At 33.8% G+C, this 234,149-nt stretch overlaps 14 protein-coding genes and 1 non-coding gene across 22 annotated transcripts in view; 5 read left to right on the plus strand and 10 right to left on the minus strand.

Annotated features, from left to right (window-relative positions):
* Positions 1-8,950: 8,950 nt before the first annotated feature.
* Positions 8,951-28,701, minus strand: LOC133172902 (large neutral amino acids transporter small subunit 2-like). 2 transcript variants are annotated; one of them, XM_061307736.1, is made up of 12 exons: positions 28,107-28,701; positions 26,041-26,166; positions 23,769-23,868; positions 21,515-21,559; positions 19,703-19,826; positions 19,149-19,252; positions 18,803-18,899; positions 17,992-18,141; positions 17,270-17,354; positions 16,268-16,360; positions 15,030-15,103; positions 8,951-11,450 (listed from the first exon to the last, which is right to left on the minus strand). In XM_061307736.1, the coding sequence occupies exons 1-11, from the start codon at positions 28,606-28,608 to the stop codon at positions 15,033-15,035; spliced, it is 1,497 nt and encodes a 498-aa protein (XP_061163720.1). In that variant the 5' UTR covers positions 28,609-28,701; the 3' UTR covers positions 8,951-11,450; positions 15,030-15,032. The 2 variants fall into 2 exon arrangements, with proteins under 2 accessions (XP_061163720.1, XP_061163721.1); XM_061307737.1 differs by lacking the exon at positions 15,030-15,103.
* A 7,504-nt stretch (positions 28,702-36,205) lies between these two features.
* On the minus strand, positions 36,206-50,082 carry LOC133173807 (multivesicular body subunit 12B-like). 2 transcript variants are annotated; one of them, XM_061308853.1, is made up of 12 exons: positions 49,997-50,082; positions 47,883-47,972; positions 46,230-46,312; positions 45,772-45,879; positions 44,699-44,789; positions 43,821-43,953; positions 43,184-43,327; positions 41,278-41,378; positions 41,069-41,086; positions 39,380-39,435; positions 38,363-38,413; positions 36,206-37,068 (listed from the first exon to the last, which is right to left on the minus strand). In XM_061308853.1, the coding sequence occupies exons 3-12, from the start codon at positions 46,305-46,307 to the stop codon at positions 37,018-37,020; spliced, it is 831 nt and encodes a 276-aa protein (XP_061164837.1). In that variant the 5' UTR covers positions 46,308-46,312; positions 47,883-47,972; positions 49,997-50,082; the 3' UTR covers positions 36,206-37,017. The 2 variants fall into 2 exon arrangements, with proteins under 2 accessions (XP_061164837.1, XP_061164838.1); XM_061308854.1 differs by lacking the exon at positions 41,069-41,086 and having other exon boundaries at positions 49,997-50,081.
* On the plus strand, positions 49,003-49,075 carry Trnap-agg (transfer RNA proline (anticodon AGG)). The gene has a single exon. It is a non-coding gene; the product is annotated as a tRNA-Pro (tRNA).
* A 124-nt stretch (positions 50,083-50,206) lies between the features above and the next one.
* Positions 50,207-63,553, plus strand: LOC133173808 (uncharacterized). Of its 2 annotated transcripts, none has more exons than XM_061308855.1 (9): positions 50,207-50,348; positions 53,899-53,972; positions 54,072-54,138; positions 54,478-54,553; positions 57,603-57,674; positions 58,981-59,055; positions 59,700-59,862; positions 62,703-62,790; positions 63,158-63,553. In XM_061308855.1, the coding sequence occupies exons 1-9, from the start codon at positions 50,255-50,257 to the stop codon at positions 63,241-63,243; spliced, it is 795 nt and encodes a 264-aa protein (XP_061164839.1). In that variant the 5' UTR covers positions 50,207-50,254; the 3' UTR covers positions 63,244-63,553. The 2 variants fall into 2 exon arrangements, with proteins under 2 accessions (XP_061164839.1, XP_061164840.1); XM_061308856.1 differs by having other exon boundaries at positions 59,730-59,862.
* Positions 63,554-65,832: 2,279 nt separating this feature from the next.
* On the minus strand, positions 65,833-79,962 carry LOC133173772 (microsomal glutathione S-transferase 1-like). 3 transcript variants are annotated; one of them, XM_061308804.1, is made up of 3 exons: positions 79,643-79,962; positions 70,164-70,246; positions 65,833-66,429 (listed from the first exon to the last, which is right to left on the minus strand). In XM_061308804.1, exons 1-3 carry the CDS (start codon positions 79,769-79,771, stop codon positions 66,186-66,188), a joined length of 456 nt encoding a protein of 151 aa, XP_061164788.1. In that variant the 5' UTR covers positions 79,772-79,962; the 3' UTR covers positions 65,833-66,185. The 3 variants fall into 3 exon arrangements, with proteins under 3 accessions (XP_061164788.1, XP_061164789.1, XP_061164787.1); XM_061308805.1 differs by lacking the exon at positions 79,643-79,962 and adding an exon at positions 72,361-72,596; XM_061308803.1 differs by lacking the exons at positions 65,833-66,429; positions 70,164-70,246 and adding exons at positions 78,354-78,735; positions 79,150-79,232 and having other exon boundaries at positions 79,643-79,814.
* Positions 79,963-84,300: 4,338 nt separating this feature from the next.
* LOC133173727 (uncharacterized) lies at positions 84,301-91,990 on the plus strand. Of its 3 annotated transcripts, none has more exons than XM_061308749.1 (14): positions 84,301-84,546; positions 85,553-85,718; positions 85,916-86,124; positions 86,283-86,390; positions 86,522-86,716; positions 86,884-87,023; positions 87,202-87,360; positions 87,706-87,905; positions 87,998-88,252; positions 88,406-88,989; positions 89,736-89,955; positions 90,657-90,780; positions 90,865-91,105; positions 91,238-91,990. In XM_061308749.1, the coding sequence occupies exons 2-14, from the start codon at positions 85,564-85,566 to the stop codon at positions 91,609-91,611; spliced, it is 2,964 nt and encodes a 987-aa protein (XP_061164733.1). In that variant the 5' UTR covers positions 84,301-84,546; positions 85,553-85,563; the 3' UTR covers positions 91,612-91,990. The 3 variants fall into 3 exon arrangements, with proteins under 3 accessions (XP_061164733.1, XP_061164731.1, XP_061164732.1); XM_061308747.1 differs by having other exon boundaries at positions 84,301-84,490; XM_061308748.1 differs by lacking the exon at positions 84,301-84,546 and adding an exon at positions 85,244-85,367.
* Positions 91,991-96,991: 5,001 nt separating this feature from the next.
* LOC133173314 (uncharacterized) lies at positions 96,992-104,116 on the minus strand. Its single transcript, XM_061308302.1, has 16 exons — positions 103,999-104,116; positions 102,177-102,836; positions 101,860-102,082; positions 101,372-101,550; positions 100,802-100,948; positions 100,283-100,709; positions 100,032-100,207; positions 99,713-99,920; positions 99,446-99,630; positions 99,013-99,357; positions 98,798-98,888; positions 98,545-98,699; positions 98,256-98,345; positions 98,074-98,176; positions 97,817-97,986; positions 96,992-97,528 (listed from the first exon to the last, which is right to left on the minus strand). The coding sequence occupies exons 2-16, from the start codon at positions 102,816-102,818 to the stop codon at positions 97,478-97,480; spliced, it is 3,192 nt and encodes a 1,063-aa protein (XP_061164286.1). The 5' UTR covers positions 102,819-102,836; positions 103,999-104,116; the 3' UTR covers positions 96,992-97,477.
* A 5,687-nt stretch (positions 104,117-109,803) lies between these two features.
* On the minus strand, positions 109,804-115,518 carry LOC133173322 (uncharacterized). Its single transcript, XM_061308311.1, has 9 exons — positions 115,192-115,518; positions 114,913-115,080; positions 113,544-113,755; positions 113,254-113,424; positions 112,933-113,051; positions 112,792-112,846; positions 112,475-112,699; positions 110,290-110,419; positions 109,804-110,068 (listed from the first exon to the last, which is right to left on the minus strand). The coding sequence occupies exons 1-9, from the start codon at positions 115,407-115,409 to the stop codon at positions 109,966-109,968; spliced, it is 1,401 nt and encodes a 466-aa protein (XP_061164295.1). The 5' UTR covers positions 115,410-115,518; the 3' UTR covers positions 109,804-109,965.
* A 646-nt stretch (positions 115,519-116,164) lies between these two features.
* On the minus strand, positions 116,165-122,411 carry LOC133173179 (uncharacterized). The gene is made up of 9 exons (XM_061308130.1): positions 122,100-122,411; positions 121,558-121,725; positions 118,438-118,676; positions 118,074-118,244; positions 117,642-117,757; positions 117,472-117,526; positions 117,154-117,384; positions 116,922-117,051; positions 116,165-116,753 (listed from the first exon to the last, which is right to left on the minus strand). Exons 1-9 carry the CDS (start codon positions 122,309-122,311, stop codon positions 116,648-116,650), a joined length of 1,428 nt encoding a protein of 475 aa, XP_061164114.1. The 5' UTR covers positions 122,312-122,411; the 3' UTR covers positions 116,165-116,647.
* A 1,545-nt stretch (positions 122,412-123,956) lies between these two features.
* On the plus strand, positions 123,957-127,596 carry LOC133173260 (uncharacterized). The gene is made up of 2 exons (XM_061308245.1): positions 123,957-124,010; positions 124,407-127,596. Exon 2 carries the CDS (start codon positions 124,435-124,437, stop codon positions 126,259-126,261), a length of 1,827 nt encoding a protein of 608 aa, XP_061164229.1. The 5' UTR covers positions 123,957-124,010; positions 124,407-124,434; the 3' UTR covers positions 126,262-127,596.
* A 353-nt stretch (positions 127,597-127,949) lies between these two features.
* Positions 127,950-138,766, minus strand: LOC133173262 (vesicle-associated membrane protein 4-like). Its single transcript, XM_061308246.1, has 7 exons — positions 138,594-138,766; positions 137,721-137,767; positions 137,488-137,538; positions 137,184-137,284; positions 136,535-136,614; positions 129,277-129,328; positions 127,950-128,710 (listed from the first exon to the last, which is right to left on the minus strand). Exons 1-7 carry the CDS (start codon positions 138,657-138,659, stop codon positions 128,679-128,681), a joined length of 429 nt encoding a protein of 142 aa, XP_061164230.1. The 5' UTR covers positions 138,660-138,766; the 3' UTR covers positions 127,950-128,678.
* A 1,334-nt stretch (positions 138,767-140,100) lies between these two features.
* LOC133173123 (sodium/glucose cotransporter 4-like) lies at positions 140,101-153,266 on the minus strand. Its single transcript, XM_061308055.1, has 14 exons — positions 153,046-153,266; positions 150,410-150,478; positions 150,031-150,135; positions 149,808-149,867; positions 147,751-147,855; positions 147,268-147,376; positions 147,099-147,179; positions 146,571-146,800; positions 146,213-146,348; positions 145,777-146,035; positions 145,250-145,412; positions 141,634-141,852; positions 141,102-141,216; positions 140,101-140,711 (listed from the first exon to the last, which is right to left on the minus strand). Exons 1-14 carry the CDS (start codon positions 153,130-153,132, stop codon positions 140,491-140,493), a joined length of 1,959 nt encoding a protein of 652 aa, XP_061164039.1. The 5' UTR covers positions 153,133-153,266; the 3' UTR covers positions 140,101-140,490.
* Positions 153,267-166,767: 13,501 nt separating this feature from the next.
* Positions 166,768-187,771, minus strand: LOC133173825 (solute carrier family 15 member 2-like). Its single transcript, XM_061308875.1, has 22 exons — positions 187,692-187,771; positions 187,460-187,550; positions 185,724-185,806; positions 185,460-185,553; positions 184,968-185,109; positions 181,223-181,300; positions 181,046-181,145; positions 180,745-180,835; positions 180,492-180,569; positions 180,225-180,307; positions 178,166-178,249; positions 177,465-177,599; positions 177,149-177,273; positions 176,924-177,005; positions 175,800-175,919; positions 175,471-175,623; positions 174,144-174,190; positions 172,956-173,099; positions 172,475-172,589; positions 171,217-171,348; positions 170,519-170,626; positions 166,768-167,040 (listed from the first exon to the last, which is right to left on the minus strand). Exons 2-22 carry the CDS (start codon positions 187,506-187,508, stop codon positions 166,861-166,863), a joined length of 2,223 nt encoding a protein of 740 aa, XP_061164859.1. The 5' UTR covers positions 187,509-187,550; positions 187,692-187,771; the 3' UTR covers positions 166,768-166,860.
* Positions 187,772-199,628: 11,857 nt separating this feature from the next.
* Positions 199,629-223,292, minus strand: LOC133173826 (solute carrier family 15 member 1-like). The gene is made up of 19 exons (XM_061308876.1): positions 223,226-223,292; positions 217,765-217,847; positions 217,466-217,559; positions 215,865-216,006; positions 215,562-215,639; positions 215,385-215,484; positions 214,463-214,553; positions 214,193-214,270; positions 213,906-213,988; positions 210,746-210,829; positions 209,913-210,048; positions 208,320-208,357; positions 207,981-208,133; positions 207,743-207,789; positions 207,097-207,237; positions 206,441-206,555; positions 204,197-204,328; positions 201,532-201,639; positions 199,629-199,949 (listed from the first exon to the last, which is right to left on the minus strand). Exons 1-19 carry the CDS (start codon positions 223,272-223,274, stop codon positions 199,758-199,760), a joined length of 1,944 nt encoding a protein of 647 aa, XP_061164860.1. The 5' UTR covers positions 223,275-223,292; the 3' UTR covers positions 199,629-199,757.
* A 6,653-nt stretch (positions 223,293-229,945) lies between these two features.
* Positions 229,946-234,149, plus strand: part of LOC133173802 (cell division cycle protein 27 homolog) — a 14,908-nt gene continuing 10,704 nt past the window's right edge. Inside the window, exons 1-2 of the mRNA XM_061308847.1 lie at positions 229,946-230,024; positions 233,527-233,602. Coding sequence (XP_061164831.1) covers positions 230,001-230,024; positions 233,527-233,602 — 100 coding nt within the window. The 5' untranslated portion in view covers positions 229,946-230,000. The remainder of the gene's footprint in view (positions 230,025-233,526; positions 233,603-234,149) is intronic.

Consider the following 234,149-nt stretch of genomic DNA (forward strand, 5'->3'; position numbering starts at 1 on the left):
TTTGTACAAAGGCAAGGTGGTTACTATCGCTCCGTCTGAGGTTTTAGATTTTACAGAAACATAATTCTCATAAATTCTATATACACAGGCAAAAGTGACTTACATAAAATTTATATGAATTTCATGTAAATTCTTTGCATGACAAAGAGACGAAAAACAAGACATGTGAAATTTGTGTGAAAACTTATTATGTGAAAAGCCATTTTGACCTAACTTTCATATGAATTTTATAAGAAGAGCATGTCGCATAAAAATCCTGCAGATTAAACTTCACATGAAATTTCTAAAAAATATATATGTGAATATCATACAAACTTATTCACATGAAATTCGCATGAAAAAATATTTATATAATTTTTACATGATTTTCACATAATTTTCAAATAAAAAGATAATCACATGAATATCATGTAAGCCACTTTTCCCTGTGATATATAGGACTCCTCCTCCTCCTGTAAGAAGAGGTTTCAATTTTGGATACATGCTGTATTTCTGTATACAAATATTTATTGGCGCAAACACAATAGCAATAATTGGCAAAGGCACAACATATGATAAGAATCATCAATTGTTCATACATTTTTTACAATATTCTAGAATGTGAGGATATGCATAAACCATACAATCATTTGTATAATAATTTTGTAATACAATCATTTCTAGAAAAATGACATTTTTTTTTATAAATGAGTTTGTAATTTTCAGTATTTCTGGACATTGAATATTAAAGGAAAGCTTACCTTTTTAAGTATAAGACATACTTGATATTTTTCCTTGAAAAAATTCATCAATAATTCATCAATTTCCTTTCTAAAGTTAACCTATGATTATTGTATTTTTGGCAGCTGAATAGAAAATGAAATTCATCTTAAATCTCTCCTGTGTTGCAAATATTACAAAATCTTTTATATGTTGGTATAGACAAATGTCTCCCTTTTTCTATGGCAAGATAATGTTCAATAAGTCTCAGCTAATAATTGATCTTTCTGTACTCTTTTTTAATATTAATATCAGTGTATCCACAGCGTTTCAAATTATCAAAAACAATTGGTAAAATTTTAGTTTTGGTCAATTATGAATCTTTACATATTCCTCTTGTAAGCATTGATTCTTTGTTTTATGCTTCTCAGATAAGATTTTATTGAATTTTCTTTTTTAGTAATGAATGTAAATCCTAAATTGTTGAAAACTGAAAAAAACAAAATTATTCCAAGAGTTTGTTTGGATTGTAGCATTACAGCAGCACAATTAATGCCCATCGCATCTCAAATGATTGTTGGTACACCTGGTTTTCAAAGACTACATACATATTGTCAATGAGCATATTTTTACATCAACCTCAGAGTACCTTTGCGTAGAATCAGAATGTTTTTTTTTTTTGTTTTTTTTTTAAAAAAAAAGACCGATTACAAGATATGAAGATTTGCAAATTCCAGTGTTGTGCCCATGCATTGCTTTGGTCATCCAGTGTGTACTAGTATAGAGTTTAGTATAGAATAGCCGATTTCATCAAGCTGCATTTTTATTGGACCTATTTCTATTTCTCCCCTGAGACCTGATGTTTTAAATGTTGATAATATAAACCACCAAAACTTTGAGAGAAAAAAAACAAACGTGACGTGCTAAGACTTTTTTTTATCGAAATATACACAGAGTTACAGTCCTTGCCACTTTATTTCATTTCTTTTTAATTCCAAGAACGATTAATTCAGTTACATGTATCGATGATTCACTTTGAAGAGAGATTTTCAACAGTGCTAGTGTATTTTGTGACTTTCTAATTCTGTGTTTAGGTAAATTCTTGAGCCCTATAAGTGATATATCAACATATCTTCTAACATCGACAAGTAAATCTTAGAGGAACTATTTAATTACATTTTCTAACATAGACATTAAATCTTAGGGAACGGTTTAATCACATCTTCTAACATAGACATTAAATCTTACGGGAACGGTTTAATCACATCTTCTAAAATAGACATTAAATCTTAGGGGAACGGTTTAATCACATCTTCGAACATAGACATTAAATATTAGGGAACGGTTTAATTACGTCTTTTAACATAGACATTAAATCTTACGGGAACGGTTTAATCACATCTTCTAACATAGACATTAAATCTTAGGGGAACGGTTTAATCACATCTTCTAACATAGACATTAAATCTTAGGGGAACAGTTTAATCACACTTACAGTTCGTGTCCATGACATTTTATTACCTTTAGCATCACATTCTTTTTCCATTTTACGTTATAAATTTGCCAACAGCGAGGTATCCATCTTTAAATTCAAAGTAAAAATAAAAGTAACAAGATGTGTTTGTGAAACACTGATGCCCCCGTATGGCAACTTATAGCAAAGGTTAAACTTTCTCAAATGCAAATCAAATATGTTGGTACCCAAAGTAAGGTCTTGTCTCGAGGAATATACCTGTGAAATATGAAAGTCCTAGCAGCAACCATTGAATAGATATAGAAAAGGTTAAAGTTTTTCAAAAGTAAGTCAAACATCAAGGTCAAGGTCAAATGGTCAAAATTAATGGTGCCTTAGGAAAGGCCTTCTCACAAGAAATATACAGGTGAAATATGAAAACTGAAGCACTAATTGTTCAAAAGTTATGACCAAGGTCTAAGTTTTTCAAAAGTAGGTCAAACTCCAAGGTCAATGGATTACAAATGTTGGTATCCAAAGGAAGGCCTTGTCACAAGGATTACATATGTGAAGTATGAAAGGCCTAGCACCAACGGTTCAAAAGTTATGGCCAAGGTTAAAGTTTTTTTCAAAAGTAGGTCAAACTCCAAGGTCAAAGGGTCAAAGTTGTTGGTAATCATAGGAAGGTCTTGTCACAAGGATTGCATATGTGAAGTATGAAAGATGAATTACCAATTGTTCAAAAGTTATGGCCAAGGTTAAAGTTGGATAAAATTTTGCTAAACTGGGTCAAACTCCAAGGTCAAGGTCAAAAGGTCAAATATGGTGGTACCCAAAGAAAGGTCTTGTCACAAGGAATACACATGTGAAATATGAAAGCCATAGCTCCAACCAATCAAAAGTTAAGGGCAATGTTAAAGTTTTTGCGGACAAACAGACAGACAGACAGACTGACGGACGGACAGGGCAAAAACTATATACCCACGAATCTTCGATACGGGGGCATAAAAATAAGATCGTGTTTGATTGGCTATGCACGCCAATCGGAATACAGTATTTAATATTGCGCAACGCGTATATGATCTAATTATAACTGAGATATCAACATATCCTTGATTGTTTCAGAATCTGGAATCATTTAGAAACCAAATTATTTAGATGTCATTTTGTTTATTTGTCTGCGTTATCTATTTTTTTAACAGATAAGATTATGGTTAGACGTTGTGGAGGACTCTAGGTAGGAATCTAAATCTTGGGTGTCTATTTAAATTAATTATTTCCTATCCAGATAAGCTTGTATCATTACCAATGTCCTATGATTATAAGAACGATGAACATTCCTCTGGCGACATCTTGCGATGGTCGATTATTTTTGTTGAATTACCAGTATGCGAATATAATTGAATATTAAAGCTTATTTTGTTAGTTTACGCTGAATTGAATAAAGATGTCAATATATCCCTGTATATACTTAAAGTTTAAAACTACTGCTTTCATAAGAGTTTGCAGAAGTTTGGTACTGTCAAAAAAACTTTTTTTTTAATTTTAAAGACTAACCGATTGTTTTCAATAAGAGCGTGATGCTTTTTTTCAATCGTCAAAGTAAAATATTTCGTTTTTGCAATCCTACCAGCCAAAACATTCCATTGATTGCACCAAGAGCACATTTATTAATGATTGAAAAGGGCCCGGGGGATATACTCGTGCTCTTTGAGAGCATAGAGCATGTTATATTCGTCTATTGGAAGTTGAAAATGAGCAGCACTTTATTTCGCCATGCTCACTTTTTGATGTCTAGGAATAGGCTAATTAAAAAGAACTTTTATTATAGGCTAAGTATGTGTAAGATTCCTACAGAAAATAGTAACACTTAGAAACTCATTTAATATTAACTAAAGAAAAGGCTTTTCCTTGAAAATATTATATTTAAATAAAGCAGAAGTCTTTTAAAATTATAAACTTACTTTGTACTCAAAAGACTGAAGGTTACGTAATTTTCAGTGCATACATCTATTTAAGGACCCTCTATATACTAGAGGAAAAGATTTTTTTTGGACATTGAGAAAATTATAGCGTGTAAAGGTATAAATATTGAGCTTAATTATTTCATTTTCAACACAGCGTTCCTTACATTTACCCCCAGGAAAAATTTTCAAAGACAATGAAGTATGATGAACAGAAATTACTGTTGTTTACCTAAGTGGACAAAATACCTGCAAATGAAGTGTTCAATCTATTCATCTTGACCTATTAAAATGTTATGAATGCTTAATTTGATCATAAGTTAAGTAATAAACTGTACATTTCAATTAATTTTATTCTTGATCAAAGGGCAGATTACACTATCAATTCAATTCAATTCAATTTATTCACTCAAAAACCATGTAAATGGTTACATGAGGTACATAAACATATAAAACATATATACATATAATACAGTGGGTCAAGCAAAAGGTGAGATTAATTAAGCTAGCTAGGGAGAACAGACCATACTATTAATCTTAGTAATAAATGTACATAATTTTTTCAAAGAATCAATGTTCATCATTTTGGCACATAACTTCACAAAACTTCATAGTGTTTGGCTTAGAACAAAATTTTGGGTTTAAAAAAATTTTCCTCGCTTGGTTTAAAGCACTACATTCTAAAATATAATGATATTCATCTCCTATCTGATTACTATCACATAAGCTACAGAATCTTTCACTTATTTGAGTACCATTCCATCTACCTGTTTCAATTGGAAGGTGGTGGTTTGTGGTTCTAAATTTAACTAAAGTTTTTCTAAATTTACATGATAACAGTGTTAAATATTTTTCGCACTCAAAATTGGTTTTAAAAATTCTATAATTTAAACTTTTTGAAGATTCTTGAACTTCACTATTCCACTTTTGAATATATTGATCTTTTAATCTTTGTTTGACTGTAGCAGTTATCCATTCTACATTATAGAAATGATTTGAACATATTTTATTGCAATAAATATATACAGTGGGATTGGGCACAAGTTCTAAAAACTTAATTCGCCCTCTCCCTACATGTTATATCACAAAAAATTCAATCAGACGTGTCCAACAGCATGTACAAAGTAAATTAACTCACAACATAGAAACATATACTGCTAAATTATTATCTATACACATTTTTAGAAAAATCAATTAAATCTGCCTGAATGCTGAATATAAGATTGAACAATAGAGAAGAGATATTCATTTTCAGCAATACTGAGTGAGGTATCCCCCCAGAGTAAAGTATGAGTGTCAACAATATGAACTTTATTAAATCTCAAAAACTTATCGAAGAAATCTTTCCTGGCCTCAGTGTAATTAGGACATGAGAAAAAATAATGATGTGTGTCTTCTACCTTACCACAAGAGCATAATGGACTAGATATTATGTTACACCTATAAAGATCAATGTTTAGCACACAATTGTGTCGGAGTCTAGTGTGCAGTATATTGTAGCGTCTTTTTCCAAAACTGAAATAAGGCGGGGCTATTGTTATTTTTTGTGTGATTTTACTTTTAAAAGCAGATAAGGAGCTCGAAAGTCTGGTGTCTAGCGATAAAGAATTCCACTCGTTTACTACAGTTGGTACAAATGATGATTTGTATGTTTGCAGTCTACAGACGGGTATATTATAATTTTGAGAGTTTCTTGTTGTATACGCGGAAGCATTACATCGCATTTCAGGTATAATTTCACGTAGATAATCAGGAACTAAATTATTATGAATTTTATACATGGTATTCAATCTCTGAATCTTGCGTCTATCAATGAGCGGTTCCCAGCCTGTTTCAAAGTACAAAGAGTCTCTAGATGCAATTAAGGTCAAGCCAGTAACAATCCGCGCTGCGTGTAGTTGCAATTTCTCTAATTTTTCAGAGTCGATAGCTAGACAACCACCCCATACAACTGAAGCGTATTCGAGCTGAGGGCGGATAAATGAAGTATACATGAGTGAAAGAGTCTTTATAGAAATATTGCTCATACCATATATTTGATAAACCACATCTGTCAAAAATATTTTGTACAAATGAAATCTGCATAAAAATAACACAAAATCAGAACTCTTCAGTGCGCAGTGTATATAGAGGGCTCTTAAGCATCATCTATGCGCATTACTTTTCAGTGGAATATTTCGGTATGTTTTGTATTCTGTTTTTCTCATTTTAAGTAAATGTAAAAAAAAAAAAAAAAAAAAAAAAAAAAAAAAAAAAAACTTCTATATTATATATTTTTTAATGTATCTGTAGGATGATAATGTGATCTGATTAGCCATTTGGTTTAAAGAGTAAATTAACAATCCTACCATTAAAAACTAGCGGAATTGTGAGTACTCAGCTCACAAAATCATACTCCCCACACCCATATGATTATAATGACAAAGTCATGTCCATGTTTTGCAGTGGGAAACCCCAAATATCTATCCGATCAGAATGAAAAATAAGCGGTGCACAATGGCACTGTGTATTGTGTAATAAAGATGAAAAGTTTCATTAAATTTTATTCAGTGGTAAAGAAGGGGTTATAGATAAGAGATGGTTACCCCCCATGTTATAGAAAGAATTGCCGCGTTCATATTTTACTATTGCAAACCAAAATGTCTGTCCCATCAAAACGAAAAATGGGAGGGGCACAATTGCATATTATATTAAAAGAATATAATAAAGAGACTGTGAAAGTCTGATTATATTTTATTCATTAGTATAGTAGGAGTTGCGGATAAGAGATGGGTACAACCCATATTATAGGAAAAATGGCAGTGTCCAGGTTTTGCTATGGGAAACCCCAAATATCTGTCCGATCGAAAAATAAAAATAGGAGGTGCACAATGGGATATGTTATAAAGATTCCATGAAAAGAGGAGTTGCGGATAAGAGATGGGTACCCCAAAGCGTAATAGACGGACGGGTACCCCCAAGTATTACGGATGTACGGTAGGACATACGGAAGGATGGTCACACCATTACTCTGCACTTTTCATGAAGGGAGGGGGGAGAAAAAAAAAGAGAAAGTATTGGTAAAACAAGAGCAGATTCTTCTTCATTGCTTGTTTTGATAACTTTACTTATTAGTCTTTTTTCCTTTTGGTGACTGTAATACTAACACTGAAGATTTGTCATGATATAAAACTTATCAGTTTCGGTCACAATGAAGGAAAAAAAACAGAAAGTAAAAAGTTATTTCTGGGATTATCCCATGACCTTGACCTTTGACGACCTTAACCTTTGACCAAAAGGTCAGAATCAATAATTAATTTACTCCTCTTCTGCTTATAGAAGTCGCGCACTAAGACGTATACAGACTCCAGGCCTCTTGTCCCAAGATATCCCTTTTGATATATAATTCTAAATCTTTTGAATCAAAAAGAAAAATACCTGCGTCTGCAGGGCTCATTATTCTACTTGGGTCATTTTTATTCACGTAGGATATGCATTATTCGTCTTTACACCGCCATGAGCCCTTTTTAATTATATTGAGCAGGTTGACGGAGTAATTTAGTATAAAGCAATGGCTTAACAATTGGTATAAAAAAGGTCAGCCATAATATGACCCTATGATAGGTTTTATTTGCAAACAATGTCATTATAACGACAATGTTTTTTTGAAATACTTTTAACGAGCCCGAGGTTGTTGAATTCCCTCTATTTATTTGACAGTAGCTTGCCTCTCAGAGCATGCTTTTACGTATCGAATACGTTTGGAGACACAAACACTATATGCAAGTGATAGTGGAATATTACTATATAAATCAGAAACGTTGACTTTCAAACACTTAATACAGCCATTTCCCACAATAAATTAATGACCAGGCTCAAAGACAAATGCTTTGTATTAAGAGTGGAACTCGCAAATTTTCCTATCTTGTCATCTACAAACTTACTTTGCAACAAATATTCTGATTCTACATTCAAGTACTCTGAAGATGACATTGAAAAAATGCTCGAGTTCCTCATTGACAACATCTATGTAATCTTTGGAGATCAGGTTTTCCAACAAATTGTTGCAATTCCCATGAACATTAATTAATGTACCCCATTATTGTTTTTGAAGCATTATTCTTATGAAGCATACTAGTAATTTATGAAATAACTTTAACATGAAAAGAAGTCTCTTGCTATGGCTTTCAATTCGACATTTCATGTAGATATATTGATGACGTTTTATCAATGAACAATACTGATTTTCATTCATACAATGATTCGACCTATCCAATTGAATTCGAAATAAAAGACACAACGAAGTCTTGCACATCTGCTTCATATTTTGATATTTTACTAGAGAAAGGAATTGGTCTGTTTCACATTGGACATTTTACTAGATTTAAGCTGGTCCTAAATTTCAATTCTTAGTCTGCCTCATCCCCACCCACCCCCCAAAAAACCGTCACAAATTCTTGGTTTACCAATACACTATAAGACTTCAAACATTGAAATCTAAAAGCCTAATAAAATATTTTTAATCAGAAGAAACAATGCGGCAGTCAGATATCCTCGTTTAGAGCAAATTCATGTTTGTTCAAATTCTGACCTCTGGAGATTCATGGGCACACTATCTACTGAAGGCTTGGTGTTCCTTAAGTAAGGGACGCCGAAGTGATTAAAAATAATTGAAGAAGTAGGCGCTTATCCTGTCAACATCCTGAAAAGTGAACAATTGTCTGATATTTAAACGGGGATCCCTGTGAAAATTTCAGTTTATGTGCCAACTTATTCTGCAATAATATCTGTAGATCAGTTGTTTATACATTTTCAAATGTTTGGAATAAACTAAGAAAAAATACGACTAGGAAAATTCAGCAATACTTTTTATTTGCCAAAAGAAGATAACACTTCACAGATACACACACACACGAAGAGAAAAATAATTATTCTACTTTTTCTACACCAAGTTGTTAATGTTTCTACATGTACTTATATTGATATATTCTTCCCATAAGAAAAAAATCAGTGGAACAAAAATAGTTCACATTAAAAGAGGCTAACATTTAATCTGAATTTATGTATACATTATATGACCTTCACCATCATTATAAAGTGAGTGAGGTTAAAACACCCCTCTCTTTACTATCTCTAAAGCTTACATTGTACACATTTCACATAGTAAAGCAAAATCCAACTCAACTTTAATTTCCAATGACGACAATACTTAAAATAACATCCGAGATCAAATGAACAGGCATAAAAATGGGCACATGAAAAATTATGCTAATCTAGTTAAATTTATTCTAAAAAGCAAAATTAGAAATAAATCAATAAATTATAGATTGGTGATGTGTTCAATCCATATGTTGTTTTTTAATGATAAGTTTAAAACACTCAGTGGTGACAAGTTTCTGGAAAAAAATGAATCACATTAAATGCCAGAAAATGCCCAATAAAATGCTGCATTTCTTGGGGGGTGGGGGTGGGGGGTGGAAGGGTAATATTTGAACACTAGTTTCTTATTTTTGTGCCAAATTTAAACAGAAAAAATACTCTTCTGAAAGGCGAACAAGGATATAATATTAAAAGCTGCTTGTCAATAGATATGTTTAAATCCCCCAGTCTCACACACACACATATATAAAGCAATTTTATACTGTATTCATACTGTGACCAAAATAATTTTTGAGGAAAAAAATCTTTCTTCTAAATCTGAGGTTTTGTGTCATTATTTCATTTTTGTAACATTCATACATATAATTCAAACACAGCAAAGCCAAACTAAACTCACACATCGCAAAACAAATTTCACGCACCCATCTAACATCATATAAATGCAGTAATTTTATTATTAAACTTAAAATCTAGAGAATTATTGTTACCATTCTTGTAAATTCATATTTCATCAACAATCACCATTCAGCAAAAATACAACTCCAGTTAAAGCAAGTTTGTGTAAGTAAAGGGAAATAACTTACAAATGATATCATGATGCTAGACACTCAGTTCAATATTTATAGAAATCAATGTGCAACACAATAAGCAAAGAATTCTTCATGTGAAATATCAGATAACATTCAAAGCTTAAAAATATACATAGAATTTACATTTAAAAGTTTTAAAATTACAAATCATAAATAATTTTAAAATTATATGTATACAGATTACACCTATAACACTAGTAGTCACTGTTCTATCAGTCATTTATCTTAATATGACAGTAAGAATCTAGTAAAACCACTCTCTCATATCAAATCATCCTTTTATAGTATACCAAAGAAAGAACACAACAAAATATTATGATGTATTAGCTTAAAAACAAAAGTAAAATAAATAAAGCAGAGATTTAAAAAGAAAAAACACCTAGATATATCCTTAATAATAAAGTAAATTGGATAATTAAATAATAACAATGAAAATATAGGTCAAGTTTGTGTCAAATTGTACAAACACTTGTGTAAGTATTTTTATTATGACTAATATGTTAAACATTAAAGTATAAAGGATACTTGTATACATAAAATATTCATTTATCTAAGATAACAGTCATCATGACAAATGCTCCAAATTATACTGTACTTCAATCATTTAGTAATGTCGCTATTCTAACAGAGGTGATACTAATATGACAGCTATATAAATACATTAATTTTCCACTAATAAAATAACTCAGAGTAAATAACAAATTTATTGAAGGTACTGAGTTCAGTACACCACTATAAGTACAAGGTTCAAAAAAAAAAACATAAATAGCCTAACGCCAATAAGCAACACAAATAAGATCCCTTAACAAGTGTCACAGAGGAGATCAGGAATTACAGTATGTAAATAGTGATGTACATGTATACATTTCTTATATATATAGTGATGTATATATTTCCTATCTATAAATTTTCAACTTTGAACAAAATAAAAATTTAGCCACCAGGGAAAAACAAATTCAAGTTCAGATGTTGTGATGAATAACAAATATACAACTCACTTTAGTTAATTCTTTAACATAACAGTTATAATATCTTTATCCCCAAGTGGGGGAAACAAAAATATACAAAAATATTGATATTCATTTCAACAATGGATGAGTTATCAAAAATATTGATAAAAAAGTTAAACACTGAGATTCTGTCATGTCTGGAACACATAGTGATGTCCTGAATCTGTACTAGGCTGTATGAGGAAATAAATTAACAATACAGGAAGATGAGGAATGTCATGTGACAGGTCATGTGATAGGTCATGTGACAATAAAAGACCAATTATCTGTCACTGGACATGAAATAAAGATGTCTGTATAATGTTGTGTGTTTATACATCTTTCCTCTCCTCTGGCATTACCATCAGCAGCTTCTGAATTGTCAGTGATGCCCGATCTGCAAAGAACAAATTGTAAAGTATGTTACTATAGATTTTTTGTTTCTGGAAGATTTATATCCTGTAGTCTGTGCAAACTACTGCTTTTAAGAATCTAAAGTTTAGGAAACCTTGTAATGTTAAAGCCTAAATCTTGTTTGATTTTGGTTTTTATTTTGTTTTTCTTAAAGTTCTAAATTCACTTTTTAACTTAAAAAAAAACAATACTGCCTGAACCACCAGATAATAAATAACCTCTGGAATATTTTAGATAAACTTAAGTTGCTTTACTTTATATTTTACAGTGGGGAAAAAATGAGGCAACCATTCTGGGTTAAAAAAACAACACAAAATGGTAGAGAATCTCCTAACAAATGATGTGTTACATCTCTTTAACAGTGTATAATGTATAACACAGCAGGCAGCATGCTTATTTCAGTAAAAAACTTTAAATACATCTACAGCTCATGATGTTAAAGTTTTTCAATCATGGTTTAACAGAATATTATTGCACAAATTTCTGAGTTTTCTACATCTTGTTGTTATCTCTATACAGGAAATTGTACAATAAAGGTATGACAATTATTAAAGCTGGCTGTCTAAGGTAAATTCACACTCAATTAATATTTATAAGTTCATATGAAGCCAATTTAAATACAACTGTAACCAGTTATCCCTTCATCAAGCATGCAAGCAAGCAACACTGATATGTAGTGCAATCTAGCAACAAAACAACATATGACCTAAAAAGGGAGGTTGTTCCACAAATATTAATCCAAAATCCCTGATCAAACTCTGGTTTTCCCCTATCAGAATGAACAATCCAAATTGTTTCAACTATTCTTCACATCTGCCTCAGTTATAATAAACAGGCTACCCATGTTTGAGACTTTGATTTAATGCCTCTAAAGCAGACTTGTTTTTCATTTTATTTTTTTTTTTTTAAATAAATACTGTAACGTATCTAGACTAGCACACCCAAACTTAAGCACGATCTTCCTTTTCAGCTAATTAGCTCGCCATCACATTAGCTCATGAATCTTATAACTGATATGATTAGTTTTAATCATACATTATTGTGTACATGACTTAGCAAACAAAAAGCAGCATGAAAGACGCTAAAATATGATTACCATTAAAATAAGTATGCTTAAAGTAACAAGCAATAAAATAAATTTATTTTTCTGGTTGACTTGTTTGAGGAGGAGGATCTCAATGACAAGCAGTCTTAGTTTAATGGCTTTAAAATAATGTTAAATTTGTTAACAAGGCTAAAAAAGTAAAAAAAAAATATAAAAATAATTAAACTCAAAGCCAATTCCAATACTAATTATTTTTAAATAAAACTAAAATTAAAAACATCAAAATTTTGTGTTATTTAGTTAATCTTAATCAAATTCCTAAACCTAAAAATATCAATCAGAATTAATTATGTAATTAAACACTGATTTTTTTATAATAAAAAGAAACCATAAAAATACATTATTCTAAGTTTAGTGTTAAAATTTAGAGTAAATCTACTTCTAATATTAATATTTCTATGTGCATACACTTGATCACATAAAGAAAAATCCCAAGACTGTACAGTATGATTATCTCCCTTGTTCTCTTTAACAGTGTGCTCCAGGATTTAAAGTGCTTTCTTAAAGTCAATCCACTTTCATTGAAAAATTTTGTCCTGCAGTCTTTTTTTTTTTAAATTCTTTGAGAACTTCAAACAAAACAACACTGGGGGAGCCTCCCTCCCGTTATGCATGTTTAGAAGATTTTTAACACTGAAGATTTAGCAGATTTATATTTAATTCCGTTGCGCTGCACTGTCTAATCTCTCCTATAAATCCCTCCTATATTTAATAATGATGGTAATCAGAATCATTTGATTTTCCTTACAGCCTCCCCTTGAACATACAATATGACCAAGTGCATGTTTATTGGTAAGAATTTTTAAAGCCAGTGATTATCAAATATGCAGAAAATGCACAACTGATAAACAGATATTTCATTAACAAGACTTGCTATATTTCAACCAATAACAAGCAGAAAATAACACTCAACAGGAGACCTCTGGGCTACAATGCTCACCTGAACCACATTTTTTGGATGAAGGAAAATTTAATGTAAGTACATGTATTCTTATTCCAAAATTAAACACATTGTATTATAGTAATACAGTGATTTTTCTACATTTTCTACATGGGGCCTGGGCCTTTACAATTGGGAATAATGATCGACATTTGTGTCAAATTGGGAAAAATCAATAAGATTGAAATTAACCTTAACTGACAGGTAAAATAAAATATATAAGTAAATGTAAGATAATTTATTCAAAATATTTACAACAAAATAACAAATTAGACACAGTTCTACATTTTTAACTTTTTTTTAATCTTTAAAAGTTGTCATTGTGACCATCCTGTATTTCCATTTTTTTTTTTTTTTTTGCCATAATGGTAGACATAAGAGAAAATCCTACTCATAATAGCCATTGAAGATGGAATAATCTGACATGATTTATAACAAATCATTTTTTCTAACTCATTATTAAAGCTTTCTAAATTACCCTAATCATATTGCTGCAATTACCCAGCAATATAAGTTGCATCTGCTAAGTGTAGAAAGTTTGATTTTCGTGGAATAAGGGATGCTTGTTGTAGAACTACTAGTACTTGGATTTAGAAATAAAGCTGTTTCGCCGGTTCACAGGCATCTTACACTCTCTTATGATGTATTTACACACAAGTTTGACATAATCCATGTGTTTTTCTATGTCTTGTAAATGCACAAAATAATCTGCTCTTCCTCACTATTATTTAAAGAGTCTGAACGAACGAGAATAGCATTCCATTTTAGATAAGTCATACGTAAAAAATTCAGTTTAACAAAACAGCTATGGTTTTATTTTGGGAAAAGAGCAACTGAAATTGGGAAACAATTTTTGATGCGGAAAAGGGCTGATATTTGGACCTAAATTGGGTGTAGAAAAATCACTGAGTATAGGTCAGGATCTGGATAATTTTTAAATACATGAACCTACCTATTTATGCCTAGATTATACGATTCGTAGTTTTGTCACTTTTTAGTGAAGTTTTTATATTCCTATGTACTGATATTTAAAGATAATCAACTATTACATTGGAAATTGAAGATTTTAGAGAATTTAATTTTTAGAGAATATTTTTTATTGCAGGTACACTTTGATTACCAGTAACTTAATCCATTTAACCCTCTATGTTGACCAATCCAAACATCCCATACCAGACTTTAAGGAATAAATAAACACAAAAAAAAACAGTTTTTGCCTAAGTTCTTTTTGACAAAGTTTTTTTCTAGAGAGAAAAAACTTGTGTAACAGTTATCCTGTTTTACATTTTCTAAACTATCTCCCCATGAATGTTCAAACTTAATTTTCCTTCACCCCTGTATGCTTTGTGTTAAGAATGATAGAGGTTTTTTTGTAAAAAGTTGATGATGGAAATAAAATGGGAACAGACAGACAAATGAAGATGAACAAACTTTGATCAGGAGAGCCCACTAAGCCTTGGCTCAGTTGAACATCAAAACAAGGGTTAACAAGCCAACAAAACCAAGGTTTGATTTACAGATCAATCCTGTGCTTGTTTTTCCTCCTCTGGTATCACTATTAATAACTTCTGTGTCAACACTTCACATTTCTCTGTAAAAAATATCAGGGCGTATAAACATATTACTTTCTGTCAAAAGTTCACAATTTTCTGAAACAAAACTGCCTAACATCCTTACCAACATGACTGATATATATACATGGCAGTGCACTGTATATGATATAATTAAAATAAATAAAAAAAATATATATATGTTCAATTCATGATGTGTTGCATGCAGTCTGATTAATTAACCAAATTATGTCCTTTCTCCCAGATTCCTCTTGTATAAACTGCAATCATGCAAAATTTTCATCCTTATAAAACACATATAAAGTTGATAGCTTTTTTGTGTATAGAGAGTACATTCTTCTTTCATGAAGTCCTGTCAGTTTCTTAAATATGATGCTTATTTAAAAAGTATGTAATATCCAGCATTATACCCCTACTGTCCTCATCTGTATGCCTGTCCGTATGTATGTCTGCCTGTATGTATGTCGGAATGTCAGTGTGTTAATCTGTATGTTTGTCTGTATGTCTTTCTGTATGTTTTTTTGGCATGTTTGTCTATATGTCTGTCTGTATATTTGACGACAAGTATGATATGTCACAGTTATGAATGGATTTCACTGGTTAATGAAATGGGACACAACTCACAAAGGCATTCGTGCCTTTTATTCTTCTTCCTTTTGCTTAATATAAAAAAAATAGAAATGGCAGTCTTTAGGCCAGAACAAATTAATCTGATTTTGATTTACAATAATGTAGTATCTTACACAGATGTGGAAGTTACTGTCTGATTTTGTAAATCTTGTACACAATATTTTCATCAAGTCAGAGATGAAATATCTGAGATGCTGAGCTATGTTTTTTTTTAACTGCCCTCTAGAGTTTTTGACTGAGACACACAGATTATATTATCACTGCCCTCTTGCTTGAACTGCAGTAAAAATCATGAAATTTTACTGAAAATAAGATGAACTGATTCATTTCTTAAGCTACCAGCATTTACATATGTTAATGCCCACTGATAAATATAAAAAGTAAACTCTTCAAATGTCCTTGAGCTTATTTAATTTATTCTGTAAAATGGGCATTTAGAAATCCATAGGATTCTGAACTAAAAAACATTTCAAAACTAATTAATTCTGACAAGACACACTTTGTATGTAAAGTATACAATATTAAACATGGCCTGGTTAGATCATGGTACTTACCTATAAATCTGTTGAAGTCCTTGGGTTTGTTAGTCCAGTAGATAAACACAATATATACAGGAATACCAGTGGCAATGATAGCACATCCTATACCTAAAATAGAGCAACACATCAATGATAGCACATCCTATACCTAAAATAGAGTAACATAGCAATGATAGCACATCCTATACCTAAAATAGAGTAACATAGCAATGATAGCACATCCTATACCTAAAATAGAGCAACACATCAATAATAGTACATCCTATACCTAAAATAGAGCAACACATCAATAATAGCACATCCTATACCTAAAATAGAGTAACATAGCAATGATAGCACATCCTATACCTAAAATAGAGTAACATAGCAATGATAGCACATCCTATACCTAAAATAGAGTAACATAGCAATGATAGCACATCCTATACCTAAAATAGAGTAACATAGCAATGATAGCACATCCTATACCTAAAATAGAGTAACATAGCAATGATAGCACATCCTATACCTAAAATAGAGTAACATAGCAATGATAGCACATCCTATACCTAAAATAGAGTAACATAGCAATGATAGTACATCCTATACCTAAAATGGAGTAACATAGCAATGATAGCACATCCTAAACCTAAAATAGAGTAGCATAGCAATGATAGCACATCCTATACCTAAAATAGAGTAACATAGCAATGATAGCACATCCTATACCTAAAATAGAGTAACATAGCAATGATACCACATCCTATACCTTAATTAGAGTAACATAGCAATAATAGCACATCCTATACATAAAATATATGTAACACTGTCAGCAATGATACCACATCCCAAAACTAAAATCTAAGTAACATAGCAATGATCAATTAATCAATTTTTAATCAATTGTTGACAGTTTCAATGATTTTTTTTAAATGATCAATTCATTGACACCTCTCATAAAGTCTTTCTCTGATTAGATGAGAAAGGGTGTCTAGGCTCAAAATAATAAAATGAAAGCTGTTATCTACATCTACGCACCTGTTTCTGTAGGAATGGTTGTGAATGGTATAACAACCAACATAATGGTAACTAGGCAGTAGATTATAGGCCACACCAAGGCTACCTGGAAATATGAAAGAGTGATATGGTGATAAAGTTATTCATAATTTCACAGGGCCATAAGTTTGTACTTATGGTGCAAAATTCCTTGAAAGTCAAACCTATTCTGTAGCATATTATTACGGAATTAAATACCAAGTTGTGATTTCCCAATCCAAAGCATGATTTTAAAAAAGTCTAGAAAAATGAATTGTCCACAGACAGATGAACAGACAGAGTCATACCATGATACATCTGTCTAGAGATGGACATACAATACTATTTCATGAGAAACAACAGTGTTCACCTAATAAGTTTCACCTAGATAGTGTCATGTGACTAAACGAGGCCTTCCGACAATAAACATATGCGAAATTTCTGTCTTGTAATGCCTTGTATCCCACTGCCAGTATCAAAATTGATGTCAATTTTTCTGAAGAAAATCATTGTTTTAACATCTTTTGATCATAAAATTAAGCAAAACTAGTCAAAAATGAGCAAAATTAGAGACCATGTTATTCATAAGCATGCTTAAATATTTATGATCACAAACTGTTATATCAATAAGTAGGAAATTTCATCATTCATCAATACACAAAATTCATAATACTGGATGCAAACAAAAGTAAGGATTTTCTATCTTCAGTTGATTTAGATTGTACCTTGATAGGTCTATTGGCATTGGGTCTGGTTTTCCGGAAATACAGGAGTGTAGCAACTGACAATCCAATGGCCATCCAGTTGACAAAGCTGACATAGTTAATAAGAGCCTCCATATCTGATGATACGAGGTACACTAACGAGAACAGTCCCTGAAACATGACAAAATAATATACTCTGTTATATTTCAGATCATTCTCATGCACTGTAGTACTTATTACATGTATCAAAATAAAGTGTCTTGTTCAATCTGTAATACATAATTAACCTTCCAAAGCAATTTAAAACCTGTTAAAAGATTCTATTAATTTGGTTAAAATATTCAAAAACTGTTTAAACGGAGCTTATACATCCCTAGGAGTTTTATGCCTAGCTACTTGGCGAAATAGCTGGAGAGTTATAGAAACAATGTAAAATTGTGAGAAGATTGAGCAATATTAATAAGCTCCAAATTTTTCTTGCATGAGCATATATGTTTTGAAAGTGAAAAACATCAAAATATAGATTTTAAGACATTTTCCAATTAAATTCTGTAAATAGAGGAATGAAATCATTAATTCCAGTCATCACCAATAAATATATCTTATGCAACATTCACATGTTGTTCATATCTTTATACAAATGGCTAATCATGTGGGCTCGTCTACAACTGAATTCCGATATGTACTATATGTTAAATGCCATTATATACTTGTTGAAAAAATTCTTCTAGTGTGAATTCATACATCAGCATGCCAAAGGAAGCATAGGTGAAATTGTACACTGGCCAACTTAAATCCCATCACAGTACATGACCCAGCATCAACCCCTTACCATGAAGAGAACAGCAGGCATGGGCGTTAGGTGTTTGACAGATACATAACTCAGAACTTTTGGCATGTGTCCTTCACGTCCTCCAACGAAAAACAACCTATAACCATCAAACAATGGAAGGTACAGTAGCTTACTAACACATTAAAAGAAATTACAAGCATCAAGTGAAAAGAGGTGTTTCTTTCTACAAGCATGAATCTTGACAAATAAAAAATAAATGTCCACATTCATAACCCGAGGTCTTCACAAAGAATCAAATCAAAATACCAAAGATATTTCTAAATTTCCGCTGTTTTAAAATCAAAACATTCAAGTTTTCAGATCTGAAAATTTGTTTTTACTTTACCTGGCAGATGTGAAGAGGATACCATTCACACCTCCAAAAGTGGAGAGTGACACAAAGACAGGCATGATCCACCACATGATGCCATAAAGTCTTTCTGAAAACATCTACAATAAAGTTTATCAAAATTACAGAAAACTGCCTGTTAATTTAAAGCCTACTGGGGTTAGATCATCATGTTTCACTCCATGAACATCAATTTTTGCTGTTTTCATGATTAAACCAGATCATAAGATTAGGTAATCAATGAACTACAAATTTTCTACTAGATGATTGAAGAGGATAAGGTAGCTATCCATGAATCTAAATAACAAACAAATTGTATATTTTGCCAAAACCATAAAATTTGATTCCCTTGAAAATTAATGAAACCACATACAGTACATACATATACTGCACTGACAATACAAATTAATCACAGAATTATTTTAAAGTATTGGTAAATGAAGTAAAACTAAATGTAAGTAATATGCAACAAGCAATTATGTACCATATCACATTAAATATATTATGTTCTTTCATAAGATATTTCTACATAAAATAGTCATACAGCTTACCACTGCTACTGCAGCACCACCTAGGATTTCAGGGGGAGTAACTGTTGTAAAGTAGGCTATATTGGCCAAAACATAAACCACAGTTACCATGATGATGGAGCACCAAATGGCTCTGGGCAAGTTTCTGTAACAAATTTTTACTTCATCAAGAAGACCATATATATCATGTACATAAACAAAATCAATGATTACAGTTGTATCTCATGAAGACTTAACAGAAGCCATTCTCTTCATATCTGTGGTATACTGATAAGATATTTACAAATATACCTTGTTTAATATTAAAGCTGATGATTGAAAAAAAAAATACTCTCAAAATAACTGTTGCATAATTGATACATGTCATGTATTATAGTCACAATGATTATCATAGAGATTGTCCAACTGCCTTGTTATAATTATTCCTTAAAAATACCCATTATATTCAATTTTTGCCCTTTCATACTTGCATTAATTAAGTTATTCACCTGACAAAACTTATCATAAATTAATTGAGTTTTATTGCAACATTGATAAAACTGATGTATTTACTAAAAATATTTATTCAGCATGACTATACACTACTGACCCTTCCCCAGACAAAACACGGCATTGATACTGTCTGTAACCACCTAAGGAGGATACTGAATCTTAATTTAAAAATAACACAGACACAGTGCAGTAACCTTAAGAACCTTACAGGTTTACAAAAGCAAAGTACAAACTTCATCATGTTCATATTTCTTCGTTGTTTTGTTGACATGTAATGAAGGATAACATAGAGCCTTATATTTATAAAATAAACTCATATTGCTCTACTGCAGGGTTATGCACAATTACATGCTTCAAGGGAAATGATATTTTTGGGGTCAATGTCTTGAAGTTATTGTGACTATCTTATTATAAGCACTGTTAAACATCAGCTGATCTTTATCTCTAAGTGCTTTATAATTTGGTATACGTCTCTAACTCAGTGAAGTCTACTGCACACACAAACATCATAAAGAGCACTCTCTATTCTGGATTTCTGACTTCATCCGAACTCATTTATTTCAACCTCTAATTGACAACAAATGTGTATTATAATGCATGATCTATTAAACTAAGGCTATGTCGCTTCCTACACCCCCCCCCCCCCCCCCAAACACACAAAGGAAGCGATCTTGTTATACCACGATTGTATGTCTGTCTGTTATTCTATCATTTACCATCTGTGTCCTGTTCGACTATTTATGAACTTCATATTACTTCTAAGCTGGAAGCTGATTATATGAACCTCCTGAATATATACTGTGAAAAATCTTACCTCAAGAAATATTGTTTAACCTTGGCATGTATTTCAAGAAAAAAATTTTTAAAAAAATTGTTGCCATGAATGAGTTAATCATTTTCTCCGTTTCAAAGAATGTTTACAAAATCTACAAGTGTGATATGATCTAAATCCCAGAGCATGTCTTAAAGGTCAAGGTCACAAGACAAGAAGATGTAGAAACCAATCAAAATAAGTATTCCAGCTATTATTTTATAACCTCTGATTGGGAAGAATTCAAATTTTAACCATATTATCCCCCATGGCCTCAGCGTGTGTTTTGATTAGAGGTCAGGTGTCCATCATTTAAGGTCACAGAATCATGACCAGTTCTATAGCTTGGGAAGGAAAGTTCTTTTTTCTGCTAAAAATACTTTGGAGTCTTGTCTATACTTCTTCAGTCTGATTAAAATCAAACCTTCACTAGCTCCTTTTATTTTGAAAAAGGAGCTAGTGAAGATTAGATTTTAATCAGACTGATACTTCTTCTACAGTTGATATATAATGCAGTCTTCTCTACTCACTTGTAAGGATCTTTTAGTTCCTCTATAACATAGTTCAAATAGTTCCTGTAATGAACAAAGAATAAATTAATAATAGTTACCATATTTAATAATCAATTCCAATTTAAGCTTTTCATGGCTTTTTTTGTAACAGGAAAGGAGAAAATGTATGGCTGAACCGGGAATTAAACCCGGGACCCCTGCATCACTAGTCAGGTGCTCTACCAACTGAGCTACCCAGGCCGATATCCATGGCCCCAACCGTTACATTTTATTGTTTTAGACTACAACTAAAGCAGAAAACCACCTGGTCAGAACTGTACAGTCTAGGTCAACATGCGACTGTAAAAATTTAGTCATAATATATCAACAACTCAGGGGAACACCTGCCATCAGGGACACCAGTGAAGGTTAAATGACTGGGAACATCTGTACAACTTCAATCAGGTCCTCTTTGTATCATGACCTGTCCTTTTTTAGTTACCTCCAACATTTCAAAAATTAAACTGACTTTGGAAACTGTCAAAAGTGTCAATTGTGGTTCACACAGCATTATCTTTATATCATATTTTGTCATTTTTACTGCTCAAGATAGGTAATGGACAACAGTCACACTTAATGAAAATGTGTAGAGAGAGAGAGAGAGAGAGAGAGAGAGAGAGAGAGATGATAATCTGCATCTCTGAAATCTAGAAAGAATCAAGATTATTTGGAGAGGGGTAAGAGGGAGAGTGGGGCTTAATCTAACCATAACAATCAAGTACTTTAACAACTATCCAGTTGTTTGCCAAGTCGGTCAAATATTTCTCTAATAAAACATACTTGATGTGTTAATAATGATATTGTGTCAAAAGAAATAGTGTTCTGATCAAGATAATAGAATGCAGTGGTCTGGTCCAGTGCCAAAATAGTAATCTGTTAATTCAGAATTATTTTAATGGGTAAATATTGGAACAAATTCATACTACACAGGACTGGTTCATTCTACAAGGTCAATATGATGCAATATTTCCCACTTGTTTAATATCAATGCTCATGCCTAAAGCCAACTTTTCAATGGCATGTTTATAGAAATGCAGTCAAATTATTATCAAATCTGGACACAAAGTATTGATAATATGATGCAATTTTTATAGACCATCCTAACAAATGATGAAATTTTCACTACAAATACGCAATAAACAGAGATATTGATGCACAATAACAAAGTCAATGTCACACACCTATTTATACAAGGGCAGATTACAAAATCTGATGCAAATTCTCTATTGCATCCTCACATAAAAGCCTTCTGATTAATTGATTACAAGAATCTACAGACTGTCTTAAAGAGGAGACTTAATTGATTTCTATCAACCATGATGCTCCCTTGAGATAGATTTTTCATTCTTTTTAAGAAAATGCCATCCTTAGCAAACCCTCAATCACTTCACAAGACAAGACTTCAGAACAGGCTTTAACTGATTTTATGATTGATTTTATGTTGAATGTTAATTTTTATCTAGAAACAAGAACAACTAAGAGAGATTAGCAATGGTCCAGACATTATCAAATGTAGAACAATTCTCTTGATAATAACACTGTGAGGTCAAATGAGGCCAGGAAAACAACAGGAATAGAGCACCATACAGCCTTGAAAGGACTAATCTACAACGTAGTTCTATAAGTGTCCCATTTATAGCAGAGCCCTAGACTTCTGAAAGTGCACTCATCAAAAGGACAAAAGATTTCCACTGCTTTATGTAGAAATCAATCTACAGACCACTGCTTGATGTTCAGGTATACTCAGTGTGACAACCCATTCCTCAACTCAGTCAATGACAGTATCATTCTCTGACCACCAAGGATGAAATTCTACTCCACTGGGTCTCTTTATATGCTTATTCTTCTATTTATACATGATATATATGTACCAGCTCCAATCAACCTAACACATATGTACCATACATAACTTGAAAGAGGGGGTATTTCAAGGCATTTCTGCCCCTCATATTATATTACAGAAAAGGTCTTAATTCCTGGCTTTTTGAGCATGTTTCATTGCCATAATATTTGGCTTGTGAACATTTTTGTTACCACATCAAATAATGATTCAAAACCAAAAAACAATCTGGCAAAGAACTATAAGGATTAATTTTAGGAGCACCTTAATTAATCATGCTGGGTTGAATGGCTTACTATAAATCTTTGATACTTTGAATCTTATTTTATTTCCTTGCATAAACTAAATTTTGTAATATATTATATATATAAAACTAAGCTAGGACAAACTTACCATCCATTATAGGCAAATAGCCCTTGATAGAAAGCTACACTGATTTTTCCAATGTTAGTCTCCGTGTTTACAAAAGGGTCCACAAAGTATTCATATTCACCTAAATCAGAAAAACATAATCACAATGTAATGAAATATTTATATTACATATAACTACTGGGTGATTGAATTCTAAATCCATTGAAGATGTAATGATATTTCTGAGTGGTACATAATTTTAAATTCAACAGTTTACGGATACAACATCTCACCATTTATTTTGTAATGGAAAAAAAAATGAGTAAAAGCTTTCACAAACTAAACATGTATGTTTGTTACTGATTTTCATCAACAAAATCTCTTGAGAAAGGAAAGATACAATCATGACTAAATTTTTAACCCTAATATTTACTGACAGAATCAGACAGGGGAAAGAAAATTAATTTAACATCAGATTTCTACACTATACTGTCAGATGTTCTACCTAGTAAAGGACAATCAATGAACTCCCAGCTGTTTTTTCATGATGAAGTTGTCAATACATACACCTCCAGCAATAGTCATGTATACATGGTAGCGGTAAACTTTGAGTGATGTACTTTGTGTTTTAATCTATAAAGGAGTTAAGACCCTCAAATTTCCAAGTTCTACTGTTGAATGAAAATCTGTCAAATTATCTGTCTACATTAATGCCTCTGTTTATTGTGTGCTTAATATCTTACAAAGTCAGCTTTCTTTTTTCTGATCTCTGTGACATATACAGTTCACGGGGATAAAAGAACAAGTGTGACACATTGTTTGGAGAAATATAAACAGACCATCTAAAAATATCATATGATTTATCAAATATCTGAATGGTTTATTTAAAAGGACATGTTCCATTACATCATCTTTAGACAGTTTGCACTGTTTTGTATTTTTTCGTGATATGTACTAGAATATGACTAGCTTATGTTTGCTAACCGTGTTAAAACTTGTAAAATGAGAGATTAATAGAGCTAAAAACCCTCTCTAACATGACAGCTATATAAATCTTATTCCCTTTAACACCATTAAATGTGTTGATTCATGTATATCTCTGTAATAGACTTGTTCATTGTGAATAGAATGCTGAATCTGCTCAATATTTGAGAGATTGATGCAAAAAGCAGGATACAAACTGTACTTAACTGAACCTAGAACAAGTTCCTGTTGGTTTTAATACTAACTTTAGATTCTACTTTAACTGGAATCCTGTCAAATGTCCCCATCTGAAAGCTTCACTGAAGGTTTACCAAGTTCAACATACTGTCAGATATAATATATTCAACATGCAATGAATGCATGAAGTGTCACCTTTTATAGCTTTTATTTTTTCAGTTATAAATTATTCGGACTCTAAATTGCAGTGAGCAGAGTTAATAAACAAGAAGATTTTGGTCTGGTTTGGAGCAGACTTAGTGATTCCGTCACATTCTGCGTTATGACCGAGTATGTCTTCACTATCAGGCTGAAGATCTAACATATGTACCACTACCTGTTACCAGACTAAGTACATATAAGTCTGTAACCATTTTCACAGCTGACAGACATCATCCTTTAGTACACAAAATAATTCCAATATTTGTGGATGATATTTCCAAGTATACATGTGTATTTACAGTAAACACATACCAGTACATGTGGTACTTTAATCATACCTTGTGTATTATCCATTATATTTTAAATATGATACCCTGACTTATCAAAACAAGTCATATTAAATGTCAGATGATTAGATACTGTACAATGACCATGTATATAATCCTTGAGAGGGTCCGATTGCTAGTTAATGTATAATGACCACTTAAGGATTACTGACTGAGAAAGAGGGCTTGTTTGTGTAAAATTATAAAACCCCGTATACATGCAGTAACTTTTAAGACATGGTACATTTTTGTGTTTGATGCTTACATGTAAACCCTAATGAAAAAGAGTGATAACTAGTAGCTTAGCTAGCGTGATTACCAAATAAGAAGGGGTGCTTTTTGTGTTTAATGATTGTGTGTAAATATTTTACATTTTATACTGCCCTATGGGAGAGTTCTTAATGCCCTGTGTGAGAGTTCCTACCTCATCCTAACTGGACAAGGCCAGTAATGATGTTATTGCCCTATGAGAGAGTTCGTACTGGACCTAATATTGGACAAGGCCAGTGATGATGATATTGCCCTATGAGAGTATTTATTGCCCTATGAGAGAGTTCCTACCTCGTCCTAATATTGGACAAGGCCAGTGATGATGAGTATTTATTGCCCTATGAGAGAGTTCCTACCTCGTCCCAATTGGACAAAGCCTGTAATGATGATGAGGGCCAGGGCCAACATTTTGGCATACGTGAACACATCTTGGACCCGAGTTGCCCATTTCACACTGGCGCAGTTTACAGCTGTCAATAACACTGAAGAAAAAGAAAAGAATTTAATAAAATATACATGTATAAACATTGGTTAAAACTAGGAATTTCTGTATTAGTTTTTTTCATATTGGAAATACTCATCAAATCATTTTCTTTTTCCTTTTTTAAAAATTACATTAAAGATGCAGCATATCATTAATGATTGCTGAACACATTACAAGAAGAAATCATCAAACATGCTTCTTCGTTTGAAATCACATTTAATTGGTTAAGGAAAAGAACAAGAGGATGGAAGTCAAATCCAGTCAGAATGATAACATCCTGGTTCGCCAGCTTCCTAACGAGAAAGCCACTCTCAGATACAAAAAATCTAATGTGAACAACCTCTGTTACAATTACTAAAACACATGTGGGTTTTTATGTTTGTGCACAGTCTGTAGTTGTTTCATGTACATCAATATAACCTCAGATTTCAAGAGATCTCAATAAACTCCATTAGGAGTTGTTCAGAGAGAAAAATTGATTTAAAGCAAGAGGTGTAATATATAAAATAAAACAATAACCTGTTCACCTGAATATGGGGAATTTTGTATGATGGCAAAATTATATCTGACCTTCAACCCCTAAATTAGGTTTACGTACAACCTTATCATGGCATAGCATTAGATAGATACATAAATTAAATCAAGACTCTATTTTTTTTTTTTTTTTGACAATATCATATTGTATAAAGCTGTTTGTGGTCTCTCTGTCTTTACACTCTCTGACCCAGTCCTTATTACTTGCCATTTGTCAGTTTCCCCCACATACCATTCTCCCAGGCCTGAGACATTACCTTGTCAGGTAAGATCACATATATCATTAGTCACCCACTGACCAAAGACAGTCTCAGTGTCCTCATTAAGGTCAGAACAAGTTAAGAGAGTTGTCAAGCTGACCCTTGCTTTAATCCTCAGATAGAAAAAAATCTTATCCCACCTGATTGTTGTGTTACTTAGCAGGGTTAGGAATGTGGAATATTCAGCATGTAAATATCGACATAATCTTATTACTGATGTAAATATATCCCACATCAATATATGAGGCAGATAACAATAACTTCAATTGACTGAAACACATGCTTGTACACCAGTTTTACCAAATAATCCTCCCCATGGTAAACCCAATGTGGCAACTTAATAAAGGAAAAGGGTTTTTAAGCTCAGCCACAATGAACTTGATGAATCTTATAAATATGGCTAAATTATATGTATGAAAGAAAATAGGTACTTTATAAATGGATAAGACATCATCAATGAGTGAATCTGTTTCACAATGTAAATTTAATACCTGGTAACTTATGGATCAGTTGGTGTAGATTTCTTTAAAAGTTCTAGAAATTTTCATAATTCATTGGCAAGCAAACAAGACTACTAGTTACATAGATGTAATTAAGCATAATTCAGTTATAAAAAAAAAAAGAAAAAAAAAGAACTTTACTATAAATTAGGTGTGCAAGAACAATTAATGTGCTGCTATTGAATTTTTAAAAAAATATTATATATAATAATATTGTTACAGTAGATACATTCTTATAAGTTGTGTAATATTGATGGTTGAAAAATCACAAAACCAATTTAAAATAATTGAATCAACACGAACACTCTGAATTGATTAAATGCATAATTCAAAACATGATGATGCAATCCTGCTAGTCATTCACGTTTTATATGGTTGACCGATTACTAGCAAAGTCTCCGTGGGATTTAAAGTTGAAATTTAATACTCTTATCTTCCTTGTTTAATGCTAAAGGACTGTAGAACATGAGAGTGATCATATTCTCACTTCTGTCATAAATTCACAAAACATATAATAAATATGGTAAACACAGAATTGTGCATTGCATCATCACAATGTCAAGGTCATTCTAGTACATGTCCGCTTACGTACGCGCACACGTTGCATGTGGGGAAATAAAGGTTAAGAAGACAGTTTTACTTACATATACAGACAGCAGCCAAGAGTCTAACTGCTATATCTGGCTGGTCACACGTTGGAAACAAGGGCTCTATCACATAATAAGCAAATGTGAGGGCTACAATGGCCTGGGAGCATGGTCTGACAATCATACATTCTATCCATAGACGGAGAAACGCAACAAATGGTCCAAAAGCTTCATACAAGTACGCGTAATCAGCTCCTGATTTTGTGATCATAGTACCGAGTTCCGCATAACAATATGCCCCAATCATGGAATATAACCCGCATAGTAACCATACTATAAGAGATAGTCCAACACTCCCACATCCCGCCAAAACACCTCTGGGGCTGACAAAGATACCAGACCCCACAATACTACCCACAATAACAGTTACTCCGTTAAGTAGCGAGATCTTTGGTTTTAAGTAAACTGTATCGTCTTCTTTCGCATCTGACGATTGGTCTGATACGTGATCCACTGGCTCGGCTTCGTTTACTTTTTTATAATCCTTTAACTCGGCCATTTTCAGTCAATTAAAAGTCAATCAGTTTATCTTAATGTATAACAACCTTTAAAAACACAGAAATGATCAAGATAGAAAATTCACAATATGGTTTGTGTCACACGTTTAGTCTCGAACAAAGCCCACCTTCCAAACACACCAACACGTTGTTCTGTGAATGTGCATGTACAGTATTCCGAGCCCGAACTTTTTTTAGCATGAAACTAACCGGTTACACTAGATTGCTCCACTTAACATCGTGCGCGCTAGAGGAATAAATAAAGCCACTCCATATCAACTGCCAGTGAACTTTGATAAAAGTATATACTCCGTCCAAGTACGTTAGCGTGTTCATATTTTTTTTTAATATTTTCTTATTTCTTTTGTCTCAGATTCATCATTTGGCGATGATCGAACGGTTCAAAGAGAACCTCTCCCTCCCTTTGTTAACCACCGACCCATCTTCCATCCTCTATCAAATTTTTTCATTCCAGTTCTTTTATTTCCTCTCATCACTCCTCTCAAACACTCTGATGAACTTTTGGAAAATCAGATCCCCCCCCCCCCACACCCAAATTAATGACATCTAAACGTATGATTTTTCAACGCTTTATACAGCTCTATTCCTTACGGTGAATTATAAAGACCAAATTGTCCATGTTTTTCGACATCATGCACAACTGTTTCTCCCCCCCCCCCCCCCAATAATTTTGTCCCCTCAATTAAAAACAAGTCTGATGACTTTTTTTTGTTTTTGCTTGTCAAGGAATTTTTGGTAGTTATAAGTGCCCCCCAACTGAAAATGTATGGCTGTGCAACCCCAAACTGAAATTGCTTCCTACGGGCCTGATCTACACACAAGTACTCTGAGGCTGGAATTGCTCATTGATAATATCTATGTTGTCTTTGGAGACCAGGTCTTCCTACAATCTGTTTGAATTACGATGGACACTGATTGTGCTCCTTTATTAACCGACCAGTTTTATTATTCTTATGAAGCAGAATTTAAAAACTTCCGCATGACTGAGGAGAAGAAAACTCTTGCATGCTGTGGTCCCCGGTGTATCGAGGACGTTTTATCAACAACAGTTATCCTTATTTACATGTCCATTCGATATATCCCAGTGAACTCAAAATAAGACATGTTTTCAATCAATTGCTAAGCCATTTTTTTTTTTTACTAAGGATTACTCCATTTACCGAATCAATACAGAGGGTTCACGGCAGTTGTGACCGGTAAACAGGGGATGCTTACTCCTTCTATGCACCTGATTCCAATCATTCCACGTCTGGTGTTTCCAGGGGTCCTTGTTTTGCCCTTTCACGATTCTTCTTATTTACAGGATATTATGAGAATAATCACTGTGAGTTATCTTCATCTTTTTTCACTTCTTTCTCCCCCACCCCTTGCCCGACCTCCGATTTAATTTTATATATATATATATATATATATATATATATATATATATATATATATATATATATATATATATATATATATATATATATATATATATATATATATATATATAACAAACTGGGCAACCCCCTATAATATGGCCTTGTATTCATTTCATATACCAGATAAAGCAACGACCAGACGACGTCGTAATCAGGGACGCATATATTTACAGACTTAAAGATAATGTCAGTATTTTTCAATATCCCAACACATCAAAAGAGAGAGTGGGTTTTCAAACCCCTTTCATGGCCGTAGGAACCGGGGGGGGGGGATAGTTTTGCCGATATATAGAATACTAGAAAACATAGCTACTATATGCTTGTGCCCCCTCAATAAAAACGTCTGATGATTTAAAAAAAAAAAAAAAAAATCTTTCCTTGTCAAGGAATTTTTGGTAGTTGATAGTGTCCCCTTCTGATAAATGTATAACTGTCCCAACTGAAATTGCTTCCTACGGGCCTGCCTTTAAATGTGGTAATGTGTGGTGCTCTAACAAAACAAGGGCAAAACAAATGGGAGTTTACCGATTCATCCCCTAAATTCTTCTACAGACAAATAATTCATAATGGTATGCACATTACTTGATACCTGATGTCTTCAATTGGATTTTTTCTATTGCCTGATCTCCCAACTACATGTACCTACCCTGTCTAGCATCACTTTATATAGAGAGCCACGCAATTATGAGATTAAGCTCTCAAAATCACTGGCTTCGATCTTTCATCTTTGGTGAAAATGATAGATGTTTATTTTTATTTATTTATTTTTTATTTATTTTTTATTTATTTATTTATTTATTTATTTATTTATTTATTTATTTATTTATTTATTTATTTATTTATTTATTTATTTATTTATTTATTTATTTTGTGAAGCATGTTAAAAAGTCGAGATCAATATTAGATGGAGGTCAAAATTAATTTTTGTGTTTTTTACTCCCAATTGGAGTGTTTGCTGAAGACTATTCCATGTACACCAGTATTGCCGTACCTGGAGTTCATTACTTTGACTTTACTGCAGTATTCTCTCTCTCTCTCTCTCTCTCTCTCTCTCTCTCTATATATATATATATATATATAGCAAGATATTCTCCTTATCAATCAATATCATTCTTAAATTTTCTATAAAAAATAACATCCCCTTAAATAATTAAACTGAAATAATTTTTAATGGATAATACAAATATGTAATGCCAACTTTTGAAGAATTATATGAAGTATTCACGTCTAGGAACATAAGCCGTCTCAGTATTTCATGAATCCGATTTTTCTCCCCCGAAATCCGGAGCAGTCTTCGAAAACCTACGTTCATTCTTATTTCCATCTCTACTGAGAAAGGAACTGTGATTTTTCTGTCTTCTTGTACTTTTGAAGACGATTAGAAAAAGGCAGTGGCGGATCCAGGAATTTCATAACGGGGGCGCAGTAGAAGGCAGTGGGTATGGAGGGCTGTATTGAAGTCTCCAGTGGTCCAGGGCAAAGCCCTGATGGGGGTTCGGGGGCGAAGCCCCCGGAAGCTGACGAATTCTTACAAATAAGAGGTGTTTTTTCCTTGATTTTAGGATAATAAACATATAAGTTCTACATACAAAAAATTCAAACGAAGGGGGGGGGGAGGGGGGGACAGAGGGTTCTTGAGCCCCCCGCCCAGTGTTCAAGGGCTCTGGTCAGGCACGTAATATAGTTTTTGCCAGCCAGGAAAAATTACAACTTTAAACATTTTGACAAGCAAGGACGAAACGGAAGATTGTCAAAATTCGAAGTCCTATTTCTTGTGTGTGTGTGTGTGTGTGTTGAAGGGGGTGTCCATCTTTCACAAAACCAAATTTTTATTAATTACCATGATTTAACAATGGTGCAACAAACAGTGGGGGCCCATCCTTTCAATGTACACTAATTTTCAATAGTAAAAGGTTAGGTTCTAGGAATAAGTTGGGGGGGGGGGGGGGCTCCCCTGATACTACGTGCCTGCTGGTGCTCCGGAGTTTTACCAAATATTTCATTCATTTTTTTTTTGAAATATAAAAATTATGCCATTTAGTTTTTGTTTAGGAAATAAAAGACATAGTAATATCTATTGTTATAAATTAATATTCCATGGAAACTTATTGTACATATAACTGAGGCTAAAAATTTAACCGATATATTAATTGGTATCATATAATCATTCTCAACGTTTAAAAATACGTATACAAAATTTTAATTATGAACAAAAAAATATTGTATTGTAATTCATACTAGTAGATTATAGCATTCAACGATGTGGCTGAAATTTAATTTTTCAAAGATCTTTTAAAAAAATATCAATGAACAATGACAAAATAATGAATGATTTATTTGGATTGGCAGTTATTAAATAAAAGATTTCAAATCTTATCATACAGCCATGATAATTTAAAATTTAAATCGACACAGTATGGCACAGAATAATTTGAAACACGAATATTTGTTGGATGGTACTGAGATTTTTTTTCCGAATAATTCTCTCTTTTTTTTTCTTTTTTCCTGAAAATGATGTGTACGCACTTGCGTATTTGCGTATTGCCAGCTACGCGCCTGCTGAACGTTTGTGTTTAAATTCTGCCCAGGAACTACTGGGCCAATTTTAATCAAACTGGGTGCAATGCATCCTTTGATAAGGAGAATTAAGTAGGGATGGCAATCGATTACAGAATTGCTAATCGGTAAACCGCAAGACGTTCCGACCGATTAACCGGTTAATCGTATCAAAATGCACGTTTGTTTTGTTTTTTTTTGGACAATTAATTGTTTTTCAAGTAGCTCTGTCCATATACACAAATAGGCTCAAATAAGACGATAAAAGTTAAAACATTCCATTAGTCTTGATTCTGGATCAGAAAACTACGGGTACATATTTTTTATTTAAATTCCAGTAGACAAGAAAAAATTGAGAAAACCATAAAAAAAAAAGCCTAAGAAATCTTTGATAATTTTCCAGAGCAGATGTCACAAAAGTTCTTTTGCATTTACACTATGATAATCAAAACTACATGTGAACTCTATAGCCCTTAATTTACAATGTTGTTTTTTTAATAATTAGACTGGATTGGAAACTGAAAAACGACAAACACGCCAATTCACGGAACTCAATGATTCAATTATTATCATTAAAGAAGTAAAACACACTGGGTTAACGACATGGTGTTTTCACAGTAATTAACACTAAATAAACTGACCAATTACGCTACGGTCTCAGTCTGCAGATTCATAATTACATGTACGTCCAAATTAGATCCGTTAAATCCTAAATGATCATCCTTTGTAAAGAGATTTTTTTAAAATAAATTTTTAAAAAATGTGTTAAATTCAACAAATATTTTATTTTTTCCGATTAACCGATTACAGATTTTCTAATCGATTGCCATCGTTCCGACCGAATAATCGGTTAACCGGTTACAAATTGCCATCCCTAGAATTAAGTTTTATGCCACTCAATTTTCCAAGAGGGGATAAACACTTATAATTACAGTAAATATAAAGTTCAGAAATAAAGGAACATAGTTTATGATAATCTGATAACCTCATCTCAAGTATACCCCCGGCTTCCGAGAATTTGATGACTAAACCATGCTGTAACAAATTAAAGCCTTTTTGTTTTCTGAGAAAGTTTGTATATCCCTGTGTTAAGTTTCAAGTCCCTTATATGGCATTGAGTAAAGTCACTCCTGACTTACATCATATCAAGATCACTGGTACAATAAGTGCGAAATGTAGTAATTATGCTCAGGCTCATAACTGACATAAAATTGTGTATTACCAAAGAATATGTCAAGGCTTAACAAAAAGTGACTTCAAGGCTTAACAAAAAAGTGACTTCAAGAGGAGGTGGCATCATTATCAACACCTTCCTCACTGTGGTTGGTACATGGACATGAAGTAGTTATTCAAATCTTGGTTTCTGGCATTATGTCTAGATCTGGGCTAGTTACAGTAGAGGGGTCAAAGAAGATGGGCGAACAAGGCGAGCGTAATGCCTATAGTGCGACAAACATGAAGGTGAAAAATTAAATCTCAATTATAACAAAATTTTCTTTGATATTTCATCTAAAATTAAAGTATACTTTATGCAAAATCTCCACAATTTGCAAAAATCTCACAAAGATTGAAATTATTTACCTATGAAATAGCATACACACACTAGAGAGGGCAAAAAGGATCATTTTTTCCATACTATAACACAATTTTTCGATATGAATGGGTCTTTGCTCCATATTTTTGAAAGTTTTTCCTCAAAGTTTGCGTAAAATTATACATTTTTTGGTTAAGAAAACATGGAGCAAAGACCCACTGTACCTTAAAAATACACTTTATGACACAACATTCGCATCTTTCTGAGAAATACTTGAAGTCCATTTAGTCAAGGGTCATATCACAAACATGATTTAAATGCCACCATTCACAAGGAGCTGTGTAGCGTAGTGGTTAGCGTGTTAGTCTCAGGGGAAAATGATACTCAGGATTTTTATTTGCTGGGGTTCGAACCCCACAAATACCAACATAATTTTTGCCGAGAGAATTTTCCTCAGAAAAGTTTTGTTTATCATAATTTCATAAATTTCAATAACTTTACTCTAAATACCAAATTCACAAATTGATTATGATTTTTATATATCTGAAGCTATAGGCATTCTGCGCACCTTGTTCACCCATCTCCTTATGGCATTCCTTGAAATAATTATTCAAAGGCAGAAAGAGATCACTATTGTTGACAATGAAGAAGGAAAACTTTCCAATTGCAATCGGGACCTTCTTAAATTTCCTATATAATTCACTCTATTTCAATAAGACTTCATGGTCATTGAGCTTTGAGGGAGTTCAGTAACTGTATTTTATTGTTGCCCTAACTTAAAAACCAGTATATATCCAGATCTTGACCAATGTGGGCAAAACCACTGGGCAATGTTCAGCTTTGCTGAATGTCAGTCACCTCAGCATTGAGCCAGCCTTTACTGGATATTTTTCACTTGGTTCATGTATCCCTTGGGATCATTCCCATTTTGATCTAATGTTCATGCAACTTGCATATATCTCACAATTATATCAGTACTTCAATGGAACACAAGAGAACAAATCTTATGCAATGAAATCTGAAATAAAGAAGATCTAGAGAAAGATGAATAACCTGAAAAGTGATTCCAGATACAAGGCCATTTGTATCCATCAGTTTTGATGTTTGCTTACTTGAATCTGGCATCAACAAAGAAAAGAAAACTTTATACAAAAGATGCCCAATCTGTTTTACAATGAACACAGAAAAAGCAGAAGCTTTAGTTTAACTATATGAATTGATGGATATTACCTTTGGGGTCGCTAAAGAATATTGTGAAATCATATATTTTCGTGGGGTAAAATTTTCGAGGCTAAAGAAAAAAAATATTGGTTCAGGGGGATTTGATTTCATGGTAGAAAAGTGTTAAGTAATTATGTATATGAAATATATTTACATTTCATGGGGACATGAATTCATGGGTCTCTTCATACCTTGAAAACAACGAAAATTTAACCCCCACGAAAATTAGTGATTTCTCAATATACTTCTTTTGCATGATATTCAAATGAAATCCAAGCTATTAAATTCATATGAATATTGTGAGAAATTGGTACTTCATCTTCTCTTTCCACAATCTTATTAAATTAGATCCTTTGATCCACTCGGATATGATCACTACTGGTCTCTTTCCCATGCAAAGAATTTGCACAATGTGTGAATTTCATATGAAGATTGTGTAAGCCAATTTTACCTGCAAACAATGTGATATTGCACATCAAATAACAATTGTCTTCTAATGCTATGTGTTTAAAGAGAAAGTGTTAGGACATGATGAGTTTGAATATATAAAGTCAGTTTCATTGCAACATTTTTAAAATACACATGTATCCATTTTGAGGCAACTCTGATGTTCCTTTTACACCTTTGAAAAATGTTTTCCATGATTTTTACCTGAACCCTTCCTCGAGAACCCAACATTAAGAAAATCATTTGCTGGGCTCAAAAGAGCCATGAGCTCTTCAGCCTTGGAGCCTCTTGATGAGCTCAGACTGGCATGGCTGTCCACTATTCATAAAACTCAGACTGGCATGGCTGTCCACTTTTCATAAAGCTCACCAATTTAACAAACCAAGTCTGTTACACAAGTTATCATTAAAAATTTGTTTAATACAATATATTTATGAGGCATAAAAACATGTACTTGTAAAGAAAAGAAGGACAACACTGGCAAAAAAGAAGAATGGCAACACAAAAAATTCACAAAATCAACAAAAATCCTTATACCATAAATGACCTTGTACTTTGACATATTCAGTAAATCATGTTATACACTGTACAGTGTATGTCTAATGTCTGACTCTGAGCAGTACACAATCAAACATATACCTGTCTCTCTATCACAGATAGCCCAATATTGTAACACAATAACAAACATACAAACTACATTTAAAGGACAAATTTAAATGTACTCACACATTAGTCTCAAAACCAATCAAATTCATTACTCATCTGAAATATCTTTATAGTTATGAATATGATGCAAATTGAGCACATTAAAAGTTTGATGATAAAAGTAAGATCATTTATGAAAAATTGACACTACAAGGGTGTGGATTTGTCTGTATAAATTCAAACAGAGGCTTAAACTTCAAATTGTGGAGTACAACTTTCTATGCATTTTGAAAAGTCAACCACCGACTGGCAATAATTTACACATGTAAATATCTGCTGTACATTATGTAGATAATAATATATATCAATCTTAATTAGAGATTTTTTTTTTTTGCATAAATAATATTTTGCTACAATGGCAACTATTAATTGTATTTCTAGATCATAATAATATATCAGAATACTTCAATATGTCTCTGTTTATTGATTCCTAGGGTAAAATGTAACAAACTCAGTCCAGCTGATTTCTAAGGCCTGGGTACATTTCCAGTTTCCATCTTATGATCCTAAGGAACCCTAGCGGCAGCAGATCTTTCCACTGAGAAATCGTAGTTATACTGTAAATATACAATAAATCATCCTTAAAACTGAAATACACATGTATTATAGAAATCAAAGTTATACTGTCAATATATGTAAGTAGATCATCCTATATAAAAACTGAAAAACACATGTATCATAGAAATCATAGTTATACTGTAAATATACAATAAATCACCCGAACTAAAAACTGACATACACCTGTATCATATTACATCATAGTTAAACTGTGAAGATATATGGTATCTTTTATTTCCCTCATAAAAAGGTTTGGCTATTTTTATCGAAAATACCTAAGCCAAAAAATAAAGAACACAGATATAGATTGATTTCATACTCTATGTGTACTTATTAAAGCGGGCTTCATATTTTAGCACCTTTGGCACGGACAAGGATGCACTACTTCATGAATACCTCTAAGAATTCATTAATAAATACAAATCATGGCGCGGATGTATGTAGTGCTAATTCATGATTACGCAAACAACCCTACACCCAGTGATTGCGCTAAATTTTAAATACATCAATTTATGTACATGTACAGTATATTGTAAACTATATTATTTTTGAAAAATTTTATTTGGGATTCATTAGTTTGACATCCATTAACCACTACATGTATTAATTTTTGCAACCAAAGACACATTCTATTAAGGAGGTTGGATCCTGTTATCAAAAGTATTGAGAATTTTTCATCAAGTATATTTTTGGAATCTATACAGTGTATAGTATACACATAGATTAATTAAAAATCAAAACCAAAAATGGGTTATATTTGTCCAATATGATGATAGAATTCATGATTGTTAATTTATTATTTAGGAACAGCATGAAACATTTCACTGCACAAAATAACTCTGTGTGCAGGCTGCATGTAAAAATAGGAATCCAAACTTAACAATACTGTAAATATTTTGAACGAGAAAAAATGATCATTTTCTTCTATAAAACCTTCCACCACAAAATATAGTTCCTCACTTAATGCTTTCGGTATGGAATTTAATCATGGGGTTTTAATTGAATATAGTTTAGTTAGCATTGCAGAATCCAAATTTATTGTAAGAACTAAAACATTATGCAGAATTTTTTAAATAGAGGTCTAGACAAAAATCTGATCAAAAGCTAAGGAACGAATCTCGTTAAATGCACAATCAAATAAATGGTTCATGGATATAAATATTTGCACATAAAAGAAGATTATAAAACTCAGGATAATTCTCAAAGTGAATACTAGTAAATAGTTACCAGATGATTTACATACTGACAAGATTGGGAAATGACCTGTACATGTGGGTATCTAAAGATACTTACTTCATTTTCTATATCCATGATGGATTTGTATGGAATCTTTGGGATCGTTACCTGAAAACATAGAATTCAATTATTATAAATAGAAATTAGAATATGCTCATAAATTCAATTTGCAGACTGAAAATAAAGATATTTTGTAGCAATGAGCAGTCTTTTACAGATAATGAAATACTGTTAAAAGTTTTTTTTTCCCCACAAGGTCAGATACAGCATTTGCAGCATACATTAGGTAGAAGATTCACAGATAAACAATTAGAGCAAACAGCAAGGTTCACTTTTGGCCTTTCTGGCCCCTTGAATTTATGAAAAATCAAAACTGCTCAGTTTTATTTGACAGTGCATTAAGTATCATTTAGACCATTAGTGATTGCATATCTATCGAGAATGATGTAATTTTCTCGCTGGTCAATGTATTATGACGTCATGAATTGCTTAATTTTTCCCAATATATCTTGAAAATTCCTTCAAAAATGGCCAAAAATTTGAGCTGTTTTTCAATATCATATCGAGCACAACTTCTCATCAAAAATGTGTAATTATATATTGATATACCAGGTAATGGTTTCTGAAGATTATGAAACGTTTTATTTTTTGGATCGAGGATGTGCTCATATTTTAATTCCTTGCTGAAGGTACTCAGATACACCTATTTTCTGCAAAATTCAAGAACATTGCAATTTCACAAAGCCTGTTTTCCAATTCCTTGACTTTCAGAGGAAACTTTTTTATAGGAAATGAAAGCACTAAGTCTCTACTTTATATTGATGTTTGATATGGAACATAAGGTGACAGTCAATTATTTGGTATATGGACAAGGCCATTTTATGCACAAAGTGAACCAAGCTCTTTGATGTGAATGTATTAACCTTTCAAGTGCCCTTAATGTTGCATCAGATTTAAAGATAGACTAAGTACACTGAAATCATTTTGTGTATATTTTATGGACAGTAAATATTGATGAAATAAAAGGGAAAAAATTTAACATTCAAAATTTTGAATAAATACACGGAAACTTACATTTAAGTCGTCATTAAACACTGCACGATTCAGTTCAAATGGTAGACCCTGTAAGGCTATAATACAGAAAAAACAAATTAAGCCAGTTACATAAGGATTATAATAATCAATGTCACTCATCAATAGACTATGTTTATAATATATCATGTCAAATGACAACATGCAAATTCACATTCCTTTCAGTTTGTATACTAGTATTTTTTTTTTTTATTGTATTTTGGACATCAGATTGTATGGTGTAGTTTTTTCTCTTGACTGTTTTCCAAATTGAATGATTCTTATTATTGAGTAGTGTATGCTTCTTGAGTACCAAAGGATACTGGAATTCTTTTTTAAAATTAAAAAATAAAACATATTCTGTAAATATGTTTGCTCAGAAAAGTGAAATGTACCATCAGTAACAACACACTCTATACTACTGTGTATCTGTACGACACTTGTAATTTTGGATTTGATGATTTAGTATGCTGAAGGAATCAGTTTATGTATTACATCAGGAAATATTAATTGACAAAAAGTCTGTATCACTTTACAGCTACAAAATCCTCAAAATCAGCACTATGTAAACTAAAGCTTGAGGAGGAACAGACTAAAGAAAATGACATCAGAAAAGATTTAAATATTACCCGTAACAAAATCATTAAAATATAAAAATTAATTTTTAAAATGACCCATTTTAAAGAACTTTTTAAGATGCACTGAATGTAAATGAACACTCCCCACCCAGGACCCATGCTGAAGGACCATGTTACTTTGATATGGGCTTCACTGGGCCATCTTTGAAAAAAATGTTTACTTCTCCTCTTCCAAATCAGTGTGAAAAATTTGGGTAGGGAGGTAGGGAAAAAAAAATTTTTTTTTCAGAAATTTCTACGTCAATGCTTAATATATAATTTTTTTTTTTTGAAATTAGAAGACAGTATTAATAAGAATAAAATAGTTGTAGACAGGATGAGCAATTCCAGAATGAATTAAAAAGTAATTACAGTCAAACCTCATTATCTCAAACTCCATGGGACCATGAATAAAACTTCCGAGATATCTAAGGATTAGAGATATCAAGGGTAAAATTCTAAAGGAACATGGTATTCGAGATATGGGTGTTTGAGATACTGAAGTTCAACTGTATTTCCTGGAGATTTTAAAAAAGTATCAAGTCAGGCCATTTCAAGTCAGGGAGAGGGAAGCAGACAATTTTTGAAAGATGGCCTCGACTCAAGTCTTTCAAAATCATTAAAATAATCTCTTGGTAACATTTCAGTTACCGGTACTCAACATGTACTTCAAAAGAAAGCAGATTCCACTTTTATCAAAATACATGTTAAAAATAATTTTCTTATTTCTGAAACTAAACAGTATATTTTGTATTAAAGTGCACTAACACTTTTTGGTGGTAAGAAGATATACAATGTTTATGTAAAGGCAAGTTTGTTAAATTTTTGATTAATTATTTACAGACAAAATAGTTAAGAAGTAAATTAAACAAGTTTTGTTTTGTGTCTTTGATCTTCCATAAAAATTTCTAAGCATACATGTCCATAAAACAACAGATGTAAACACATGATTGTTTGTTGATCAAAGAAAATGTAGTAAAGCAATGAATCAAGAAAGGCCGAGCAGAAAGGCTATTATATATATAAATGTTGGCCATGCAACAGCCAGATGTTAAATAAGAGAGTGACTAATAACCTGTAACTGCCTGGCTCCCTATAGAACAGAATATTTACAGGTGCACTTTAAAACATAAAAACTCATCTCTAAACATTGACTTAATACATAAAAAAAACAACATTTCAAAATATAAAATTTATCAAAAATTTGAAAAAAAATATATACAAAATACACCACATGTAAACAAGTTCTATAAGAAATAGAATCAATTGTCATTGTAAGAGTACCTTGTAGAGTGTTTGCTGTCTCTGCAAAACTTGTTCCTCTTTCTAATGGCCCATTCCTATATGGAGTCGGGTTGTAGGGTAAATTAGAACCCAGAGCTGACCTGAAAATATGAGGAACAAACAAGTGTAAGTTAATTAGATGTAAGATGACAAAATCATGTTTTAAGCTGCTTGATACTATTCTTACATGAATAATCTGTTCTTTTTTTCTCAAATGAAAAATGTTGGCCCAATAGATAATACTACACATGCTATAAAGAGGTTTTAAAAGTGATAAATCAACACCATATACTCTAAATTTTCTGCACTTTCACTTAAAACATAACTTGGCACTTATCCAGAGGGTATAAGGGTTCAAATCCACTTCAATACATATACACTGGTGTGGTCAGGGTGAATGACCCTGTTACTCAAGACATCTCCACCAGTACGTATAAAGTGGAGAAGCCCACTCATGACTTCTCCACCAGTATGTATTAAGTGGAGAAGCCCAATCATGACATCTCCACCAGTATGTATAAAGTGGAGAAGCCCACTCATGACACCAGTATGTATAAAGTGGAGATGCCCACTCATGACCTCTCTACCAGTATGTATAAAGTGGAGAAGCCCACTCATGACCTCTCCATCAGTATGTATAAAGTGGAGAAGCCCACTCATGACCTCTCCATCAGTATGTATAAAGTGGAGAAGCCCACTCATGACCTCTCCATCAGTATGTATAAAGTGGAGAAGCCCACTCATGACCTCTCCATCAGTATGTATAAAGTGGAGAAGCCCTTTGTGTTTTTCAACATACTTATATGTTCACTGATGTTGATTGGAAGGGGATACCCAAGTATATTATTCATGTACCATTGTATATGTTCATTTGGATAAAGTGGATCAACCATGTATTGTGTTAGTTCATTGATGTGGAGAATCACTTTGTATTACAGCACATACATGTACAAACTCACTGGTGTGGACTTGGTGGAGTAACCATGTGTGTTACATTGCATACAAGTCTCTTGGTGTTGACTGATTGGCATATAATGTGCTATTGTGGAGTATATCTGAGTTATATATTAAACATTTACATTCATTGGTGTATACTGGGTTGTTGAATAGCTGTGTGTGACGTGTGGAGTAGCTCTTTAATAGTGATTTACTAATACTTGCATGTTCATTGGTGTGGATTGGGTTGTGGAATAGCCCTGTGTGTGACGTGTGGAGTAGCTCTTTAATAGTGATTTACTAATACTTGCATGTTCATTGGTGTGGATTGGGTTGTGGAATAGCCCTGTGTGTGACGTGTGGTGTAGCTCTAAGTGATTTACTAATACTTACATGTTCATTGGTGTGGATTGGGTTGTGGAATAGCCCCGTGTGTGATGTATGGAGTAGCACAGAGTGATTTACTAAATACTTGTACGTTCATTGGTGTGGATTGAGTTGTGAAATAGCCCCGTGTGTGATGTATGGAGTAGCTCTCAGTGATTTACTAATACTTACATGTTCATTGGTGTGGATTGAGTTGTGAAATAGCCCCGTGTGTGACATGTGGTGTAGCTCTGAGTGCTTTACCAATACTTACATGTTCATTGGTGTGGGTTGAGTTGTGAAATAGCCCCGTGTGTGACATGTGGAGTAGCTTTGAGTTATTTACCAATACTTACATGTTCATTGGTGTGGACTGAGTTGTGAAATAGCCCTGTGTGTGACATGTGGAGTAGCTCTGAGTGATTTACCAATACTTACATGTTCATTGGTGTGGATTGGTTTGTGGAAAAGCCCTGTGTGACGTGTGGAGTAGCTCTTTAATAGTGATTTACTAATACTTGCATGTTCATTGGTGTGGATTGGGTTGTGGGATAGCCCTGTGTGTGATGTGTGGAGTAGCTCTAAGTGATTTACTAACACTTACATGTTCATTGGTGTGGATTGGGTTGTGGAATAGCCCTGTGTGTGGAAGGTGGGCTCAGTTGATTGGCCTTGGTGGGAATCCATCTGAACTGCAGGTTTACGAAAACTGGACATTTTATAGCACAGTCCCATGTAATTCAGCTCTCTAGGTTAAGAAAGTATAAAGTTATAAGATATATGTGCCTTCATTGGTCAATCCGTCAAACATATACATGCATGTGCCTTAATGAAGAGCACTTCTTCCTGTTCAAAAGGGGGCCCATATTCTAAATTTGCAATACTCTAAAATTGTATCCTTTGTTGCCAGACACAATTCCAACCTTTGATTGATCCTTTTTCAAAGAAATCCTCAAAAAGACTTTAGTTAATGATAATCATGAATAAAACTCTTTTTTTGGAAATACTCCTTAAGTAGTACATGTAGTTTAACCACTCATACAAGTAAACAAGTTAAAATTTCATATGATGACCACTAGTTTCTACTTGAGCTTCACTTGTGATAAACAGATTTCACACCCAATAAGGTCTTCACCAAACTCTACATATCATGGTAAATCGGTAAAAGCACTGGCCTCCATGGTTAGGGAACTATTTAACTTTAAAAACCAAATTTCTTATCTCATTATCTGAACTCTTACCCCACCAGTGTATAACCATTAGGGGGTCGTCTCACTCCCTTGCTTAAAAGGATAAGTTCACATATGGCATCATTGGTTAAGTCGCTGGACATGTAACGAACACACAGCATCTTCTTTTTGACAGCTTTTTCGCCTGCAACATTTAATAAACCTTTATCAAATTTTCAAAATTGCAGAAATTTTTATTTACTCATCAGTCAGGAATTACTGTCTGCATTTTGAAAATGTATGCATTTAAAAAAAAATCACCAAACAATGAGCAAAACAAAAGATCTAACCCTTACAGTTATTCCATCTTATACAAAACTTAAAAGTTGTTGTCAAAACATTGAGAAAAAAAAATCATCACTTTTATTGAAAAAAAAGAACTACAGTCAATCAGAATTTTAAAAATATACTACAGACTGAGGGCAAATAATTGGCTTTTCTTGTCTCTTTGAATCACAAACTATCAGGATTTCCATTAGTTTTGAAAAAGAGGACAAAAAGAGCAAAATTTCTTTAAGATTGCAAAATTCTCGGGTACTATAGATTTCACAGATTTCACTGATATTATCATTCAACATATTATATCAAAAGGTCAAGTCTCAGCAGACCTGTGCTATCAAAAAGTATACCCAGTATATAAAATACACTATTTTCTTTTGAATTTGTTGAAATTTTAAAATTAAATCATTTTCCTGACTTCATATCTAACTAATGACATCATTTTACAAGAAAATATGTAATGCTTTAAAGTGTGCAAATATTACCCTGGTTTAGAACATTATTAAAGGTTTCTCCATCAAAGTTTGATTTTGGGGGCAGATATTAGCCATTACAGAATATAGTCCTTTATCTACAGATAAACTAAAGAGCCGTGGTCTTATTGGTCTTACGTGAATCACTTGTGAAATCTACACATGTAAATCCAGCTGGGATGGCGTCTCTTTCTCCAATCACAGTCACATCTACCAATACATCTCTACCCTGGGGGAAAAAAAATCAAATGCTGTAGAGACTTCTTATGAGATTCCTGCACACCCATACATTTATACAATCAATATTACTACATTTTCTCTGCAATGACCTTTCTTTTTTCCTTTCCATTGATCTAAAACTGAGTTTTTAAATTACATGCATCCAACATGCTATATATTCTTTATTATATATTTAATACATGTACTAACTAGAAGTGTTAAGATGCAATGAAAACCAAGAGTAACAAGAATGTGAAATTTCTCTATCTGAGGATGTCATCATCTTAAAATTCTTACATCACTTCATCTATCTTGGCACAGCATAATAAAATCTAAAGATCTATAAAATCCTAAGGAATAACCTATGGAAGCAATTTGATAAATACAAGGGGTGTTTGATTTTCTGAAAACAATTTTTTATCTACTTCATCTTTTAGGGTGTACACTAGCAGTGAACACTGAATCATAGCACATGTACTATATTTCTGACAAATACTGTAGATTCAGATTGGAACTGGAATATGCAATTACATAGCTAAGATTATTGCTTCAGTTGAAAAATGTCATTTAAAGAACATCCAAAATTACTGAGAGAAAATGAATTATTTTCTATATACATGTATGAGAGTAAGGGACAAATAAATTCTATCCTTAGGGATTTTAGTTGCTGTTAAGACTCAGAAAGCCTCATCCTAGATGACATAAATGATTCCTTCAGGAACTGAAGAATTTATCTACTCTGTTCTCAAACATATGATTCTTATAATCATCATGCATGTATGTGATGTACTACTACACATATTATTAAAATGCTAACAATTTTTTTTATTTCCAATCAAAGTAGAATCAGATTAAATATTTGTACCTGCATGTAATTCCTGTTTTTATATGATCTAGGATTAATGAGTTTAAGGAAATATACATGTACACATTTACTCTATATCTATTTTTTTTTTTATATCAAAATGAAAACTGAAAAACATTTTAATTACCGGTGAGGGTGGCATTTTTTCCACACAGAGAAAACGTACAACTTTTCTTCCAAACAGACCATCTCTCCATAAATCTGCATCCTCTCTGCGATCGTAAGTACGATCAATCTAAACATGTCAACATATACTTTTCATTCAATTCTTAAAATAATAGAATGAACTCTAAACACCTTTTACTCAAAATACATGATTACAACAAAATATAATTCTTTTAAAACTGTCTTTATCTCAGATTTAAATGAAAATTCTGTATATAATTACCAATGTAAATACTGTGTACAGGGAAATTTTCGTCCCCGTTTTATTTTCGCCCCTTTCGCCCTACCCTTATTTTGGCGAATTAAGGGGCAAAATTGTTTGCAAGTGTAAAAGGGTGAAAATAACAAGAGGTGAAAATAACTTTGTATACAGTAATTACCAGAGTAAATCAATAATGACCAGAGTAAATCAATAATTACCAGAGTAAATCCTGGAGGACACCTAGCGGGATCTGCTACTATGGCAACCTGTGTAATTGGTCTGTCTATGTCTGCCATGTCCTCTACAAAATAGATCTTTTATCATATTTATGTACCTCTAGAACCATTCTATCATAAGTATCATAATAAATAAAAAGGGGGTTGAAAACTAAGAACTTTCAGGGGCCATTATCAAAATCTGTTGAAATTCATGTCCATGGGCAAAAATAAGTATTTTTTGTCTTTGCTGGTATAAATTCTTTTACACACAATAGCTGATGATACCTATATCTTATTTTTACACCAGTAAATGATGATAATACTTCATCAAATCAAAAAAATTATAATCAAGTCTTTCACATAACTTGTATCTATATACTAGATAAAATACGAGGGTTGTTCGGAAAGTTCGTGGACTATGCCAATCTTCGTTATACTATCTTCAAGAAATTTAAAATGAGCACATTTTCATATGTAAAAATATTTATTTTGCTTAAGTGTGAAGTTTAATTCCATGTGATTTAATAGAATTCATGTCATTTAATTTTAAAATCAACATGTTTTGTAACCACGGAGCAAACTCAATAACACTGTAACGTCAAAAACATACAGACGTTAGGTTCTCAAAAATACTATCCCTATACATTTCAAAGTATTGCCCAATACCAGTGCACACATTAAAAACGTTTCTCTGTCACTTGAAATCTATTTTGCTAACAATTGTCCAAGTATCATCATTTTGTTTGTCAATGTTATATTTTTTTTCACTGCATAAGTGTGCTTTCACAAGATTAGCATCTGTGAAGCGCCAAACTCTTAGCATGACGTTACAAACTTTTCAATGTTTTTGAGAAGATTTTTACAGATAATCCGTTTTCTCAGAGATCACCATCGTCTACGCAGAGTAGTCTATCATTCAAATACCGCTTGTACCATATACACACACATGCATGACTCGCTTTTGACATATTTCTTTCTTCCTCCGGCATTTTCAGAGTTTTTTATCTAGTTTTCCAGAGTACAACACAAAATTGTATGGATAACTGCTGCTCCGTGACGTTCTACGATGTCATCTTTTTTTTTGGCTTTTTTTAATGAGGACTACCTATCTTCTGAAACTGATTTCTTTTCAACAAAGCAAAATATTAAGTCATAATTTGGAATTAGAAGATATGAAACAATTCTTAATTTGAACATGTAGAATTTTTCCGATTTTGTTTCATTTTACAGAAGATATGACCTCGGACATTATTTAGTCTCTTGATTGTAAATTACGAAATTTTGACCTGCTCCATGATCCGATTTTCGCATTTTTTAAGTCTAAATAAGTTTGAAATAAACCATGATATTTTAAAAAATTTTAATACACATCATTTAAATTTACTGTTGAAATATTTCTTCCAAATTTGGATATAATATGATGTTAGTAAAAAAGTTATGACAGTAGTCCACGAACTTTCCGAACAACCCTCGTATGTGTAAAATATTCAGCAATATGAAGAGAAATAATTTTACACTTTTAATGAATGTTAGTAAATTCAGCCCAATGATCGATTAAACATAATAAATTTTGTGATAATTCTTCAAGTATCAATTTTGAATTATGATCATGAAGATTGAAAACTGATCAAAAGTTGTCCATATTTAACTTACCGGTACAATTTACTTCAAATATAACTTTTCAGACACAATACTTGTGCACAGGCAAGTGACTTTTTCAATCCATCTTTGTTTTCACAAGAGCTGAAATACAAATGAAAATTTTCTTAAGAAATGAATTTAATTTTTGAGAATTCATGAGGACATGAACTACTGCGCTTCACACCGGCATATTTCATGAAACGTACCTTTCTGTAAATTCTTTGTTCAATGTTAGACAATTTCATATAAAATAAAATACTTTTATTAAAATGATGACAATAACACAGTATGTTCAGTTTAATGTCAGACATGTCAGCCCAACAACATCTCAGCCCACAGACATTTAGGCCCAATGACATTTTGGCCCAGACAGCTCGGCCCAAGATTAAATTAAAACCGATTGGCCCAACAACACTTTAACCATACCCATTGGCAAACACATTTGGGAAAATACATTTACAATGTCCCACTTGGATAAAATTTTGAATAAAACAATTACATATGAATGAGTAAGGTTTTATTTAACCATAACACTTGAGGTCTTCCCTCAAGTAAATTACAATAATGCGTGAAAGGAAAGACAAAGACAAACATGATTGCTAAATACATCTTAAGTGCATCATTGGTGACATTAAGGGGTTAATTACGAGAAGGCTTGTGAGACACTTAACTCTATATCTTTTAGATATTAACCTATTTCAGTTGTTTCACTTTCAGATCATCAGAGTCACAATGCAAAATGGCTACTATGATAAAATTCAATTCTTCTTTTAAAAAAAATTATAAAGAAAAAAACTGTTTTAAATTGATTGATAAATACATACATCTAGATATTATTTTTAACATACATGTACGTAAATTATACTAAATATATAAACTTTCCAAACTAAACTATAACATGTATAAAAATACTAAAGACATTAGTATTTAGTAAATAAAATATCTTCTTCACCTAATGTTGTACATGTTGTAGTGAAATACATGAACATCTATTTTTCTGATATTATAAATTCATTTGCTTTGCTTCAAATTCATCTGCCATGTTGACATTTGGAAATCCCTGAATATTGTCCATAGTATCAGGGATTTATATATAATAGTATGTGGCAGTCAGATGTGTTCGACCCCTGGTGGCCAGATAGCTCAGTTGGTAGAGCACCTGACTAGGGATTCAGGAGGCCCTGGTTCGAATCCTGGTCTAGTCCATCGCATTTTTCTACTCTCCCTTTACATTTGGTGCCAGGCCATGCCCTGGAAGTGACAGGTGAAAGACCTGCCAGGGAAGAGCCTGGGTTGGTGTCTTTGGGGGCCAAAGACCTTCAAGGAGGGAGGAATGTGGCGTTGACAGACGTGTTTGATCGCTGGTGGCCAGATAGCTCAGTTGGTAGAGCACCTGAGTGGAGATTCAGGGGGCCAGGGTTCGAATTCTGCTCTGGTCTGTTGCATTTTTCTCCTCTCCCATTACAAGTATAAACATCCCTTATAGTATCATGTAGATTAAATTTTTTATGCTACTGGGCAGTGGCAATTGATACATTCTATCATTGTATACAACCATAGACCGACAGGTCTGTCACAAAATTTTTTTGGCCTGAGGTGTCTTTCATATGGACTGACCTATCTGAAATACTGGGCTGAACTTGTCTGGGCCGAGGGGTCATTTGTGATGGGCTGAAGTGTCATTGGGCCAAGACGTTTGTCTACCTTTCAGTCAGCTGATTCTAGGAAGGTATTAGAAATGTTTATGGAGGTTTTCCCCAGATTCCTCATACCATCCCTTTTGATAAACGATGCTATATGATCATACCTATGAAATAGTGAATATCTTATCTATAGTCTTTAAAAAACTGTCTTCACTTCAGAGCTGTCTATGGTAGATGTGCAACTTTCATCATATAACAGTGGAGTATGTATCATATCTCTTTGATAATAACACAGGCAAAGCACCTGAATTTTCATCAATAACTAACAAATAAAGCCCTAGAGCAAAAAATAAAATATTCCCCCTCTACACACGGGCATAGGAAGTTAATGTAAATATTGACAATGTGTATGTAAATGAACATTCTGGTGCCTGTGATTAAACTATTACCAGAAAGTTTTAAAAATATAAAAAGGATACGTACCAACGTAAATAATAAATGTACCGAATCCGAGTCTGATGACTAATTTCTCAAAGAAAACCCCGAAAATATTATAAAGCGCTTTGGTCACCAAGATCAATTAAGACAACCAGATCCTCCACAATATATTTCGGTTGATACTCGACTCTGATGTAGTCCGACTTCTTTAGTAAGTACCACCCGGAAGTAAGTTTTTGGCTCCCATTTCGAATCGCGAAAGCGATGGATGCTTAATTTTTGCAGCAAATTTTATTTTGTAACATGTCAGACAGAAGAAAAAGTAAGAGAAGGTCTAGTTTAGCAGCCAGTAGGATCCAACTTCAGTATGAAAAGGCAAAAATTAGTTCATCTGGAGGTAAGAGAATTCCTCTTCAAGAAGTTCTTGGCTTGCAAAGAACACCTGGCCCCAAGACCATAAACTGAGAATAGACTTAAGTCAAAATTTTGATTTTTAATATCTTGAGTTTTATTTAATGTATTTGCTAAAAAAATTTGCAATTTTATGTAACATTTAAATTCAAATATATAATAAAAATTTTGTTTCATTATCAAAATTATTTCAAAAGTTATATTGGTTTGAAATTTTGACTTAAGTCTGTTCTCAGTTTATGGTCTTGGGGCCAGGTCCAGCACAATCTCTTGATTAAGGTTGTTCAAAATAGCTTGATAAAGCTATTTATGTGCATTTTTTCCCCCAGAAAAATGGTTTTGTAAGAAATAGACAAAAAAAAGTTGCAATGATTTGACTACTCATATATGTACTATGGGCTATCAAAACAACAACCGATATCAAAGATAGTTCTAACATTGCAGCATTTGAATAGGCCTACTTTTAAGCAAAAGATGAATTTCCATTGAATGGAAATTCATCTTTTGCTTAAAACTATTCAAATGCTGCAATGGCATTGTTTGAGTAACTGTATGCTACATAGTTAGAATTAGCTGCAATAACGTAGCCCTCTCCAATTTTTTTTAATCTGATATTTTCAAGAGAGGGCTACAATTCCACTGCATCTCCGTAATGGTGCAAATTTATTTTTTAGATATGGGCGACTGCAGGCAAAATAAATTGTTTTTGCATTCAACTTATTTCCAATAAGACGGATATTTTATTCACTATCAACATCATAGCCCTTTATAAGCGAAAACCAAGTAAAATAAATCTGCGTGTTTACCAGTCGTTCTCCTCAGAAGTCATGACAGTTCTCGCGTGATGTACAGAGACTTGCGCTTGAAATTTAGAATCACTTGATAAAGTAAATGTCGGTGTTGATAAATGTTTGTGTTGTATGATATCATTAAACATTGATAAATAAAAGCATTCCATGTGATAATCTTTTCATAAACAGTGATATTTATGCTTAAAATAAGGAAAATCCTAACCGATCCGCTCCCCTAGATCCCGAATTCTCATTGGTTGTCCCAAAATAAAATCGATCAAGGTCAGTAAACATGGCGGATAAATTCAAGTTGTGATGTTGACATACACGAAAAATAACCGATATACGGATTGTTCTGTATATTTTTGGATCAATTCATGTCTTACATAACTACATTTTATGAGTTCAGGTAAGATATATGTTAATAAAATACCCACTTACTGATAATCTGAGCCGAAATCTGTGCGGTAGTGAATCACTCCCGCACTTGCACCATTACGGAGATCCTAGGGAGTTGTAGCCCTCTCCAAAAAAAAAAAAAAATCGGAGAGGGCTACATTATTGCAGCTAAGTTAGAATAATCTAACTGTGTCTCGGGACAAGCCCTCACCACAGTTAGAATACATCCCATATACTTGCAATGTAGCAAGTCGGAGTGGATCCACTCTGAAATGATTTTGAAGAATACAAAAGGAGTTGCACTGAAAATAACTACCAAATTAATCATAACAAACCTTTTTGAGACAGTATATGTCTTTTAACCTAAAAAATAATCCATATAAATACGAAAATTCAAATCATTTTCTCAACGTTTTTTCCTTGCTTCAAATTTAACGCCATGTTGACAATCTGAACTCTCTGGATTGTTCATAGAAAATGTACAGAGTACGAGTTATCGCCTGTGTTTATTTTGCAACATTGCCAATACACAGAACGAATTCTATCGTTAAACCGGGTCCGTAGGACAATATCATTTTAACGATAGAACGTTCTATCTATATAGTACTACACTTTACCTTGTGTGCGTTGAGGCATGGATAAGTATGATTGCTTCTAATTGTACTGAATTATTACCAATTATCAATTATGTTGTTGACCATAATTGGCCTCTTTTTATAATTTCAGTAAAGAAGTAACTGTATCAATTGCTTTATAGCCCCAAAACTTTTAGAACTTTGAGTGCAAAGTTTCTTAAGGAGGCGCAATTTGATGAGTGATTTTTACATGCATTATTTGCAGAAGAGTTCAAGGTTGAATATTATCACTGCACCAAGGTGCGAGTTTTTGTGCATGCTGAGAAAATAACACATTTAAGAAAAAAGTGTGATAAATGGCTAAAACAAGCTATTCTGAATAGCTTAATAAAGCTATTTAGCTAAATCAAGCTATATAGCTAAATCAAGAGATTGTGCACGGTCAAGCTAACTACATTTTTTATACAGACAAAAGAATACAGAAATATTTAGTTTTAACTTAGATCCACTTCTTCAATCCACACGAGACATTTGGAACGTCTAGACTGTGAAGTCACATTGAAAGTTAGAACTTTGCATTTCCAAAAAGTTTGAAAAGGGCAAAATTTAACAAAGAATGTTTAATTTACTATCTATCTGCAATATTCATAGCTGCAGAAGTATGGCATTATGGTTTTATATTTTAGTCTTTGACCTTAACGCTACAGATCCCGTAATGCAAATATGGTGCAATTTACGTCGCAAGATTTTCTGCACAAGGTTAGAGAGAATTTCTACTTTTTCCAGCATTGATCAATCAACTATGTTTCACTCCCTGTTTGCGTAATACTTTATTCTAGTAGATCACCTCAATGTAAATATAAAAAATAAACAACAATGTTAAAAAGTTCACTGGGAAATCTACTTGGTTGTTTTACATGTTCAAATCTACTGAGAAGCCCTTTGGGCTTCACAGGATTGGATCATGTGACCAACCAAGTTCATTTCCCAGTGAACTTTTTGACAATGATAATGTGACTTTTACATGTATCTTATCAGCATGATCAGCTTAGCTCAATAGATAAAATACCTGTACATGGATTTAACTGTTCCATGTAGTCTGTAAGGTATTATCCAAGGAGAAAAGCCCATCTCTAATGGATTCAAAACTTTCACTTTTAGCTGTTCTGTTCTTTCCATTTTCTGTTCCGTTTTCCCCATTTTATTTAGCAAAACCTCACCACTGGTAAGAGAGACCAGAAATGCCAGGTCAAAAATGTATGAAAAGGAAGAGTTGGTTGTTATAAAATATTAAATATATTTGACAGTGAAACCAATAGATATGTCGTCTATATGATGTCCACCTCTTGATCCATGAATAGATCCACCACAGGTGAAAATGATTATGTTTTGTCTAATATACTCAAGACCATCAGTGATAAACTCAAAGAGTTAAAGACAAAAATTCATCTTTAAACTCTGACTTTATTAATCTAGCTTAAAACATGATGCAATATACAATTCTGTAAACTTCCAGTTAATTAGACAAGCTTTGCAAGTAAAAGCACAGAAACTTTTAAATACTATGGATAAAATATCTAAATATGCTGTAAATATTAAATAGTTCATTTTGGATAAGTAAAAATATACCAATCAAAGAAACAAATCAGTTCCACAAGTAGATCCCTAGTCCTGCCCATGGAGTGTGAAGACAGGCCCTTTTTGAACCTGCACACAACTGGCTTCTTCAGTCCAACTTCTTGTTACTCATAAAATGTGTTGTTTTTTACAGAGCTTTACAAGATAATAAGTCCAGATAAAACAGATGAAGAACGTTTAGCTGCCTTACACAGAACCTGCTTGGAGGTTTGTGAAGACTTACGACAAACTTCCACTATTGCAGTACTAACATTTCTTATACTGTATTGTTCTGTATTTATTAAGTAGTCTCTTTTTAAATTGTAGTATACACTGCAGAAATTAGAGGAGGAAAATCCAAACTTAGAAGGACTTGAAGATTTAAAGAAAACATGTAAGATGTATATACCATAAGTACAGGGTATGTTAATGTACAGTACATGTAGGACTAAGTAAACAGGTGAAATGCAAATCAATGACTGTACCTGTAAACTGTAAGTACTTTAATAATGTAAGACTAATGGGCACAATGTAAATCACTTACTATACTGATAAGAATCAGGATATTGTTAATCAATCATTAAGCACATTAACAATACCGGTAATCAGCTGCATTTCAAGATTTCATTTCTTAATTTCTAAAAAAAAAAAAAATAAAAATAAAATAAAATAAAATAAACTGATTGCAATTATATCATTCAAGATACAAACATTATATACATACATATTACAGTGCTGGACCAAGGACTTAGAAAGATATCTGAATTGGAAGAAAACGGAAGTTTTAAACAAGCTTGTAATAATGACAGGCAAGTAAGATTATTAGTTCTTCTGAACTGAAGGCTCAATGATCTAATGCTGAGGCCATTTGTACATGATATGCTTTTTGGACTGTGGGATATTTCTCAAGAACCCCTTGTCCAATTTTTATTTTAATTTATCACAGAGTATCCTTGAGCCAAGGGCTTTCTTTTGTACTAAAAAGATGAATATGACCCTGTAATGAGTTCTTTTGATTTTGTAAGTCCGGAAGAAAATGAAACACTGTAGAATCAATTAAACAAAAAAAAAAATTATTTACAGAACAAATAAATGAATAAACAAAAAAAAAAACAATAGCACAAATAACTTACATACACCCCACTCGCAAACACACACACAGAGAAAGAAAGAAAAGCAACGTAATACAGAAATAACTGACACAATTAACACACAAACAATGAACTTACCGGTAATACTGTGTGTCAGAAACAAATATCTAAACAAAACTTGTTTAATGAAAACAGCAACATTTGTATTAAACGACAATTAATTCCAAGTTGTTGGAATTCCAATTCCAAGTTGTTTAAAAAAGTTCAAAGTAGAAATTATCCTTTAAATACTTTTCACTGTCATATAATTTTAGAAAAAGTTTATTTACTAAACCAAATTGGGAGTTTGTCTGACGCCTGTTCACTTTATTAACACCACTGGGCTTCCGTTCACCATACAAAGTTCACTGACATTCCAGTCCTGGACTCACAGGCCTCCCACTGATAAAGTCGTACCGGTATTCATCTACCCTTCAGTTAGATGGACATTATGCTTCTCCCATTAGTTGCAATCACACAATTCCACCGTAGCCACACCACATGCTCCGGTCCTAAACACAAACAGACCAATCACCATCTCAAGTCCTTAGCCCCTAGCCCCTGGTATACTCTATGCCCTATGCACTAAAATAAAATGACTTTTCTAGACTACTGACTACTAAAGTACAGAAATAACCAGACCACCTAATATAAAATAAATATACAGACATAAAGTAACGAACTCCTATAAATAGTTACAAATAATACTAGCATACCGGCTGGAGAAAACAGAAATGACCGTTCCCCTGCTACCGGTTCCAGACTAATTTCTGAAATTCACCATTAATGAGAACGTCCATGGTGACCAAAACTGTATACATGGACAACGCCTCTTTCACTGCCACAAGTCTCTATTGTTCTGACCCAACCAGTTTTCTAAATTTAACTTATATATGCACACTCAAAACTATGGATACACCTAACGACAAAACTCATAGGGAAAACACAAAACCAAACATAATATTAGCCAAACAAAAGCCAACTTCATCACAGACCCTTAAACAAGAGGAGATAATTAGGGAAATATAAAACAAGGAGTGCTAACAATTTCTAAGAAGCAAGGGACTGATTATCACCAAACTTGTATGTAAGGATGAGGATATATTATAAGTTAAAAATTGTTCAAGGCATCATTCCTAGGGCAAAGATTGTGGTCTCAAGTTCACTCTAAAATTGACCTAAAATGATATTTTGTTTAAAATTTGATAACTTTCATACAATGATGACTAGAATCATCAAATCTTGTCAGTTTATGCATCTTTGGACCTCAGGATATATCCAACCAAAACTAGGTCCGGTGACTTGCTATTTGAATTTTGCAGCTATTCATTTTCAAATGGTTTAAGATGCATATCTTGGACATTGTGAAGCTTAGAATCCACAAACCTTGTCAATTGATGGATCTTTGGGCCTTGGAATGTCAACTTAAAAGTAGATCGTACTGACCTATTTTCTGGATTTTAAAGCTACTTATTCCAAAACATTTCAGCTAAATAATTAAAATACTATGGGGCAATCATCAATCTTTATCAGTTGATGCATCTTGGGGCCTCTTGGTTTGTTAACTAAAAAACTGGTCACAGTGATCTACTTTCTGACTTTTCTGGCTTTTCATTTCAACATTTTTTAAATGTATTTTGGACATTACGATCTGTAGGTCACTAAACCTAAATAAACATAGTGATCATCTTGGGGGGATGTGTCAATTTAAAAGTAGGTCACAGTGACCTACTTTTTTAATTTAATCATTATTAATCGTCAAATCTTTTAAGCTTGGATATTAAGAGGCCTGGATCATCCAACCTTGTAAGCTGATGTGCCTTTGGGCCTTACAGTGGGTTACAGTGACCTACGTATTTGAATTTGATCATTATTGTCAAATCTTTTTTACTTGAAAACCAGGAGGCTCATGATAATGAAATCTTAACAGTTGATGTATCCTAGGGCCTCGGAATATGTTGACCAAAAAGTAGGTCACAGTAACCTATTTTTTAAAATTTTATAGCTATTATTTTCAAAATAGTTTTAGTAGTTTTAATTGCATATATTAAACACTGTGAAGCTTAGGATCATCAAACCTTGTTGGTTGATGCAAATTTAGACCAGGATGTTTCAAATAAAAAGTAGGTCACTGTGACCTACTTTCTAAACTTTAGGGCTATTCATTTTCATAACTTTTTAATGAAATATTGTGGATACTAAGATGCTTTGAATCATTCAAGTGTCATTGACCTTAAAGAAGGTCATGGTAACCAACTTTCTGATTTCATGGCTTAACATTTTGAAATCTTTTATGCAATATATTTTGAGCACTATGACATGTTAGGTCACCAAACTTAGAAAGTTGATGCACAATGTGTCAACACAAGATTATGTTTACAGTGATCTACTTTTTAAATTTTATCATTCTCTGTTAATTTTTTTTTTTTGCCTGGGTACTTAAAATACTCGGATCATCAAACTTTATTAGTTGCTGGGCTTTGGGGCCTTAGAATATGTTTAACTGAAAATTAGGTCAAATTGACACTGTTTTGCAATTTATAAAAAAGCATTCTAGGCCCTTGGGCCTTTCGTTTTCAATGCTTAAAGATTTCAATACTGTATAAAGCAACAAATTTAGCAAAAGAATTAATCATGAAATTAGGTTTGATAAATTTAAGTATTTTATTAAAATTAATTTAAATACGTCTATATTTTTTGATGTAGTGAATTTATTTCTTGTTTTCAGAATTTTGACAGAGAACCCCCATAATTTGGAAATGGATGAAATAATTGAAGCCTTAATCAGCTACAACAAAAAGTATGTGAAAAATCCTCCTCCTCATTTAATTAATTTAATTTTGACAATTTTTTCATTGAAGAGTATTCAAGACCCTTATCAAAATAGAAGATGGTTAACACATACATGTTAACTTTACTGCTTTATGCAAAAATCTACGGCTTTTTACTCCATCATCTCCTACTGCTTTTATTCAAAAATCTACTCTCTGTCTCTCTCTCTAAAACACATAGTTTTAATTCAATGTAAAATGTTGTAAAAGGTAAAAACAAATTTAAAAATCTACCTCTTTTCTTAAAAAAAACAAACCATTTTTGGTTCAATTGGGTGGACATTTTTTGAAACCACTTAGTCATTAAATCTTGTGGTTTTTAAGCTATCATGTGATTTGAACTTGGAGCATAAAACTCTTTTTCATACCAATGTTAACGTGAATTTTAAGCAAATGTTTGACAATGACAGGTACACACATTACATTGGTTACGATAAATTTTGTCGAGATCCCCCCCCCCCCCAAGAAAAGGAGAGAGAGAGTATTGTAGAATCTTGAAAACTTTTGACTTTGTTCATAAATGCAAAAGAGGGAATCAGCATTCATTACTTTTGCTTTTGGTCATCATGGGGAAAAAAAATACAGACTAGTTTTTGATACATGTATGAATTGTATAATGACATTTAAATTAACATTGACATTGCTTCTAGGTTATACCAACAAAGATCACTAATTAAAAGTCTAAAGCAGCTACTCAAAGTTATAGTGATGAGTATGAAAAATACTTATTCGCACAATTTTTGTAAATGGTGTTTTTGTCTACTTCATTGCAGTTGATATTTGATATTAATTATTGTAGTTGTCATCTAGGGCCATATTTACATATACATATACATGTATATGGAAGAATTAAACACTGGATGCAATGTTACTGCTTTTGAAGTCTCATAAATCTCCCTCTTTTTCATCACAGTAGGTTAATATGTATGATTAACAAGAAAACTCTGTTATATAGTACAAGAAAACTCTATTATATAATACAAATACAATCAATAAAGTATGTATGTACATGCTCTGCCATCAAAAATATAATGAGTTCTTCATAGAAATTTCCTGCTTTTGTACACTGTACTTTGACTTCATTTGATATCAATCTTGTCAAATTATTTCTCATGCATGTAGGTCATCATTTACTTCCTGTGAAAAAAAAGCATATTATTAGCACAATTTTGTCAGGAATTGGTTTATTTTGAGTAAATTCTCTGAATAACTTCATTATTTCAGTGATTTACTGAAACCAAACATAAAAATACTGCATTATTTTGTGTGTTGTAGACTAGAGGAAGAAACAGACCAATGGGAGAGTTTATTGAGAGACTCAAACAAAGCTGTGTCAGACATGGAAGCCCAGTAAGTCACATTAATAGGGATGGGTATTGCCAAAATATTTTGTATCATGATATATCACGATTTTTTCCAAAAATATCATGATATTTTTACACATAAATTTACTATGATTTTCAACGAATTTCCTTAAATTTCTTAAAATTTTATAGTGTGAAAACATGTTAAGTTTGCTTTTTTCATTTTTATTAATATATTAATAAAGCATGTTTGGATGCTAGGATGCCATTCTCTTACTGTTTTACAACATTTTTTACAATTCCTGTAATTGTAATTCAAGAGTTTGAACACAAAAAATAATTATTTTCAGAATTTTTGATTACATTCTTATACCAGTATACCGATAAAATCACACATTGCAAGCTCGTGCATTTGTACAGCTAATATTTACCAATATAAGTTCAGTAACTCTATAATACTGTATAAAGTTGGATTGAAATTCTGAAATCTGTAATGAAGTGTTAAGTTTTCCACTATACTGTATAAAAGTTGTGATCGAAATTCTGAAATCTGTAATGAAATTTTTTTGAAGCAGAGGTTGTTTAGACTGAATTGCTACTGTATGTTAATATTAGCATTATACATTAGAGAGTATTAGTTTATCTGAAAATTATATAAATATCTGATTTCAAGTAAATTTTTGGCTACAGTGAATCAAATAGTGTGGAATTTCTACATAGGAAACCAGATAAGTTATCTCCCTTAACATGGAGGGAGGTAGATCAAGCTAAAGCTGCCCAGTATTTACCTGACCCTCTAGACGTCAGCCTCTGTAACAAACTGGAGAGGACAGTAGAGGAGGTCAACAAAACAGTGAGTTTATGTCTACTGTTTGTTTTGTTCCTGTGAATCATCTTTATTATATTGTGAAAAAATAGGATATTGAATATACATGTAAATGAAAACAAAAATAAGAAAATAAGAAAGGCTAAATAATGTATGAATTCTAATCTAAGATTCAAAGTTAAAGACATTTTGCACTTTTTTTGTGTGTGTAATTTAATGTGTTGCCTATGTCCCACCAAAACATATCAATTTTGTACAATTTGAAGGGAAGTTATCTTTTTTTTTCACTAAATGACAGAAAATTAAATTATAAGGAATAACTTTAATAGTTACTCACTTTATACTTGTATTACCTGGGTTGGAACAGTTTATGTTTTTTTATAACGTGTATAAACCGCTTCGCAGCTTAAATTGTGGAAACTGTCCCAACTCATGTTATACAGTATGACTTGGGTAACTAGTAAATTCATTCCTCAAATATATGTACAAAATTTCCCCGTGGCTCTGACATCATAAAGACATAGCCACTTTAGTGTTAAATCCAGACCCTAAAAAGGGCATGGTAATCCAATTATCAAAAGGGCACTTTATGCCGCGACAAGTTTTCATGAGGGCACTTTTTTAACGTCTTTGAAATTATAAATATTTTCTTTATCATGTTTATGTACTTAAATTATTATTTTAATACTGAAATCTTTAGTTATACGAGTATCTAAAAGAAAAATTTATAAATCTGTCAGCTTAATTCATTTAATACACACTGAGAGGGCAATTATTGCCAAAATTTAAATTCAAATTATTTAATCAAGAAATTAGTATGGTTATCAAGGTTATGCTTAAAAAGTAATAGGTGTAAATCTTTTTGTCACTTGCTCAAAAATTATTTTAGTTTGGGGTATGAATTTTTTTCCTTAACTTTAATATTGTTATTTGTATATGAGGTAAATAAGAGAACAAAATTGCAAAAGGGGGATGGGCTACTTGGATAATAAATGTAGAGGGCATTCTCTTTATTTTGAAAATAATCTACCAACAAAATCAAGTGAAAACTGATCATACCAAAAAATTAAACTTGAAATAATATATAAATTGGTTAAAACTTTTTTTTCTGGCTTAGAAACATTGAGCCTCTGGGTGTCAACTCAAAAAGTTAGAACACAATCATTGAACATGTTGAAAGAAACTAACTTCATACTTTGTTGTTTCCTAGCCCATTTCACACATATAATATTCAGTTTTTTTGGTACTGTACATTGTAAGTTGTCTTAATTCATCAGCAGTTTTATTTTTCACATTTCTTCATCAACTCTGTTTTTTCTACTTTCAATTTAAAAAAAAAAAAACGATCCTGATTTAAAATGTGTAACATTTTAATTTACAAATTAATCTATCTGTGACATTGGGCTAATTCTTGCATAATCAATGCAATCAAATGATATTTTCTCGTGTTATCTCTTATATACCCTAACAGCCTGAGGCATGTTACCTGGCCAGGTGGCTGTGTGCGTTCAAGCGAGAAGTGATTTCCTGTCCTGAATTCACACCTTTGCGTGCATTAAATAAACAAAGGGGCTAATCAGCATGCACTGAATAAACAAAGCCACTAGTCCATCTTGCCTCTGCTAGGCATATTTACTTATTTTTGCAAGGAAAAAAGGGCATGGCGCTGGAAAAAAGGGCATGGCGCCGAGAAAAAAGGGCATGGCGCCGCGCCATGCTAGTTTGCTTTAGATTTAACACTACACTTTTTCAAGGTGACATATTTTGGTAAAGCCCATGTCACACCAGGACTGCTTTCCCAGAGTTGGCAAGGCATTGTTAAAATTCTGAGATAACCATGGAATATCAGGAAAATCTAATGAAATTTTCAAAAGATAAAGATGTCACAGCCTCCTAATGGCAACCAAAGCATTTCTATGGAGCTCATCTGGCATGCTACTACATTCCTGCAGAGTTCTAACTGACAATTGACTGCACTCATACTGAGTGCTTATTACAGGCTAGGAGTTGTCACTTAGCATTCACAATGTACACAATGCGCTGACTGCATGCACAAGACTTTCTTTCAATGCAATGACATCTCAAAGGACTCCAAAAGCTCTCTGCACCATTACCACTGTGTCTGTAATGGGATCATGTGTGTCGCTTGAGTGCACCAACAGAGCTTTATGGCACTGTTGGAGAGCTTACAGAGCTTTTAGGGTGACCCTGTGGCATTCTACTGTGTGTACATCAGAACAGAGAGTCATGGTGGGTACTTTATGCATGCTCAAAGTGTGCGCCATTGCATGGTGTTTTAGACAACCCAACAATGTCACCACTGAGTTCTTGTGGTGCTGTAGGAAACTCTACTGTGCTCACCCCTGCATACTGCTTTTTTCAACTTTTTCAACAAGCAGGATGGCAGTGAGAATGCAATCCTAGTGTGACAGGGGTTAAATTTCTCATATTAGGCTTAACTTTGTAAATGTATACATTTTTATCAACTTTTAAAGTCTTACTGTGATAGGGCAATTATTGCCATTACTGCATACTGTAAAATCACATATTTTGGAGGGGTCAAATTTTTGAGGTTTGTGGAAAAATATTGGTTCAATGGGATTTAATTTCATAGTTGAAGAAATGCAGCATTGTTACACTTGAAATTTTACATTTCCTGGAGGACATGAATTTGTGGGTCTTAATACCACGAAAACAACGAAAATTAACCCCCCCATCAAAAAATAGTGATTTCACAGAACATGCATTTATCTTTTTATCTCACCTGAGCCAAAAGCATGTACTATGTTTTGACATGAGAATTATTCAATATATTTACTGGTATATTGATAGTTTGGAGAAGAAAAAAATTCTGCTCATTTTTCCAGGTAGAAAAATTTGGCAAGACAGTTTCAGTTGTTCAGAATATTCAAATCCTGTGTGACAAAATGCTGAAAGAAAAGTCTGAAAAACTCAGTAAGTTTATTTAATATATGCGTGTTATGGAATATCTCCATGACAATCTAATTATTAGGTCGCCCTAGTCACTCAAAAGACCTATTCATAGCTGCCGTTTCCCATGCTGGTTTACACTGAAGTCCAACATTTTTTTACTCCATGCCCTGCTTATGGCTTTTGTTAAAAAATCTACTGCTTTTCAAAAAAATCTGTATATGATATTGATTGGATACTATTTAGAAAGCCACTGAATTATAAAAATCTTGTTGGTTTTTAAGATAGTTAAAATTTCAAAGTATGATTGCAAAGGAAATGTACATGTATTTGATAGATGTTATGAATACTTTAGTACATGTATAACAGTTTTTTTCCTTATATTTTCCAGAGGTAGACTCATTTAAAGACAACCATATGTTTACACCACGGACCTTAATCCAGAGAATCACTGGACTCCAGACTCCAAAGGCGTAAACCTGGAGGGAAAGACGGACAAGTCTGAACCATTTCTGAGATCTGAAGAGGGCAATGCTTAAAACACAGGCTGTGCTGTGAAAAAAAAGGATCAGAACATACTGATAAAGAATAAGTTTCTGACTAGTTTCTCTTTGCAATATAGCAAAACTACAAACTTTAATAATGATGGCAAGTTTATGTGTTGATGTGTGGACATATTTTAATTAAATAAGATTTGAAGTGTCCATGTATATGATTGTTATAAATTTAAACCATTTTAGTTTACAACTTTGTCAGAATGTAAATAAACATTGTATGTATATATGTATTTCACTGTTGTTACTTGTATTTTTGCACATCATTTGTATACACAGACATGCAACTAGAAATAATCTGGGAACTAGAATATTTTATGTGATAGATAGACAACACATTTAACAACACTAAAAAATGGTTAATAAAATCCTGTATTATACTTTCATGTAAATTACTTGAATTTTATTTTTTGAAAAATATTTGTTTAAAAACACTGTTACCCTCTGAATCCTGAAACCAGCCCCTCCAGCAGTAGAACTTAATAACGGTCAACATTGCTTGACGACAGGTGATATTCCAAAAAAAATATTGACTACATGGAATCTATGCGCCCGCGCTTCACCTTTATTTATATTTGTATAAAATATTCAGTATGTATAAATATTGCATGTAGTTGAGGGTAATGCTATATAAATATTGCATGTAGTTGAGTGTCAACATTGAAAATTTTCACCCCCCCAAAAAACAATGTCATCCGAGGCACAGCCAAGGTTGACAATGGTTCTAGAGGAGTGAAAATTTTCAATGTTACACTGAACTACATGCAATATTTATTATATTATACTGAATGTGTTGTACAAATACATACTACAGTGAATCTTTGCACCTCGGTTGACAATGGTTTTCGAAGGGTGAACATTTTCAATGTTACACTCAACTACATGCAATATCTATTATATTATACTGAATGTGTTATACATATTACAGTGAACCTTGGGCGCATAAATTCCGCGCAGTCAATATTCTTTGAAATATCACTCGTCAAGCAATGTTGACTGTTGCTATGCCGGAGGGCGTGGCTTCATTATTCAGCGGGTATTAGCGTTTTTTAACAAATGCTTCTCAACGAATCAGATTCAACTTATTACACTGAATGTTTTATACAAATGCATGTTACAGTGAATCGTAACAGCATATAAATGGTGAATCGTTTCTTTAGGAATCGGATTCAAGTAATTTATGTGAAAGTATAACGTATTGCCTTAATTTACCCTGATTTAGTGGTTAAGCCACTCATTGATTTACATATTACTGAAGTATACCGCTGATGTCTTACCTTGAAAGCAACCTTCGAAGTACAATATTCGTCTTGCCCTTTGGGGTTGGTGAATATTGTATCTCTAGACCTCAAAAAACAGCAATAACTATATAATATTTAACAGCAATAGATGGATATGTGATATTGTGTTTATTGCTAACCTTCAGAGATAATGGCCACGTTTTGATCTTTGACTTCCAAATTTTATATAAACTTTAACCTTCCTTTCAATTTCACTTGATAAAATCAAGTTAACAGTCAGACTTGAGTTGTAGCGTTAACATAGAGAAAATACTATTAAATGTAAGTACTAGTATTTTATCAATATACACCTTTAAATGCAAATTTTTCTTTCAGATTTATATTAAACAAACAATTTCATGTTTAAATTCCAGTACATTGTGTTATAAGCAACAGGATTAAGGAGTAAAGAACCTCTGCTCAAAATTTTGCAAAAATAATAATCTTCCCAACACTGACTTTCATGAAGAACTGTAGCATTATGGAAAATCATATGAAGTAATCCAGTAATTACTTTTAGAGAAATGAATTTCAGGTCTGACCGTGGTATGAAGAAAGTTGACAAAGAGAATAGGCAAGAGCAATAATTTATTATCGCAGCATAATGTCAAAAATATGTGATGTACTGTAATAGAAAATGCCTGAATGAAGATACATCAGCAGGAGTTACTACCCTTCAATTTTTTAACTCTTACTTTACAATATTTTTTATTACACTCATTGAAAAACATTCTTTTGAAATATATTTTTCTACTGGGTATGAATTTAAATTAATAACAGTTTTTGCTAAAACCTTTAATTCATATAAAAAAACATAATAAAGCGCCGCTTTTCAGGTCAGAATATCACATTATTATCTGTGCTTGTAAAAAAAAAATGCATCCATCAGCAATAGTTGTCTTCTTTAAAATATTTGTTTCTAGGGGAAAAAAAGTTCTAAAAATAAGAATTCTACACAGGCAGGTGGTATCAGGCCTGGCCTGCCCCCTTTTTCCAAACAGAATGTTTTATTGTTAATTATTTTAGTATGAAAGGTTACCTTACCCAATTCCACCCCACTTTTTTATAGTATAGTAAAATCCTCCAATGTTAATAATAAAAACAATTGGTCAAAAAAGTTGGAATCTTACCCCTTTCCCGGTCCCCCCAATAGGATTTATGAGTTTGGAGATTTTTTTTTTATTTTTTGTCAATTTGTCAATCACCCCCCCCCCCCCCCCCGCCCCCCGCACCTTTCGTAAACAATATTACGTACCTGCTACATATCGTAAATGATACATTACTGCGGTTTTAAAATTGTTTATAAAAAAGATAGAGCTGTAGCAATTCGTAAGAGATTAAAAAAAAATTGGATGCAAATGTATATTGGCAAAAGAAACTAAATGTCAAAGCTTGCATTTTATTTCAGATTTTACTGAACTGCCAAGTACCCTTAACCTGATAAGACAAACTATTGGACATTTTAGGATTATTTACTTGGGAAGTTATTTCCTTTATCAGAGGGTCGCCCCTCCCCCTTAAATGTACACATGTAGCAAGTGATTAATGTAAAGGAAGTTCTCCTGTCTCCTTCAAGTTTTGAGGTTTAAAATCTTCCAGCGCGGATAACAGCTACCGCCATGTAACCAGTGACAACATAGCCTGTCATGAAGGTTAGGAAACGTGAGGGCTGGGGAATTGACGCCAGGTAACACACGGTATGGAGGCAGCGAGAGAGGGCGAACACCCGGAACAGCAGCGTGGCCCACCAAGGGTCCGGACTGGTCAAAATGTAGAAGAATCCCAGGAACACAAAGGGGAATACGTTCTCTATATCATTCTGGTGACACCTGGAGGAAAAAAGCTAGGAGGTAATTCAGCGCCTCTTTACCGTAGAAATTATTTTAAAGGCAAACCACATACATGTATTACGATGTCAGATATTATACTTAGGAAAAAAGCATGTACACTGTAATATTGTCTTGTAGTTTTGAATTTACCAGGAGGCAGTAAATACAAAATATACAACATAACCCGATTTTTACACCCCCCCCCCCCCCGGTTCCTACGGCCATGCCGTTGACAATTATGAACATCAACACCTTCTTCTCTGGAACCCTGAACCAATTTCAGCCAATTTTGGCATATAGCATCTATAGGTGAAGGGGAACTTAGACTTCGTATTTGGTGGTCCTTGCTCCCCTGGGGCCTGACGGGTGGGACTAAAACTACCAAAAATTAATGCAATCTTTAAAAATCTTCTTCTTTACTCACACCGAGCAGTCAAATTTTGAGCAAGATTGTAATAAGCATTAAGTCCTCTACCAAAAAATTGAAATTCATAGCCCCATGCAGGGTTCTGGTGCTAGGGTGGGCCAATATAGATCATATAGTGAAAGTGCATTATACCTTTGAAAATCTTCTTCTCTGCTCCTGGGAATTATACAAAGTAAGTAAGCACATAGTTATGATGAGCAAGGGTGCCGCTTTTAAAATTGTGAATTTCATGGCCCCGGGTCAGTGGTTTTGGTGTTAGGGCTGGGCTCTATTAATTATATAGTGAAAATGCATTAATTTTTTGAAAATCTTCTTCTCTGCACCTGGGTTTTTAAACAGTCTAACTAAGTACATACATGTTGTTATGATGAGCAAGTATGCCTCTTCCAAAATTGTTAATTTCATGGCCCCTGGTTCAGGGGTTTTGGTGTTAGGGCGGGGCTCTATTGATTATAGAATAGTGAAAATGCATCAATTCTTCTCTGCTCCTGGGTATTATTTAAACAAACTAAGTGCATGGTTATGATAAGCAATGATGTCTCTTCCAAAATTGTGAAATTCTTGACCCCAGGTTCAGGGGTTCTGGTGAAAGGGGGGGGGGTCTATTGATTATATAGTGAAAAGGCATAATATCTTTGAAAATATTCTTCTCTGCTCCTGGATATAAAGCAAAGAAACTAAGTGTATAATTAAGATGAACAAGAGTGCTTCTTCCAGAATTGTGAGTTTCTTGGCCCATGGGTCAGATGTTCTGGTGTAGGGGTGGGGCTCTATTGATAACATAGTGAAAATGCATTAATTCTATTAAAACTAGTCCTGTTTTCTCCTTAGTGTTGAGCAGATACACAAAGTGCATAGCTATGATGAGCAAGGGTGCTTCTTACAAAATTTTTAAAACTTGTGGTCCCAGGGTCAAGAGTTGTTTTTTGTTGGGGGGGGGGGGTCTTTTGATAATGCAGTCAAAATGTATTAATTCTTGAAAATCTTCAACTTAGTGCATAGTTATGATGATGAAGGTACCTCTTCCAAATTTCTGAATTTCATGACCATGGGTTGTGGTGTTAGGGTAGTGTTGTGTTGAATCTGTGGTGAAAATGCATTATTTCTTTGAAAATCTTCTCTGCACCTGGGCATATCGGAGGCAAACAGAGTAAATGTTTTAAGGGTATTTTTACCAGATTTTTGAATATCCCATTTGGTCAAGTGTTCTGGTCCTGGCCAGAGCTCTATTAATTTGCATTCTGAGAGAAGTTATACCCCTTTGCCATTCATTTTTGAGAATTAATTACTGTAAATAATGTATTTGAAAGGTTAATAGAATAAGTGAATTATGCAAGAATTTGTTATTTTATAATTCAGAACAGTACTTTTATAGTTTCAATGATCAAGTAGTTTGCATGATGATAGTGATAAACGGGGGACAGATTAGAACTTAATTTCTGAGTTGTTACTGAATACTAGACTACTAAGTAATACTTGTATTTCGTTGATCCTGATCATCCTACTGCTTTTGTTTTTGGGCAACAAAGCTTCATCTATCAGTTTATTTATACTCTATGGATCCTCTAAATTGTTGTCTTATAACAACCCCCCCCCCCTCCCCCGCGGTAATATCAAAATAGAACTCTATAAAACTCTATATTACACATGTAATACCGCGATCGAGTATGATTTTTTAGGTCACCTCAGTCACTCAGGATCGTTACATTATACTCAGGTGACCATTAAGGTCCTTGGGCCTTTTGTTTAAGAAAACGTTTATTCTACGGTTTGTTTTATATATGTATATACACTAGACAAAATTGTTAACACACCACCTAAATAAATTAAAATTTTTCTTTGCAAAACTTGTTTATGATGTTTTTGATATAATTAAGTTACTTTAATAAAAAATGAGGTATTTAAATGTCTTAACTGATAAATAAAAACAATGTTTACTGAAGCGTAACCATTTCATAGAAAGAATTAAAATCGGGTCTATACTTTTTTTCAATTTTGGTGGAATAAATTTCTATTTTTTCTTTGTGGCAGTGATCTTTATATTTGTACTAATTAAAAACGCAGGAAAAAAGTTCTACAGTATGCGGCATTTGACCCTAGAAGAGCGTGCTAAGGCAGTCAGTATGGTGTATGCAGGGGGTTCCTTTGGAGAAATTTGCGAAAAATTAAAACAATTCAATGATTATTCATTCCTCTAATGAAAAATTGTTGCAAATGAATGAACATTCATAAAAATGTTTACTTTAGATAGCGACGGCATTAAGTAAGCACCACACGATAATTTCAAAATTGTTCTACAAAATTGGGGCAACCGGAAGTTGGGTGGATTTGGAGGGGACGCCAAGGCACTGGATGACTATTACGCGATATGGTAGTCAATAAGGGTATGTTGTCTGATTTTTAAGTGGGAGACTATTTCCCGTCGCAACCTCACGGACCACCATCGGTAATCACCAACTTCATATCTTGGCAAAAACGGTGCGCAGTGCACGTCGGGAAATTGGTTTTCGGGCAAGAAGGTCCTTTAAGGGTCTTATCATGACACGAAGACATTTCTCAATCCAACAGTTTTGAAAAAGATGGCCTATTATTATATACTATAGTACCGATCAGGCAAATGATCAATTCATCAAATAAGAATAACAAGTGGTGCCTTAGCAATTTTGCCTAGTGTATATATACATATATATTTTTTTTTTATTATTTTTCAAATGGAACACATTGTTTTTGTGTGCATGACAGAAGAATAATTTATGAAACAAAACAAATTTTAAAAATCCTAGGGTCCTGAGTGTATATATTTGTATGTATGAGTGGTGGTGGTGGTTGTAGGGGAAGGGGGGGGGGTGTCCTGTCCACAAGCACCTATCAATATTTGCAGCTGTTTTTGTCTGCTAACATATTAATGCTGACTGAGAAATTATACAGTTTAATCATTTAAAAACAAAGCAACATACAAACAAGGCCCATGGGATACAAAGCTCATACGAGTTACATTTATTTTTCTGAAGTATGATCATGTAAGATGCTTTACTGGGTCTCAACTTTAAGCAAGCTAGGACACGTCTTTTTAACAATACATGGAATCCGATGCAATGTGCTTAGGTTGACAGCAATTACCCCAGCGCTTCTGGAAAAAATCGAGAGTGGATTGAACAGAGACAGGTGGACAACGAATAAACTTGATCAGAGACTCACGTGATCATTTGACCAGGTGAGCTTATAAAAGAAAAAGTTTAATGATAATAAAGAAAAAATACTAGTAGGCAGTAAATGAATTTGTTGCAATGTTCTATGTGCTTTTCACCTTCGGACTCTTTCCACTCCCTGGTCGCCGATAGTGGGTGCCTTACCACCACAATACGCCACATCCTCGGGATTCACAAATATCTGAAGAACACAGTAAGAATAAAGGAGTTTCTCTCTCACTCTTTTTTTTCATCGCTTAGTAAGTTTTTTTTTTGAAACGCCAGCACCCCCTCCCCTTCCCAAAAAGAGAGAAAATATAAAACTCTTCCGGGAGAAGTCTCACAATATAGCAAGACCCCCCTCCCTTTATAGCCAGGCTTCCCCCTTCAATTTCGTTTCCGAATGGTTCTTTTTGGGTTTTTCTCACTATATAGCAAGTTTTTTTGTCTGGGGGAAGTCTCATAAATAGCCAGGCTTTTCCCTTCACAGCAAGGCTTTCCCCTGAATAGTTTTAGCTCACCTGAGCCGAAAAGTGAGCTTTTCTGATCTAAATTTCTCTTTGTTCGTCGTCATAAACTTTTTACAATTTCGCCTTCTCTTCCAGAACCACTGGGCCAATTTCAACCAAACTTGACACAGAGTATCCTTCGGTAAAAGGGAATTCAAGTTTGTTCAAATGAAGGGCCACACCCTCTTCCAAGGGGAGAAATTAAGTAAAGTATAAATTGGGTGGGTCATTTAAAAATCCTCTAAAGAACCACTGGGCCAATAAAAATAAAACTTATGTGAAAGCTTCCTGACATAGTATTGATTCAAATTTGTTCAAATGATGACCCCCAGGGGTGGGAAGGGGCTGCAATGGGTGATCAAAGTTTTACAAGAGAATATGTAGGATAAATCTTTAAAAATCTTCTCGTTTATATGGAACAATCCTCAGGTAGTGTACATTCAAATTATTCCCTGTGTAGGGTGGGACCACAGTAGGCAATCATATTTTTACATAGGAATTTTATAGGAAAAATTTTCTTCTCAAGAACAGCAAGCCATGATTAGTTATATTTATCTGGAAGCATTCTCAGGTAGTGTAGATTCAATTTTGTTCAAATCGTGACCCCAAGGGTAGAGTGGGGCCACAATGGGTGATCAAAGTTTAATAGATAGGAAATATCTATAAAAATCTTCTTCCCAAAAACTAGTCATATTAATTCAGAAGCATCCTCCTGTAGTGCAGGTAAAAGTTTGTTCAGATCATTTTCTCTGGGAGTAGGGCGGGGCCACAATAAAAGATCAAACATATAGAAAAAATCTTCTTAAGCCATGCCATGATTAGTCAAAGAAATACGGAGGCACCTCAGGTAGTGTAGATGTGTAGATACAATTATGAACAAATCATGCCCCCCTCCGGGGGGGGGGGGTATTTGCAATCATTTATATATTTATTCTTTTCAATACTGATTTCTGCTTTTTCCTGGCCAGTGTGCTCAGGTGAACGGCCAATGTGCCTCTTGTTCGTATAGCATTGGGGGGGGGGGGTCTCACTATATAGCCAGGCTGCCGGGGGTATGACTCATTATACACAACAGAGAAATCTCAATATTCAACATCGACAAAACAGCTCATTAATTTACAAAATGTTGGGTTTTTTTTCATTTTAACAAATGTTTGCTCGTTTTGTTAAGTTCATCCTCTCATGGTAAAGCAATTACGGTCTATCTATCATCTACCATCTAGCTCACTCTCGAGAATGGGGGAGGATCGTACAAGTAATTAACGTTTTAAAATCGTGCAGAGATGATTTGGAGATAGCAAGATTTTAGGAAAAAAACATATTTCAAAAATGTATTATTTTGCACCAATTGACTTATCTAACCATATTTCATAGCATTATTTAGCAAATCAAAACACAATATCGGGGAAATATTTCCCTTTCCTACACGTAGCGGGAAGCCTCACTATGCTTTATTTGGGGGAAAGATTAGCAATTTAGCCACTCCTCTTCCCAAGTCAGTTTTCCGAGGGAAGTCTCACTATGGGGGAGCCGTATTTGATTTGACTGCATCTATAAAATAGGTGTCAGGTCTTATCGATAAAAAAATGTATGCACATGTATACACAAACTGTGTCTTTATCTGTAAGTAAAGCACAAGTACATAGTACATGTATATGGAGTTTATGTTATAAAATTACAACTTCGAATTCTTTACATGCAGTTTACAAAATTGAGTAACAACTTATCTGTGTTATCTATAGCACCTCTTCAGATTTCTCAGACGTTATATTAATAAGCACTTTACGACTGTATTATAGTTGCTTACCTTGCGAGTCAGTCTTTGCCGAGCTGTCAGTACACTCATTAATAAAGTTTTTCCAATGACGAGCCCGGAGTAGAAAGCAAAGTTCCCGAATAAAGGATTATCAAAACTGAGAAAGGTTTCGAACGCCATATTATGTAACACGAATTCTCTTCAAAATCTGCGCTTTTACTGGCAACGTTACTTCTATTATGTGGTGTAATATATAGGACATCGATCACCCAGATAATGAAGTCATAACATTGCAGATAGTTTTTTGTCAAACTTTGACGACTCTAAAGTTGCAACCGAGGCAGAAACAAGAGGCCCATAGGGTTACGGTGCTAATCTGCGTCACAGATACATGTATATCGCTAATTGATAGCCATTAGCTACAAGTTCATGGTTTACGTAAACGATTATTCAGGCTTGTGGTCAAGAGCTGTTTGTTCTTGCAGTTTAGATATTTCTGTGTGTCACCTTTTTTTTAAGTCAAGTTGTGGCCCCGGCCTTCCTAGCCCTATAGATCGAGGCATGGTTTAAGGTTCATTGACCCTCTGATAAGAGGGATAACTCTCAATTGGATGAATGATTATTATCCCTTTATAAAACTGTCCAGTTAACAGGCCTTCTCTGTCCAACTTTGCCCCGCAAGATACGCTGAAATTATGTGCATTTTAATTATAAATTTATGAGCATTTTAATTATAAAGAAAGAAGGCGTGTAAGGCCGCGCTCTGAGATAATATTTTTCTCAATTTTGAAAGTTCATGGAAAACCTTTATCATTCTAATATTGTGTTTTTAGTAATGGCATCTTCAACATATTTGATTTATTTATGTTATCGAACGATTTATTGGTTGATAATTTGTTTTTAAAGTTGACAGTTAAGCATATTTAGTGGAAAATGGGTTTATTGGAGCCATAAAAAAAATGATTTTTGGATATGAATGGGTCAAGTCTCTATTCTACATTTACGTTTAAATGACGGAGAGATAAATGTAAATTCTATTTTATGCAAAAAAAAAAAAAAAAAAAAAAAAAAAAAAAAAAAAAAATGGATCCTTGACCCATTCTATACGAAAATCGAACTTTTCTTTAAAAAAACATTTACGCTTCGACAAACTCGTTTAAATTATTTTTGGCGTAATGGTTAACGCGTTCAGTCTTAAGCTTTGGAGAGAGTTGAAGTTTTTTTCTTTTCACAAACCTTAAAGCATATGTGAAAAATATATTATTTACCAATTAGGTATTCAATAAAATAAAGGAAGCAAATGTCTAAAAGATGATATTAACAATACAATTTCTGAAAAATGCAACTTTTAAAATTTAGAGATATCTTTTTTAAGAGGATTGTCCTCGCATTGTACTCCTCCATTCTTTCTTTTGGACAATCATAAGCTTTAAGGAAAGATTTTACATGAGTGAGCAGAGAAATGATGGACCTTAATCAGCACTGTAGGTTTACTATATGCTATGGTCATATCTGTATTTTAAGATGAATAATTGTAGCTAGCTTTGCTGGCAAAGACATTTATTAAAAAGATATACACAATATATATATGTATTCTTCTATAAAAACTTTACTCTCTCTGTGACCCAACCCTAACCTCGGGATCTTTTATTTGACCAAATCTTTGGGTTTCTTGCATACCAATGTTACTAATTGTCCTCCTGTTGTAGCAAAAGATTTTCAAACTCAAATGTAAAACTTTGATTCCCTATCTTGGCCTCTTGCACCCTAGACCTAGAGATCACGATTTGAACAACTTGAATCTACATTACATGGGGATGGTTTTCTTCTGATTTAATTTATCACACTCGTGCCGTTCTTAAAAAGACTTTTTATGTATTCCAATGTAAACTTTTACTCCCTTTTGTGTCCCTCTCTGTAACCGTCCATGATTTATAGACACTGGAATCTACACTAGTTGGAATGCTTGAATACTAGTGATCGATATTCCCATGCAGAACTTGTACTCCCTGCTGAGGCTTCATTCTAACTAAGGGCCGGTACACACGGTAAGGCTTGCCTTATAAGTCATGAAACTTAAGTTCTAGCCTTACCGTGTGTACACCCTTAATACACGTTTTTTCGAGCCTTATAAGTCTGACTTAGGAATAGAACACTGCTCTATTTCTTAATACAGAATAGAATAGAATAGAATAGAATTTATTTGCCAATCATGGTCCCACTGGGGGCATAACATAGATACAAGCATAATTTGTAACACTCAAGAGGACAAGAAAATACATGAACATACAGCAATACAGAACATAAAAATACAAGACTTAGCTGACATTTATTTCTTAACCAATGAAAACCTATCACCCAAAGTTCAATCTATTCTTATAAAACCATACACGTTGGTATATTGAAAGGAACACAAAGTATATTCAAATAAGATAATGAAAATATCCGCAAATGTTTCTGTTAACCTCCTCCTCTTTGTTAAGAAGTGTGAATGCAATGGTCGGTAAAATTATTTCAAAGTCCTATAGCTAGTAATCTATTATTCTGTTAAATATTGTGCAATGTTTATGGTTCAAAACACATGGAATTTATGTAAATGGTGTTTATAATGTTGTAAGTCTTGCCTTAGCGTGTGGACGGGAGAGCCGTACGTCCTGCAAAACGTAAGGTTTTAGATTTATAAGGCAAGCCTTACCGTGTGTACTGGCCCTTAGGGAGCGCTAATTTGAACAAATTTGAATCCAAAGAACAAAGAGGATGTTTAATTGCATATTCATATGCACCGATGATCTCCTATTGAGTCCCTCCCCAACCCACAGGGGCCATGATTTGTACAAACTCGAATTTACACTATGTCAGAAAGCTTTCACGTAAGTTTCATCTTTCTGGCTTTATAGTTTTTGAGAAAATTTCATATGTAATACCTTTTCTTCTTTATCTTCCCTTTCAAGCTGGAGGGTGTGACCCTTCATTTGAAGAAAATGAATTCCCTTGTACTTTGTGCCAAGTTTGAATGAAGTTGGTCAAATGGTTCTGGAGAATAAGTCAGAAGTGTGAAAAGTTCATAGACAGAAAGACGGACGAAAAAAAATACGGACGAATAACGGGAAAATATATAAAACAAAAAAACAAAAAAAAAAAACCACCAAAACGTCAGGCATTGTTATAATGTTGTGTTTTGCACCAATTTGTTAAATATACGTCAGAATTAAGGTCCTTACCGTTTCCTATTGATCAATTGTTTGACAAGATATTTGACAAACAACGAGTACTCGACTTCATTTGAAACTAAATCCTTTTATAGATTGATAGTGTATCAGTGTGTTTTAACTCTATATAATATATATCATATAATATTTGAATAAATATTCTTAATATAAATTAAATCAGATTTTATAATTCCATACAAATCTCAGATTCACCCCCTTATTTAATAAGTATTGTAGTTGAGCGATAGAGTTCAAAGGTGAGGTTCTGTAATTTTATTGGTGGAAAGTTTTAATGTTTCTGAGTTGATCTCAGATAGAATACTCAGAGAATTTTCAGTATAGTTGTGGTTTGAAATTAGAGAGATTACATTGACAAATACTTTTGATTTAGACTTAAATTATGTTTGTTTGTTTATTGTTTAACGTCCCTCTCGAGAATTTTTCACTCATATGGAGACGCCACCACTTGCCGGTGGAGAGCTGCAAATTTTTTCCTATACTCAGCACTTACGGCCATTGAGCAGTGAGGGATCTTTTTCGTGCCAGCACCTACTGCGACACGGGACCTCGGTTTATACGATCTCATCCGTATGACCGGTCTCCACGTCCCACAGTGGGGTTCGAATCCTCGACGTAAGGACCAACTCCTTACTCCGCGACTCTAGAGCAGACGCTCTTACCACTGCGCCACGCGGGCGACAGACTTAAATTGTAAGTGAGTTATAATACCACGCCAAGTTTTTTACCATAGTTTTTTATTTTACCCTAGAGAGATTTTTTGTTACAAGTGAGTCAGTATTTATTTTGGTCTTTCGTGGAATGGGCCTTGTCCCATAGATAGTTAATCAAATATGTTACCTTCTGTATATTTTAAAGTTATAATTACATATTATTACATTTATTGTTATGTAGATATAACATATCTGTGTAAAGCATAATTGTACGGTGATTATTGTATATAGCTAAAAATTATTTTAAGGGAGATAACTCTTTAACTGTTCTACCTATTGATTTTACAATTTTACAAAATAATTGTAAATCTAAAAAAAATCTACCCCTAATCATATTTTATATGGCGAACCGGGTAGATATCCAGTATCCAGAGTTATTGGGTTTTGGCATAGACTTATTTGTGGTAAACAAGACAAAATATCTTTTCTCTTATATAAATTGTTATTAAAGCTTAGAGAACATGACTTAATGCAGTCTAAGTGGATTTACTATGTTGAAAAACACTAAATGACTGTGGGTGGAATGTCCGAGTTATGGTTACAACAGTATCCTCTAAAGAAAACGTTGGTGTCAAAATTGGTAAAAACTAGATTAATTGATCAATTTAAGCAGAATTGGTATGCCAGTATTTTTGATATGCCAAAAAACCCTTAATTATAGGTTATTTAAATTGGAACATTGTTTTGAAAAATATTTGATTTATCTTCCAAAGGATTTGAGAAAAGCTTTATGTAAATTTAGATGTATGAATCACAGATTTCCAATTGAGAAAGGTCGCTTTTGGGGTGTTGACAGAGATGCTCGATTTTGTGATCTTTGTTCCTCTAACAATTTAGGAGACGAATTCCACTATCTTTTAGAATGTGCTTTTTTCAAAAGAGAACGAAAAAAAAGTGCTCCAAATATTTTTTTATGCTAACTCTAATGTTATTAAATTTCATGACCTGTTAAATTGTAAGGACGCTAAAGTCATTTTTGGACTTGCCAAATTACTGACAATTTTATTGTCAGTAATAAATTTATAACAAAACAACTGTTTAAAATATGTTGTAATACATATAGATTTATTTAATATTAGCAGAGGCCTTCCTATACTTTGATGTTTTGAACTATACATGTATATAGTAATTAACATTAGTGCCACTCATTTCATGCTTGTATGTTATTTTGTTGTATCATTAATTTGTATTCATATACCCCAGATGGGGTCTTTGTCTTATATAAAAACTTGAAACAGGATAACTAAAATATATTGTATACATTTGTTATTAGACAGGCCCGTAGAACGCAGGGGGGGGGGCAGAGGGGGCCTGGCCCCCCACTTTTTTTCTGAGTATAGTATTTTGCTATAGTAGATTGTCCTTTAGATGCAGCCCCCCCCCCCCCCACACACACACACACACTTTTTGATGTAAGGTCGAGCACTGGCAAATTGCAGGATTTGCACAGTAAAATACCTTCTTCCTTTTTTCTTTTTTTTTTTTTGCTTGTCAGATTTTTTTGGAAGTCCCCCTCCCCACTTTTGAAACCGTTGCTATGGGCCTGTTAGATCGTGCTTGTTAATTTTTTTATTTCTTGATTACTATATATTAACATCAATATTAATTATATGAACACTTAGCCAGGAGCTGGGTTATTATTTACATGTGATATAAACCACCCCTGCAACATTATGGTTATGTTCCGCCAGTGACTGAGTTTTGTGTATTCGCGCGCAGGCTATAAATCTTGAGTTAACTCATGATTTCTCAAGAATTCTGTTTACAAATCGTCTTCGTCGCCCGCATGGCGCAGTGGTTAGAGCATCTGCTCTAGAGTCGCGAAGTAAGGAGTTGATCCTTACGTCGAGGGTTCGAATCCCACTGTGGGACGTGGAGACCGGTCCTTCGGATGAGACCGTATAAACCGAGGTCCCGTGTCGCAATAGGTGCTGGCACGAAAAAGATCCCTCGCTGCTCAATGGCCGTAAGTGCTGAGTATAGGACAAAATTTGCAGCTCTCCACCGGCAAGTGGTGGCGTCTCCACATGAGTGAAAAATTCTCGAGAGGGACGTTAAACAACAAACAAACAAAACAAATCGTCTTCAATGATAACCAGCACGCTTCAATTGCAAATATATATTTCACCATAAATGTTCAAACATATACAACTGATATAATTATGAATATTCATTCATTACATTTTTTTAAAAAAAAGGAGATTCTCGTCAGCCTCTCTTCAAGTTTCACCGGGTTCGATGTCTAAGGTCTGCCGGCGCGAATGACAGCTACAGCCATGAAAGCGGTGATGCCCCAACCTGTCAAACAGGACATAAAACGTGAGGGCTGGGGAATTGGCACCATGTAACACACGGTATGAAGGCAGCGAGAGAGGGCGAACACCCGGAACAGCAGCGTGGCCCACCACGGGTCTGGGTCAGTCACAATATAGAAGGACCCCACCAACACAAACGGCAGGACGTTCTCAATATCATTCTGGTGACACCTGGGGAAAACAAGCTGATTAATTAACATCTTAAATTGCGTACCCAGTTTTAACGACGTCAGCAAACCCGCGACCTACGTTAAATTATACCAAAAACTTGTATAAATTTATGAATTTACATGAGAAATTTTTATTACACATTCATTTATCAACTACCATATGTGTTTATATTTAATTAATTAAGCAATTTTAATGCTTATGAATTGCATTGATTTATATCCTTATGCTTTATAGATTTTACAATTGGCAACATGCAGATCATCTTTTAAAATTCAAGCAGTGAATGACTTTAACGCTTGAATCGTTGCTAGAGCTATAATTGTTTCTTCTTTTGTTGGTACATATCTTAAAAATTGGACATAACAAAAGTTCGTTTAGTTACAAAATGTGCAGATTTGTTTGTATGGTATTAACCTTCGAACTCTTTCTACTCTTTGGTCGCTGACTGTTGGCTCCTTACCCCCTAAACCCTCCACGTCCTCAGGGTTTGCAAATATCTGTGTAAAAAGGCAAGAGTTTAAACATGTAAGTAAATATATATGTATAATGTATAATGAGTAACTCTTCGCCTAATTACAGACTCTAGCTGTCCTACATGAAAAAGTTTAACCATTCATTGAAGATCGCGCTATCTTCAAGCCGTGTAACAACCCTAACAGATATTTTAAGATTAACTACGTGTTTTTATATAATGAAAGTAGGTCACAGATTATGCGCTGCACAAACATGATATTTTTTTTTCTCGAGTTGATGTAAATACCACAATCATTGCAAAGCATAGACTCAACACGGCAAAATAAGTATGTGTGTTTTCTTGCCCTGTAATTTTAGAACTGGCCCCTCGACATTCAAATTCTAGAGGAATATTGCGCATATATTCGTAATTGACGACAGTTCAGTGACCTACCTTATATGTAAGTCGTTGTCGAACAGTCAGTGCACTCATTAACAAAGTTTTTCCGATGACAACACCTGAATAAAAGGCAAACTTCCCAAACAAAGGATTATCATAGCTCAGCATAGAATGCATCGCCATTATTCCCTCTTCAGCTCCACGCGTTATGTAAATCGTACAGACGATGTATTATTACAAACTTGAATATCCCGTGGATTCGCTCTGCTAGATATAAAATGTTCCGGTTCATTGTCTTTTCTGAATAAAGTCTTTCCAATGAAATCACAGAGTCCTCCCGATACCCCAAAAATCGCAGTTCGGACCAAAGAATTAAAGTTAATCCATTACCCCAAAGATTAGTATTAGTTGTCCTCGAATTTAACATTAAACTTGTAAATATCATATATTGATTTAATTCTAAATTAGCTTTTAGTCCCCCTCTCCCAAAAGAGTAAAGGACACACAAAAGCCCCCCCCCCCCAAAAAAAAAAAAAAAATTCCCTAGAAACTATCTTGTTATGCTTTGTTTCTGCGTTGTGATCATTATTCTTTTTCCTGCCTTGAAGTTTGGCAGTGACCGTAAAGTTGTTCTTGTGTAGGAATTGCTTGACATTCCTATATAATTCACAGTCTTGACACTTTTTGCTCTTGTTTGGATTCTAATTTATATTCAAATCTAAATCAATAATTATGTACGAATAACAAATGTCAGCGAGTGTGGTTTACAATCTTTTTGTTAAGGTTTTCTCCAGTTTTCATGTATTATAAATTATAATACACTTACCTTAATGCATCGACATAAATCAAACAAACAGGAATAACAACTTAAAAAGCGCCATCTACAAACTTTGAGAAAAAGGAGGGAGGGATATTCTTTTTCAGATTTGCACCATGCCAGTATGGGATTATATTCAATAAAAGTGCAATCAGTGATAATCAGTGATATTCCCGTGATCGAGAGTAGTGAGAAGCAATCGATGTTAGCAGTTTTGAGGGATGGATCCTACATTTTACAGGTTTTAGATAAAAAATATATGCAATTAATTAGCTGTCCAGAGAACAATTACAGGCCTGTCCACTAATTCTTTTTTGAGGGGGTGGAGTGGGGGGGGGGATATCCTTATCATTTGCCCCATGGATCAAAGTTTTAAATGAATTGATAAATAAGTAAAATTTAACAAATAAATAAAAAAAAAAAGAAATTAAAACAAATGTTTGAAACTGCGACGCTTAAATTTTTTTCTGATGTTAGAAAGCAAAATTATAGGTTTTACGGATATAGGTCTGTGGAGAGCAAACTAGTATCGGGAGACAGTATATTAATGTATCATAAAAACGTTGATTTCCTAATATTTAAATCCACTGAATATTATCTCCTTTATTTCTTAAAACCATTGCTGTTAATCAGTCAGTTAACAACACTAAGCATATCACCCGTAATGTGGCTGTTCCATCAATGAAACTTACAATGGCGTACATGTCAATAATACTCTATTTCATGTATTAATCCTACTTTTAAATGATTGTTTGTACAGATATAAATATAAACAATGAATTGTCTTTCTTTTTTAGTACGGGAATTAACATTGCAGCTATTGCAGAAAAAAAATTACATAACCCGCTTAAGCAACAGCTGCAACATTAATTCCCGTACCAACAACCAAAGAAAGCATTTTATTGTTTAAACAATCATGTTATCTGAGTTGTTTAATGTTCTAAATGAGTTAAAATAATTAGTTTAATGCTAAAGAAATATACAAGTAATTCAGAGGCGAGACTGATAGCTTGAAAATAAAAAAAAAAGAAAGAAAGAAAAATTTGCAAGACCGTGTCGGAATCTTAGCCATTCCGGAAAGAACAAGTAAGATTGACAGAAGCATCTGTCTGTTAACTTTGTTGTAACTACCACAGATTAAAATTCATACAATATACAAAGGAAAACAGGACAATGAAAGCATTAATATCGAAAATCATCATTTTTCACGAAAAAATAATTCTAGGTAAAATTGGTTAAATAATAAAATTAATAAATAAATAAATTTAACATGCGAAATAGAATAAGAATGACAAACGGTAAAACAACGAAACGAATGCCATTAATCACATCTGAAGGAATTCTCCAAAAATTTCAAAAAATTTAATGCAAAATTTGCATTATACATGTATTTCTGTTTTATATAGAAATATTAGTCACTACCGAAGTAGTTGTTCTTGCTGATAATGTTTATAATTTTATGTACATGGAACACATGCAATTTATTAACAATCAAACTTTCCGGAAAGTTTCTTTGGGGTCTTGACTGCAGTACCGTAAAACTTTGTATTGATTCTAGGTTTGAAGAGAAATATTTTACTGAGATGGAGGGAAAGGATGTAGGTTGAAATATAAGTTGATAGATAATTAACAAATAATCATAAGGGAAAATCAAAAGTAACTTGAAGGTTTCTCGTGTCCTGAAGGTCAAAGGTCATCGTCACATGCTCATACCATAACCATCAGTTTAATTTCTCTAAATTAACAATGACCTTGACCCAGAGATTTCAAGAGTTTCATTGCAGATGCTCCCATATTTCTGAGACTCTCCGTTTAGAAGTTTGAGCTATGCCAAAGAAATCCGAAGAACTTGGATCCATCCCCTCAAAGTTGTAAATCGCACCTCTAAGTAGGGGAATATTGGTGAAATTGCACTTTAATCGAGTTCGTCCCTATCTAACTGGGAAGTGTTTCTTTGCAAGCATTTTGGAACTGAGTGAAATGCCAAACTCCTTTTTACCGAAATAAAAAGAAAGGGATTCCTAAGAAAATATAAAAAACCAGGGACCTATATACTAATTCCATTATCATGATTATTCAGAATTATTAATGAGTATTGACTACTTAATTATCTTTTTACTTTGACGTATCTGCCATCCTACATATTCTTATTTCTTTGTTTATATACTAAAGTCAGAAATGATATTAGCATAAAATATAGAGACATTTGAAATTAGGGGAAATTATGATAAAAATGAATGTTATCCACATAGGCAACTTTAGGCAGTTGAGATGTTACATAACCATCCTCTAAAGCTATGTAAAAGTGTGGAACAGGAAAAAGAAAGTAAAATCAGAAGAATTAGTATTCATGGATCGCTGAACAGAGGAACGCCTACTAGAGGGATTCAAAACTATCGGTATACATGGTATATAGGCTATTTTATGACCTCCTCAATTAATTACATCGGGTTCGATAATCGCTTTGAGCATGCGCACTGTAATTTTGTAAGGAGCCGGAAAATCGGGACCTGTAGGCTGTAAATAGTGTAATTATACTTTATTTATCAACAGTTATCTTTTGTAAGTGCCATTATGATTGGCTCCATATATTTAAGGCAAATAGACTGATAAGTTATTTGTCATTTTGCAATCGTAATAGTACCTGCATAGACAACAAACCAACAATATCTCTAGTCACAGACTTGTTGCAAAATATTTGAACAATATAATCAGTGTGCCTATAGATAAATATGCTGAGTTGTATGACAAGTTTCTATTTTGTCTGTGAATTGTAGCCCGTATACGTATATATGTGTGGCACACATTTCTTAAATTATTTTCATTATTAGTTTTAAGTATGACGATCCAATTTTTACATTTCAGACATTTAGTTAACATGAATTAAGTACAAATTGTACTTAATTAATGTACTACAAGTGAAAAAAGGGTTTACTTTATGCATGTTTATAATATGTCAGTCGATGTCAAAGATGTGGTTGAGGCAAGTGCAGCAGTGTGTCTTCAAAAATAAAATGAAATAAAAAAACCTAAAGTGATTCGACTGCACTTCTGAACTGACATTTGTTAAAGTTTTGAAATCAATTCCATAGAAAAAGAATTGCATGGAATTCTTTTGAAATGCTATTTCTACATATTATAAAACATGATACACACTACACAGGTAAACTAAACCAAGGCTCATATTATTTATTGGTGTTGCTATAGCAACAAAAAAGGTATAAAATGAAAATTTGTCAAAATGCTTTCCTTTGTAAAGTTTTGATTTGATTTCAACTCAACTTGGTACAAGTTTAGAGAATGCCAGGGTACATAATTCTGTAAATGTAAAACTTAAAAATTCTTCTAAGTATAGGCGTACCTTTTCTCTTTTCATTATTACTACAAACTAGAAGAGCTCTGGTCTTATCAGAGATTTCTGGTTTTGTGTTTGTAAATGTCACATTTACCAATTCTATTTAAGAAAAAGCTTGTAAAGTTTTTTTATGAGGAAAACTCAAATGAATAACAGGTCTTTTTCAGTCTAAAATGAGACATGCATACTTAATACAAAATATTAACGATGCTTTATTAATAGTAGGGACACATTTACTGTAGTACTAGTAATTGTCAATGTGGCCACTTTAAACTCTCATTGTTCTCAAAGGCTGCATACTTCTGCATCTATGAGAATAGAGTGTGAAGAAATTGTGATTTATACATATAAGAAATATGTTTTCTGTCAGAAAATGATGTAACATTTGTTTCCTTTTCTGTGCAGTTAAACAGTTGTAATACAGATGTATAAATAGGAATCTGATTTTTGTAGACTAAACACTAGCTTTAGAATCAGAGTTCTATTAAAAATCAAAGTTCTTTAGGTACTGGTGGATCTTTCTGCCTTTTTCTCCATGGCCAATATCAGTCTTTTACCTAGTGTAGTGCAGAATTTTTCATTTTATTAAAATTGTTTTATTCTTTCACTACACGTTTCCATGTTTCATATGCAGTAACTGTTAAAGATGAATTTGATGTTTAACAGGTTATGCAGATAAAGAAGACCTATTTATGATTCCCATGACAACTCCTTTAACTGCTTGCTGAAGGTATAAACTGCACCAGAGTAAATCAGCCAACACATTTCTATGTCCGACCCCTAGAAGTATTTGGACATCATTTTCTCTGGTTCAGTCCGTTGCATGCTTGGTCCTGACATTGAAGCAAAGAATTCCATTGTGGAACGCTATCATGTCATGGCCTTGGATTCAGTCAGCCTATACATTGGAATGCTTGAATGGATATTGTGGTCAAAATTAGATATTCATTAAGCATCCCATCAGAAGAATCTTTTGTAGTCTACACGACAATTTGTGTATGAAGTATCTCATCAATGACCAAAGTTTAAAATCAAGTAAGATTTTACAACATGTTTTTCCTGGAAAGAACAGAGAATCATGTCGTGAAGGATTACAATTGATTTTTTTCACATTTGTTTTCTTGTTCTTCTTGAAAAGCATATTGTTATTTGGTCATTAAAGAGATATTTCTCAACTGGTTAGTAAAAGCTGAAAGAGTTAATGTGCCTGTCACATGGTTTTACACGTGTTAGCACATTTTTATCTTGTGTGAATAGTGCAGAATAACATGAACTGGACACATGTTCCCTTCAAAATAACTGTCACTGACTGCCATGCAGGTAAGTTGGTGGAGACACTTCCTGTGACTCCATCTTATCTTCAGGGAAAGTCTCAAAGCTTGAAAAAAAAAGATTTACTTTATTGGTTGTTGAGGGCATTACTCAAGAATCCATGCAACAACTAATAAGTAAAACAGGACCAACCACTGTGTTGGGAATCAATTTCAGATCTAATTCTAAAATATATTTATACCTATTAAAATTTTGATACTTTGGATAGCAGTGAGAATTTCCTGGATTTGAACAAGCGCCTGCAGACTATTCAAAATGAAAACTGAGGGTTCAAGGTAAGATGAAGGATTACATATGGTTAATCATGTTGAGGTTTATGGGATTTGTGAAAATCTGTATAATGTCTCATTTTTATCTTTAATATTTTTGAATGACATAATAATATGGTTATGAATGTAATTGGAGAGTGAAAAAGTGCATGTAATCTTTTTATCATAACTTTCTGAATGATTACATTTAGAAAAAGCGAAAATGTGGAACTCTGGGATGTCAAACTGGGGAGCTGGCTCCACCGAGGGCAATACTCTGGGGAAAAAGCGGAGCTACGCAGAGACTGGATTCTCCACAGATAACAATGGTGGTGGTTTTGGACCTCCTTCGAGTTCATACATGAAGAGTGATTATGGGTCTGTGGGTCCTGCATTTGAGTACTATGTGTCACTTGATTGAAAGTTTTTGTACAGAAGATGTATCAAGAAGTTAACAGTAAAAACTTGTTCTCGAATAATATTGATTAAAATTGGAAAAAGTGGGGGGAAAAAAGATTAGTAATTGCAACCATATATTGCTGTTTTATCTAATGAATTAAAATTATGTTCATTAGTCAAGATGATTATGGTTATGGAGGTCAGTGGCCTGATTATGATGCTAGTTACGGATCCTCGCATGAAACACATCATCATCAATCCCCTCCTGAGGACATGATGAGTTCTATGGGACTGCCCACGTCTTTCACAGCCACAATAGATCAGCCCTCGGAAAACTTCGCAGAAGACATCCCTCTAGAAGGCAAAGGAAGAAAAAATCATGGGGGCAAGTTTTAAATTATATTGCATGTCCAGAGAAAGGTTATATTGAGAAATGTGTCAGACATAGGAACAGGATATTTATAAGAAATGATTTAATGATTTGGATAAATTTTCACATTCGATTTCAAAATACATGTATACTATCACTATTATTTTCTACAGGTGTGTATCAGACTCCAGTTCATCAGAACCAAGGACAGTATGGCAGGGGTGGAAGAGGGGGAGGCCAAGGAGGGAGAGGAGGCCGGGGTCAGAACAAACGAGGTCAAGGTGGGATACCTTGAATTTATTTATAAAGTCAACTTGATTAGTTTTCAAATTATAAATGTTTGAAGTATTGGAAGAATTTCACCAGACAAAAAAAAGTTATGAAAAAAAATAAAGACAACTTTTCCCATTAGGTAGAGGAGGAGGTGGTCATCAAAGGGGAGGAAGAGGAGGGGGAGGGGGTCAGAGAGGAGGAGGAGGTGGTGGATACCAGAATAAAGGAAGAGGAGGTGGGAGGGGCGGGGGAAATAACTACGATCAGCCACAGTGGGGAGCGGGCTTCCATGAAGGAGGGGGAGGAAGAGGAAGGGGAGGTAACAACTTCAGAGGTAAGGAGTTATCTTTCTTTTCAAATTGAAACATTAGTATATTTTTCGGGTAGCTTATTGTCTTCACTAGATCCACTTAATTCTGAAATTTATTATGTTTTCAGAATAATTAGTATTTTGTTTTTGTTAATTAATGTTAAAAAAAAAAATTGGAATGCTTCTTGTAGGTAATGTTCAGAAAAAGCCAGGTCTACCTCCCAATAAAGTGTTCAGTGGTAACAATAAGAGGGGACGTGGACGAGGCACTAGAGGGGGATCTGGGGGACAGTTTGGGGGCACAATGGCTCCTGTTCACAGCCTGTCAAAGGTATAGTTCTACTGCAGTAGAATACGTAGGATATATGAATGAGAGCTGTAGATCTGAAAACATTTCACATAACTCATCAAACTAAGAATGTCTATGCTGTATTAGTACATGTGTTACTTAGAATTGTATGATTTTATGTTAACATTGATATTCTGTTTCCTTGTGATTCTTATTCTAGGTTGCAACCCAGCAGTTTGATACAGCAAACATGTCCACGGCTGAGAAGATTCATAGATTTGCCTTGTACGTCCAGGGAGAGCCGATGAAAGTGAATGCTATACAGACAATAGAAAATGCCATAACAGGAAGCAAACTCAATCTGAAAACACAGTATGAGGTTAGTAGTTATCAGGATTCAGGACATTTAAAAGTGTCTTATTTAAAGAATTCCAGTGTTTGAATATGAGATTATCTGAAAAGAACTGCTTTACAAGCTGTTCTTTGTACTCTGATTTTTGTTTCCCAAAAGAGGTTATACAGTATTTTTTTGGTTAGAATGCAATCATTCTAATTGCTTTACCATGTTCATACCCTCTGTTTAATTGCAGAAGAAGGGGTTATTTTTCCATTCTATATCCTCTTTTTAATTTTTGGGAGGTGTTATTTTTCCACGTTTTTAGTTTCTGTTTAATTTCAGGGGAGGAGTTCTTTTTCCTAGTTTATAGCCTCTGTTTAATTTCAGGTGGAGGAGTTGATGAGAATCTCCGGGAAGTGGATGTTCACTGGCAGGCTTATCCTGGGGGGTATATTTCTAGCTCGCAGTGTTGGAGCTAACAAAAAAGAAGTGAAACACGAGACCTACCAGAAAGCCTTGGATGTACTAAAAACCAAAACTGTAGCAGAAATATTTAATCTTACAGATCCAGGAGCTGAAGCTATAAGGCAAGTTGTTAGAAAAAGAATGCCTATATTTTCCCCTATATGAAAATACAAGAAATAAATATATAAACTGGTAAATTGTATTTTGATTTTAGGAAAGAATTAGCCTCCACATTAGACACAGAAAAAGATGTCTCTAAACAAGCTGACACAATTCTTCAGAAACAAACAGAACAAGCAATGACCATTCGCACCAATCAGGATGGATTTATTTGTTTGATTGAGTACATAAAGTCGGCAGTTAATCTGCCAGAGAATAAGATCTCGTGTATGGAGCAGGCAATGAGTGCTTCTCACTGCGCACTCAGTCACAAGTATGATTTCAAGGCCTCTAGACTCCCCACTGGAAGGTAAACACAAGGGAAAATATTGTAGTTCTTTAAACATATTTATGAAACTCTTCAGTAATATTGTGAAAATTGTACTTTTTACAAAAAAAGAAACAAGAAATATAGACCAAAAAATATTTTGAAATGTTCTGTTAAAATGTGTTTGTCTTTCAGATTTTTCTTTCATGGGATATTGACTGTGGGTGACATTGTAATTGCTGTTGGTAAGGGCCACAGGAAGAAAGATGCCAAAGTCCATACGTATGAGGAGGCTTTCAAAAACCTGATGACAAAGCCACTGCAGGAGGTACTGAAGGGAATAGATGTGGAAGAAGAGGCGAAGACTGAAGAGGAAGCAAGTGGAACTGGGGTGACCATGATAGTAGACGGAAAGAAAATGTCTGTCACCGAAAAAATGGACAAAATGATCCAGCGCTTAAAGGATGCAGTATACAAGGAAAACAACATCAACACGGTTGATGCCTGTGCTACAAATCTTGGTCTGACCAAGACCTGTATTTATCGGAGATTACAGGGGGATGATGAGGGAGATCCCTCAAGGGTGGCCTGTGACCTTTATCTGGAGAAATTTCTGATCGCATCAGGAGAGGGAGAGAAGAGAAAGGAGGCCCAGATAGATGCATATAACAATGCCTGGGAGGTGTTAATCACTACCACAGGTGAACACATCATCAAGGACCATAAACGACTGACCAATGATAATGATGATCCCTCTATCATTGATGTCCATGTTAAAGGTAGAACACATATTACTGTATATAAATATTACTGTATATAAATACTCAGATGTTGTGGACTTCTATTATAATATGTAAAAATCAGGCTCAGGACAAGTGATAAAAAGGTAGAACACATATTACTGTATATAAATACTCAGATGTTAAAGGTAGAACACATATTACTGTATATAATTACTCAGATGTTGTGGACGTGTAAAAAATCAGGTTCAGGACAAGTAATAAAACTTTATATTTTCATTAATACAGCAAACATGAAACAAATTATACACAACTCTCAAAAATTGTGCTGTAATTGAGCTACACATCTGGAGAAGGGGATAAAATATCATGTTTCAAAAGAAGAGATTTTCTTAAAGAGTTATTTGGAGTGTTTAGTAAATGCCATCATTTTATCAGAAATCAGAGATATCATAAAATATGCAAACTTCGTTGGGATACTCACAACTTGTTTCTGTAAAACTGTGGCTTATATTGATTATATCAACTATATCCTATTCAAAGCGTTGTTTTGATCAACGTTTTTCTATTAACCTTATCTTTCTTTACCCACTGTGCATACAGAAAACGGTAAATACTGAAGTCATAATTGATTTTAAATGTTTGATGTTATAACTTATGTTTCATCATGAGAAATGTTTACATTTCTTACACAGAGAATTAATGCATGGCAAACAATTTATTGCATAAATATTTCTGTAAAATCTTATGTACTGTGTAAGTAAAAGTCTATTGAATTATAACAGGAGCCCAGAAGCCCCAAGGAGACTCGAATCTTGCTGGTCTTAAAAGACACAACCAGGACCACGAGGACCCTACAAAGACAGTGGACACTCTGGTTATCCTGGAGCATGAGGAGTGGACAATGGACAGGAAAAGGCAGGCCTTCTGTATCCTAACCTACTCAGCCACCTCTAATGGCATGCTGCTACAGTGGAATACCAGTCAAGAGGGGAACATGTTCAAGTAAGTCTGTCTAGTCTACTCGGTCACCTCTAATGGCATGCTGCTACAGTGGAATACCAGTCAAGAGGGGAACATGTTCGAGTAAGTCTGTCTAGTCTACTTGGTAACGTCTAGTGGCATGCTGCTACAGTAGAATACCAGTCAAGAGGGGAACATGCTATAGTAAGTCTGTCTAGTCTACTTAGTCACCTTACTGGCATGTTGCTATAGTGGAATACCAATCAAAATGGTAACATGTTCAAGTAAGTCTGCCAGGAATCAGAGAGAATGCATGTTTATGCATTTTTCTAAGCCAATATTGACTGACTGCAGGTAGGTAGGTACTAATACAAGTAATATCAATATTTACTTGTAGGAGCCAATAATTACTGATGGGTCTGTCCATTTATGCATTAAGAAAAAAAAATCCCAGTGTAATAAACTTTATCTGGGTTTATACTTATAGGGGATTTGTCTTACGTTTAGTCCAGATTGCATAACTAAACTTCATTCCAGATGATGATGAAATAAATAAGCATTGATTTAAGAATCTTTTTTTTGAGAATGACATGCCCATTATTTTTAGGAAGTTTTTAGTTAGTAAGATATGGTACTGCTTTTGTATTTACTTTTATGAAATATTTAACATCTAAATTAACCTCAGCGTTGTGTAGCGACCCATCTGTCATTAATTCACTTTTCTTTTCTTTATATATTTTTAGGTGTGATATCTCGCTACAAGGTACACTAATTGGGGAAGCCAAGGCCATGAGCAAGAACAATGCCAGAAATCTAGCAGCCGCTGATGCATTGTTTAAGCTTTACGAGTCCCAGGATGTTATCAAGGTTGGTACTGCATTCAGGTATGCTTCTTTACCTTTCCTTTGTAATATTTTTGTGTTGTAGAACTAAGTTTTGTGCTTTCCTTAGGTGACCAGACGAGATGACAGCAAACTATGGATTGCCTACAGCAACATTCTAGGTAAAGCCAAGATTTTGAAGGAGAGACAGGGAGATGGGGCCGACCCTGATCTTAAACCCTCTTTTGACAATGAAGGAAATGTCATCCCCATTCCAGAAGATGCCAATAAGTGGGTCCTCAAAGTTTGTGAAGAAATCATCAATGAATACAAAGATCAATTCACAATGGAAGAACTTATATTTGGTCCTGGTATGATATATATATACATATCTAAAAAATAAGTTTTTTTACATAAAGAATTGGGGAGTGAAGTGCATTAAATTTCCTATTTATATAAGGCTTGCCATTGAATGAAATCAGTTAACCACCTGTTTATTTAAGGAATGCCATTGCATGAAAGCAAAGAAGTAAGAAACATGGCCAAAAGTGGAAATCTTCGACATGACATCCGACAGCTGGAAGGCCAATCATATCTCGTCATCCAGCACAGAATGCAACCCCAGGACATCGCTAAATGTGTTCACTCAGCAAACGGGAGAAGTGGAAAATACATACTGGTGGACAAGAGTTCCCTCCCCTCACATCAGGACATCGTTCCTGACCTGGAAAAGCAGATTGCCCTCAGCGGGAGTCTGGCAGGACAGACAAAGAGTGAGGTCAAGGCTCCGAATCCCCTACAAGGATTTAAACCCCGGATACTGAGTGACCAAACTAGCGAGGAAGGGTATGATCAAAGCATGAATAGGTTGTACTGAGAGTTCACAGCAAGCTGTGAGATTGTGAAACAGTGGACCATTTTGCTGAGATGTTCACATTGAAAATGACAGACTGTGTGAAAGGTTTTTTTTTTTTTTTTTTTTAAAAATAGACATAGCATCACTGTTTCAAACATTGTGAATTTGTTTTAATATGTATGTTTGTGAAAATAAGTATTATTAAATGGATAGACAGACTCATTTGTCGACAGTTTTATCTCTCCTGGAAAAGGGTCAAGTGACTTCCTGATCAAAGTTTGATCATCATCTGTGTTGTTTGTCTATTCTAATTACGTGACTTCCTGATCAAAGTTTGATCATCATCTGTGTTGTTTGTCTATTCTAATTACATGACTTCCTGATTAAAGTTTGATCATCATCTGTGTTGATTGTCTATTCTAATTACATGACTTCCTGATCAAAGTTTGATCATCAACTGTGTTGTTTGTCTATTCTAATTACATGACTTCCTGATCAAAGTTTGATCATCATCTGTGTTGTTTGTCTATTCTAATTACATGACTTCCTGATCAAAGTTTGATCATCAACTGTGTTGTTTGTCTATTCTAATTACATGACTTCCTGATCAAAGTTTGATCATCAACTGTGTTGTTTGTCTATTCTAATTACATGACTTGCTGATCAAAGTTTGATCATCATCTGTGTTGTTTGTCTATTCTAATTACATGACTTGCTGATCAAAGTTTGATCATCATCTGTTGTTGTTTGTCTATTCTAATTACATGACTTCCTGATCAAAGTTTGATCATCAACTGTGTTGTTTGTCTATTCTAATTACATGACTTCCTGATCAAAGTTTGATCATCAACTGTGTTGTTTGTCTATTCTAATTACATGACTTCCTGATCATCATCTGTGTTGTTTGTCTATTCTAATTACATGACTTGCTGATCAAAGTTTGATCATCATCTGTGTTGTTTGTCTATTCTAATTACATGACTTCCTGATCAAAGTTTGATCATCAACTGTGTTGTTTGTCTATTCTAATTACATGACTTCCTGATCAAAGTTTGATCATCAACTGTGTTGTTTGTCTATTCTAATTACATGACTTCCTGATCAAAGTTTGATCATCATCTGTGTTGTTTGTCTATTCTAATTACATTTTCATGTATTTGACTACCTGTCCAGAGCCATTTTCAACCAAAAGTACAAAGCATCTTTGGGTAAAGGAAGATCAGTGTTATGCTCTAAAGGGTCATGTCCTCAGTCAAGGATAAATTTTGAGTAATTGGAAAAAAAAGGAGGAGCATTATTTAAGGTTAACTAACCCTTTGATGGAGAGATAACTCTCAATGAGATGAATGACTAAGATATCTTTGTTCAATTGTCAAATTTTAAAATGTTTGGCCAATTTTGCCCAGAAATTGTATGTATTTGAATTGCAGGTTTCTTTAGAATATAAAAAGTGTTAAAGTGAGCAAAGAATTAATAAATCTTCAGAATCATTTTTTTTTTCAATACCTGCAGGGCCAGAAAAGAGAAAATGTTTTGAATGCTTATATACATTATACGTAATCTTTCTAGTGGCTCAAAATATGGCTCTCTGGTCTGGAATGGAGACTCAACTAGAACCATGAGAACCAAATTATTTTTTTCAATAAGTGTAGCATGAAATTGGTATGAATTATGTCAACTGAACATAGGGTGGAATCACAATACAATCGGTTCTACCTGGATATTAGTACATCTAAGGTCAAATATGCAAGGTTTAACAAGTAGATTCCAATTTATTGAAATCATGACCCCTTTGGACAGGAAAGACCACAGTTTTTTGAGAATATCCAGTTTTACGTTGGAATACATGTACTTTGTAAATAGAAAGACACCTGTCGATGTAAAAAATGCTTCAGTGCCTTCAATTGGTGACATTCAAGTTTTCATGCTCCCCTGAGCCAAAGGCTCAAGTGAACTTTGCTGATCTTAAAGTGTCAAGAGTTTTGTCTTTTGTCATCTGTAAACTTTTCACATGTTCACTTTTTCTCCAGAACCACTAGGCCAATATCAATTCTACTTGGTGCAAAATATCCAAGTTTGAAGGGAATCAAGGTTTGTTTAAATGAAGGACCACACTTTTGTCAAGGGGAGATAAAGAACAAGTATGAAAAATAGAATGGGATAGAGCTAGAGTAGGGCTGGAATAGGGGATCATCAAATATTTAATCAGAAATATCTTTAAATCTCCTCATGAACAGCAGGGGTACAATTAATCCTAGAGAGCATTTCCAGTAGAATCAGTTGTCAAATGAAGGCTGTATGCATGGAGATAAAAGCCACAATGAGGAGCTAGTCTCAGTTTTACATTGGAATATATAGGAAGGACATTATAAAAAGCTTATTGTAAAATACAGAAGGCTAGTAGTAGTAGTTGATTAAATAGCAAAACATCTTCCTTTAGTCTAGATAAAGATACATGTGTGTAAGTTCCATTTATAGCTCCTCGGGCAAGAATGGGGCGATATTATAGGATGAGAGTATTTGATAGGAATGTACAGATTCCCTTGGGTACTAATTGCACCCAGTTATTTGTAGACTATTTTAGTGTTCATATGAAGCAGAATTTATTCAAAATCTACATGAAAAGAAGTTTCTTGCTGTGGCCTTCAATTCAACATTTAGATATATCGACTATGTTTTATCAATTAACAATATTCATTTTCATTCCTACATTGATTTGGTATATCCCTTTGAACTCAAAATAACAGATACCATGGAGTCTGACAAATCTGTTTTATATTTGAATATTTTACTAGAAAAAGAACAACAAAACTGTTATAAATATTAATACAAAAATAGGTCTGCTAATAATAGGGCGCAATTGCAGTCTATCATTAAGTCGAATGTTGACTAAAGTTCTTCATGCAAATTGTTAGGCCATTATTTTCACAGAAATTGTCTACGAATTTTGCCGTTTTTTACGGTGGGTGTGACCGGTCGACAGGGGATGCTTACTCCTCCATGATGGCACCTGATCCCACCTTTGACGTTTTTAGAAGTCCATGTTTACTCCAAATTTGTATTTTTTCATTTGACTTCTGAACTTAATTCATATTTCTTGCACCTGAAAAATCTTTTTAAAAAATCATCTTCTCTAGTAGAGCAGACTGACAGTTGGTCGAATTAATTTGCAATGAAATATATGGAATAACAAACAGTATTCAAGCTCAAAAGTCCATTAAACAATACAAATCAGGAGCAAACACAGACCTGTAAAACATCAGATGTGGGATCAGGTGCCATAGAGGAGTGAACATCCCCTGCCGACCGGTCACACCCGCCGAGTGCTCCTTGTCATGATCGGGAAATAACGGAAAAATCCGTCGACAATTCAGTGTGTAAATAATGGCCTAACAATTAGTATGAAAAACGTCAGCATTTGACTTAATGATAGATTGTATTTTTAAACGAGATTGCTGATATTTTCGTTTAAACTTTTTTTGTAAATAACCTACCTCGTTTTAGAAATTGGTCATTCGTAGAGCATGCTCTTGCGTATTGAGTCAACTGAGAGATATAAACCCCGTATGCAGGTGATAAAGGTATAGTGCTGCATAAGTAAGGGAAGTTGACGATTGAAAAGTTGAAGTCATTACGTTTATCTTAAAGCTTTGTTGTTAGATTACCATTAACGTCTTTTCTAGTAAAATATCCAAATATGAAAAAGATGTGTCAGACCCTGTGGTATCTTTTATTTCAAGCTCACTGGGATATATGGTATCGACATAAGAATGGAAATAACCACTATTAATTGACAATACGTCGTCGATATATCTAAATGTCGAGTTGAAGGCCACAGCAAGTGTTTTCTTCTTTTCACGTATAAGATTCTGAACAAATTCTGCTTCATATATATGAATACAAAAATAGTTCTGCTAAAAACGGTACGCAATTGGTATACCCATGGAAATTTCCAAGCATTCTTATCTAAATGTAGATTCAGGTTCCTTAAAAAGATTGTTCTTGGTGGCACAATTGGGGAATTAAATTTTCAACAAATATGTATCATTTTGAAGAATAAAAAACTGCAATTTGTTTACTTGATGTCGAATCTGAGTATAATGTAGAGATTCTTAACATTCAAATCATGAAATTTAACTGGGAGATGAAAATACATACATGTCAGAAAGCATTGATCCACGTTCAAATTCCTGTCCACAGGCCAGTTTTGGGGTACAGTTAATTTTTCAAAAGGAATTCATTGGAAAGATCTTTAAAAATTGTATTTTTAGATGAACTTGAATTTACATGTGCAAGCAACATTTTGTGGTGTAGATTAGAACTTCCTCAAGCCCTGTAGCATGGGGAAGTCTGGAGACACAATAGGTTCATGGAGTCAAACAAGTCAATCCATGCATGTACATCGAACAAATTTTAGAAAATCTTTGGTTTCAGAATATTTGTCAGGTTTATCTGCAAGAATTCTCGTGTATCATAGATCCAAATTTGTTCAAATCATGGCACCTGGGGATTAGAGTGGGGTCTTGATAGAAACTGGAATGTATAGGGAAAGAATTATAAACGGACCACAATTATTCATACATATATTAGAGTTAAATCCTCTAACGTGTCATGAGGCTCATGAGGTCGGTGCTTAAACATAGTTTCTGTGCCAAGCGAATGCGAGTCATTGACTCTTCCTGGATGGGACACTACCAGTCCATTGCAGATTAACCCCCAGCGTAAGCTGGTACCCATTGCAGCTGGTTGGACTGAGACAGTGTAGATAAAGTGCCTTGTTTAAGGACACATAAGTGCCCACAGCGGGGTTTTAACCTTTGGGTTACTGGCCAAACATCTATGACCACTGAGGTATGTGCTCCACTATTCGAACAGATATACAAGCAATGATTCTTATATTCACGACTGTATAAATGATGGAACATGGATAAAGGATTGGCTCATAGTAGGCGTCAAAATTTTACATTTGAATGTATCAAAAAGAAAAGAAAATTAGCAAGACCAAAATTAGTGAAATTGGAAAGAAGGCATTGTCGTGTAGTATAACTGGGTTTTTTGAAGTCTTGACACCATTTGCTAAGCTAGAGCCATTGCTGTCTGCAGTAGGAACGCAGACTCCAAGTAACAATTTAACAAGGCCTTGATTTGGAATCAAGAGCAACAAGTATAACGAAGGATAATGTTAAAAACGTGAGTTAGGTTAGATCCCAGAAAAGGATTTCATAAATACCCTTTCTTTAGAAGAAATTTCATGTATTTGTCAGGAAATTAGTCAGGAAAAGATGTGTACTGCAACTGAGCTTTGTGGACCTTGCGCCTCTTGGTCTTATTCTCATGGAATGTACGCTAGCTGCTGAATTGTTGGGACTAATTACTGATACCACAAAGAAAAACTTAGATGTTTCCTTTTTTCATAACCTTTATTTGAAAATGTCCACATACTTTATAAGTACTATGAAAGAACAATGTGCTGATAGTTAAAAAATCGCAATAAGTCTGGACCAGACAATGATTTTTGTGGCTGCACATTACAGTACAAAGTGATTAATTTCATGGTTTTAATTCTAAGAACTTGGAATTTGGATCATTTCGAAAAAATTTCCCACAATTTACGAAATTATTTAGGTTATGTGGGAAAAAAACAAGTTACAAACCCATCACCAAGTCTTTTAAAAACACACACACACACAAAGTAAAGGAATTCCTAAATTTGTCATTTGTCCTGTACATGGTAGTTGGAATAATGATCAGATTTCAAATCAAACTTCATTTATAAAATTACAACAAAGTTCTTCAATTAAAGGTTATCATTTTGGATTCACATTTAAATTCTTTCACACCCTTGTCGTTAGTTCATCAGCTGATGATTCGTGTAGTTTACGAGTTCTCAGTAACTACTTAATTCCATTGGCATACTGAAGTAGGGTTGGCAGTATTCCTAGAAAATCAATTTGGACATTTTTACTATAATGTTGTTGACAAAGAATTTCAAAATCCCATTCAAAGACTTTAATACATAAAAGTAGTGATTTATTTGTAGAATATTGTCATATTCTTGTCATTTAACATTTAGCATTAGAGCAAAAGGTCTGAGTATCGTAATTATTACATAATATAGACTATCGGATTTTCAAATATGCCATCTATTTGTCAAATGATTAACATTAAAAATTATTATTGTAAGACAAAATTCTGGCATTTTTATATTTCTGTGGTCAAAACATACTTCTCCACCGCACGTTCCTCTTCCATATACATGTATTGTCGGCGTGAGCATATTCTTACGAAGAGCCCGGAGCTCTTCTTTTGTGCGCATGCTTCTTTCATTCAAGGTGTCAAAATTGGATTTCATGCTTGACAGAAAGTTTCCATAGCTTTCTTCTGCTACTGATAGCTCTAAATAAAAAAAATATGTACCAGTATTCAATACTCTTGTAATTTCTTTTTTTTTTTCGATTTTGAAGGAACTTAATGGATGGATACCTTTTTCAAAAGCAGTAATGTAGGGTTCGTCTTCGTTTTCTTCACATGAATCTGGATAAGCCCAGTTTTCTGGGTATTTCTCTGTTGTATTGTACGTTGACACCTAGTACAGAAATTTAAAATTATCAGTAATTCGTCCAGAATAATAAAAAAAGGCATAGCTAATGTAAACTTCGGTGTACCTTGTTGGTCCGGTTCTCCAAACTAATGTCTAATCTGGGGATTCTCAGATTGTACTTCCTATTAAAACGCCTTTCTGGCACCGGTGATAACTATAAAGTAGACACAACAATGTATAACTGAGGTTTGTAAAATTTTACATACAATGAATAGATTGCTGACAAACTCTTCTACCATGTACAGTACATGTATACTGAATTGTACGATAAGCTAGGGCCATGTACGAGTAATAATTTTTTCATTTCAAATGATGAAAAAGAACAAGCATTTTATAAACTGGAGATTGCAAACCTTTGGCTCTTGTCTCTGGTTTAATGATAATCCCATATCGAAGCGTAGACGACGGATTTCCTGCTTTAACTCCAAACTTTTAGCACTGATAGTCAAGAAGTTCGACTTACACTGATCAAGGAACTCCCCGTATTGATTTTCCATCTCAAGTTCTTCTGAAAGTTAGATAAATAGATATTGATGTCATACTTGTAAATCAGCGAGAAATCTCTAAAATGTATATTTGTTTTTGTATGTAAAATATTAAACAAACCATCCTGAACAAGATCTTCCTTGCTCTCTTCAAATTCTTTTTTGTTATAATAAACTGGGGAATAGTCCGATGTCCTTTGGAGTGTTGGCTTCTGAAAAAAGACCAGGATTTATTTTGATAAACTTAATTTTGAACTCTTTTATTGTCAATGTGAAATGGATCTTTCAAATGTTTACATCATTTGAAAGCATACAAGGAAACAAGTAAAATCCTACTAGAATTGGAGACTTCTTTTCTAGTCGTTTTGGGATTGTTATCTTGTTTGGAGTGTAGTAATCTTGTACAGGGTCCTCATCATCGCTTTGGTACCCCGGTGAATACATGGACCGGGGAGTGTATGCTGGTGACACCTCATCCCCCAGTTTCCTAGCTGTGGACAGGGTGTTGATGGAAGGTATGGTGATGTCTGTGTATGGAGATCGGGAGGAGGTGGGCCGACTCTTTATGCTATACCCTGTGGACCTTCCACTAGCCAAAGTATTGTACGCCGAATCATAAGACTCGTCCAAAATATCTTGCTTCCACTTGATGTTGCTTAATTCGTTGTCAAGTCCGTCTAGCTGAGAAATAAAGAAAAATGCTATCACAGAAAGAGAATAGGGTTACCTCAACAAGTGAATGTTTAGAAAGGTCAAATATTAAACGTACGTCATCTTTATAATTAGATTCGTAAGGAAAATTTTCCCACAAGTCCAAGTGTGATGAGGAATTAGTCATTTGTTCGCGTGCTTCTTGTAGATCCCTCTTTGATCGCGTACATCTTTGTCGCAGGCTTTCACACTCAGCGTGTAATTTTCTCAGGGAGTCACCGTGCCTTTTCTCCAGAACTGATTCTGCAAGTGAACAATTACACAATACAAGAATGGCATCACAGAATAGATAGCCCCCCCCCCCCTCCCAATGATTTCATTTTACCTTCATCATCAGATGTTTCAGACCCAACATCTAAATTCAGAGCCAATTCATTCCACCTTGATCCTGAAGTAGATGGCTTGCCTGCTAATCTAGGGGTGGAAGTCTGGTATTTCATTCGAAGTGCAGGCGAACGTGGTGTGTCATTATATGACGTAGTAACAGGAAAGGTTTTGACCTCACCGTCCACCATATCCTGACATATTGGCATCTAACAACAGATTCTTCACATTAGAAGACCACTGATTTTACTTATGCGAAAAAGATCATAAAAAATCTCTCTTACATTCAATACAACAATGAATTGAAATTATCATCTCACGGTTTGATATAGCTTTAAGTTCTCAGACAGCAGCTGCTCGCAGCTGTCAAATCTTGACCTGAGTCGCTGAATATCTTGCTTCAAATTTTCAGTTTTTCTCATGAGATCATTTGATTGCTGTTCGCACATACGAAGGTAGTGCCCATGTTGTCTTTCACAAAGAATACTTCCAACGTCTGGAAAAAAACCCACAAAAATGTGTACCTGTCAGTTATATGATTTCTGTAAACTAAAGCACGATATTCACCTACCTTTTCTTGTTCTAGGGGAATCTACCAAAACTTTCTCTGAATCCTTTATGCATTTCTCATATTTGGCGTAATCTATTTTAAACATAGATGCTGTGATAGGACTTCTAGTCTTTCCGACAGGATCATTCTCCTGATAAGTTGATAAGGTATCCTCGTTTTCATTTCCAGAACGGGAAATGGAGCTCTCTACTGGCACTGACTTTGGCTTGATATCACCAGTTGATGATTTTAAAAAGATTCCCTGGTCATACTTCCGGGGAATAGGGTCCAGTGTCCAGTTATTAGCCACGTGTAGGTTTCTCTTGAAGATGTTGTTGATTGAGGAAAGACCATTTGAGAATTGCTTTCTGTTAATCTGGCTTTGAGCGTATGCTGCAAAGTTTGGACGAGGTGGAGAAAGCACTCTCTCTTTTCCGTAATACGTTGGCTGAGAAAACACAAAACACAGTCTGATTGATCAAAAATGTGATTTAAAATTCGTAGACTGAATAAAGAAATGAACAGTCAAGCAAGTAGTACCTTTATGAATGGAGGGCCCAGGCTTACTTCAGGACTCTTAGAGACATGGAAATTTTCATAAGGCAAGTATATTTTACGTACATCATCATCTAAATCATCATCTAAATCATTGTCGATGAATTTTCTCATCATTTCTATCTCTCTCAGCTACAAAAATAAATTAATTATCAAGGAAATTCAGCTACAAAAATAAATTATCAAGGAAATTCAGCTACAAAAATAAATTATCAAGGACATTCAGCTACAAAAATAAATTATCAAGGACATTCAGCTACAAAAATAAATTAATTATCAAGGAAATTCTTGTTGATATTTTTGGGAACATTCCAATACGTTAAACTTTACATCTAATGAATAAAGATATATGTTTGCCGAATAAGTTTTTTTTCACATAAGCAGAGACAAAGAAGCGGCATGACCTATGTAATATATGGTCTGGTACCAATAAATTATCCGTCAGTATTCCTTTGAGGAGTTCTAAATCTTTTTAAGCAGTTGAAATTTAAAGTATAATTTAAGTTGGTGTAACTGGTTAACGAATTTGAATTGGGTGATGGGGACAAATGTCACCTCTTGTCTCAGAACTTCTTCTGGTTGTGCTTTGCTTTCAGGAACTGTTAAGGAGCTGCCCATTCGTAGACGAACATCACTTAGTTCTCTCCCCACAGTCAGACATTTTTCACTGAGGTAGTCAAATTTCTCCTTCATCCTCTTTAGAAGTGTCCCATATTCCTTTTCTTCATCCTCATCTGCACAAAAATGGTATTTAAGACTTTAGTGATTTGCTACTTTTAATTCATTTTTCATTATGTAGGTGGTCATATAACTTAGAGTGAACTGGAATTATAAATCTAGCTATATACAGTTGGTAAACATATAGACTGGAAAGAAAAGGGATTATGTTATGTGCAAAACCTACTTTGAAAAGGGATTGGTTTAAACGATTTAACAAAGAGAAAGGTCTACTCGAAGTGGTATTTGAACTCATAACCTTTGGTTTTTGTGCTATCAATTTAGAGTAAAGTACTACACTACAAAGAAGACATGCCAAGACTCACCGTCCGCATCGCTATCTCCCCAATCTACGGAAATGTCGTCTCCATTTTTCGGGATCTGACTTTCAGCCAATAATAGTGGGTCTTGTTCGCCAAATATCTCAACATCGTCTGGTAGGTCCTCTACATCAGAACCACATACAGAAATGTCAGACCTTGTTGAGTCATCCCCCTGATACTCCAATTGACGTAATATTTCTTTCTTTTCTTCTGATATCGGAGGGACCTAATTCAAAACCAAAGCCAACAATTATTTTGAAGTTTGTAAAAAGTCTTTTTACAATGTTTCTCTTGCTTTAGGAGAAAATATGATCGCATACCTGATTATCTTGATCAAACCTTTCCAGAATCCTTTTGGCCTCCTCGTCATTCGGTTCGCTATTGTCGATCCTTTGAATATTCTCCACTATGTCGTTATAATATTCATCTCCATGTCTCTTACTCATATCATGGAGAGCTTTGGTGAGGTCACTGGATAAAGAGGTGAACTCTTCTTCTGTCAATGTCGCCTCTTCTCTCTTGTCTACAAGCTTTCTGTTGGCATCCCGAATCTGCTGAATGTTTTTAAGTTCGTTTTCCTCTAAAGCAACGGATCTTTCAAGAATGCATGTTGATATGTTTATAGTAAAACAATCAGGATCTATGATGTTGCTAGCTTGGAAACAGCAACTGCATTCTACTTGTGGTGCCCGCTCGCAATCTTCTTCTGTCTTCTGGAACAGTCGATTCCATTCTGTCGTGGAAAGAATGGACGCGGAGTTCCTGAATGGTTGATCACACTTGCAACACTCTTTAGTTTTCCAGGAATGGAAGAAGCCATGTCGGTGCAGGTTTAGGAGCTGCTCTAGTGAAGTGTTGAGGCGAGCGGTGACAGACTTCACTGTCTTTATGAGAACTTGGGATGCTACATGGAGAAGAGATGACACCAGAAGAAAGTTCAACGGCTCTTTAGACCTCGGCATTTCTAAAGTTTCCTAGTGCTGAAATTATATATAACTTGCTGTCAAATTCTTTAGACATTTCTTGAAGTAATCGTCGTCCAAAGTGGCGTATGCATGCCGTTTGTCCCCTAATGGAACCGACAAATTGCATATAACTTGTTATAAATTATGTAGATTTGTTTGTCGGGTTTTGTAGATCAGTCTTAAGTATTTGTTAAACTGTTTGATTAAATCCCAATGTGCTCGACATGAGGTCAGGCTTTATATCAATCTGGAACCATATCAAAAACGTCAAATATATAGGTTTGCCGATTCAATGATCTGCTAAAATTCCGTAAAGAAGAATTTCACTTTATGAGAACATTAAGTAATGATAGCATGCAGAAATTACAAATGTCTTTTTTTTGACTTGTTAAAGCTAAGATTAATTGTATTTAAATTTTACATAAATTTCTGAAATAAATTGTTATTACACTTATAAATTGATTCTGTTTTACTCGATTTTGTCCTTATTTTATTTGTCGATATTTTATTTACGGGCCTTGCGATGAAATTTTATCTCCGTTTTAATTCAGTGTATAATCGACCGGTATTCATGTATTTAAATTCCTCAACGTAAAAAAGTGTTTCTTTTAGTGTGCTACAAATTAGTAAAGGGCTCTAAATACCTGAGAATCTAGGCACGACTTGTCGGATCAAATACTTACACAAATATTTTCTGTATTAATAAGAATTAAAACAGCTTTATTGACTAAAGTTTAGCCAGCTTATGTTATCAGATTAAAATCGAGATGAAACAATATTGTAAAAATCCTTTAATTAACCTTTAATCAATGTTAAAAAAAATACTGCTGATATTACACAATGTATTGGCAAAGAGCCTTGATGTATGTGTACTTTTTCACCAAACCAAACAGAAAAGAAATAAATAAATAAATTTATCATTGAGAACGTTTTTTTTCCCCCTTCAAAATAAAGTTCTTTTTAGAATTCGCTAGATTCGGAAATTCAAATGATATGGTGTAACCAGCCGCTCTTTTGATAGGAAGGAGTAGTTTGACCTTAATGTTGATAGTTTTAACGTAATATCTTTTTTAAAACAAATACTTTAATGGAAAAAGAAAAGTTTTCTTTCTTAAACATTCAGCTATTGCATCGATCTATTGCATCAATAGTTAAGTATAGTAATATGGTGGCAAACCTTTACATATTGCTAGTCCATATTCCAACATGGGCCTTCAAGCTCCAGGCCCATGACGAAAGTGAGCTAGACAATTTATTTTTGGCAATGGGGCTCAGTGATCATAAAGTGAAGAACAAAACCAGTCTCAATGACCTATTAAGCGGTAAATTGACTGTTAATAAAAAAGACTCCATAAGTCGCCAAGATTTGGCATAATATCAAAAGCTGCCGAGTGTCGATAGCATAATTAATTATTTTTAAAATGGTTTCTAATCATCTTAAAATCTAAACGTACTGAAATCATAAATGTGCAATCATGCTCGAAATACTTATTATTCTGAAAGAATAGATGCATTCTTTAGTTTCTTATGTAATGTTTAGATTAAAATGTGCTAACCATAGTCAACAGTAGACCCTATTATCAGCATTACGCTATTGGGTAACTTGAAACTTAAAGTACATTCAATACAAATATTTGTTTATTCCAAATTCATCAAAATTGTCATCTTGTACACAGTCTCAGAACAGTTTCCGAAATGAAATTTAAGTAACTGTTTTCAATTTTCTTTCTTAGCAATTTATACGGAAGAAATAGTTGAAGCATTTTGTGAATATTGATGTGGCATTGTGTATGATGTTCTTTTTAAAAAAGTTCGTTTGGAATATTAATGGCTTAAAAAAGCATTTTCCACATTGACTTCCACAATGAGCTTATAAATTTAAAGTGTAAACAGAAATAAAATTCTCCTTCAATTTTTCCTGCTTTCTCTCTCTCTCTCTCTCTCTCTCTCTCTCTCTCTCTCTCTCTCTCTCTCCACGACCTTAGTAAATATTCAACACAATATATCGGCGACAATATGTGCAAATATTCACTGTACATATTGTCGCCGAGGACAAAATGTGCCGATGTACATTTTGTCGCCCATTATGCAAGAAGAAAAAAAGGCTCATCTCGGTACATATTGTCGCCGGCGACAATATGTGCCGATGGACGACAATATGTGCAGTGAAGGTGGGTACATATTGTCGCCGACGACAATATGAACAGAAAGACAATATGTACCATCACACCATCCTCTTAATATGACCCCAGTTCAAGGTTCTTCTAGTAAATTGAACACATTAATTTAAATCCCGATTTTATTTCTTCATTTTTTGGCGCTTTCATAGTAGATTTTATAGACCAGACTCCATGTTTTCCCAATTCTATTTTGAAGCTTGTTACAAATGAGGGTTTTATCCAGATACAGGTAACAGCTTTCGTACCTGAGGACCTTTGGTTTCCTGGTAGTGAACCAAGGTTTAAGTTTTTTTTTTTTTTTTTTTTTTTGGGGGGGGGGGGTCTTCTCTTTCATAATATAAACAATACGAATACTTATTAGGAAGCATTAAACGTAGGAAAATGGAACTTTTATTAGAGGCAGTGATGATATTCTTATGGGAAAAAGTCATATATTTTTAAAAAGTATTTTATCCGAATAGGAAACCACATTGAATCAAAACAACCCATTTAATCAACCATTTAAATTAAAATAGAAAATTGAAGTTATAGGCATTAGTATTGCAATGGTTTGCGCCGTAGATATCGGCTTGCGTAGCTCAGTAGGTAGAGCATCTGAATAGCGATGCAGGGATCACGGGTTCGATTCCCAGAGCAGCCATACATTTTCTCCTTGTTATCAAATATAACCTATCATTATGTCGAATTTTGGCTGATGTGTTTCATATCAATTGTTAGACCTTTGCTTTTGTATTAAATTTGGCTACATAATATTCCGACTACCTGATCAATGCGTAGGGCTGACCGCGGATGTGACCGGTCGATAGGGGATGCTTACTCTTCCTGGAACCTCTGGGGATCCGTTTTTTGTGACCAGTTAACAGATCTGTATTGTTTTTAGATTTTTTAAGTTCGATCACTGTTCGTTATTTTCACCTTTTTTCTTCCTGTTACATAATTTGGTGCCGTGACCAGGATTTGAACCTTTGTTGTCGCGGGAGAAAGTCCATCCGTGGGAAAAGAAGAACTTAGGTTGTGTCTTCGAGGCCGAAGGCAATTTAAGGAAGGAGGAATGTATTGTGTTGGGTCGTAGATATCGGCCTAGTAGCAAAGTTGGTAGAACACCTGACTATTGATGCAAGGGTCACCGGGTCCATTACCAGTCTAGCCATACATTTTTTCCTTTCCTGTTACAAAAAAAAAATATAAGGCTGAAGTGACAAACATGAGGGTGTAAGGTTAGGTATTTTGATATGCGAGTATAAGCTTAAGGTGTCAGAGACAGGAACTATACAAGTTGTTAGAGACTGCAGTGACTGACATAAGAACATGAGGGTTAAGTGGCAGGCATTTCAATAAATTGTCAAGTGGCAGACATTTGAATAAATTGTTAAGTGACAGACATTGGAATAAATTGTCAAGTGGCAGACATTGGAGTATATGGTTATAGTAACCGACATTTGAATATATGATTAAAGTACGATGGCCGACAGCGGCCGCCACTTTCTGATTAAGAATATTGTCAATTTGTACAGCGTTTTTGTCAATTTTCGTTGACATATTACAACTAAACTGGTAATGCTATATGCACATGTACACTTTTTACACTGACAATTTACACCAGCGAAAAACATTAAAATTCTTTCGTGTGATATGAAATTAAGATACATAAAACAGGTGGCTTGAAAGAGATAAGGAGCATTTTAATGATTTTCACCGTCAATTAGTCTGAGATATCGTAACCCAGTTAATCCTAGATTAGACGTAAATCGTCATTCTGTCACCTTGTTGTATCATTAAAAAGATATTCTTGGGATTGTAATTAAAAAGGCGAATAAAAGTAATACGTTTGTTGTAATGGATATACATGAATAAAATGGATATATCTCGATCCTCAAAGTGTATGAGACAACTCGATTCTACCTATTATGTAGAGGTAGAAAAACAGGATTTAGTAGCTCTACATGTGAGCATCCAATCAAAAGTTTATGGAATGTACATGCATCAAAAACAAAACTTTAGATACGGAAATATACCCGTTTTTAAGCAAGAATAAAATGACAGCCTTAAATGTGGGAGTCTGTATTTGCTCTCTAAATACATAAAATTAATTACTATATGCTTGAAACACTTTTAAAGGCCAACGCAACCTCTCAAGACTTCCACCTGGTCGGCCAATTATTTTTCAATGTAGCACGGGAATGAAATTATAGGTACATGTAACTTATGTTATCATTTCCTTGTGCGCATTGTTTAAAAAACAAAATTCATGCATCAAAGACACGTCCGATTATGAACAAAATCAAATTTCTGATAGACCTGGAAAATTTCATCCTGGTTACCTATGATGTGACCAGCAGGTACACCAACATGGAATTTTATGAATTAATTACTACAATCTGTCGAGAAAGCATATCTAGAAGACAATACTAATCTCTAATCACCCCGACCTTGCTGTTCTGCTAGAACCTTAAGCTTATCACCTTCAAGTAACCTGTTTTATGTATCTTCATTTCATATCACAAGAAAGAATTTTAATGATTTTCTCCAGTGTAAATTGTCAGTGTAAAAACTGTATATGGACATAAACTATTACCAGTTTAGTTGTAATTTGTCAACGAAAATTGTCAAAAAAGCTGTACAAAATGACAATATTCAGAATCAAAAGTGGCGGCCGCTGTCGGCCATCGTATTAAAGTGACGGAATTGGTGTATATAATTCGAGTGAAGGGCATTGAAGTATATGATTAAAGTGACAAACTTTTGAGTACATGTACATGGTTAAAGTGACGGGCATTGGAGTATGTGATTGACAGACATTGGAGTATAAAGTTAAACTGACAGACATTGAATTCAGTTTAAAGTAAAGGTGACAGACATTAAAGTATTTGGCTAAAGTGATTGACAATGTAGTATATGGTAACAGTGGCTGACATTGGGGTATCGTACATACTCACTTACACGTTGGTTCGCTTATAAGTCGGTTGTATTTTTTCAACTGATTTTGGAAATCTTGCCATCGACCTGCTTATATTTGCAAGAATTGGTTGCCAGTTTTAGATATCGATTGTATTTAACATTGCTTAATGTTTCAAAGTAAGTTTTGTGGTATGACATCAATATTTGATGTTGATCAATATTAGATATTGTATTTCATTAACAATTTTAATAACATTGATCATTTTTAAAAAGGGTAAAATCATTAAAATTTGTAAGCACTTGACGTACTTTATGCATATTGCAACCTTGAATATTAAAGTGACAGACATTGGGGTATAGGAAAGATACCACAGAGTCTGACACTAGTTTCATATTTAGATATTTTACCAGAAAAAGACTAATGCTTGCTGACAAGATCATTGTATTGACCATAGAATTTAAGAAATGTTGAATTTAAACGAGACTGTTGATATTCTTGTTTCATCAACTTGTTTGTCAATAACTTACCTTGTTTTAGAAATTTTTCGTACGTGGAGCATTCTAATGCGTATCGAATTAACTGAGAGACATAAACCCAATATGCAGGTGATAGGGGTATATTGCTACATTATAAGTAAGGGAAGTTGACGATTGAAAAGCCGAAGTCATCACGTTGGTTGTTAGGTTACCATTAACGTCTTTTTCTAGTAAAATATCCAAATATGAAACAGATATGTCAGACTCTGTGGTATCTCTTATTTCAAGCTTAATGGGATATATCGGGTCCACATATGAATGGAAGTACTGCTGCATATGAATACAAAAATAGGTCTGCTGATAACGGGGCGCAATTGGTACCCATGGAAATTCTGACAGATTGTTGGAAGAATTGGTCTCCAAAAACTACATAGATATTGTCAATCAGAAACTCAACCATCTTTTTAATGTCAACTTCAGAGTACTTATGTGTACAATCAGAATTTTTTTTTTTTAAAAATGTTACAAATGACAAATGATAAGGTAAGTAAATTTACGACTTCCATTTTTATTGAAAAAGCAGCTAATAATGATGTCAAAAAGCCTTGTGTTAGTTCGGGGCTCTATTGACTATATAGTGAAAATGCATTAATTCTTTGAAAATCTTCTCCTCTGCTCCTGGGATTAAGCCGATGAACTAAGTGCATGATTATGATGAGCAAGGGTGCCTCTTCCAAAATTGTGAATTTCATGGCCTCTGGGTCGGGAGTTCTGATGTTAAGGTGGGGCTCTTTTGATTATAATAGTAAAAATGCATTAATGCTTTGGAAATCTTCTCCTCTGTTCCTTGGTCTTAAGCAAAGAAACTAAATGCATAGTTATAGTAAGCAATGGTGCCTCTTCCAAAATTATTAAACGTGTGGCCCCAGTGTCAAGGGTTCGTTTGGGATGGGGGCTCTACTGATTATATAATGAAAATGCTTTATTTCTTTGATTCTCCTCGGCACTGCCTTTGGCTATTAAGTAAACAAACTAAGTGTATAGTTATGATGAGTAAGGGTGCCTCTATCGAAATTGTGTATTTTCTGGCCTCTGGTTTAAAACATGAACCCAACTGAATTGTGGGAAAGTTGTTACATGATACTCAGGTGACCTTTAAGGCCTGTGGGCCTCTTGTTGGTCAAAGTGACATGCATTAGAGTATATTGTAAAGTGGCAAACATTGGTGTATATGATTAAAGTGACGGACATTGGAGTATATGATAAAAGTAACTGACATTGGAGTATATGATTAAAATGACGGACATTGGAGTATATGTTTAAAGTATAACGGACATCAGAGAACACATTTGACCTATTTAAGATATTTTTATGTCAGTTCATTAAGTCCCCCGAAAGCACTTTGTTCATATTTATTAAGGCAACAGTAACATATACATAAGAACATTTTTTATAAGATAAAAAAGTAAAATTTGACAAGTATTTATGATCACAGTCTTTACGTTGAGGTCTGTGCTTGATCCACATGTGCATAGCCATATACGTTCTGGTTTTGATATTCACAGAGTATTGTTGTAGAGGAAGGCAGATCACAATATAGAACAGCTAGACGAACCTGAGGAAGGTACCCATGGAAACACAGGAGGTAGGAGGGCGGGGTCAGGCTCCTGGAAGGGCTGAGAGAAATAAACCCTGTAACATTGAGCATTGAGTTAAAAATGCAAGGTGATGGTTGTCAATTTGATTGACGTTATCCCGTCTATAGTATTATCTAAGAATGCAAAGTTTATATTGTATTGTTATATAAATACTAGACTAAGTATATACTGCAATAGTATTCATATTCAGTTATTTATTGATGCTTTGATGATCAATAAGTATGACTTTTATAATTTTCAGATGTAATTAGATACCTGATTGCAGTTACAAAGTGTTTGCCGACCCCCGCGGGACTTATCACGTTAGATTTGCTGTTATCCACACCTAGCGGAGAATGCTGTTTGAAGAGGTAGGATACAGTATCAACAGTGTAGACAGGTAGTCCTGGAAAATTAAGAAAATATTATACAATGATATCATTTTCCAAAGTACAAAGGTGATTTTATTGGTGTACGGTCTGTTAAATCAATATATTCGAGATGTAGTGTTACTCAAATGTGGATTCTTAAAAACTTCAAAGAACGTACAAATCAGAAATTTTTACCACCAGTAGCATCAAAACGTACAACTTTTCAACACCTTATACAACCATTCCCCGTGATAAATTAAAGACCAGGCTTTTAGACATCATAGACAACAATAATAATAATGTTTAATAATAATAACTGCTTCTTTAATTTCAAGGCTCAAGGGTCTTAACGGTCACTAAGCAGAGATTTTCAAAGAACTAGAACATTTTTACTATATAATCAATATAATTCCCAATAACACAAGAATCCCTGACCCAAGGACCAGTTATTTCATTATTTTGATAGAGGCACCTTTACTCATCATATGAATGAATTTAGTTAATCTAATAATTACCTAGAAGCAGGGAAGAAGACTTTCACAGAATTAATGCATTTTCACTACATAATCAATAGAAACCCATCCTACACCAAAGCACCTCACCCACGGACCCAGGAATTTCACAATTTCGGAAGACGCATCCTTGCCTCTTACGGGTTCTTCGGATGAGACTTCAAAAACCGAGGCCCCATGTCACGGCAGGCGTTGGCACGATAAAGACCTGTCACTGCTCAATGGCCCTGAGTGTCGAGTAAAGGTCAAAATTTGAAGCCCTTCATCGGTATATGGTGACGTCTCTATATGAGTGAAAAATTCTCGAATGGGACGTAAAAGAACATACAATCAATCAATCATATATAATCATGCATATTGTTTGCTTAATACCAGAAACAGAGAAGAATTTTTTTTAAAGAAATAATGCATTTCCACTATTTAATAATAGAACCCCACTATAACACTAGAACCCTTCATCCAGGACTATGAATTTCTCAAATTTTGGAAAGGACACCCATGTTCTCAACACCATGCACTTATTTTGTCTGCTAAATATGCATGGGTGAGATTTTTAAAGAAGTAATCAATTTTCACTATACACATGAATGTTCAATAGAACCTGCCTTAAGCCTTTTTCCCTGCAGTTGAAGAGTTCCCATACTTAATTAAAGGACCTGTGTGCTACATTTTAATGTCTATATATGGTACTGTACACTTCCTCTAGAACAAGTTTGGATCAACAAAGCATCTAGAATATATGCTTAGTAATTTTTGTAGATTTTCTTTGAATTATACGAGAATTTTCATCAATTGATATCTTTTAAAAACCCCGGTAAGGCATGCTGATTTTTTGTCTTGGAACATCTGATGGCATTATAATCTTAAATTAAGAATATCTTGAAGAATTATCAGTAGGTAAGGAACGTTGTGTATGTCCTTAACATCAGAACACTTGACCCAGGGGCTGGGAATAGGTACCCTTGCTTGTCATAACCATGCACTTAGTTTATTTGCTCAATACCCAAGTGCAGAGAAGAAGACTGATGTCTTACATACAAATTGCTAGGCCATTGATTTCCAATGAATCGTCTACGAGTTTTTTCGTCTACCCAATCACGAGGGGCACACGGCAATCGACAGGGGATGCTCACTCTTCCATTGCACCTTATCCCACCTCTGTTTTTAGAGTTCCGTGTTTGCTCTGATCACAATTTGTATTGTTTAATGGACCTTTGAGCATGATTACTTGTGTTTACCGGTATCTTCACATTTAGTCTGTTGGGACTTCAAGTTTTAGCCTACTGTTGATTCAACATTGTTTTGGGGGGACCGATGTTCCTGGATTTCGTTGGTCATCCTTACCCGTACAATCGATAACTTTGTCACCATATTGTTTATTAAATCTTCTATGTGAATAATTTACCCTCGAAATTATGTCCCCCATATTATCATTGGGTACCAATGGCTGATCTAGACTTACTAATCACCCATGTGCAAGATTAGCTCTGGATATCCGACAAGTGCGTCCCCACCAACTAGTTAAATGTTGCCTGTCCACGAACACTAAACCCCCGAATTAATGATTTGACAGTATACCTGTCGCTCTAAGCCAAGCTTCTATCCGGAACATTGTTTGTGCCATATTTTCAAATGACTTTTGACCAGTGCGGACAGGAAGAAAGAGTTTCGAGGACAGGCATGGCGGAAAGGAATTTGTTGAACTTCCTTTCACTTTGAAGATGCGTATTATCTGTAGCTGTTTTCCTTCTGAAGTACCGAAGACAAAATCATCGGTATCGTTTGAAAGAACATCTACCTCACCTGAAAGGAAAAATTTTCATACATAGCTCTATTCCAGCGCTTACATAAACAGACGGTGCAATCAAGCAAGGGAGATTGAAATGTATGATTACCCATTGCTTCCAGGTATTTTGATATATGAGTCTGTATATTGACAATCCGTCCTTCCTGGAAAAAAAAAACAGTATGTATTCATATTTTTCACTCATAAACTGCAAGAAAATGGAACACGAATGGAGTAATAAGGTACATACTCTGAGTTCTGTGGGTGGATTTTTAGATAGACGTTCTAATGTTTCTTCGTATGTCTCGAACTTGGCAGGTGTCCCCATTCCAGGTTTCCTGGTTACTTTAGGTATAACATCTATCAATTCTGGGGAAAATGCAAGCAAATCTACATATATATTTTAAGTCCCTTAATCTTTTCAAAACGATGTCAAAAGCATTCTTCATCTATGTTGATAATAATAGCAGACCAAGTAACAGAGTAAGCATGGACAATATTATAATGTCACCATGGACACGAGATATGTGCAGTACTAGTGATGTTTTTTCTAACTATTTAGCACACTTACCAAAGGTTTCTTGTGTTGGAGTTCCAATGACGTAGAATATTCGGAGAATCTGTGTGTAACGCCGTGATTTCCCACCATTTTCATGAAACACTGTATTGTCAGGATCCACGTCCAACTTCTCAAATCCCTCCGCTGCCTTTATCACGGCACACTCCACAGTCAAAATAGTCCCTTCAATTGTATGAAGAACTACTTAACGCAAAAGATGAATATCAATGCACTGTAAATGTAATTATTATTACTCTGTGTAGCTTTATGAAATGCCATATATCACGTTATGGTGGACTTACCTCCGAGGGGTTTACTCTGGAGTTCTCTGTTTAACTTGTCTACTGTGGTTCTCAGTCCTTCGTATGACGTCATGGTTTGAATTAAAGCCGGACCGTGAAATCTGCGACGTCCGTAGTAAGCGATTGGTATCCCTACTTTGTCTGGAACTCGACTGTAAAGTCCCAACTGCTGAGGCGGCGAGGAACTGTTGTCTCGGACATACAACCACAGCCTGGTTTCAAAATTAGATCAGAATTAAAGACTCCAGTTTCAAACTCCATGAATGTTCGTGACGGGCTCTTTATTGAAATTCATGGAGATAACGAACAGTATTCAAGCTCAAAAGTCCATTAATCAATACAAAATAGGAGCAGAGCAAACACGGACCTCCAAACATCAGAGGTGGGATCAGGTGCCATGGAGGAGTGAGCATCCCCTGCCGACCGGTCACACCCGCCGTGTGCTCCTTGTCATGATCGGGAAATAACGGAAAAATCCGTAGACAATTCAGTGTGTAAATAATGGCCTAACAATTAGTATGAAAAACGTCAGTCAGCAATTGACTCAATGATAAATTGTATTTGCTGACAAGGTCATTGTATCGACCATAGAACTCTGATGACTTTAAACGAGACATCTGATATTCTTGTTTCATCAACTTATTTGTCAATAATTTACCTCGTTTTAGAAATTGTACATACGTAGAGCATGCTCTTGCGTATCGAATCAACTGAGAGATATATACCCCGTATGCAGGTGATGAAGGTATATTGCTGCATAAGTAAAGGAAGTTGACGATTGAAAAGTTAAAGTCATCACGTTTATCATAAAGCTTGGTTGTTAGATTACCATTAACGTCTTTTTCACGTAAAATATCCCAATATGAAACAGATGTGTCAGACTCTGTGGTATCTTTTATCTCAAGTTCACAAGGATATATCGTATCGACATAAGAATGGAAATAGCCATTGTTAATTGACAAAACGTCGTCGATATATCTAAATGTCGAGTTGAAGGCCACAGCAAGTGTTTTCTTCTTTTCACGTACAAGATTTTGGACAAATTCTGCTTCATATGAATACAAAAAAGGTCTGCTAATAACGGGGCGCAATTGGTACCCATGGGAATTCCAATAGATTGTTGGAAGACCTGGTCTCCAAAAACCACATAGATATTGTCAATCAGAAACTCAAGCATCTTTTTAATGTCAACTTCAGAGTACTTGTGTGAACAATCAGAATGTTTTTAACAAAATAATTTTGCAAATGACCAATGACAAGGTAAGTATATTTACGAGTTCCATTTTTATTGAAAAAGCAGCTGTCAATGATATCAAAGTCTTTAGTTCTTCAATAGAATTTTAAAGACGCCTAAAATGAAATGATTTACCTGATACCATTGATATAAACATTAAATCCATAAGTGGCCTCGTGAAATAACATGCTTTCCATTATAACTTCCCCGCTTGGCTCTACTTTACGTTCTACCGTCTCACACTTCCACACGCCGTACATTGGACATTCTCTTAGCCAGTGATTTGCCGCCTGGATCAATGTACTGTAAAATTGAAATGTTCACAAAGAGTGAAAATTTTAGGAACCTAGATCAGACATGTAATGATTATAATTCAGTTGACATAACCAACAGAATGAAATAATTTATCATTACCTGAACTTGTCGTATTCTGGTGGAACTTTCCCTTTCATATTTCCTGGGTGAAGACATCGAGGCATTATATCAATGTAAGCCAAGGGCGGTAACTCCTCCTTAGATACATCAGTTTTTGCTGAAGTTTGGGCCTGGTGGCCCATGATTTCCTCATATGAGGGCGGTGGAAGGGAGTTGATGACTTCTTCTGCGGTTACTATTAGTGGTGGCAAATCCATTCTCAGATTGAACTAACTCGATACTGGTTTATTTGATGAGAAGGGAATGTTGAAAACACAATTTGGGTTCTTCGAAAGTCTGTTTACCGCGACCAGACCAACATTTCATTAATATACAGGTCCTCCTCACGTCCAACAAACTGGAATATTTCATTCGCTCTTTTCTTCAACATGTATGAAGAAAACATTGAATGGCAGCAGTATTGCAAAATTGACCAAAATAGGACATTTAAATCAATAAACCTTGTTTCCTTTATGGTTTCCTTGACGTATTAGGGGAGTTTTCAAAGGCATTTAAACGCTACGAAAATTCGATCTGCACATAGACTTGTTTTGTTTAGGGATTACTTGAGCATATCGAAGCGGGTTTAATTATTATTTATATTCTAAATGTAATTTTTTTTGGTCACATAATGAAACTCATTTGTGTCCAAGTTTGAAATTCATCTAATTTTTTCCTCTCGAGAACATAGTGGTTAAACTACAATTTAATTTTAAATCTCCAATACTTAGTGTATTTTTACCCAAAGATAAACATACACACACAAAGTTTTGTCACCAAATCTTTGTGCTTGTTGTCAATTTCACCTAGCTTGTGACATAATTTGATACATGTTGCTTTAATCTTCTAATCAATTCTCATTAATTAATAAATTAAATAAATTAGTTCATTCTTAACATTTTAACATACATGTATAATTTCATTTTGGTTTTCAAAGAACATGAAGAAGAAAGATGTAATTATCTATGGCTCTTATATTTGTAAATAATTCATCAACATATTGATTATACATAATTCGTTTTTGTTCATTAAACATGTACACGTCAAAGACAGAAAACGCAGTTTATCCATCTGTATGTAGAGTATTTTATCATATAAAGAAATTGTTGTATTATGCAGCACCGTAAAGATTCTCTCTCTCTCTCTCTCTAATAAAAACACTACAGTTTCAATAAATAAGAGATAAATTAATGCAATTGTTATTCCTCATATGAACATTTGAAATAATTATTTCTAAAAAATTTAAAACTGTGGAGAATGTTTGCATAATGATTTATCTTAGTCAGAGATATTCAGTGAATACCTTTGAATCTGATAAAAAGAAAAAAAAAACATTATTGTCGAAGAAAGTCCCACGCTCAACATTTGATACCGTCTATGCATCTTTCTTTCATAAGATGCAAATTAAGTACAGTAATTTAGTTGGCAGATAAGTTAAAGTCATGACAGCCTTGCTTTACTGGATCGTACAGGTAGACGACGGTTTCATGGAGGGGTCCCAGGGGAAGGCAGGAGGAAGATAACACGGGTGGGGCTCCTGGTACGGATTAAGAAAGTAAACCCTGCAAATATGATAAAATACCGTAGATACATGCACACCTGAAAGTATACTTTAAAATACTTTTTTTGTGTACAGCTTTTCAAATATAACTATACCTTTAGATTAGCTTATTTTTTATTGCTATAAATCTACATGTATATATTTTTTCTGTAATTTGTAGTTTTTGTACCTGACCGCTGTGACGTAATACTTTCCTACTCCTTTGAAGGCTGTATAGTACGTCCTTGTAGCATCTACTCCTAACTTCAGTGGTTCTCGATACAGAAACTTGACGGTTTCCACTTTATATGCAGGAATACCTATAAGTAGAGATGTCTGACGTAAAATCCTTCTATAATATTATCTTCTGCAGATTCGTTTGAATCTAAGATAAGTAGTGAGTACAGATATTTTGAGATTACCTGTGACTCTAAGCCACGCTTCAATACGGAACATGGTCTGTGACATTGATTCAAATGACCTCTCTCCTGTCCTGACCGGAAGGAATAACCGTGACGTAATGAAGCTGATTTGTTGTGGGGGTGCAGTGCTGGGCGCTGTCACGTAAAATACCCGGAGTGTTTGGAGAAATGACCTGTCTGACATTCCATCGTCAAAGTCGTCTGTCAGATCCGAGAGGATCTCAAGTTGTCCTGTGATACGGTAGAAAGTTCGAATCAATTCAGTTAAACAATTCACTGAATGGCGGATACCTGATTAATTACAGAATATGACCTTACCAAGTTTCTCTGTATAACGTACTTCATGTAACTGAATGTTGACCAACTTTATACCCTGAAAAAGTTTATCCAAATTGAAAAAAAAAATACTGTGGTATACATTATCAATTATTTATTTGGGGACACCTGTCATATATGTGTCATATTTCATAATAATATGCTTTACTTACAGTCTGATGTGGCAACCATTTATTGAATTTTGTCATGATTTCTTCGAAATTCTGAAACTGTGCGTGAGTAGCTATATCCGGTGGTTTTGTAATGCTCGGGATAAATTCTTTCATACCTAGTACGAAAATAAATCATTATAAATATGTTAAACGCACATTAAGCAAAAAAAATGTTCTTATTTACTTCTTTCACAGGATGAAACTCTGCCATTCAGTGAACTGAAAGGTGACAAAGTTTACTGAAAGGTGATTGAATGGCAGAGTTCTGCCATTCAGTCACCTTTCCAGACCTTTCGGTGACCATTCAGTTGACTGAATGGCAGAGTGTCATTCTGTGTTATTTGCTTGTATATATATATTTCTGTTACGATTCACCCCTAAACATTTTTTATTTAAAGAAATAGGGTTTTCAAGTAAAGAAGTAAGATTAACCTATGGTTTCATTTGCAGGTTCCCCGATGACGTAGAAGACACGTATAATTTGTGTGTACCGCTTCATTTTCCCGCCATTCTCATGACACACAGTATTATCAGAATCAATGACCGCTTTTTCCAGTCCCTCTGATACCTTAAGTGTGGCACTCTCAACATTCAGAATAGAACCTTGGTGAGTAATGAAATAAACCGATAAAAATATGGTTTAAGGCTAACACAAATATTTTTTTTTGTTTGCTCCTATTTAAGAACATTTTGAAAAATTATAATATTTATTTAGCTTTAGATTCATATGTTTATAGCTATAGTATAATGCTTCTCCTAGGTATTAAATCTTTAAAGTTTTCGTTTGCATCCAAACCTTGCAGTGGTTGTTTCTTTAAATCTTCATTTAAGCTGTGTAGGGTTTCTCGAAACCCCTGATATGTGGTCATGGAATAGCCGTACATTTGTAGAAATAATGGATGCCCTATGACAAACCCAGTAAATGGGTGATACACCTGGCCAGCTGTGAGGTTCACCTGAGTGGTTTCTGGGACTTTGTTTAGAAGTCCTAGTTGCTGTGGTGGTGTGGAGGGGTCTTTAACGTATAACCATAACCTAAAAAAGTCAGTGACAGGGCTATATTCTCATAACGTACATGAAGACATTAATGAGAAAGTATAAATGTGACTGGGGGATCTTTTTTTATCAGTTACATATTTCTTGTCGCATTTCAATCAAAAGCTGCATTCAAATTAACATTGATGAAAAGACACATTTCTTAAAAATATCGTTTTGCTAGAAAATTATACAGAATTAGTATAGATAAAAATGTTGCGTTTGAAACAAAGATTATAAATATGACTTTTGTAACAAAAGAATTCCCTAGCTTTCTTCTCTGATAAGGACACTGTTATAGATATGGAGTTCCCTACCTTAGCCCTTTGATGGGACTTATAAATATGATGTTCCCTACCCTAACCCTTTGATAAGGCTCTGATGAGGACGTTGGTATAGATATGTAATATGACGTTCCATACCTTAGCCCTCTAATGAGGACGTTGTTACAGATATGACGTTCCCTATATTAGCCCTCTAGCGAGGACATTGGTATAGATATGACGTTCCCTACCTTAGTCCTCTGATGAGGACGTTGGTATAGATATGACGTTCCCTACCTTAGCCCTCTGATGAGGACGTTGGTATAGATATGTAATATGGCGTTCCCTACCTTAGCCCTCTAATGAGGCTGTTGGAATAGATATGTAATATGGCGTTCCCTATCTTAGCCCTCTGATGAGGACGTTGTTATAGATATGTAATATGGCGTTCCCTACCTTAGTCCTCTAATGAGGCTGTTGGAATAGATATGAAATATATGGCGTTCCCTACCTTAGTCCTCTAATGAGGACGTTGGTTAGATATGTTATATGGCGTTCCCTACCTTAGTCCTCTAATGAGGCTGTTGGAATAGATATGTAATATGGCGTTCCCTACCTTAGCCTTCTGATGAGGACGTTGGTATAGATATGTTATATGGCGTTCCCTACCTTAGTCCTCTAATGAGGCTGTTGGAATAGATATGTAATATGGCGTTCCCTACCTTAGCCTTCTGATGAGGTCGTTGGTATAGATATGTCTAATGAGGCTGTTGGAATAGATATGTAATATGGCGTTCCCTATCTTAGCCCTCTGATGAGGACGTTGTTATAGATATGTAATATGGCGTTCCCTACCTTAGTCCTCTAATGAGGCTGTTGGAATAGATATGAAATATATGGCGTTCCCTACCTTAGTCCTCTAATGAGGACGTTGGTTAGATATGTTATATGGCGTTCCCTACCTTAGTCCTCTAATGAGGCTGTTGGAATAGATATGTAATATGGCGTTCCCTACCTTAGCCTTCTGATGAGGACGTTGGTATAGATATGTTATATGGCGTTCCCTACCTTAGTCCTCTAATGAGGCTGTTGGAATAGATATGTAATATGGCGTTCCCTACCTTAGCCTTCTGATGAGGTCGTTGGTATAGATATGTCTAATGAGGCTGTTGGAATAGATATGTAATATGGCGTTCCCTACCTTAGCCCTCTAATGAGGACGTTGTTATAGATATGACGTTCCCTATCTAAGCCTTCTGATGAGGACGTTGTTATAGATATATTTATATTTCCAATAAATTTCCCGTATGATTCTTTACAATATAGAGTACAGTTCATTTTCTCATGAACTACCATGAATGGGTATGAATATCTGCTTTGTTACGTCATAATACCGCACTTGACGTCAAAACTATAGTGCAAACTGTTTTGCTTTAAAAATGACAAATGAATGGCGTTAATTGTTGCAAATCATCAGAAAAATAATGTAAATGTAAAAAATGAATTTAATTTTTGAAAATTCATGAGGTTCATGAACTACAACGCTTCATGCCGGCATATTTATCATGAAGCGCTAACGCGCTTCATGAATTATGCCGGCGTGAAGTTAAATGACGTTCCCTACCTTAGCCTTCTGATGAGGACGTTGTTATAGATATGACGTTATCTACCTTAGCCCTCTAATGAGGACGTTGTTATAGATATGACGTTCCCTACCTAAGCCTTCTGATGAGGACGTTGTTTTAAGAAATGAATTTAATTTTTGAAGATTCATGAGGACATGAACTACGACGCTTCACTCCGGCTTATTTCATGAAGCGCATTAGCGCTTCATGATATATATGCTGGCGTGAAGCGTTGTAGTTCTTGAACCTCATGAATCTTCAAAAATTAAATTCATTTCTTATATTTACATTATTTTTCTGATGAGTTTCCACAAGTTATCCCATTCAACTGTCATTTTTGAAGCAAAACAGTTTGCACTATAGTTTTGCCGTCAAGTACGGTATTATGACGAAACAATGGAGATATTCATGCTCATCTCATGGAAGTTCATGAGAAAATGAACAATCTTCTAATTTGCAAATAATCTTAAGAAAAAATACTTGGAAATGTATATATATAGATATGACGTTCCCTACCTTAGCCCTCTGATGAGGCTGTTGGAATAGATATGTTATATGGCGTTCCCTACCTTAGCCTTCTAATGAGGACGTTGGTATAGATATGTAATATGGCGTTCTCTACCTTAGTCCTCTAATGAGGATGTTGGTATAGATATGCAATATGGCGTTCCCTACTTTAGCCCTCTGATGAGGACGTTGGTATAGACATGTAATATGACGTTCCCTACCCTAGCCCTCTAATGAGGACGTTGGTATAGATATGTAATATGACGTTCCCCACCTAAGCCTTTTGATGAGGACGTTGGTATAGACATGTAATATGACGTTCCCTACCTTACCCCTCTAATGAGGACGTTGGAATACGTATGTAATATGTCGTTCCCTACCTTAACCCTCTGATGAGGACATTGGTATAGATATGTAATATGACGTTCCTTACCTTACCCCTCTGATGAGGACGTTGGTATAGATATGTAATATGGCGTTCCCTACCTTAGCCCTCTAATGAGGACGTTGAAGCCATAGGTGGACTCGTGACATATCATCTTATCCATAATTATCTCTCCGTTGTTTTCTACCTTCCGTTCTACTGTCTCACACTTCCACACGCCGTAACTGAGGTTTGCTCGGAGCCAGTAATTAGCTGCTCCCATCAGAGTACTGTAAGCATCAAATATTTAGTAACTGTTCAGTGATATTGTTTAACACTAAAAGTTTAGTGCGGAATTTGGTATTCTCTACAGTTTTGAATTCTGTTTCCAAATCATACAAAGAAGTACAGTAAAACTTGCTTGTAAGGAGGTCCTATGGACCTCAATTACTGAATTTTTATAAATCCTTTTAAAAAAGTTTTATCATATAATGGATAGTGAAAAGATATTGATTCCTTTTAACTGAGATTTTCTTATATCTCGTTTCTTTGAAAAAGAGTTTTACTGTATACAATCTAAAAGTGCGAAGAAAAGAATATTAAAGTATACAAAGTCTATTTCAGAACATTCTTCAATTGCTTCCATGTCTATAACATAGTATACCTAAATCTGTCGTATTCTGGCGGAACCTTTTTCCTCATGTTCCCCGGATGAAGACACCTCGGCATGATGTCTATGTAGGCTAGCGGAGGGAGTTCCTCCCGGGGCACATCAGCCTTCACCGAGGAGAGAGCTTGATGCCCCATCACCTCCTCATAAGACGGAGGGGGCATGTGTACGTCCACATACTGAGGAGTTACTGGGGACTTCGACATGGTGTGTCAGTGGGGAAGCTGTCCTATTGAGGATCTACGAACGCAGGATCATCATACGTGGATTTTGTTGAAGAATGTTTAGAGCCACTCAAAATGGAAGACAGTTTTGGGTCACAGTATGTATTTAAATATGTTATAAGTGACGAGCATTTTCTGCGAGACTATTTAAAGTTCCACTGATCAAGTAAACACGAGTAGATCAATAAATCGATACTCGGTTCATTGGATTGCTTTTAAAAATCTAGCTGGAAAATCGTGCCTGTGTAATTGGTGAAAATTAAACGCTTTTCCTATATTCAAAAACACTATAGAAGGTTTATCTTGACATGGCTTTACTCTTTGTCATAGATATACCGTTATGCATTGTAAGAAGAAGTATTAAAATATATTAAGGTATCACTAAGAAATCACCAGAAGTCATAATCATACAGCAAAATGGTTGAGAAACTTATGAAAGATAAAATTATTGACAGAGCAACAAAATATATTGTTGTAAGTCTTTAATTTTTGAAATTGTTATAACTATTATCCATGTATGCTACAGGTAAAACAAGGGAAAAATAACCATTAACTTTCACTTTTAGAACAATAAATGACTCATGATTGCCTTAATATTTTATTTGTAGAAACACAATTCTAGTATATTTTGTTCACTTGATGCAAATATGCGCCATATTCTTGTAATATTAAAAACGACACCAGTGGATGTGAAGACATCGTTGTTTTTGAACCTGATGATAAATTTCTTGGGCAATCAGATTTTGGAATGCAGTTCGCAATTAGCAATTCAAAAGTGAACTGCATTCTAGAACGAATTTCTTGCTCAAAATTCTTCACGTTATATGCATGAATATAAAATGTGTCGCATTATGAATTCAAAACTACTATTGACATGCATTGCATCTGGGAAGTATTGTGGACTCAAAATATTCTAATTCATTAAGACATTTTCTTGTCCATAAATGAATAAAGTATTAAGAGAATTGTAGAGTGTCAATCTCTTGCCCAGTAATGTAAGACAGGCATATTAATAAGCGTAGAAATGAATCCATTTTTAAGCATTGAGTGTATGTGCATTAATGGCCTGTAGATGACACACATATATATGACATCCTTCTGAAAAACCAGCCGCATGACAAAGAGAGACAAAGAATCACGTGCTGGAAAGGTAAGTTCACTTAGTTCTAATCCACGGATATATCAGGTGCTGATGAGTTCATAAAATGGGGTTGATTTTTGTAATGACAAGACGTTAACAATCATAGGAAATATATAAGAAAAACTAATTTATTGTTAATTTTTTTCTAATGAAGAATGACCGCGTAAACCACATCCCAATATCTAAATCTCATTAATGCTTTGTTAACTTTTTTGTGGTTCTGGTAAAAATGACAACTCCATAGTCTAATGGAAAAGACATTAAACTGACATGTCAGTTTTTGTTGTTCACGAAGTCTGGTCAATCGTTCCTTTCTTTTAAGCCAACAGTACACGATGTGACTTCCTTGTGAAGAGAATCCTTTTAATAAATCAACATACAATCTTTAAATGGATGGGGAACATCCATCATTTTTACGTTTATTAAGCAGGAACACTAAATGTAAAATAGAGCTAGATATAATTTATACAATGAATACTACATCATAGGGTAATCTGGAACCAGGAGGGATACCTACTAGGATCGATACAATAACTAGAAGTAAGTAGGCACTTTGTATGAAGTAACTTGATATGTTTGATTCCTTTTGTATTCAGAAATGGAACGCCTTCTGTAATAATATTTTCATGACTTTGAAGATGCATGCATATAAATTATTTGTCAGGTATTAAAAATCAGTTTCACATGATGAATAATTTAATGAGAAAAACTGCGGAAGATTTTGTCATTACGTTATTTAAAAATAATAGCGGTAGAGATAAATAAGAACATAAAAATATTTCTAAAAAAATATTTTTACAGCTGAGAATAACAATGTAATTCTTTGTTGAGTTGATTCATACATGTACATAAATATTACAGAACCGGGATTTCAAATTAAAATCGAAACTTTAATCAAAGGCAACTTGAACCATTACCATTGTATTCTATTTACAGATTCAGTATATGTCTTTACAATACAGTCATGGTGAGGCTAACCCCTACTTCGATATTTTTCCTATGGATTTCGTTGGTGGCCACTAAGTCTAAGGCATTAATTCTTCCTGCATACAACCTTAGGTCCGCCTCTAACCATAAAGTTATGTCCCTTTCAGGAGCCACAGACGGAAAGGCGGTGTTGGTGGCACAAGAACAGCCACTTTCTCTCAATGTCTGTATCAGAAAGCGGTCCATGGTGAGGCTTGACAATGTAAGGTTCTCTAATCATAATTACTCCACCTTCTTCAATGTGACCTTCAATAGTGGAGAATGGATGGGGACGTTCTACGTAAGGCCTGATGAGGATTGGAACAGGTTCAAAAACACGGGAATATTTCCTCACAGATACATCCTGGAGCCCGGATGGCACGTCGTCAAGATTTACGTAATGGATTATTTCGGCTACACAGAAGGTATTGCTGTGGATACTTTACAGTTTAGTGTAGACGATCCATGGATGGACAATGATATTTTATCATGCAAAACAATATGCACTGAGAAAAATAAATTCCCCGTGAGATTTCCTTCCTCTTCTGTTGATGCATTGCCTTCTGGGATAGAACAGAGATCGTTTCCGACTCAGTGTGCAGAAGTTGACAATGTTGACATACCCCTATACAATGCTCATGTTGACAGCTTTACGATAACGGCTTCACTTCCTCAGTATAAATCCTTCTCAAACAGAAGAGAAGAAAACACCACAAACTGTCCTCACTTAAGCCCAGAACTATGGCGATTCGATAATTTTAACGTAAGTTCCTCCTCTACCGAAATTATTAATAATAAAAGCGCCAGAATGTCATTTTATTCAACTTCTTCAAACGAAGTTTATATCATCGTTCGTTTCTTTTTGGAAGGACAAAAGAAAGGTAGTGTGGATGCAAAAATTGGATCGTTGTTGACTCTTCAGTTAAAGGACCTCATAGCTTCAACGATGATTAAATTGCGATATAAAGAAAAATGGGGGAATCTGTCGTTACCAATTACACATAATTTCACACATCAGAATCTACAATATACATGGACAATCCCAGACTTTACCTGGACAGAAGACAGTCTTAATTACATCATTTTAACAGCAGTATCAGAAAATCTTGCCCTTCTGGTGAGTAATCTGCGTCTAGAAAAAAGAGCATTTAAGCCTGAGAAGCATGTAACTATCTACAAGAGTGACGATGTACATATTGTAGCGGTTTATGTAGAAATGTGGTGGCTAGCCCCCGACAGAATGACTGTATACCTCACTAATGGGCAGACATACAAAGGTGTTGCTTATCTACAAATCTACAGACCGATTCCATGGAACAATGGGTATTCGCAGGTTCTTGTGTTGTACCAAGACGGAAATGCCCGATTTATTCCGGTGACTCCTGAAGGACTTGACTGGATCCCCTTTGGTACATCCGTTATTCTTGGGCAAACGTACAGTGATTCAATAAGACCTTACACCTCTATAAAACAACTTAATATAGACCCAGAGAGATGGACAATGCGCATCTTTTATAAAGATGGTGGTTCTTTGGTAATGAAAATAAATAGTACCTATAGTGAAACCCAAGCTCATGTGTCCGAAATTTTCTTCACAAGGGACAGGTATACACTTCCGTTTGCAACTGTACGGTCAATGTATGTTGCTGAAGGAAACACTGATGTAGACAGTGTGAAAGTTGACGATAAAGAGACCTATCATATAATGGATCAATGGGGATATGTACAGGGAAGAAGCTTTGCATTTTATCGCAGCTGTATATCTAGACACTTAACCCTTAGTCCTGATATCCAAATTGATGTATTTAAAACCAAAAAGTCGTGAAAGAAATCAAAACAAATCCCTAGATGCCAATAATAACTAGGACATAATGTTTGATGATTTTCTGAGATTAATACTCAGTATTGGAAGCCAGTACTATTTTCAATTGACAGCATGATACGTGTACATGATAATTATTTTATCTGCACTCAACTTTGACAAAAAGAAAACAACAATGATTGTTGTACAGATCTTAACGAACCTCTCAAGGCACAAATTTTCATGTGATTCTGTCATTGTCCATATCTTCCTCACAGAGTATCTTAATATTGTGATCGATACTTTCACTGAACGGATCTTAACATTATGGTTCTATTAATGAAAAAAACTTTCGAATCATGATCACATCAGTGCATGTGGAAATCTTATAACAGAGACCTTATCATCGCACTTCCTGTCACATCATGATCCTATCGAGGTCCAGAGGTCCAGATGTTTAAAGACTTCCTGTCACATGATCCTATCGAGGTACAGATGTTTAAAGTGAGACTTCCTGTCACATGATCCTATCAAGGTACAGATGATTAAAGTGAGACATTATCATTGTACTTCCTGTCACACCAATGTGATCCGATTGTTCAAATGATCTATCAACACTGTGGTCTATAGAAGATATGATCCCAATATTACGATCATTGTGCAGACATTGAGCTAAACATTGTACGCTTCTTAATTAACACAGTGATTCTTTCATTGAAAATATTTTAACAATTGTACAGTTCTTAACAGTGTGATCATATCATTTGATTGTATACTCCATGATCTTTTCAAAGTACAGTCTTTCAGATCACAATCCTATCAATGTACGTACTTCACCCTATGATCCCATTTTCATACAGATCTTAACTGGGACCCTCTCATTGTACAGATCTACTGTATATACTCGCCTTTAAGTCGGTTTTTTGGGAGTGAAACTTTGGTCCAAAAATCTTTGTCCGACTTATAGGCGAGTTATAAAAAGATTGGTATTTTAGAGGGTCAAGTCCTCTAATATAAGCTTAAAAAATACAACCGACTTAAAGGCGGACCGACTTATATGCAAGTATATACAGTAAACACTGGAATCCTCTCATTGTACAGATCTAAACACTGGGATTCTCTCATTGTACAGATCTTAATACTGGGATCCTCTCATTGTACAGATCTTAACACTGGGATCCTCTCATTGTACAGATCTTAACACTGGAATGATCTCAATACTTATTGTACGGATCTTCACATTGTGATCCTCTCATTGTACAAATGTTCCTATAATTGTACAGATCTCAACAATGGTATCATTGTATATTGACCTTTAGACTGGGGTCCTATAAAAAATAAAAGACATTTACACTGTGATTCTATCATTTGATTGAACACACCATAATCCTGTCAATGTACAGCTTTACACGTAATCCTCTCAATGAGCAGATGAAAAAGGTTGAAGATAACAAACAGTGATTGATCGCCAAAAAACCTACAAACAATACAGATCTGTGTACAGGGTATTGTGATCCTACCATTGTACATATCTTATTGTGATCCTATCATGTACAGGTTTTACTGTGATTATATCATTGTATAGATTTAATTAACATAATCTTACTAAGGTACAAATCTCATACCGTGTAGAACTTTCTTGTGCCTTTAAAAGAGATTTTAGATCTCAATATCTTTTTAATGTAGCTTGTCAAATAAAGTAAACAATGACATGGGTTTCTGTTGACTTTAATAGTTATATATTAAAATTAATCATATTACATTACATTATTACAATGAATGCATTTATTGCTTATTAAGCATTCTTATCATCTATATATGATCTTTTATACTAACTAAGATTTTATTTAAAATTTCCATAATACTTACAGCATAATACCACCCATAAAAATCTGATAATTAAAAAGTTGTCTAAATTATGCATACAAAATAAATCACTGTTAAATTTACATGATTCCAAATGCAAATCAGAAAAATAGGCTATCCATCAGATCCTTTAAAAAGAGCTGCAATATTTCCATACAAAAATAATTGATTGATAAAAACAAACTAAACTTTGGTACATTGGCACTGGACTAGCATTAATATGTTTTACAGTTAAATAATCATCACCATGAGATGATATGTTCTCCAAATCACATTAACAAGATATATATATTAATGCTAGTCCAGTGCCAATGTACCAAAGTTTTATATACATATGCTATCACAAAGCAACTTAGACAGTTCACTACAACTTTACTTTTCAGGTTTAAAAGCACCTCAAAGATATTTTTGATGATCCACACAGAGTAACATTATTACTACAGATCTAATAATTCAGTAGAGCATGGTCAACGAGGTAAGTTGCACAAAAGCAGAAAAGAATGCAACAAGAGGTACATTACATGTACATCTGAAATCTATGGCAAAGTGTCATGAATTTCTTTGGCACTTTTCACCTAGTTCTTCTGTGACTTCACAATTATGGGAACTGAAAGAATCATTTAATAGAAACTACAACTCAGAGTGATCATATAAAATAGTTGGTTATTCACACAAACTTTAAAAAAAAGGGGAAAAAAGGAAACTTACTGATAATCACAAGGTAAACTTACTAATAATCAAGGTAAACATACTGATAATCACAACTTACTGATATTCATGGTAAAATTACTAATAAAGAAAGGTAAACTTATTTATAATCAAGGTAAAATTACTGATAATCAAGGTTAAATTACTGATAATCAAGGTAAACTTACTGACAATCAAGGTTAAATTACTGATAATCAAGGATAAATTACTGATAATCAAGGTAAACTTACTGACAATCAAGGTAAACTTACTGACAATCAAGGTAAACTTACTGATAATTACAAGGTAAACTTAGTGATAATCAAAGTAAAATTACTGATAATCAAGGTAAACTTACTGATAATCAAGGTAAACTTATTGACAATCAAGGTAAACTTACTGATAATCAAGGTAAACTTACTGATAATTACAAGGTAAACTTACTGATAATCAAAGTAAATTTACTGATAATCAAGGTAAACTTACTGATAATCACAAGGAAGATAATGAGGATAATCACAACCAGTGCTATCTTCATCTGAAAGATTGGTACAAAGGGTTACATATGAATAACATCGCGGAAATAAGCTTTGATGAACTATTGGCATCTGCTTTTGTAAATTCCAATGATTTGCAAACAATATTAAGTGGAAACCAGAAATGTTAAGGCCCAAAAAAAAGGGTTTGAGGAAATATGTTTGGTGAATGTAAATAAACTTTGGTGGAAAGGATAGTGTCCTGGAAAGACATTTACATTGTTCATAAAGAGATTGAATGAATGCATCATGGCATAGGTCGTTGGATATAATGATAGGAGTCTGAAAAAGTGACATTTTCTGAATGTAGTCTACCATAGCAATTATTAAAATTTTGCAATAAATTAAATCCATGTCTTAAAATGAAGGTCAAAGATATAAAGTTCTGCGCTTTGAATACAAATAAAAACATGTTTTGTGATGTTAAAAAAAAATTCAATTTATAAAAATTCTCATTTTGTACTTATATTTTGATGGACTTGGTAAGGATTTCAGAAGTTTTGATTTGATTTAAAGGCATACAGTATGCCTTGTAACAGGAAAAGAAACTGACCAGTATGTATTTAATAACAGAAGTTTTACTCCCTTTTATATAACTATATGTCATTATTTTTAGATACGCAGTTAATGTACTGTTTTTCCTGTAAGATTCCTCTGTTATCATTCTTAAGAATTGCCCCGATACATGTAGAGATTAATATCCCCTGCCGACTGTCATACCAGCCGTGTGCTTGTCATGATCGGGCAAACAGAAAAATGCATTGACAACTCAGTGTTTAAATAATGGCTTAACAATTAGTATGAAAAATGTCAGTCAGCATTCAGCTTGATAGATTGTACTTGCTGACAAGGTCATTGTATCGACCATACAACTTGAAAAATGATGACTTTAAATGAGACTGTTCATATCCGTGTTTCATCAATTTGTTTGTCAATAGCTTGCCCCATTTTAGAAATTGTTCGATGTGGAGCATGCTCTTTTGTATCGAATCAACTGGGAGATATAAACCTCATATGCAGGTGATAAAGGTATATTGCTACATAAGTAAGGAAAATTGATGACAGAAAAGTTGAAGTCATCACGTTTATCATAATGCTTTGTTGTTAGGTTACCATTACCATATTTTTCTAGCAAAACATCCAAATATGAAACAGATGTGTCAGAATATGTGGTATCTTTTATTTTAGGTTCACTGGGATATATCAAGTCAACATATGAGTGGAAGTAAATATTGTTAATTGATAATATGTTGTCGATATATCTAAATGTTGAATTAAAGGCCACAGCAAGTGTCTTCTTCTCATGTATAAGTTTCTTTATAAATTCTGCTTCACATGAATACAAAAATAGATCTGCTAATAACAGGGCATATTTATTACAGATTGTTGGAAGACCTTATCTCCAAAAACTACATAGATATTGTCAATCAGAAGCTCAAGCATCTTTTTGATATCTACTTCAGAGTACTTGTGTGTACAATCAGAATGTTTTTTTAACAAAATTATTTTGCAAATGACCAATGACAAGGTACCTGGTAAGTAAATTTACGAGTTCCATTTTTATTGAAAAAGCAGATGTCTATGATGTCAAAAAGCTTGGACTTTAATTTATAGTGGGAAATGGTTGTATAAAGTGTTGAAAAGTCGTATGTTTTGATATTATTGATTTTGTTAAAATTTTGTGATTTCAAATTTTCTAAAAGTTCCTAGGAGTTTTTTTAGTATCTACATCTGATTTACACCTCTTCTCGAACATATTGTTGTACAGAACTCCTGAAGTTTAACAAACCCACTGAACAAAGACCCACTATACTAACATTAAAAATACATTTTTATGAAACAACATTCAAATTTTTCCAAGAAATATTTGAAGTCCATTTAGTCAAGGGTAATATCACAAACTTGATTTAAATGCCATTTTTTGTCATGAGTTTAGTAGGGTAGTGGTTAGCATGTTAGCTCAAGGAAAAATGATAATTTTTTTTTTTAATCATAAAAAAAAATGCTGAGAATTTTCGACAGAAAAGTTTTGTTTGTCATTATTTCATACCTTTTTAAAATAAGAAAGAAGGTACAGTTTTGACTTTATTATGCCCTAAAAATTTAATGTCTTCAAAAAGTTTTGAAACTGGCTTAAATATTAGTAGAGTATATGAATGTGATAAATCAGGAAAGAATACGTGACATGAAGGAGTACCATTTTGGAAATATGACGTCATAAAGAGCAAGAGCCACGAACCATCAAAAATGGCCCTGTCTCAAAAAGTAACGGGGTTTTGTCAATTGATAGTGTAGACTTTTAGCTTTTCTTTGCCGTTTTTCTTTTTTCGATATCGATTATATTTTTTGAAAAAGAGAGTTTGAAGTATGACGGTGTTTTAAAAGAAAAATGCTAGTAGAACGTCATTTTTTGAAACGTAACGTCGTAGGGCGGAAAAATTACCTTGAGCGATTTTACATATGTGACTTTGAATTAAAACTAGTATTAATTGGGATAGATATTTATTATCTTACTAATAAACTTCATAATTAATTTAAGACAATTAAGGACAGTTGGAAATTGATTTCACATCGCAGTCTTGATGGCAACTGCGTGTTTAACTGATTGAAATTTATAGATACATGTACAGTAAAAATAATCTGTGTTACTGTCTCGGAAAGTTTTCACTCTACCTGGTCCCTATGCTAATATAATTTTTAAGAAGGAAAATTGTATTTCTATCCCTTGAACACATTTTTGTGCGATGCATCGCTCCTAATTACATGTAAGTATTGAGTATTGAACATCATTAAAAAAAACAAACGACTTGCTTCAAATGACGATAGCCTGTCCAACTTAGTTTTCCGGACTTTTTCCTACACGCCTGCAAATATTAGCTGATCTTTGGAATGCGCGTCCAGGCACGAAGTTTGTTTTTCAAAGTGGCCTTGGGGAAGAGGGCAGTCAGAAAAAAAAATAACGAGATACCTGAAATGATCTTAAAACGAATGTTTCTAAACTGAAGAACTACAATGTAATTCAATAAATGGATAGAAGTAATTGCAAAAAAAAAAAAAAAAAAAAAAAAAAAAAAATTGTTTAAATGGAAATAGACTTTTAATGCGAAATTCTTAGATCCTTAACTTGCGAGTATTTTAAGATATTAAAGTTCTAAATGATTTGGAAAAAGGGAGGAAGTAAAAAGTTGGAAAGACTTGTTTCTAATCCCTTTATTCATTTAATTGTAACAATATTTTGAACGTCGTTTTCGAAACAGAGACATAGATTAATTGAAAAGGGGTGTCGCAACTTATCAGAATGGTTTATTAAGCAAACAAAACTCATCAAAACATTGTCGCCCTAAATGTGAGTTTCTTTGGAATAATATGGAATACATTTCCAAAAAAATATTCTTAAGAAAGATAAACCTGTTAAAAATCACTAATTCAAGGCTAAAGCAGAAAATAAATCAGCCCTGTTCATTATTTTATATTTATCGATATTTGCTAGAACCCCCCCCCCCCCTTCTCTTGCAAAATATTCGAATATTTCTCTCCCAAATATCTTAATTGCAAGGAATTTGTAAAGATAGAAATCTGCGAAAATTATATGATTATTTTTCATGTAAATGTACAAAATAATTAAACTTGAGCAAATATTCGTTTTTAGCATAAGTAACTATAGTGTAAAATTCCTACTTTCGATTTCATTGCACATAATGGTTTTTATGGTTTATAAAAAGAGTAGAGCTGCATTTATATTGCTGATATGTGCAGGCCCGTAGGAAGCAAATTCATTTGGGGGGGGGGGGCTCAGCCATACATTTTCAGTTGACAGTTGAGGAGGCACTACCAAAAATTTCCTGACAAGCAAAAAGAAAAAAAAAAGGTCATCAGACGTTTTTATTGAGGGGCACAAGCATATAGTATCTATGTTTATGATAGTAATCTATATATCGGCAAAATTATCACCCCCCTTCCGGTTCCTACGGCCATATGATGTGGGTCACAGTCATAAGTGAAAGACATGTACGGGTGTTCATTTATCCTTGTCTTATTGTCCTGCAATCAGCGCAAGAGTGATTTTATTCAACAAAATCTTGCTTAAAAAGGTAACACCCTCAGAAACAATAAGAGCTGTCCCTATATTTTCTTTTCAGTTTTCTTTATGAAATAGTTTTTGTACACAGTGGTGGCGCCGCACCAGGCACCCCTCCCCTTCTCACTGAGAAAAAAAAAATGAGAGGAGTAGGAAAGTATAAAGCAATTTTCAATTTCTAGATTGATTTCAATTAATAAACAATAAAGAAATTTAAATTCAAGACAACTTATGGGATTAAACTTTAAATAATTACATTAATTGCAAGTTTTGCTGTCATTAGTTTGTGACCCCCCCCTTTTTTTTCAACCTCAACTGGAAGTCTTGGATCTACCCCCCCCCCCCCCCCCCGATAAGTCCTTTTTACATATCATGACACTAATAATTAATTAATACTGAGGAAGGAGGTACAAGTGTACTACACCAGAATAAGCTGACAATAGATTTAAAAAATATTATTATTTCATGTATTATAAAAAAAAATCTACTTCATTGGGTATAAAATAACCAGTTATAAACAACTTACGCTCATACGTTTCAAAGAATATATTCTTGGTTTATTGTTTTGAGTTTTAAAAACATTTTAAGGAATCTCTCTCTCTCTCTCTCTCTATGAGATTTCATGGATAAAACAAAACTGCATACTTACAGAAATGGTGGCAGATATAAAAAAAAAATTAAGAGTAATTTATACGTAGTGTACTTTATTTTATTTATTTCTATTCTTTATTTTGTCTAAATAGATTTAAAACCATGCACTACCCCCAACTATCTGACGATCAGAAGCATAAATTATTTATATTGTGATAGTAACAATAAAATATTTGGAGCACAGTAAAAGATGCATAAACATTTTATACTGGATTTCTAAGACATACTCTGATATTTTTTATTCATTTTTGCTCACTGGGGTGTAACTGAATTATGTTTCACAAATGATGACAAAATCACTTATGTGTTATATGGACACATGCATCATCAATATCCTCTCTTCGAATTTATTAAATGCAGACATATTGACAAAATATATATGCTTTTGAAGCAGGATGGAAATTCACCCTTTTGTGTTACATGCATAAGAATCATCTCAGAGGATTTTTTAATAAATATACAGTTATTATATCGATAGCTTATATATGCTGGTACAAAAGAATATAGTTATAGTATATATGCATGTGTGTATCGATTCGGGTTTCGTCAAAACACTTGCACTTGATGAACCCGCGCCCGTGACCTAGATTCTGTTTAGCCGAAACGTAGATGATTATCCAAATGCGTTTTTTAATTCCTTTTTTTTCTTCAAATTTTCACTTTGCACAGCAAGCTATGTTTTTATTATTTCGTTTGTTTTACAGAGGTCTAGCGTGATATCTTTGCTACATTCTCTTTTAATTTGTTTACAATTTGAGTCATGTCTGTTAACACGCACAACATTATTAAACTTGTCGCAAGAATATCAAAAATAAATAAATAAAAATAAATATATATTTAAAAAAATGCTTAAATATAAAATTGTAGGTCTAATGGAACAGCTTTAAAATAGCAGGCATTGTGGGGGTGGGGGTGGGGTGGGTGTGTTAAGGGCAGTAAAGAAAACAATTTGGCGTGAATTTCTGATAATCAATAATCTGATGGTATCATCCAGTTGGGCTTAAATCATACAAATAATGACAGCATTCCAGAGCATAAAAACTTTTCAGCAACATTCCAAATAGTTTAGAGCCTTTATGACGTCATAACTGACGTATTATTAGTAACGTCATATATAATGGACCCATATGTATTCACAATAAAAAAAATGTTTTGCCAGATATTTATTTTAGAAAATGTTTATTCTTGAGGGTTTTTTTTCCACAATAAGCGTTTTAAACGAACAATAAATTGCTTTTTTCGCATATTTTGTGAAATTTATAATTTTTTATTGTTGTATGAATTAAATGTTAACGATTGATTCACAAATTAGTGATTATTTGATGCATCAAAATTTAAATATAAAATCAAATTTCATATTGGCCACACCCACGAACAACAACGATAATAAGCATAAAGATTTGTATCGGCAATATCTATATCTATGGTAAGTATAACAGTTGTTCTTGACTGTGGCCACAACTAACTTTGGAAAAATCTGTCGAAAAATCGGCATTTTTTAACGCTTTTATCACACCATCGCATGTTCCAACCGTCGCACGTGCCTAATGGCGCATTATTTAACAAAATAAGTTACGTATGGAAGATAAGTATGTTGTCCTCTAACATTTAATGTATAGGACTCTTGTTGAATCAAAACTTTATTTTTGTGAAAAACACAGGGCCAAATTTGATGGTTCGTGGCTTTAGCTCTTTGACGCATTTCTCTACTTAAAACAGAAAAAGCCTCAAAATGACCTATTTCAAAATTCAAGGGTTATTTTCCTTAAGAAAATAATGTCCACAGCCATCGCCCACTATAATTTTCGGATATGTAGTGTAAAATTCTTTGAAAAATCACATATCTCAAAATCTTTATGGGCGATGCCTGTGGACAATATTATCTGAAAGAAATTTCCATGGAAAATTGGTGTCTTCTGCAACTTTTTAAGAAAATACAGGAAAATGCACATGTTTATGATGTCACAAATAGCATATAGAAGGTCATGTGAGAAAAATGATTTGCAAGATCTTTCTACATGGAATTTCAATGATTCAGAAAGCATGAGTTTTAATTTTTTACATCACTTTCATTTTTAAGAAAAACACAGGGCAAGATTTGTATTGAAACTGTACCTTTTTCTTTACTGTAAATTCTAAATTCACAAAATGAATACAATTTTTATACTTTTGAAGCTGTAGGCATTTTGCATGCCTTGTTCGGCCATCTCCTTTGCAGGTATGAATTTTCCCAAAATTTTTTATCTTATTTCAATAAAAAGGTAAATTACTTAAATTAAAATTATAAGTATTGCATTTCATTTTTTAAAAGACCATGTTGAATTTCGACTTCACACTTTGGCATAATGTGCTCCATAAAAAATGCCTGTGTTCAAAGTCAAGTTTAAACTCTCATGAACTTTTTCAAAAATGATACACATTTCGTAATGGTACTAAATTTAGCTGCTAAAATGACAAAATGTTATCTCAGTTTTCTTACCTTACAATTTTTCCACCACATCTTTTTGTGAAGTCCTTTTGCACGGCTACGGAACATATCAGCATTACCAGCTAAACTATCTGCAGAATAATAAACCTTTTTGTTGTATCTAAAAGTCTGAATTGAATTTTCAAATGGTACTGGTATTAACATTTCACACATATTTCAAAAAAGCATCATACTGATAATGTGATTTATTATATTTATAAAATAGCTTACCATAAAGTGATATTACCCATAATTTTTGCATATTTTGATATGGGAGATGTGAATCAAAACTAAATATATCAAAAAGGCATTGCTGACAAAATTCTCATTAATTTTGATAAGTACATATATATATATCATTCTTTACCTATTAGAAGCATTTTAGTAAACAAAAATTTCTTGAAATTCAATATTTAATATGAGAAGAACCTGAATGACCATGTGACATTGTATCTAAAAATAGATGAAACATAACAATGTTTCATCATGAAATTCAACATGAAATTCAGCATGAATCACACTTTTTTTTCACAAAATACCAGAAATTGTGTCCATTGATAACTGAAGTTATTTCTGAAAAACTGTTTTCTGCTCCCATACAGAGTTTTTATTCTAGGGGAATTTAAAATGTTTAAATTTAATTAACTAAAATGAATTTTACCTGATTTATCATGCAAATCTTCCAATTTATCTCCCCTCTCCAATACTTTTGACACATTACTCTGCATTACATCCACAACCTCATGGACTTGGTTCTGCAATCTATAAATTATCAAGTCAGATGGAATGAAACCTTTATTTAGTGTGTATATGATGAAAATTCAAGTATAATTTAAACATTTCTAATATTTGTATCACTTCACTTTGTTCAAATTTTGTAGAATTATGTTGGGTGTGCACCTGAGGTTTAAAATCAATGGTAATACCCCTTCTAGCACTTCAGGTAAAACATATACATTGTATACCTGTCTATCTTTGGGTCACTTTTACTTCCTCCAGGTCTTACATTTGGTCCTCTGTGTACAGAAATGAACAATTCAGTCCATATACACAATTCAATATTTGCCTGATTATTTTCTGATTTTATATCAAAATTTACATTACCTACATATTGATGAAAAAAATTCTGGTATTTTAGAAAGATACAACAATACAGATTTCAGTTCAGATTTCAGAGTTCTCGGTAAATTTCACTTACGTTAAAAAGAAATCTTCATCATCACTTTGGGCATCAAGAAGGGATGTCTAAAATAAAGATAGATATCTTTTTGAGACAAACAGATCATAACTGTACAACAAAGATAATCATAACAAAAAAACTTGTTCAGGTCCAGCACAAGCTGATTGAGTTACATGGCTTGAAATAGGTATACAGCTTCATTTAGCTATTCAAAATAGCTTGATTAAGCTATTTTACTACATTTTTCTCTTAAATGTGAAGTTTCTCAGTGTGTAAAAAAGTTGCACTTATGTGTAGTGAAAGTTATAAACTTTGAACTCATCTGAAAACAATGCATGACAAAAACTACTCATCAAATTGTGTATCCTTAAGAGACTTCGTACTCCAAGTTCTGAAAGTTTTGGGCCATATAAAGCAATTGGTTTTTGAACACACATTTACTTCTTGAATGAAATTATAAAGGACTTGAAGGGGGTCAATATTGTGGTCAACAAGCTCATTGATTGATAATAATTCAGCACTATGTACTCATATTTAGCCATGCCTCACTGCACACAAAGTATGCACAGTTACCAAAACAATGGAATTACATCTTTTGCTTATAAAAGTGTTCAAAAGCAGCAAAATTCAAACAATATTTGAGTTGGATTATTTTTGATAGTCTATAGTACCAAACTATGAGTAGTCACAAAAGTATGTGACTCACATATACATGATACTTGCGACTTTTTGTCTACTTCAAATACTATTTCTTACAAATTAAAATAAAAATAATATTTATGAAAAAACTGTACTAGAATACCTTTATCAAATTATTTTGAATAGCTTAATAATCAAGAATAAAGAATATAATCATCCAAATGAAGAGATTGTGTTGGACCTGTAGTTTACCTTTTCATCCCTCCTTGCTTGACTGAAGTCACTGCCGGCTGGGTTTCTTACGAACTTGGGTGGCATTCTATTTTTCAGTTGCTCATTATATTAGAAAATATACTTTGGAAACAATTAAACAGGCTATGTATGGTTTACAAATTTCCCCTGGGATCTCTGTTTACGTCGATGATTTATCACCAGAAGTAGCGAATGCAGTGTTAATTCCAGATTTTACACACAACCCAAAGTTTTCCGGAAAATAATTTCATGTTTTTTAGTAGCATACTATAATAATTTTTACTCAGGTAAATCTTTATTATTTGCAAATAAAGATAATTATATTTTGTCAGAAAAAAGTAGATGTTTAAAAAAAAATTTAAAATCATGGCAAAATGTATATCTCAGTTCTAATTTTGAATTCATTCCTTATAATTATACTTCAAAATAAGTTGTCATTTATTGTTCTGCATCAAATTATTCTGCGTACTGTGTGCGTACAATGTGTGTATGATTAGAAATCTCTTTGACACTTTATATTCTCTATAAAGCTTCTTATACTGATTAATCACTCCTACACCTCAGGATGAACAGAAAATATAGGGAATTTTTACTGCCTCGCTAGTGAGCTAGCTTTTTCCAGTGATGCGGTTAAGCAACGGTGAGCCTGTATAACCCTTGGATGGGTGACCACTTCACGTTACACTGTTTTTACTATATCCATCTATCAATGACATGACCTTCGAGATATGACCTTGAATCAAAATCATGATATGTTCCAGTTAACAGATAAAATAATAATTAAATTAATAGTAAAAATTTACATTCAGAAGAAAGGGGCGCAGGCCCCTGTTTTATCAATTAATAAAACATGTAGCTACTTTCATTCATATGTCGATTCGATATATACCAGAGAACTCGAAATAAAAGGCACCACAGAGTCTGCCACATCTGTTTCATATTTGGATATTTTACTGACTATAGATGATAATGGTCAACTTACAACTAAATTGTATGACAAACGAGATGCCTCCAGCTTTTCCATTGTCAAATTTCCTTATTCATGTAGTAATATTTCGCTATCATCTGCATATGGTGTTTATGTCTCCCAGCTTATTCGATACTCAAAAGCATGCTCCGAGTCCAATCAATTTTAAACCGAGGCAGGCTACTGACAAATACATTGACTTTAAAGGAACTTCAACAACCTCGTTTAAAGTCAGCATTTCGTTAATTCTTCGGTCATTATAATGACCTTGTTAGCAAATATAACCTTTCACTGGGATGGATATATAAATACAAGACAGGAGAATCAAGTTTTTGTGCCTAATTAAGTGGCAAAAGTCATATCTGAAAAAAGGAAATGGCATTCTTTTTTAATTATACAACAAATATTTTATAAAATATATGTATAGATACATATACATGTATATATATTTGTCAAAGAAAGATATATGAGTAGCATTTAGTATTGAAAAAATGGACATGATTAAATGAATTATGCTCTTTTCTTTATATGCAAAATAAAATGAACGTCTGGTAAACTTCAGTAACAATGGGGAGAAACATAATTTTTATCTAACATATTTACAAACATATTTTTTGATACAAAAGAATAAATAAAAAAAATACACACACGATATAAAAATGGATATTTTGGATATAGCACTGATTTAAACTGAGACAATATATTTCATTTTCTGTACATAGCACTAAATACATTTGAGACACTATTTGATATATATTTATTTAAATCCTTCTTAATACTTCTAAAAAAATAATCAGATCTACCTCTTGGTTAATGAAAGATGTCTTCCACCTATAAGGGGACTTTTTATATAAAAGCACCATCATAATACATTTAATTTGTCATTTTGTTTTCACGGGCACTGGGTAATTTTATTATCACATCAGCACATTAGGCGTAGAACCCCCAGAGGAATATGGCTAATGTCATTAAGATAATTGCATTGACACTGGTCACCCACTTTTGAGTCTTCGTCTCGTGGATGGAGTTCTGTTTTTTCTCTAGAGCTTTTATCTGCTCTTCTGTCATTTCTATTGATTGCTCCATTTTCTCTACCCCACAGATCCACTGCAGGGCTGTCTTGTAGAATGGTTGTCCATCCTCCACGTGAGCTAAAACAAAGAAATAAATTTCATCTCCAAATATCTCTAGTTACATTATAAAAGAACAGTTTGTCTTCCGTCAGCTAACGAAGTTTTGATTTCTAACCACTGTGCTTATTTTTACCAAAGTTTGTAGTGGATGATATACTGCAACAAGTATTGATTAATTTTCACCACAATTTGTGCTGAATTGTACTGCGATTTATTTCCATCACAACTTGTACTGGACAATAATCCAGAATACCCGAGTTTTGCTTGATGACTAGTGATGTACTTCTATATTTACAACTCTGAGGCAGTTTGTTTTAGGTGCTATTCTGGTTAATAAGTGTTTATTTCTTTTCCCAACAGTTTATACTCGATGACATACTTTTGTTAGAATTTATTAAGAAGACTTACCAAAACTCTTGAAAGCCACTTTGTGTTTCTTTTCCAGTTCTTTCTTGTCTCTCTCCGCATCAATGTCTTCCCTCTCAGCCGTATCAAATCGACTCCAGAATGTCAGGCGATGGAGCTAAATGTATCAACAAGGGATATTGAAATGCTGGTAAGTATATTCCAGTTTCAATGGTTATCGATTGATTTCAATCAATGTTACAAAATCAAGTCGTGAGTTAATTTTTCTTTGCTCTTAATTTATTCTTTAGAGGACCTTTTTAATCTAGTATTAGTTTATATGTAAAAGATGATTCAGCATATTCTTCCACATCGAATTGTCTTAACGGTATTTCCTGTTTATGCTATATATGATCGTACATTTTATATATATATATATATATATATATATATATATATATATATATATATATATATATATATATATATATATATATATATATATATATATATATATATATATATGTGTGTGTGTGTGTGTGTGTGTGTGTGTTTTACTACTTATTTTATAGGTGTCACTGCCGCGTATACTTACATGTTTCTCTGGTATAGGAGGTGTGAGGAGACTGATGATGATTGTGCAGATGAAGACGATCCCGAACAAAATGATTCCAAAATGTAAGTAATGAACCTTACTGATGACATCCGGGCGCTCGTCTCCCGACTCCCCACAGGCCGGGACACTATAGGCGTACTCCCAAATAAACCTTGTCAGTCCCACCACCAAACCAATCATCAGACCATAAAATGCCCCCTAAACGAATACAAGTATAAATTATTAGCCTGATCATCAGACCGTAACATCCTTCTGAAAGAATATAAAGTATATTATCCTGATCATCAGACCGTAACATCCCCCTGAAAGAATGTAAAGTATATTATCCTGATCATCAGACCGTAACATCCTTCTGAAAGAATGTAAAGTGTATTATCCTGATCATCAGACCGTAACATCCTTCTGAAAGAATATAAAGTATATTATCCTGATCATCAGACCGTAACATCCTTCTGAAAGAATGTAAAGTATATTATCCTGATCATCAAACCGTAACATCCTTCTGAAAGAATGTAAAGTATATTATCCTGATCATCAGACCGTAACATCCTTCTGAAAGAATATAAAGTATATTATCCTGATCATCAGACCGTAACATCCCCCCGAAAGAATGTAAAGTATATTATCCTGATCATCAGACCGTAACATCCCCCTGAAAGAATGTAAAGTATATTATCCTGATCATCAGACCGTAACATCCTTCTGAAAGAATATAAAGTATATTATCCTGATCATCAGACCGTAACATCCCCCTGAAAGAATGTAAAGTATATTATCCTGATCATCAGACCGTGACATCCTTCTGAAAGAATGTAAAGTATATTATCCTGATCATCAGACCGTAACATCCTTCTGAAAGAATATAAAGTATATTATCCTGATCATCAGACCGTAACATCCCCCTGAAAGAATGTAAAGTATATTATCCTGATCATCAGACCGTAACATCCCCCTGAAAGAATGTAAAGTATATTATCCTGATCATCAGACCGTAACATCCTTCTGAAAGAATATAAAGTATATTATCCTGATCATCAGACCGTAACATCCCCCTGAAAGAATGTAAAGTATATTATCCTGATCATCAGACCGTAACATCCTTCTGAAAGAATGTAAAGTATATTATCCTGATCATCAGACCGTAACATCCTTCTGAAAGAATATAAAGTATATTATCCTGATCATCAGACCGTAACATCCCCCTGAAAGAATGTAAAGTATATTATCCTGATCATCAGACCGTAACATCCTTCTGAAAGAATGTAAAGTATATTATCCTGATCATCAGACCGTAACATCCTTCTGAAAGAATGTAAAGTATATTATCCTGATCATCAGACCGTAACATCCTTCTGAAAGAATGTAAAGTATATTATCCTGATCATCAGACCGTAACATCCTTCTGAAAGAATGTAAAGTATGTTATCCTGATCATCAGACCGTAACATCCTTCTGAAAGAATATAAAGTATATTATCCTGATCATCAGACCGTAACATCCTTCTGAAAGAATGTAAAAGAATAAAGATAAATGGTGAAGATAACGAACAGGGATCTCTCATAAAACGAATCGTGAACAGGGAAAACACGAACCTACGGAAACACCTACGGGGAGTAAGCATCCCCTGCTGACCTTTTACACCCGCTAAGAGCCTCGTATTGATCAAGTAAAGGGAGTCATCCGTAGTCAAAATAGTATAAAAACAATGGGCTAACAGTTGGTGGGAAACACATCAGTCAAAATACGACGTAACTAACCTGGTCACTCATTTGGAAAATGTAGGTCAGATCCAGCATCCGAAGCAAGCCCGAGAGTGTGCATCCCTAGATGTATCATCAATGCAAGTAAGGCCACCAAAGGGCTTATAGTTACATGTACCTTAGAATGAACCTGCCCCCAAAAACTTTAACTTGATCATTCATTCGGAAGATTAGGTCTGATCCAGCATCTTTAGAAGTATCTTTAATGCAAGTTTTGGCAACACAGTACTAATAGAAACTTGGGAATGAGACATTTGCCCAAAATTTTAACCTGCTCCAAAAACTTTAATCTGATCCAAAAACCTTACCTAAGAAAAACCTAGTCATTCTTTGGCTTAAAATGCAACATTTAAAACCTAATTAGTACAATGAAACATACTAGAAGCATCATCCATGCATCTCTGATCAATAAAGGGCATAGAAATCTGCCCCGAAAACTTTAACCTGGGACGCCGACACATGCGCAGTGGGCATTACTAAAGCTCCCTAACTTCATTGAGGTGAGGTAAAATAGGTCGGTTAATAAAGATGCACAATTAGTCCAAGTGGAATTCCAACAGATTGTTGGAAGACCTGGTTTCTTAAGACTACTTAGATATTGTCAGTAAGGAACTCCATCATCTTTTTAATATAAACACACAAGTACTCTGAATTTGATATTAAAAAGATGCTTGAGTTTTTGTTTGACAATATCTGTATAGTTTTTGAAGATCAAGTCTTCCAACAATCTGTCGGAATTCCCATGGCTACCAGTTGCGTCCGTTATTAGCAGACCTATGTGTGTATTCATATGAAGCAGAATTTATTCAAATCTTCTACATGAAAGGAAGAAGTCTCTTACTTTGGCCTTCAATTCAACATTTAGGTATATCGATGACATTTTATCAATAAGCAATATTCATTTTCATTCCTACTTTGAATCTATATATCCCTCTGAACTCGAAATAAAAGATACCGCAGAGTCTGACACATCTGTTTCACATTTGGATATTTTATTAGAAAAGACGTTAATGATAACCTAACAATAAAACTTTATGATAAACGTGATTTCAATTTTTCTATCATCAATTTTCCTTATTTATGTAGCAATATACCCTCATCACCTGCATATGTAGTGTACGTCTTCCAGTTGATTCGTTACACAAAAGCATGCTCTACGCACAATTTCTAAAATGAGGCAAATATTGAGAAACAAGTTGATGAAACAGGGATACCAATAGTCTCGTTTAAAGTCAACATTTCTCCAATTCTATGGTCGATACAATGACTTAATCAGAAAATACAATCTATCATTAAGTCGAATGCTGACTGACGTTTTTCATACAAATTTTTAGGCCATTATTTACACACTGAATTATCGACGGATTTTTCCCTTTGCCCGATCATGACAAGGAGCACACGGCGGGTGTGACCGGGCGACAGGGGATGCTTGCTCCTTCATGGCACCTGATCTCACTTCTTATGTTTTTAGAGTCCGTGTGTGTTCTGCTCCAAATTCCATCAGCCCGATCACTGGACCGAAAAACGCACCCACAGGAATATAAAAGGATAAATATAGTCAGTCTGACCACCGGCTTGATCAATAGACCGTAAAACGCCACCCGAAGGGACACAAAAAGATAAACCCCATCAGTAACATCAACGATCCGATCATTGTACTGTAAAACGCCCATTAACTATACCCAGCAGACCACACCTTTTACACCATAATTTGCACCTTTAAGCAATTTGAATTGAATAGTTTCCTAGAATTTTGATCATTTACCTGCTCAATTATTTCACTCGGCTATACCTTACAAATTCAGTCGTTCTTATCTTACTGGCTCATTTCTTACCGGTTCATTTGTTCTCTTCCAAAAGACGGCCAGGACATAGACGGCACAGACCGGGGGAGCCAAGAAGGAGGTGATGGCCTGGATATAATGAAACAGTTCTGACACATTCTGGACGATAGGGATCCACGCAATAGAGATACCAACCAACACCAATACACACAATCTGGAGAAAGAGAGAAAAGCCAGGCATATATATTTATGTCAAAATTACTCTTTACATTTCAAGAATTATAAACTCCATATACATTGTAAATATCTTTTAAGCGACAACAAAAATATAATTTCTCTATAAGAGGAAATTTATATATACATGTAATTATACAAATTGATTGATCAATGTAACGAACATACATAGAGTTGTTCATGTCAAGTAGAAAATCAAACACAAAAATTGAGAGAGAAGTTTTGATTACTGTGAATTGATGGGAACACTAAGAAGTTAAGATATAAATTCTATGCCTTTTTTCATTAACAAAACTTAAAAAATATTACTCAGTGACTTAAGATGAAAGGACTTTTCAATGTACCTTCCAACAATCATAAGCTCTACATCATTGGCATGGGTACGAATACGTTTGTAAATATCAATGGTAAAAATGGTGCTGGTACTGTTGAATATGGAGGTAAGAGACGATATAAGAGCGGACATCATCACTGACAGCATCAGACCCCTCAATCCAGCCGGCATTACCTCAATAACGAGGTCAGGGTAGGCGATGTTCGTACAACCGGAACGACTTCCACAAACCTTTTCACAAACTTCTGGTACTGCACAACCGACGGTGTCTGATTAAAAAACAAAGGTATTCTCTAATACACTAGTTAAATAGTACATAATTGTAGAAAGCCATATACTAGTAGATAGCTTTATTATTGTAAAGTTGAAATGAGGAATTGTACACTATATGAGGTAATTCTAAGATTATTTCATAATTGAATTACTGTAGATAAATATTTTATTACCTGGGAAGATGATTCTGGATATCATTCCCGGAAAAACGATGAGGAAAAGAGGTGTGAATTTCAGGTAACCAGCCAGAATTGTTCCAGCTTTGGCGTAAGCGATATTTTTTGCAGCAAGTGCTCTCTGGACAATAACCTTTATAAACAAGCCAATCATTTATGGTTAAACAGTTTTATATGCTGTTGCTTTTTTGTAAATAACCGAAAGCATAAAAACTTTGACATTGTTCATTCTTGACAAATGATTGTCTTTTCATTTATTTTCCTTCTTGCAATGTATGCAACTCGAGAAATAGACTCTTTAGAATTCGTTCATATATTTTCCGTTTATTTATAAGGATCTTCATGATGTGTTTACCTGATCAGAACACCAGTACCAGACAGAAGAGATGGTCAGACCAAACATAATGCCTGGCCATGGGAGAGAACCATCGTCATAGCTCCTCACGAGGTTCATGGAGTTTTCCGGGGGAATCCCACATTTCCAGTACGGATCGCTAGCATTCCCGTAATTCTGAAGAGTTGTATTGGGGTAAGCTTCAAAGTATCTTCTCACAACCTCTTCATATCCACCCACCCGAACAAAGCCTGTTCAAAAATTTAAAAAGTTCAGAAGACATCTGAAAAGAGAACTTTATTCTTGTATATATTATATTAATCGTTTGAATTTCAGTTTAAATTTCAGTTCAGTTTGAATTTCAAGAATTAAAATTCTTGAATGATTTTGTTTTTTAATTGGTTTTGTAATTAGCTCTAGGAAATCTTGTATGTCCAAAGTTTGGGTTAGGGTTCCTGACATGGAAAAAAACTCCATTAATTTTCACGTATTAATTTATTTGTTAAGGGTTCATTTGAAGACGACTAGATAATGTGTTTTAGTACTTACTCATAATCATGAGAATAAATGCCCCAATGGTCATGATGAAGACTTGTATGGAATCTGTCCATATTACAGCCGTTAGTCCACCTAGATAAAAACACGATGCAGTCAAAATACTTAAACATAACTTAAATCATGTTTAGTCCTGCATTAACGTCAATGTAAATATATTTACCAGTGATTGTAAACAGGGCTGCAATGATTAGTAGAATGATGATGGCGAGATAGAGATCAAAACCTTTAAATGTTCGTAAGATGAAAAGTGCCCCAGAAAACAAATCAGCCTGTAAAAATTAACAATCAAACAAATCAGCTTCTAAAAATTAGCAATCCGATTATCAAACAAATCAGCCTGTAAAAATTAACAATCCGATTATCAAACAAATCAGCCTGTAAAAATTAACAATCAACACATCAGACATGTATGTAATCAACTGTGTTTTCTTGCATACAAAGAAAAAAAAGATTGATTCATCCAGAATCATATAACAGCTTCAGCATTTACTGTGAACTTTCGCGTACACGTATAAATTTAATACATGTGTTAGATTTTAATGTATAGATTTAAAATATATACCCTGAAAATAAGACAAAAAATGTCTATTATAATGTCTTTTTTTTTTTTTAGAAAGTCTTCTTTCAATATCTGTATACTTACAGAGATTTTAGTGAATACATAAAGAAGCAGTGCCAATACTGACAGGTAAACACGGATTCTGTGACCACCAAACCTCTTCTTCAGGTACTCGGGCATTGTAAACACCTGGACACGTAAAACAAAAGTTTGTAAAGACATGCAGTTCAGAAGTCTACAACTAACACAAGATGTTGAACTTATAAATCTAGCTCCTCTCAAAAATTATTTGAATCAATGATTACTAGTATTAAATGAAACATCTCAGCCCAGTTAGTAAAACTGAAATTCAGTCAACTCAGTCTGGACACTTGAGATTTACTTCACGACTTGTATTATTTTAATGTAAAGTTGCCCATTATTGAACATGAATGATTTTTCACTATTACTGTATTGATTATTGTTGAATACCCAAACTTTGTTTAGGATTCGAAAAAATACTGCTTCATGTCACTTGACTCGATCCAATGACCTTGTCAGCAAATACAATCTATCATTAAGTCATATGCTGACTGACATTTTTCATACTAATTGTTAGGCTATTATTTACACACTGAATTGTCGACGGATTTTTCCGTTATTTCCCGATCACGACAAGGAGCACACGGCGGATGTGACCGGTCGGCAGGGGATGCTCACTCCTCCATGAAACCTGATCCCACTTCTGATATTTTTGGAGGTCCGCGTTTGCTCTGCTCCCGATTTGTATAATTGTTTTAATGGACTTTGAGCTTGAATACTGTTCGTTATCTCCATATTTCATCGACTCTAATTCAAATAAGAAGCTATCATGATATATAACTTAGTAATGAATCTACTTGAAAAAAAAATACGAAGATTACAGATAATATGATACATAACTTTTCAATTCATTGCGCTGAAACAAAGTCAACTGAGAAGTGAAAATTTATTCTTTAATAAATATTTTTACAGTTTATTTTCCTTCAGGAAAATCGATGAAAACTAAGTATTTTAGTTATTATTAACATAGTAATTATGCATAATTTTTTTTAGCGAGCTTAAATATGTGGTACGCGTATTGATAGAATATAAATTATGGTACATAGCAAATGTGATTGTAAAAAATATATACTATTTCTATAGTAACTACGAGATGTGTTTAAATACATGTACATGTATTTCAGAGACTTTTAAAAAAATTCTGCAAGTTTAGCCTTTAACACACCAATTTGTGTTGAAAGCTTTAATATACTGTGAAGTATCGGAAAGGTCGGTGTTTAAGGTACGGTTATTGTACAACATACTTTTAATTGACAGCTAGAGTGATAAAAAGTTGATGATCAGTTGATGCTTTGGTCAGTAGAGATTCGACATCTAACCACCTACTGACAGCTCTGGATAGGAAAAAGTTGAAGAGTAGTTGACGGCTTTGGTGAAGAGTGAACAACTTAACGCCAATTGACAATCTGAGTCAACAGTTGACGAGTAGTTGAAAGCTTTGGTAAAGAGTGGTCATCTTATCGCCAATTGACAACTTGAGTAAAAGTTGACGTATAGATGACTGCTTAGTACAGAGTATTCAACTTATACATCATCTGACAGCTAGCGTTATTGCCTAATGGTAAGTTGAAAGCTTTCTGTATGAAAATAAGTTTGATTATACAAATCCACCCTGTGGTCAATATGTTTACTGTCAATTGACGGTCAATGGAATATTCCGGCGGAGGTTTATGTCTCGGACTATTTTTTTTTTTAAATATGGATATCAGTTATTTAAAAATCAAACCAGAAGACCATCAAGTGTACATTTATAAATAGATAATACAACACAGGATTCAGCAACACTTGTAAACCCTTCGGCATAATTGTGCATGAGTGAAAAAATATGCTCTTTTTTCTAATTCTGTGTAATTATAAAGTCTTACAGAAAATATTACTTTTACATGATAGATTTCAGGATGCTTCTAGGGCAAATTTGTTCATCATAATGTTATTAGAAGATATTAGAATTATAAAAATCAATTTTCTAATAGACCTTGACGAATTTATAATACTGTTCCAAGCTGCTCTTTTTTACATGAAATGATAGATCAAGGGTATGTTGATGTAAATAAACTTACACCAGCTGCCACATACACGGGAACAAACAGCCATCCAAGTATCATTAAGATGAAGATAGCCTAAAATAAGAACGGAAAATTTTTAACAATGCATATTTTGAAAATCTACATAAAAGGTTTTAGATTTACTAAGTATCAGAGTAATTTTAGAAGAAAACTTTTTAATATTGATAAATATATTTTTAGGGGAAATGAATATATGTATAAATCTTTCTAAATTTACATTTAATTCGAAGACTGCCACGCCTATCCCGTTAGAGGCTCCAGATCCAGCCAGACCAACAAAGTGACCACTTCCTATATTACTGGCGAAAAGAGATAGTCCAACCTGCATCAGCAAAAATATCAAGTTTTTATAAACATTCAGCGCAGGTAAAATATACAGTGAGCATTTTTTAAATACAAATTTACAAATAATTAATTTAATTGAAGAGCATTAATAAAATGATAATACATTATAATGTTTGATATAGAGATGAAGATACAACTAGATTAATGCCACTTTGCACTGATTTCATATACATTTCAAGGTTTTGCCAAAAACTTGAAGCTTGCAAGCGTTTATTGTTTTGGAAGGTGAGATAGTGGAGGTAGTGTTTTACCGGTATCCAGTGCATGTTTCTTCCCGCCAGGAAGTAACCTCCCACGCTGCCTCTGTTCCTGCATGATGACTGTAATATAAATATACACAGTTGATAATTACAGGTGTATATTGACTCAGTACTTGAAAGACATGATTTTTTTAAATACAAATGAATGATTTACGGCGTATGATTTGCTTATACCTTTGTCGGTCATTCTTTTCTTGAACATACATAATTTTCTACATACATTCAGTATTATGAAATCTAATTCATATCTAAAATATTCCAAACCCCATAAGGTACAATGAAATAAATGCTGCAAGTCTTTGGGATAAAAGACGCCCCTCCCCCACCGCCAATTTAGTCTGTAAATCAAAGATTCGCAGAGTGCATAATAAACTAAAATTGATGATTGTTTAGATTTTATGCTTTTATTTTATTTTTATTTGAATTTCATCTACAAATGTAATAAACATAAAAATAATAACTAATTTCAGATTAAATTCAAACATTGACGATGTTTTATCAATTAACAATGGTTATTTTATTCAAATGTCGGTTTGATATATCCCAGTGAACTTGAAATATAAGACACCACAGAGTCTACAACATCTGTTTCATAAATGGATGTTTTATTGGCTATAAACGATGATAGCCAACCAAGAACCCAAACTGTATCACAAACGAGATAACCATTGAACTTTTCCATCGTCAACTTATTATGTAGTTATTTTCCAGTATCACCTGCATATGGTGTTTATGTCTCTCAACTTATTCGATAAGCAATTGTTTGCTCTGAGTACGATAAATGTTTAAAACGATGCAGGCTACTGACAAAAAAGTTGATGTCTCAGGGGTTTCAACAACCTCGTTTAAAATCAGCATTTTGTAAATTGTATGATCGTTATAATGACATTGTTTGCAAATATAATCTATCATTGGGCCGTATTTTGACTGTCATGGTTCAAACCTACTGGTATTTCTTTTTTCAATACTAAGGTTGAGTACGGAATAATCCGTCTACCTGATCAAAACATAAGGCGTGAGACGGGTGTGACCGGTCGACAGGGGATCCTTGCTTCTTCTGATCACCTGATCCCACCTCTGGATTTTCTAGGGGTCCTTTTTTGTGCCCTGTTCATAATCTTGTATCTTTTTTTTAAAAAAATGAGATCAATTATGTTCGTTATCTTCACCTTTTTCATACAGTATCAGGAGATTGGATTTTCCAACGATGATTTTACAATTTTTAAGGAAGTTTTCTGTGTTAACGATAAAGTTAACAAATAGAGTATATTTGACAAAGTTAATCTAAGCGCATAAGCCGTAGTTTGGAAACTTTATCAGTACTAGTCGATGATGTATCATAACAGTGATAACACACAATGTTATCTTGAGGGTATGATGTAAGTTTTAAGCTACTAACAAATCAATGCATCTAAAGAATGAATTCACATTAATTTAAGAAATAAATTCCCTTTGCAATGAATTTGGAACAAACAACGGGCGTTTAATCATGGAGTCACGTCAGCTATTTCCAGACTTGGACTCCCGACAAAATAAAGGCCCACATTAAAAAAAAAGAGGAAAATCTCTAATTCTCAATCTCAAGAGGTATTCTTAAGTAATGAATTGACTTCGTTAGGTAAAACACCTCTGTTAATTAAAATATATATCCAACAGCTATTAAATGTCCTCATATTAATGTGTCAATGTATCAAGATCTTAACAAAAATTTACTCTAGTTTACTATAGTTAACTATAGTAAATACTTTTACTCTTTGATTTATTTACTTTGAAACCAGTTTTATAAATGACCTTGACAACATTCTAGTCATTTATTAAGATTACAAATTTGCTTGATAATAAATGTACACAGCTTTATTACATCACAGCAGGTTTACTCATTGTGTGGTGCGGTTTTGGAAAAAAAGTATTAATGACAATACACTGTATTTTGTGTCGGTTAAAGACGCATAAACGGGCAACTTTACAGTACCCAGTGCTATGCGGGTATCATGTTTCCTTCACTTGTATTGCGATGTTTGAGTTTGGAGATCTATTGCTTTGTCACTTTGTTTTGTGACCGTAGAATTAGAGTTCAAAATGTCATCCAAAATTCAACCGATGTTTAAATTGCTGGCTTCAATGATTTTTATTTCTCTCTATACAGGTAAACTATCTTTTGAAAGGTTGCACTATACCCATAAAGCATCATCTCCTAACCTGTTCGTTTAAGAATAAATATTCAAATGGGTTTACAATTTTAGTCTTCGTTTTCTTTCTATCTGAGGTATCTAATATATATTCTTGGACCAGGTATGTTAATTGTTAAACAGTTTATATAGTTTGCAAATACCTTTTCGACATAAAATGGAGGAGTGTTTTGGATTGTTACAAACACTTATTAAAAGCCATAAATATTTCTTGGGCTGTCTAGTTTCACATGCATATTTGTGCAATCTATTTACTGATCGTTACTGCGAAGTTGAATGGCTTTATTTGTGCAACTTTGTTATCAAATCCTAACCTAAGACGCAAAACATCTGCTATTTACTTAAACTGATAATTATTTTTAATTTAAGACAAATTAATCCAATAGACTGAAACAATATAAAAACAGATATATAACGTAAAATCGATTATATACTTACTAATATTCCTACGGCTATAACTGCCACAAAATAGCCAATTATGACCAGAATATCCCCCCATTCTAACTCCGTACCCTCCACAGCCATCCCTGATCTTCCTCAGAACTTATAAAAATCACTGATCAGCCTCTGTCTGTGTGATCTGTATACACCTGTATTTTTTTTAAACAGGTAAAAATTCCGAATGGTTGACGCGTGAATCAGAGCGTATCCGGAACTGACGAAGGTGGGACTTTTTGAGGCGCGTCTAAAGAGACAACATACTGATTGTAAATATTTACCAGAAAATAAGAATGAAACTTCTTCATGTACGCACCCTGACATTACCATTGGTTTTACTTTTGACAAATTAACGTATTAGCGAGAAATTTCACCGACAATCAATCGCTTTTCTTTAAATAAAAAAAGTAAATTTTGAGTAACTGTAAACCTTACGGTTATATCAAACAAATTATGTTGAAACATGTCTTCCCTTTGAATTTAAATTGCTTCAGCTTATGTTGGTATCATTAGTATTCGTTAGTCATGAGTTTGCATACTGAAGACATCTTTAGACTAATTAAATAGAAGGTGTATAACAGTACACACTGCTATGTTAGTGTTTTAGATCTACCCCCTGTAAGGTACACTGACCCTATATGCACAGAAACAAGAAACACTGGTGTCAGCACTAATTTTATGGTCCGGAAAACTACTTTGAATATTGAAGAGCAGCACAGAACTCTGAATAGAAAAGCAAAACAAATCAAAACTTTTAATTATATAAAATATCAATATGCATATTTGAGTATCTTTTTAATATGAGCATTTTATGTAATCTAAATATATAGAGAAACTTCCTAAATACTGCACACACATTTCACAAATTTACATAATATAACCTAGCCTAAGATGACATTGAAATTCCCATCTTCTGGAGGTAAAGGATGACTGCACATAAGGACATGCGAAAATTGCGACAAACTTTCAAAACTACCATTTTTCTTTTAATTGTAGGAATGGTCGACATCTAATCTACAACATTACGTAATTACATTAAATAGAAGTATGTATTTACTAAGTACGAAGCTGTTTTCAAAGGCGGGGATCATCACAATTTCTTGAATCTCCGTCCGATAATGAGGACACCCACTTTTTCACAGAATTAATCAGTCATTCTACAAAAACATGCCCAATTAAGAATGTTTTATGTCGCTCACAAATTTACCTTTGTAATATCTTAATTTTAAATTTAAAGATCAATTTCAACTCTAAGAATTAATAAACACACATGGTTTTGTAAATATTTACCGATATATATGCAGTTAAAGTTTTGATATGAACATATTGAAATGTTGAAAAACGTATTCCACTGAAAATATTAATTTCGCTTCATTTATTTACAAATTTCAAGATGAAATCTTCAGCCGTATAAGCGTTTCCGAAAAGATTGCAATAAATGTTTTTAAAAAAGTTTTTTTTCCTATATAAAAAGAAATCAAACCACTTCTAGCAAAGAAATGCATGGATCTTTTTTCATACGAAATCATTACATGTCGCTGAAAATCAATTAACATCCGTAACGATTTTGTTAAAAATTTCACGCACAGGGTGCAAATTTCAAAAAGAACTGAAAATTATCTGAAAGTGACCACGGAACCTTATATCATCGATTCTAGTTACGAATCAGCTATTTTAGACCATTACATTTTCGACACAACAAAATGAAGTAGACATAAACAGTTGTCTCTAAAAATTTAACTTCCGTAACGGTAATTCAGGAAAGATTTTGCATTAAAGGTATAATTTTTTTTTATTATTTTTGGAGCGAAATGCTTAATACTTTTGTTTAACATCCTAAAACAAACGTTAATTTTAACTATTATTATTTTAACTATTTTAACTTTTATTGTTGGAAATTAACTTCTGTAATGATATTTTTCCCGAATTTTTAACTTAATATGGGATTTATGCGAGACTTCATGAATCATGCTTTAACGTTCTATACTGAACTCCAGAAAACGAAAAAGTGGTCAAATTCAGCTTTATTTAAAAAATAATAAGACTTGATCAAGCATTTACTTCCGTAACATTACCTTAAAATCAATGGTATATTGAAATTGTTGTAAAAAGTTAACGATAACAGATTTGTGGACAATTCTTTTTTAGCAGATCACTGATATGAACTTAGAGAATAATGATGTTTATTTTGCTATTTGAAACTATTATTTTTTTTTTTCATGTTTTATACCCTGAATTGGTCTTTTTATTGTATAGATTGACTGTAATGCTTAGTCAGCGAATGTTTCTCTACTGTTCTCCGTTTAATAGTAGTTGTATAGTTAAGGAATAACTGTCTAATTTTTTGGATTCATGATGTGATCAATCGAGTGGCCTGCGTGATAATTTGCATAAACGCCGAAGGCGTTTATGCATAAAATTATCACGCAAGCCAATCGATTGATCATCGTCATGAATCCAAAAAATCTGACAGTTATTCCTTATATTTACATGCTCCTGATTCTGCAAATTCCCGTGCTAATAGCCCCGCTTCTGTCTCTATTTGTCCCACCCCGCACGTGATTTTTTTAACCGCGCCTATCGATGAACCAGTAGATTTATGTAAAAATGAAGTACAGTGTATTTTTACAATTTGTAATTTTATCTCGGACAAAGACATTGGAAATGTAAATATTTGTGTCTAAAGGAGATTAATAGACAAACATGCACTTATGGTTTAAAAGAGAAAAAAAACTTCTTTTTACATTCGCTCTCTCTGTTATAACCAAGGGATGTGACATGTTGAATATTATAATTCACCACGTGATTTCTTTCCACAGGTAACTCTGTGAATAGTAAAAACCGTTACATGACTTGTAAGGTAGTATGTTTTGTGCTAACTAGGACACTGTGCTCGAATTGTCGGGCATCGATTCAAAATATCAAAACATTCTTTACTTACATGGACGTGCTCATATTTTTAATTTTGTTTTGAAACCTTTGTATCCAAATTTTTGCATTACAGAAAATTTTTAATTGCTCTTTTTAAGCATGCTTTTAAATGAACCTGAGCATTTATTTTATAAAGCTGATCCGTTTCGGGAAACAAAAACTAGATTGTTTCAAAATGATGCTGTAATTCATTTTTTTTTTTTTTTTACCTTTTTCAAACTGTTTAACTACGATAAATCATGAAATGAAATAAAATGAAAATTTAAAAAGTCTTCGAAGTTTAGAACCCTGTTACAATCGTATACTTGCAAACTTACTCTAAAGCAAGTGAAAAAAGGTTTTACTGTTACTAAAAAATAACAAATAGATTGATGATACAAGTATATCAAAAGTCTCGTTTACAGTCAACCTTTTCTCAAATTTCTCAAATACTATTGTCGATACAATGACTTAAATAACAAATACATTCCATCGGTAAGTCGATTGTTGACAGGCGTTTTTCATACAAATTGTTAGACCATTATATTTACGAATTTTTCACTTTGCCCGATCAAGACAAGGAGCAAACGGCATGTGTGACCAGTCGACAGGGGATTATTACTCCTCCATGGCACCTGATCTCACCTATGACGTTTATAGCTCACCTATGATGTTTATAGCTCAAGGTCCGTGTTTTCTCCGCTCCTAATTTGTATTGTATCAATTTACTTTCGAGCTTGTTTACTGTTCGTTATCTCATATTTCATTGCAATAGTTCGAGAACATGAAAAATAAACATGTTGTTTATCATTCATTTAAAACTGTTTACATTCCTTGTGATACTAGTATCCATTTCAACAATGTCTTGTTTTCCTTTTTTTACTTTACTGAAGAGTAAGATTGAAGAGTACCCTGAAAACTTCGTTTGAGGGGTATTTAGGAAGCAATATTTTTTAAAAGATGTATAAGGATCACTGTTACTATGGCAACGTAGTTTGAGGGGTGTATATGGATCTGCTTGTCGTGAATACAATATCATCTTCGTTTGTTTATTTTTACAACTACTACTGTATCTTAGGAGAAATTGGTTTTAATTCTGCATCTGGAATTACTACTTATACTCATAGATCACTTTCTAAGGATTAATTAAATTCTTCAGAATCAAAATTTCAGTCTTTAAAACTTTTAACTTTTAGAGGAAAGTTGATTGGATTTACCCCACCTATACTGGATTCCAAAACTTCATAAAAATCCTTACGAAGAAAGATAGCTTGCCTGGTCCAGCAACTGCTCTATTAAACCCCTATCTTTATGCCTCAAAAATTATAAACTGCTCTAAAGGATAAACTTCGGACGTGCTCTGCTACAGCACATTCGCGATTGGTGTAAATCAAGTGTGGATTGTTAAAAACTCCAAAAATCTTTTACAATACATGTATTTAAAATCACATTTTTTTTTTCAAAAGTCAGTAACATCAAAACGTATGTCTTTTCTAGACTTTATACAGTCATTTCTCAAAAAAAAAAATAATTAAAAAGTAGATTTTTTGATATAAGAAAACTCGGAAATCTTGTGATTTGTCATTTACTTTGTTAAAAACCACTCTAATTCTACACAAATAATTCTGAGATTGATATTAAAAGGATGCTAGAATTCCTCATTGATAACATCTATGTAGTCTTTTGACACCAAGTCTTCCAACACTTTGTTTAGATTTCGATGAGCACTAATTGTGCTCCTTTATTAGCCGACCTATTTTTATATTCTTATAAAGCAGAATTTATTCCAAAATTCTACATGAGAAAAAGACATGCTGTGGCCTTCAACTTGACATTCAGATATATTGACGACGTTTTATCAATTAACAATAGTTACTAACATTCATATGTCGACTCGATACTAGTATGTCCTAGCGAATTCGATATAAAAGACACCACATGGTCTGCCACATATGTTTCATATTTGGATGTTTTACTGACTATAGACGATAAGGACCAACTAACAACTGAACTGACCAACGAGACGACTTCAGCTTTTCCATTGTCAACTTTCCTTATTTATGTAATGACATTCTGCTATCATATGTATATGGTGTTTACTTCTCCCAACTTATTTGATACTTAAGAACATGATCAGAATACAATAAATTTTGAAACCGAGGCAGGTTACTGACAATTACGTTGATTTTACAGGGATTTCAACAACCTTCTTTAAAGTCAGCATTTCGTAAAGTCAGTCTACGGTCATTATAATGACCTTGTTAGCAAATAGACTTTTTATTTTGACTGACATTTCATACCAATTATGAGGCCTATATTTTTATACTAAATTTGACTATGTATTAATCCGTCTATATGATCAATATCTAGGACTTATGGCGGTTGTGACCGGTAGGGAATGCTTACTTCTCCTTGGCACCTGCTTTCAGCTCTGGAATTTTCAGGGTCCTTATTTCGTGCACTGTAAACAAACTTTGTATTATTCAATTATATATATATATTTTTTTTTTTTTTTTTTTTTTCAGATTAATCACTGTTTGTTATCTTCACCTATTTCATTTTTAGCTTTGATTATGATATATTTACATTTGCAAATGTCTTCTTTTATATAACACTATTAAAAGCAACGCGTATCTATATCCGTATAAACACGGGTTCCTCGCGTCATAAACGTTCGACGTAATTTCTCAGTGACGTCATAAAGGGTTGACGCGCAATCAATAGATCAAACTCGTGCCGTTGAGTTTGAAAAATAAAATTAATCATTTCACGCGTTAAAGGTTATAATCAGCCTAAGATATAATATGAATAAGTCACAAATGTAAACATAAGTAATAAGGTATCATTTTAAAACATCTATCGGATATAAATACGGGTTGGTACGAGATCAAATACGGGTTGGTACGAGATCAAATTTACCATAAAGCCCTTCGGGCTTTATGGAATTTGATCTCGTGACCAACCCGTATTTATTTTAGGAATGACTCTAATTCTTGGCCATATTATTCGAGTATAACCTGGTTTGGGTCAGTTTACGCTTTATAATCCGCGAAGCAGATTATAAAACAGCGTAAACTGACCCAAACCAGGTTATACTCGAATAATTTGGCCAAGAATTAGAGTTATTCCTTATAATTTAATTTTAAAATCATTAAATAACTATGGGTGTAAAATTTCGTTACTTTTTATTAGTTCAAATTTGCCGCTCAATAATACAACCATAGTAACGGAAGTGATGGGAATCGAGGGGAGGTAAAAACTGATACATAGGCATAGCAGCCATGTTGTTTGGTTACATGTGGTAAGATCGAATTATTGTTTGAAATTAAAGGTACATTTATTAAATCTGGAATTTTCCATGAATCCCGAGGACTGGAAATGAGAGGATTGTATGGATACAGATGATTCAGCTGGTTGTCAGGGGGGTGTGTCCCCATATCAAACCAGGTTATACAGAAATAATTTGTGTTCCTTTTTGGATATTAACCAATCAGAGGCTAGTATACAAACAAAATTAAATTATATCCCGATAGATGTTTAAAAATTTTATTTATATCCCGATAGATGTTTAAAAATGATACCTTATTTCTTAAATATATACATTTTTTTTGCCTCAATTTTTTTTTATTATCAAGATGTTTTATTAACTTGTTATGTAGATGATGTCAACATTCAGATTTAGAAATCCTATAAGGTGATAGAGAGATGGTGAATGTTGTTCTCATTGATCAGGTCAGACAGACTCATCCAGTCTAAAAGTATGAACTTGCTTATGGACAGCATATTTTCACTTATTAAATTGTACAAACCTGTGTTTTATTACCAAGATTTGTCCTTGTATGTATAACTCTGGTAATTTATGTAGAATTCAGTCCCAAAATTAAGAAGTATTAAAACGATGCAGAATTAATCAATGGACATAAAATTCTGTTCACGAAATGTGGGTGGTCTGATCGTAAAACTCCTGACTTCACTTTGTTTTATTTCTAGGAGTTTATTTCGCTTCAGGAAATTTACAAATAACTAGTATCTTTTTTTTGCAAAGTTTGCGAAGTTTTAACTACATGTTTGCTGATATTTGTCTACGCAGAATATTCAAGCAGATTTACATTAATAACACCCATCGATTTTTTGTAAATCTTTGAACTTATATTTAGTATGGTAATTGTCGAAACTTTAGAGGATAATAAAAAAGAGCTACTTGTCAAAGTAAATTATTGAATTGTGTGTTTCTGGTTCAGTTGGTCTTTGTTGTGAGATGTATCGGGGAATGGCCAGTTTTATAATTATGGCTTGTTTAATATCAAGTGGCGGTGAAATACACAATACCTCAATCATAATGTCCCTGGCCTGTTGGGGTAGGTTAAGACTGGATGGATGAACTAATTTAAATCCAGATGCCTTTATATCACGAAGAACACTTTCTGAATCAAGAGACAAATTGAGATCAAGTGATTCTGATTCTTAACGATTGAGATACAGGGTCACTATCATAGGACTTTGTATGAATAGATAAATAGGGAAATTTCAAAATGAATGAAATTTATATTATATATATATATATATATATATATATATATATATATATATATATATATATATATATATATATATATATATATATATATATATATATATATATATATATATATAAAGGATATTCAATGATTTGTAGATGAATATGGAATTTATTTCACGAGTGGGACAGGATTTTTTGATATTTGATATCAAAAAATCCTGTCTCACGAGTGAAATAAATTCCATAAACATCTACAAAACATTGAATTTTCTGTTTATTACATTTTTTTTATTTTCCCTTTGCCTCTGTCTTTTCTTAACACAGTGTCATAGGCTTGACGTCATAGTTGAGCGGTTGAGACGTCATAGCTTACCAGTTGTGAGATTGAAAACATTACATAGCATGGATTTTAGCAACATATTTGGGAAGAAATTTGCAGTTTTAGCTCTATCAAGATGGTTAGTTACTATATCTTATGAAAGGCCAGAAATTATTTTTTACTTACTTTGATATCCTTTCACACTGTGACAGAATATCACTTTGGTATCCTTTCACACTGTGAGAGAATATCATTTTTATTATCGGCTAAACGAAAACATCCGTAGACAATTGAGAAAGTCAAAATCTGTTCCCCCTTACTCCATTATAGTTTGATTCTCCTGTTTTTTCATTTATATTTTTTTTGTAATTTGTTCCTTTAGCACATAATGACCTTCTCGATACCGCCTTATAATAAGAGACTGAATCTTTCCTCAGTATTTTTTTTCATATAAGGAATCACAAAAGCAAACATTGGTGGCCAACCATGAATAAAAATTGATTAGTTAAATGAATTAATTGATATAAATCCCCTCTATTTTGTTTTTCTCTCCCATGCGCCAAAAAATCCCACATTTATACTGATCCAGTACATCAATAAAAGAGTCATATAATTCATAACATTTTTAATATAACAAATCACATGTAAAGCGCAATAACAATAAGAAAAACAAGATGTGTTTGTGAAACACTATGCACCCGGCGGCAACAAAGTTCGAAAAAGCTATTTTTAGCGTATAGGTCACAGTCAAGGTCACAAAGAACTTAATTAGTGGAGTATGCATACCAAATATGAAGTCTCTCTATCTCCTATGGTTCAAAAGTTATGGCGAAGGTTAAAGTTGACAACAGACAGACAAACAGACAAACAGACAGACAGGACAAAAACAATATGCGCCTCCGATCTATCGATCCGGGCGCATAATAAATTGAACAAAACTAAAAGTTATGTATTTCAAAATGTAAACCATCTGACTATAATGTAGCATTAAGATTAATAATAATAATTAATCATAGTTAATCCAGCTGAACCTCTGTATCTTGATTATTATTATTGCAGACCAACAAATACATCAAACTGAGTCAAATTTAAGACTTTACTAGAAACACTTTGATTTTAAAATTTTTCGTCAATGTTCGAGATACAATGAGGTTCAGGTGGTAAAAATATTTAGTCTCAACATTTAACATAAATTTATTTGTATTTCTAACATCAACAGATATATTAAGTACCCTCTATAAAAAACGGACAAACGTTTGTTTGGCCTTTAAGAAAATTATATGGTAGAGAGGTGAAGATATTGAGTTGATCTAATTCATTTTCAAGACAGGGTACCTTGCAATCTGCCCTAAGAAAAAAGTTCAAATACAACAAAGTATTGATGAACAGAAATCACTGTTGCGTACTTAAATGGGTAAAATGCATGCATGTGAAGTATTCAGTTGCTTCATCTTGGTCTAATAAAATATAAAGAAAATTTGAACTGATAATAATATGCCGTAGAGAGGGTCGATAAAAGGATGCTTAAAGCCAAACAATAACTTACAGGTGAATAAGATCATCTATCTGTATATATTTGGACATTTCTACATTCATTTGGACACTTGTACATTCATTTGGACACTTTTACATTTGGACACTTGTACATTCATTTGGACACTTTTACGTTTAGACAATTCAATATGTGGACACTTGTACATTCATTTGGAAACTTTTATAGTTGGACACTTCTACATTCGGGCACTTCTAAACATTTGGACACTTCTAAACATTTGGACACTTCTATTCACTTCTACATTTGAACACTAATTCTACGTTGCATATTTTTATGCCCCCCCCCCCCCGGATCGAAAGATCCCGGGGGTATATTGTTTTTGTCCTGTCTGTTTGTTTGTCTGTTTATCTGTTTGTCCGTTTGTCTGTTTGTCTGTTGTCAACTTTAACCTTGCCCATAACGTTTGATTGGTTGGAGCTATGACTTTCATATTTCACATGTGTATTCCTTGTGACAAGACCTTTCTTTGGGTACCATCATATTTGACCTTTTGACCTTGACCTTGGAGTTTGACCCACTTTTGCAAAATTTTATGAGACTTTAACCTTGGCCATAACTTCTGAACAGTTGGTGCTTGGGGTTTCAAACTTCACATGTGTATTCTTTGTGACAAGGCCTTCCTTTGGATACCAACAACTTTGACCTTTTGACCTTGAGTTGGTGCTTAGGGTTTCAAACTTCACATGTGTATTCCTTGTGACAAGACCTTCCTCTGGATATCAACCACTTTGACCCTTTGACCTTGACCTAGGAGTTTGACCTTCTTTTGAAAAACTTTAACCTTGGCCATAACTTTTGAATGGTTGGTGCTAGGGCTTTCATACTTCACATATGTAATCCTTGTGACAAGATCTTCCTTTGGATACCAACCACTTTGACCTTGACCTTGACGTTTGACTTTTATTTAAAAAAACTTTAACCTTCGCCATAACTTTTGAACAGTTGTATCTAGGTCTTTCAAATTTCACAGGTGTATTCCTCGAGACAAGACCTTTCTTAGGGTATCAACATTTTTTTATCTTTTGGCCTGGATTTTGACTTGCATTTGAAGAAACTTTAACCTTCGCCATAAGCTGCCATACGGGGGCATCAGTGTTTCATAAACACATCTTGTTAATACAGTCACTTACTTCAGAGATTCTGACATACTGTACGAGGGTTGTTCGAAAAGTTCGTGGACGATGTCAATCTTTGTTATACTACTTCAAAGAAATTTAAAATAAGCACAATATCATGTGTATAAATATTTGTTTGGTTGATCTGTGAAATTTCATTCCATTCGATTTGATAGAAATTAATTTAATTCATTTTAAAATCAACATGTCTTGTAACCACGGCGCACGCTTAAAAGCAATATAACGTCAAAAACATAGCGTCAAGAGTTTCTTAAAAATTCTATCCCTATACATTCACACAGTATAGTCCAATACCCAGGGTATTAAAAACCTTTTTCAATCACTTGACATTTATTTTTCTAACAATTGTTCTCATTTTATAATTTCCTTTGTTAATGTTTAATTTCTTTTAACGCTTAACTGTGCTTTCACAAGATCAGCAACTCTGAAGCGCCTACGTCTTTCCATGACGTCCCAACTTTAAAAAGTTTTCGTTCAGATTTTTACAGTTTAACCGTTTCTTCACAGATTGTCCTCGTCCGGTACAGAGTCTCTGTCTCTCAAATATCGCCTCTACCATTTACACACACATGCACTACTCGCTTGTGGCATTTTTTCTGATTCCCCTAACATTTTTAGCGTTTATTCAGGATTTTCCCCCGAGTATAACACAAAACTGCATCGTTATCTGCTGCTCCGTGACGTTCTACATCGTCATCGTTTTTGTCGTTTTCAATGAGGACAAACTATCTTCTCAAATTGATTTCTTTTTACCGAAGCAAAATATTAAGCCATAATTTGGAATGCGAATCGATGTAACAGTTCTTAATTTAACTGTCTAGGATTTTTACGTTTTTGCTCCATTTTACAGAGAAGATGACTACAGACATTATTTAGTGTATAATTTGTAAATTACTAAAGTTTGACCTGCGCCGCGATCCGATTTTTGCAGTTTTTAATTATGGATAAGTTTTAAATAAATCATGATATTTTTGAAAAATTTAATACAAATCATTTAAATTTCTTGTTAAAATATTTCTACCAAATTTGGATAACATATGACGTTAAATAAAAAAGATATGACGCAAGTCCACGAACTTTTCGAACAACCCTCGGACTTTAGGTAAATTATAGTTTTTCAGACTGTACAAGTTACAAGTACAAAGAATCAAAGAAACATCGGTTTATTTGAAAAAAAAAGCATTTTTATTCTGCAAACAGATTATTCCACCTGCTACTTTGATTAAAAGAAAATGACATGCTAAGATTTCATCTGTACAGTAATAATATGATTTCATTTCAACCTTCAATACTAGTATTAAACTCTTTATAAAACAATAGTTTAAAAAGTATACATATAAATATTATTGCACCATTGTGAATCTACCAGTATTAAAGATTTATATAGATGTACGTATACAGTGGAGCCTCGTTAATCCGGATTCAAATAATCCGAACTCTTCACTTTCAGAACAAAATTTTTTGGGAACAGTTTGTGAACATTTTTATCTACCAAATATAAGAAGTCCTATTTCAGTAATCGGGTTCCCTTATTAATTTTAAAGATTTTGCTTGCATTTATATAAATATTATATTTAGAAAATATTTATATCTTTAAATAAACCAGAAAAGACACAAAGGAAAAATCTCATATAGATTAAGAATATATATAGAAAATATTCAATATTTTGTAGTTGGATATGCAATTTATTTCACGAGTTGGACAGGATTTTTTTTATATTTAAATCAAAAAAATTCCATATTTAACTAAACTAGAAATATATCCATAGGACATGAATGCCCAGCCGAGGGTATATTAGTAATGCAACATTTTAACACAAATTGAAAAAAGTGAGATCAAGGTCAAAGGAAAGGTCAAGGTGAAAAAATATTGATGCAGTTGAATAGCTTACATCAGTATGTATCAGCACATGAAGTTTGACACTAATTTAAGAAAAGTGAGGTCAAGGTCAAAGCAAAGGTCAAGGTCAAAAATTGTTGATGCAGTTGAAAAGCTTACATCAGTATGTATTAGCATATGAAGTTTGATAAAAATATTATGAATGGTTTCTTTAAAACTTAGCTAAACACTAATTTAAGAAAAATGAGGTCAAGGTCAAAGAAAAGGTCAAGGTAAAAAAAATATTGATGCAGTTGAATAGCTCTCATCAGTATGTGTAAGCAGTTTGACACTAATTTAAGAAAAGTGAGGTCAAGGTCAAAGGAAAGGCCAAGGTCAAAAAATGTTGATGCAGTTGAATAGCTCTCATCAGTATGTATCAGCATATGAAGTCTGATAACACTATCTTGAATGGTATCTTTAAAACTGAGCTAAAACATATTTAAGAAAAGTGAGGTCAAGGTCAAAGGAAAGGTCAAGGTAAAAAAATTGATGCAGTTGAATAGTTCTCATCAGTATGTATCAGCATATGATGTTTGTTAAAAATATCTTGAATTGTTTCATTAAAACTGAGCTAAACACTAATTTAAAAAAAATGAGGTCAAGGTCAAAAGAAAGGTCAAAGTCAAAAAATGTTGATGCAGTTGAATACCTTACATCAGTATGTATCAACATATGAAGTTTGATTACACTCTCTTGAATGGTATCTTTAAAACTGAGCTAAACACTAATTTTAAAAAAAGTGAGGTCAAGGTCAAAGGAAAGGTCAAGGTCAAAAAATGTTGATGCAGCTGCATAGCTCTCATCAATATCTATCAGCATATGAAGTTTGATAAAAATATCTTGGATAGTTTCTTTGAAACTGAGCTTTGAACAGACCTATACGCAAAGTGTGACGGAAGGACAGACGGAAGGACAGAAGGACGAAAGACGGACATGACAAATACTATATGCCCCGGGCATATTCATGGCGGGGCATAAAATATTGGAATTTCTGTATATCACTTTTCTTTTATTTTTCCTTTAAAATTGCCTCTATTTTCGTAACACAGTGTCAAAGGCTGTGACGTAATTGTTGAGAGTTTGAAACGTCATAATTTAGTGATTGTGAGATTGTAAAAATGGAATTCAACAACATATTTGGAGCAACTTGGAAGTTTTAGTCTCTTTCTGATTGATTTATTTTCTTTCTTTACGTTATAAAAGGCCAGAGAATCTTTTTCACAACACTCTTTGTGAAAGGAAGGAAAATCTAATGCCGCACTTCTGATATTCTTTCACACTGTGACAAAATATCATATTGATATTCTTTGAGTTTCACACTGTGACAAAATATCACTTTTATTTAAGAAATAAATTACAGTACATATGTATTTCACTGTTGAAAATGATATAACTGACACACACAAGCACAATTGTGTTTACTTTTTACGAATAATTAATTTCAGGACCATTCAGGAGAGACCAAAAGAAAAGTGTGCAAAGGTATCTGAACGCTCACTTATTTTTAGGATGATTAGAATCGTTCAGTGGAATGTCTCCATTATCTTCCTTGGTGATTAAATCTTCTCTATCATCCAGACAACTTGTATTATAGTAAGTATAAAAACAGGACATGACCATAAACATTATGGTACCCAAAGCCATCAGAGCAGCAAAGAACATAAACTCAGCCACCTGTAAAAAATCACAGCTGATATAGTGGAAAAAATAGTCGAAATAACACTTATTTGAAAAAAGAAATTCTCAGCTTTACATACAAGTTAATAAAAGTTATCAATCATAACAGATCTCATCTTGATATGTTATCTATGAAAAATAGGTAATCAAAGATTACAAAGTTCACCTCAATGATTGTTATCTATAACACCCCTACTAATGTTATTGTGATTTAAATTCAAGGCATGTGGTGTAGGTTGACCCATTTAAAGGTTATAGGGTAGAACCGGTTTTATGAATAAAATTGGCAGTAAAAAGGAAATTACTATAATCTGTTTCTTTTAGAAACTTTCTGATAGATTTTCAAGATTTTAAACAGAAATGGGTGGGATATAAAAAAAAAGCATCATCTACTTAATTAATCTTCGCTTTTGTGGTAATTTACGGCGAAAATTGGAGTTAAGTACATGTAGTAGTGTTAATTTTTTCCAAAATCGCCCGATACGCTGGTAGAAAAAAATGTATATGACATCTGTTTACTATGGAAAGCCGTAGGGTACCCCACATTATTATTTTTCCTATATACATGTAATTATACACTGTACCAAAAATAATTATCTCTTCCAAAAATAATTTTTTTTTTTTTTTTTTTTTTTTTTTTTTTTTTTTTTTTTACAACATTATTATTTTTCCTGCAACAATTATAATCTTGTCTGTCAAACGTGTACACATTATTTTTATTTTGTCCTAAAATAATAATTATTCACACTTCACAATTATAATCTTGCCAGTCAATGTGGACACATTATAATGTTCTACACACATTATTTTTATTTCGCCTAAAAATTATAATAATTATTCTTACTTAACAAATTATAATCTTGTCTGTCCATAGTTTACCTTTTATGGCTTTTGTTATTAATGCGCACAGAGGATCTTACCACCAACAATTGACCAATCATTGAATGAATAGCAACGTTAACTTGACACTATGTGTTTACATTTTACTTCGAACATGTGGTTCAACTCAATCTACGATGGATTTCAAAAATAAATAAATAGATAAATAAATAAAATAAATAAATATATAAAAAATGTTTATATGAAAAAAATACAAAGAGTAGAAACTAAGAAAGATGCCACGGGCATTTGTAATTTGTTGTTTACTAGAAAATGCGTATAAAAAAATGTAGTCCATGCCAAGTTCAGAACACTAGCGCTTCAAGGTAAGGAAGACGAGCAGCATCCCTTAGGCATTTACACAGTAAAATGGACAATAAAGTTTTTTTTATATCACAATACCCGTGATCTTCTGTACTTTTTGGTCAGGGAACCAATCTGACAATTGTATTCACCGATAGTACAACAAAGGAATGCAGATGAAAATCGCCTTACAGTATGACTTTGAGAAACCTAGAATTCCCAGTTTATTTAACATGTTACAAATGAATTATTTGTAATTGTGAGTATGGAAATAATAGAATAAAAATGGACAGCATGGAAATGCATGGAAGAAATGTTCTATGTGACTTTCCTTACATTGCTTTTTTTTTTTCAAGCGTAAAATTCCTGCAGTATCCGTAGTATCCCACAATGCAATTCAACTGATTCAGATTAAGATATATTGGTTCCCCATTTGCTTATCTAACGCCAAAAAGTATAGTTCCAGTTCCCATACAAGCATATTTGTCCAAAAAGAAATTTTAATACATAAGTGCAGAAAATAATGTCAGGAAGAATACTTTTTGACGTTTGAATGAATTCAAGAGTGATTGAAGTGCATTTCTACAGATATTATTCAGTAGCGAAAAATAAAACGCAAGATAACTTTTCTGTTTACCATGTCTCCACGTGCTAGTCACTTCCTAGCCACATTTCCGTGAATAATTTACCTTATCTCGTTGTAGTCTCGCTAGATCTCGCCATAGCTACTGTGAGAGCTACTGGGAACTCCTCGGGTTTTATGATTTGCAAAACACCGGAAAGTAAAATGTTCTGAACACATTAGTAGGGGTGTATAAGTAAGGCAAATCTCACATCAATTTTTTTTTTCAAGTAAGTGTGCATCCAAAAATCAATATCCATGCAAGTTTGGTTTCAGTATGACATAGCGTTACTTGAGGATGCACCTGCTCCAGAAATCCAGAAAATGTATTTCAGATCGAGCATCTGGAGCAAGCCTGCTAATAAACATCTCTAGATGCATCATCCATGAAAGTACATGCATGATCTAGGTCGGGCTTATAGTTTCTTGGGAATGGATCTGCTCTAAAATCGTCAACTTGGTCACTCATCCAGAAGTGTAGGTACGATCCAGCATCCGAAGAAGGGTTAATACTGTCCATCCTTGTAAGTTTGGTCCAGGTAGGGCTTATAGTCACTTATCTGAGAATGTAGGTCGGATCCAGCATTTGAAACAGGTCTGGTAGTGTGCAATTCTTGATACATCATCCTTGTAGGTTTGGCCCAGGTAGGGATAAAGGTTACTTGGGAATCGATCTGCTCCAAAACATTTAACTTAGTCACTCATCCTGAACATGTAGGTAATATCCAGTGTTTGAAGCAAGTCTGGTAGTGTCCATCTCTAGACGCATCATCCAAGTTTGGTCCAGGAAGGTCTTATAGTTACTTGGTAATGGACAAGCTCCAAATACTTTAAACTGTTCACTTCTCTGGATATTGTAGGTCAGATCCAGCATCCGAAGCAAGTTTTTTTGGTCCATCCCTACATGCTTCATCCCTGCAAGTTTGGTCCAGGTAGGGCTTATAGTTAATTGGGAAAGGACCTGTTCCAAAAACTTTAACCTGATCCTTCATCTGGAAAGTGTTGTTGAGATTCAGCATCCGAAACAAATCTGGTAATGTTTATGTAAATGAAATGGTAGTAAGACGTAGCATACAGAGTACAACAGAAGGTATGCATCTGTAGTCGAATCAGTGATGCACATCTGGTCTAGGTAGGGTGAAATATGAAGATAACGAACAGTATTCAATCTCGAAAGTCCAATGAAACGATACAAATTTGGAGCAGAGCAAACACGGACCTCAAAATTTAGAGGTGGGATCAGGTGCCATACAGGAGTGAGCATCCCCTGCTGACCGGTCACTTATTTTTACTTAGGAAATTTGCTCTATAAACCTAGTCAATCATCCAGATAATATAGTTCAGATGCATCATCCAACATAAATCTGATAGTTCCAAGTCAAATATAACAACCATGTATATTTTGATCAATAGATTCTGACTGTCCTTATCACTCAACGAGAAAATATAATTGTACATGTGTCGGTAGGATACAGAATCTGAAGTAAGACTGCTGATAAGTGAGTTTAGAAAGGGTGGGGCATTCAGTTTTAGAATCGCAGAGATAAAAAAATTTTGATTTGAAAATTTGGGCCCATGCCTCGGTTCTAAAAGCTCACCCCTTCTTTGTTGAAAGAATTTTTTTTTTAATCCATTGTCATAACAAGGGTCAATATCAAAAAAGAATCTTACTTGTGATGTAAAGTATTGAACTTGCACTACAATAACAACAACTAAACTTCCTATAGCTGTAGTCATCAACCAGGCTGCCTGAACCACTGACTTCATTGTAGTAGGGGCCTGAAAAAGATCAATGAATAAAAACAGTGATGCCTGAGACTTTATTGTGATATGGGCCTATTAACAGTCAGATAAACATAAAGCAGTATCATGCTTTTCTGTTTCTCTGATCTTTGTCTTCGGGAACACATGTAATACATGCTAAAATATATAAATAAAAAATTCTTTTTTGAATTTAAATTGTCAGATATGATTGATAGATTGCATGTTGTTTTACATCTCATTTGAGAATTTATCGCTCATATAGAGAGGTCACCATATAATGGTGAAGAAGTTAAGACCTACACTCAGGGCTATTGAGAAGTAAGGATTCTTCATTTTGCTAACGCCTACCGTGACTTAGTTTTAAAGGTCTCATCTGAAAGACCCGCGACTTTCACTTCAAGTGCCGGGCGCTTGACAAAGGAACAGTCACTATCTATTTCCGTCTTCGATTTGGCGTGGCGCGTCAAATGGGACTCGAATCCCAGGCCTAACGATTACGAAGCGAATGCCATATAACTAGGCTTTCCTGACCATTCTTCATCAGAAATGAAAAAAAAAATTCGACAGTTTTCTTACAATTCCTTTTTTCACCACTGGATACTAACCTGAGAGTATGCAAAAGCGAGGCCTGTGATGGAAAATAGGACTTCTCCAACAGTCACCACAAAATACTGAGGAACCATCCACAGGATAGAGACACTGTTAACCTCTACACTGGTCAAGAGACGGGTCACAACCTAAAATAGACATAAAAAGATCTAACTAAAGAAATACTGAGGAACCATCCACAGAATAGAGACACTGTTAGCCTCTATACTGGACAAGACATGAGTCACAACCTAAAATAGGCATAAAAAATATTCTAAAGAATACTGAGGAACCATCCACAGGATAAAGACACTGTTAACCTCTACACTGGTCAAGAGACGGGTCACAACCTAAATTAGTGATACCAAACGTTGGACAAAATATGAGTTGATGATAGGGAAGTCCTGAACACTTTGTCAGAATTGATTAAGTGTTTAAGAAATATATTAAAGAATCGAGTTAGAAAGTTAAAAGGCAGTATGCCAAAAATTAATCTATCCTTCGATTTTCACTAAAAATGGTCGTTATAAGGATAATGTTAGCAAATAAGCTAACTTTTTTTCCTTAAATACAAATATAATAATGAACCTTACAACAAAGAAGACATTGTTACATGCCTTGCAGGCTAGAACCATAACATATTGTTCATGTAGTCTTTCTAATTCTTTTATCACCTCCGATTTGTTGAAACCGGAAGGATTCAAAGGACCAGTTTCGCATATTGCCTTTAAACTTTCTAACACGATTCTTTAATATATTTCTAAAACATTTAATCCAATCTGACAAAGTGTTTAGGTCATCCCTTTCACATTTTGCCCAACGTTTGGCAGAATTCATTTTAGCAGTGAAGTTCTGTCGCCAACTGAACTATCGGGGCTTCCTGTGTTTAGGACCTTTTAAAAATGATAATCATTGCTTTTTGGACGTCATACTCAACTACATTAACATAACCAGTAATGATGTGTGCAGCGTTATCATAGTTGAAAGAAGAGATAAGCAAGAACACTTAAGGGTATTTTGTTTTAGATGTTCAGTATCTTGGCACTGAAAGGTTTCTTCATAATTGAAAAGTTTGGAGCGACAGTTTGGGAATATCTGTAGGAAATGCGTAAAAAATCAATGAAATACTGAGGTGCCATCCACTGCCTAAAGACACTGTTAATCTCTTCACTGGACAACAATTCAATTGAAAAGTGTTAAGTTCAACACTTATAATTACCAGTATAATGTACATGTATTTTGAAACATATTACACTGACAAAAATTGCTATTTACCTTTGTTTCATTTCTGGCTATTAATAAATTATACACAGCCCCTTGTCCTATGGTGATGGAGCTGTTAAGCTTGGTCCAATTCCCTTTGGCTGAGTCCTGCCAGTATATTTTGTACCTAAAGAAATATCAGAATATCCGAGTTAAAACGTGACAAAAATACTAATAAAACAAAGTTAACTTTGGTAATCACAATCAGTTTTCATTTTCAATGATGAGTAAAAATAAAAGTTTGAAAGTATTGCATCTTTTATTACCCTGTAATACATGTACATTTAGTATATTTATCTTTAAAACATTTAAATTTTCACTTTGAAATTATGATTTTACATAAAAACATGTCAGTCCAGTAAAAATGTCAGAGAAATAATTTTATCCAGGATATACTTCATAAACACATGTAACTGTTTAAATGTTCTAGAGTTATATTTCATGTCAGAGAGATGATGTACCTAAAGAAGTTTAATTTTTTAAAAAAACTTACCTTCCAGGTGCAATTGTATGGAATGAAAGTCTTTCTTGCTCTGAAGAAGGATAGAAAACCCCCGACTGATTGGAAATATTCCCTTGATGACTTGAGTGGACTACAACTACCTGAGCACCAGGCAAAGCTCCGCCATTTAATACGCTAAACAAAAAGAAAATTACTTCTTTTTCTTACATTTCATAATAATTTATGATCTAGCAAGAAAGACAAATCTTGGAAACGACAAGATATACAAGGTTTTCATAGTAACTGGCGATAAGAGCACGAAAAGATTTAACATATTTTCTTACACTGCTATCATAAACATATGATATACAATGGTGCATTGATTATAACAAAGAATTCACTTCATTCTAGATTCACGGAGTAGGGAGGTGACTTTGAGAGTTCATATCCCACTACTGGAAAGGAAATTGGCCCTTTGAATGCATTGGAATTCCCATGGGTACCAATTGCTCCCCGTTATTGGCAGACCTATTTTTGTATTCATATGAAGCAGAATTTGTTCAAAATCTTGTACGTGAAAAGAAGAAAACACTTGCTGTGGCCTTCAACTCGACTTTTAGATATATCGACGACGTACTGTCAATTAACAATGGTTATTTCCATTCGTATGTCTATACGATATATCCCAGTGAGCTTAAAATAAAAGATACCACAGAGTCTGACACATCTGTTTCAAGTTACTGACAAACAATTTGATGAAACAATAATATCAGCAGTCTCGTGTAAAATCGGCATTTCGTAAGTTCAATGGTTGATACAATGACCTTGTCAGCAAATACAATTGATCATTAAGTCAAATGCTGACTGACGTTTTTCATACTAATTGTTAGGTCATTATTTACACACTGAATTGTCGACGGATTTTTCCGTAATTAACCGATCATGACAAGGAGCACATGGCGGGTGTGACTGGTCGGCAGGGTATGCCCACTCCTCCATGGCACATGATCCCACCTCTGATGTTTTAGAGGTGCGTGTTTGCTCTGCTCCAAAATTTGTATTGTTTAATGGACTTTTGAGCTTGAATACTGTTCGTTATCTCTATACATATCATTGCAGTAAATGCTGGCATAAAAAAAGATTCAAGGCCATACTCCGAAGTATGGGTCCAAATTTGCAGCCTTCCTCTGGGAGGTATCCCAATACAAAAAATGTAAAGCAAACAAACAAACAGTATACCTTAGCTTTGAATTCCCATCAGAGGGATGTGAATGAAAATCATCCACCTGAAAAAAAATAAGTTGACATAAATAACAAGAAGCCCATCCCTAACAAAAATTTACTGTTGTTGACTATGATATTTTTTTATTTGTTTTTAGTCGCCCGTGTAGCGCAGTGGTTAGAGAGTCTGCTCTAGAGTCGCGGAGTAAGGAGTTGATCCTTACATCGCGGGTTCGAATCCCACTGTGGGACGTGGAGACCGGTCCTTCGGATGAGACCATATAAACGGAGGTCCCGTATCGCAGTAGCCATGTACTGCCAAGAAAAAGATCCCTCACTGCTCAATGGCCCTGAGTGCCGAGTATAGGTCAAAATTTGCAGCTCTCCACCGGCAAGTTCTGGCGTCTCCATATGAGTAAAAATTCTCGCGAGGGATGTTAAACAACAAACAAACAAAAACAAACAAAAATCTTCACCTTTTTTTAATTACTATTGATTAACTACATATCTTTACTCTAGAACTTTTTTGAAGTCCGGGCCTTTATATCTCTAAATTTCAGTATCAATGAAGTAACGTTTAGAAATAATTTGTGAACATACAAGTAATACTTCATGGATTGAATGTAAGAATTTGAGAATATGAAATATAACAATTTGACAGTTACAGAAAAATACTTTTATTTACTATGGTAAAACTTTGATGCTATAGTTAACTATAATTTACTGTAGCATTTCTGTTAGGGATGGGCCACATCACTCACATGAGCACTTTGGTTATATTTTATTTACTATGGTAAAACTTTGATGCTATAGTTAACTATAATTTACTGTAGCATTTCTGTTAGGGATGGGCCACATCACTCACATGAGCACTTTGGTTATAGAAAAGCAGAAATCAGTTCAGTATTGAAGAATTTAAATATATAAGTGGTTCCATTCTACCGTGAGAGGGGCAGGGAAGGGGGTTATGATCTCAACAAACATATTTATGCCTTCGGCTCAAGTGAGCTAAAATGTCATCCTCATATGTACAGTAAAGAGAATGTTTCTGATGAACACAAAGCAAATTCATTCTTAACGAAGTAATATTTTCTTTGCGAAAAATCAACAATTTATTTTACAGAATATAATGATTTACAGATGTAAAGTAGAGAAGCAGTTTCAGTCATCACTGGGGATTTGCTACATTGCCATGATTTACTACATATATATGTACATTCATTCAGCGGAAAAAGACAAATTTTCAAAGATAATGAATCAGAATTTTGGCAATGCTGCAAACTTCTAAAGAAATTTGACAATCACAAAAAAATCTTTTTATGATATATATAAGATTTAAACTCACTATCTTTATATCAGTTGTATTGCTGTGTTTAGACCAAACAAATATCCTGGTGGCATTTAGAGGTACCAATGACATTTCACGAGAAACAGAAGGAAGACACGATTTCACGTCAACTTTATATTTACCAGCAGTTATCACCTTGTAATCACTCTTCTGAAAGAAATATTAAAATGAGGATTAAATTACTTAAGTATCTTTTAAAACTTCTTGGTTTATACATGTAGTATATTTTTTTCATTACAAAGGAATACCGGGGGTATTGAACATTTTTTGTTTATTTTATTTTATGAAGCATTTTCATTTGCCACTGACTGCCAGTATATTCTCACCTCGTAGGGAGCTATTTTATAGCTGAGTGTCCCTCCCATTTTTATATTTATATCACAATGTAAGGCATTGTAGAAGGATATCCCTGACTCTGTATCTTTTAATGGAGATTCTAAACTTGTCTACAATTTGATAAATAATTCGTCAATATCTACAATGAAATATGTGGAGATAACAAACAGTATTCGAGCTCAAAAGTCCATCAATCATTACAAAATAGGAGCAGAGCAAACACGAACCTCTAAGACACCAGAGGTGGGATCAGGTGCCATGGAGGAGTGAGCATCCCCTGTCGACCGGTCACACCCGCCGTGTGCTCCTTGTCATGATCGGGAAATAACGGAAAAATCCGTCGACAATTCAGTGTGTAAATAATGGCCTAACAATTAGTATGAAAAAAGTCAGTCAGCATTTGACTTAATGATAGATTGTATTTGCTGACAAGGTCATTGTATTGACCATAGAACTTACGAAATGATAACTTTAAACGAGACTGCTGATTGTTTGTCAATAACTTGCCTCATATTAGAAATTTTTCATACGTAGAGAATGCTCTGGCATATCGGATCAACTGAGAGATATAAACCCCGTATACAGGTGATAAGGGTATATTGCTGCATAAGTAAGGGAAGATGATGATTGAAAAGTTAAAGTCATCGCGTTTATCATAAACTTTTGTTGTTATATTACCATTAACGTCTTTTTCTAATAAAACATCCAAATATGAAACAGATGTGTCAGACTCTGTGGTATCTTTTATCTAAAGCTCACCGGGATATACCGTGTCGACATAAGAATGGAAATAATCATTGTTAAATATAAAAGAGTCATAGTGCAGGGTTAAATCTTTAGTTGATTAAGCATACAAGTTGTCACATTCTGCTTTGATCTTACATATACAGAGCACATGTCAAATTACAATTCAAATGTATACATGTTCGCTATATAAAATATAAGAAGTATTTCAGTTTATACATTAAACCAGGACTCTTGCTCATACATGTACATGTACTAATATGTGTGCATCTTTTTCTGCTTATATTTTTCAAGTTTATGACACTATATTCCCAGTATTTCCATCTCTATATACATATCTATTTCAGTTCATAAAATGAGTACAACTGACCTCTATTTTGATTTGAAGAAGCCCTGCCATAATGAAGGATATCACAGTTAGCACCATACCTGCCGACATTCTTTGTAGCGGTCTGGAAATAAACATTTAACTAATGTAAAATTGACAGTGACACACATAAGGAATTTATTGCTCTTCACAAAAACATTGTTTTTTTTATCTAGTTACAAGAGAACTGGTACAAATAGAGACAATATTTTAAACAGATACAGGTACCTTGTAAGAAAGTTACACTTTTCACAACATGGATACACTAATTTTTCAAATATTGGAATGAGGATTAAAATCAGGAATGGGTTTAATGCAGACATCTGGTCAGGCTTTAGAGTCCCAAAGACGCCCTGAAATACATGGATAGTTTAAGACAAACTTAAAGAATATGACTGCATGTGTATACCTCTCTCATACTGGGCCCTTAATGCAAAACAATGACTAAGAAATCCTGAATCTGAGCAAAATACTTTGAGCATTTTCTGCTCAAGAATTTTAAAAATGAGCTTCTTTAGAACATGACGAGTAAAATAATCCATACCAAGTCTCCATTGAGTTTTTCAGCTTGAAGCGTCCAGCGAGATCCCTGCTGACTAGAAAGCGCCCAGAAAAATGGAGCAGGAAAAAACATAAAAAGCACCTTCAGTAAAATCTGTACCTCTCTGATAAAGTCTGACTGTAAATAAAACAAACATCTTCACAGGTAATCAAAATCGATCCATGAACTAAAATATATTTATTGGCTGGGTTTTTGGGCAACATGCGTTTCTCGGACCCAAGAACAAAACTGTTTGCCAGAAGCTTTAAGTCTAAATGCAAACAGTTTAGTCCAAGGGTTCGGAAAAGTGCATGATGCCCAAGAATACTGTAAATGTTTGTCATATCCTTATTTTTTATGACATACCTTGCACTGGCTTCCATGTTTGCAATGGAAGTAAATTTCGATTAAATTTAGCATAAATTTTGTATACCCTCACTGTGGATTTAACAATTCGGTAACTATCGAATACGACGAAAACATAAAAGATAGCTGATCCCGCCTAAAATGTGACGTAAAAACGTTCATGTGCAAGAGGTAATCAACGAGTTTTCTGGAAAAAAAAAATTTCCTCACAATGTGACATATTTCACATTGAGAAGACTTAATTAGAAATTCAAAAATTTACATATAAAAGGTTTAATAAATAAAAGCTGGTTTACTGAAACTGCTGATAAAATAAGCTAGAAGATAAAGATACAAACCTCAAACTTGTTTTCTGCGTAATACAGCCAGTGTTCCTTTTTATTAGGATCACCACAATTCCTCATCTTTCCGCACAATCCATACTGAAATGAGATATGTGTTGTTAACTGACACTAACACTACTATATGACAATTTACAAACTTAACAGAAACATCAATCAATTAATTTTATATTTTGATTTGAAGGAAAACAATCCTCTAATTACTAAAACGTAAATATGACATTTTACAGATAAAGATGGAGACAAAATTGAATTCAAGCACACTGGGGAAATTTAAGAAAATGAAAAAAGTGAAGATTGCGAACAGTGATCGATCTCAAAAAATCTGCAAACAATAGAAATCTGTGAACAGAGCACAAAACACAGACCCCCAGAAATTCCAGAGGTGGAATTGGGTACCTAGGAGGAGTTAGTATCCCCTATTAACCGGTTACAACCACCTTGAGCCCTTGATCAGGTAGATGGAACATTCCGTAGTCAAATTTAGTATAAAAACAAAGGCCTTACAATTGGTATAAACCACGTCAGCCAAAATACGACCCAGTGATAGGTTATATTTGTAAACAAGGTCATTATGACGACCATAGAATTTACGAAATGCATGCTTTAAACAAGGTTGCTAAAATTCCTGTAACATGAACTTATCTGTCAGTTGCCTGCCTCGATTTAAAAATTGATCGTATTCAGAGCATGCTCTTGAGTATCGAATTTTGGAGATATAAACACCATATGCAGGTGATAGCAGAATATTATACATGAATAAGGAAAGTTGACGATGAAAAAAATGAAGTCATCTCGTTTGTCATACTATTTTGTTGTTAGTTGACCCTTATCTATCGTCAGTAAAACATCCAAGTATGAAACAGATGTGGCAGATTCTGTGGTGTCTTTTATCTCAGGTTCACTGGGAAATATCGAGTCGACATAATATATATATATATATATATATATATATATATATATATATATATATATATATATATATATATATATATATATATATATATATATATATATATATATCTCTGAATGTCGAGTTAAAGGTCACAGGAAGTGTTTTCTTCTTCTCATGTAGAAGTTTTTGAATAAATTCTGCTTCATAGGAAATATAAAAAGTAAGTTAATAAAAGAGAGCAATTAGTGCCCATCGAAATTCCAACAGTTTGTTAGAAGACATGGTTTCCGAAAACTACAAAAAATGTTGTCAATAAGGAACTCCAGCATCCTTTTACTATCAACTTCAGAGAACGTTTGCATTGAAATTTTTAACAAAGTAATTTTGTTGATGACCAATCAAAAGACACAAAAGTTTCCGAGTTCCATTTTATTGAAGAAGCAGTTGTATATAATATCAAAAAGCCTAGTTTTAAATTCATCTTGAGTGATGGTTGTATAAAGTGTAGAAAAGTCGTACGTTTTGATGTTATTGGTTTAAGAAAAATTTAGTGATTTTAAATTTTCTTGAAGTTCTTTGGCATTTTTGAGAATCCACATCTGATTTACACCACTTCTAAAACATGCTTAGCAAAGTACGCCTGAAGGTTCTCATTTACAACAGTTAATATTTTTGTAAGAAGTAAAGATAGGGTCTTGGTAGAGCATTTGCTTGACTTGGCAATGTATCTTTGTGTGTAGGGATTTTTTTATATGAAGTTTAGGAATCCAGTATAGGTAGGGTAGATCGAACTCATTTTGGTTCACTGGGATTTTAGAAGTTTTGAACACTGAAACGTGATTTTGAAGAATTTCATTCTTAGAAATTAAGTTATGAGTATATGTTGGATTTCCAGCAGTAGAATTAAAACAAAGTCCCTCTAAAATACAGTTATAATAATGAGCCTTACAAAGACGATATATTCATTTTTTATCACCTCTGATTTAGAGAAAACGGAAGGATAGATGATAAATCAAATAATAGATGAGGATAGAAGACAAATCAGAAATCAACAAAGAGTACGGAGTATATTTCTCTCAGCAGGAATGCTTTCAAATTCTTGTTCTTTTGTAAAGATTTATATTTTACAGATTCTCTTACAAACTCTCAAATCTAATTTACCAATATGCATTTTAACACTCTTTTCATTAGATTTCCTGAGGCTGGCACTTTCTTGTAGAGGCTGCTTCCAGCAATAAAGATGACTAAAGAAAAATATAAATAGTTTTAAAAAATTGTCTCTTAATAATGAATATATTTATTATATGACATCAATTCACACAATCTGCATGATTATGAATGATTTTAAATGAGAGATTAAGACAGCCCTGTGAGTAAAGATGCCTACTTTTATTTTCCATGGCATTACACAGATCGTTCTGTACTCACTTGTGGCTAAAATCATTAAAGCTGCTGGAATTCCAAAGGCTAAAGGATAACATTCATTGCCATAACACTTAACATCAGCTGTGACAAAGAAAACAATTACAAAATACAAGTGAATTAGAAATCTTGCTAAAAAACTTAAAGTGAAATTGTGAAATCTGGAATCTGGCACAAGGCATGTTAACATACATATCCATCACTTATCTTACATTTAATATTGATCATAAATTTTGAACCTAATCTGTTAACAACAAACCTCTCAATATTGGAGTCAGAACAATGGACAGCATACTTCCTAGGTTTATTGAAAAGTAGAAAGCAGAGAAAAAAGTGTATCTCTCTTTTTCCTAAAATAGTTACAAAAGCACATAAATATACATGTACCACTGAGATTACGAAAGTGTAGAATATTTAGACTTTTTTTCTTTTTTAAAATAAAAAATATTTTCTTGCGCAATGCTCATATATTTGTTCAGTTTTCCCTCAATAGATTTTAATCATCTTGGGTTATCAGAACTTTAAAACCCCTCACTACATGCTTCTAAGAACACAGTTACCTGGTCTGCCCTAAACTGATCAGCACCAAATGATGACACGTTTGGTTTAATTCCTCCAGTACCAAGACCAATGAGAATCAAGCCAATGGCTGGACCGTACCTAGTAAAGACAGGTGTGATATTACAGGTATTCTGTTATAATTAGAGATGTATATTACAATTCAGTAAACTACATACCATTCAGGAGGAGGTAGAGCAGTGAAGGCCATGATTAGGTTACCAGTGGCGTAAACAAGGGAAAGAATCAGTATAGTTCTGAAATCAAATCAGCTACATAATATCACCATTATCGGATTTGTTATAAGATACATCATGTAATACACATCATTTACCGAGCTAAATAAGTGTGTCTGAAGAAATATGAAGATAACTAAGAGTGGTCATTCTCAAAAATCCCATTAAACAAACAAATTATGAGCAGAGACAGCACAGACCTCTGAAATCTCAGAGAGGTGCCATGAAGGAGTAAGCATCCCTTGTGGACCAGTTTTACTCGCCATATGTTCTTTGTCATGATCAGGTAAATGTCAAAAAGGAGGAGATTCCGTGTGAAAATAATGGCTTAACAATTTGTATGAAAGACGTCAGTCAACTTTCGACTTAACAATAGATTGCATTTGTAGACAAAATCATTGTATTAACCATAAATGTTGAGAAATGTCGACTTTAAACGAAGTTATTGATATCCTTGTATCGTCAATTTATTTGTCAATAACCTGTCTCGTTTAAAAAAAATGTTCACACGTAAAACATGCTTTTGCTTACTAAACTGGGAATCATAAACTTCACATACAGGTGATAATTATATATTTCTACATATATAAGGAAAGTTGACGATAGAAAAGTTGAAGGCATGTTTATCATAAAGATAAGTTTTCAGTTTGCCATCAATGTCTTTCTCTAGTGAAACTTTCGAATGAAATATATGGAGATAACGAACAGTATTCAAGCTCAAAAGTCCATTATACAATACAAAATAGGAGCAGAGCAAACACGGACCTCCAAACATCAGAGGTGGGATCAGGTGCCATGGAGGAGTGAGCATCCCCTGCCGACCGGTCGCACCCGCCGTGTGCTCCTTGTCATGATCGGGAAATAACGGAAAAATCCGTCGACAATTCAGTGTGTAAATAATGGCCTAACAATTAGTATGAAAAACGTCAGTCAGCATTTGACTCAATGATAAATTGTATTTGCTGACAAGGTCATTGTATCGACCATAGAACTTACGAAAAGATGACTTTAAACGAGACAGCTGATATTCTTGTTTCATCAACTTATTTGTCAATAATTTACCTCGTTTTAGAAATTGTACATACGTAGAGCATGCTCTTGCGTATCGAATCAACTGAGAGATATATACCCCGTATGCAGGTGATGAAGGTATATTGCTGCATAAGTAAGGGAAGTTGACGATTGAAAAGTTAAAAAGTCATCACGTTTATCATAAAGCTTGGTTGTTAGATTACCATTAACGTCTTTTTCAAGTAAAATATCCAAATATGAAACATATGTGTCAGACTCTGTGGTATCTTTTATCTCAAGTTCACCAGGATATATCGTATCGACATAAGAATGAAAATAGCCATTGTTAATTGACAATACGTCGTCGATATATCTAAATGTCGAGTTGAAGGCCACAGCAAGTGTTTTCTTCTTTTCACGTACAAGATTTTGGACAAATTCTGCTTCATATGAATACAAAAAAAGGTCTGCTAATAACGGGGCGCAATTGGTACCCATAGCAATTCCAATAGATTGTTGGAAGACCTGGTCTCCAAAAACCACATAGATATTGTCAATCAGAAACTCAAGCATCTTTTTAATGTCAACTTCAGAGTACTTGTGTGTACAATCAGAATGTTTTTAAACAAAATAATTTTGCAAATGACCAATGACAAGGTAAGTATATTTACGAGTTCCATTTTTATTGAAAAAGCAGCTGTCAATGATATCAAAAAGCCTGGACTTTAATTTATCGTGGAGAATGGTTGTGTATAAAGTTGAAAAGTCGTAAGTTTTTAAGCTGTTGATTTTGGTAAAATCTTGTGATTTCAAATTTTCCAAAAGTTCCTTGGAATTTTTAAGTATCCACCTCTGATTTACACCACTTCTCGAATATATTGTTGCACAGTACTCTTGAAGTTTCTCCTTCACCACTGTTAATATCTTAGTGAGGAGTAAAGATAGAGGCTTGGTTGAACATTTACTGGAACCCGCTATGTATCTTTGTTTGTAAGGATTTTTATGAAGTTTCGGAATCCAGTATAAATATGGTAATTCGAATTCATTTTGGTTGTTTAGAATATTAAAAATATTCAAAACTGACATATGATTTTGAAGAATTTCTTCCTTAGAAAGGGAACTATGAGTATAAGTTGGATTACCACTTGTAGAATTAAATCCAAGTTCCTCTAAAATACATTTAATATAATGAGCCTTGCAAACAAAGACAATGTTGTTACCTGCTTTGTCAGCAGGGACCAGTACGTACTGAACATGTAATATCTAATTCTTTTTTCACTTCTGGATTACTGAATACAGAAGGATAGATGGTTTTCATATTGCCTCTCAATCTTTTAATGCGCGATTTTAACATACATCTGATACATTTAATCCATTCTGACAAAGTGTCAAGGTCTTCTTTTTCATGTCTGGCCCATCGCCTGGCGTAGTCCTCTACAGAATCCATAATATTTATGAAATTCTTACGCCAGTTGAAGGACCTGGGTTCCCTAAATTTAGGACCTTTTAAATTAGTGAATGAATGTGGTACAAGATATGTATGTCAAACTCTGTGATGTCTTTTATATCCAGTTCAAATGGTTATATGGAATCAAGGTAGGAATAATGTATTATACAAAGAGCAAATATATCTTACAGATAATGTTAGTATATCAACAGTATATATAAACCATATACGGTACCGATGCACCAGATGCCCATTTCGACAAATTATATGCATACTGTAAACCAACTTTTATTCATGAAATTTTTAATTGCAATTCGTCATTTTGAAATCCATCCGCGACTTTTAATTTTAATGACTGTAGATGAAATATGTGGAGACAACGAACAGTATTCGAGCTCAAAAGTCCATTAAACATAAAAAAAAATAGGAGCAGAGCAAACACGGACCTCTAAGACATCAGAGGTGGGATCAGGTGTCTCGGAGGAGGGAGCACCCTCGGCGACCGGCCACACCCGCCGTGCGCTCCCTGCCACGACCGGGAAACAAAGGAAAACCCCGCCGACAACCCAGTGTGTAAACAATGGCCGAACAATCAGTATGAAAAAAGTCAGTCAGCATCTGATCCAACGAAAGACTGCATTCGCCGACAAGGCCACTGCATCAACCACAGAACCCACGAAACGATGACCCCAAACAAGACTGCTGATATTCTTGTTTCATCAACTTGTTTGTCAATAACTTACCTCGTTTTAGAAATTATTCATACGTAGAGCATGCTCTGGCGTATCAAATCAACGAGAGATATAAACCCCGCATGCAGATGATAAGGTATATTGCTGCATAAGTAAGGGAGGTTGACGATTGAAAAGTAAAAGTCATCACGTTTATGTCATCACGTTTATCATAAAGCTCTGTTGTTAGATTACTATTAACGTCTTTTTCTAATAAAATATCCAAATGTAAAACAGATGTGTCAGACTCTGTGGTATCTTTTATCTCAAGCTCACCGGGATACATCGTGTCGACATAAGAATGGAAATAACCATTGTTAATTGACAATACGTCTTCGATATACATAAATGTAGACTGTAGATGATTGTAGATAAATTTTACATAAATGCACAATGAAATTAATGGAGGCGGCGAGAAATGTTCGCGAATAAAGAAGGTCCCTGAAGTGAAGAATATTTCCCGCAGGCAAATAAACGTTGGTTTGCAGTATATGATTACTTGTATCTTCCAATGTATCCATCAGCCAATATGGCACCAAATAGTGGAGTGAAGTAACAAAGCATGATAAAGGAGTGAAATATGGAGGTCCCCACATCCTCACTGAATCCCAGCCAGTTAGTCAGGTACAGGATCAAAACAGCTAAATAAACAGAAATAAACATATCAAATATGTCAATGATGCAGGGTTTAAAGAGGGACATAACAGCATACAATCTTTACATAATGAAATATTGTTCTTAAATATATAAATTAACGTCCTAAAACGCTTATATCTGAATACATGACAACAGAACCCAAATCTCAATTTCTTTAGAGACCCTTTTATTGACAGATCAGCTGATTACAGTCCTACTTTCTTTCTGATGTTTCAGTGACAAGGATTTGTTGAAGCGATACCTAAGCAAACACTATATGTATTTGATTTAGAATGTCAAATGATTGTTCGCCCATGTACATGTATACCTTGATTTGATATTGTCTTTATCTTACCTCCCATGCCATAATAGGAAAACCTCTCACAAAATTCATTTCCCAGAATGAAGTATACACTGTTGGGGTATTTCTGGGAGCGAGTCATTATATTCTACAATAAAAGAAAGGAAGAAACTCAGACTCTACTAAGCAGCATTTTACCATTCCTAGGAATGGAGTTATGCATTTGCTATATAAGTTTACTTGACAATTAAAATTGCAGGAAAAATTAAATAGATGCAATTCCATTTTAATTCAAATTTCATTGTTATTAAGTCTGACCTTGACACGCCCCCATGCTTTTCCACTTATCTTCCCAACTCCATGTTCCCGTACTGATTTCTCTCCCTTTATCAAAGAGGAATCTGAACCAAAGTAAATTATCATAAATAGATATTGGGACACAGTACTTGTATTCGTGACAAACTTCTACATTCTACAAGAAACATTTTGCACGGTCTCTAGCACTTGATTGCTTTATTTCGTTGCACGTCCCATTCGAGAATTTTTCGCTCATATAGAGACGTCACCTTATGCCGGTGAAGGGCTTCAAATTTATATCTATACTCAGGGTCATTGAGCAGTGAGCTTTTTTTAACATACCAAGGTCTACCGTACCACTGGATCTTGGTTATTAAATTCTCATCCGAAAGACCCGTGACTTTCAGCTCTAATGCCAAGTGCTTGGCGAAGGAACAGTCACTTCCTATGTTATGTTAACGTCTTAGGGTTGACGCTGCGCAGCGAACGAGAGTCAAACCCAGCCTCCCGATCACGAAGTGAACTACCTACTATTAGGCTACCGTGACCGTTAGGTCTCTAGGAATTAATTTAGTTGCTGATCGGTCATAGGTTTCTACTTACTGAAAAACATTTCAATTTTCACTCTATATACACTTTTTTTTTACCTTCATCATGCTTATGAAGTCATTGTTTTATTCTAATTTGGTGCCTGATATATTGCTATACATATTCTAGAATCTAGTCCATAATCACAATTTAACTAATCATCAGTATACCATTACAATAATTCTACAAAATAATAAAATCCATAATTTTATAATGCGAAATGTGTGCTCCTTTTATTATAATAAAAAAGTTTGTTTGTATTGTTTACTATTTAAGTTATAAAGAGTACTAAACAATCAGATCAATTTCACAGCTCCCATCATTTTATTTAAAACCTTCTTATATCCAAAATATATGTGAATAATAATTTCAACCTTTCATGTAATTCATTCTTTCTCACTACATATATGTACATATGTATCTCCACTTTATAACTTTTTTTTTTCTTTGTTCATTGTAATTTATTCGTTGTATGTATAATTCTAATCTCTGTAATAGAGGAAATAAAAGATGAATGAAGGTAAAAAAAACAAAAAACAATTATACTTCGGATCAATTCAACTGCACCTATCTGTAAATCATTTATACCTATCTTTTATTCTTGGTATTTATTATCTATCTTCAATTCCATCATGACTTTCTTCAAATCAATTGTACCTTTCTCTTAATGAATTTCAAGATAGGTATTAGAGGTATAATGTATAAAGCATGTTTTTAATTTACTTAGAGGTAGTTACAATTAATTTGAGGATAGAAACAATGAACTTGTCATCAAATACAATCTATCATTAAGTAGAATGTTGACTGACATTTTTCATACAAATCGTTACGGCTATTATTTTCACACTGAATTGTCTACGGACTTTTCTGATTATCTGATCATAACAAGGAGCACACGGCGGATGTGACCGGTCGATAGAAGATGCTTACTTCTCCGTGGCACCTTATCCAACTTCTGATGTTTTTAGAGGTCTGTGTTTGTTCTGCGCAGATTTGTATTCTATCAGTGGATTTTTGAGCTTGAATACTGTTCCTTATCCTCATATTTCATACAGATATTTGAATATGTTAATTTGGCGTTCCATAGTATTGATAACTTTTTCAGTGTTGTATACACCTGTACTCAGTGATGCGTGATCAGGATTGCAAGGGCGAAAAAATATGTATACCTTCATTAGCATGTAGATCTTCATCGCTGTCCGACATAACAGTCATCATAATGAGAGAGATATCTTATCATCAGGAGCAAAACATCTGAACCTGAAGTAAAAACGACAAGTTAAGAAACAGCACATCCAAGTCAACAGACGAGCCGTGATGTCAAGTACACACTAAACATGTTAAACATGCACATTTGATTTTGACAGCCTGTGGCGTAACATAATTATTAAAAATAAATACCATGTTGTAACGTTCTATATCTAAGACTATCCATGCAGTATTTAAGTCCATTTTGCAAACAAATAGAGTCAATTTGATCATTTGAACCACGTCAAACATCAACAATAAATGTAATGTTGAAAATAATCTCGTTAAAGACATTAAGTTCCGAAAATGTTGAAAATATATATTAATATATACATCTATACTTATAAATTAATCGATTTTGCAAATAAACCCTAAAACGAGTTATTTCGTTTTGCTCCTCTAAGTATACACAAAGTATGAGGTGATGTCCGTAAACTATATTTAGATTTCATTATCGTAAATTTAATTAAAAGTCTACTTTCATTTTCGATAATCAGTCCTGAAATAGCAAAAAAGAGAGTAAAGTGGTGGTTCCGGTTGGCGGATCTAAGTCACTGGCAAATTTTAATAAAACTGACTACAAGCAATCGTTTATTTATTTTATAAAAGGTCATCACTGAATTATTCAATCAAAACTTGATTTAAGTAATATAAAAGAAAAAAGTTGTGATAACCGATTAAAACGCAACGTGTGCAAATCGTTTTCGTAATTCACTGATCTTAATTTTGACGGAAATTTCTAGAAGATCATATGACATCGAGCTCGATGTTAAAAAAGAAAAAGGAGGCGATTATCACAACATGAACCAAAAAAAAATTAATGTGAATGTGGAAATAATGGTAAAACAATGGAGAACACTACAAGTTTTGAATATATTTATATATCGAAGACAATTAGAAGGTTGCGCTAATATATTTATCAGTAAAATGTGCATATTCGCCACTGAGTATAAGTTAACGGAGACTGTGAGTAAATTTGCGAGTCAGCGATTCCGATTATTTACGATCGAATGAAATAAAGGATTGACTATATGTTGACTACAAATAAAAGAATACATGTACATTTATTTGTTTGAATTCAGTACATGTACATTGATAGGGTAAATCATCAACATTTTTATATGACGAAAAGCAATCAAGCTGACAAAGCAGGTAACAACATTGTCTTTTTTGCAAGGCTAATTATTTTAATCGCATTTTAGAGGAACTGGGATTTTATTCTGCAAGTGGTAATCCAACTTATACCCATACCTCCCTTTCTAAGGAGGAAATTCTTTAAAATCATGTGTATATTTCAAAATGAATTCGAATTATCATCCCTATACTGGATTCCTAAACTTCATAAAAATCCTTACAAAGAAAGATACATAGTGAGTTCCAGTTATTGTTCTACAAAGCCTCTTTCTTTACTTCTCACTAAAATATTAACAGCAGTGAAGGAGAAACTTCAGGAGTACTGTACAACAATATATTCGAGAAGTGGTGTAAAGCAGATTTGGATACTTAAAAATTCCAAGGAACTTTTAGAAAATTTGAAATCCCAGAATTTTACCAAAATCAATAACATCAAAACGTACGACTTTTCAACACTTTATACTACCATTCCCAACGATAAATTAAAGACCAAGCTTTTTGATATCATTTACAGCTGCTTTTTCAATAAAAATGGAACTCGTAAATTTACTTACCTTGTCCTTGAATATTTGCAACATTATTTTGTTAAAAAAACATTCTGATTGTACACATAAGTACTCTGAAGTTGACATTAAAAAAGATGCCTGAGTTTCTGATTGACAATAACTGTAGTTTTAGGAGATCAGGGGCCCGTTTTACAAAAGAACTTTTAAAAGACTAAGACCAAAACTTTTTGTTGATTGTAAAAGTTTGCAGAATTAATTATTTTGTTTAAAATTTCTAACGTAAAAATATCTCTCTGGATTCCTTTTAAAAAGAATAAACCCATTTTCAATTTAATGTAAATTAGAAAGTTATCTGCAGTACACAATTTTGGTCGTAGTCGAAGTTCTTTTGTAAAAAGGGTCCCAGGTCTTCCAACAAGCTGTCGGAAATCCCATGGGTACCAATAGCGCCCCGTAATTAGAAGATCCTATTTTTGTATTCGTATGGAGCAGAATTTATTCAAAATCTTATACATGATAAAAAGAAAACACTTGATGTGGCCTTCAAATCGATATTTAGATATATCGATGATGTATTATCAATTATTATCAATAGTTACTTCCATTCATACGTCGATTCGATCTATCCCAGTGAGATTGAAATGAAAGATACCACAGAGTCTGACACATCTGTTTCATATTTGGATATTTTTCTAGAAAAAGACGTTAACAGTAATCTAACCTAACAACCAAACTTACTGATAAACGTCATTACTTCAACTTTTCAATCGTCAACTTTCCTTATTTATGTAGCAATATACCCTTATCACCTGCATATGGGATTTATGCCTCTCAGTTGAATCGATACACAGAACATGCTCTACCTATGAACAATTTCTAAACGAAGCAAGCTATTGACAAACAAGTTGATGAAACAAGAATATCAACAGTCTCGCTTAAAGTTATCAAGTTCTGTGGTCGATAGAATGACCTTGTCAGCAAATACAATGTATCATTAGGTCAAATGCTGACTGACGTTTTTCATACTATTGTTAGGCCACTATTTACACACTGAATTATCTACGGATTTTTTCTGTTTTTCTCGATCATGACAATGAGCACACGGCGGGTGAGACTGGTCGCCAGGGGATGCTCACTCCTCCATGGCACCTGATCCCACCTTTGATGTTTTAGAGGTCCGCGTTTGCTCTGCTCCTGATTTGCATTGTTTGAATGGACTTTTGAGCTTGAATACTGTTTGTTATCTTCATATTTCATTCATATATTCTGTAACAGTTAGAATCGTGAAAAAGGCAAAAATGTGAACCCCTGGAAACACCAGAGGTAGATTCAGGTACCTAAGAAGAGTAAGAATTTCCTATCGACCGGTTACACCCGCTGTGAGCCCTCTGCATTGATCAGGTAAGCGGAGTAGTCCTTAGTCAAATCAATGGCCTAGCAACTGACAGGAAACAAATAAGGGAAAATACAACCCATGGACATGCAGATTTTACTTGCAATAAAAAGGTAAAGATTACGAACACTGATCGATCTCAAAAAATGTACAAACAATACAAATATGTGAACAGGGCCTAAAACACGGACCACCGAAAATTCAGAGGTGGGATGAGGTGCCTAGAAGGAATATGCATCCTCTGTTCACCGGTCACACACGCTGTGAGCTCTGTATTGATCTGGTATACGGAACATTCCATAGTTAAAGAAGATGGGCGTGTTTGGCGTGTGATCTGCAGGAATAAGGTGTACGAAACATTTATAGTTTAAATGTCTACGATTTGGTCGGCTGACCACAGCTGAACATACTCTACAAAGCTACGCACATGGGAAAATAATATATTTAGTTTGAAATACTTTGTCAAATTTAATATATCACTCCGCTTATCTTAATAATTACTACATGTAAAACTTAGTAACGCTTCACATAAATAATAAACACCTATAGGGTATAGTTAAATGCAATTATATGTATACATTAAAGTATCAGTAGGTTGGAAGAACTGCTTTCGCTTTCTTTGCAACAGAACCAGAATTTATCTATTTGAAAATAAATCAGTACATTAAATTAAACTGACAAAAGAATTGATTGTTTGTACTAAAAAAAAAATATTTTTAGATCCATGCGAGGATCGAACCAAAAATATTTCTATTTCATTGCACTGGACGGGCAACGCAAACTACTGAGCTATCACCGCTACTCACTTTATGGTTTTTAAAGCGACAATGAAGCAACGCATTTACACACTGGATTTTTTTTGGGAAAAGTTCATTTTTATTGTCTCTGGGTCTTCTTTCCATTTTTTTTTTTTAGAAAGGTTTGTTAATTTCTTTGAATTAAAATGCACACAAATAATGTTTCAATATCATGGAGAAATGACCCAGAGATAGCAAATTTTTAGAAAAAACGTGTTTAAAAATGTAACATTTTGTACAAAATGACTCATCTTGCCAATTTCCTTCTTTTTTTAGCAAATCAAAATACAATATCGAGAAAATATTTCCCTTTCCTATTTCACAGGAACCCGATACATCAAATGAATGCAAAAATTCATGTGACAGATCAATGAAATTTTCACTTTTCAAGTGCGCCCAGATTCCTGTGGAATGCCAATCAAAAGCGTCCTTATTCTTTAGTATAAAAGCGAAGGCCTAACAATTGGTATAAAATACGTCTGCTAAAATACGACCCATATATAGTTTTTTTTTTTTTTTTTGTTTTTTTTTTTTTTGTTTTGTTTTTTGTTTTTTTTTTGGTTAACAAGGTCATTATAACGACCAGAGAAATGCTGACTTTAAATGAGTCTGTTGCAATCCCTGTAACATCAACTTATCTGTCAGTAACATGCCTCGATTTAAAATTTGATTGTATTCAGGGCATGCTTTTGACTATCGAATAAGCTGGGAGACGTAAACACCACATAGAGGTCATATCAGAATGTTACTACATAAATACGGAAAGTTGACGAAGGAAAAGCGATATACTAGTATCTGAATGCCGAGTTGAGGGCCACAGAGAGTGTTTCTGAAGACTACATAAATGTTGTCAATGAGGAACTCAAGCATCCTTTTGATATCCTCTTCAGAGTACCTTTGTACAGAATCAGAGTGATTTTTAACAGAGAATTTTGTTGATGACCAATCACAAGATATGAAATTTCCGAGTTTCATTTTTACTGAAGAAGCAGTTCTGTATGATTTTAAAAAGCCTACTTTCTAATTTATCGTGAGGGATGGTTGTATAAAGTGTAGAAAAGTCTTAAAGATTTTTATGAAGTTTAGGAATCCAGTATAGGTAAGGAAGATCGAACCCACCTTGTTTGACTGGAATATCAAAAGTATTAAACACTGAAATGTGATTTTGAAGAATTTTATCCTTAGAGAGTGAACTGTGAGTTCTGAGTCAACTGTGAGAATAAGATGGATTTCCAGACGTAGAATTCTAAAATACATTTATAATAATGAGTCTTACAAACAAAGACGTTATTGTTGCAAGCCTTGTATACTGGAACCATAATATATTGTTCATGTAGTCTTTCTACTCCTTTTATTACCTCCAATTTAGTAAAGATTTAGTAGAAAACGGAAGGATAGATGAATCGTGTATTTCCGTTTATCTTTCTAATGCGGTTCTTTAATATATTATAAAACAGTTAATCCATTCTGACAAAGTGTTCCTGTCTTCCCTTTCATATTTAGCCCAATGTCTGGCATAATCTTCGACAGAATTAATAATAGAAATGAAGTTCTGTCGCCAATTGAAAGATCGGGACTCTCTGTATTTAGGACCTTTTACGATAACTGCAGCTTTTGGGTCTTCATTTTCAACTCTATTTAAAACATCACAGTATGACGTGTCCAGCGGCACTGTAGTTGAAAGAAGAGCAAGATCAAGGTAACAATAATGAATATAGAATTTGAATAATACTGACTTTAAACGGGATTGTTGGAAGTCTTTTAATCAACTTCAAGTTGATTAGTTTTAATCTGTCCTACCTATATTGGATCCCTAAACTTTATAAAAATCCTTACAAAGATACGTTGCCGGATCCAGCAAATGCTCTACCAAGCCCTTATCTTAACTTCTCGCACAAATATGAACTGCTGTTAAGGGAAAACTTCAGCTGTACTGTGCTACAGCATATTCGAAAAGTGGTGTAAATCAAATATGTGGATTCTCAAAATCTCCAAAGAACTTTATAAAATTTAAAATCACGAAACATATGACTTTTCTACACTTTATAAAACCATTCCTCACTATAAATTAAAAACTAGGCTTTTTGATATCATAGACAACTGCTTCTTCAATAAAAATGGAAGTGTGAAATTTTCTTGTGATTAGTCATAGGTCTGCAAAGTTACTTTATAAAATGTCACTCTGATTATAGACACAAGTACATTGAGTTTGATAGAAAAAGGATGCTAGGATTCCTCATTTACAACAGTATGTAGTCTTTGGAGACAACATCTGTGTAGTCTTTGGAGACAACATCTGTGTAGTCTTTGGAGACAACATCTATGTAGTCTTTGGAGACAACATCTGTGTAGTCTTTGGAGACAACATCTGTGTAGTCTTTGGAGACAACATCTGTGTAGTCTTTAGAGACAACATCTGTGTAGTCTTTGGAGACAACATCTGTGTAGTCTTTGGAGACAACATCTGTGTAGTCTTTGGAGACAACATCTGTGTAGTCTTTGGAGACAACATCTGTGTAGTCTTTGGAGATAACATCTGTGTAGTCTTTAGAGACAACATCTATGTAGTCTTTGGAGACAACATCTGTGTAGTCTTTGGAGACAACATCTGTGTAGTCTTTGGAGACAACATCTATGTAGTCTTTAGAGACAACATCTATGTAGTCTTTGGAGACAACATCTATGTAGTCTTTGGAGACAACATCTATGTAGTCTTTGGAGACAACATCTGTGTAGTCTTTGGAGACAACATCTGTGTAGTCTTTAGAGACAACATCTGTGTAGTCTTTGGAGACAACATCTGTGTAGTCTTTGGAGACAACATCTATGTAGTCTTTGGAGACAACATCTATGTAGTCTTTGGAGACAACATCTGTGTAGTCTTTGGAGACAACATCTGTGTAGTCTTTGGAGACAACATCTGTGTAGTCTTTGGAGACAACATCTATGTAGTCTTTGGAGACAACATCTGTGTAGTCTTTGGAGACAACATCTGTGTAGTCTTTGGAGACAACATCTGTGTAGTCTTTGGAGACAACATCTGTGTAGTCTTTGGAGACAACATCTGTGTAGTCTTTGGAGACAACATCTGTGTAGTCTTTGGAGACAACATCTGTGTAGTCTTTGGAGACAACATCTGTGTAGTCTTTGGAGACAACATCTGTGTAGTCTTTGGAGACAACATCTGTGTAGTCTTTGGAGACAACATCTGTGTAGTCTTTGGAGACAACATCTGTGTAGTCTTTGGAGACAACATCTGTGTAGTCTTTGGAGACAACATCTGTGTAGTCTTTGGAGACAACATCTATGTAGTCTTTGGAGACAACATCTGTGTAGTCTTTGGAGACAACATCTATGTAGTCTTTGGAGACAACATCTGTGTAGTCTTTGGAGACAACATCTATGTAGTCTTTGGAGACAACATCTGTGTAGTCTTTGGAGACAACATCTGTGTAGTCTTTGGAGACAACATCTATGTAGTCTTTGGAGACAACATCTGTGTAGTCTTTGGAGACAACATCTGTGTAGTCTTTGGAGACAATATCTATGTAGTCTTTGGAGACAATATCTATGTAGTCTTTAGAGACAACATCTATGTAGTCTTTGGAGACAACATCTGTGTAGTCTTTGGAGACAACATCTGTGTAGTCTTTGGAGACAACATCTATGTAGTCTTTAGAGACAACATCTGTGTAGTCTTTGGAGACAACATCTGTGTAGTCTTTGGAGACAACATCTGTGTAGTCTTTGGAGACAACATCTGTGTAGTCTTTGGAGACAACATCTGTGTAGTCTTTGGAGACAACATCTATGTAGTCTTTGGAGACAACATCTATGTAGTCTTTGGAGACAATATCTGTGTAGTCTTTGGAGACAACATCTATGTAGTCTTTGGAGACAACATCTGTGTAGTCTTTGGAGACAACATCTGTGTAGTCTTTGGAGACAATATCTATGTAGTCTTTGGAGACAACATCTGTGTAGTCTTTGGAGACAACATCTATGTAGTCTTTGGAGACAACATCTGTGTAGTCTTTGGAGACAACATCTGTGTAGTCTTTAGAGACAACATCTGTGTAGTCTTTGGAGACAACATCTGTGTAGTCTTTGGAGACAACATCTGTGTAGTCTTTAGAGACAACATCTGTGTAGTCTTTGGAGACAACATCTATGTAGTCTTTGGAGACAACATCTATGTAGTCTTTGGAGACAATATCTGTGTAGTCTTTAGAGACAACATCTATGTAGTCTTTGGAGACAACATCTATGTAGTCTTTAGAGACAACATCTATGTAGTCTTTGGAGACAACATCTGTGTAGTCTTTAGAGACAACATCTATGTAGTCTTTGGAGACAACATCTATGTAGTCTTTAGAGACAACATCTATGTAGTCTTTGGAGACAACATCTATGTAGTCTTTGGAGACAACATCTATGTAGTCTTTGGAGACAACATCTGTGTAGTCTTTGGAGACAACATCTGTGTAGTCTTTGGAGACAACATCTATGTAGTCTTTGGAGACAATATCTATGTAGTCTTTGGAGACAACATCTGTGTAGTCTTTAGAGACAACATCTATGTAGTCTTTGGAGACAATATCTATGTAGTCTTTGGAGACAATATCTATGTAGTCTTTGGAGACAATATCTATGTAGTCTTTGGAGACAACATCTGTGTAGTCTTTGGAGACAACATCTATGTAGTCTTTGGAGACAACATCTGTGTAGTCTTTGGAGACAACATCTGTGTAGTCTTTAGAGACAACATCTATGTAGTCTTTGGAGACAACATCTGTGTAGTCTTTGGAGACAACATCTGTGTAGTCTTTAGAGACAACATCTGTGTAGTCTTTGGAGACAACATCTGTGTAGTCTTTAGAGACAACATCTGTGTAGTCTTTAGAGACAATATCTATGTAGTCTTTGGAGACAACATCTGTGTAGTCTTTAGAGACAATATCTATGTAGTCTTTGGAGACAATATCTATGTAGTCTTTGGAGACAATATCTATGTAGTCTTTGGAGACAACATCTATGTAGTCTTTGGAGACAATATCTATGTAGTCTTTGGAGACAATATCTGTGTAGTCTTTGGAGACAACATCTATGTAGTCTTTGGAGACAACATCTGTGTAGTCTTTGGAGACAACATCTATGTAGTCTTTGGAGACAATATCTATGTAGTCTTTGGAGACAACATCTGTGTAGTCTTTGGAGACAACATCTGTGTAGTCTTTAGAGACAACATCTGTGTAGTCTTTGGAGACAACATCTATGTAGTCTTTGGAGACAATATCTATGTAGTCTTTGGAGACAACATCTATGTAGTCTTTGGAGACAACATCTGTGTAGTCTTTGGAGACAACATCTGTGTAGTCTTTGGAGACAACATCTATGTAGTCTTTAGAGACCAGGTCTTCCAACAACAATCTGCTGGAATTTCAGATAGGCACTAATTGTGCTACTAAATTATCCGACCTGTTTTTATATTCCTATGAAGAGAATTTATTCAAAAAACTTTTAAATGAGAATAAAACACTTGCTGTGGCTAGATTGATTAATTGTATGTTGTTTTACGTCTCATTCGTGAATTTTTCAATCATTTAGAAACGTCACCATATAGCGGTTTAGGGCTTCAAATCTAGACCTATACTCGGCACTCAGGGCCATTGAGCAGTGAGGGATCTTTATCGTGTAAACACCTACCGTGACAAGGGACCTCGGTTTTTAATGTCTCATCCGAAAGACCCCTGACTTTCACTTCTGGTGCAGGGCGCTTGGCAAAGGAACAGTCACTACCTATATTTACGTCTTAGGTACTAAACTGTTTGACAAATGAGATGACTTCAGCTTTTTATGCCCCGTTCACCAATTTTTATTTTTTTAGATCGATCAGTATTCGTTATTTCATTTATTCCTTTTCATCGACAACTTTCCTTATTTATGTAATAATTAATATATTACATTTTCACCTGCATATGGTGTTTATGTCTCCCAATTTATTCGATTCTCAAGAGGATGTTCTGAGTACGATAATTTTTTTAACTGAGACAGGCAAGTGACAAATAAGTTGATCTTACAGGGATTCCAACAACATCGTTTAAAGTGAGCAAATTCATTATAATGACCTTGTTAGCAAATACATCCTATAATTGGGTCTTATTTTGACTGACCTTTTTCACACCAATTATTAGGTCATTGTTTTAATACTAAATTTGACTAGGGATTATTTGTCTACCTGATTGCTTAGTAATTATTTTTGTACAAGGAATCACAATAGCAAACATAAGGTGGCCAATCGTGAATGAAAGACTTAAAACGGGTCTTTAAATTCATCTCCATTTTGTTCTTCTCTCCAACATGTCCATTTTAATACAGATTCAACAAAATCAATTTAAAAAAAGTCAAATATAATCCTATAGATTTTTATTTAATAAATCACTTGTAAACAAGAAGAAAAATAAATTTAACAAAAATAAAAGTTACAAATTTCAAAAGATAAACAATCTTTTAACATTAAGCATAAATATAGGTGAACTTTTGCATCTTGATTATCATTATTTCAAACCCATGAATACATCAAATTGAGGCATTTGTCTTTAATTCAAGACAAAATTTAGCTTCAACATTGAAATTTTCCAACTAAAAATTTTTTGACAGTTCAGCCATGTTGCAAGTATATTGAGGACAATTTTGAAAAAGATATTTAGCTCAAAAATTTAACATTGATACATAAGTATTCTATTATACCAACAGATCTATTGAGGATGTGTATAAAGTCAAATAAAAACATACTTGTATGTATGATTTGAGACAATGACGTCATCTGTACTCATACTTAATGTATTGCATACTTCTAAATATAGTTTACCTACATTTGAGATTCTATCTTACTTGGTGCCCATACTAATTTATTTTTCTCGGTTGTTAATTGAGCAATCAATGTCTCAAAATAAGGTGAAATGGTTTCTTAAATATAGAATGGGTTAAAAATTGAAATTACAGTTTGTTTGTCTTGTAAGCCCAAGCTCCAAGCAAGTTACTTTTTAGCTGGGTTGGGAAATTTTGAAGTAATTTTATTATATATTTAAAATGTTCTAAAAAATGGGATGTTGGAATATGCTCTATTTTAATGCAAGTTTGTATTTTGCATTAGAAATACATCTATTGCAATTACCCTATATCAGCTATTTTCTGCTGCTGTCCATTTTTTGAGAATAAGACAAATTTGCAAAAATTAGAAAAAGAAATTCAAAAATATTTTTCAAGAATTTGAATTCAGACAGTCTGTAAATTCTTAATCTTTCATTACCAAATATGGCAAGTGTTGCACAAGCAAAGGTAGCTTTTAATCTAACATTACATTATGATTTTACAATTGCTTACTGAATATCTGAAGGAAAAAATGCGCTTACATGTACTGAGGTATAAAATAAAATATATTTGAAACAATTCAAAACAGTAACTAAAAGACAATGGAGCTTACTTATAGTTTTCACAGTGAATAAGGTCAACATGTCATTGAATCTTGTACAACATAGCAGTATTCTGCTGTATACCTAGAATCTGGTTAACATACTGATAGCCTATAAATAAATATTTGTGGTATGATGCAACCACAGAAATTAACAACACAGATATTAATTTGCTACCTTTCTGGGGTTAAAATAGCAAAACATTCCAGATGCAGAAAATACATCTACATGATATGTGGAAATCGTGAAAAAATCATCTGCACTGTCAAGGGTTTTTCTAGTCCAGATTGAACTAAACAATAACAAGATTATCTTATTTCAAGGATAAAAGTTTAAAGAAAACTGCTGAAAACACACTCATATCTGCATATTGAACAAGTATTCAGTCAACATAGAAAACAAAAACAAAACAAACAAAAATTCTATTATTAAAAATAAATAAATCTGCAAACTGTTTATTGGAAATGGCAAGCTACTTGATTATATAGTGAGGAAGAAAATAACATACTCATTCCAACCTTCATAAATAAACTCTTAAAACAAACAGTTTTTAAAAAATGAATATAAATTTTGTCTTTTTGGCATGTGTGTATTGTTTATTGCACCACTGTGAAACTACCATATGTACCAGCAAAGACTCCTATGTGCAAAGATAAAAATGGTATTTTGATTTATCTACTGATACATAGAAATGTAAATCACTAATAAAAATACTATTTTAAAAAAATATTTGTATATTAATATAAACCAGAAAAGAGAACTTGTAGGAACAATGTCAAATAAATATATTAAATATATTCCAGTAAGATAAATTGAGGACTAACATACACAAACACAGTTGTTTTTACTGTTTAGTAATAATCATCAAAGAACCATTGAGTCGATCAAAAATTCCTTGTGTAGAATCTGAATGCTCACTTATTTTTAGGATGATTAGAATCTTTCAGTGGAATGTCTTCATTATCTTCCTTGATGATTAAATCTTCTTTATCCTCCAGACCATTCCCCTGACCACTTGTATTATAGTAAGTATAAAAACAGGACATGACCATAAACATAATGGTAGCCAATGCCATCAGAGCCGCAAAGAACATAAACTCAGCCACCTGTAAAAAAATCAAAACTGATATTTCTGACATTTACACAAAAAATATATAAATAATTAATCATTAGGCCAAATAAAAAAATATGTGTGGTTCCGGTTACCCGACCTTCCCTATTTTATACCCCCGACCCTAAACTTTTTTTTTTGGCAATTTTCATATTTTCTCTGGAATTTTCCCTGATTTCCATCAATGGCTCCAGTTTAAGTTTTAGTTTCAGCAATGACGGCCTCCTTGCAAAACATAGTGCGAGTGTTTAATAGTGTTAAATCCAAAGCAAGCTAGCATGTAGGTGTCCCCTACCAATATTGACTAGTATATTATCACACCACATCGAAATGCTATTTGCAAGCAGTGATAGGTAAGAAAAATTTAAGAAAATCATTTTGTTAAAAAAAAAAATTCCCTACCTACCTACCCTAATTTTTTTGGAAGTGTAACCAGAACCACACATATTTTTTTGTTTGGCCTTACAAAAATCTTCTTAACAAATGTTATCTAAGTAAGGCAAACTTTGATATAAAATAAATAATCATTAAGAAGCAGTTCTTCATTGATCATTATGTCCTTCATTATAAACTCTTGAAAAATCTTGGTCACTTGAGCATCTAAGAGAAGGCCATCAGTACATATCTCTAAATGCATTATCCACATACATGTAACTGATCTTAGTAGAGTTAACATTTACTTGGCAATATGACCTGCTCTAAAAGCTTTAATCTATTTACTCACCTAGAAAATTATCATAATATGCAGCATACAAAACATCTACAGATGCCTAATTTATGCAAGTCTGGCCTAAGCAGGGTTTTTTATTACTCAAGAAATGTATTTTCTCCATCAATCAGAGCAGAACCAGAAACTTGTGTAACAGATGTGTGTGTGAAAACTTATAAAACCAGGGGGTCTGGCCCCCTTATATTCATACATATGTAAGCACATCATTGGACATTTAAGCCCCCCTTGCCCCTATAAATCCACCAGTGTAAATCTGGTAGATTATCTAGAAAATATAGGTCAGATGCACTATCTAAAACAAGTCTGATAGCTGCAACTCTAAATGCAACACATGTGAGGAAAAATTAGATCCTGTCTAAGACCTTTTATATTCATCATTAAAAAAAATACACATTACATGTAAGATACATCATCTAATGCATGACTGGTGGTATGCATCATCCATGCAAGTTATGGATGGGTAAGGGTTTCAGTTACATGTATTTTGGATTACAATGGATCCAAAAACTTAGCTTTGACATTTGGATCAATGCTGCTGTTAAAGCATTCTCAGTAAAGTAAGTTAAAAAAAATACACTGTCATATTTTATATTTATAACAATTACTGTATACAAGGAAATTTTCGCCCATTTTTTTTTTTTTGCCCCTTTTGCCCTCGTCCCAAGTGGGCGAATTTAAAAGGGGCGAATTCAAAGATGACAGCATTATCTTTTTAATTGCAACTGAATCTGAGCAAATCTGAAATGGGTCAAAATTGTTTGCAAGTGTGAAAGGATGAAAATAACACGGGGCTAAAATAACCCTGTATACAATACTTCTGAGAGTCAGTATCAATACTTAATCTTACCTGTGATGTAAAGTATTGAACTTGAGCTACAATAACAACAACCAAACTTCCTACAGCTGTAGTCATCAACCAGGCTGCCTGAACCACTGACTTCATCGTGATAGGGGCCTGAAAAAAAAAAGTCAAATTAATAAACAAACAAGAGGCCCAAGGGCCTTAACGGTCACCTGAGTATAATACAACAATTTAGAAATTAAATACACTGATAGATGAAGCATTGTTGCCCTAAAGCAAGAGAAGTAGGAAGATCAGGATCAACAAAATAATTAGTCTGGTATTCAGTATCAACTCATAAATTAAGTTCTAATCTGTCCCCCACTTAACACTATCACCATGCAGACTATTAACAAACTGTTAGTGCTTCTGTACTATTTTTAAACCCATATTAAGACCTCTAGCATTGACCTCTCTTATGGTCTTAGAAGAACTTTTAATAAGATAAGTTATTTTTGTCTCATTTTTATTTATCTATTACTTACAGGTCTACCTGATTATTAAAACTAAGAAAGTACTTTTTTAATTATACGATAAACAATCTTGCATAATTATCTTACTCTATTAACCTTTCAAATACATTATTTACAGTGATTAATTATCAAAGGTGAATGGAAAAGGGGAATAACTTCTCTCAGTAGAATACAAATTAATAGAGCCCTGCCCAGGACCAGAATGCTTAGACGAATGGTCCAGATGTTTAAAAATCTGGTAGAAATACGCTTACTCATATCATTTAAACTTTTACTCAGTTTGCTTCCGATATGCCCAGAAGCAGAGAAGAATTTCACAGGTACAATGCATTTTCACTACAGATTCAACAAAGCCTTACCCTAACACCAGAACCCAAGACCAAGGGTCAAGAAATTTACAAATTTGGAAGAGTTACCCTCATCATCATAACTATGGACTTCAAAGAATTAACACTTTTCCACTATATTATCAAAAGCCCCCCCCCCCCCCCCATTATGCCAGAGCCCCTGACCCTTAGGACCACAAGATTTAAAAATTCTGTACGAAGCTCCCATTTTCATCATAGTTAAGCAATTTATTTATCAGCTCAACACTAAGGAGCAGACAGGATTAATTAATAGAATTAATGCTTTTTCACTATATAATCAATAGACCCCCCCCCCTCCTCAAGAACCCCAAAAACTGAGGCCATATATTTAAAAATTTTGGAAGAGGCATCCTTGTCTATCATAATCATGCACTTAGTTTGTTTAAATAATCTCCAGTAGCAGAGAAGAAGATTTTCAAAGAATCAATGCAATTTCACTATATAATCAATAGAGCCCCGCCCTAACACCAGAACCCCTGACCCTGGGGCCATGAAATTCACAATTTTTGAAAAGGCATCCTTATGCATCATAACCATGCACTTAGTTTGTTTAAATAATACCCAGGAGCAGAGAAGAAGATTTTCGAAGAATTAAAGCATTTTCACTATATAATCAATAGAGCCCCGCCCTAACACCAGAACCCCTGACCCAGGGGCCATGGCTTTCATAATTCTGGAAGAGGCCCACCTCCTCATCATAACTATGTACTTAGTTTATCATCTTAATGCCCAGGAGCAGAGGAGAAGATTTTCAAAGAATTAATGCATTTTCACTATATAGTTGATAGAGCCCCGCCCTAACACCAGAACCCCTGACCCTGGGGCCATGAAATTCACAATTTTGGAAGAAGTACTCTTGCTCATTATAACAATGTACTTAGTTACTTTATTAAATATCCAGAAGCAGAGAAGAAGATTTTCAAAGAATTAATGGATTTTCACTATATAATCAATAGAGCCCCGCCCTAACACCAGAACCCCTGACCCAGGGGCCATGAAATTCACAATTTTTGAAAAGGCACTATTGCTCATCATAACTATGTACTTAGTTACTTTATTTAATACCCAGGAGCAAAGAAGAAGATTTTCAAAGAATTAATGCTTTTTCACTATATAATTTATAGAGCCCCGCCCTAACACCAGAACCCCTGACCCTGGGGCCATGAATTTCACAATTTTGGAAGAGGCACTCTTACTCATCATAACTATGTACTTAGTAACTTTATTTAATACCCAGGAGCAGAGAAGAAGATTTTCAAAGAAATAATGCACTTTCACTATATGATCTATATAGCCCCACCCTGGGGCCAGAACCCCTGACCCTGGGGCCATGAATTTCACAATTTTGGTAGAGGGCTCAATGCTTATTACAATGATGCCAACAGTTTGACTGCTTGATGTCCAGGAGTAAAGAAGAAGATTTTTAAAGATTGCATTATTTTTGGTGGTTTTAGCCCCACCCCTCAGGCCCCAGGGGGGCAGGGACCATGAAATTCACAATTTTTGTTCCCCTTCACCCATAGATGCTATATACCAAATTTGATTGAAATTGGTTGAGCGGTTCTAGAGAAGAAGTTAAAAATGTTCAAAAGTTAACGCACGACGGACGACGCACGACGCACGTCGCACGACGACGGACGAAAACAGATAGCAATAGGTCACCTGAGTGACTCAGGTGACCTAAAAATATACATTTTTTTCTGCTTCTCAGATATTAACTATGTTTAAGGACATGCATGCATAACACTGCTTTGTTTTTAAATTATCAGAAAAATAATTCATTCTCAAAAAAGATTCTTAAATGTTTCCAGATTGCAGTGGAATACTAGCCTGAGAGTATGCAAAAGCGAGGCCTGTGATGGAAAAGAGGACCTCTCCAACAGTCACCACAAAATACTGAGGTACCATCCACAGGATAGAGACACTGTTAACCTCTACACTGGTCAAGAGACGGGTCACAACCTAAAATAGGCATAAAAAGATTAAACTAAAGAAATACTGAGGTACCATCCACAAGATAGAGACACTGTTAACCTCTACACTGGTCAAGAGACGGGTCACAACCTAAAATAGACATAAAAAGATCAAACTAAAGAAATACTGAGGAACCATCCACAGAATAGAGACACTGTTAACCTCTACACTGGTCAAGAGACGGGTCACAACCTAAAATAGACATAAAAAGATCAAACTAAAGAAATACTGAGGTACCATCCACAAGATAGAGACACTGTTAACCTCTACACTGGTCAAGAGACGGGTCACAACCTAAAATAGACATAAAAAGATCTAACTAAAGAAATACTGAGGAACCATCCACAAGATAGAGACGCTGTTAACCTCTACACTGGTCAAGAGACGGGTCACGACCTAAAATAAGCATAAAAAGATCAAACTAAAGAATACTGAGGTACCATCCACAAGATAGAGACACTGTTAACCTCTACACTGGTCAAGAGACGGGTCACAACCTAAAATAAGCATAAAAAGATTAAACTAAAGAAAACTGAGGAACCATCCACAGGATAGAGACACTGTTAACCTCTATACTGGTCAAGAGATGGGTCACAACCTAAAATCGGCATAAAAAGATCAAACTTAAGAATACTGAAACAACCATCCACAGAATAGAGACACTGTTAACCTCTATACTGGTCAAGACACAGGTCACAACCTAAAATTGGCATAAAAAGATCAAACTAAAGAATACTGAGAAACCATCCACAGAATAGAGACACTGTTAACCTCTATACTGGTCAAGAGATGGGTCACAACCTAAAGTAGGCATAAAAAGATCAAACTAAAGAATACTGAGGAACCATCCATAGAATAAAGACACTGTTAACCTCTATACTGGTCAAGACACGGGTCACAACCTAAAATAGGCATAAAAAGATCAAACTAAAGAATACTGAGGAACCATCCAAAGAATAGAGAATCTCTATACTGGTCAAGATATGGGTCAAAACCTAAAATAGGCATAAAAAGAATAAACTATAGAATACTGAGGAACCATCCATAGAATAGAGACACTGTTAACCTCTATACTGGTCAAGACACAGATCACAACCTAAAATCGGCATAAAAAGATCAAAGTAAAGAATACTGATGAACCATCAACAGAATAGAGACTCTGTTAACCTCTATACTGGTCAAGACATGGGTCACAACCTAAAATAGGCATAAAAAGATCTAACTAAAGAATAGTGAGGAACCATCCACAGAATAGAGACACTGTTAACCTCTATACTGGTCAAGACAAGGGTCACAACCTAAAATAGGCATAAAAAGATCAAAGTAAAGAATAGTGAGGAACCATCCACAGAATAGAGACACTGTTAACCTCTATACTGGTCAAGACACGGGTCACAACCTAAAATAGGCATAAAAAGATCTAACTAAAGAAATGCTGAGGAACCATCCACAGAATAGAGACACCATTAACCTCTATACTGGTCAAGAGATGGGTCACAACCTAAAATTGGCATAAAAAGATCAAACTAAAGAATACTGAAACAACCATCCACAGAATAGAGACACTGTTAACCTCTATACTGGTCAAGACACAGGTCACAACCTAAAATCGGCATAAAAAGAATAAACTAAAGAATACTGAGGAACCATCCACAGAATAGACATTGTTTACTTCTACACTGGTCAAGACATGGGTCACAACCTTCCAAAACATACAGGAATAAAAAAAATCAAACTAGTGAAAAACTAAGGTTCTAATGACAGGATAGAATCACTGTTCATTATTGACATTATAGATACACTACACATATCAAATGACTTGCTACAACTCTAAAATAAGAATATCAAACTAATTTTTAGAAGTATCTCCATGATACAGAGACACTACATGTCTTAAAATCACAGATAAAGTGAAGGGTTACTATTTTAAGTGATAAATATAAGTGAGGCTTTGTGTGAAGTATGCTCAATAATATTTAAAAAAGAAATTTAAATCAGTTCAATAGAAATACATGTATAAATATTTCATCACTTTTTAAAAGCATAGTATATAATGTATCTTGAAATTCATTAGAATAAAAATTGCTTTCTACAGTGTACCTTTGTTCCATTTCTGGCTATTAATAAATTATACACAGCCCCTTGTCCTATGGTGATGGAAGTGTTAAGCTTGGTCCAATTCCCTTTGTCTGAGTCCTGCCAGTATATATTGTACCTAAGAAAATATCAGAATATCAGAGTTAAACCTTGACAACAACAAAACAGAGTAAACTTTGTCTGGAACCCACAAATGTACTTTGTAATTCAATGTGTACATGTCCAATTGTTTTTCATCTTGAATACTTACATTTCAAATGATTTTAGATGATGATCAAACATAAATTTTAAATTATTGCACCTTTTTTTAACACTGTAATCGTGTAGTTATAGTTTTATAGCAACACATGCCAGTCTTGTAAAAATTTCATCAAAAATAACTTCTAACCAGGATATACTTCATAAATGTATGTACATTTGAACTTCAGTATCTTAAACATCAATATCTAGAACATCAAAGATATGTCAAAGTGAGTTGGAATTCCCCCATCAATTTCTCACTATGTATTTTAACCTCAATATCCTAAATCCTCGGTTATCTAAAAGTTTTTCCTTGCCTCCATCAAGATTTGATTGTAATTGTTTTAAATGTGCTAGAGTTATCTTTCATGTCAGAAGGGTGATGTATACGTTAAGAATTTTAATTTTGGAGAACTTACTTTCCAGGTGCAATTGTATGGAATGGGAGTCTCTCCCGCTCCGAGGAAGGATAGAAAACCCCCGACTGATTGGAAATATTTCCTTGATGGCTGGAGTGGACAACAACTATCTGAGCACCAGGCAAAGCATCACTGAATACACTACATAAAAAGAATATTACTCCTTAAAGAACCTGCTTCTCTTAGTGTGTGTTCTACTAAAACGGGAGTGCATACAGTCCCCCAAATATTTGCTCTGTATTGAGGGTTTTTTTTTTTTAACATTTCACGATGATAAGAAATAACAATAAAAGATAAATCTTGGGAAGAACACAATCGACATACAGTGTATTAAAGGTAACTGACAGTACAATCATGAGAACACTGAACATATTTTCTTTCACTACAATCATAAATACATGATGTACAGTGGTACTTTTGTTATAATGAAGGATTCAATTCACTCTAGATACATGGAGTAAAGAACTGATCCTTATGTCTCAGGTTCAAATCCCACTACTGGAGGTGGAGACCACTCCTTCAGATAGGACTATCGCAGTAAAGGCTGGCATGAAAAAGATCCCTCACCAGCAACTGGTGGTATCCCAATATGACTGAAATATTATCATAAGAATGCACAACAAAACCCCCCAAACAAACAGTTTACCTTAGCCTTGAATTCCCTTCTGATGGATGCGAATGTAAGTCTTCCACCTGAAAAAAAAAGAAAGAGTTTGCATGAATAGGAATGTAATTCACATATGTAGGTTTCCAAGAATGCTTCTGACAAACATAAAAAAAATCAAAGAAAATGTATTGAAATACATGTATTAGCAACTCCTGCAGAAATTGGACAATCACAAAAAAAAACATCATTTTATGGTATATTTAAGATTCAAACTCACTATCTTGAGATCAGTTGTATTGCTGTCTTTAGACCAAACAAATATCCTGGTGGCATTTAGAGGTACCAATGACATTTCACGAGAAACAGAAGGAAGACACGATTTCACATCAACTTTATATTTACCAGCAGTTATCACCTTGTATTCACTCTTCTGGAATTTTTTTTTTGTATTAAAAATTCATACAAGTACATGTATGTCATTTTTAAAATTGTTTAATAGTTTTCAAATACATGCAGTATATGATCTTTTTTAAATGCTACAGATTATTAAACATATTTGTAAAATTTTATTTTATAAAGCATATTTCTTTGCCACTGGATAACAGTAAATTCTCACCTGGTAGGGAGCTATTCCATAGCTAAGTGCCCCTCCCATTTTTACATTAATATCACAGTGTAAAGCATTGTAGAAGGTTACCCCCGACTCTGCACCTTTTAATGGAGATTCTAAACTTGCCTAAAATTTGATAAGAGGTACACACATGTATCTGGGTAAGAGGTAAAATATGTATCTGGCAACTGCCAGTGTCCTTGAACAAGGTTAAGCCTCTAGTTTCTCATAAATGAAAATACATATTAACTCAATGTGATCAGAAGGTCGTGGGTTCAAGCATTGGTCGTGACAAACCTAAATCAATAAGAAAATAGATAGCACCTGTTCCTTCGCCAAGTGCTTGGCACTTTGAAGTGAAAGTCATGGGTCTTTTGGATGAGACCTTAAAAACTGAGGTCTTGTGTCACAGTAGGCATTGGCATGATAAAGAGCCCTTGTTGCTCAAGGGCCCTGAGTACAAAGTAAAGGTCTAAATTTGAAGCCCTTCACAGGGCTCTAATTGGCGACTAATTTAGTCGCCATGGTGCCTAAAATTTTTGATTGGGGCCTAAAATTTTTTCATAAGTTGCCAATTTGGCAACCAGTTTAAATTGACTTGGCGACCATCGACTTCCTAAAATTTTCACATTTATAACAATTTTTCTGAAAAAGCAAAAGGAAATTTAAAAGAAGGGAAATTATTTTTAGCCGTGGAAATGTCTTGTTTTCTTAGACACGTCATGGGTCCCTATCTTCTATTAACTTTTAAAGTTGGCGCCTTAGAAAAATTGCCTGGCGACTAAAAATTTGCATTGGCTACTAAATTTTTTTGATAAGGCGCCAGCTTGCGCCTATATTTTAGAGGCCACTTAGAGGCCTGCTTCAATGGTGACTAAAATGGGGTATAAAACATCACACAATCAATCAATCAATTAAAAACACAGTATTACATCTTATACACTATACCAGGACTGATGGTTATAATAAAATATATGCTTCAAATAAAAACTATAATACATTTTGCACTCTTTTTTAAAATTCTATAAAACAATAGATCTAGTTTTTCAACCTCTACATACACAACTGACCTCTATTTTGATTTGAAGAAGCCCTGCCATAATGAAGGATATCACAGTTAGCACCATACCTGCCGACATTCTTTGCAGTGGTCTGGAAATAAACATTTAACTGATGTCAGATTGACAGTGCCACACATTAGGTACCGGTATTTATTGCACTTCTCAAAAACATTTTTTTTAATTTTGTTACAAAAGAACTGTTATAAATAAGAGACAATGTTTTAAACAGATACACATACCTTGTAAGAAAGTGACACTTTTCACAACATGGATACACTAATTTTTCAAATATTGGAATGAGGATTAAAATCAGGAATGGGTTTAACGCTGACATCTGATCAGGCTTTAGCGTCCCAAAAATGCCCTGAAAGAGAATATATGGATAGTTTAAAACAAACAAAAAGAATACCTCTCTTATACTGGGCCTTTAATGCAAAACAATGAAATTCTGAATTTGACCAAAATCATTCTGAGCATTATCTGCTCTTAAATTTTAAAAAATGAGCTTGTTAGTTGAACATAAGTAAAATATTCCATACCAGGTCTCCATTGAGTTTTTCAGCTTGAAGCGTCCAGCGAGATCCCTGTTGATCAGAGAGTGCCCAGAAAAGTGGAGCAGGAATGAACATAAAAAGCACCTTCAGTAAAATCTGTACTTCTCTGATAAACTCTGGCTGTAAATAAAACACAGAGCTTATATATACTAAACATAATAGCACATTCTGTAAAACGTGTACCTCTCTGATAAACTTTTTGCTGTAAATACAGTAAAACTCGATTATAGTGAAATCAATAGGAATTTGAATTTTGCTTCCTTATGAACACGATTCTTTATATTGGTATGAGGAACATAGTGGAAAGTCCTCTACAGGACTCATAAAAAGTTCCTTATAAGTGAGTTCATTATAACTGAGTTTTACTGTAAAACATAAAATACTTTACTACCAAAGATGATTAAAATGCATACAACTTTTATTCAAGTGCAAGAATCTTCTTTTTTTCTCCGGGTACTAAGATCTGTGAATTTGGACAAATCAGATTTTAAGATTGGATTTTTTAATGTATTTTTTACATGTAACATGACTGGGAAAAAAACAGAGGAAAAGCCAAAGTTTGATATAGCTGATTTTTTAATTGGGAATGGGTTCGGTAACCAACCAAAAGACAAGTCAGGAAATCCCATGAAGAACTAATTAATGATTTGTGTGAATAACAAACTAAATGTATTTTTTCACAATGTGACTATCTAAAACAAGAAAATTGAATTACAAATACCATAAATTCCTGTATTGAGTATCCAGTATCCAAGAACTGGTTCACAAAAACTTCTAACAAAAAAATGAAATTAAGTTAAAAAATGAAGATACAAACCTCAAACTTGCTTTCTGCATAGTACAGCCAGTGTTCCTTTTTATTAGGGCCACCACAATTTCTTATTTTCCCACACAATCCATACTAAAAATGAGAAGTGTGTTATTGTAATTAAAGTACATTTGTAAACATCACGCTAAATCACATACTGCTGATAAACTTGCACAACTTAAGGTGCGGTCACACGATGCGATTTTTCATTTGATTTTTCATCCGATTTTTCCATTCGATTTGCTTTCGACTAAAATCGTACCGTGTGACCACCCAATTCGAAAGTCAAAAGCAAAATCTGAAAGTCGATTGAAAATCGGATGGCGTCCGATTTTCAATCGACTTTCCAATGAGAATCGTGACGTCACAATGACATTTCCCGCGACGCAAAATGAATGGTCTTTATTTTTGTCATCTCTAATGAATGAATAAATTATTAAATGACAAAATATAAGGATACCCAGTAAATGGCAATTATTGGCTATAAATGGCTTATTATATAAAGCATACAAGTCATAAACTATTATTTTATTACCATAATTTGCGAGGACGGAGATTCATGTGTTTATAGAATGCCAATTTATGATTAAAAACTTTTTTTTAATATCATAGATTTAGCTTGATTCAAATCATCACATTTATCTTAAAAAAAGAAGTTTTAGATATTACTTTTAAAACCAGCACGGATGTTTATAAATCTAATTAACATTAGATCTTTCATGTGCTTATGTTGCTGTAAATTAAGATCTGCGGTACATACACACCATATCAGTACTTCAGTATGCTAGGGGTTCACGGCGAGATACTTCTGACTTGACACCGCGTAAACACCCCAATCCTATCAATAATATGAACAAGTAGTTTTTTTAAGTATTTGCACGGATTCTAATTATATCAGCGTTCATCAAGAGATTCAACTTATTTCATGTATATATATGTAAACGTGTAAAATAATTTAAAATTGTAGATTTTAATTTTTTAGAACTCACATAAAAGTACTAAATGAAGTGGTTAACTAGATTAGGTTTTTAATTTTTACTCTTACAAGTAAGAGCCTCTGTAAACGCCCCTACTCTCCTTATACACGGAACTACATGTACTAACGAAAAAAAAAAAGACTGAAAAACACTATTGCTGTCTTTTCACCTTGAATTATCTTCCTTATTTCCTTTCACCTCGACGTGATGTAGCATTGTTCATGTACCTCTAACTACTCTATATATGTTTGTATGTTATTAATTTTGTAACTCATGTACCAATACTTTGGTTTGAGTGAATAAATTGAACTTGGACTTGGAAGTTGGAACCCCCCCCCCCCCCCAAAAAAAAAAGTATGATTAGTTTACATATCATCAGGGAAGTTTTTGAGTCTAATTTTTATCATTTTATTATTATTATATTTTTAGGAAGGTAGTTAACAATCTTTACTTACCTACCAAAAGTTACTTTTATTAAAATTTTGATTAACTTAATTATTGGAGCATCTGGTGAATTTGATTTACAGTGTACCCAGCCACGCATTTTAAATATACACATACTAATCAATGGGCTGTAAATATTTCACTTACAATAATTTGTGAATATAAAAAGGCGATATTTCAAATGTTTTCAAATAATGTTGTTTTGTCAACTGCTGGTCAATGGAAAAAGTTTAACTTTTCTGACTTAGCTATTTTACCTTTCTTGAAAGCGAAAGTCTAGTGCAGGTTCTTTTTTAAAATCTTTTTATGCCAAGATGAAAAAAACAAACAAAGATGTATTTTCCTTCATTAGTCAGTTTAAGAACCCTGGAAAACATCAGATACTTCGGACAAGTTCTTTACATGCGGTATGTTTTCTTCAGACATAACCTCTAGATTACGTCAACATCAACGTCATAATGGGGCAAATGACGTAATGTTAAACTGAATGAAGGGAAAAAATATTTTCATAATGATGCTTTTTAGGTTTATTACAATAATCAGAACTACTTCAATCTAAAAAAAAAAAAAAAAAACAAGTACCTGTTCATTTCTTGTCAAAATCGTCTGTAAATCGAATGTAAAATCGTATAGTGTGACCACCCCACCAATAGCGCGCATCATGGAAAATATGCCAGCAGAGCTATTGCTATTCATAATGCCATGTTCACTGAATAATCGTTGTTTATTACTTTTATTTGCATTCTGTGATGTTGTCAAGAATATCAGAGGAAATCCTGGCTTACAAAGGGACACAGCTGCTTGTTTCCAGTGAAGGAAAAAACATAATAAAATCAGTAGACCTGATTAATCCACCTTTTCACCAATAAATCACAAATAATATATATATGTATGGACAATATGGTAGTTACTAGTATTTGTATCTCAACCACAGTTATCTGGATACAAACCATGTCATCTTCAAATATTCTCATAATGTTTTGAGGCAGCTGTGACGTCATCATTCAAAGTACTAAAACCCTCTGAGAAAAATTAACATTTTAACAGTATGATGAGAAAAGAGAATGCTTTTATATTGATTTTAACTTAAGAATGTTTTACTATGTTTTTTAAGTTCTTAAAATTCATTTTAAGAGCTGATATTGTTCTTTAAATAGTTATACTATTACAGACATTTCATTTCTTTTGAAAGTAAAACACCCTAGCGTGAAGAGTTATAGTTCTTTACAAAAAGTACGCATAAATATGAACAGAAAAATTAAAGATGTAGCAGTTCTTTCAATTTGTAAAAAGTTTTATTTTAAATTAAATACATTGACCAAAATTAATTTTTTAGAGATATAAATCAGTAATTCTAATCATTTTGAATTTCTTTTCTTCCGGAGGATATTATTAAAAACTAAGATTTATTCCTTTTGCAAAACATTCCTACATATACTTCTGAACACGTTATATTAGTATAGTTGCTTGTACTGTGCGAGTGTGAGAAATGAATAATGCACTCATAGCAGAAGATGTTGCATCTACAGTCCTATAAATGCAATTGCTGAGTGCAGGTTCATTGTGGGAGGAAACAGAGAGAATGCAAATATTTTGATTTAATTTAAACTTGATAGACTCCACTTACTAAAATAAATTTTTTAGCAATTACGAAAATTTTAAAGCAAATGATGAAACAATGAAATTTAAGCAAAAGAGACTTACAAAATTTCACAGAATCTCTTACAAAAAAATAAAGTCAAATTTACCCATATACACTTAAACACTCGTCCTATCAGATTTCCTGATGGCGGCACTTTCTTGTATAGGCTGCTTCCAGCAATAAAAATGACTAAGGAAAATAATACAGTGCTTTAAAAACTAATGTTTTGCCATTTATGATGGGAAATATTAATTCACAGAATTTGAATAATGGAATTACTTGATTTTTGAATGCAATGAATGATTTTCAACCATTACTCTTTGATAAAGAAAGTTCTATGAATTAAGGTTGTTTTTAGTTTCATTTCCCTTGCATAGATTGTTTAGTACTCACTTGTGGCTAAAATCATTAATGCTGCTGGAATTCCAAAGGCTAAAGGATAACATTCATTGCCATAACACTTAACATCAGCTGTAACAAAGAAATAAATTACAAAATACAAGTGAAAGTAAAAATCTTACTAAAAAACTTAAAGTGAATAATATTAATAATATAAGTGTATAATCTGGAATCTGGTACAAGGCATGTTAACATACATGTCCATTACTTATTTTACATTTAATATTAATCATAAATTTTGATCCTCGTCTGTTAACAACAAACCTCTCAATATTGGAGTCAGAACAATAGACAGCATACTTCCCAGGTTTATTGAAAAGTAGAAAGCAGAAAAAAATGTGTATCTCTCTTTTTCCTAGAAATAAATTTTAAAAATGTTCCCCAAATTATGTAAGATTTGAGTACATTATAGATAAAAACATAAGTAATCAAAGATTCGAAAGCTCACCTCAACAAATATTATTTAGAAGTACACTGTAAGGCAAAGCCTCACACCAAATGAATGTACTGATGTGTGCATCTGTAGATGAATCATCCATGCAAGTTTGGTAGGGGTAGGATTTATTAGTTATTTTGAAATGTAACTGCTTAAGATCAGCTTCCAAAGTAAGCCTGATAGTGTGCATCACTAGATACATCATCCTTGCAACATTGATCACCATATGTCTCATAGTTACTTGGGAATGGACTTGCTCATAAAAAAAATTAATTTGGTCTCTCATCTAGAAAATCTAGGACAGATCCAGCATTGAAAGCATGTCTGGTAGTGTGCATCCCTAGAAGCATCATCCTTGCAAGTTTGGTCCAGGTAGGGCTTATAGTTACTGGACTTGTTCTAAAACATTAACCTGGTCATCAACAAAATCTAGGTCAGATCCTGCATCTGAGGCAAGTCTGGTTGTATACATCGCAAGATGCATCATCCACGCAAGTTTGGTCCAGATAAGACTTATAGTAATGTAGGAATAGACTTGCTCCTAAAACTTTTAACCAGGAAGCCAATGCTAACACTGACACTGGGAGTACAGCATAAGTTCATCGCGACTTATTGAGGTGAGCTTAAAATATCTAGCTATATTTTCAGAAAGTAAGAAATATTTCCAAACAACTTCACATAATATTTTAATCATCTTGGGTTATCAGAACTTTAAAACCCCTCACTACATGCCTCTAAGAACACAGTTACCTGGTCTGCCCTGAACTGATCAGCACCAAATGATGACACATTTGGTTTAATTCCACCAGTACCAAGACCAATGAGAATCAAGCCAATGGCTGGACCATACCTAGTAAAGACAGGTGTGATATTACAGGTATTCTGTTATAATTAGAGATGTATATTACAATATAGTAAACCACATACCATTCCGGGGGAGGTAGAGCAGTGAAGGCCATGACTAAGTTACCAGTGGCATAAACCAGAGACACAATCAGTATAGTTCTGAAATCATATCAACTACATAATATCACCATCATCAAATAAGTTATACATGTAAGCTACTTGTATTATCCAGCACACATCATTCACAACAGCTTTATAAGTATACAAATATGTAATAAAAACACTGTGTACATGTACCCTTATGGATTTATGGATAATGTTTAAGCATAGTAAATAAAGTGTGAATTATTAAGTTCCAACATGTCTGTGTATATATATGATTACTTGTATCTTCCAATGTATCCGTCAGCCAATATGGCACCAAAAAGTGGACTGAAGTAACACAGCATGACAAAGGAGTGAAATATGGAGGTCCCCACATCTTCACTGAATCCCAGCCATTTAGTCAGGTACAGGATCAGGACAGCTACATAAACAGACAGAAATCATACAAATCTCAGGGATTAAAAGGAGTGAACTAAAGAGATTTTATAATGAAAATCCCTTTCAAAATGAAATTTTGTTCTTGAAAATCATTAACTGAATGGAGACAGCAGTCAGAAGCTGATGAATATGGATTCTGAAATATGCTCATGATTGAAGTCTTGCAACAGAACTTATCTATTTCTTTACAGACCATTTTATATTGTCAGATTAGTGAAGTCTTGTTGAAGAACTCATTTTTTCTTATACACTGTCATATTGTCTATCTGATGTTTTCTGTAACAAGGATGATTTGAGAAGAGATGTCAGTACACAATTAGTTCATTATGCATTTCATTGCCTGTTTACATGGACCTTAATTGTCTGACGTCATGGCGTCAGACAGTATTAGATTTAGCCAAGGCTTGTTGGTCAAGTCGTTCAATAGAATTCTTGTGATAACTTGATCTTGGAAACTTCATACTATCTAAACTATTAATTGGCGAGCATGTGGAGTAAAGGAAACATGCTAAACACCCAAACAAGCCAGAGTATTGGAGCTGATATCATTATTATCACATTATACATTACAGGTTACATAACATTTGGCCATTCTCGAAAATTGCATCATTCATGTCCAGCAAAAACAGAAGGAATGAAGCTGGTCAGGTCAACACTATCAGATAAACTACTGATTGGATGTTTATTTTCAATGCATGCACTATGTCCCTCTACCTTTAGAATTTTTATAAATCTACACATATTCATAATTAGCAGACGTTTCATTTTTTCATAGTTTAAAAAAATATCAAAGTGAAGGATAGATGTTGAATATTCTTTTGCTTTAAATTAATTGCAAAGATATTAGCTCATTTGAAACACGTTTATTATTTTTAATAAGACATTTCTTAATTATCAAAATTGTTCACCAATTGATGTTTAGATTTTTATGTGTTGTAACTTTTTCTTTCAAAAGCACTGGTTATATCTTTCTATTCATTAACAAGCCCGTTGGAATAAATTTCAGAAAATTTCAGTTTCGGGTGGACACAATAAAGGAAAAATTCCTTATCGGGCATAAAAAAAATTATCCAAAGTTAATATCTACATAATTCAGGGGACACAAGCATAAAGTAGCTATGTATAAATCCTCGAAATTATTGAGCTCACGGTCCCCGAAACCCCCCCCCCCCCCCCCCCCCGGTTCCTACGTCCATGAAAAAAAAAGAATTTAAAAATAATATAATGTATATAGAATCACGTCTCTGATACAATAAACTCATGTCCACGTTTCTGAATTGAACTTTTCTTGTTTCTTAGTGCTCAGAAGAATTCATTTCATGACTCAGAGTCATGTTGATTACATTGGATTTAACTTTTCTTGATTCTTCGGGTAAAAATAAATTTGCTCAAGTCAGACAAGCTTTTTAGGAAAACTAATACTTGTATTGTGTTTAGCTTACCTCTCATGCCATAGTAAGAAAACCTCTCACAAAATTCATTTCCCAAGATGAAGAACACACTGTTGGGGTATTTCTGGGAGCGGGTCATTATGTTCTACATTTTAAAAAAAACTGCTAGACTCCACTGCATACAAAGTTTATCGTTTCTAAGAATGACTAAATAATTACAAAACATGCTTGCTTGGCAATCAAAATTTCAGAAAAATATTGATAAAATATGTGTAATTACATTTAATTTTTTCTGTACTGTATATTTAAAACTCTTTAAAGATTCTCCATTCATTGTTATTAAGTCTGACCTTGACATGCCCCCATGCTTTTCCACTTATCTTCCCATCTCCATGTTTCCCTCCTGATTTGTCTCCCTTTATCAAAGTAGAATCTGCAGCAAAACAAAATATATTATCTAAACTATAAATTTATTTTAATCATGGACACAGAACTTGCTCGATTAACTACTACTTTGTAAACATTGGAAAATAAAAAGTATGGCATGAATAATTAACTATATATAAGCTCGTATATTGTACACAGTCTCTTTTCCAGAGATAAAGTTAGATGCTCATTAATCATAAAAAATTAGTTTTTATACTTACCATTAACCATTTTAATTTTTACTTCAAAAATACTTTATCAATATACATCACACATATAAAGACCTTAATTGTTTTAATCATGTGCTGGCTGATCATAGTGACAAAATATAGCTTTATACTTATTCAAGACATGCCTATTAACTGGAACTCAAACCTATGAATAATTGGGTCTATAAACTCAAAGAATCATTCGACACATCACTACACAGTCATAACCATTTTACAACATGCAATAAAAGTTGTGAATTTTTATAGTGAATTCAAATGAACTGTGCTTTCTTGTGTCCTCTGATTTTACTATAAAATAACTGCTTTGTTTACTCAGTAAATAATTAGTGATACCAAAAAAATAGAACATATAATCCCAATTTAACCCATGTACTTCAAAGTATTAAAAAAAAATACAGTGACTTTTTAAAATAGGTTATTAATATTAGTATTAATGCATCCACATTTACAGGGACCTCAAACACACTATCACAAGGGATACCAAGATTCAACATGAACAGGGTAATCATTTGAAAATTTACAAATACATATGTTCTGGGTAGCATTATTGCTGTTTTGCTTTACCAAAATATGATATTGCATTAACGAAAATTTTTCTTTTCAGTACCAAAAACTTTATTAGTTAATTTCCAAAACAATGTAAAGCATTTCCCAAAATTTAACATAGGTTACCCAGGATGAAATGTTGTCCCCATCACACCACAGGGAGACAAAACAGGTTTTTGAGCAGGGTAATTTTTATGAATATAATTACTATTTCAAAGAATAATAGATGCCCGGTACATATTTACAGATGATTTAAAACTAGTTTAAAGCATTCATAATACATGTACTCAATATAAAAATTAATATATCAATTACTGTAGAGGACTTGTAGCCTACAGAGCCAAAAATTGCTGGTGTGACACAACTCCAGATACAAAGTCATTGTATTTATAGATGCAGTACTCTGAGTACCAAAGCTTTTATTTTGTAATGCTCGTATCTTGATAATGTATTAGCTCATCTCCACTTTATCGAGATAAGGTAATATAAAATTTCTATTCTCTAAACAGTAAGTGGATATTTAAACATGTGATTTACATACTCTTCTAACATTTCATGTTTATCAATTTTTAATCCAGCATAAAATTCAGTAATATGCATTAAAGCTTTAAAAAATGTTCTGATCTGCAATTATCATAAAATATACCATGGACTTTATGATCCACACAGTAAATCTTATTGCATCATAAAATGTGCTATATGTTTATCAACAAGCGGACACATGCAGCTCAATGAATCTACCAGATTCTATAACTTGAGGACACTGACTCTATGAAGATTCAATGCAAATGCCATATACAATCATCAAAACTTCTATACAATTTCTATAATAGTTGAAGAAAATGATTGAATTTTCATAGGTTATTTCTGCCAAGGTGTACTAGAATATTCCTTTAAAAAATAATTAAACAAAAGCAAAGAATTCAATCAAACGTGACTTTGCCTAAAAACACATTTTTACATGTGCAGATCTTTTGAGCAATGGATTTTTTTTTTTTTGTTTTTTTGTTTTTTTTGTTTTTTTTTTTTTTGTTTTTTTTTTTATACAATTTTTGAATTTTAAACACAAATTATTTCATGTAATCATTTTTTGACAGTTCATACAGATTTGACAATCACATGAATAATTAATCAATTAAATTTCCACCATGTTGAAGACATGCATAAGAAAGAGTTATGATGGTTTTATGGACATTCTATTTGTTAGGATATCTAATAATTTGTCTTAAAATTTGAAAGAATTTTGCATAAAACTCAGAATTTTTACAAATTTAGCCTGATAAAAAAATTGAGTTGAATTTCATCATGTCTAGCCCTCCTACTTACAAAAAAAAACAAACAAACAAACAGCCAAAGATTTTAGTTTTTAAGAATGATTCCCGTTGTCACCGTTGTTATATTTCAATTTCAAAGTTTCTTGGAGAAAAATCATGTGACTTTAATATTTCGACATAATACCCAAAAACTTCTTTTGAATCTGTTTAGTCATTGAATTGTTGTTTTAGTTAAACATCAAAAATTCAAATTCAACACATATTTTTGTTTTGCAGATGAAATGACTAAGTGACTACTTGTTCAGTGTATTTCTAGTTACTGAAGCTGTCCAGTTGTGAACTTGAACAAGTCAATATATCTTTGATGGCTCTGTTCAAATTGAAAGATCATTTAACCAGCAACATATAAATATCCCCCTCCTGGTATAACAACATTGTGTGTACCTGTTTATTAAGCATTTCAAGCATAACATCTTCTTGATACCTGTATATATATATTTATATTGATAAATGTTAGTAATCAATGATGAATAAAGCTGGATCCGGGTTTTTCTCACCCATGCATCATCTGCAGTTTGATTGATTCAGAGGTGCTAGCAAATCTAGCCATGATTGTGTACCCTAGTTTTTTTTTTTGTGACATCATGTTTTCTGCAAGTCGCAACAGTATCATTACATCACGATAAATCAATCTACTAATAAGAATCAACATCAATAAAAATTAAAGAAAACTCTATTTGCCAGTCAATAGTAAAAGTAAATGACCATCAATATTTTTCTTCAGAGCTAATATCATGAATATCAATTATGTTGACTGTTACTCGAAAAAGAGACTATTCTTTAAATATAACAAAGAATTTTTTAAAATCTTATTTCTTAGATGAATGTAGCCTCTAGAGGAACAAATTGCTTGTAGCATTCGTAAAATTATAAATATGTATGATGACATCTTACATATTTACAATTTCACATTTTATTTTTACCGTAGCTGATTCATGAAATTATAATATGTAGGATGTCATTGTACATATTTATAACTTCACGATGTCATTGTACATATTTATAACTTCACGATGTCATTGTACATATTTATAACTTCACGATGTCATTGTACATATTTATAACTTCACGATGTCATTGTACATATTTATAACTTCACGATGTCATTGTACACATTTATAACTTCACGATGTCATTGTACATATTTATAACTTCACGATGTCATTGTACATATTTATAACTTCACGTATCAGAGTAAAAATAAAATGTACTGATAAGATAATCACATACACAACAAATATGTCACATATTGCTGAGCTCAAATTGATTAAAACATTAATTGTGTAAAGTAGACCTTCACAAAAACCCCGATCAAATGACAAGTTATGAAATGTTTCATGTGATTGTATGATAATGTCTTTAAAAACTGAACATCAACATCAAAATAATTCACCATACATCTTATGTAAGCTCCACTAAAAATTAAGACACAAGACATGTAAATAAAAGTTTCTACCAATAATATCATGAAACTTGTATATAGAACAAAAGACATTTGTATCTCTCTGAGCATTTTGAATTTTACTTTAAAAGCTATTTACCTATCTAGAAAATATATTACTTGTACAGTGAATATCTAAAGCAGGGTGGCTATATGGTGTCTCCCCTCAGCCAAAATACAGAAAAATTTTACAGGTGACTGGATCTGGATAGGTGGGAATAAACCTAAACATGCTAAAGCAGATAGCTCTAAACATTCAGAGCTGAGGAAGGGGGAGGGGTGGAATCAACCATCCATGAACAACTTATCATATCCCTATTTATGTGTATTTATCAAAAGTGCAGGTAGGAGAAAATCATTGGCACTGCATGACTGCTCAAAAAGCTGGGGGCATGTTTCTCAAGATCTTATTCAATGAACAAAATGTAAACTAGCATTTCTTTACTATTTTTTTCAAGGGATAACAATTCACATGTTCTAAATAAACATGTAATTTTTTTTTGTTATACTGAATTTATATAGAATGCATTTAAAAGAAAAAGCCACAGTGAACCATACTCACAGACATTATGCGCAGTTAACAATTTTTATACTGTTACCCGTTCATGCATTGTCATACGCTGCTATATTATATAATGTTACCCGGAGGGCATGGTTTACGCACCTGGTAGGGTAATAGTTCTTTTTAATGTCATTTTTTTTTTAAATCAATCAAATTTGACTATTTAACATGAAAGTATAACAAAATATTATATGAGATATCAACAATAAAGACTAGACTTCATAAATGTGCTGACTGAAATGAACATCCTGAAAAAGAATAAATGTCTGAAAGATATAAATAAGTTTAGTCACTATCACAGAAAAACTAAAGGGACCAAGCATTTCCCTTGGTAATGACAACAGATAAATTCAAACATGTACACAGATTTCTGATAGCATAGACAGGGTGCATATAGGGTTGGCCTATAATCAATTGCTATATTCATTATAAAAATGAAAGAGATGAAGATTATAAATGAACAGTGATTAATCTAAAAAAACCTACAAACAATACAAATCTGTGAACAGGGCATAAAACACGGACCCCTGGAAATTACAGAGGTGGATCAGATGCCTAGGAGGAGTAAGCATCCCCTGTTAACTGGTTACACCAGCTGTGAGCCCTTTGTATTGATCAGGTATCTGGAATATTCTGTAGTCAAATTTAGTATAAAACAAGCGCCCTAACAATTAGTATGAAATATGTCAGTCAAAATATGACCCAAGGATGACCTTAAATAAGATTGTTGAAATCCCCATGACAACAACTTATTTGTCAGCATCCTGCCTTGGTTAAAATTTAACATACTCAGAGCATGCTTTTGAGTATCGAATAAGTTGGGAGAAATAAGCCCCATATCATGTGCAGGTCATAGCAAAATATTACTACATAAATAAGGACAGTTGATGAAGGAAAAGCTTAACTCATCTCATTTCTCAAACAATTTTGTTGTTAGTTGACCTTTATAGTCTTTAGTCAGTAAAACATCCAAATCTGAAACAAATGTCACAGATTCTGTGGTGTCTTTTATTTCAAGTTCACAGGATCGATAAATCGAGTCGAAACAGGAATGGAAGTAACTATTGTTACTTATCAATTAATTAAATTCAATTTCTTAATTATTTAATTAATTAAAGTACTGGTAAATTCAGAGAGTGCTAACTGTACTATTTCCTTCACATATTCAACGAACAAACAAAAGCAAAATGACATGCTGATTGCATTCTTTCATGCATTTTCAGTGCTGAATAGACAGGGGGCGTGGTCAGAACTGGGCAAGAAAAGGTGTACCTTCATCAGCGAGTAGATCGTCATCACTTTCCGACATTACAGTCATCATAATGAGAGATTATAACAACCTGTATCTGATACAGACGACAAGATCTAACAATTTCCAGTTGACAGTTTGCGGTGTAAAGTGATTATCAAAAATACCATTTTGTAACGTTCCGTAGGTTGCATTTTCACTCATCTCTAAGATTATTCAGAATGTATATCCATTTCGCATATGCTCACATTGGCAACTTGAGATGAAGTTGGATCATTTGAACCACCATACGCCACGGCATACCACGTCAAACATCAACAATGTTTGTAATGTTTAAAGTCATCTCGGTGAAGACATAAAGTTCCGAAAGCGTGCTGGGGCCGCATACTATAATTTTAGGATACTCCGTTGTTAAAGCCTTGCTGAAGCAATGCTTAGGCCTTCGTCAAAGCTAGACTGCAAAGAGGCACTATCGTAGCATCGATTATTTTAATCCCTCCCACTTGTAAACGGGTCTGCCTGGGCTCGTATTATAGGTAGCTAAATATTTAGGAGGCCGGGGATGTCTGGTGAATCTGTTAAATGAATTGAAAATATTTACAATGATTTTCAAAGGACTTTGAAGAAAATGCATTTGTTTTTAAAATTTGACCATTCATCATCAGAGACTCAGCATCATTTTTCAAAATGGGGGAGGGGGTAATATATATGTGTCTGAAAAAAATGACAACCTAAAAAAAAATCTACATGAGAAGAAGAAAACACGTGCTGTAGCCTTCAACTCGACATTCAAATATATCGACGACGTTTTATTTAAGAAATAAGGTATCATTTTTAAACATCTATCGGGATATAAATACGGGTTGGTCACGAGATCAAATTCCATAAAGCCCGAAGGGCTTTATGGTAAATTTGATCTCGTACCAACCCGTATTTATAGCCCGATAGATGTTTTAAAATGATACCTTATTACTTATATTTACATTTGTGACTTATTCATATTTTATATTTGCCTGATTATAATCTTTAACGCGTGAAACGTTTTATTTTTCAAACCCAACGGCACGTGTTTGATCCTTTGATTGCGCGTCGACCCTTTGTGACGTGACTGAGAAATTACGTCGAACGTTTATGACGCGAGGAACCCGTGTTTATACGGATATAGATACGCGTTGCTTTTAATAGTCTTATATAAAAGAAAACATTTGCAAATGTAAATATCAATTAACAATAGTTACTTCATATGTCGACTCGATATATCCCTGTGAACTTGAAGTTAAAGACACCACGAGTCTGTCTCAGTTTGGGTCGTTTAGGGCACCAGAGCTTCCCACCACCAAAGAATTCAAAAAATCTTTTTGTCTTATAATTTTCATACTCGGATACTTTCTGAAGAAAGCTCGGATATTATATCGTTCTTATCCTCGTCCATCCTAGAGTTTCTGTCCTTCCTTCTAGTGTTTCTGTCCGTCCAATTTCCAACTTTAAAGTTGGAATTACCAACATTAAAGTTGGAAAAGCCAACATTAAAGTTGGAATTACCAACTTAAAAAAATTACGTGGTATTGATATGCTTCCGTAAGCCTTACTCTTTTTCTTTCTTTTATTTATTTATTTTAATTATTTATTTATTTATTTATTAGAAATAACTTATGAAATAAAAATGCAATTTTATATCCACATGGGATTGGTCATGTCCTACAAATATGCAAAAAGGCTTTGGCCCTAGGTTTCGCTTGCTGGAACTCCTCTTGCACTTTAGTCATGGTTTTCTTTGGCATTGATGTAGATGTACACGGAATATACAGAGTTTTGATCGCTGAAACTATATTTCTTCTAAAATACTCGCCATTCGATGCATTTTGGGTTTTCAGGTTTTGTGATCAAGCTCTGTTTGGGAATAAGCACTGAGAACTATATAAGTTTACATAAGGTTTCAAACGCTGCAAGACAGCAAGAAAGTGATCATGACCTACATTTTACGGAAAAGTAATCAAGTTCAACTCCTTTAGCAGGTTCATTCCAAAGTACAGCTACATAATTCCAATTTTATTAAACTTGTAGGGATGGTGAAAACATACAAGGATGAATGCTATGAATATTGATTTGGATTCTACACGGTGTTACAAATATTTTTCAAGGCCGTAACTAGGCTAAAATTTTAAGTGAGGCAAGGATCTGGGGGCCAACCGGGTCCAGGGTAGTGTCCTGATGGGGGTTTTCGGGGGGGGGGGGGGTCCCCAAACGTGCATTTTAGTAAATTCACGTTTTGAATTATTTTTTTTACATGCATTCTAAACGACAGTGAAGCACCTGCAGGGTGAGATGATCAATTAAAATTGAAACAAAAGTTGAAAGTTTTAATATTAGGCCTAAATTAGTAAAAAGACACACATAATTAATTAATTCATTCATTAAAGTTCAAAGTAATTTTTTTTTCACTTTTCAGAAAACCCTAAAATTCTAGTGAGGTATTTGCCTCACTTGCCTCAATGGTAGTTACGACCTTGTTTTACGAGATGGATCAGCTAGGTAGGTGATTTTAGATGCCATTCATTGATGTTGCATCTTTTATAGGATGCATACTACAAGTTATGCTTTGGGTGCCGCATGTAGCCTATATTTAAATTTGGATGGAGTGATCGAACGTTGTTTTGAAAGACTGTCAATTTTCAACTGACCAAAAGTCGATCCTCCTATATGATCTGAGTATATACATGTAATTAATCTCATGTATATAGCCGTTGCAACTTGAAATGCATACTACGCCAGTACCGCATGCATCGCGATCGTATTTTCAGGATGAGTGCAAGGCCGTAACTACCATAGAGGCAAGTGAGGCAAATGCCTCACTAAATTTTTTAGAGTTTTCTGGAAATTGAAAATGGCTTTACTTTGATCTGAAATTATTCGCATCTTTGTACTAAATTCATTATAATACTTTCAACTTAACTTTCAATTTCTGAAAATCGATCATCTCATCAGGTGCTTCGTTATAGTTTAGAGAGCATGTAAACAATAATTCAAAACATGTGAAAAATTCAAAAGATGAAGTCTTTAATGTACAATGTAATAAAACCCAGGTTTTGAGACCCCCCCTCCCCCGAGAACCCCCATCAGTTCACTACCCTCGACCCACTTGGGACTTGGGTGGCCCCCAGAATCCTTGCCTCACAAAAAGTTTGAGCCTAGTTACGGCCTTGGAGTGAATGAATTAAAGTTTCGCGTGGTGGCTCTTTTTAATGACACACAATACAGATATATGGAAATGTGACGTTTTTCGGGGTTTTTCCAGACGGTAACTCTAGGAACCAGCTCTTAAGAAGTGACTATTCACCACGTCCCCGTGTCACAAAATATTGTGGATCCTGTGTTTAGGTTAGGAACTATAGAACTTTATAGATCTAATAAAAAAACAACAACAACAGCAGCAGAGTTTTGCTTCAACGAGTATAATAATATCCAATCGCAGTTTAAATATCAAGTACAAGCTATCTGTGTGTTCACTCTCTCTCTCTCCTTGTATATCCTAACGTCATTAGGGCACCCGTTAGGGCATTAGGCTCCATAGTTAGGGCACCTGTTAGGGCATTAGGCTCCATGATTAGGGCACCTGTTAGGGCATTAGGCTCCATGATTAGGGCACCCGTTAGGGCATTAGGCTCCAAGTATTAGGGCCGCTGCACCATTGTTAGGTGTCAAGACACCTAATAAATTTAGAACATCTGTTAGGCGCCATAATCAGGGCGCTAATTAGGCTCCAAGATTAGGGCACTAATCCGGTTCCATGGTGTTAGGGTCTTTTACACAACAAAAATTCAATTCATCTTTTATTCAAAGAAATAACATATTTACATATTAAAAACAAAAACATTACATTGGTCCCCCCTTTTGAAATATGACTTCCACTGTCATCAATATTTAAAACATGAACGCGAATTATATGTAAAATCAAGTTACAAAAATATTGTACAAATATTTGGCTAGAAAAATGCCCTACACAAAACCCAAACAAAATCAAGTATATTAATATAGACAAAAATCTAAAATCAAAATTATATCAAATAAAATGTCACTACATTAAATCAAAAGTTCATGTATGTTACACTCGTAGCTTCACATTGGTCTTGGGATTTTTCTGGCCTTGTTTTCAACATTTTCTCTTCTCCTTTTCCTGATTTGGGCTTTATTTCTTTGTTATAGGCCGTCTAGAATCGACTGACACCTGGCCTCCGGCATCAGTCATCTTCAGTTTAAATAATTATAATATCAGTTCCCTTTTCAACACAATTCTGGTCTCGAGAACTGTCACTTTGTTGAAATCTTCCTTTTTCTCTCTGGTACCATGGGTTGTAAGGGCGTCCCTTCCTCCCTGGTCCTGCATATTGAATTGTACTTGGGGTTCTCTTATTTTTATAGATACCGTTGAATCCGTCACCCGCGCTTGGGGGTTTGGCAGTATCTGCAGCTGCTAATTTATTATCTAATTCCTTGTCTTCAACCTCATACACAGGCCCGTAGTCTGGTATAGTCTCCTTTGACAATTCTTTTTCCCCAATCCGTAAGCATTCTTCTTGCATCGCATTAAGAACTGCATGCTTTTTGAAGTGTCCTGGGTCTGGACCGTTTTACTGCTAGTCGAAATTCCTCAGATTGTCCACACTTATCTAAAAAGGACTTTATAGCGTTTTCTTCCACTAAATCTGGATTTCCTGGATAGGCCCTTCGGTATAAATCTTCGATAGTCTGTCCAAAATCTCGCAGGGACTCACCAGGTAGTCTTCTCCTTAATTTGACATCTGCAATATATCTTTCTTTCATTGCAGAATGCCCGAATCTTTGATTCATTTTCTCCTTTAGTTGCTCATAATCTTTCTGTACAGCAACAGGTATTCCATATGCGTAGCTCTCAGCTTGTCCTCGCAAGGTGCTTAGCAACACTATGCGGGATTTCTCGGGTCTCCATGAGTTTATATCTGCGATATTTTCAAAATACTGCAAAAACTCATCCCAAACATCATTGTTGAGCCCCGAGAATGTTCTTCTTACTGGGTATTCATTGGTTCGTTGTCCAGCATCTATCATCATTGGACTGTTCCTAGGTGTCATATCACCCATGGGAAATTCAAAATTGTACCCCACTGCCTGAGGAGACTGATAACCCAATTCAGGGGTGGTGCGTCCAGATTGCCCAAAGAGTTTAGGTTCCTGATTGGTACCTGTAGGGGCATTAGGCGCACTACCACCATAATAGGGTGTATCGTTAGGTATCAAAGAAATTTCCCTTTCCTTTTAATTACTGGCATTTAGCAGACCTGATCCTCGATCACACTTCCATAATACTCTGATTACAATAACAAGCAATATCATACTCGTTATAAATAACAGAGAAATTACTGCATTTTCTTGAGATTTCTGCACAATCTCGTTTTCTGGAAAACAGGTCCAGGTCGTCACCGTCAGAGAACATCCAATCAAGGCAAAGAGTACCCAGATAAATAGGATTCTCTTAAATCTTGACTTTGGGTTATACTCGTTTTGAACAGAAAGGCCCTGCGAGTTTTGCCAGAACTCCTGAAGGTTAGGATTGTCTGGCATTTCTTGACTTATAATTGTGGGCTGCAAACTTGTTCTACAACCCGTATCGACTCCTATGACTGTCAAAGCACTGTCCTACCTTTCTAGGCGTAATTCTCCTTAATTCTTACGATGGGTGTCTCCATTTTAAACTCTGTGCTGTCTCGTTCCTGTTTAACACGTAGAATAATTTCTTAGGATCCCACCGCTGCCACCAATTGTGACGTTTTTCGGGTTTTTTCCGGACGGTAACTCTAGGAACCAGTCCTTAAGAAGTGACTATTCACCACGTCCCCGTGTCACAAAATATTGTGGATCCCGTGTTTAGGTTAGGAACTATAGAACTTTATAGATCTAATAAAAAAAAAAACAAACAACAGCAGAGTTTTGCTTCAACGAGTATAATAATATCCAATCGCAGTTTACATATCAAGTACAAGCTATCTGTGTGTTCTCTCTCTCTCTCTCCTTATATATACTCTGACACCTAACGTCATTAGGGCACCTGTTAGGGCATTAGGCTCCATGATTAGGGCACCCGTTAGGGCATTAGGCTCCAAGTATTAGGGCCGCTGACCATTGTTAGGTGTCAAGACTCCTAATAAATTTAGAACATCTGTTAGGCGCCATAATTAGGGCGCTAATTAGGCTCCAAGATTAGGGCACTAATCAGGTTCCATGGTGTTAGGGCCTTTCACACAACAAAAATTCAATTCATCTTTTATTCAAAGAAATAACATATTTACATATTAAAAACAAAAACATTACAGAAAGTTCAATATTGCTTTAACAGTTTAATAAACATTGATATAACTTGATTTGCTTTGTTAAAAAGTTGTAAACTGACTTTCTTGATCGATCGATATTTATTTATTTATTTATTTATTTATTTATTTATTTATTTATTTATTTATTTATTTATTTATTTATTTATTTATTTATTTATTTAGGACTTCGTATTTTGAAAGAAAATTGAGTTATAATGTGAGTGATTTTCCTTTTTTCACATAAACATTTCTCAAGTGCCACAAACAGATAATCAATGCACCGTGACACGATTTGACAATCATCAAAGTGATCACTTGGCATAATTAGAACAACCTGTCATATCGCAGATAGGTGCAACTCCGTCTGAGTTGGGTTTTCACTGTTATGAAAGTCACGTGACATTTATTCGGAAGTTCCATAATAAATGGCGGATTGTAGCAGTAACAAGTGAAAATGTTGTTATTGGAGCCAGTTAAGGTATTCTTCTGCATATTTCATGGTGATAAATTATATTTATTTTATGAAAAGAAGTAATTCATCTCTGTTGAATCCCCAATCACAGTGTATATGTGTATAATTTTTCATATTTCTTGAAGATGTCAAAGGAATCGATATTATTTGAGTCTCATATGATAAACAACGGTAACTGTATTGTTAAGATACTCCTTGTACCTGAAATATATAAAACCTATCTATCTGTATGATACTTTGCCCGTTGTTAGCATAATACCGAATTCAAAATGTATGTATTAAACTAATGATTGCAGTACAGTAGATATATATTGTCATGATTATAGCAAAGTATCACCCTAAAACTACAGAACCAATTTCTTCCTATATAAGCAAAACAGTGCTGAATACTTTGTGCTTTCACCATATTTAGACAGACTTGCTAAGTCTCTTTATTTTTTTAAATTTTATTTTATCAAATTTAAAATAGAACAGAAAATTGAGCAAGTCTTACGGTTATTAAAGTAATAGTAATTTACAAAACACAATTTGAAGGTTGCTATAGGTTAACAAAACACAATTTGAAGGTTGCTATAGGTTAACTTATAATACATCAAGCTTCAGTATAAGTTATTTGAGGTTTTCATATTGCAATAATAAACCATATTTGATACTGTGGTTTGTAAGTTATAAGACTATAAGATAGCTTGCATGTCTCAATTTAATCAGCATCGCACACTCTAATAATTAGTTTGTTAATGAAGGGAGATAAATAATATATACACCTAATTATGACTAGTATGTTACCAGTGTTTCTTATGAACCAGAATCACAGCCAAATGGAGACAGTTTCCTGTAGGAAATGGGGTTATTTTTTCCCCAAAATTAAGATACTGTACATGTAAATAAATTGGCATATTCAAAATTTAGTGCAACCACTGGGTATGGAGTTGTTGGTGAAATCATGAATTAGCGCTATACATGTCCTTGCCGTATATTGTATTTATAAATGATTTCTTAGCAGTATTCATGAATTAGTGCATTGTTGTCTGCGCCACAGCCGCTAAAATATGAAGCCCACTTTTTAAGTACACACACAGTATATTCCAAAATGTGTTTTAAAATTTCAGTGTAAAATTCTTCCCAAAATGGATGAGAAAGGCTGATTTCAAAATAGGATTGAAAAACACTATATTACATTGGATAAAACAAAAGCATTCGCATTGGTTTGTCTGATATAAAACATTTTTTAAAGAATATATTCCATTTATTACACTGATTCAGGTTGAATAAGACCCAAAATTCAGTATACAGGGATTTTTTTACCCTCTGATTCCAGGGGCCGGGGCCGTCAAGATTGGGAAAAATAGCGATATTTCGTTAAAATTGGGGAAAATATCTTCATACAAATAAAAACAAGCAAAAGACAAATATTTAATATTTTTTCTTATTTTTTTATAGTATGAAGCTGGCCTAAACCAGCTTTAGTGATATGAAATAATAGAGACTGTTCAGGACCTTAAAAATGGTAAAGCCGCAGGGTATAATAACATTGTAAAATGAACACTTTTATACAACGTTGTCATCTTTTTTACCTTTACATAATAAGTTCTTTAAAATAAAATTTGATAGTGGGTTTGTTCCAGATGAGTGGTTAATTGGTATTGTTTGACTAATTTATAAGAATAAGAGTGATTCAACACAGCCTGAAAATTACCGCCCTAGGCAAACTGGCGAGACTGACATGATGCACGTTTATTTATTAATTAACGATCCCGACTTTAATTTTTAAACATCGATCCCGCTTTAAAAAGTATGCATGCAACATCTGTAGTATTCTGAATAACTTTTCGGAACTCCTCAGATGGCTCGTACATCGCACATAGAGGACATAAACACCTTTTTGTCATTATTTTATTTTAATAATTTACAACTTAATACTTTTTTCATATTGGGAATTTTTAGTTATAATTTTGGGAAAAACATGCACTTTTCAGCATTGGGAATGGGGCCGAATTTCGGCCCCGGAGAGACCCTAAAAAAATCCCTGGTATAGATAGTTTTTGTATGACTTATTTTCCCTCTGAGTTATTCCTTGGCCACCATCTTGGAGGTAAAACTGATGAATTCTTCCCTTGGGTCAACCAATTTTAAACATGTATGGCAAAAATTTAAGAGAAAAAAACTTTACAATATTAAAATTATGAATTAAAAGAGGCTTTCACAAATGTATATTCATCAGAAAAACAATGTCATCCACACCAGAATGCCCAGTATGACAAGTTTAAATTGGTTGGAAGGAATCTTCCAATATGGCAGTTAACGGGTAATAAGTCTTGATAAAATTGTGTCTATCAAAAGGAATCTATAGTACTGGAAAGAGAACAAATGCAGTGATAACTGTGTCCAGTACAGACTGTCTATCATGTTTCTGATGCTATACATTATACACATGTCCCAATTGCAGTTATAAGGGAGATACATGTATTGTTATGAATTTGTTACTATTAATCAGATATTGTCCTCCATAAACATTATCTAGAAACATGAAATGTAATTAAAATAACAATTACTGTAAACCAGCTTTTATTTGCATGCAAGAAATATCTGTGAGTTTCACAATCTTCCTTTTACTCACAAATATTTCTTGCCGTGAATCAATTATTTACCTGTGTATAATTTATGTGAATGTTTTCTCAATTGCGAAAATTAGTAGTTGCAGTTGGATTTCAAACTGTCGATGTCGCAAATTATAGTTGTTTTACAGTATTTTAAGGGAATACATGTATAAAAGTTGTTTAATCAGTCCCATGAAAATTAATGTGTGCTAGATATTGGTTCCCATTTCTTGTTTTTCTGGTAAATGTGCATATTTAGAGCCTTTAGCATGCAGCTTGTAGCAACTATTCCAGTTTTTTATAAAGCCATATTTAATATGCCTCACAGTTGAAATTTTAACAAAGTGAAAGAAATGACAAGAGATCAAAAAAAAAAAAAAAAAAAAAAAAAAAAAAAAAAAAAAATAGGCAGCCGCAGCTGTTTGCATTCCTTTTGATACACTGAATTTGACTTGATGTTAATCACACACATGATGCAATGGTCTTTCACAATACTTCAGACAAAAACCAAAATACTGCGTAGAAATAAATTGTGACTTATTCATTTAAGTTCCCACAAACAAGATAAATGGAAAAAGATCTGATGAAATTTTGAACAATTTGCTTAATCCAACTGTATCTAAACATGTGAGGTTTAAAATATCACACACTTTCACATTCTTTTAATGTTTCAAATTTGTGTATGTAGATAAAGTAATTGTAGAATTAATTTATAACCTGTTTTTAACAAGCCAACTTGTATTTCCTGTAATGTTCCTATTGTAAGAGACAGTCTGATTAATTCTGATACATTGTACATTATTTCAAGTTAGGAAGAGGAAGTCATATTAAGCATCATGAAACAATTTGTCCATTAAATTTCAGTATACCAATGATCAGCTATGTATATTATATAATGTTATGTTTTGTAGGCTGCTATATGGGATTCATTAAATCATTATGCCTATGCTGATGCAATATTCCTGGCAGAGAGACTTTATGCTGAAGGTAGGTCTTTATTCTGTTTGTCTGACTATTTGTTATGTAGATGTAAGTGAGGTGTAAGTATTGATTCTTGTTATTATCTAACTGGCCTTTATCTGAGGGTTCTGAACAATATAATAATAATAATAAAGAGTGAGAGAGAGAGAGAACACATGACATTTTATTTTCAAACTCCAGTTATTATTTTAGCATCTGTAAGCTTTGCAAAGTTACTTGGTATAGAAAGGTGGATAATAAATACATTTACTGTACATAGAGAAATTTTCACCCCCATTTTATTTTTGACCCTTTTGCCCTGGTTGCAAGTGGGCGAATATTAAATGGACAAATTTAAAGAAAACAAAATCTTTTCTACACAACTGTCTCTGGATGAATTTAAAACAGGACTAAATTGTTTGCAAGTGTGAAAGGACGGAAATAAGGCGGGGTGAAAAAACCCTGTATACAGTATATAATTAGCAAGTTCTTCATAACTTAGGTGAATAATATATCCAGAGCACATTTACAACTAACAAGTTGTAAACATATACATCTACATCTATCTTATTGT

This window comes from Saccostrea echinata, unplaced genomic scaffold (genome assembly GCF_033153115.1).
Source record: "Saccostrea echinata isolate AGI-Se365-2 ecotype Australia unplaced genomic scaffold, CSIRO_AGI_Sech_v1 ptg000056l, whole genome shotgun sequence".
NCBI classification, from domain to species: Eukaryota; Metazoa; Mollusca; class Bivalvia; order Ostreida; family Ostreidae; genus Saccostrea; species Saccostrea echinata.

Bases quoted from the DNA above. Each gene is read 5' to 3' on its own strand.
- LOC133173179 (XM_061308130.1), bottom strand. From the start codon at position 122,311: ATGTCGAAGTCCCCAGTAACTCCTCAGTATGTGGACGTACACATGCCC. The intron at 117,385-117,471 runs GTAAGGTCATAT...ACCGTATCACAG, and splicing joins ACGTTATACAGAGAAACTTG to GACAACTTGAGATCCTCTCG. The intron at 117,052-117,153 runs GTAATCTCAAAA...CTCTACTTATAG, and splicing joins AGCGTGGCTTAGAGTCACAG to GTATTCCTGCATATAAAGTG.
- LOC133173772 (XM_061308804.1), bottom strand. From the start codon at position 79,771: ATGGCGATGCATTCTATGCTGAGCTATGATAATCCTTTGTTTGGGAAG. The intron at 70,247-79,642 runs GTAGGTCACTGA...TGTGTTCTTCAG, and splicing joins GACAACGACTTACATATAAG to ATATTTGTGAATCCCGAGGA. The intron at 66,430-70,163 runs GTGAAAAGCACA...TTTTTCCTCCAG, and splicing joins GGAGTGGAAAGAGTCCGAAG to GTGTCACCAGAATGATATAG.
- LOC133173262 (XM_061308246.1), bottom strand. From the start codon at position 138,659: ATGCCACCCAAGTTCGTAAGAAACCCAGCCGGCAGTGACTTCAGTCAA. The intron at 137,768-138,593 runs GTAAACTACAGG...TCTTTATTTTAG, and splicing joins AAGCAAGGAGGGATGAAAAG to ACATCCCTTCTTGATGCCCA. The intron at 137,539-137,720 runs GTAAGTGAAATT...TTCTGTACACAG, and splicing joins GATGAAGATTTCTTTTTAAC to AGGACCAAATGTAAGACCTG.
- LOC133173260 (XM_061308245.1), top strand. From the start codon at position 124,435: ATGGTGAGGCTAACCCCTACTTCGATATTTTTCCTATGGATTTCGTTG.
- LOC133173807 (XM_061308853.1), bottom strand. From the start codon at position 46,307: ATGGCAGACATAGACAGACCAATTACACAGGTTGCCATAGTAGCAGAT. The intron at 43,954-44,698 runs GTAAGACCAATA...TAAATGTTGCAG, and splicing joins AGATTTCACAAGTGATTCAC to GCGAAAAAGCTGTCAAAAAG. The intron at 38,414-39,379 runs GTAAGTTTCCGT...CTATGTTTTCAG, and splicing joins TGTTTAATGACGACTTAAAT to GTAACGATCCCAAAGATTCC.
- LOC133173825 (XM_061308875.1), bottom strand. From the start codon at position 187,508: ATGATGACTGTTATGTCGGACAGCGATGAAGATCTACATGCTAATGAA. The intron at 185,807-187,459 runs GTATACATATTT...ACTTTGGTTCAG, and splicing joins AGATCTACATGCTAATGAAG to ATTCCTCTTTGATAAAGGGA. The intron at 175,624-175,799 runs GTGAGAATATAC...TATTTCTTTCAG, and splicing joins ATAAAATAGCTCCCTACGAG to AAGAGTGATTACAAGGTGAT.
- LOC133173727 (XM_061308749.1), top strand. From the start codon at position 85,564: ATGTGGAACTCTGGGATGTCAAACTGGGGAGCTGGCTCCACCGAGGGC. The intron at 85,719-85,915 runs GTCTGTGGGTCC...TATGTTCATTAG, and splicing joins TACATGAAGAGTGATTATGG to TCAAGATGATTATGGTTATG. The intron at 89,956-90,656 runs GTAAGTCTGTCT...ATATATTTTTAG, and splicing joins CAAGAGGGGAACATGTTCAA to GTGTGATATCTCGCTACAAG.
- LOC133173808 (XM_061308855.1), top strand. From the start codon at position 50,255: ATGTCAGACAGAAGAAAAAGTAAGAGAAGGTCTAGTTTAGCAGCCAGT. The intron at 53,973-54,071 runs GTTTGTGAAGAC...TTTAAATTGTAG, and splicing joins TACACAGAACCTGCTTGGAG to TATACACTGCAGAAATTAGA. The intron at 59,863-62,702 runs GTGAGTTTATGT...TCATTTTTCCAG, and splicing joins TAGAGGAGGTCAACAAAACA to GTAGAAAAATTTGGCAAGAC.
- LOC133173314 (XM_061308302.1), bottom strand. From the start codon at position 102,818: ATGCCGAGGTCTAAAGAGCCGTTGAACTTTCTTCTGGTGTCATCTCTT. The intron at 99,631-99,712 runs GTAAAATGAAAT...GTTCACTTGCAG, and splicing joins TGAAACATCTGATGATGAAG to AATCAGTTCTGGAGAAAAGG. The intron at 97,529-97,816 runs GTATGTTTTGAC...TTGATTTTCTAG, and splicing joins GAGGAACGTGCGGTGGAGAA to GAATACTGCCAACCCTACTT.
- LOC133172902 (XM_061307736.1), bottom strand. From the start codon at position 28,608: ATGGCCGAGTTAAAGGATTATAAAAAAGTAAACGAAGCCGAGCCAGTG. The intron at 21,560-23,768 runs GTAAGTTTGTCC...TGTTCATTACAG, and splicing joins CTATTTGCCTATAATGGATG to GAACTATTTGAACTATGTTA. The intron at 16,361-17,269 runs GTGCGTAGATGT...GCTCTATTTTAG, and splicing joins AACCATTCCTACAGAAACAG to GTATAGGATGTGCTATCATT.
- LOC133173322 (XM_061308311.1), bottom strand. From the start codon at position 115,409: ATGGATTTGCCACCACTAATAGTAACCGCAGAAGAAGTCATCAACTCC. The intron at 112,847-112,932 runs GTATGTACCTTA...TTTTTTTTCCAG, and splicing joins ATCCACCCACAGAACTCAGA to GAAGGACGGATTGTCAATAT. The intron at 110,069-110,289 runs GTATCTAATTAC...TCAATGTTACAG, and splicing joins CACTTTGTAACTGCAATCAG to GGTTTATTTCTCTCAGCCCT.
- LOC133173123 (XM_061308055.1), bottom strand. From the start codon at position 153,132: ATGGCTGTGGAGGGTACGGAGTTAGAATGGGGGGATATTCTGGTCATA. The intron at 147,856-149,807 runs GTAAGTTTATTT...TTACGTGTCCAG, and splicing joins CCGTGTATGTGGCAGCTGGT to GTGTTTACAATGCCCGAGTA. The intron at 140,712-141,101 runs GTAAGTCTTCTT...TCTTTGTTTTAG, and splicing joins AGTGGCTTTCAAGAGTTTTG to CTCACGTGGAGGATGGACAA.
- LOC133173826 (XM_061308876.1), bottom strand. From the start codon at position 223,274: ATGATGACTGTAATGTCGGAAAGTGATGACGATCTACTCGCTGATGAA. The intron at 217,848-223,225 runs GTACACCTTTTC...GTTTTGCTGCAG, and splicing joins CGATCTACTCGCTGATGAAG to ATTCTACTTTGATAAAGGGA. The intron at 210,830-213,905 runs GTAAATTTGACT...TCTCATTTTTAG, and splicing joins GAGTGTTTAAGTGTATATGG to TATGGATTGTGTGGGAAAAT.